Source organism: Anser anser (assembly GCF_964211835.1).
Source record: "Anser anser genome assembly, chromosome: 9".
Classification (NCBI taxonomy): Eukaryota; Metazoa; Chordata; class Aves; order Anseriformes; family Anatidae; genus Anser; species Anser anser.
In genome coordinates, this window is record NC_139729.1 from 17,358,631 (window position 1) to 17,646,988 (window position 288,358).

General features: G+C 47.2%; 2 protein-coding genes across 12 annotated transcripts; one reads left to right on the plus strand and one right to left on the minus strand.

Moving 5' to 3' along the window:
• The first annotated feature begins 5,086 nt into the window (after window positions 1-5,086).
• Window positions 5,087-71,499, plus strand: P3H2 (prolyl 3-hydroxylase 2). Its single transcript, XM_083848010.1, has 15 exons — window positions 5,087-5,608; window positions 55,547-55,693; window positions 56,410-56,599; window positions 59,440-59,571; window positions 60,388-60,530; window positions 61,838-61,927; window positions 62,395-62,435; window positions 62,687-62,781; window positions 66,062-66,189; window positions 66,795-66,890; window positions 66,973-67,123; window positions 67,640-67,757; window positions 68,201-68,276; window positions 69,109-69,249; window positions 70,106-71,499. Exons 1-15 carry the CDS (start codon window positions 5,153-5,155, stop codon window positions 70,196-70,198), a joined length of 2,097 nt encoding a protein of 698 aa, XP_083704136.1. The 5' UTR covers window positions 5,087-5,152; the 3' UTR covers window positions 70,199-71,499.
• Window positions 71,500-83,998: 12,499 nt separating this feature from the next.
• TP63 (tumor protein p63) lies at window positions 83,999-238,530 on the minus strand. 11 transcript variants are annotated; one of them, XM_083848016.1, is made up of 15 exons: window positions 238,395-238,528; window positions 186,273-186,941; window positions 168,378-168,506; window positions 167,496-167,628; window positions 135,479-135,733; window positions 106,083-106,269; window positions 104,269-104,384; window positions 103,831-103,940; window positions 102,783-102,907; window positions 101,944-102,026; window positions 100,868-101,004; window positions 90,178-90,335; window positions 89,203-89,347; window positions 88,218-88,311; window positions 83,999-86,977 (listed from the first exon to the last, which is right to left on the minus strand). In XM_083848016.1, the coding sequence occupies exons 2-15, from the start codon at window positions 186,332-186,334 to the stop codon at window positions 86,681-86,683; spliced, it is 2,031 nt and encodes a 676-aa protein (XP_083704142.1). In that variant the 5' UTR covers window positions 186,335-186,941; window positions 238,395-238,528; the 3' UTR covers window positions 83,999-86,680. The 11 variants fall into 11 exon arrangements, with proteins under 11 accessions (XP_083704142.1, XP_083704140.1, XP_083704141.1 ...); XM_083848014.1 differs by having other exon boundaries at window positions 102,771-102,907; window positions 238,395-238,527; XM_083848015.1 differs by lacking the exon at window positions 238,395-238,528 and adding an exon at window positions 238,250-238,267 and having other exon boundaries at window positions 102,771-102,907.
• Window positions 238,531-288,358: the final 49,828 nt, after the last annotated feature.

The window sequence follows — 288,358 nt, forward strand, 5'->3', positions numbered from 1 at the left end:
CCTAACAGCAACTCTCTCTAAATACGTGAAACGTTTTGTGCTGTCAGTGCAGCAAAAGTGCTACGTAGAGCACAAAATAGTTATTTCTTAGTGTTATACTGATTGTTGTCATCTTAAATAATACAGTCCCAATTTAAACCCAAGCTCAAAGATACGGGCATGTGGCCAATCCCTCTGAGACAACAGTGAGCCTGTGGTTGCGTGTTTTGCACTTTTCGAGCTTTGTTTTTATTAGTTTTTAATGTATAACAGCAGTAAAGTGCAGTCCAAGTTTCTGAGTAAGCAAAATGTACAGGCACACGGAATTTAATAAGGTTATGCTGCTGCCTACACATGGGAAGACACACGAGTCTTCTGCTCGTGATTTACGTTATTGTACTCCTCTGCTGAGTGCCAGCAGCGAGCCTTGTGTTGTACATGGCTGTGTTCTTGTATGAAGGTTTGGATAACAGATCCAGCACGTGAGCATTTGAGAATAACAGTACGCTTGCAATCTGCAGCATGTGTTCAAAGCCTTGGGAGGCACAACGGAGGGAGCACTGCAGGAATGGGTTTAGGGAGATGGTTTTGGTTTGTGCTGCAGGAAAGAAGTGACGGTGGATTCTAGACCACAAAACCTTTCCCAAAACAGGCATAATAGCTCATAAGACATATAATAAGTCTCACAAAACAAAACAGAGAGATAGGCCAGACCAAGACAAAGAAAAAAAAAAAGAGCTGCCAAGGCTGGTATTGATAATGGAATGTAGCAGAGAGAGAGGTGGACAAGCATGTTTCTTCTGCCTGGGCCAAGGCAACCGACCACTGGATGCTGAAAGGGAGGATATGAGATGGCCATCAGCGTGTGTGGGGAAGGATGCACAGGTGGATGATGCATTTAGAGTGATGGTACTGCAGGCAAAGCTTTGTTGGCAATCATTTCGTCCATCTGCAGAGGTAATGTGAGAAGTCATAAAAAAGAGGTTGTCAGCAGCACAACATGAGATGGACATGCCTTGGAGAAATACCCAGATAGAGGTCTGTTAGGGCAGAGGGTATTACCAGTTCTTGTGGCTGATTGTAGGTCATGGAAGAAAAACATGGCATTTGATCACAAGTTAGATATGTTTGGGAGAAAAAGATGGAGTTAGCTGTTCCCAGATCCTAAGCCTGGATTGTACAGAAATATTGCCAGAAAAAAAAGAGTTAAAAGGTTTAGGAGCCTAGATCATACTACTAGAAGGAAGGAAAAGTGAAAAAGTTTTGTTGGAAACATTGAAGACCTCCTGTTAATCTGCGCTGATCTCAACCAGCCCTGAGCAAGGTGTCAGGCATGCTGAAACACAGAGTGGACCAAGAGGCAGGTCAGGTGTGGGGAAGCAGGTCTGTAAAAGCTGTCAGCAAAGAAACAACAGGTACAACCCGGAGGAGGTGGAGTGGCCTCCCCAGCATGCATTTTGCATGGTCTCCATATGCAAGAAGAGAAAATTCCTCCTTGGTCACTCATCCTTTCACCCCTCCCAAAACTAGGCTAGCTTTATGTGACTCTGATGGTGGATTGTTCCTAGAAAAACAGTTCCAAAATGTGGTGCACAATGATTATTGCAGCAAATCTATCTGCTATTCATTTCCTGTCATCCACTGACATTCACAATCACTACCACCCCTTCTTGAGTAACAAAAGAGATGGGCAGAGGGAGATATTCTACAGAATTCAGGTCTGGATTCAGGTCTAAATCATGAAGTACTTCAGTAATGGTTCTGATGTATTCAATAAACCTGTACTTACATACACGAGGCAAGGATCAAAGCCCTTCAGTGAGGCTACGTTGTACTTTTCCATCTGATTCAAAACTCTCTCTCTCACTCAGGTACAAGGCTGAAGAGGTCACCTGTGTTTGATTTGGGAATTATAAAGTTTGTTCATGTATTAACTAGGAAGGCAAGCCTACAAAAGAAACAGGGAGGACTTGAAACAGAGCTCTGCTTGTAAAATGCATGTTGAAAGGCCATTTTGAAAGGTATTCTAAAATCTGCTCTTATCTTCTTGCCAAATCATCAGTGGTTTGACCCACATATCAGAGTTTACTGGAAAAAAAAAAAAAAAAAAAGCTTCAGATGAATTTATTTACGTAGGAAAAGGTCTTTCAAAACAACTGCACAGGGGCCAGGATCAACATCTGAACACGGGCTGAGTTGTTACATATTTAGAATTATTCCTTTCATTAGAGGCATGAGGGCTATCTCAGGCATCTTGGGGACTGATTCAGAGTTATAACATCCTGAACCAGTAACTGCTCAGCTGGGTGAAATCCTGCCTTCGTACGTGCAAGGTTTCTGAGTCCAACACCTTTCCACACCATTGCGGGCACTCAGGGCTCTAAAGAAGACAAACCCATCGTGTCTACCACGCTGAATTGCTGTGGTTCACATCTGCAAGAAGATGACCCCCAGTCAGAGGACCACCAAACTCGTTCCACCTGGTGCCTGCCTTTTCGTTTATGCAGTGAACAGAGGCAGAGAAAAAAGGGTGGTTGTTCAAGCAACCGCACTGAAATGCCCTGGAGATGCCCTGGGTTGCGTGCCTTGTGTGTGCCAACTCTTGCCAAGCTGGTAGCTGCAATTAGGTAGCAATGAAGCGTCAAGGTGAGAAAAAGCACAAACTATTGTGAACAAAGAAAGCATGACCTTAGGAAGGAAGACCACAAAGCGAGGATAGTGGCAGACTGGTGCCAGAGTGAATAGGAGCCTACGGAGAAACCCCTCGAGGTAGTGATGCAGAATTGGGCTGTAGGATGTCAGAACTAAAAATTTTTCTTTGCTGTTTCCAAAAGGATTTTTTTTAAAGAAAGAAACATCCAGATCAGAAAACGCAGCAAGCTGAAATAAAATGTTTTGTTTCCCTTCATTCTCTCTCCAGTCAATCATCCCCTTTCTGCATTCCTTCCTATCCAGGGCTTCAATGTTATCACTGCACAAAGAGACGTCGCTGATGTGGAAAGGACGTGGAATTACATACGGCACTTCTGCAGACAAATCATTTGAGGTGCATCCTTCAGAAAGAGCAGCCAGGGAGCCATATGCTTTATCTGTGTTTTGGGGGACAGATCACACCCAATCTAAACTTGTGTGGTCACCGGTGACACTTCTGTGTTGTGTCTCAGCTGCAAATCCTCAAGGGACCCTTGAGAAGGTTGAAGTAGCCACCTCACAACCTCGTCCCCATTCCCCAGGAGTACTGATAAGCCTTCTCTCTGGAAGGGCTTTATCTGGACCTGAGAGCTCATATTGCACGGGCAAGTGGTTACAGCACGTACCTTTTCCATTAGAGATCTACCTTCAGTGTGTTTGGTTCCAGAAGGAAGGAGGGACACCCAAAACTTCCAAACATTTTGTGCCAATGTGCAAGAAAGCAACAAGGAAGATCGCTATGAAATCTTTGCCAGATGGGAAAGCCCTTTCCCAGGAATCCAAAAAATCTCAAGCCACATGGGAAAAAACCTTCCCTTACGTGATGCTGTTGTGAACCAGGCTCCGTAATCTGATGGATTGCCCAAAACAAGGGTGTTGAGCCCCGTTTCTGAGCCGGGACACAGCAGCGTAAACCAGGAACAACATGATCAAAGTCACCAGATCAGTAGAGGGGGGAAGCCTAGCATGACCGCGAGGAACATCTGGCTTGATGCAGTAAGAAAATCTGCACCAAATGGGTTTCAAACATCTCCCGTTTGCTGCTATTTCAAGCTGTTAAAAGATAGACAACAGTTATAGAGATATTTCTGAAATGTCTGCAGTAACTATGGCCACAGTCCCTGGTGAGAAACCCTACTGAGCACAGCGCTGTATGTGCAGCCTTTGGAGTACTCAGGCTTGGAACAGCTCACAGGAAAGCATCTAATGAAATCCAGCCTTTGCCCATTCGCTCTCACTCAGGAAAAACTGATTTCAACCAAATTAACTGTGTTAATATTAAAGACCTCTCGCTGACAGGTGTTCAACGCTGAGATTGTTTAAAATGCCAAGTAAGACTTCTTGTGTGCGTGTGTCACTGGGCCACACTGCCAAACGTCTCGTCACAAGAATGCCTTCAAATTCATGCAAAAATGAGTAACATTTTGGCAGGGCAGGGCTTTGCAGCACTGGAACGGAGAAACCCCGGAGGAAGCGAGACATGCACACAGCTGGGAGCCGAAAAGGCTTCAACAGCCACTCACTGTGCCCATCCCTGATGATTTATTCGCAGAATTCCCAGCGGCGGGAGGCTGTTGGGGCAAGAGGGGCCAAGGGTGGAGAACCCAGCAAGAAATGATCCAAGCAGTCGCGGGAAAGGCACAGTGCAAGCTGGGGGGATGTGGGGAAGCAGGGGAGGAGGTGTGGGGAAGGGCACGGAAGGGCAAAGCGGGAGGAGGAGGAAGGGCTGCCCTGTGTGTGTGTGACTTAAATTTCCCAAAGTCATTTAAAAATGATAATAATAGTAATGGTGATAATATTAATAATGGTAATAATAATGATGATCATCATAATAATGAAGAAGAATAAGAATAAGATAATGAAGAAAATGGTAATGATGAAGATGATGAAGATGATGACGAAAAAGATGAAGAAGATGATGAAAAATAAGATGACAAAAAGGAAGATGAAGAAATTAGATGACAATGAAAAAGATGAAGATGAAAAATAAGATGACGAAAAAGAAGATGATGATGAAAAAGTTGAAGATGATGAAAAATATGATGACGAAAAAGATAATGAAGACTAAGATGATGAAAAAGATGAAGATGATTAAGATGGTGAAGAATAATAAGATGATGAAAAAGAGGAAGAAGAAGATGATGAAGACGATGATGAAGAAGATGATTAATAAGAATAAGATGGTGAAAAATAAGATAATGAAGATGATGATGATGAAGATAATGATGCTGCTGAAGGAGAAGTACCGCCGCGATTTACAAAGAGCGGCGGCGCGGGGATGCTCCGCGCGATCCGGGGCCGTGCCTGCGCGCCCCCCTCCCGCTCCGCCGCCCTCGTTGCGGGGGGGCCTGGGCGGGGCGGGGGGGGCGGGCCGGCGGCCGGGAGCCCTTTAAGAGGTGCGGGAGGGCGGTGCGGGGCCGGGGGCGGTGCGGGCGGGCGAGCGGGGAGCGGAGCCCAGGGGCAGAACCGCCCGGCTCCCAGCATGGCTACGGGGGGGAGCCGGCCGGGGGGGGCCCTGCTGCTGGTCGTGCTGCTGCAGCACGCGGCGTGCCAGGCGGCCGGGGGGTGCGGGGGGGAAGGCTCCCCCCTGGAGCCCTTCGACTCGCTGTACGCCGGCGGCGTGGAGGCGTACTACGGCGGCGACTTCGCGGCGGCGGCGCGGTGCCTGGAGCGGGCGCTGCGCAGCCGGAGGGAGCTGCGGGAGGCGAGGCTGCGGTGCAGGAGGAGCTGCCGGGGGCAGGTGCGGCTGGAGGAGCTGGGGTCGGGGGCCGGAGGCGAGCTGCCCTTCTGGGGGGCCTTGCTGCGGCGAGCCGGCTGCCTGCGGAGCTGCGAGGAGGCGCGGCTGGGAGCAGCGTCCCGGCACCGAGCCGCCGAGGAGGTGCGAGCCGATTTTCAGCGCAGGGTGCCCTACAGCTACCTGCAGCGAGCCTACATCCAGGTAGGCACCCGCTGCATCCCCCCCCTCTGCCCGCCCCCCCCGAGCATCCCAGGCGCGGTGCCCACCCAGCCGCCCCACTGCTGCTGCACACCCAGGCTCGGCTTGGTCCAGCTTCGTGCTTCTGCTTGCTTGGTGCGCTGGTTGTTTGTTTTCCCGTGGGGTGCTTGTGTTTGGCTTTCGGAGTGGCGTGGTACCCTTCTGAAACTTATGCCTTTGGGCGCTTGACAGGGAAGAGCCCCCCGGAGCCTCCCACTAACACCCCGAGGCTCCACGCAAAGGATGCTGCTTCCCCTTGATGGGAGCTGAGCTGGTGCTGAGCTCCGGGAGTGGGCATGAAGCTGGGGGATGTACAGCTGCTTCTGGGATCTGATGGTCTTCAACCTGCCCTGAGATACAAAATCCTTTCTGTGATGCTATAAGGTCACTGTTAGCAGCCACTGATGTCTTCAGCATCTTTCCGTAGTCCCAGTACTGCTGCCTTGCAGCTGTTACCTTCCACAGGGATATGGTGTTACTCTTTGGGAACTTCTTTGCCAAAAAGAAAAAACAAAAACAAACAAACAAAAAAACCACCAAAATCCACCTACACCAGGGTAGTTAAGGGGATTTTTCTTTTAGTTCAAGACCTGTGCTCCATCAAGGCAGGTACTTGTAGCAACTCTTCCTGTCCATGACTTGTAAGGAAAGAAACTGTGGGAATTTTATTTCATGCCAAGCTGAAAGTGTTTAAAACATTTCTGGAACATTTCCCCCTGGATTTCTGCTTTATTTGAACACAGTCATAATCTTGTAGTTGCTACAGGCAACTTAATAGGTGAAGACCTGCACAGCAGAGCATGGAGAGGGTGACTCCGCTGAAATCCATTTCCAGCTGGAGAAGGAAACATCCGTCCTAGGCAGCACTAGGGCTGGTGGTGCAGAGACTGCACAGCAGCTGGACAAGGAGGCAAAGAGCTACTGCATTTTTTTTTATTTACCATAGTTCCTTTTCTGTCATTGCCTTAATGTCATTTTTACAAGTCAGAGGCTGGAAATGTCTTGGCTTAAATTTTAGTGTATGTGTGTAGTATAATGCTCCTGAAAGGAACCCTGGGAGAGAACCAAGACTATAATTCAATATATATTAATCCTAGTGAAGCTGGTGGAATTTTCCTGAGGTTCTTATCCTGAAAGATGCTCTGAATGTGTAGTGTCGCTAGGTGCAGGAAATCATCCTAAATTTGCCATGCTAAAAGTTAAGTAATTTCTTCTGATTTCAAAGCCTTTCCCAGAATCACAAAGGTTGACTCACATCAAGCTCACCAGCAAACTTTCCTCTGAACTAGGGAATGAGATTGGCTAATTTTTCTCCCACTTCAATAAAATCAGTATGCGGAAGTCCAGATAATTTTTGTTGACCTACGAACAACACTTCTTATGGGTCTGAGATTTTTGTTTGCTCATTTTAAAATGTGCCTTATCAAAGCAATGTGTCAAAACCAGACTTTTTTATTATGTGCGAGCCATATTAATTTGCTTTTGCAGCATCTGGAGATCTTATATCCATTCTAACACTTGGATTTTCTCACTCTCTGATGGAGTAGCAGATATTAATGCTATCTGCACGGATGCCCAGGTGCTGGGTGCTGTAGCCAAGGTCAGGTACAGTCTGAATTGAATTGAGCTGCTTCTGGTTTTAATACCTCTTCTTTAACCCTTTCTCTAAGCTGGCTGCTCCTTGGTTCTGGCCAGCTTTGTGAGCAGCCCTGGGACCAGCTTTGTCCTGCTGAGGAAGCCATAACGCTTTCTTACACTCTCACCCCACTGCTGCCTTCCCGGATTGCTCTTTCGGTCTGCCCCAACAACTCCATGTGCAGAAGAAACGTCCCGTGCCGGATTTGCCTGTACTTGCACAAAACACGAGGTCTGATGCCTGGCACTAGCACGCGCTCGGATGCGAACAATCTCCCCGTGCCAAGGCTGAGTGAATGCCTTGGCAATTCCCCAAGGGTTGGGATGCATCCACACTTACACCATCTGGGAGACCTTGGCTGCAGCATCCGCTCGGCTTTTTGTCAGCTGCGACGAGGGGTTCGTGCGGAGCTGTGCGACTCCGGGCAGCGGTACCTCTCTCTGGCTGCTTGACCCCTGTTTTGCTCCTTGAAACCAACAAGGAAATGAGATGAAGTTCAACATCCTGCGGTGTATCCTGTCCAGCCCCTCCCTGGGCTGGCCGCTGGGTACTCGGGGGGCGCGATGGCATCGGCAGCTCTGGGTAGGAGGAGGAGGAGCAGCCTGGGTTGTGCTGCCCACCTCCTGCTGCTGGGGACCAGGGTTGTTTGCTTCTAAGGAGGGGAGAAACACCTCCCTTTGGGACAGAGCAAGGAGTAGATTTAAAAAAGAAAAAAAAAGGAGGGGGAGTTGGCATTCATGTAGCGCTTTGAAAAATGGTGCTGAATAAACATGAGCTAATCCTTGCGACACTCCTGTGGGGTGTGAAAAGCAGAGGTTTTTATGCCTGCTGGCCAGATGCACAGGCTGAGTGTTGTCCTGCAGTGTGCAAGCGTTGTTAGGTTAAATGCTGATGGTACCCCTGTGTAAGAACATGACCCATCAGTCCCTGAATCTGTCACCCTGTCAGCTCCCAAAATTATTTTCTAATTATTTTTTTTTCTATATATATTTTCCTGAAGTAAAAAGGAAGACCTCTGCTCTCTCTCACAGACACGATCCTCCTGGTGACTGCAGGATGAAGTGAGGGGAGGTTGTGGTGCACTGCATGACAGCTGAAAGTGTCTGTGGGTTTTCCACTCTGGATCAGGCCTGTGAGGCTGATTGCAGTCTCTACAGAGACTTAAGACAAACTCCTCTGAACTAGCAGCCCAAGTCCAAAAGTGTTCTCACGTCTCATTGCAGCTTCCAAATGCACAAGTAGGAAAACTCTCGGGCAGGATTTTCCCTGAAGTTGCTGATGTTCTTGGGTGATTTAGAAATGTACTGGGTGCAGCTGGCTGGAGCAGTGAGTGAGGTGGGTTTTGAGAAGAGGTGAAAAGGGAGGAGGTGATGAGAACATGGGATTTAACTCCTGTAGTGCAGGTGGCAGGCACTGCTGCCCCCAGAGACAGAAGTCATCCTTCAGTGGGCTTCTGATGTCATGTCCCATGGGCAGACAGACATTTTGCCTGATGCCAGTGGTTTCCTTTTGGTGGTATTCAGTGAAAAGCCCTCTAGGCTTGGCAGATGGGTGTAGGGGGATGTCTTTGCTCTCTGAAATATTTTTTTATTAATCACATCCTGCTCACTTTGCTGCCTGAGTCATCTTGTTCCTGTTCAAACCTAGCCTGCAGGCCACGATGTTTCTGCCCACCCCCTTTCTGGGGGATTTCTAGCTCTGAAGGTGAGCAGAGGAGGAGGAAACCACGCACACCGTGACACCTCCTGGCCGTGGCTGCTGACTCGGGAGCCGTGCTGGAGCTTGCTGCAGGTGGCCTGCTGCGCACCCTGTGCCAGCCTCGTGTCTGGTCCCAGTGCTGCCTTCTGCAGGCCAGCCTGGTCCAAAAGCAAGTAACCTCAAAATCCTGATCACTGTATCAATTACAAAACTAGGTCTTGCTTCTCTTTTATCCCACACACGCTTCCCTCGAGGTCTCTTTCCCTCGCCTCATCTTGTTCCCAGCTGCAGCATCCCCTGGCCTGGTTGCTAGCTGGTTGCTGCAGAGGTTGGACTAGGTGATCTTGGAGGTCTCTTCCAACCTAGATGATTCTGTGATTCTGTGATACAGCCTGTTTTTATTTTCTCTGTGTATTGGTGAGCACTTATTCTCCTCATAAACACTGACTTTTAATGGTCTCATCTTACCACTCGCCTGCATGCCCTGTTGCACATCAGTGAAGCAGGGCAGGAATCGTATGTACGTAGTCTGTGACCACCAGCCTTGGGTCTGTGCTTGTCTAAAGCAGTAAGCAAAGCAAGTCTCCAGGGCACAGGGCCTTGCTCCTCTCCTAGTGGTGTCTGGTCACAGGTGGAGCAAAAGGTGCAAGAGTCTGACCCTGTCTTGCTTGTTCTGTCTTTGTGCCGAGTTCCCCCTTGTCACGTCTGAGTTGTTTCAGTTCCTAGACAATGTTATCATCAGGATTTCACATGCTGCAAGCAGCAAACAATATTTGGATTTTCTGTGCCATAGGAGAGGCTGTTTATTTGTTCAAGTTGTTGTTTTTTTTTTCTAAAAGTCTTTTCCTGTTCATGTGAACTTCATACAAGCAGCTTAATCTTTCTGATAGTCTTGTGTGGGGAGGACGCCGACTGCGCATTGTCGCCCTCTTGGCTGGGTCCCCAGCTGTACGGTTTAGGGGCAGCACTGAAGGCACGGCCAGGAGCGTGTCCTGGGTCACACTGTGCTCTCCTGCCCACTCCTATCCCTGGGAGATTTCTGAGATACAACACAGACACAGCAATGGCCTGGGCAGAGACCACGGGGCAAGGGAGAAACGAAATGGCCGCCCCAACCCTCAGAAAGCTTTGCGGTACGGGTTATTGCCCTGCTCCACTTCTGCCTTTGAAAACTTTCTATTTATGGGAATCCAAACTCAAGGGAGGAGACTTGCATGCACAAAATCGGGCTCTAACTGCTCCACGCTGACTCGTGGGAGTCAGTGCTCGTGGGAGACTTGCAGCCAGCCGTGCTTGGGCATCTGTCTCTGGGCACTTGCAGCAAGCCTCAGGATGTTTGTTAAGATTTCCCTACTAAATTCTTTCCATCTCAAGCAGCTCCTCACTGCCTGTCTCTGCACTGTTGCACTAGGCCAGAGCCCTTTGATAAGAATATGGAGTATCTGCCCAGGAATTGGGGAGTAAGTCCGTATTCACACCGATGTAGTTGCTTTGCTAATTTGGCTTGTTTCACTCAAGAAGTGATGTTTTCCCTGAAAGTTTGTTCAGTTTTTCTGTATGCTGCAATTCTGCATGGACTTCAAAGGTCCTGTGCTGGGGTGAACTGCATCCTCTGGGGGGAAGGCAGTGATTTCACTTGCGGGCAGTGACAGAATTATGTGCAAAATGCCAGTACTTAGAAGTTTCTGCAGGAGCAGCCTCTTGAAGCTGTTTCTCATCACACCCACCACCTGTCCTCTGCGGTCTCCCCATTTGGTCAGCCTTGTTTTCATTGGATCCAAATGAAACATCACATCCCAGACAACGACCTATAGTAGATCTGGCTGATAATCATTATTATTAGGATTATTACTATTAGAGGTGTTTGCTTATCTTATGTCTTGAGTGTTGGTATTACTCAGATACTGGACAAATAAATAGATCCTGGAATTAATCTCTTGGAACGTCTCTTTATTTAGCTTCTCTGAGATAGCATTCCTGGTCCTCACCAGAGGGTAAATGTTAGTGCTCAGGCATTTAAAATGATGTGGACAAAAATAAACTTGGTTTATGGGATGGAAAACTCCTGATGGTTGGGTCAGCGTCCTGGGTGTAGGGCAGGACTGAGTATCCCTGTTCTTGCCGACCTGCATCAACCTGCTGTAAATGGAGCTGCTGACTGCAGTGGTGTTGCTTGTGGTGTGCCATGCTGGTTGCTTTGAATTTGTGGGAGCTCTAGGTAAATTCCTCCTTACAGCAAGTTCATGGTGAAACTGAAAACCTGAATTCTCCAGAGCTGGGGCAGTCTTAAGATGCTTAGAAGGAGGGGCTCTCCAAAAGGAGGAGGCTCATGGCTTGAGGTGGTCTGCTTTCCAGTGCTCTGCTTCTATTCAAAGCAGATAATGATGCCTTCCTTAACTCTCTTTGCACCAGGAGATCCTGGGTGTCGTTGCATGATGTCTTAGTAGAGCAAACCCCATATGGGAGTCTTGCTGTAAATACAAGAGAGACCAGATACAAAGTTGTCCTCTCCATGAATGCATGGGGTTAGCATCCTTTTGGAAGAGAAGGGTCTCTGTATTTGACAGGGCTTTTCCTTCTTTAAAATTACTGCTGCTTCTCAGTGGGCTGATTAAATTCTAAAAACAATGACCCAGCAGTGAAATCCTAGGGATGTGCACGTGTGAAGTCAATGTGCAGGACGCCCATTTCTGAAACCTCCAGGTACTGTCCCATGGAGCAGTTTTAGGGTGAGCAGTACAGGGTAAAACAGCCCCTTTCCCTTGCTAAATGAACAGCACATCTCAAGAGAGGTATGGGATGGAGCCTGGGAAGTCCAAGAGGTCCCTTGTGCTCTGGATTTTCATATCCAGTGAGCACCCATCCCACACTGAGGGCTGGGGGCAGCTCCACAATGCCTCAGTCTGTGTTTTGCTGCATTTGCATCTTGAAATTATTTTCCGAAAAGAAGAAGAAGAAAAAAGTTTAATGTTGGTAGCTTAACTGGATTTTAATTTATTTATTTTTTTAATGAGAAAATGGTCTTTCTTTGGACTCCGTATCATTTTTAAGGAAAAAAAAGACAAAAAGCTCCCATTTAAAGTGAAATTTCATATTGTTTCATTTTGGGTTGAAAGTATTGTCAGACGGGGAGGGCAGTGACATAGTGGCTGGGTGCTGGAGCTGAGCAAAGGCAGGCAGTAAGACAGGTTTTTGTGATGAAGGTGAGCAAACGACTGAACTAATTAACACGAATTACTTGGGGCTAGCTCACTGTCTTCACAGGAGACTCGGTCTTTCCTTCTCAGATCAATTCTGCTCTAGGTCTGACAGAACCTGATTCCAGCCAGCTCCAGGTTGGTGCTGTACTAAAAGTTAGATGAGATGATTGTATTGGCTGCTTTTTTTTTTTTTTAATTTATTTTTAATTTATTTTTAAATTACAGCAAATCTAAAGCAAAACATTGGTGTTTGCGATTTCTGCATCATTTTAACTGATGGTAAATTAGCTCAGCCTCACTCAGCCCCGCTGCAAATTAGAGCTGAAGTAGCTTGAGTTTGGCAGGGAAGGACACCAGCAGTTAGTGCAAACTGCTCTTACACCCACGAAGCTCATTTCATACAGCCTGGTAACGAGCCATTTGATGGCCAGAGCTACTTTTTTTTTGTCTTGCCAAGTTCCTCTTTCTCAGCTCATCGCTATGCAGCAATGCCAAGGCTCCAAAATAACTGGCGGCAGGGCCTCGCCTGCAAAATTTCTGTCTTTTGGAGAGAAAAAAGGTAAGTCTGGATTCCTCCTTATTTCTCAGTAATCCCTGGTGCTCAGGCTTGGGTGATGGAGAAGACAGTGCTGTGACTCACACAGCTTTGCTGGATCTTTGGAGGCCTTGACCTGAAGGCATCCCAGAGCTTGGGGCTGGGCCCACGTCCCAGCTTGGGCAAAGCTGGGCTTCGATAGCACCCAAGGGCCCTTTGCCTTTAGAGGGCAGCCTCCTGGTGCTATGTGAGGCTGGCTGTTGTCACCTGGGACCCAGCTCTTCCCTGTTCCCCAAAGTTTCTGTACCTTGCCCTTCACTCATCTCACTGCTGAGCTTCCCCTTCCATGCACTGCGTTGCACTGGGCTTTGTTAAATGGCTTTTTGGGTTGCCTGTTAATCCTCATTCATACATCCTAGTGAGCCCTGCTCTGGCTTCTGCCGAGCCCTCCTGTTGTCCTTGGCTGCAGCACTAACTAACAGCAGCTGATAATGAGCTGCATGTGAACGAGCGATGCCATTTAGCTCTGCTAAGCAAACTCAGTGCCCAGTACTTACTAGCTGTGCCTGAAGTTTCAGCAAGGATTATTCCCATTTCCTCATACAAGCAGTGATTTCATTGTGGATGGCGTGGGCAGTAAGGGGAAACCATGGTGGCAGTAACCGAGCTGTCTGCTGCCAACCTGCTGAGCGCTGCAGGAGCCTTGCTGGAGGGACCCTGGGCTGGAGGCAGTGCCTGACATCTGGAGCGAGGGCTTTGGGGTCTGTTTATCCTTTTAATTTTTATTTTTTTTTTTCTTGGAGGTGGTAGATATTAGTCATGCCGATTGGGTTTGCTCCCAAGGAGCAGGGACCCCTGCACTTCGCACGTAATGTATTTTCATGCCTGTAGTCTGGACCGAGGCCGGGCTGGCTTTAGTTCCATCCACGTGAACCTGCAGTGACCCAGCTGATGGCTGCGGAGTTTCTCTCCATTTACACAGGGGAAACTGAGGTCAGAATTTGGCCTGTGTTTTTAGCAGTAACCCATGGCAGGAAGAAGGGCGCGAGGTTCCCTGGATGCTTTCATTTCGAGCCTACGTATTGGCAATAAGGTATTGACGTTTTTATTTCTTAGCTGTGGTGAGTGATGACTGGTGACGGCAGGGGTTCTGCCTGTGTGTGGGTTCAAGCAGCAACGAGCTGTTCCTCGTCAGCCTGTGCCTCTGGACCAGCCCTCCTCCTTCCCATGACAACTGGGCAGTCAAACAGACCCTGAGAGCTGACGTCAAGTGTCAGGGATTTGGCCACTGAATAATTACAGCAACAAAAATAGCATCCCCTCTCCACCCCTTCCTTCCCACACGCTACTTCTGAATCCCGGCTCATAAATGTCCTTTTTTCCCCCCCCATTCTTGGATAGGAAGCAAAACCCACATGTATTAGCTGGAACATATGGCAGAGGTTGGCTGCAGCCCATCAGTTCTGAAGGCCAAATACTCGCTTGTAGCTTCTTGTTCACTTAAAAAAAAAATAAAATAAAATGCTGAGGAGGGGGAGAAAAACACGTTCTTTCAAGTTGGGATGAAAGGCTGGGTCTGTGCTCATGCTGAGATGGGAAGCAGATAGGGTGCGGGACAGCATGCTGCTGCATCGAGGAGCACGTCCCCCGCAGCGCGGAGGGGACAGGATGGCCATTGAGAGGTGGGCTGTGTGCTGGCAGCTGCCACTGCCCCACGTGGATGCTGGCTCTGCGGTCATGCCTTGTAAAAATCCTGTTTCCAGCATAGCAGATTGCATCCTTAGGAGTTAAAATCCGGTCGCGGATCAGATGCGTGTTCTGGGGATGTTTGTTGGCCGCAGGGACCAGCGCAAGGTGCTGTGCTGGTTTGTTTTGTACCATGATGCCTGTGGGACGTGTGTGCCTGAGCATCCTCCAACGTTGTGAGCACAGGTACCACCACACAGAGCTGGTGTAACTGGGCTTGGATGCTGCTATTCATGTCAGGAATAGCTGCTGCTGTTCCAAGTAGCATCACTCCTTCCTCAGCATGGAGATGCATTGCCAAGCCCTCTGCTCCTCTTTGGTGCAAAGCTGCCCTGGGTCTTGCACATCCTCCTCTCCCTCCCAACATAGGAGGGGTTTCTAATGGAATAAAAAATGAAGAAAAAAAAAAAGTTGTACGCCAACTTGCTGCTTTTCATCATGGTTTTCCCAAACCATCTGCATTTGTGGCTGTGATCTCACATTGTGTCCCTGCAGCAACAGGAGCCTAAGACCATGCTGTGTCCTGTCAAGATTAGTGGAAGGAGCCCTGGCATCCTTCTGCCTGCAGCTTTGTTGCAAAAGCAGAGTGGGCAAATCCTGCGTGAACATATTGTAGGCAGGGCACTGCCTAAACCCACAGGTCTTTGAGGTCTCCTGCAGGCATGATGTGGAGATGTGCTGAAGTTCATAGCCCAGGACTGCGGTGGGGCGGGGGATACAGTGTCTTTTGAAGATGGAGCCAGCCATGTCCCTTCCCAGAAAAGATCAGTGTGGTACAGAGAGAAGGAGCTTGGAAAATATGCTTGAAAATATTTGCTGAAGGTGTTGCTGTGACTGCCCAGGGACTGAGCCGGAGTCTGTTGACTCCCTTGCTTAGAAAGTTCTGTTTTTCAAGTGGTTTTTGCCAAGGCACTGCCTGTTCTGAGGCTTATATTCTGGGGCATCCGTGTCCTGAGTTACTCTGTCTATTTGGAAGCAGATGAGAGTCCGCAAAGCTTCAGCGAAGCAGCGTGAAAAGAAGAGCACTGACACGCCGTATGCTGCGCTGCTGCTGGAGGACGGCCCTGTGCAGGGCTGCCAGTGTCACACAGAGCTCTGCGATCGAGCAAAATGCTGGAGGGGTGGGCAGGAAAGAGCCTGGTGTCTTCCTCATTCTCCTTATAGAGCTGCGTAATATGTGTTTTATTTTATTTTTTTAATGCACTGGTATTCCTGAAGTACTTCATTGAACTGTATGTTTCATTTTGTTCTCAAGAATCTTTCTCGGGATAAAAATGATGAAAGGGCTTTTGGAGTAAGTGGGTGATTAGGGATTGCTCAGAGGGGAGTCACATAGCTTTTGGGAAAGGCTTCTGCTTCTTGGTGGTGTCCCCATGTCTGTTGATCCCTTGTGAGGGCAGGGGGTTGGAGCAGCCTGAGCAGGTGATGCTGGGGCATGTGGTGCAGTGCCTTGCTGTGCACCCCAGGCTGTGCACGGACACGCTGGGGTGCTGCAGCGACTGCAAATCCCTGCTGGGAAGGCTGGTCTGAGCCTCACAGGGCTCCAGCACTGCCACCGCTGGAGCAGGCACCATGTCACCCAGCTCTGTGCACCGTGAACCTGGAGGAGCTTCCCCAGTTGTCTCAACTCCTCCAGTTGTCCATCATGCTAGAGGGAAGGAGTAGGGTGAAAAAAAGGAATGAAAAGAATGGAATCGCTCCTGCATTCAGTCACTTCTGTTCCCCTTGGTTTAAATGCCAATATCTTTTGGCAGCCAGTTGTTCCCCCCATCCCTCGGTTGGCAGCTTTACTCCATTTCCCTTAACGTAAGCATTGCATCCCTCTGTCCAGATGTCAGTGGCTCTGCTGCTTCCCCGGAGCCGGCTCTGCGGGGTCAGCCGTGAGCTCGCCGGCTGTGCTGGCCCATCCAAGCATGTCTCTTCCTCCAGCCACCTTGGCTCGCTCGGTTACTGCTAATAAAAACTCAATCTCAGACGGGATCCTTTTACGAGGAAAGCAAACAGCAAATAAAAGAGCAGCGCGTGGCTTTAGGAAGCGATGTTTGTCAACTGCGCGTCCCTTTTGTGCAGCCCCGGCCGTGCTGCAGGCTTCTGGGTGCTTGCCGCTGTGAGCTCGGCACCTTTCCAGCTGGAAACGCTCCCTTGCAGTTGCTATTTCTGTGTCGTGCTTTTCCAGCCATGCTTCCTGCTGCTCGGATTTTCTGTCCCCCACCATGCTTTAATGCAGGGTGAGGGTCTTGTTCCCGTAGCCTCAATGACTTGGGTTTGCAAAGTTATCGGTAAAGGTTTGCTGAGGCAAAACACGTGCCCACCAGAGCCCAGTTGCTCCCCAGTGCCACTGGGCGATGGGAAGCGGAGTGAAAGGAGGTTTGTCGGGGAGAAGCAGCCTTGACATGTGTGGGGCATGGAGGACGAGGCTGGTAGCTCCCCTGGATGTGCAGGGAGCTCTGCTCGCAGAAGCTGGGCTCTCCAGTGCTGCAACCAAACCTCTGGAAACCAGGTGCCCAAGCTCAGCTCCGAGGTTAACAGAAGAGAGTTCCCCATCGTGAGGAGCTCCTTCCAGACGGATTGCTGTTTAGGTTTTGGATGTGCAGGAAAACAATCCCTGCAAAATGACTTTTGCACTGCAGTACAAGGCTTCCTGCAGGGATGTTTGTAGCTTCAAATCACTGTTATTTTAATCAGCACACTTCTGGTTTTCTATATCTATTTTTGGATGCTTGCTTTGAAATCACACTCGATGATAGCATCATAAATACACCATTTTAGCTTTGAGTGTTTTCTAAATCCAAAGAAACCAGGTAGAGGGACCTGAATAACCATTTGCCTGGATTTTTTTCTCTGAAAGTTACAGCACTCGGTGCTGTCACAGACCTGCCAGCAATCAGTGCGCTCAATGGTCTTGGAAGGCACAGCGTAGAAACTGTCCTGTCCTTTATGATTCCTTTGAGAAGTATTAGATAGGAAAAGTTTGCATACTTCAGGCTTTCTGTTTACATTCCTGTTGCTTTGCTGTTATTTTATGTGTTGGATGTTACAGTTCAGCTCCGCGGTGGAATTGTCAGCGCAGCCAGACAATGGAGCCGTCTCTGGTGTTGCAGCCAGCCTGTGCTGAACAGCAAAATCTCGCTAAGTAGGGTTGACAGCTGTGCTCTTACACTCTCTGGGTGTGCATCTGTGGGCTCTTTCCGTGTACACAGACATGCGTGGAGCTGGGGTGATGCGTAGGAAAACCCTGCTTGTGTTTGCCTGTGCTGCACAGCTGAGACAGGAGGGGTTTGCTCAGGTGTGAGGGGCAGCAGTGCTTGTCCCTGGCTAGTGAGGGATTCCTGCACCGGGGCAAGAGTGTCACAAGCCTGGAAAGCAGAAAGATGGAGCTGAGCCGGTACCTTTACTTACTGGGGACTTGCGTCAGTGATGACGGATCACGCTGATGCCGTGCTGAAGCACAAAGGCTGCGTTGTGTGTTGAGCTGTGGATTTTCAGCCCCGAATGCTGGATTTTCATTCTGCTTCTTTTCCCACCACCATCTGCTGTGCTTGTTCTTGGTTCAGAAAACCTTAGCTGATGGGGAGGTCGCTTTGGTCACCTGGGTGTCCCTCGAGACAGAGATTTTGACTGAGGATGCCGGGCAGCTGACTGCAGAATGAGGGAGATGCGAGTGGCTGATTTCCCCTTAGGTGATGGGGGTGTGATTTGGTAGTTGTAGGAAGAATTGATACAAATCAGCCTTTTCCTTGGAGAAAGGGAATAAATGGCCCAATAAAACCAAGCTGGCTTTTATTCTGTACTGGAGTTTTTCTGCTCAGCCCCATACACAGCTGGTGCTGGGCTGCCTATACGGAGCGTAAGACTGGCACAGATGTGTGGACACTGTGCTTCTTGTTGCAGCTGAGCTGCTTATGATTAAATAGGCCAAACACCTCATGCTCGGCAGGTTCTTCGCAAATGTAGGAAGACACTTCTCTGTTGCAGTGAGTTTGCGATGTTTACAGTGCTTTATTTGGGAGCAAGTGACCCAGAGAGGTGCTGCTGTGGCCACTTGCAACACTTATTAAGGCAGGATGGAAAAGTCTGGGAGTGGTCCAGTGCAGCCCAGCTTTTGTCAGGGTAGAGGCAGAAAGGGAAGCAGTGCTCCGTGCCCTCACTTACTCATCAGTGAAATGAATTTGATGTGCAGGAATTACACACCACACACTTGGCACCGTAAGACATAACCAACATTGCTTGTTTGGAGAGCCTCAGATGCACTGCATGATGTCTGCGCATGCTGCGAGTGAGCTCCAAGGGGAACAGCATGCATAAACAGTAGCAGATTAATTAAAAATGTCCTGCCCTGCCAGAGACAAGTCCAATTATGGGAGCAGTTTGCTCAGTCAGTAGCGCTGCCTGGCTTATTAGGAAAACATGAGCTAACCGTTCTCCTGGTTGCAGCGGGTCATGGAGCAGTGTGACCAGTTCCCACCATCATCCTTACAAACATAAGGATGCTGTACAGCAGACATTTCTTTTTAGGCAGCCCTGATTACCTTTACAGAGATCTCTTTGACCTTGGCACCTTTTATTTTATTCCAGATGTCCTGCCCTGAGCTGCTGCTGCTCAAAACCCAATGACGTCCCTAAGAGTTGGGGGGAAATAGAGCATCTCAGATAAGTGGGAGCCCTAAATCATTGCCAGGTTTTAGAATAACAGTGCTCCTTGTTTGGGGCCTTTAAAACCTGATAGGATCAATGTAGGAAATGTGACCCAAGGGGATTTTTTTGGAGTGGTTTCTGAGTTACAAATGCTTTCTGGTGGGGACCTGGGCTGAATCTGGAAAGCCAGCTGGCTTGTCCAGGAGCAACAGCTTTCATTTTGCAGAGCAGGATGTGTCTGGCCTGGGATGAGAGGTGAAGGGGGGTCTACTCAATGTCCTTAACCCAGCCCAATCCCTCTATCACGTCACCGCACCATGCCATAAATCCTGTCCCATCATCACACCACAAATTGCTCTGAGAATCTACTCTGCACACCTCTATTTCTTTCTGCTGAACCTCATCAACAAAAACCCTACTGTCAGCAGGAGGTGGTGTGAGGAGGGACAGAGCCATCCCCTCCGCGGGGCTGAGCAGGGGGGACAGCTCCATCCGGAGCTGTGCTGCTTGGCAAAGGCTGCTGCAGGTGCTTCTCCCTTTGCAGCAAAACTTATTTATTTTTCATTTACCTTTGCTTGAAAAGAAAAAAAATCACTGCTGGAAAAAAGCTTATTTCAACATCCATTGAGAGGTTTTGTTTTTTTTTTTGGAAAGTAGATATCCTGCTTAATTTCACATCTATGGCACCATAAACTGTAATTTCAGCTCTGCAGCATGTCTCAGTTTGTCTTCCTCCCACAGGAGAGCCAAAAGAGAAATGTAAGTGAGGGAAGTGGAGGAGGGAACAGAAACTGCAGAGGATCCACGGGGGAAGGAGCCGCAGCATTGCGTGAGCTCGGCAGGTCCCTTTGCCGAACAAGGAGGAGGTCGTGGGGGTGCAGCCCCATGGAGGGGCACTCACCTGTAGCAAGTTTTGAGGAGGATAAGTAGCATGGGGTCAATTTGTCCTGGAAGGAGGAACTTGCTAAAAGGCTGGATTTGAACTTTGTGGAGAAAAATTGGAGCAATGGTTCGTGCTGGGAGCTGAGCAGCTCTGCTGCTGCTGGGAAAGAGCATCTTAGCCTGTTCATAAACACCCCTTCTGCTACAAAGTGAGGATTTCCAGGGGCTTCTGGCCTTTACTTTAGCAAAAGGGATGTGTGACTCAGTGCCCAAAGCTCTGCTTTGCCTGGGACATACATCTTCCAAACCAATTACAGAAGTATCGATGTATCAAACTGCTCCGTTAGGCCTTTTGCAGAGCTTGGCAAGGAGTCCTGTTGATTTGGGACATCTTGGAGCTTGCTTGTGCTTAGGAGCTCACACGCAATCATGGGTGCAGGGTTTTAGGAAAGAAAATACCAGTTGTATTCCTTGAATCCTTCAGAGTTTCCCACTGGAAGAAAACTTGGCAAAAAATTATGGCATCCCAAATTTGTAAATGTTTGCTTCTTTGTTCGCATTTCCTCATATCCCCAGAGGAATGAAGTCATTTATTTGATTTGCCCTGCTGCCTCGCACTCAGGCTCATGAATGGTAGGGAACAAGGCTGCGAGTATGAATAGTCTGGCCACATGTGGTTTTGAAAGACGTGTTCGCTTGCACATTGGTGTCCGAATGGAGTAGCTGGCTCTGAAATGCTATCAGTAAGGCTTTTGAGTAACTTAAAACCTTTCTAGTAGATGCTTAACATTTCTTCCACTCTGACATTGTGTAAGCCCCTGTTGAGGTTTCATTACCTCAGTAACCACAGAAAAGCAGCCTGCCTTTTTGCTGAAACCTTCCCCACAAAGGTCTGGATTCATAGATTTCTTTTTTTTTTTTTTTTTCCCCTTAAATGTAGAGCACAGCTTATTGTAGTCTAAATACAGAGTAGAAGGCGAAGCTCACATATGGATCTGGGTGGCAGTCGTGCTGAAGGTGGGGTATGAATATGTCTCATCCCCAGGCTATGTCTGGGCAACTTTGCACTAAATTTGGGATTGAAGACTACTAATTCCACTAATGGAAGACGACCTGTATAATTTTCAGCATAAATAGGATATTCAGTGCTTTCTTTAGAGTGGCTTATAAAAGCCAGGCCCTAACAGCTGCCATTTCATGGGCAATTCTTGGTATTTTCCATGCTTTGAATAGCCCCAGAGCTTCAGCTTGTGCTGTGGTGGGAGCTTTTGCTTCACACCTTCCCCATCTTTTCTCCAGAAGTCCTCCCTGCACACTGCCAGAAACTCGAGCGTTGCTTCAGGAGTTCATCACGGGGTCTGTGGGGGATTATGGTTGGGGGGGGTCACAGGATTTCTGTATTGCTCCTTCTTTAGGGTAGGGGTTTCCCTGCAAAGGGACTTCAGCCCTACCCAGAGCAGCGTGTGTCCTTCTCAGCATGAGCGACCCCTTCCTGCTTTCACCACCAACCCCATCGAGGCTGCCTGCAAACTGACTCTTCCTGCTGCTGGTAACATAGACCAGAAGAGCTACCCAGGAAAAAAATATATATATATATACATATGTATGTATGTATGTATATATATTTTTTTGCCCAACCTTTCACCTTGGCTGGTTTCGCACCAGGAGACAATGACAGCATATGCCGCTGTCACTTAGAGAACCTAAAATCTCCTCTTGAAAAATTTGGGCAAACCTCTGCCAGCAGCCAATGCATTGAGCTGCTGAAGGTTTTGTCTTTCTGTGGGATACTGCCAGGACTTTTTCGCATTAGGAAAGATTTTAATTTTTGCCTTTTTTTTTTTTTTTGAACCGTGAATGCCTTCTGATCTGACCCTAAACGATGAAATCAATGGCAAAAATGATCACCAAGTGAAAAAGTTTTTGCACTGAACCTCTTGAACTCTCTATTTAGATATGATCAAATTCCACTTGGCCGTGCTGGAGGGAAGCAAAGAAAAAGCGCTTTTTAGGCACCAGGCAGTGCACTATATTTGTCTCCTCAGTTTCTCATTTTCATTTTTTTCTTTTTTTTTTTTTTAATTCAGACACCTATAAAATTCAGGGATTATTATTTTTGGCACATGATCATTCCTATTTTCAGAAGCACCCAGAGCTGCTCCAAATGCTGTAGTTATTGCTGCTGGGGGAATCGGTGCCAGGCAGCTGCTCTCCATTTTTAGGAATTTAACAAAAATTCATGGTGCTTAGCTAGCGTTTTGTGCTTATCAAAGCCTCTGCTTTCTGAGGGTCATTAATCACATTGTTTGTTGCTTAAGCAGCAAGGTAGCAATCAGACGGAAATGATTGATGCTGTTTGCTCATATCCGATGCAAAGTTGTTGAAGTATGAAAAGATGAGAAGATGCCTCAGTACTGGGAAAAAAAAAAGCTGCTACTACTGTATTTGCTCTAGGGGGTCCAAGGCAAGAAGCTTACCTAAGCTGAGCAAATAAGCACACAAAGTTCATCTAACAGCTTTCCTGTTTCACACTGGTGATGTCTTTTTTCTTTTTCTCCTCAGCTAATTTTTTTTTTTTCGTGTGTAATCTGTGCAGAGCCAGTGTGTGGTTCTGCTCTGTGGCAGGGCTAATAACAGGCTTACAGACTTCTGGAGTTTGTGGACTCAGAGCCTGCAGTGCTTGGACCGATGTGGCAGATAAATTACTGAGAGGTGAGTCGAGGAATGAGCCTCGCTTTGTGACCATGGGCAGAATCTGCCTTCACCCAATAAAGTGAAAAAATATGAAGAAGCTCGAAATTTGATCGTGTGCTTTGCTATGAATCGCATCACACTTGTTAGAATTATACAACTTAAAAGAAAATACTCAAAGGCCCTAGTAAACTGCCTCCCAGAGAATATAAAATAAATAAATAAATAAAACAATGAGTGACAGAAGGGTAGCAACAGCAAATGGACCAGCAGGGCTACTCTGTGCCCTGTTCCAGTTGGCGTGGGTCTCTCCAAAGGACCTGCAGCCCATCCCTTTTTCTCCTCAATGAGTTGATTTCAGTCATGTATGTTCAGTGCTCCAGCTCTTGTGCAGGTGGGAGGTTTTGCTCTACATGCAGATAACTGCGTGAAGAAGAAGGCCTCACCGTGCCCTGGGGATCACGCTGAGCTGTGTGCCTCGGCAGGCAGACAGGAGTTAGCTCTTTACTAGGAAGCTGTGAGTGTTTGATCTAACCTTGTCGTGGAGCAGCAGGTGGGAATTGCCACCAGCAATCTCCTTCCCATGCTGGCTGCTCTCAGGTTAATCAGCACAGCCGCCTGTTTCCAGCCTGTGGTTCTGGTGTGACCGAACCAAATCCACAGGTAGGGTGTAAGAGGGGCACAGCTCCTGCTCTTTCCTTAATATCAGCAAGACAGAGGTTTGTTACTTCTTTTGGTGGCAGCAGATGTTGTCACTGGGTCCCTCTCTGCATGCAGGTGACAGGGCAATGAAACCACATTGCCATAAAAGCTGTGGCACCAGAGCTGCTTCCCCTAAGACAGCTGACATTTCACACTTCCTACAGAGAAAATCTTGCTGTAATCTCCTAGATAAGGAAAATATTTTTATTTCACCTCCCGTTCACCTCCTGTTATGCAGCTTGTGCCACAACTGCACATTTCTGCAGAGGGAGGAGGAGGCTCTGGGTTACCGCAGATGCTGTCTTACCCCCTTATAGCTTGCTGAGCCAAGCAGACGCAGCCCAGGGATGATGTAGGTTGCATCTCAGACTTCTCAGGGTTTTCCAGCCTTGCAGACCTCCCAGTTGGTCATTGTGGTTTCAGCCAGAAATAGAATTTAAGGGACTTGATTCATCCCCGGGTATTTCCTATAGGGAAGGAGCAGAGGAGGGTCCTGGATTTTCAAGTATTTTCTGCGCAGGAAGCAGGCTTGATCCTATTTCTTCAGGAGCTCATCACCTGAAGCTCTGGCGTGTAGCCTTGCAAGGTATGGGATCTGGGAACTGCTCCTAGCTCTAAGCCCTTCGCTGGGATGTGGGGATTGCTGTTGCTGGCACCGTGTCAAAGGAAGCGATGCTGAATAGGTCAGAGTAGAAATACCAGCATGGCTTTCTCTAAAAAGTTGCAGAATGGACCCAACTTGTGCTGAGGACCATTTGTCCACAGTGTTCTGCAAACAGGAGCCTGAAGTTTGGCATCTCATCCCACAGGAGAGCCACCAAGTAAGTTCTTGGAAGCCCTGAGCACTGACAGCTGCCATGAACCCCACGCTGGCATTCTAGAGGCAAATGCTGATGGTGCCCTCTCTGGCTTTTACCCCTTACACTGGGGAGTAAGGACAGTTTTGGGATGCGATGTTTCTCGTTGCGATGCTGGCTGCTGAAGCACTAGCTGGGAAACCCATCTGGGCTGGGAATTACTGTGGTCCTGGTACAGAAGGGAAGGTGGGGAAGATGGTGGAAGATACCTATATTGTGATTGTTGTCCAGAAGATACTTTTTCAGAAAATAATATTTATACTTCTTTCACAACTTCGCTTATAGGCAACCAGCCTGGAACGGAGCCTGGAAAATGTAGAGAGTCATGGGCTTTTTCATCCTAGGTCATGCACAGTCTCTTCATCTGGGCTTTGGCCCCTTGAGAAAGAGCAGAGCTCTGGTTTATTTTCCAGCTCGCAGCCAGGGAAGTCTAGTCTCATGGAAACTGGATCCTTACAGAAGAAAAATGTAGAGGGTGTTGGTTGATTTTCTTTGCCATTTATCTTGCTGGAGAATTGGAAGTGAAGGACTGGAACAGAGACAGGTATATCAGCCCCTGATTAATGTGGGTTTTCTAGTGTGTTTTGGGACGAATCCCAGTTTCCTTTGGTTATTTTTATCCTAAGAGGTGTGAAGTGCTAATCTGAATTTCACCAGGCGAGTTACTGGTGCTGCTCACACAACAGACGCTTCTGCTGCGTGACGTGGTGAGGAAACAAGAAGCTCGAGGCACTGACCTTGTACTACTGATCGATTTTCTGCTCCTTCAGAGATACCCGTGATATCAGCTAAGCAACATTTTTTGGTCTATCTCTTTCCCAGCTCCACACCACTGGATTCAATAGGGTGCCCAGGAACAGCATGAAATCAGAGGTCGCACTGCCCGGCCAGCGCAGGGCTCCTTTGACTTCTGCTTTCAGGAGTCAGGGTTGGAAGGGAATCAGTTTCCCACCTGGAATTTCCTGTTTGGGTGGTGGGAAGCTTGTTAGGGATTCCGATCTTAATTGGGAATTCTCTGTTTCAATTAAGATGCATTCCAGATAAACCCGAGTCACATTCCAGATGTGTCATAAACCCTTCCCCGCAGTCCTTCTCCTTTGAAGCTCCTCGCAATAGCAGGCTATTGCCGTGCAGCACAGAAACCACATTTGGGTTTTCTGGTGAGAAAACCTATTTGTCCCAGGCTTTTTGTTATTGCTGCTGTTACTCCTAGTAACGTTGTGTGCGTTGGAAAACAGATGATTAATGGTATGGAGGAGTAGGGGGAGAGCTTTGTTTTTGTTTTTAAGCAACTGACCCAAGAGTAGCTGTATCCAGTTAGACTGAAGGTCTCTAGGAGTGGTCAGCAGTGGGCATTCAAGGAAGTTTGTTGTTGTTGTTGCTGTTTTTGTTTTGGCATTCTGCTGGACTCTCTTTAGCTTGTGTTCACTTTTCCCAAGGCATAGACATTGCATTTCTTGTGCTTGTGTCCTCTAGTGGGACTGTTAGGTCTTATGGTAGGTTCCCTTGAGGTACGCTGTTGACTAGGGCAGCCCACACTCCTCAAGTTCTCGTGCTTGCATTCCTGCAGAAATCAGATAATTTGCCATGCAGGTGTATCCTCTGAGATTGTAAATCTAAGGCTGGCTTCAAAATAGGTAGGGCTAAAGATATAACTTCTACTGGAGGCAAGAGCTTGCAGGAAGGACTCTTCCTACTGAGGGACCTGCTGCAGCTACAGACCAAGGGGCAATGATGCCTGCCCGTGCGTGTTACAGCATGTGCAAATGCGCAGATGTTTGGGAGGCCACGGGACAAAGGCAGCACTTCCTGCTGGAGATGGCCCCTTTGCTGAGAAAGTTTTATTCAGGGCCAAAAAAGCAAGAGCAGAAGAGTCCCACGGGTGGTTTCTTGTGGTCCTTTTCCAGAGATGCTGCTGATTTAATGCTTCCTGTTGTTCAGTGTTGCAGTGGGATTTTCCCATCCCCAGGGCAAGAGAGTTCATGGTGCTGAGCCCCCGTTTGGTGGTGTGCAGGGCAATGACCGCTCTGTGGACACAGGAAGGGATGCTGATGCCTGCTCAATCAAGTCGGAAAACAGCTGAATTCATTAGGAGGAGTCGAGAGCGGGGGCAGAGCTGTGGGGAATTGCTTGGCAGGCAGATCCCTGCCTTGCTGAGCTCTGGCTTAGGGGGTAAGATGGTAGCACCAGCTCTGAGCTAGCTGCAGGCAAAGGCTGCACAGCTTGTGCCGAGTGCCTTACTGCTTTAGGGAGCTGCCTGTGGTCACCCTGACAAGCAAATTCCCTTCTGCTGGGTAATGGTTTATCAGATCCAGACAGAGGAAGTCTCTCATCGTTCTCCTCCTCTGAGGTAACTCGTATTCTTTGTAAATTATCTTGTTTTACAAACTGAAAGCGCAGGATACAAGAACAGTGGTTAAAAATCTGCTCCAAATAGCACTCAAGCAGATGGAAACTTAATATAGGTCAGGTTGCTGTGCCAAATTCCAGCTATCCAAACTGGATAGCTGACTTTATGCTTTCCTAGATCCCCTCTCAGATGTAAGCATCACTAAGCTGCACGACCCGTGCATCCCTGTTATAATCATCTGTGGAAAAAGCCACAGGGAAGACATTCTCCTTCAGGTTGAAGCTCTTAGATGAGCTCTTCTTAAAAAAATGGAGGCGTGTTTTCCACCTTTCCCTCTCACTTTGTTATCTGTGAGTCCAAAGAGAGGTGATAACCTGTCCTCACCACATCTTGGTTTCATACTTACCGTGAGCTGCTGATACACAAGAGCAGAGACCAGTCCATGAGTGCGCTGTCACTGCAGGAGGGCCACCGTCCTTCACCTGTGCAAGAGAGCAAATCTGATTTCCTTCGCTCTTAATACATCTGCCACCCTGTCGTTATGATTTCAGACAGCTTTATGTTTGCCCTTTTTATTCTGTGTGCGTTAGCTGTTGCTAGAGTCAGAGTTCAAGATAAAAAGGACAGAATTTTAACCGTCCTTCTTTTCTTTTCCTTTCTTTTCCTTACTCACTTCTCTCTCTCTTTTTTTTTTTTTTTCCCTTTCTCTTCCCTTCTCTTTGGGATGATGGGGGGGAGTTAAAGTTCGTTTGTTTATGGCTGAGCACATTTTGTCAGCCTTCCAAGCAGCAAGTAGTGCTTGGCAGGGTGATGCTGAGACTGCGTAAGCCAAAAATTATAAATACCTTGAAATTAAGGTTGTATGCTCCCAATTTCAGTTTTTATAGGGGAAAAAAATATTGCTTCATGTTACAGAAGGAAAGTGGAAGAAGTAGAGAAAATGCAGTGTTTCAAGCAAGTTTTAATCCAAGAAAGGAATCCAAACAAGTGCTGTCAGCTTGTGGCCTCTACACACGGGGTGATCCCATAGGAGGACGTGAGCTCTGCAACGTGCTCATGTGCCCGGGGCTGCAGCTCTGCTGCTGCTTGGGTACGGGGAGAAGGGGCCAGGGATAACTGGAGGATGCTGCTTCCAAAGTGAGGAAACCCTCTCGTGAAGAGGGATTAGATGTGAGAGGCCCTTCACACTGATTAGATAAAATTTTGGGAGGAGGTGGACAGGAAGATAGATAGGAATGGGCATCTTCTGTAGATGTCTCCACCATGAAGCATGCCTGTGCTCTGCACTGTCTCAGTGTTTTACCTGTAAAATAAGGCCCATAGCTGTGAATAAATTCATTATATTTGGAAAATCTCATAATACGCCCATATTGAAAAAAAAAAAAAAAAAAAGGCAGATACAAACCTGCATAAAATTCTGGGTGAGAACAGTTGCAACAAAGTTTTAGTAAAAGACAAGCCGTGATTTACTGGAGAGATGACAGTGGGGCTTAGGGAAGAGCTGAATTGATATACTCCTGCTTTGTTAATTGAAAAAAGCTCCCAGTGAGAAACAACACAGTACATTTCTGTCAGGAGCTGGCCACCAACATTTAAATACCAGCTATGGTTTTGCCCTATGGTGTGACACAGCAACCCCAGTTAGCAATATGTTGTAATTAATGTGTCAGTTCCCTCCTCTGAAACAGGGAGATCAAAGATCTTTAGAAAATGCTTCCTTCCCACATGGAGGGCTATTCCTAGTGTTATTTTTGGAACTGGGGTTACCATAAGTTTTCCAGGAAGAAAACTGCAAATCTCAGTGCTCTGCAGGCCATCTGCTTAATTTCTTCTTCTTCCTTTTTCTTTTTTTTTTTTCCTTCTTTTTAATACATGAGACATTTTGGAGCCTGTGTGTAATCAGACAGTCCTGTTGACTGATTCTGGCATGTTGCAGAACAAACACCTTGTATCCCGGACCAGATGTGGGGCAGCTAATGAGGTGTCTGCAACCAGAGTGTGAAAACCTGAAGCTGCAGCAAAAGTTTGGAATTCGATACCTCTTGAGGTAATGGAAATTAGTGTTTTAGACAGAAGAGAGAGTGCAGATTTGGGGAAAAGTGCTATTAAAGGCAGTGAAGCAGTACGTGGATTAGAAACGAGGGGGGTTAATTTGAAATATTTAGTTTTATTCAGCATGTTGGTAGGGTTGTCACTGTCCTGTGGCAGTGCTGGTGGGAATGAACTGGGATCAGTGTGCTGTGTCCCAGCTGCCACCGAAGTCCCTGCTGCCAGCAGTTGCAGGAAGAAAGCCGAAGAGCAGCTAGGAAGTGATGCCCCTGGAGAAGTTTTCGTGGTGCTTCTTTGCATTTGATTATGTTCTACTGCCAGGAAAACAGGACTTGCAAACTTATAATTGTAATCCACAGTTTACTTTCACCTGGACATGGTTTTGTGTCTTGCACTGAGAGCCTGGACAATGCCTGTGTGGATGGCAGTTGTGTCTCTAAGCAGGGTTTGGAGCAAGGGAGTAGGTGCTGGGTATGGGCTGCGAGTGGTGACACAGCCACTTCTCCTCCCTGGCCACCCGTAGGTGGAGATGGGATGGTTTTAAAAAGAGGCTCTTTTTAAAGACTTTTTAAAGAAAAAAAAAAACTGGGAGCTACCAGGGAATGCTGGATTATTTTCTGCCTTGGCAGGAACAAGAAAACAGCTTTGCAGCTGCATCCCTCAGTCCACCATCGCTCATTTTGACGTGCTTTATCCTCCAGCCCCACAGCTTATGTGCATAACACAAACTGTTGGTGATCTTATGTTATTTTATTTTTTCACTTCATCTTTTGACATCTCCTTTGGAGTGTGACAGGTGGCAAGGGCAGGACTAGCAGGTCTCATAGCTGGAGGAGATGTCTCTGCATTCCCCTTGTGATGGCATCCTTAAAATGTGCATGGTGGGACAGCAAGGAGACTGCACACCATCTGAGGCAGATCTTCTGTCTTCCCAGCACTCTGGCCTTTTTGGGAACATGACCCAAGAAGCAGTACCAGATGCAACAATCCCACCCAACAGTAGAACATGCTGCTTGGTATTACAGTGATTTCAGGCTGTAACATGGGGGTTTTGCACAGGAATGGGGAGAAGCCGCCTGATGCTGTCCTGGGGCTGCAGAACTCCCTTCAAATGTGCAAAACTGGATTTAATTTCAAATGTAAGATTTTTCTGGTAGCATTCTCCCAAAATAGCAAGGAATTTTTTGCCTGGTTTTGGAAATTCCTCAAACAACGTGGATTTTCCCTGTATCTTGCTATCACCAGGTGTTGCATGTGTTGCTACTATCTAGACAGACAGGAATGGCTATTTTAAATTGTCCTTCTTAGTTGAGGGCTTTTGCTTCTCTTTGGGACAGTTCTCTTCGCTCATATTCCTTGGGGAAACTCCGTATGTTTGTTTTCCTCTTGCCTGTTTGGCATGCTGAAGCAAAATGACGTGACTGACCTCCAGGGTTACAGATGAGGCCTTGTTTCCGCTCCCCATTTATTTAGGAAAGCTGCAGGAAAATCTCAGAAGCTCTGTAGATATGGCAGATAAAAGCAGAAGCTGAATGGTTTGAAGAGGTTCGGCACTTTGGAAACGTGTAAATATTCAGCCGAGAGAGAAGTGGAGCATGAATGCATGATAGATTTACTGGGTGTCCTTGGCAATGTTCACCCTCGTTGAAGCAGAGGAGGAACAGCCTTCACGTCTGTGTTCTTTTGGGTTTTTAAAGCACGAAATCTCTGCAGCCAAGCATCACCAGCCTGAGCCTTGCCACCGGTGCCACTGTCCCCCTGTCGCCACTGATTTGCAGCTTCTGAACTCTGCCTGTGGGAGATTCGCTCGGTGTTTTTCCCAGGGATTTTGCAGTATGTTTTTGGCACCACGTGCATCACATAAAGTCCCTCTGGAGCGAGGAGGAAAGCTGTGTGCTGTTCCCTGCCAGCACCAGGAGTCCTCCCCTTCCCCTGGATCTGTCCCTTACGAGGAGTTTGTGGGGAGGCGATGGCAATGCTGAATTCAGCTCTGCAGGGCCAGGGAAAGCCTCCCTGCTCTGCAATCTGCTGTAATACACATCGGCCTGTGGGACAGAGGGGGAAATCCTCCCAGCCTGTGCAGGCAGGGACCGCTGCGTGCATCTGGGTTTGTGCAACACAGTCTTCAGTGATGGTGTTCCTGTTACATCTCCCAGCCTCTGGTTTAATCATCAGACTCCTTGCAGCATCCCTGCCTGTCCTGCTGTATGGGAGCAGAGGCTCTAAGGGAGTGAAGCCACAGCAATTCCCTGGGAGGCAAAGGGTAATTAGTGACAAGGCTGTTTACATATCGAACTCCCTCTTTCTGACCCAGTGTATTTGGCACTCGAACACAGCTGCTGGTTTAATGCTGAAGCCATCCTTTTCCCAAGGAACGGCAATCTCAGCTGTGAGAGGAACGCTTAAAAATGTGTTGCCTAATTGCTCTTGCTTAATTAGAAGAAGGAGCGTGCCAGCTCCGCTTCCTGGCTGTGCTGCGGATGGGGGGCAAGCAAAGCTGGGAGGCTTGGGAAGCCTGGAGCAAAGTGGCCTTGTGTGGGTCTTAATGGTCTGCTGAATGCTGCTGAAGTTCACTGGGATGCGAAGTTTTCTGTTTCCTGTGCTGCCTTTTCTTCCCCACACAGAGTAGATTGGGAGAGCTGTTGTAAATTGGAAGGGTAGGTGCTGGGCTTAGCAAATCCTGGAGTCTCTTGCCAGCCATCCCCCTGGCTGCTGAGAAGCACTCCAGGCAGGACCCGCTGGCTGCCGCACAGCATCCTCTGAATGTGCTTGTTTCCCCTGAAACTGGGCTCTGTGGTCCTGCTGCTTCCAGGTCTCTGCTCGGCATGGGGTAAGCAGGCAGATGGCTGCACCCACAGTGTGGACGTGCCTGGCACTTCACCTTTCTGTCCCTTTGGCTCTCCAGACCAGTTTTGCACTAATTTTATTTCTTTTTGGTAGCATTTTCCTAACTTGTGCTACTTGACTTGGAGATCTAGAGGCAGGAGAGGCTTGTGTAGGCCTGGTCTAGTCTGCAGAGGGGTCTGCTTCTGGGAGGCTGGGGGCTGAGCAGCCCTGCCCTGCTGCAGTCTGTGGTGGGAAGTGCAACAGGAGGGTGCTGAATTCCTGACTCAGAAGCCACCCAGCAGCCTGGCTTACAGCGGTAGCTGCTGCAGTGGAAAGACTGTTCTCAAGCAGAACATCTACATTGTGCCTCTTGGATGGCTGTGGAGTGAGTGAGGGTATGAATGAAAGGGTGGCTCTTTTGCTTTCTGGAGACTGATACATGCAGCTAGATCCTCGTGAGCCCAGAGAGCAGTCAGATCCATCTGCAGAAACGCACCCAGCCTCTGCACTTGTTATATGGATGTTTAGACTTGGAAGGAAGGGCTCGGATGTGATATTGGATATAAAATCAAAGGTAAATGGTTGAGGCTATGCATCTGCCATCTGCTGAATGCATCACAGGTAGCAGGGCTGGCTGTGCTGCCACTCCACCGTTCCCAGTGTCTCTTGTCAGGGAGAATTCCCATTGCCTGCGTTACATCACTGCTCAGCCACGCAGCAACAGGGTTTTATTCCTTTTCCAGACCAGCTTTTAATCCGCTTATTTTTCAGTGGCCTGTTTGAACATAAATGAATGTAATTAAATGCGTCTTGCCCAGTTGGACAAAGGCGAGGTAGAGGGAGGAAGGCAGCTGGCCTGGAAAGAGCCACAAAGGCTTTGAAACTGCTGGGAGGTGCTCTGATCCTCGTTTTAGAGTTAGTGAGTGTCCAGCGAGGAGGATGCCAGGGAAAATGTGGTTTGTCCTCATGTGAATTGTCTTGATCAGAATCCTCCTGTTCTTTGCGGAAATGTGTGGGACTCGGCAGGGGATGTGGTGAGAAAAATGAACGTCTGGGATCCCAGTTATTTCTGCTACATGTGTGTGTGTCCTTCTATTGCTGTGGACCTGCTGCAGTTGTATGATCTGTTGAGGCACTGCACAAGGAGCTCTTAAGGTCATTGGTGTTGGAGTCACTCAGTTTTCTGCTGGATTTGACACAAGTCGATGAGGTGTGTGTTATCACTTTCCCGCCCCAAATTCCAGGACGCCAATTGCTTGTGCAGCATAGTCACCAAACCCCTAAAGGACACTGCCAGGTCACAGAGACACAAGGAGATAAAAATACTGAGTCAAAAGTCAGTCTTTTCCCAATTATTCCCTGACCTCATTATTTTATTTATTTATTTTATTTTTTATTTTTATTTTTATTTATTTATGATTCTACTTAAGGAATATCTGAGCCTGCAAGTCGGAGGGGTATATTTAATTTGTGTTCGTTGGTGCATACAAAAATGGATTATTGCTTAGGTGAAGTCTGCACCTGTGTCTGAGCAAAAGGAGGAGGCATGATCCCACCCTGTTCTTTTCCAAGAACCCAGCTGTTAGCAGATTTGCGGGAAAGAGGAAAATCTGCCGTGACCACTGCTGGCTGGTGGAAGCTGATGCATGTGTCTTAGGCTCTGCGTTTCTTTCTGTTCTCCTGCAGCCAACCCTAAAAGACTCACGCACGCTGAAGCAGCAGCATAAGGGTCACGTCCCTGGCTGCTGGGGACCACTGTTGTTCCAGGCAGCAGCCAGCACCCCCTGGGCTCTCTAGCATCTCCCGGCAGTGCTGCTGGGTGAAGGAGCAGGAGCAATGTTCTCCTGCCTTTGGTGATGGGGGTGTAGCTGGCTCGTTCCTTCCCTCCCCCTGGCAGCTCAGCGGGGGCAGCAGCCGCGCTGGAACCGTTTTGCTCACCCCCGTGGTGACAGCGGCAACATCAGGGCTGCGTGAGGAGATGGAGAGCAGCTGCTCAGGACATGTGAGCGATGAGAAAGCTCCTGCCGTGGCCTCCCAGCACTCTCCTGGACCTCACTGGGGGGACAGGAGTGCCGGGAGCCCGTGGGCCCCAAGCTGGAGTGGGACAAGGTCAGAGCCATCCTGTTCCCGTGCTGGGAGCAGCAGGGTAGAGAGGGGAGTCAGTATTTCCAGCCTTGGCTTTTATGCCTTATTACTGCTGTTTTCAGCAGCCTTGTTTGGCAGGAGGAGCAGGAGGGGGCTGCAAACAATGGCTGCTCACATTTTCCAGCTGTCAGATACTTAAAGACATTAACTCCCCAGCCCCTTATTTTTTTCTTTTTAATTTTATTATTATTTTTTTCTCTGGCACGGCCAGCTGAAGCGCTGCCAGCAGCCAGCTTGACCCAAGTCCTGATTGCTGCCCTTCCCCTGCTGGGGACCCCGCTCTGCTGCATGCCCTCTGGCAGCACTGGGGCTGCGTCCTGGTAGGAAACAAAATGCCCAGTGGGGCTGAGATGGGGTGGAGGTCCCCGGTCTTTCCCTCCCCTCGAGGAGTTGTAAGTGTACATTAAGTAGGTGGATGTGTGGGAGGGAAGTGTCTCACTGAGAGCAAGGAAATAATTTGTTTTCTGTATGGAGAAGGTGTCTGTTCTCTGCACAGCCTATTCAGCAGCAAAAGCCATCCAGTCCTGGTGTCCTGGGAAAGGGCTTGGGGTTTTTTCCAGCTCTGTCATTCTGAACAGCCACCAAGTTAACCATTTGTAGCTCCTCAGCAACCCCCTGCAAAGGCTGTCAGTCCAATATCATTCATGCCCTGAGCCTTCTCCCACCTTCCTTCTCCCTGCGGCTTACATCCGAGCTGTGAGCTGCTGAAGTTTGAGCCGTGCAACCTGGGGTTTCCAGTCACCTTTGTGAGCCCTGCTGGTGCTTAGGCAGTTTGGGGTCGAAGAGCAGCTGAGATCAGAGCTTGCTGAGCCGTGCTGCAGCCCGGCCAGACTCCCAGGGTGTGCCAGGTGCCTGGCTTTGTCCTTCAGGACATGGTCCTGGCACCGGTGTCTGAGCGTGTTGAGGACTTGGTGGGAGCAGTATCCACAGCAAGTGGGTCTACAGCAGGTCCACTCCAGCACTGGGGTCTTCTTTAGGGGCTGCAGCTGCCTGATTTGTTCAGTTATTCTTGCGAATTAACTGACAACTCTCATTCAGCCTTCTGTGGGGGTAAGGGTGCTGATGGAAGAGACATTCAGCAGAGCGGAAATAGAGTCCAAAGGCATTTTTCCTGCTTAGTTCTTTGAATTCTGGAGCTGAGATGCATCGCACAGCTCTAAAATGATCCTTTTTGCCTAGCTTTGAGTCTAGGCATGCAGCTAGTCCATGTTATGATAAACATTTTTTATAAAAGTGCATGCAAGTCTGTACAAACACCATACAGTTTGCGTGCTGCTGCAACGTGCCTGCTGCTGGCTATGAAGTTGTTTGTGGGTTTGGATAATAAGTGCTCTACAGCCTTCAGGAAGCTTTGGAGCAGGAGCATCCTCCCAAAGACTTACAGTGCCTTTATCACCACTGCAGGGTACCTGGTAGGTATGTGCTCTTGTATGCACACTGCTTCCCCCCCATCATGTGCTCTATGCTTTGCACAGGATCTGCAAGAAAAAAAAAAAAGCTATTTTAGGAAGATTCTGGAGAGTTTCAATAAGTTGCTTTAATTAATTCTTTGGTGCTCCTGCTTTTATTTATTTTTTTGCTGCCATAGCAGCTGGGAGTCACAGAAGGTCAGTGCTTTATTTGTTGGTCAGCGTGCAGGCGTGTTACAAAACCCTCCCAGCCCCAGGGAGCCCAGGGCTGCGGGGCAGGTGGGCTGCACTTGGCTCAGCATGGGACAGGCATCGAGATCTGGAGTAAAGTCTAAGTTGTCACTCTGTGTAGCAGCAGGGAGATGTTTGCTGCAGGTTTGGAGCCTGAGTATCACACTCTTGAGCCACAACTCAGCATGGGACACGAATGCCAGCCAAAAACATTTTTGCTTCTCTTTGGCAACTCCTGATAGAGAGGTGGGTTAGGTTGGGCTCCCTGGACTCAGTAGCTTTCTTGGTGGCACCAATGCCAGCAAGTTCTGTTGTAAACAGATCCTGCACAGCTCTGTATTGAGAAGTGTCTGTCTTTTCCAAGAGCATCCCTCGGGGGCTGTTGGACACATGCTCAGCAGCCCACGACGGTGGGTACAGAGGGACTGTGGGCAGCTGTGGACCACGTCCCTCGGAGGGGCTGTGAGTTGCCTCCTGAGGCTGGAGGTCCAGGCGCCATCTCCCCTGGGGACACTTTTGGGTCCAGCCATGGGGATTGGGTCAGTCACCGAGCTGCATGCTGCCTGGCAGCAGCTGAAGGTGCATTTCGTGGCTCTCGGAGGTGGGTGCTGTCAGTGCAGATGTCCTTCCTCCGGCGGGGCAGTGTGGGGAGAGCAGCGTCCGGCTCGGGGCTCCCGGGGGCTCGCTGTAGCTCGGAGGAGGCACTTGGCCAGTTCGCCAGCAGTGCAAAGGCTGGAGCGTGGGAGGATTCCTGTGGGGCAGTGGGTAGGAGGTAATAGCCCGTATCTCACAGACCTCCCCATGGAGGAGAGAAAACTCGAGCGCTGAGGGTACGTGGAGGCTGTATTTCCTGGAGACACCGCATTATTCCAGCCCATTTCACCTGGGGCTTCTCCTCTTTGCACCACTTCATTTTCTGCTTGGCTGCTAATGAATGCAATATGCTGGTTTGATACTATTAGTGGTAGAAAGGCCTAATCAGACCTTTTCTCTCCTTGACAATATCTGCCCTGCCAGCCTGGGAACCGATCCAGCCCGCCTGGCCAGTCAGGCAGGGACTGCCCAAGGGCCGTGGCACGGCATCCTCCTCCCGCTCCTGACGCTTGCCCCACTTCCCAGTCCCCAAGGGCTGTGGGAACAAGGGAACCTAACTTTGTGAGCCTCCTCGCCCTGACCTGACATCTCCCCATATTGCTCACTGGGCTATCAGACCTCTGCTGTGGGCTGAAACTTGGCAAAGGCTGAGGCGTGTTGGAGGGGGCAGACTACAGTGCTTTTTTTCCTATGGGAAGTGTCCTGGAATGGGGACGTACACACAGGAGAGGCTTTGGGTTTGCATTAGCTGTGACTGCTCAGGGATGTGCATCCTGCAATGGCTGTGAGCCCCAAAAGCAAGGGGCTGCTTACTCCATCAGCCCGATTTCTCCTTGGCTTACAGACTCAACCCTAGTGACTCATCTCTGCTTCCCAGCAGTCCCAATGGCATCTTTTTACCTTAAAAATTAGCTGGGAGAGTCTGCAGGAGAGGTTTTGAGCTGGAACCTCTGGCTGCTGAAGGTTAGAGGTGCAGTTAGCTTGCTGGGGGTTATTTTGCGTGTTAACCTGGAAGTTACATTGGCAAATGCTGGAGCTGCAGCAGCTGGGTTTCTGCTGGGAGCTGGGGCAGGGGAAGAGATGTGGCACTTCCCTGAGCGGGGCTGGGCTGGCTCCTAGCACTGTGGTCCCCGGGATCAGTGTGGTGCTCGCAAGTCCAAGTCACCGCCACTTTTATCTTTTTCTAATTTTATCAGTAGCACCTTCTATGTTTAATCTGCCTAAGCAGACATTGACCTGAGGGACCAGAAGAATGATGTCTGCCTTAAAGCAATGCAAAGCAGGAAATTATCTTACAAGTCTAATGCCAGCCTGAACCGTCGTCACCGTGCCTCTGGCTTTCTTCACAGCGATGTGATTTATGGGCAGGCCCTCGTCCTAGTTTTATATTTCTTCTCTCGGTGTTTGTGGGCTGTGCTTCCTGCTGATCTACTGTACCTCCAGCTCCTTCTTGCCAGCTAAAAGAGTGGCTCGTTCTTGTTAGCATCATTCATTTCGATGCTCAGAGTAAAGCAAGAGAAATAAGGACTTCTGCCTGAAACTGTCTAAGTAAGCTGTGGAATCAGGCCTTACCCCAGAGGACAGAAGGTGTGGGGGGACCCCTGTGATCCTGTCTGTCCATGGTGATGCTCAGAGGCTGGGGTCCCTTTCTCAGGAGCTGGAGGGGAGCAGTGCCATCCGCTGAGCACCACCACGGCTGCTTCTGCACCCACATCTCCGCTGCCGTGGGGTGGTCAGCCACGCTGGCACAGCAGTTACCTGTGACAACAATGTTTAAGAATAAACTGGGTTTAATCTGCCAAACTGAGAGTGGGTGTGGGGAGAGGTTTTGAAGGATAGGCACACCTGGAGCATCTGTTTTTGGGCCATTTTACCTGAGGCTATATTTTGAGCCCCCCCCTTGGAGTTTGGAGATCTGCCACTGGCTGTACTGGTTCCATGTCCTGATGCTTCCTTGCATCTGTATGTGACTCAGGAACATTCAGCATTATATGCAATTGTAGGGGAAATATTCAGGGAGTGTTTTACTCTTCCTAATGCTCTACAGCAGCAGGTGGTGAAGGAAACCAGCCCAGCACCAGCATGGGAAGCAGCACCCCATGGAGCATGCTAACGTGCCTGTACATCAGCTCCCATGCGCTGTGCAGAATGGCCATGTGGGGACAGCCATGGCTCCCCTTGAGTAGGCTTGGTGAAAAGGGTGTTTTAGTCATGCAGAAACAAAGGCCACTTGCCCAGAACCTGGTCCCGTGTGGGTGCAGTGAGGCTCCGCTCTGAAACTCCCTGCACACCCCTTCTCCCCTTCCCTGCCAGACCCTCGCTGCTCTGGAGTGAGGAGAGCACCTTCCCACTCAGTGCAGGATTTTATTTTGTTTGCTTTCACCAGCTTTCTAATTTAAGTCTCCTTCTCATCTCCTCGCTCCAGAACTACTTCTTTGGCAGGCCAGGAGGGTGAGTCATGGCCGTGGCCCGAGATCCTGCCTCCCGCTTTGGACGGCGGCGCTGCCTCTGGGCCAGAGCAAACCCGCTGGAGGTGCTCGAGTGCCCCAGCTGGGAGAAGGACAGGGGAGGCTTTCTTGGTGCAAGTAAATGAGTATGTTAACGAGAAAGATGCCTGTTCTGATGTATAAGTTCACGCTGCTTCCTAACATGTTGCTTTCCAAGGAGAGGGTTGTGTGCACTCGCTCGGTAACCCCAGCAAACATCTCCCGAAGGAAGGACCACTCCTAAAAGCAAAACCACGTGGGAGATGCATCTGCGCAAAGGCTGTCTCCAGCATCATGGGCTGAAAAATGAAACCACATTGTAAACAAAGCCCTTCCTTAGAGATTGGATGAGTTCTGCAGAATTTGTGCTGAACACGGGCATCCTTTCCATAAGGTTCACGGAGAACACAGGTTTTGTTCTCTCTGCTGATATCTGAGTACGTGCTTTGTGCCAAACCTGCTACTGGAAGTCGAAACACAATTCCATTTGGCACAGCCATGAAATCCTGGGGTTCCTGGAGATGTCCCTCTTGCTTTCCAGCAAGGCAGGGCCCTGTGGGTCATTCCCCAAAGATTTGGCTTCTGCATCTCACTGCTGAAAGAGAGCAGAGAAAGTAAACAAGCAGACCCTTGAAAGAACAGCCTGGCGATTTTGCCAGCAAAAATGCAAGTGCCTGCTCCTGATAAGAAACACAGAGGTTTCATGGCTCATGTGTGCCAGCTTTGAAGTCAAATACTTGTCCCCTCTGGCAAAGCTTTTCAAGCTACCAGCTGATCTGTACAGGGGCTCTCCTTGCTGTGCTCCTGCGGTGAGACCTGCCCTGCCCAGGGGGGAAGGTGCATCACAGCGATGGTCACTTGCTGTCCAGGTCAGGAGTGAGGTTCCACGTGTTGCTCCCCTCATGGTGTGGAAGAGCAGCAGGCGGGAGGAGTGCTTTATATTTCTGGTGCGTAATGCTGAAAGCAAACAAAAAGCCCCTCCTAACAAGAAGGGAGACTCTCAGAAGTGCTGTAGCCTTGAGCTATGCAGCGCTTTGACCACAATCTTGAGGACTTCCAGGCTAGCATCGAGCGTGGCATGTGCCAGACAGACAACAATGGACCCTTTGAGCACATTTTGGTACAGATTTTTCTTGGAGGGAGAAAGAGAAATGCAGATGCTCTGCTCTTGTATCAGCAGCTGTCTGTAGGAAGCCCCAGATGCTTTCTGCAGACAGCGTGCCCAGGCTGGTTCCTGGGGACTGAGGTGACCACAGTGACAGCTCTTCTGCAGAGCCATCGCTCAGCAGCCCCTGTAGTGAGTCCTCTCTCCTTGCTCTGCAGTTTCAGCGAGAGCTTTTCCAATACCGTGGGAGTCTGTGGAATATCCTGCTGTGACGTGTGAGCTGCTGACACGGGAACATGGCAGCGTGTCATCACTTATTTCCTGCCTGAGGAATCATAAGGTCTTTTTGCATTGATTTGGGCTCATCTGCTTTCCAAAAGCAAAGCTTTATTGGATCCCTCTTGTCCTTGCTGTCCTCTTCCAGACGGTCTCTGGAGCCTTCCTCTGGCTGTGTTCATGAACTCCCCTGGGTGAGGGCTCCCTAAAGCCTTCAGTCGGCTTGGCCATGGGAGAAGGTGTGTTACCTACCTTCTTGTGTGTGCTGGGGCTGTGCTGGCTGCCTGGCACTGAGGGCCCTGAGCTGAGCTGCGTCTTTGGACCTCTGCCATCAGGTAAATAAATAACAGCCTTTCCATCGGAGGGTTCATGAGGACTCCTATTTTCTTGTGCAGTTAATGGACGTGTAAGTCTGGCCACTTTCTCTGAATAACGTAGGGCTGAAAGTGCTTGTGAGCCAGCTGACCTGTTGGGCAGAAGAGCAAAATTAGTGACATGGCACACAAGTGAGATGTGGTGATTGCCTTGAAACCCTCGTTTGAGGTGCCAGGCATGACCGGACAGCCCTCAGCCTGTGTCTAAAGGGCAGGTTGAACCTCAGCTGCGCTGAGATGCTCGCCCTCTCCTGCCTGTGCCCAGGTAAACCCAGGTATGAAGGCTACTCAGCAGCTCAGCTGGGGCTCTGTTCTTTTCCTGGCATTTCAAATCCTCTCTGTTGTTTTCCTTAGGGGCCAAAAGCTGTCACTATTGGTTTTGGTGTGGTGTAAAATCCAGCCTGGGGTTCCTGAAAGGCTGGGGGTTGATGATGTCCCTCCTGACCTGTCACAAGCCAGTACTCTTGCTGCTCTGTGACCCCTTAAGTCAGAGCTTTTTCACCATGTCGGCACGAGGACAGGTCTCTGTGCAGCTGGGGATCAGAGATATGGGCGGTCTCTTGCTGAACCTCTTTGGAGAGCTGCTGAAGAAGGAGCTTGGCTCAGGTCTTATGTCAAGTAGAACGAGGGAAGGAAACGTCTCCAGCTTGTTTGTGGTCTGGCAGCAAGAGAGCTTTCTGCTGCTGTCACTGGAAACCTTATTTTTTTTTTTTTTTTAATATTTCCCTCATTCTTGAGATGTTTCTGGTGTGTGTGCTGGTGCTGGAGCTCAGCAGCATCAGCTGGCTGCGATCTGCAGACCCCGAGGGCTCTGGGGCTGCTCAGCACAGGTGGGCAGCGTGGCCAGGGAGCCCCAGGAGGGGACCTATGCACTAGGATGTCCTGACAGCACTTAAACCTCAGCTTCCCATCCCCATGTTACCATGATCGGGAACACCCTGTGCTCCACAAACATGGCATGATCCAGCCAGGGATGCGCTCGCAAAGAGCAGTGCCAGGGAGAGGGGGGATGCTGCCATCACTGCGAGCGTCTGCAAATAATAACCCGGAGCGCCAAATGCCAAGCTGGTGCCGGTTATGCAAGTCTGCCCATACATCCACGTTGCCAATCGAGTCGCTGTTTAGGTCTTGTGGGTTTTATTCTGTGGCTCAGATTTATTTTGGATGGAAAGCCACGTGTTTCCAGTGAAGCTACACCTGCGGAGATTTATGTTTTGAATTAGCCCCAGCAACAACCAAAGCACATTTGTCAAAAATTCTTCCATATTTGTACTTTTTAAAGGCATTTTTCTTTTTTTCTTATTTTTTTTTCAAATGAAGTATGCCCTGCTTTTTTAACAGTAGTCTAGGCTGGGAGCAGATAAATGTGTTTCCAGTGGCTTCTTGAAATGAACAGCTGTTATTCACTGAATTGAACAAAAAGGCATTGTGAAAAGTATGTCCAAAGTGATTCTTAAAAAATAAAAAGGGGGGCAAAAAGCTAACAACAACAACAACAAAAAAAATTAAATATGATATTGCAATTAGCTCAGCTGTTTGGGGTGAGTCCCATGGGTGTCGTTACATCCTGGCTACCTTGCTGGCTTCTGTGACTTCGATTTCATCCTCTGTCCCTCTCAGTTGCAGCCCTGGATCATCTTTAAGCACGTTACAGGAACTTTGTGAACCAAATGATGATTGGGTTCACCACCATTTATTAATATAATTAATACTGTTTTCTGTCAAAATCCCTACATTGAAGTTTCTGCCTTTTTAAGCATTTTCTCCTCCATACTAGGGAAAATCCAGACCTGGTACCAGTAAGAGAGGCAGTTCCTCTGACTTCATTCACGTCATGTGCTGTCACTGGAGCTGTTTGCAGTTTTGTTTTATTTTTTTTCTAGAAGAAATAAATACTTTTTTTGAGGGTTCCTGGGTTTGCAAATTTGGTTTTCAACAAAATGGAAACACTTGCAGAAAGCGAGGGTGAATCGACATCTGGCAATTTCCTCAGCCACCGGATTCTTTTCTCTTTGTGGATAATTGCACAGAAATTTAAGCGAAGTCTTTGTGCAAATAAAAACCCCCTCGCCGTCTGAGCGTGATTGATTAGGGACACTCGCTCTTTTCCTAATTCTCTTACTTAAGCTTGGCATCATCCTCCTTTTCCGTCTTAGCTGTTTCCACCGGAGGTGAAGCGGTTCTCTGCGGAGGGGCAGGAGCCACCCACCCACGGCAGAGGCTCCTTGGACAGACAGACTGCTGTGGGGGGGGGTGTGGGGCCGGGCAGCCACCCCTCCCTGGCTGCAGTTCAGGGCAGCAGAGCCTGACCCTATTTGACTTCTCCTTTATGGATCCCGGTCTCTATAAACAGCCTTTTATGGCATTTGCCTCTCAAAGAGGAAGCAGGGTGTGGATGGGAACAGTGACAAAGAGCCACTTATGAGGATTGAGTGAGCTCTTACAGGAGGCCGGCGCATAATTTTAAGATCAACAGAAAAATCTTGCAATGTCTTCAAGGCCTGAAATGTCATCTGAGGTATTTAAATGCTGTCATTCAGCCTCCCAGCTACCAGGGTCAGAAGCTTAGTGCTGCCGTTCAACAGGGAAACTGAGTCATGGAGCTGCTGAGTGACTTATTGAAGGATTCCCAGCAAGTCAGAACCTGAGCCAGGAATTAGCAGCAGAGACCCAGACTGCCCGGCCCCTGGGCTGTGCTCAGAAAACTCTGGCTTCTTGCAGGAGCCTGGCTTCAGCCGTGTCCTCAGTGAGGGCAGGCAGCGGGGCTGACCCTCGTGGCCACCTTCTCCTGTCTCAGGCCAGCAGAATGGAGCAGCAATAATGGAGTAAACACCTGCTTTATTCCTACAAGGCATACACGTGTCCTTTAGGACATTGTGGCAATGAGAGAAGAGAAGCTAAGGAGGCAGCACCGGCTTGGGAGACCCGCGAGGATCATCTGCTAGTGTGGGTGCCTTTGGTGTGAAGCGGGCACTGGAGGCGTGTGCTGCCACGGGATTTCTGGGAGCAGGGCACTAGGAGTCAGCAGCTGGAACTGGAAATTGTCTGTGTCAAAGTTTGTCTGGGTCGTGGCTGGCATCCAGCCTGGCTCCATCCTTATCTGTCCCCAGTGAAGGAATCTGTGCAGACCAAGCGTTTATCCACAGCAGCAGATAGCGGTACGTTTCCTCTGTGTGCATTCCAACAGTGAACGCAGAGCTCTCCCCTCTGACATCCTGTCCTGCAAGCAACCAGTACAGATGTCCCCGTGCCAGGGCTTGGCAGCCTTCCTGCCCCAGGACTGAGCTGCGAGCTCACCACAAAACCCACGGAGATGTTGTCTGGTGGGCTGAGATGGGCAGAGCCACGCTGCCCTAGTGCCCAGCATGGCACCGCAGGGGGCACAGGTGACACCAGAGGTCTGCCCTGCTCTCTGAGCTGCTTGAGGAAGAGCTTTCCTGCTGCTGGGCTACAGATTTGCTCCAAAAAAATGGAATGGGAAAAGCCACAAATCAGCTGGCAGCTTGATAGGGTGAGTCCGGGCAGGCATGGCAGGGGAATGCAAGCACGTGCTTGCAATCTCCAAGCCATGAGCGCTGCGTACCTTGGGTTATAAATAAATTGCATCACTGACAATGTGTTTGTGAGAGAGGCCAGGAGGGCTGGGGATACAAAGTACTCGGTTCTGTTTCATTCAGGATGTTTGGTGCTTGGCCACCAGTGCTGGGGAGGTGGATGGGAGGTGCTGGCTCTGCTGCTCTGGCCTCCCTGCTGGGTTACACAAGGCCTTGGAGTGCTCTTGTGCAGGGTGATGGGGCTGTGTCTTATTTCCAGCTTTTGGCTGGGAGGAAGAAGAAAGGTGAAGGTACATACCTGTCAGAGAGCACCCCAGGGTCAGAAACGTGGGATCTGCTGCTGATCAGCCCTGAGCAGAGGATACAACTCTCAACTGCTCCCAAGGAGGAGCTCTTGGGAGCATCCACAGCCCTGCTCTGCCTGTCTGTTACTCATCCCATTATCCCAAACTGGGATAATGCGATGAGTAAGACTGCCTGGGGACCTTGGTCAGAGGAAGCACAGCCCCATAGCACGTCTCCCTCCCAGCTCTTCCCCAGGCAGGTTTGCTGTAGGTCGCTCCCCTCGGGAGCACCCACCGGGATAATCGGCAGCTCACACAGTAAAACCTGTGCTGCCACAGCAGCAGATTTTATAGTTTGGCCCTACTGGCATTCTAACCCCATTACTGTGCATTTGAGGGTTTTTTTATACGGTAATTAGCCAACGGTTTGATTTGATGTCGATACGCTGTGCTCTGTTACAAAGAGCCGATTGTAGCTCGGCATCCCGGCCAGCCCCGCGGTGCAACGGAGAGGCTTTGAAAGTGCTGCTCTGTGTGCAGGGCACTTGGCAAAGCCTCCCTCATCCCACCCTTGGATCAAATGTCCTGATAAGGAGACGGAGCTGAGAGGGTTTGTTTCACTCCTTCCAGGAACGGCTTTAGGAACCAGCAACCCCGGGATCTGGCTGCGATTTGCGGGAGACGTTGTACTCCTTACCTGCAAGCTGGGGAAAGTGATACCTCTGCCAGGGGCCTCCAGGGCTCAGTTAAGATTAATAAGGGTGGGAGGGGAGATGAAATAGCTGTGACATTTTATTTTTATTATTAATGATGTAGAGCAAAGCCAGGGCATCTCTGTGAATAATCGCTCCGGTTTGCCTGCGGAGATTTGGCTGCATTTTTTCCCCTCCCTTACCCTCTACTAATCAGAGCAAAGTTTGACTTTGTAAGAGGAGGGCTCAGAAAGCAACATTTCTCAGTGTCTGAATAAAAACCTGAGCGTTTCCTGGAGTAATTAGGTCCAGGCTCTCAGGAAATGAAGGCCGTCTACTTGATAAGTGTTTAGTAATGATTACCAAGCTATGGCTGGGGAAAGCGAGCAAAGTGTTTTCATTTCAGAAGCAGCAAATCCAGCTGAGACTTGTGGTGTCTATCATGTATGGAGGCAATTGTCCAAGTGGTATGTGGCCTTGCTGGCTGAAGCACGAGCCAAATTCACCCTGGAGTAGTTCCACAAGAGACACCAGGGTTACACCACGGGGCTGAGCTGTGTATGCTGTCTGTAACTTGCCCCTGGGCTGAGGGCTGGAAGTGTCATTCTGGGACCAGTGGTGTTATTCTCAAATTAGTAACAGTGTTCATCAACGCTTGTGGAGCTGGCACAGGGTGAGTGATATTTGCAAGAATAGAATTAGATCCTCTCCAAATGAAATACCTGTTTCTTCAGTGGTGTTGGATAAATTGATGCTGAAAGTGCATACGTTTGGCTTCACCATTGTGTTTTTGTTCATAAGCCAACCTCAGCTGCAGCAGTCAGAAGCTTTCACAAAAGACCTCTCCTCCAGCATTTGTAGAGTCAAATTTGGCTGTGAACATGTCTGACAGTCTGTGCAATTGTCACAGTCCATTTCATGTCAGCATACTCATCCTGCCAGCCTGGAGCACCCTTGAGATCTGACGTGTTGCTGAGGGGGTGGGTTGCAGCCCCCTACCCCTGCCCCATTTCGTCTGCCTCCATTTCAGAGTGATGCCTTGTTGTGGGAAAATCCATCTCTGATTTTCTCAGATGGGCTGGAGTTTTGGTGTGACATTGGAGGACTCTGAGGAAGCTTGCAGTCCTGCTGCAATGACTCCTGCCTTCCAGGCACACAAATGTGTGTGCAGGTAGGTTTTGCAACAACCCCCATGTCCTCTGAAAACTCTAACGTAGCCTAGCAGCAAGGCTTTCTCAGCTGTACATCTGCTCTGGTGAAAATAATATACTGATGTCTAAAAATCTCCCAAATCCCTTATTTATTGCAGCTTATATAAATGTCTTCCAGAAAGGATTACATGGCTCCATGGAGGATAGGTGTAAGGGTGGCTTTTAAGCACAGTGGTCCAGAGGCAAATCACGATTTGGGAAACCTGTAAGCTGCTGCTTTCACTGACAAAACCCTGTGTGCAAGGGTCTCCGTGTTATTGCCACGTCCTTATGCTCTGCCCACAGGAGTCCTCCACTGGCCACTGTTGGGGGAAGGCTCCTGGGATCAGCCTGATCTACCTTGGCAGCTTGTACACGTAATGTCCTTTGCAAGACCTTTCCTTTGCTTTCCAGAACAACCGAGAGTGTACTGCAGAACTGTGGATATATTTTCATTTCCCTCCTTGTACCTTTGCCCTTTCTCTGCAAGCTTTGCTTCCTCGCGGACAGTAAATGCAGTACCTGGATGCTGGCCCAGCAATTGGTGAGTCTATCAGATCAGCAGAGAAGTTTCTTTGCAAAGCCAGCAGTTGTCTCCGAAACCACCTAAGGCATAAGCTCCGTTTGCTTCCCCTTGGCCTCAGCCAGTTCGCCTGACGGTGAGCAGACTCCATCCCTGATTTGTAGATCTTTAGTCTTTGCAGAATGGTTGTTTAATTGGCATGATGGTCTGATGATTTATTTGGTCAGGTCTGCAGTGCCATAATGTCCATCACCATCACGATGGTTTCCAAGCATTCAGCAGCTGGGAGTCATGATCTATTGGTTTATAGCTCCAGCCCTGGAAAAGGTATTCTGCAATTACTGTGTTGGGAAAAAAACATGGTAATCAAACCCATTAAAGACTGGAAAGGTTTGGGGTGAGAGGGAGATGCACAGATATTCTGTGAGTCTGTTTTTATTTTGGGAATTAGTTGTTTTCCTTCTCCCTTTGCTGTCCCATGGTGGCTGGGGGCAGAGGGAGATAACAACCTCTTTCTCAGGTAGCACAGTCCTGTTTGCAGCCCACCCCCAGGGCTAAACACTGCTTTTCAAACAAATGCTCTGGTATTTGTTTATTTCTGTAGGAGATGATCTTTCTATTTTGAAAGGGAAAAGCAGGGAGAGGCAGACTTCGGGCTCAGGACAGGGCTTGGATAAGCCATTTGACAAAACTCTATTGACATCAGAACAGGGCAGCTAAAAGAGGTATTATTTTATCACCGCATCCGTGTGGCTTTCTGGCTCCAAGATGGTCGTGAGTAATCCCTGCATCTTCATGAAAAGGTATTTTCTAGGGCTATGCAAAGCTGTTTGGATGATGTTGAGTAACAGCAGAGAAGCAGATGCATTTTCACAAGAAACTTTGGCGGCTGATGGACATTCAACAGCTCATCATGTTGGAGTCTTTTAAAAGGTGCTGAGCCATTGCTAAGGCCTGGAAAAGGAGGAAATTTCTGCTGTAAGAATTTTTCTGTTTGTCTCAGATTTTTCTGTTGTGTTTTTCTGAAGCATTTCAGCTATTATTTCTATAGAGATAGTGACATGGAAACAGCTTGGTTAGGAGTCTGTTCCAGTGCCTGATATGATCAGCCAGAGCAGCTTGACTGGTTGCAGTGCCCCAGGTTCCTGCCAGGGAGGCAGGATGCTAGAGAAAATTCACATCTGAACTGGAAAGCTGTTGTTTTAAGGTCCCCAAAGAAGGAAGATACATAAAAGCAGGAAAAACTCAGGATCTCGAAACAGAGTCCGTGGCAGTTCTGCTAATTTTGGATCTGGTCTCCGACTCGTGTTGCTGCGTTCTTGCAAACATACCAGGGAAGTGTGGTTTGGTGCTCTGCAGGCAGAAGTGCTGTTGTCCAGAAGTGTGCCCGAATAAGCTGCTAGCCTTATTCTAGGCATGTGGTTGGTGTCAGCCTGTCATGCACAGCTCCTTGTGATCCACCGTTGCTTGTGCAGGTTTTGTTCGTCAATTCGGTCATGGGAAAGTAACCCATCCCCTTGTACGGAGAGGAGGTGGCCAGTGTTATAACGCAGCCCTTTCCTGATGGGTCTCTCTTTTGGTAGAGAGACATGCCTCAGCGTGCTTTGGCCTCCCTCCTCATTAGAATAAACACTTCAGTTTGTTTCCATGTGGATGGCTGTGTTGTGGATGACACTTGTGTTTGGATCTCAGGCACCGTGAGGCTGTCTGCGAACGCGCTGTCCACTGATCCCCTCCCAAGTGCCTCCTGTTCCATCTCTGTGTCATCACTTCTCTCCAGCTCTTTCATCACAGATGAGTTTGCTTTGTTTCTGGTCCAGATCAAATGCCAAATGCCTTCGGGTTCCTGAGGCTGGAAGGCTGTGTGGAAATGCAGGATATTGTTATGTTCCTGTGGCATCCCTGCTGCTGGGACCAGTGCCCCGTCTGCCTCCTCCCATGACTTGCGCTCCCACAATGTCCCCCAGCCTTTCATCTGCCTGCCAAGTTTGTTTGCTTTGTTTTTCCCCCTAAAAGCATGCAATCAATTTTAGCCCTAATCAGATGGAAGCATTCCAGCCTTGACCTTCCTCCCTTCATGCGCAAAGGGCTCCCTTGCTCCTTCCAGTGCATTTCACACGGTCTCCATCTCTCCTCCCAGGTATTTCCTAGGCTTTCTGCTGGGGACCACCTGCATCTCCTGGCACTTGGCGTGTCGGATGAAAGCTCATGGCTTGTCTGCCAAGCTGGGGCCCACGGGACTCTTGGTGGTCTTTGAGGAGGGGATAATCACGCAGTGTGTGTTTCCAGCTGCGCGGTTTCATTAGATTAAAATGCACGGGCTGATCTTTGAGTGATGCCTTCCCAGGAGTGCAGTGACTGGGGTTGCCACAGGGATACTCTAACACGGGAGGAAGGATATGCATGGGAAATCCTCCACTCCGGAAAGCCTGGCTGGTTCTGTAACTCCCTTTTAGTATCTAGCACTGCTTGTTGCCATTAGTCTTTAAGTGTGTGGCTTCTCGCATGCCGCTAATCTCCGAGGACCACCAGCTCACCTCTGATTACCTGACCGAGGAAAACCCTGGGGTAAAGGAATCTCATGGGTAGCCACCTGCACAGATTCATGAGGGCTGAATGCATCCCGCCTGTTCCAAGGAATTTTACGCAGGAAGCCCTTACTTAGCTTTCAGGTTATGCTAGCATCCTTAAAAAGGGAGCAGGAGCCCATTTGTAGCCAGACACAGTTGTTGGAGGAGCTGCTCAGAGCACACCCATGGCCCCGTGAGCAGGATGCTTCACCCCACTGGTGCGGTGTGGCTGCGGGGTGTTGGTAGTGTGGTCGGGTGTTTGCAGCAGGGACGTTTTAAACAGGGCTGGGGAGGAAACAAGGGGTTTTGTGCCCAAGCTTTAAAGGGTTTTGATTGTTTTCTTTCATCTTCTTTCTGCTAGGACAGCCCCAACTGCATATTCTAGGAATTTTTCCTCATTAAAACTGTTGTTTTACACACAACACGGCTGTCATCAGGGTCTGTTAAACGCAGCTAAGTGTTTATGTAGGACAGAAACTGCCTGGGAGTGTTTTTCACAATGGGTCAGACTGAAGGTTCAGTAAACATAAACACATTTCCCACTGATTGCTCCCCGGATGAATCCTGCAATGCATCAATGTGTTTGAGATTTATGTGGGAAGGGTCTCTCCTGCTGGGGAGAGGTTTAACAAGAAGTCGCTTGCTCCTTGTGTGTTGTTTATTATACCGGGGTGCATTTAAGCGTATAATGCAGGGGCACAGACCTGTGAAAATCTTCATTCAACCTAATGCCTGTGAAGAGTTTAAGAGGAGTTTATCAGAGAGGGAGGGAAGGATGTGTTGGAGGGGAGGGACCAAGGAGCTTGCTGGCTCTCAGCTTCAAAATTAGTTTGTCTCACTGTAATTTAAGAGCACCCACGTAGCGGTCTTAACCCGAACCTCTGGCAGATGAGAGTATTTGTGCTGCACGGTGCATTCCCAGCACACCTGGGGGATGCAGCTCATCCGCTCTGAACGTACACGTGAAAGTGTTGTGGTTTAACACGACCGGCAGCTAAACACCACACAGCCGTTCGCTACTAGGAGGAAAATTAACTCTGTCCTAACTGAAACCAGGACAGAAAGCTTATGAAAAATAGTACCAGCATGGCCCAGGTGAGAGATTCATTAGGATGTCTGATTCCTCTCTTGGTTAGTTGCAGAAAAAAAAAAAAATAATAATAATAAAATTGTTCCATGAACAATGTTGAAATAGTTTGTTTAGTTGAGTTTTAAATTTCCAAGCATCTGCCACTTTCTGCAGACTTACTCAATGTCTAGTCAGCTCTTCTGACCATGTACCTACCAATCCGCATGTTTGTGTGCTGAAAAACTGCCTGTTGGAATAACAAAAAACCCCAAACCCTTCCTAGGTTTCTCATGAGAAGTTTTCCCTGTGCCAGCTCTCCAGATTGGTTGTGTTTTGGATTTGGGAGCACCTTCCTGCCAACCTTGGATCCCATCAGCAGATGGAGAATTTCCTAATTAACTCCTCCTCTTCCATTTGTAATAGTAAAACAGTTGAGACGAGGTCAATTGCTGTTTATAGCCATCTCACGCTACTTGTTTCTACTCGCCCAGGCAGTAATCTCTGCATAGACACAGGAAGATTAATCCTTCATGGCACCAAACTTTCCATTCCCCTTGCTATCTGTGCTTACCCACGGCTGAGCCCCCCCTCCTCTGCAGAGCCTGGTGCGCTAAGCCTTTGATAAAACACAACAGCAGTGGGACTGTGGAAAAAGTTTTAAAAAACAATATCAGTTCAGCAACCCAGGAGTTGGCTGGGAGGTTTGAGGCTTCGGTTTCTAGGTCAGGAGAATAGTTTAAAATTTGTTCTCACCAGCTCTGTACCAGGCTCATGCATTAGGAAGTTCCCTGAGGTGACATGCAAGCAGGCGCATGTAAGAAACTTCAGGGTTTTGAGGGTTCTACCACTTTTTCCAAGGTATAAGACTTCTTCGCTCCCCCCAAAAAAGTTTAAATTGCAATTGTGTCGTACGTGAAGATACCTTAATACAGAAACAAGTTGGGTTATGGTAATTGCCAATAACTGATGATATGTTCAGTGAAATGGGACTTCATTGCCAAAAGTTGTATGAGGTCTTGGTAATATCGTGTACCATCACCCTTGTCTCAGGCAGGCAGAATCAATAGTGCATTGGCTACTTTCTTTCTAAAATCCTATTTTGCGTCTTGCAGACTCTTTTTGCATCTCTTTTAGCCTCATTTTCACTGTGAAAACTGCAGGGCGAGCTATGAGCACCTGCATACCCATAGGTGTTTTGGATATGGCCGCTTCCCCTTGTCAGTGGCACTGTGTCGGTGATTTTTGGCACTGAGCAGTTGGGGCCGCCCTCGGGCGGGCAGTGGTTAGGGCACCCGTCTGTGCTTCTCTGTGCAGGACACAGCAGCCAAAACGGTGGTAAGATCAAACAGCAAGGTGTGGGTGCTCAGGAGACAGGCAGCATTCGTTTCCTAAGCACGGCAGCTCAGTGACGGTGGCGCTGGGGGTACGCAGCAGATTGCATAGCACAGACTGTGCTGCCTGATACGTAGCTTGACACGTACCACGATGACAATGAATCAGGAAAAAAAATATTTTTCAGCATTAAAACCCAGAAACACGTAAAAATTATGTTTTCTTCTTCTTGGCTCTAGCCGTTGTCATGGTGAAGTCAACAAGGACAGGGTGCTCCAGGGTCTGCCTGGTGCTGCCGTGCTGATTTTGTGTCTGCCTTGGCTGAAGTACCCAGGGCTTGGTGCAAAGGTGCAGCAACATTCCAGAAATCTCATCCCAATAATGTGAATGAGGAGACCTTAGAGCACATATTAAGGTTGTGGTTTGACAGTTGTCATTTTTCCCTGCTTATTTTGCTTCATTGTTAATTGTTATGCTGTGTTATTTATATTACTTTTTATTACATTTATTTATATTACATTTATATTACTTTTTGAGAGCCCTACAAAGATCAAAATCCACTTGTGTTACGTGCTTGCATTTTCTTATAGTCCCTGAGTTGCTTGCCATCTAAATAAACAACATAATTCCCCTGCAGGAGAAATACTATTTTTTATTGTTATTCCTTTAAAACAATGGAAAATCAGGCACAAAGAAAACAAAGCATTTTTTTCCAGTGGCTGCACAATGAAATTGCGACAGGGCCAGGAACTGAGTCCAGGTGTCCTGAGTCCCAGCCCAGACCTTTAAACACCAAAATATCCTTCTGTGCCTAGTGAATTCAGTGTTTTGGCAAAGCTTTCCCTGAAGTGTTTCATAATTAATGTCAGTGCAAGTCTCTGAATGTCTTACCAGTTAGGAATTTGCTTTTATATACACACATCCCCTTTAAAACTCCCCCAAACTTAGCAGCTGTTGGCTTCTTCATGTTACTGGAGCATTTCTGAGGCGAGAAAGGGACATGATAAATTGAGAAGTGTTGATTTGAAATGTTCTGCTTTGAGTCCACTTAGCAAAATTGAAAGGTCATCTGTCCTCTAAAGAGCCAGCAGGACTAGACACAGTATGAGCCTTGTTTTGAGGGAAAGGGATTTTCTGTTGTGTCTAGAAGTCAGCCTTCGCCTATCTCATGGGGGTGGATTTAATCCAGGAAAAGCTAAGCCCCTCCTAGGATCTGTGACAGTTTTCAACAGCTTTCTGAAAAGGAGCTAGAAGCAAAGACAAGGACAGGGTAGCCCACGAGAGACTATCACAGCTCGCTTCTCAGGGGACCTCTTCCCTTGCTGGGATGTATCTGCTCCCTTTTAAGGCTGCATGTGCGGGATGCTGCCAGGAGAGAGATACGCGCCGTGGCGTGGAAGAGTGTGATTTCTCCAAGCAGCTCAAATAATGGCTCAAATGCTGGCACCCTCTGGATCAGGTCAGCAGCTTTCATGCCGTCTCAGCTCAAAAATTCTTGCAGTCATTTTGCTCACCTGCTGGGAAACCAAAGGCTTGTTCTGGAGAGTGGGATCCTTGATAAGACTCCTAGGAAGGAGCTAAATGCAAGTGTTCTAGAGTTTACAATTTAAAGAAGGCCCAAACTCAGAACCTGGACATATAATGCATCATTAAAAGAGTTTCTTGACTTTGGGAAATCAAGGAATCAAGAGTCACAGCTTGAGAGAAATCTGGAGTCAGGTCCCTGAACTTGGTTCTCAGCTTTGCTCCGATTTCTGCTCCGATGCTGGGGAAATCACCCAACGCACCTGTGAGACAGCAGAAACGGAACTGCTGGTGGGAAATGCCAAGCGAAGGTCCAGAGCAGATCTCTCCTGGCAGTAAAAGCTGGCTTCCCTGCACCCATTGTCAGTACAGCGCTAATCCTGCACATCTTCTGAAGTTTGCACAAGGCAAATTGTTTGCATTTCCATGGGCAGTGCATCGCGGTGGTGCTTTGGTGTTCAAAGGGCGGCTCTGGGGAGCGGGCTGAGATGTGATGTCTGACTGCGGCTTTCATCCCCTTTTCGGAGGTATTCACGCGTGCCTCCTCCGCCAGCCCTGCCCCGGCCTTGCTGGGAACCAGACGAGCAATTTTGGCTGTGTTTGAGCAGCAGCACAGCTCATCAGGTGGCTGAGCTGTTTCTCCAGTAGGTTTTCATGTTCCTGATCATCTGCTTTCAAACTGCTGGCCAGATCCAGCGCCTGCTCCCTCTGCCTGGGAGGTTTCTGTCCGTGGTCACTGGGACAGGATCCCCTGTGAAAGCGATGGGCCTGTAAAGGGGCATAAACTGCTCTTTGAGACAGATGCTACCACTAAATATTTGTCCCACCATCTCCACGCCCTGGGGAGACATGAGACAGTGTGACAGCACTGCTCATTTGAAATAAAAGTGCTGGTTTCACAGCCCCCTGGTCTGTTTGGGTGCCTGCTCCCAAGTCTTCCCATTTCATTTTTTAAAGCAAAAACCGCTCCTTCACTTTCAAATTTCACCTTGTGTTGGGAAAAAGCCAAAGGAAACCTATTACAGTAATTTTTTAATATTTGCCACTTGGAAATTTTGTTTGGGAGCGGAGATTCTAATGGCACCGGCTGCTCCCTTTGCAGCCAAAACACGTCCCCCTGCGCCGGTCAGGAACGCGGCCTCGCAGCCATAAGCCATGTCTTCATGCTGCATTTTCCCAGGTCTTGCCAAGTTTGACATGCAGTAGGAAAGGAGGCATCCTTATGGCAGTTAAACAAGCGGGGTGTTTTATTAACCCTGGCAGACCCTTTCCAAGTTGGAACAGGTTAGCCAAGTGATCTGCTGTGGGCTCGCTGCTTCCAGAGGAACTGCGCAGCTGAATCAGACCTGTGGCTCTTACCCTGCTCCAGCTATTCTTGGTCAGAGCAGATAAAAAAAGGACTTTTTTGCCATGCTGGTGCTGCAGTCAAGTGCCCTGAGCAAATCCCCTGTGTAGCTGGGTGCCCGGAGCAATGTGGGCAGAGCACAGCACCGTCGGGTCTTAATCCTGGCTGTGGGAAGAGGAACTCGTGCAGCTGCGCCCAAACCTTTTCCCTGCCTCTGTAAAAGCATTTCTCACGGCTCGGCTGAAAGGCAGCAATTTATCAAGCCACGGGAGATAGAGTTGATGCTCATTAAGAGCATCCGAGTCTTAATTCAGTGTTTACAGCTGAACCTTAACATAGAGCACAGCCAACAGCCGGAATTAAATCGCGGCTCCTGGAAGGTTTTCGCTCTGGCTGGGCAGTTTGGGGAATCCCTCCTCTGGACCACATCCTGGGCTGCAGCAGAGGGATGCTGAGCCTGCAGCAGCTGGGCTTGGCGCTGTGGCTGGCTGGAGGGGACAGCAGGATGGTGCAGAGCAAGCAGGGCAGCGTGGTTTGCCATCACCCGGGCTGTGCCATGCTGTGGCTCTGCCCTGGGCTGGCAGGAGACCGTCCTGCTGTCATTTTGGGTGTCAGGTGGGTATGCATGCAGGTCTCAAGCAGGGTGAGCCTGCCAGGGGCCTGACTCTGCACCTTTCTGTTAGGCGGTGTTGGCTTGCTTTCAGGAGCAAGTGCATTGGCCGTGGAAGTGGCCCCCATCCCACTGGGTCAGGCAGGTGTTGCACCCAAACATCTGTCCTGCTCCCCCCGCTCCGGGCAGCTCCACGGCTGTGTTTAGCCCTGGTGTTTGTGTTTGCTTAGGAGGCTTTCTCTGGGGCGAAACTGATGTCTGGTCTCAATTACGAATCTACAAACCCAAAGTAACTTGATATATCAAAGGTAAACTTTTTATCTCTCCGCCACTATCAGCAGAGTCTGGTCTGTTGCAGCTGTACCCAGCTGAGCTCAATAAATGGTGCCAAGTCCCCAGTTACAAGCAGGGGCTCTGAGCCTGGACACAGCTTTGCCTCCAAGGCTTACAGAGCGAGTGGCTTCGGCAGCTGCTTTTCCCTCCTGTCTCCGTCACACCTCACATTTCTCCACCTGAGACTGTGCAGGGGGTTGGAGCAGCTGAGTTCAGAGGATGTGCAGCTGGAAAAGAGGCTGGACCCCATCATGCGCTGGCCCCATCAGAGGCACATAAGTGACCTGCCAGGCTGTAGGGAGCTCCAGCAATTCCAGCTCCCCTTTCACTGGGCTTTCCTCTCATTTCAGCCATTTTCCATAAACTCTACAGTCAGGTTTTCCTTGGTCATCCCATCACTGCCCAGCCCGGTGGTGTCAACCAACTCGGTCTTTCTTACCTTGTTGCAGCTGAACCAGCTGGAGGAGGCGGCAAATGCAGCTCACACTTTCTTCATGGCAAACCCCGAGCACATGGAGATACAGCAGGACATTGAGAACTACAAGACCACGTCAGGGAAGGTCAACTTGATTGACCGGGAGGCCAAGCCGCACATGGTGAGTCTGAGCTGAAGAGGTGCCTGGGTTAAGTGTCAGACAGCCTGGAGAGAAGAGAGTTAGGAGGCCAAGAGAGCATCCTCTGTGAATGGGGAAACGCTTGCCAAGGTCCATGTCACAGTGCAGCAAAACAAACTCCCTTTCACAGCTCTCCTTTAAGCCCAGCCAGCTCCTGCTTTTTCCAGGCACCCTGTTGTTTGTTTGATGGCTGTGTCCCCACCACGGTCTCTCCATTCAGGGACTCTTGGGTCATCCGTGGCTGTGGTCACACACTGTCAGGCAGCTCCGATGGATGCCTTGGTGTGCTCCGATGGGCAGATCTTGGCTCACGTGCGTTTATTCCAAGCTGGATTCTTCCACCTGGCCAGGGAGCATCCAAATGAGTGACTGTGCTGGTGGCAGTGCAGGGTGACAGAGAAACAGACAAATGTATCCACCTCCCCAAGGTGAAAGGCCAGCAGGAATACCAGGGCCAGCCCCACTCCCTGATTTCACAAGATGCAAGGAAGCTGGCGTGGCCATTCGGTGTAGTTAATGGAGCTGCTCATTAGGGACCATCCTAAGACAGATCTGCCTGGGCCAGCTGCAGGCTTTTCCCTTGGCGTTCAGCATCGTTGTTGGGTAGGAGAGTTAAAACAGAGAAAAGAAGTGTTTTTGTCACCTAAATGCATAATCTTTAGCCTGCTTACAGACTTCTCTGCCTGCCGGCTTTGCAGGAGGACTACAGTGCTGGGGTAAGGCACTACGACAGGGAGGAGTACGGGCTAGCCATTGACTTCTTGGAGCGCGCCTTGGTGGGGTACTACTCTGAGGATGAAGACTGCCAGATCATGTGCGAGGGACCGCAGAGATTTGAGGAGCACGAATACCTGGACTACAAGGCCAGCCTCTACGAAGCTGTTGCAGGTGGGGTCTTTTTGCATCTTATGGGTTCTCACCCCTGGCCTGGAAATAATTTTAATTATTGAGTTTGGGTGGGTTTGGTGCTGGTGAGTGATGCTGCAGGAGGTGCTTGTGAGGCCAGAAAATGCAAATACAGAGGACAGGGAACCGGGACATCTCATTTAGATCCTAAATAGAAACTGAATTATAAGAATGGCATTTCCAGATGTGTGAAGTATCTGCAGCTTTCAGTAAAGCTGGAAGGTGCTTTAACAAAAACTGCCTCAGTTTCCCCCTGTACGCAGTCTCACTGCTATGCATATCTAGATGTTACTGGCCCTGTTTATATTTTCTCTGATTTTCTGTGTGTATTGAAGAGAGCAGCAGAGTCCTCTTGGCCCTGCTCCAGCTGACCATGAAAGTTGCCAAAAAGGCTCGGGACACAGATTTCTTCCCCATCCAAAGGGATGGGTTTGTCATTAGTGGAGGCCCACCTAGTTATGGTCCTGTCTGAAGTCGTTGGAGAGGACTGAACATTGCTACGCACTCTTCAGATTTGCATGTGTGGCTCTGAGCCAGAGGAGATTAAAATGGTTTGTTCTCAGTAGAAATAAGTTTACATGTAATTAGTTGGAAGTAAAAGAAAAACAATAAATTAAGGTTTGTTTGCTGACAGAAATCTTATTTATCTGCTCTTGGTCTTGGAGTTACATCATGCTCCGGAATTTTGCTTCTTCCATGGAAAATACAGATGGTAGAAAATGCAGGAATGCAGACTGTTTTTTGGTTTTGCATAATTCTGCTTACCTAGAGACCTAACTGAACCTAACAAGATGAAACCACCAGCCAATGAACATGCACTCTTCCCGGAGGTGTTCAAGGCCGGGTTGGATGGGGCTTTGGACAGCCCGATCAAGTGGGAGATGTCCCTGCCCATGGCAGGCGGGTTGGATTAGATGATCTTTAAAGGTCCCTTCCAACTTACACCTACGGGTTTATTATTATGTGATACAGGATGGGAAGCAGCCTCTGCTGGGCTTAGTTACTCAGGCAAAAATGTGAGACTGCTGTAAGGACTAAGTTGGTGCCAATGTAACTGTCAGCTGGTCATGCCTGCTTTCAAAACCATGACCAGGAAACCAAGGGCCGTATCAAGCCCTCCAGGAGGAGAGTTTTTGGTGGGAAAGAAAAGCCACCTTCCTTCTTAGTGAGAAAGCTGGTGCTTTCAGGTTCAAAACAGGTTTTGGTCTCTGTTAGATCGTTTCTGTGCTGTGCAAGTCGAGTGCAGCCCCAGCGAGCAGAGCAGGTGCGTCAATGTGGCCACCCAGTGACCATGGTGTGGACCAGTACATCTCCTGGAGATGAGAAGCCAAAGGTCACAGCAAGCACTGTGGCTTCGCTTGGTCAGATCTGCCTGGGAATAACCACTCCAAGCCCCAGGGCTGCTCAGACACCCAAAGAAACAGGGAAGGGAGGGAGCAAAGGAGGGAAAAGAGTTCCCCATAGGAAATGGTGTGGTCATTACAGGACAGCACAACCCGGAGTTTACCAGTGTCCAAGGCTCCTAGCAGGGACTGAGGGCTCACACACACCACAAAATGAGAGTTTAGTTCTCCAGAGCCCCGTTCTCTTTTCAGTCCCAAGCTAATTTGCTGTACCACTACACAGAGTGGAAATGCTCTCGCCTCCTCACCCCAGGGACAGATGCATTTCAGTGCATTGATTCCAGTACATGCAGACTGTTTCTAAGGCATCCTGAGAGTACCAAGTGAAAGCAGGGCTTGTCAGTGATGGATTACTCCATGGCTAGGATGCTTAAAGAGGTTTAAAATACAGCAAAATTATTTATGTCCTTTTCCTTATTGCTTTCCATAATAAAATACCCTGGATGTAGATGGTATATCAGACAACTACTCAAGCTACCTGCTCGGAGAAAATGGGGACTGTTTCAAGTTTCCACTTGATTTCAGCACAAATTCCTCCGGCTGTTTTTTTGGCAGCTCCAAGAAGTGCTTTGGTAGCTGAGCACATGTTTTTTTTCAAGCCTGTGTTTGTTTCTTAAAGTTTTTAATGGTGTACAGAGACAGAGCGAGCAAAGTAGATTTGTAAGTACATTGCAGCAAAGGCTCCAAACGGGAATCAGATGTCAGCTTTGGCTTCGGCATCGCACAGCTGATACAAGGCCTGCATTGTGTACTCCCACTGATTAGAAAACGTGCTGATGGCAGATGTTTACCGCGTGCTTTCATTACCCAGGAGATATCTCATTGTCAAGAAGCAATGAACACAGGGATTTTGCTGCCAGTACTTGCACCTTAGACCTTTCAGACCAGCAGCGGCGCTGCTTTGCTCGGCCATGCTCACAAAGCTGCTCTATCCCTAGACCCTCTTGTCTTCACCTCCCCTTGCCCTTGGGAGCTTTCTTGCTGGAAAAAGGTGAGGGTTAAAGATGAGCAGAAGGGTATGCTATGGAGGTGGCCACGCTATCTTCACACCTACAACTTGCTTTGTGGTTGTCCTTGCCTTGGGTTTGGTTCTTGGGGTTGAGCACCTGCCTGCCAACAGCAGGTCCCTGGCTGGTCCGGTGTTCCTGGGCAGAGGTAGGTGGCAGCTCCTGGGATGCGACAGAGATGCTCAGGCTCCCTCTGCAGTTGACAAGAGAATGGCATTTCTCAAGGGGGCCAAAAATATGACTGCAGCTCTCCATCAGCTTTGGGAAGGAGCCTGAGCTTTTTCTCTAGGTGCTCCATCACCTGCTGGATCATGAGTTGAATGTCGTTCAGCTGGGGAGAAATAATCTCTGCCTGTCCTGGGCTCAGCACCATCACCACCCTTCTCAGTTCTTCTCCTTCTTTTCCCGGCAGATCACTACATGCAAGTCCTGGCCTGCAAACACGACTGTGTCCGGGAACTCGCCACGCGTTCAGGCCGCATCTCACCCATCGAAAACTTCCTTCCCCTCCATTATGACTACTTACAATTTGCCTATTACAGAGGTAAAGCCCGTCCTTCTGTTCCTTACAGCTCTTGCTGATTTTTTTGTTCAGTTATGAGTTGTTTCATGGGGAAATCAGAATATCTGACATGAGAAACTACCTGTTCAAAAGTCCTTTTCCTTTCAGGTTGACTGAAATGCATGGTTGAGTATTTTTATAAAAGTATTCTAAATCACCAGTCAGGTTTTAAAAGCCCAAAATGTAGCTAAAACATTATTATTCTTTAAAAAAATCATGCTTTTGGGGGATCCTTTCATTTGGATTTGGATATTAAAATGTTGGGGATCTCTATATTTCTAGTTTTCTGAAACATATGACTACATTTTATAGGTTGATACATAACATATACAAGTTAGCCCAAGTTTATCCCCAGATGCCACTTTCTGCCAGTTACCAAATATTTTAAGATTAACAGTAAAATTACAGGAACTGGCAACACGGCAAGATATCAGGAGTTGGCAGCATTATGAAAAGTTGCCAGTTGTGTGGTCCTGTGTGGTATTTTATTAAGTTCTGTTGGAAGAAAGAAAATCTAGGCAGAATTCTGGTATCTCAGGCACGTGGTAAGAGCTCCTTCCTGAAAAGGGCAGGATGGGTGAGGGTCAGAATTACTATTCAAACCGAACACTTCTTCGTTCATCAGTGCAGTGGGAAGAAGGCTGGAGGAGGCAGCAGTTTTGTGCACGGTGTGCAGGCTTTTTAAAAATTCTGTATTCTGCCAAATCAGAGGTTTAATGTGGTGGTGAAAACCCCCAGAGCCCTGAGAGGTGCTGCACATGAGAAAGGCCTCCTAAAAACTGTTGTGTTGCCTCCCAGTTGGTGACTACGTGAAAGCCCTGGAGTGTGCCAGGTCCTACCTCCTCTTCCACCCAGATGATGAAGATGTCTTGGAGAACGCAAGCTACTACGAGGGCCTTCTGGAAGGCACTCTGGATCCAGGCACCATCAAACCCAGAAAGGTGAGAGTGAGCGTCACATACGGGCCCATGGTGCAGGGTTTTAAGAAAAACATCGGCTGGAAACAACAGCAGCTTGGCAGCTTCCCCACACCGAAAGCAAACGTGGAGGTGCTGGGCTATCTGGCAGCGCTGCTTGTAAAGGTGCAAGTCCAGAGCACGAGGGAGAAACGTCTTTAAATGGGGATTTCAGCTTTAAAAAGCCCGAGCGAGGGCAGGGAGGGTGATGACCACGTGCCTCAGTGACATAACCCCTCTTCTCTTGGTGCTCTGGAGGACGTGTGGAGGAGGAATGCAATGAAGAGCAGAGGGCAACTTCTGTTAAGAGCAGGCTGGGAAATATTTTCCCAGGGGAAGCTGGGGATGTCAGTGTTACTCTCAAGTCGCCGGCAGCTGGCTTGGGGTTGTGTTTAGCCTGTTCGGCAGGGAGCAGCTTTGCTATCGCAGGGTGAGGCTGGGGTCAAGCAACCAAACAGTGTTTGTTCAGTCACCCAGCGGGCCAGGCTTCCTCTCCTCCGTTCAGGGCATCTTTGTTTGCAGCCCTGGGGCTGCCTTTCTCACGATGCAGAAGAGAAGTTCCTTGTCCCACCACAGCCCTGCTGAGGCTCGTTCCCCTGGCAGAGGTGGGAAGAAGATGGATTTTCCATTCCCTATGGAATTTGGTGAAATGGTAAAAAAAAAAAAAAGTGAAATGGTAAAGAAGAAATTAAGAACAATTGTAATCTCCTCTGAAACAGCATATCCAGGAAAAAAATGAAGTTGAGAAAATAATTTCAATGTTTCCAGTGTTGTGAAATTTGCTGTGGAAAAAAACACACTGATTTTTGCTTTGTAAAGTAATTTTCTAGGAGAAAGCCCAGTGTTTTGTTTACATATTTTTTCATTTAAAAGAAACACCCTTTGGTGGATGATTTCCAGCTAGCTGTGCTTTATGGTCCCCATCCAGTACCCCAGGCTGTGGTGCTGCAGTCCACCCACCGCTCCTTTAGGACAGGACGGGGCTCCCAGCCCTGCATTGTGGACAGGGAAACTGAGGCACAGCCCAGCCAAGGACCTTGCTCCAACAGCCTGGACTCACCTCTGCATCCAGAGCTCCCCAAGTCACCAGATATTTAGAGGTTCTCCAGGTTTTCAACTGCACACATGTTTTGGGGGGATTCAGGCTTCCTGGGGTTGCTCTGAGGCATGACCTAAGCATCCCCCACCTTGTAGGAGTCTGCAGCATTGCACAAAAAGCAAACCCCTGCTGAAGCAGAGGTGTCTGGTGAAAGCTCCATGTACAACATCTCCCTTTCTGCTCTGCCTTTCAGGAAGCAAAAGCGCTGCTGCGGCGCCATAAGCTGGAGTCTCACCTCCTGCAGGTGGCTGCGGCCGGGCTGGGATTCACCTACACGGAGCCGGTAATGCCTGGGTCTGCTGGTGGGAGGGCCTTTAGGAGTTCACAGCTGTAGGGTCTCCTCGCCCCTCTCCCTCCTGTAAAGCCAGTCCCATGTAGGTGACTCAGGAGCTGGGACTTGGGCTGGTTTGTCCCCTAAGGAAAAATGCTGTTGGCTAGGCGAGGGGGCTGGTAAAGGAGGAGCAGGAGCAGCCAGGTCCATCTCCTGCCTCGTGTCCAGCTGTGTCTCAGCCTTCAGTCCTGAGACCTCCTCCGTGGGGTTGGATGGGGAAGGCTGGGCTCCCACAGTACTCGTGCTACGATGCCCGTTCAGGTTTGGGTTGAATTTTCCATTTGGTCACTCCAAGCAATTGTCCAAGGTGGCGTGGGATGAGTCCACACCAGAGGGCCTGAGTGAAGGAGTGAAGCAGAGCTGAGTGGCTTCAGTCTGACCATCAAACTAAAAAACTCGCCCTCTCCCTTTTCTCACAGAACTACTGGAAGAGGTACGGCGCCCGCCAGGACGAGCACAGGTAAGCCACTACTGCTCTTCAGGGCCTGTTGGTAGCTGTGCTTTGCTGGTGGAAGCAGGTGTTCCCATTACCAAAAAATTGCGTTTTTCCACAGGACAGGGTGAGGTGTTCTATTTGTGGCATTTGTACAAAGTACCAGCTTGCCCATTTTTTTCATGTGTTGGTTTCCAAGAGATGCATAACAGCGTAATTCCCAGAACTGGACACCTGTGGCAGAAGTCATGATGTTCCCCTTCTCTCTTGCTCCTCAGTGTCCCATCAAGTATTAGCAATGAACCAGAGGAAGGGCCCCGGCTGTCCCTAGCAAAGAAACCCACACCGAAACCAGACCGAGAGCTGAAGGAGGGTAAGTCTAATGAAGTTTTTTTCCGACAAAATCAGAAGTTTTTTTTCTATTGCTAGAGGCTACAGACTGCAAAGGCTGGCAGATGAGCAATGATGGCCAGTCCTACCGGGGGGGCTGAAGCTTTTTATAAGAGACAAGAAGGCCTTGATGGTGCCATAGCACTGGTAGCTCTGTGGATCCCAGCAGCACTCTGCTCTTGGACCTGCTTTGCTGCCTGCTGAGTTGCTTAGCACAGAGCCCTGAGATGCAGATTTGGGAGGCTGGGACCTCCCCATGGGGATGTGGCACCCCAAAACAGTAATTTTTCCTCCAGATGCTTTTAAGAGATGTTCCATGTTGTCCAGGCTGCTGTAGGATGGATGCTGTAGGCCTTAGGTTTGGGGAACTCTGGCTTTGCTAATGTGCTGGATCACACTATTTTCACAAACGTTTTTTGTTTGCAGCCTGGCTTGTGATATCATGTTTTGGCTAATACCAAATAACTTGGTTTTAAGGTCTGTTGGTAGAATTTTCAACTGATTTCAGCACATTCTTGACAGCCACAGAAAATACCATAACATTTACTAACAGACAAGATTTGCCCCGTAACAATTTAGAAGAATTAGATTGCGGCCAAATACCAATGCATGCTCCTTACTGCAAAACAACGGGATCTCAAGCCAGAAGGTATCTTGTGTTTCTGGTGGGACAGCTTCACAGTAGCAGGCAATTAAACCTCCTTGTAATGCAAGGGGTGGTCATGGTTTTGGGGGAATTTCACAGCTTTTGTTGTCCAAATTGTCCCCAGCTGCTCAGTACCTTGTTCAGAGTTTTATTACCTCTTCTTTAACCATACAGATAAAAAAGGAAAATACCAGAGGAAGATCTTGAAGAGCTTCATAAGCCAAGAGCTGTCTGATTTATATTAGTTAGTTTGTTTGCCTTTGTAACCAAATAATTTCAGAGTATGTCTTTCTTGGTGCTGTGCTTTTATGCTTGCTGGTTTAGTTGCAGAATGTTTTCAAGTTTACAAAGAAAACTGAAACCCTTCAAGAAATGGATTTTTGTCTGCCCAGCTGCTTTGTTTCTTTTTGTTTCCCTCTCTTTTCATTTGGAAAAAGAAGAGAAAAGGTCAAAAGAGAAAAAGAATGGTACATTTTAATTTTGTGTTCCTCTTCTATACTTAGCTCTTTTGTGCCTTCCCCTCACTCCCAAAAGTCTGAAGAATTCCCCAGTTTCTTTGGGGTGTTTTTCATGTGTGTCTCATCTTTTGATGTCAGTTTTGGATCCTGGGGCTCTCTTCCAAAATAATCTTGCCCCCGTTGCCATTTTAACTTTGGGAACTGTGCAAACCCAGCAGGCCGTGATGTACCAGAGAGCCCAGAGCATAGGCATTGGTTTTCAATAATCCCTACCCATCCCTGCTGGGTCAAAAGGACAGCAAGAATACGTTGGCCAAGGATTGTTCAATGGGTTAATGTGTCATATGCTCTGAATCAGGGCAGAGCACAAAGGAACATGGTTGTGGGAGGGTAAAGGAGCTCTGTCTAGTCCTGGTGCTGGCCTCATGGCTCACCTGGTTCAGGGCAGTCAGGGTTAGGAAACATTACCATGAAATATTGTTATTATTGTGTTGTTTTTAAAACTGAAGAATTAAGTGACAGGACATTGACCAAGACAAACTCATTATAGAACTGTGAAAACGAGAGACTAAATAAACCGTGATATGAGAGCCCGTACACCTGGTTCCAATTTCCAAAGCTTTATTAGTCTTCTGTACCTGAGTCTGCCCAGCAATCGAGAAAGAAAAACGATGCTGCAGCCCTCAGAGCAGTGTTTTGGGGCAGGCGGACACACAGCTTGAGGAGGTTTGAGCCAGCCACGGTTCCTTAGCACAAATCATTGTGTGCAAAAAGAGTCTAGGCACCTTGCAAAAAAAGCAGCACCCCTCTCTTTGTGTGCAGACTGACCCAGGTGAGGTTTACTGGCTGCTGTGACTTACCAGAGTGTCCATGCCCTGATGCAATATAGCAGAGCTTGGTTCATCTGATGGACAAGAGGCAGAAACGCTGCAGGGAGCAGGTGTCTTCCCTAGGCTGCTCTGTGGCACAGTCAGCAGGAGCTCATAAACCTGCTGGACATTTTCAAATCTTCTTCTGATAGCCTGGTCCTGGGGGCCGATGTCTATATTCTATGTCTGTATCTTTACGTGCAACATCTCAGCTGGAAAACTCAGCCCTGGGCTGGGGTGTGCCAGAAGTTTGGATTGCAGCACTCTGTTTCTGATCCAGCTGCGTTTATAATAAAGGCTATTATCGTGCAACAAAGTGGACGTGAGGGACATCCCATCTCTTCCGTTTCCAAGGAACTCTTTAGAAATGAAGCCGTGGGCTGGTGGCGGAGCTCTGCTCTCAGGCCTGTGAGAAGCTTAATTGTGCCACATGGTGAGAGGAGCTCAGTGCCTCCGCTTCCTCTGTTTTACGGTCCTCTGTGACAACAGATAATTTTTCCCATGACTTCACCTTCCTCCTGGAGAAACACCTGGTTTAGGTTTTTATTGGTATCGCCAATTCTTTCATCAACTGTCTTAGGGGAAATGAGAGGAAGAGGCTTCAGAAGGTGGTGAGTTAGTGGCCTCACCATGTTCTTCTGATCAGGCAAATTTGATGGGGATCAATCCAAAGCTTGTTGCAAGGAGCTAACCTCCCTCTGCCTTTTGCCCATTCACCCTGCACATGGTGAGGCTCATTCAGGAGCCCGGCAGCATGCAAGAGCAGCCACCAGTGGGAATGAGCACAAGCAAAGGCTTGATGCAAACTTCCCCACATCTCAGTTTTTCTACAAGGGTAAAAGACAAAAATCCTCCCTGGTGACACTTGCAGAGAGTGGCTTTGCATGCCAAGTCAGTGAGAGCCACACAAAGCCAATGCAATGGCAACTCAGAGCCTCTGCTTGCCCTGGCTGCCAGGCAGGAGAGCCAGGTTAGCTGGCGTCTGTGTCTGTCATCGTGTCCTGTCAGGGTCTGGTGCTCTCGGGATGCAGTCCCTGCATTTGCAAGGCGCAGCTAACGAGAAAGTGGAAAACTCAGATGCTCTTGCAGCAAATTGATTTCACCTTTGAGTGTTTCCATTGCTTCTGTTTCTTTTGTTGTTGATGTGAAGCCAAACTCTGCTCTCTGCTGTGAAGTCGTTTCCCTGGAAGTGCACCCGGGTGACTCCAGCTGGCCTTTGGCCATGGTACAAGATGTCCATGAGGCCAGGTCATGTTCAGCAGGGTTGTTTTGTGTCTCTCTTTCCGTCAGGGGGCCCACTTCTCTACAGTGACGTGAAGTTTGTCTACAACTCGCAGCAGCTGAATGGCACCCAGCGAGTGCTGCTGGACAACGTCATCTCGGAGGAGCAGTGCCGAGAGCTTCACAGGGTGGCCAGTGTGAGTGGCAATGCCCCCGGGAGGGACGTGACTGCCCCATGGGATGAGTCTTTGATGCCCTCACCAGCATTTCTGCTAGTCAGACCTGAATTTTATCTGCTCATGGGGAGGCTCTGGGCTTGTTCCTTGCTCCTGGGCATTGCAAATGATGCTGTGATGCCAGTGGTGAGTGGTCAGACACTTAAGGCACCAGTAACTCCAGCAAAGAAGCTGCTGGTCCACCTTACTTGGTGCAGCAAGGATGCCGCAAGACAGAGAGCATGCAGAGAGAGCTTTTTGCCCCAAAAAGCATTGTACACAACGCCAGAGGATGTGGATGTGCATCCACAAGGCTGGTGGAGCTTTCTGATCTGTCAGTGACTGGGCCTGGGGCAGAACAGAGGATGCCCAAACTTCCCCAGTCTGCAGGTGGGCAGCTGTTTTCCAGCATTTCACAGTAGATCGTGTTCATGGAGAGCTGCAGCACCTTCCCACCCCTCTTACCTGTCCCGGAGAATGCAGCCCTGGGGTATTTTAGGAAGAAGGTCCCAACTGCTGCCATTGCAGCTCCTTCTCCCCTGGGGAAGCAGCTCACCCCTCACCCGTGTTCATGTCTTTCCTTGCAGGGGATCATGTTGGCTGGAGATGGTTACCGGGGCAAAACCTCCCCCCACACCCCAAACGAGAGATTTGAAGGAGCCACTGTCCTCAAAGCCCTCAAGGTAGAGCTTCCTCCCCCTCAAATCCATGCCCTCCTCCGTGGCCGGCACGGCGCTGACCCCCTCGCCCCTTGTCCCTGCCCAGTACGGCTACGAGGGCCGCGTCCCGCTGAAGAGCGCCCGGCTCTTCTACGACATCAGCGAGAAGGCCCGCAGGATCGTCGAGTCCTACTTCATGCTGAACTCCACGCTCTACTTCTCCTACACGCACCTGGTGTGCCGCACCGCTCTCTCTGGTGAGGCTCGGGGGTGTCACCAGGCCGCGTGGGAGGGTTTCAGTCCCCCTTGGGGGGTGACGGTGTGGTGAGAGGGGACACAAGTTGGGGAGTTTGGCTGTTTTGTCTGATGCTTGAACTGGTGGCCAAGGGCTGGGCAAAGTCACTGTCCCCTCAGCTGCAAAAGGTGGGCACTGCTGTCCCAGACAGCTCTCTTCTGGGGTGTCTCTTGCTGTTCGTGTCTCCAACTCTCCCTCTTTTCTCCTCTCTTCTCTTTCCCCCTCTCACTGTTCCTTCTCCTTTCCATTCCCCCAGCTCTCCATCTCTCCTCCCAACAGTAACGAACAAACAAAGCTGTGCAGATTCACCCCTCAGATCTGGCTTTTTCTCTCCAGCATTTCCTTTCCTCCTCTCACCTGTGAACACCTGGAGTGGGGCCGGGCAAGCTCCCCGTCCCACATCAGAGCCCACAGAGTGTGGCACTGCCATCTCATCCACCCCATCTCCTTCCCCCTTCTTCCTCATGGTCCTGCCTAGGCCAGCAGGAGAGGAGGAACGATCTGAGCCACCCCATCCATGCTGACAACTGCCTGCTGGACCCCGAGGCCAACGAGTGCTGGAAGGAGCCTCCTGCCTACACCTTTCGGGATTACAGGTAGGAAGGACAGTGCTGCCCCCAGTGCCCTCCCCAAGGCTGGGCACGCTGCTCCAAGGCTGTAAACGCTAAAGCGGGTACATCCCAGCAGGTTGTTTCGGGTGGTAACAGGCATCACAGCTAAGCTTCAAGCCAGCTTTAACTGTAAAGGCTCTGCAATATTGTAGGGCCCAGCTGTGGCCTACAGTACTGTACCTCTGTGAGGTTTTTGGGTGCAAAACAGGAGGGTGAAAGCTGGTGTGACCCAAATGTCCCACCATTTTGAGAATTGTCCCCTAGTCAAGGAGCTATCTGCTGGTTCTCAGCTGTGGCTCCAACACAGGGGCAGTTCGGGCAAAATTGCTCTGGCTGATGGGAGAGCAAGTAGAGGGGCTCATCCACCCTCTCAGAACAATAGCCCCAGAGGAGCCACCTCCACAGGGCTCTCCTGCTTCTTCCCCCAGTGCCCTCCTCTACATGAATGCAGATTTTGAAGGCGGCGAGTTCATCTTCACCGAGATGGATGCCAAAACCGTGACAGTGAGTTGGTTTGTTTTCCTGGCCGAGCTGCTGCTAACTGAAGGTGGGAGGTAATTTCGCAGGCAGCTCCTGTGTCCTTCCTGGTCAGCCCAGGGGCTGTACCTTGCAGGCAAACTGCCGATGCGGGGCTTGCACCACCTCCATCGGGCAGAGGGATGGCTGAGACAACCGGCAGGGAGAAGCTGCTGGTGCAGGCTGAGAATTGTCCCTGCCTGGAGGACCGCTGAGCTCCCACCCCATCTCGTGGCCAAAGATGAGGTGATGCCGATGCCTCAGTGCATGCACAGTGCCTCTGTCCTTGGCTAGTCCTGTCCTGCATGGAGCAGTGGCCCTGGCGCTGTGGGACACACTGCAAAAGCCTGGCCTGGCCCAGGCCTTGCTCCAGAGCAGGTCACAGCTGTGGACCACCAGTCCCCAAGAGGGATGTGGCTCAGGCACAAGCCCCCATTTCTGCATGGGGCCATTTGGGAGGCCGGGTGCCCCCTCGGTGCTTGGGCATCGGGTCTAGGCACTGTGCTGAGGCTCTGGAGTCTGGAAGGTGCTGGAGAGCACATTGAGTCTACCCAAGACCAGTGCCCAAGGGTTGGTTTTGTTGACACGTCTGTCCCTGAGCTCCTGCAGGATCCCTGCTGTGGACCCTAAGGAGAAAAGGGAGTGTTACTGACACACTGTGAGCTGTGCCCAAAGCTCGTCATGTCCTCCTGAGCAGCTCACGGGGTCCTGGGGTGATGCAGACACCCAGCTGGTCACAGGCCCACAGGGAGCCCAGACACAGCCAGTCCACGCAGCCGTGCCACCCTTTACCATCCTGTCATTGCCTATTTTCCTGCAGGCATCCATCAAGCCAAAGTGCGGGCGAATGATCAGCTTCTCATCGGGCGGCGAGAACCCCCACGGGGTGAAGGCAGTTACCAAAGGGCAGCGGTGTGCCGTGGCTCTCTGGTTTACCCTGGACCCACTTTACAGAGAGCTGGTGAGTCCCTCCAGCACCACGTGAAGGGAGCCGGGGGGAACCCAGCATCCCTGAGAGACCCAGAACATCCCTAGTCTCCAGTCCCACCACATCTCTTTTCCTCCCATCAAACTCCCCACAGCAGCATTCCCATCAGTGGCACCCCAGGACATGAGGAGGGAGGAGCTGTTAGGAGACCCCAGAGAAGTTTTATACGATGGCCCTGTGCCCCTGCTGTGGCCCACGCAGTGCAGGGCTGGGATGCTGAGCGGGGTGCTGAGCGGGATGCTGAGCAGAGTGCAGGAGGGCTGTGTGCAAGGCTGGGGCTGGCCATTTCTGACACCTAGTGGCCAACATCCTGATGAACGGGAGCACCTTCTGCGATAAAAGACCAAACCAAACCCTTGTGCCTTTGCCTTGTGAGTGCCCCATGTTGGGCTAGCTGGTGGGCTATGAAATTTTGGGAGAAGCTTATTTTAGACATGCACCTTGCTGTCTGTGCATTTTGGTGCCAGCTGCAGCTCTTCTATGCTTGGTGCATGTGTGGTAGGTGATCAGCCTTGCCCGGGGAGTTGGATATCTTGGTAGGCACGGAGGAGATGGTTGCCTGTGGCCACTAATGAAGTGTGAGAAGGGACCTGCAGTGCATCAGCTCTACCCCATCCATTTGGGAATGAGGTATCGAGGAGCAAAGTGATTGGGTTCCTTCTGTCCAGCAAATCCCCAGGACAAGTCCCAGGCTGTGTCCTGCCCTCCTGGCTGCACTGCTCAGATGAACTGTTTGCTGTGGATGCTGCCAACAGGCTGAGATGCTGAATGAGCTGAGGGCAGGCGCTGGAACTCCGCTATTGTGATTTCTTTCCTTGCCCTCTTGCAGGAGCGAATCCAGGCAGATGAAGTGATCGCGATGTTGGACCAGGAGCATCTAGGACCCAGTGAAATGAACATCAACCCAAAGGATGAGCTATGAACTAGGCCAAAGACTTTTTCTATTAAATATTTATTTAATATTGTTAATCTTATTAGAACCTTTCTATTTTTGTACAGAGATGCTGTATAAATTAACAGGTTAATATGATTGTGGAGTTTTCAGGAGTGCCTCTTCTGTGTTTAGCACAGCTCTTGCTGGGACCCCTCATCCCTGTGCCAGCATCTCCTGCTGGGACTGACTCTGCTGCTGAGGTTCCCTGTCCTTCCCTAGCAATGCTCAGGACCCATTCAGGCCCACTGCACCCCCTTTTTTAATTCCTCAGCCAGAAGATGCTGCTTCTCTTTAGCCTCTGCTAGAGAAATGTCACAGGTGTGCTGACGGACCCCTCTCCCTGTCCCTGCCAAGAGCTGGCTGAAGACTCATCAGTGCTGCCCTGGGAGAAACTGGAGCACCAGTTGTGGCTGTTCTTCCCATCCTGGAAACTGCTCCACACCCATCCTGTGAGCTGCCAGCCCCTGCTGCTAAAACCCAAGGTTAAACTTCATGGTCTCCAGGTGCATGTTCAAAAGCAGCTGCAAGTCTCAGGGATGTTACAATGCCATGGTGTTGGATGGTCACGATGCTGCTTTGTATGCTGGGTGCCCTGTCTGCATCTTCCCATCCTGACGGTGCAGAAGCTGCAGCTGTTTATGGCATGGTAGCATCTACTTGCTCAGAGTATTTCTGACACAGTCTGAGGGTGTTGCTGTGAAAGCACACGCTGCTTAGCACAAGAAATTTACCCTGCCAGCACCTGCTGCTGGCCTAGCAAATCATGTCTCACCCACCATTAAATTAACTCCTGTGCACGGGACCAGAGCAGCCCCCACCTGAGTCACAACAAGCACGGAAGTCTCAGAACTGCCTGCACCCCAGACCCAGGGACAGCTTTCATTTTGACCCAACAGCTGCTAGAAAGCAGTTCCGAAGAAGCAGGCTGCAGCAATCCTTGCTGTTGCATTTCCTGCAAGGCTGCTGTCCTCTGCAGAAAGCACGCCAGGGGGCTTGGCTGGAGCTCACTTCCCCAGGCAGCTTTGCTTAGCTCCCTGCTGCATTGGCTTGGTGTTTTCTCAGTCCTTTTCTGCTCTCCTCTGCCAGCTCTGGCATTTCCAGGACTTAAATCAGGTGGTGTCCTCTGTCCCCACCACACTATTGCCTCCCAGGCTTGGCTTCTGCTTGCTGCACCCTTGGCCCCAGTTTGTGCTGCTCCCCTTGCAGGCTGGGGTTGGTTTGCTGCTGCGGTGGTTAGCCAGAGCTGTGTCTAAATCCAGGGGAAATAAACTAAACTAAACTAAACACAACATCAGGCCTGTCTTTGTCTTTCTTTATCCAAGCAGGAGAAGGGGAGATTGGGGTATGCGCTGGGTGTCTCGTGATGGTGCTTCTCCCTTTGGGGTTCCTGGCCCCAGAAACACACATCCCATGTGCTGGGGGAGCATTAGAGGGTGCAACTTTTGGGGACTTGACTGCAAACACGAGCGACACCAGCCCTAAATCCCAAGGAAGGGCAGGACCCCAGGCAGCCTGGGCTGTGGCACTTGTCCCTCTCTGTGCCACCAAGAGCTGCCTGCGGTTGGTGTTGGGCTGCAGGAAGCAGGAAAGCAGCAACTCAAAGGCACTTTTCCTGTTTGCTGCTTAGCCAGCTCTCTGCTCCAGCCAAGTCTCGCTCAGAAGAGGATTTTTATTTCTGTGGCAACAGCAGAGGTGGGCGCCAGGTTTATTCATACACCGTAGCCTGGTGGGAGCGAGGCTGGGCCACGCACCAGAAATGCAATGTAGGTTTTGTGTCTCTTTTGTGTCAGGGTGGCCTGGCCACTGAGAAATGGCCTATACCGAGGCACTGCAATGAAGCTGATGTGCATTTCAGAGCAAGCCTGGCAGCTCCATGGCCAGCTCTGAGCTCCTCCAGCCTTGGCTGAGCCTCTGAAAGGATCCCTGGCCCTTTGTTAGATGTGCCCCAGATCTATCACCCACAGTAGGTGTGGTTGGAAAACGGAGATGCACGAACAATGTCTGGGTTTCTTGTTAACGGCAGCGTACCCCTCCTAGTCCTAGCAATATATGCAGGCTGGATTAGCAACGTTGATTTATGACAGTGAAAAAAAAAAAAAAAAAAGGGGGAGGAAAGCTCATAAAGGAAACAACATAATAGATTTCAGAAGCGTTTGAAAACAATGTAAGAGGCTGTGTGCGCGCTTGGGTGCGGCACTCGCTCTGGAAGTGCTGCAAAGCGAGGTGCTCCTCAGTGCAGGTGCTCCTCGTTAGTGAGGATTTGGGGTTTGCTTTGACAGCCATGTGTCCCCGAGCCCAAGGTGGTCACCACTTACCTGGGCTGCTCCATGCAGGCAGCTGGGCATCGGCAGCATGAGGAAGCTGCGGGCAAAAGGGATGCCTTCGGGTATTTACAAATTCCTGAATTCACAGTCAAGGCTGAAACGCCTAGAGCTGGTGGTGTACCAGTGGCTACAGAGGCTAATAAAACCTGGGCGTGCCCATGGGCATTAGCCAGGCAGGCTTTGTGGTGCTAATTTTAAGCCGCTGAACCTCCCCGATGTTGCTGCGGAGGCTCAGGGCCATGCGGACATGTCAGTCTGCAGCAGCCCTGCTGGGTGGTGACTAACCCCCATTAGTTCCAACCCGGGGCGTGATAGGCTTATAAACCACCATGTAGTCGGACCTTTTGTATGTGCCTTTTATTTCCAGGAGCCAGGCTGACGGCCCAGAGGCGTACAGCAGCGTACAGCAGCTTTGCTGCCTACTGGAGACCCAGGCACGAGCCCTGCCAGCAGCCAGCCCAGCTGAAGACCCCCCCAGCTCCATCCCACCTTGCGGCAGCATCCCTCTTGCTGCATTCTCTTCTCTGCTCTGGTGATGGGCAATTCAGGTGGCACCGTTTTCCCACCAACATTAAAGGCCGCCCAGTCTCCAACCAAGGGTCCTCCCAGCCCAAGGTGCTGCTGGTGGGAGGCGGCAGAGCCTGGACACATTTGCCAGGTGGAATTACAGCTGCCGAGTGCCTGTGAGCAGCAGAGACTTGGCCAGGAGATGGAGTTTGCACTGAGCCCTGCTCATTCCCTCCTGGTTAAACCAGGGTAGAGCCAGCCCAAGCTCTCACAGGCAGCCCAACATCTTCCCATGAGAATCCGTCATTAAAAAAAAAAAAGGATGTTTCCTCCTGTCCACACCCTTGGCCAACCTGGGGGGGGAAGGGGGGAGGAACAAAACAGCTGGCTCTAATAGTGCTGGCAGTGAGATAAAAATGGGCTAGTCACGCTTTGGGGAAGAACTTTATTTAAAAAAAAGGAAAGAAGCATGCACGTCTTTTGTTTCTGCAACTGGTCCTACGCCCACACCCCACCATCTACCCTCAAGAGCCACCTTTTCCTGGAGGAAATGTTGCAGCTTGTCTGTGCATCAGGGTATGACCCTCAACATCGTGCTCTTGCCCAAGTGCAGATGGGTGCATGTACGTCTGTATCTGCATGTATATAGATAACACTGAGGATGGCAGGGCCCCCACGGCCTCCTGGAGCACAGCTCCTCCACCCCTAGAGCACACAGCACACCAACAAACTGCTGTCTTGGCAGGTCTGGTGGATGCCATGTCCAGCCCGGCATTACTTTTATCTTGTTTTAAACATATGGTGAAAGCTGGCACAGGATTTTTTTCCTTGTCCTTTTGCAAATATTTATTATATGAAAAAAAAATTTAAATGTCCCGGCCACTGTCCAATCCTTCTGAAAATATACCCAGCACAAGATGGGAACTTGGGAAAGCAAAATAGGCAACTGGGAGAGCTGCCTGGCCCCTCTTGCATTGGTCTCAGGGGCAGGGCAGAGATCAGGGGCCCTCTGAGGAGCTGGGGGATGCAGGGGTCCCAGGGGTGACCAAAGCTGGGCTGGCGAGCGGGCAGGCTTGGCAAGGGAGCAGGACATTAATGATCACTTCCAGGGCTGGTTTGGGTAACGAGCATGGCAGTTCCAGGAGGTATTTCCTGAGGTTGAGCAGGGCAGGGCAGGGGGAATTAACATGAGCTCAGTTTAGCTTCTACCCCTCCTTTATTTGTAATGAGATTAACGGCGGAGATGGCAGCGGCACCACCGGGCTGCAGCCGCGATGGGGTGAGCCGATAAGCAGCCTCTGTGCTGCCTCGCGTGCAAGTCCAATGGCTCTGCTCCCAGGGAAAAACACCAGAAAAAAAAAAAACACCACATTTTCTTGGCTTCAAAATGGCTGTAAGGTGGCTTCGCTCCCAGGTTTGGGGGAAACTTAGCATTGTGCTGGCCCAGCTGCATGGTGGCCTCCCAGCACTGCCCAGTGCCACTGCTGCCTCCTCACAGTGCTCCTGCTGGAAGCATCATCTGAAGGCCGGGCCCTGCTGGAGATGGGGCCACCAAGGTGGTTTGGCAGCTCCAGCCCTCCCAAGTCCCAGAAATGAAAGCAATCGCTCTGACGGCAATGAGGCAGGAGGTGGAAAGAGCTGGAGAAGCACCCCCAGTGCTTTAAGTGTGCTGTAGCAAAGGCCGGGAAGAAATTTTTTTAGGATCCCACTCATGGCTTTTAAAAGAGGACAATGAGTCCCCTTTGGGTTGTGCCCCAGCCCCGATGCAGGAGCTGAGCACGGAGCTGGCCGCATCGGGATGTCCCCAAAAACCACCAGCAGTGACGGGCGCTCCTGCATGGCCCTATGCCACCGAGCCCCATCAGCCTGGGCCCAGGCACCACAGGGACAGGAGCCTGGTCCCGGGGTGGGGGACGCAGGGGCTGCCGCCACTGCCACACAAGGGAAAACAACCCACCAGCGTCTTAAAAGCAGGTCGGTACCCCCAGGCTCCCGGGGGTTGTTTGTTCACCTCGTTTTGTTTCGACACCTCATGTGCGAGGCTGGGCGCTGGCATTTCACCACTCTGACAGTGCCAGCGCTCAGATTGTTTCATTTGATTTGCCGGCCAAATTGGGTGGATGGGTGGAGACTGAATTTTCCCTTTATTTTTGTTTTCAAAAAGCCCTTCTGGCCCTGGGTGAGGCAGGAGGAGCTGAGTGGTTTCATGTCTATCTGCTCCGTGACAGTTACCTGCCTACAGCTCCTCCGAGCGCACAGGCTGGGTGCAGGGCCAGGCAGGGAAAGCCCTCAGCCACGCCACATGGCACTTTTTCCCCTTTTTTTCCCTTTTTTCTCCCCCTTTCAAGAGCTCTGAAAGCAGCTCTAGTGTGAGCCCATCATTCCTTGCTCTGCCAGATGTGTTTCCACAGCTGCAGGGAAGGACTTTGTCACCAAATGTCACTTTCGCCCTGAGGAGCTCTGAGCTAACACCTTTACAACAGCCATCCCCACACCCAAACATGGTTCCCATGGACAATTAGGGGTGGGAAAAAGCATACAGGGACCTTTGCCTTGCTGTGCCCTGTGCTTCCCCAAGTGTTGAACCCAGCTCTTGCAGCAACTCCACCATCACGTTCCTCCTCTGCTTGCTCGAGTTTCTGCACCGGGAGCTGCAGCATTAGCCTTGCCTCCACTCTCCCAGTGCCTTGACATGGCCTGGAGCTGTAGCAGCACTGCTTGGGAGGAACGAGCACAAAGCCACAAATCACATTGCTCTGGGAGCCCAACGAATCCGTAAGGGTTCCCCTTGAGGTGCAAGGCGCTGCATCCTTTCTCCCTTTCCACGCTAATTACGCTGAAACAAAGGCGGGACGTGCAGTGCCACGAGCATTACCCAGGCAGCGAGTCCTCCACACAGCAGGATTAGGTGGGCGCTCTTGCTCAACCACCGGCGCCACAAGACGAATGATAACAAACATCTCCTGCTCTCCTGATGGGCCCAGCAGCAAAAGAAAATTTCCAGGTCAGAAGCTGCTGCTGGGCAGCCCATGCCCGAGGCAGTGTGGCGGAGCTACCAGCCCTCAGCACCTCTTTGGACCGGCTGTGAGCACCACCTAACAGCAATGCCAGCACAGGGTGCTGCTGCCTGCTGCCTTGGGCTCTCCCCTGTTGCCTTCAGAGTGAGAAGTGCAGCTTGCTGCTGGTACGTCCACCTGCCCAGGAGCCGGCAGTGCTGCTGGTGCTTTCTTCAAAATATCTTAGGGTTTTAAGGAAAAATACAAGAGGACTCTTTGCTTCCCCCTCCCTCGGCAGCTGTGCATCAGTCACCATGCTGCTGGGACACGGTAGCCGTGATAATCAGGCAGTCATGGGCTAATGGGATTGATGGCCAGAGGGGTCAGGTGCAGGGCCCATCTGCACTACCCATGGGAGGGGAAAAAGGGCAGGGTGCTGCATGGGAGCACGGGCCAGCTCTGGAGCATCACCCAGACCTTCGTCCTGTCCCACCTGGCAACCCCAGCCAGCATTGCTCCTCTCTCGGTCACAGCCAGCCAAAGCAGCATGAATAGAAGAAAAATCCATCCCAGGATATCTGCCTGTATGAGTATAGACCATTTTCTGTAGCTCAGCCTCACCGGGTCTGATTTGCCTGTCTCAACCTGCTGAGAGCCTTCTCGGAGGTATTGCAGATGCCCTGGTTTAACCAGGCAGGCAGGGGTTGACCAAGGTGCTCGTGGGGCCCAGCATCACTGCACAGGGAGCAGAAGGAAGGCTCAGCTCTCCTCCTCTTGGAGGTGTGAAGCAGAGCTCGGAGTTCTGCAGCGTGTGCTTGGTGCTTTCCCAGCCCCAGTCTCTAGCTGGGCTTCGTCCCCTGCAAAATGCCAGCAGCCCTGTGCTGCTTCCTGGCCAGGGGAACTCCACTACAAAACCACAAAAAAAAAAAAAAAAAAGTTAAAAAATGAAATTTCCATCAGTTCTCTCTGCTCCTGAGGGGGCCACAAAGTGCCTTCACTTCCACCGCCCCACCTGCCCACCTCCACCTACCTGCTGGCATCCCCGGCAGGGCTTTCAGTGGCATCCAATTTCCTCACCTCCCAGGCAAGTCTGAAATAACCCCAGACAACCACTGCCCATGGCCAGACCGTCCCTGACTTGTCTTAATTATTCCTTGCTAATAGCTTTCCCTAAGGTGAGACAATAAGGCTGGGTGGAAGGCGTTGCCCCATCCCCTCGCTGGGGCTGGCCGAGTCACCGCTGCCAGAGCTGAGCAACCCCAGCGCGTGGGGGTTCGGTGCGTGGGATTTTACCATAAGCCCTCAGCCTTCAGAGCAGGGCACAGCCCAGCCAGCCGGGAGCAGCTAAACACTGGCTTCCCTGTGCCCCTAAAACAGCAGTGTCAAGTGAATAATTAAGCAGACATAAAGGGGGGAGTATAAATTATAACAGCAGTAACGGTCTTGCTGCCCGCAGCACTTCATGCTGGACGGGAGCTTTCCTGCAGGGAGAGCGCCGTAAGGTCGCTGTGCCCTCAGCGACAGGCAGGCACGGCCACAGGCTGCTCCCACCCAAACTAAGCCCTGCTCAGGGCTTAGCAAGGAGGTTGTGGCTTTGGGGCTGAGGCCAGAGCCAAAACACCAGCAGGGAAGGGATCGGCTCGTGTTCAGCAGCGCTCAGGGCGGCTCGCTTGTTGGTGTGCAGGAGCCCTGCATCACCTTCACAGGGCCAAACACAGGGAGAGGGGCTGGGCTCTGTGCCACGGGCCCCTCGCCGTGTGTTGGACGTGACCCTCCAGCTCCTTTTTGGGTGAAGGACACCCCCACAACACTGGCGAGCACCTTCAGGTTGGCATCTCCTCCCCAGGCTCAGCGCCAGCTGCTTGACCACGTCCTTGGCACAACGGGTGGATGCATTTATCTTGCATTTCACCATGACGCATGGATAATTTGATGCAACAGTGCATCCACCCACACCTTTAATTAATCAGAGTTTTTTTTTTTTCTTCTTCACATAGTGCTGTGCAATATTTTGTTTCCTAACAGCCCTGCTACAGAGGACTGGGATCTGTTGTAACATTTCTTACCCAATTGCAGCGCTGAGGGCTATGCAGCCAAGACGTTGGATCACATGTGTAGAAATCTTCAGCATTGTCTCCAGAGGCGATTTCCAAGGAATCAGAAGCCAAATGAATCAGAAGCTCACAGAAGGATTGGGGGGGGTGGGGGGAACACAACAAAAACATAAAAACAAAAAACAACCAAACAGAAAAAAAAAATCAGACAAAAGCAACTTCAGGAGGAAAACGGAAAGAAGTCAGCAGATGTCCTGGGGTGCTGTTGAGGAAGGCCGGGAAAAACTGGAGGAAATCAGAGGCTCTCCTGGAAAATTGGAAAACACTGCTCCAGGGCACATCTCAAACTCCTTCCAAGGGGCCTCCCCAGCATCTTCCCTTTCAGAGCTGCTCATCTTGCAGCTGCTGGCAGGGCACTGAGAAGTGCAGCTACGGCCAGGACATGGCCAGGTACGACAGAGCTAGGAAATGCTCAGACTGAAGCTGAAAAGAAACGCCTGACATCTGCATGTCCTCACCTTGCAGCTGAGCAGCCAGCTCACACCGCTGTGCGCACCGGAGCGGTTTGGGCGCCCTTCCCTCAGGTCTCCCTGTGGGCCACAGCGGGGACCTGGAGGCCAGGGCTGGGTTGAGCAACGGGAGCACCTCGGTGCGAGCAGGGAGCCCATGTGGGCTTAGCATGACCCTGGAGACTGGATCCTGCAGGAGCACTGCCAGCACAACATCCTCACCGCTCAGCCTCTCCATCTCCTTGTAAAACCCCCCCATGGCAAAGCCCTGCGCTGCGGTGGGAACCTGCCCGCTGCTGGGGGCTGCGCTCACATTTGCCCCCAGCCCTCCCAAAAATCGCACGTGGTTCCAAAACAGGCAAGGTGAGCTTTTAAAGCACGCGCCAGCAAACTGAGCCGGAGCCAGCAGCCCCAGAGGGGAGCCCCGGGGGGGAGGCAGCACCCCGCGGAGCCGTGCAGGTGCACAGCGGGGTGCTGGGTGCCGCGGGCTGGTGGGCCCTGGCGGGGTGCCGGGCTCCCCACCCAGACTGGCTCAGCTGGCTCCTGCGGTGGCGTGGGAGCCCCGAGCCGGCCGCCGGTGCTCCAGCCAGGTGCTGCAGTGGGAGTTCCTGGCTGCGGCGTGCGCTCCCTGCAAAATACCTGGTGGTGTTTTCTCAGCTGGAAGAGATGCGTATCGCTGGGGCAGCGAGGACCTTTTTGCAGCCGAGGTGCTGCGTGCTTGGAGGGAAGGTGGAGTGCGTCTTGCCCTCGGGCTGGGCACGCGGGGTGCTGCTGCAGGCTGGCTGGGGCTATGGGGTGATGCTGCACCGGGGAGCTACACGGGGCTGCTTGCCTCCAGCCAGCCTCCTGGGGTGGGTGAGCTCTGGTTCCTGAGGCAGCTTTTGTCAAGCCAGGGCATAGCTTCAGCCTTTTGGCACCCAAGAGCTGCCCGGGGTGAGGGCAATCAGCCCTGCTGCTTTGGCAGGTGACAGCTTCATGGCTTTGCCTTCTGCCTTTCCCATTGGTGCCGGTGCTGCCTGGCACGGGCACAGCTCTGGGGGATCCCTGGGTGCACAGCAAAGGGCAGGAGAGCAGCACCTTTCCCCAGGTGCAGCTACAACACATACTCCTCCAAAACCCCCATAGGTCACTTGTTTATCCAAGCCACGCAAAACGAATACCCAAGAGGCACCGAAACAGCTCCTGCGCGTGGGATGGGTTTTGTGTGTCTGTGTCAAAAAAAAAAAAAAAAAAAAAAAAAAAAAAAAAAAAAGCCGGTTCTGGAAAACACGGCCACGGTGCTCGGAGAGGAGCGGCCCGGGCAGCCCCGACCGTGCTGCAGCGGCTCCGGGGAGCCCGGAGCGCAGCCCCGGCAGAGGGCAGTGGTGCCCGCCCGCTGCGCTCCGCTGCTCTCGGAGGAAGCCCCAGCGACAAAAGGAACCGAGGAATGCGGGAGCGATCTCCCCTCGTCACTCTTTTTTTATTTGTTTAATTAAAAAAAAAAAAAAGTATTTTCTTTTCCCTTCTGCTGCTAGATATTCATTTCGAGTGTATTGGCTGTAAAAATCGAATAGGAAAAGCATCAGCTCTTCCCCAGGTCTCCCAATTTTTTTTTCTTTTTATTTTTTTTCTCTATTTTTCCCTTTTCAGTCCCTGCACCAGTTTCTTCTCTGCGCGCGGAGCCCTGCAGCCAGCTGCCTGCCTGGCACACGGCTCTGCCGTGGGAGCTTCTCTCGCACGGCAGCCCCGAGCCTCAGGACCTCAGCAAAGCTGATTACAGGGACAGAGCCGTCCTGCTTAATATTAACAAACAAACTTCGTCTTCCCTTGACCTTTATGCAGGCAATAATGAGACCACATCTTCCAGGGCATGATTCAGAGTGGGAAGCTAATATGCTCTGAACGGCTCCCCAGGGACTTTCTTGCCACTGATGGTGCAGGGAGCCTAATCTCCTACCCTAGGCAGTTGGGAGAGACAATGTAAGCATCTCCCTTGTATGCTGTAATGGTTGGTATCAGCCCAGCTGCCGGTGAGTAATTGCTGAGCACGCCAGAAGGCACCCACCTCATGTTGGAGCACGCATCCCCACCGTCGGGGGAAGTGGCACAGCCAAAAAAGCCACTGGCTGCGGTGCTTAATGTTGGTGCTGAATGCAAAGAGCCGTGCACCACAGTGGAAGTGAGAAAAATCATCTGAATGCTGCATGAAGACCCTCCCCAAACACTTAGAGCTATCGGGCCGATATCCAGATGCCCGTGGGCTGTGTCGGGTGTTGCTGGGGGAGCGGAGTGATGCCCCTTGGCTTCGGTGCTGCAGGCACCCGGTCGCCGCACGCTGGCCCCAGGCTGCCACTTGGTGCTCACCCACAGCCCAGGGGCAGGCAGATGCAGCCCCCCACCCCGCAAGCTGTGTGTCTCCTGCCCCCTCCCCTTCTACCCCCCAGCAGCTTTTCCTTTACTCTTCCCCCGTCGCAGGCATCTGGCTTGCTTCACGCAGGCAGAGCTGATGGCTCCTGAAACACAACACACGAGTCTGTGGGAGTGTTTACAAGGAAGTCAAAGCATTTTAACAAAACCAGCTGCCTCTTCCCCCCCCCCCCCCCCCCCCCCCCCCCCCAAAAAGGAATCAGACCAGCATGTCTGTGGGGATCCTGACAGCTGAGCCAGGGCAGCACCCAGCTGTGCTCACCCAGCAGCCGGGCACGGCGCGATGGGCAGCCCCCAAAGGCAGGAAGAGGGGGGCTGTGGAGAGGATCCAGACCCCACTACAAGAGACACATGCATGTAAACACATAGGTGCACAAAGCCAAAACCACTCAGGCCCACAGAGCTGATATTAACACCTTGTGCTCAAGGGATAACCTATCTAATCCAGAGAACATGAGCGTATAAAGGAGAGGGACCAGCATATGGGGCCCTGAATGGGACAGCAAAGTTGCAGCAAAGGGCTACTGCCATATACCCCTAAGTAAAATATTGGCACTTCATTCCTAAGGAAGTAAGCTGGGAGAAGGCTGCAGCTAGTCCTTGCTGACAGAGTATATAGGTAAGTTTCCTTCGTGTTCGTCTGACCTTCACAGCCAATGTATCCGAGCATCTACAAAAAGGCTCCAAAACTCCGGCCTCCTCCCTCCGCTGTGTGCTCAGGAAGTCAATTCACTGCTCTCTTGGGTCACAGAGAGCCAGAACATCTCAGGCCCCAGACCCCACCAGCTCCAGCCTGGCTGCCAGGCGAGGCTGTAGTGCCCAAACCGACTGCCGAGGGCTCAGCGCAGGCACAGCCCTCGCCCAGGTGGCCACGCTCACCAGACTGCGCAGGGGAGCTGAGCAGGACTAAAGCACTGGCCTGGCGCTCAGCTCCATGCAGCAGTTGGTACGAGCTCCACGTTTCGTAGCTCAGCACATCAGAAGGCCAAACAACTCGAGGTCGCACTTGGTGCTAGGGCTGGCTGACTATGGTTTTCCCACTGAGGAAAGAGGCAGTGTGGGAAGCCAGATCCTGAAATCCCCCCACTGGCAGCTTTGCCATCAGGAGGGAAGGAGATTCTGCACAGGACAGGATGACCGTGTTGAGCAGGACATCCTTCACAGGCTCCACTTGGACATTTGCCAAATTTTGCTTTGTCTGAATAAGTTTTGTCATAGGGGACTGCTAGCTTGAGTTTGCTTAGGAAACAGCATAGGAGGGCATGCAGGTCTTGAGAGGTTTACAAAATATAGCAGGAAGCTTATGATGGATCCCTACCCTGAAAACTTCATACGAGTTATCTCATTATCCAAAGACAGAATTCCAACAGGACCATGTGGAGGATGAAAGGGAGAGCACTAGCTTGGGATTCCTCTGCACCAAAACCATTGCTGTCACATAAGCAATGTAAAAGTTTCTGATCCAGCAACGGTTCAGAGCAGACAGCTATTGCAATCGTCAGCAAACGTGTTTCAAGCCTATCTGGTTAATGGAAACTGAAATCTTATTTTACCTGATTCAGTTTGCTCATCTAGAGGCAAGGAGCCCATCAGCTGAAACAGCAAGTTCTGGCAGTCACTGTAGCAGCACTTCTCTGAGAGCAGCATATTAGTTTTTAATAGCACATTCAAGCAATCCCTGCCTATCTGACTGGAACCAGGGGAATGATGCCTCCAGCTAGCGATATCCAGAGACAAGAGCTTCTCTAAGCCTTTGGCTAAAGGGAAAAGCAGCAGTGACCAGAACAAAAAAAAAAATCAGGCAAGCATTCCCTGCTCTAATGGTTAATGTGAAAGTAACTCTCAAGAGAAGCGATGGCATTTTCCTCTTTTAAGATCTTTGTGATTTTTTTCCCTGATCTTTTGGTGCCTTCCTGTGCCCTTTCCCCCAACCATAACCTCAGAAAAGCTGTAGGAGGCAGACGTTGGTTTTATACAGAAACCACTGACAAAGCTGGGCCATTAATGTGATGGCCCATCAGACTGAAGCAGTACAGCCAGGAGGAACCAACATACAAAGACAAAGGCAAAAGCTAGAAGAGAAGATGCATGATGAGCAGGGTCTTTGATGTAAGCTAGGTATGGAGGACAAGCATCCCCAAACTCCAAGGGTGGTGGTAGATGTGCCTGTGCAAGGCTGTTTCACAAATGTGGAGGAGGGGAAAAGGGGTAGCATAGTACTGCCCCTGCTTGCCCAAAGCCCAAATTCTCCCCCACCCCAGGCACACGCAGCATCCACACCATTGCAATGTTTGAGCAGGATTTTGAATATAAAGCATTTCCCCATACCCTGCTCAAAAACAGAATAAAGGATGAAAGGGCAAAAAAGGAACTATGCAAACAATCCACAAGCCAGAAGCCTTCACATTTCAGTGAAAGGCTTACAGGGGTCAACCCATGAGATGTGCCAGAAAGATGACAGATGTGGATGTGCTGACACCTCATAACACACCCAATCAACATGGATGATATGGAAATATGAAAGGTCTCCCTGTTGAATAGGAAAGGCTTTTTAATAAACAAAAAGCAGAAGCTGAAGCAAGAAATTCAGACATTCTCAATTTTAATGGTGAACATGAAGCCAGGTCTCAAGGGAAGTACACAGAGAGGGGATTTTCCCTCTCCCCAGTCTTGGCAGAAAGACAGACACCTTTCTGGCAGACAGACCAAGAGTGCAACTTAATGGACCTAACGTGGGACTGCATGAAATTTAACAGCCAAAGGATCAGCTGCAGGTCACAGCAGCCAAACCACCACCTCCTCGGCCCCTGCACTGGGTCAAGGTACAGCTGCAAAAGGAGTGACCAGTGAGCATCTAAGGGGATTAGACAAACACACGTATGCAGAGGTGACGCTAGGCCCCGCTGCTCAGAGGAGTAAGCAGCAGCAAAGGCTCCTGCTCATTTCCAAGGCGGCGCACAGGCAAGAAAGGAAGATGTTCGGAAATTCAGCATCATTTTCAGTCCGGCTTTTATTTTCATTGACTTCAACAACAAGGTGTTCCAAAACACACACAAGTCCTGGTGCAGGCAACACTGTCATTGCTACAAGCATTGGTAGATCCCATGGGCTTTGATGTATCAAAACAAAACAACAACAACAAAAATAATCACAGCTCTACAGGGGAGGGTAAAAGCTACAGCTGTTCAAACTCACATGAAGATCCCAGTTACACATAAGTGCACTCCGTAGTGGTATACAGTGGAAAGGTTTTCACAGCATATATTTTAGTCACTAGTGATGTAGCAGAAAAGCTCCATCTTACTGCTGAGTTGAAAAGCAGATACTAATGTTCTTGTGCCCAGACTCTGGGCACAGCATTAACTGCATTAACCTTGGTAGTCAGAAGCTTCCTAGTTCCTAGAACGAAGGTAATGAAGGAAGGTAATGAAGGCATCAATATTTGTACAGTACTGAAGCAGCTCAGAAGGATTACACAATGGAGATGCAAAACCATGGAGGTGAGAAGGGCATAACCCAGCTCACCCCCAGGACCTTGCAGAGTACCCGCACTAACACTTTCCCCACACTATCACTGCCCTGCTGAATGAATTCTTGCATTGAGTCAAGAGCAGGCTGACTCGCTTCTTTTGTAGCATACTAGAATAAAAAAAAGATAGAGTAAGTTTTCACACTGAGCATGTTAAATACTTTGAAATCTAGGACGCTGCTCTTTGAAGTGTTACAAAACAAAATGATAAAACAGGTTTTCGGTACCTGCCCCCTCCCCTCAACTGCAAAGTAACACAGGAATCTCAGTATGAAAAAATACAAATATATTTGTCCAGTGACGACGCCATTTGTTACACTGTATACTGTAAGCATTCTGCATAAAAATAATAATTAAAAAACAGAAAAACAAAAAACATTTTATTGTGGTTCTGTCAGACCCAGTAGCCCAAGAAGAAATAAAAATTGGCATGTTATGCTGTAGGAAACAAAAATTACACATACAAAAAATATATATACACACTTTACAAGGTAACCATCTTATATTACCGCTCAGAGCTATCCAAAATAGGCTTGCACAGTTACCAAAAGGCAGTCTTTGAATGCAACCTGGCACAATGGACAGATGGAGGAGGATGCTAACAATGTTAATTACGTGAAATAAGAGGCACACAGCAGGGCCCAGAAAACAGCCACTGCATTGAAACAAGATTATTTGGTTGTAGCAAGGTAGGATGACAAGTCCTTTAAAAGCTGCTTCTTTCATCTTTCTCCAGTAAAAAGCAAAGTCAGGCTTACTGTTAACAGCAAAAGCCAACCTGAAAGCAGCTGTCCTGAGCCGAGCCCCTTGCTTTAGTTTCTCCATACATCAGTCTCACTACCTTGGCCAATATAAACGTCAAAGTGTTCAGTTACTTGTCCAGAGTATCACTGGCAGTCAGAGGAAATGCCTCAGAGCACAGCTGCTGTTCAACCAATGAAGAAAAAACAGAAAAATCATTTTTTTCATGTAAACAGGACTTCTGCAGTAGCAACACTCATACTACCACGGAACTGGTACTTGTTCCGAGGCTGCTGGAAAATACGTATCATATATAATTTTTACTCTGCACTTCTAGTTGCTCATTACTTAGTCTATAGTCCGCAGCAACAAAATAACAGATTCCAGGCTACTACAGGCATGTCTAAAGACAGCTCTAATTAACCAATCTAACAGTCTAAATAAAGAACTGCCTGGGTTCTGGGTAGCTGAAGCCCTACAAATCAGTGTGCAGCTCCCAGTAGGTCCTCTGGTCAGAGGACAGGCAGGCAAATCCTTGTGCTAAACTAACCAGGCAGCATATGTGGCAAAGCCTAATTCTCTAGCTTAAGTTTCAGTAGTAGTACAGAGTGGCTAATGTTGGGTGGGGGACAAAAGTCAGAATTACTGACAGCTGTATCTGTATTTATATCCTGACCGAAGCAAACCAGGATATACAAGTAGAGCGTACATTCAAAATGAGAAGAGATACCAGGTTTGTTTTTCCCCTATAGAATGCAAAGGAAAAGGAAAAGGAGGGTTGCAGGTGGCCATAAGCTCTGGCCTGTCCAGCAAAGTGCATGTGCTGTCTCCGCTGGAGAATAGTATACATGAACAGAGTGCTCAGCTCTGGGGGAAGAGGCTGTTTAAGTGCAACATTCAGCAGACCAATTCCCATTTGTTTTTCAGATGAACTGCCGGTTTGGGATTTAGTGGCTTTGGGTGTTGATTTTTACTTTTTTGTTTTTAGCTTTTTTTTAAAAAAAAAGTTTTAACCTTCCTGCTTTTCAAAGTGGGATTGCTGGATGACAGAGAGAGTTTGCAGGTCAGGACACCCGCAAGGCGTGAGAGGATTCAAAAAGTCAAGAAAAGAAGCCCTCTCCCCAAAGGAAAACACGAAACAAGGACAACGCCTTCTCGAGAAGGCCAACAGCTTTCAAGGAAACGCCACCCGCCTTCCCCCTTCGCTCAGCTCCTCCTCTTGCAAGAGCTGGGGTGGAGGTTGCGGTCCAGGAGCATGGTCTAGACAGCATCAAGGGCATAACTAGCGTGAGCGAGCAAGGAGGCTCCCTCCGCCCTTCGTCCGGGGGTGCAGTACCAAGCAGAAGGGAAGACAAATGAAGGGCTGAGCAGTTTGTGGCTGAGGCGGGGCGGGGTCTGCGGAGCTCACTCCCCTTCCTCCTTGATGCGTTGCTGTTTGTTGCGCCGGGCATCCATGTCGAAGTTGAAGTCGTTCCACTCGTCGCGGGGTGGGAAGGAAATGGTCTGCCGGAGCGTGAAGCGGACCGCGTCGATGACCCGCTCCCCCCGGGTTTCACTGGAGCCCACGCTGACAGTGGAGGCGCCGCTGGGGGTACGCAGGAGGTGGGGAGGGGAGGAGAAGTCATGGAGCTGCCGGTGGTCCAGGATGCCCTTCCAGATGGCGTGGCGGAACTGCTCTGGGATCTTGAGGCTCACCAGATCCTGCAAGGCAAGGAGCAGGGCTTAACAGGGCAATCCCTGGGCAATCCAGGGGGTCTGGGCTCCAGAAAAAGCAGCCTCTGGGCCACCCTGCAAGTGCTTAATTATTAACACACGGTGGCTGCGATGCGCTACAGAAGACAAGCCACTGATCCTGAAGGTGGTGGTTCACTGGCTCACCACTCCTGAACAAGTATGCGTAGCTGAGAGGCAGCAAGGACTGATGACACAAGGTCCCTTTTGAAGTGACACAGTCATGCATAAGATATGATGACCTAAAGCTAGAAGTTTAACTGGACTGCAAGGCCTCCAAAACTCCTGTGGAGAGTTCTGCTGGTTGTCTGTGGTGGGGGATGCTGGACTGCAGAAGTTCAACAGCTTTGAAAAGTTCACTGTTCATTTCAAAGCCTGCAAAAGGATTTTAGAATTAAAGTTTGGGCTCCAATATTCAAAGCTCTGTGTCTGACTCTGTAGAAACTGCCTAAATGACTTGAACAAAGCTTAAGGCAGAAACCTAAGCTTAAAACATTTGGACTTCGAGGCCCCATCGACTCTGCGGGTACTGTACTTGAGGGCAGCCTTACCTAACTCTGGGAAATGTGACATTGGCTTTTGAAAACAAGTTAGCAACCAGCTTTGGTTAATTTAGGTCAGCTTTTCTAATAAGAGCATCAGCAGAAGGAAGGCAGCCCAGCCTAGGAAGCATCACAGCCTTGCAAAGTCTTGGGGCAGAAAAGGGAGGGCCATCTCTCTGGAGAGCAGCGGCATAGGATAGGAGGAAGCAACCCTGCAGCAAGAGCCATGCAAGAGAAAAGGCAGCTGGGCCGAGATGTCAGTGGCAAGGGAAGATTGTTAAGGTAAGGCCAGAAAACAGAAGCAGGGAGGGGAAAAATGCAGACCACTTCGAGATAGCCTACTTGTCTGCAGGCGAGTGAGGTGTTTCAGAGGAGTGTAAACTGAAACCAAGCCTTGCAGATTTAACAGGCGTGTGGGCTGGGGCCACTTTGGGGACTAAAAAGGACAGCAGTGGGGAGGGGGAGAGGCACTTTCTCTGTGCCAGGCAAGGTAGTTACAACCACCAACTGGCACTGAGTCCAGCCTCTATACCTCCCAGTAAGTTTTCTGTGGTGTGCAACAGCCTTAAATCAAACTAATCACATAAAAAAATACTGAGTCTGGATTTGACCTGTTTCTACAGCAGGGCCAAGACTGCAAACAAAGGAAATGGTGAGGAGTTACTTACATCCATGGAGTAATGCTCAATCTGATAGATGGTGGTCAGCCCCTGGGTCGTGAAATAATCCACACAGGATGAGCAGCCCAACCTCGCTAAGAAGCTGCAGAGGAGGAAGGAAGGAAGGAGAGAGAAAAAAGGATCACCCTGGCTGCAACAGCCCAAACCACAGAAAAACCAAACACTAAGCCAACCTGCAGCAACAGGAAATGAAGCTTTTACCCTTGGCTTGACCTTCTCCAAGACATCCCAGGCCAGCAAGCCACATCGCTGCCACACCAAACAAATGAGGGAGTCCTTCAATCTTGGCTCCTAGTAGACAACCCTCATGGCAGCACCATGCCTTAGCCGAAAGCTGGTGTTGCATTCCAGACGTCAGGGCAGGAAGGCTCCCAAGGACCTTCCTCTGCCAGGCCACTTCACCTGGAATGCAGCTGAGCCCATGGCAGCACGCCACATAGATAGAGGGCTTCACCAAGGCGGTTGGTCTGGGGCTCAGACACATCATGCACCCACAGTACTTGAAATCATCACGTTCCTCTCTAAGCATATAGGGTCATGGGGAGCATTTTTCAACCTGTTTGACTTCATGGAGGGCAGACGAGCTGCATCTCTAGGGAGGCTGGTTGTACTTCTGACCCCAGCCACAGCTTGCTGCATGGCCACAGAAGAAAAAAAATACAAGTGTCAATAAAAAACTCTGCAAGACTCCCTGGCTTACTTCAGGGTGCCCTCTGCTCCACCAGTCCAGCAGATGCTGCATCCCTTGGCTTTCTTGCAGTCCTACTGTCCCTGTTTCTCTCAGCTGCTCAGAGGTGGGGGTTTGAGGCTCAGGGCCCTGAGGGTGGCCCAGCCTCAGGCCTGCCAAAGCCCACTGGATCCAGAACTCCAGGAAAACAGGGTGAGGGACCTGGCAGGGGCCACTCAGGCTCCTGGCACGAGGCCTCTGCTCCCTGTGGGTAGGAAATGTGCTGGGCAGCCTGCTCCTGCTCACCTGACAATGCTGCAGTCTGTGGGGTATGGAGGAGGGGGAGTGCAGTGGGACGTTGAAGGCATGGAGAGGGGAGGAGGCAGCGCCTGCGTGGGGCTGAGGCCATTCATGTCGCCGGTCATGGCCATGTGGGTGCCCATCATGGGAACTGGAGGAGAGAAGGAGGAGCACATTGTTACCGAGGCATCCCTGCACCTCACCTCACCCCCAGCACAGAGTAGCCCGCAACCCAAGCAGCCTTAAACTCACACAGAAGCAGCTCACGAGGAATTTAAGGCAGGGCCCCCATGACTGCACAAGGACCAGATGACAGACAGTCCTGCAGGAGCTCTCCCCTTGCCGAAGCCGCTGCTGGCAGCCCTGCCTCTGCATCACCTTCCCTTACAAACTGGCTGCGTAGAAACCTAAAAGCAAGCTGTGGGCATCTCATCTTTCCCTGCTGCAGGAAAGGAGCAGGACTGAGCCAGCAGAGTAACCCAATACAGAAGCCAAACAGCTTTGTTTTCAGAGACACTGAGCACCCAAAGGGGATCAGCAACAGGTGTGGGCGAGAGCCCAGCGCTTTTGAAATTAAAAAAAAAGCAGCGCTTCTTAGCCCCCAGAACCACGTCTGTCATCCTGGATTTACAGGGCTGCTGGGCACTCTTCAGCAGCCAGGAGGAAACAGGTTACAGAGCTGGGAGCTGCAGACATTTCCTTTGAAACTAAGGAGCGTCTTAATTGAAATGAAAGAAAGTTTGCCAATGTTTCCATCTCCTCTGCTGGGAAGGTCTTTAAAGACAGACAACTGTGCAGCCAGCCAGATTTGCAGCATGAAGGAGCTCTGTTCACCCCTGTGAGGCTCACAGAAGGATGCTGAAGCCCGGAGAAGGCAGGTGACTTGCCCCGTGGCACAACAGCACCTCAGAAATGTCCAGTCTCCTTCCCCAGACCAGCAAGGAAGCACACGGAACAGGAGGAGGAGCAAGGGTTTCTTACTGTTGGTTCCCATGCCGTCAGGGATGGTGGTTGGGGTCAGGGCATTGCGCTGCTGGGGGTTAATTAGCTGGCTGACCGAGGGCAGCTTGTTCATGCTGTTCATTTTGCTGAGCGGCGGCGAGTTGGAGCCATAGGACGACTGTGACTGCATGGAGGTCCTGCAAAGCGAGGAGATGTTACAACAGGAATCACAGCATTTGATTAAGAGTGCACATCCAAGGGGATACACATTTTGTTTGTAGCATGGTGAGGTCCCGCTACTAAAGTCACTGACACTGTGGGAGTGCTGCAGCTAAAGATCATCGGAGGGAGTCAACATGAACTAAGCATTTTCTCCACATATTCTAGGGATTTAAAGAAAAAAATACGAAAGAAAAAGGGCAGCTTTGCTTTTGGCTCAGATTTTTTATTTAAAGAAAAGTTTCTACATTACTTTTTCAGTTGAAGAGAACGTACCCAAAGCCACCACACAGCTGCCAGAACTTGGAAAAATATTTTTCAAGTAAGCTCTCTTTGTGGTCAAATGCTTTTTCCCTAAGAACAAGAACTGAGAAAGCCATCTCAAATCATCTTAACTACCCCTAAATCTGATGGCAGCAGTAGTTTTCAGATCAGGACACACTGATCACCTTGGTTTCTCCAAAATTCATAGTTATTCATATAAGCAGGCTATTACCATGTCTATATAAAACCAGAGGGTCTTTGCATAAGACAGGCTCCACACACCTTAGGGAATAGACACCTAGATGCAAATTTTGTTGGCATTACAAAACCTTGTATCCAGACCCCACAGGCTGCTTGCAAAGAGTATCAGATTCCTGTAACCGTCCAACAGCACTGACCTCCCTCAAGTCCAGACAGCCCCCAGCTCCATCCCGCATATCTCCAAACTGGGCCAGAGGCTTGCTGGCAAGCTCGTCCCTCCCCAGCCCCGACGGTCCCAGCTGGGATCCCACCTCGTAAGCGATCTGGAGCATGAAAACTGGGCTGCTTCTGAACAGCAGCCCAGCTCCGAGCTCAAGTTACAGCTGCGGCATCCCATTTGGAGTGGGGTCTTAGTTGGAATATGCGGAACACGACCATTAGAGCAGGCCCAACAGCACGCTTGGCAGGGTGCTGCTGGGCCACAGGAGAGCAGGTTCTCTCTTTGCACACCAAGGGAGCTCACAAGACCGGGCAAAGACACTCAGGAAGCGGGCACGCTTCCCAAACACGACATACCCTCACACAAACCTACTTGCTGGGCTTGCAAGGAGCCCAGCGCCCATCTGGCCATACCAGAGTGACCCCATGGCGAGTGAGAAAGGGCACATTCCCATCTGATTCCCCATTGAGAAACTCGTTCGTCTGGGTCTAACTGGCTACGCCAATTCCTGGGAACTGGCTCTCCTTCTATGCAAAGAGAATAGTTATTAAAATAAGCAAAGTGTAAAGGAAAGAAAAGGCTTATTCTTGGGTAATTTATTAAAACCTTCAGCACTCAAGGTCAAGTTCCATACAATTACATCGTCTCCAGCTTCCTGCGCTTTTTAAAACTTGCAACGGTGGGTGGAGAAATATCTATGCTAACAGGCTTGAATATCTAAGGCCCTGAAGAAATGTTACTTAATTACACAATTACAGGAGGTGCAGAAGGGTGTGAACTGTCCTTTGGCAGTGAAGATGCAGGACAAGATCCAGCAAACTTCTTAGACTCAAGGAAGTGGAAAGCAGAAGCAGCTTCGCAAATTAATATTAATGATGGCAGCAACTCCCAGGGGGAAGTGAAACCGAGCCACGAAGTTCAGGCCCAGCTTTTCAGAGCGAAGGGAATTATTCAGATCGGAGGTTTCACTTCAGCAATTATAAAAGTTGAGGCCAGCCGTAAGATTCGAGTCAGACGGACACTACCCTTAACTTAAGAGACCTCTAGATTTCGGACTAGAATTAATATTTCTGCTTTGCAAGTTCAGGAACCTGGACTAACTGAGCTTCAGCTGAAATTTACACACACCTGAGGAGTCCCTTAGGGCAAAATCTGAATGCCATGCAAGCGAGGAGGTCACCGTGTACAAAAGCCTCCACAGTGAAATTCCAAATGAAACCAACAGAGACTCCCCAAAAGAGATTTATTTTCAATATTTAAGCTCAGGGAAGGTTTTATTTTATAGAGCTCATGGCTCTGAACACTTTTTTTGGATACCTGTTGGTACAAAACAAGGTTCTGCAAGGAGGTCAGTAGGGGGCCTAACTTTGCTCTCAATGCCACCAAGAGTGACCTCAACAAAACTAGTTATGCTCGTGCAGAACACTGTGGAAAAAAAGTGAACAAAAGCCAAAAGCACCCTATGATAGACAAAAAAGAATACATACTTTCACTTACAGCTTAAGGACTCCATTCTCATCTCTTTCATACTCATAAGAATCAAGATTAGCTCTATTAAGACAATTAAACTCAAGTCAATGAAACAGGAAAGAAACGAGCATTTTTCTTTATACCCATAATCTTTTATACTGAACTATTCAGTCACATAAGCAGACATGAAAGGTCTAGAGAAGGCCATTTAGCCAAAGAAAAGTCCCAAGATAAACCAAGATGCAAAATTTTATTCAAAATTAATGTCACACATCAATATAGCAACAGCCTCAGAAACACAAGAAAATGTTTTTGGTATTAAACACACAGACTACATGGCGTTTTGAGGATTCATTTAAAATATATTGCTTTTTTCTCATTTTTTTTTTTAAACAGGTATTATAAGAATGTCATGCACAGTGATTTTCATTAAAATTATACTTACTATATCTCAAGAAAGATTAGAAGTAGGAGCATTAACATTTCTTTGATATCAATGCCAGCAAAACACATTTTAATATCAAGGTATAAGGACTTCAATTAAGAGACTATTATGCTTCTTGGAACAGTCTGATACAAAAGGCACTGAGTCACATTCTGCAACTGATTTCTCTCTCTTCAAGAGGCTATGTAATTATTTAGCCAATAACATTTGTAGTTATGCAAGCTCATATGAGGGCAATCAACTCTCATGCTTCAAGGCATATACTGATCATCTCAAGAGGTCAGGAAGAAACTTACTCTCTCCCACATACGAAGCACAGTTCAGTTCACGGGTTACCTTATATAAATCTGTGCTTTCCCAGCTCACTGGATACCAGCCCTGCACCAGAGGTAGAAAACTGCTTGGATAGACCAATTACCTGATTCAGTAGAAAAGTCCTTGAGTCCTCATTCACATTAGATGAGCACACCACCATGTAAGCAGTCTTAATGCAAATGACGAAGGTTCAGTCAGTGCAGGAGTAGAGCAGCTCAGGGTTGGAGAGTTCAAGATCTCACCCAAGCCCCTGTGCTTAGGGCTTGCTATCCCTGAAAACTTAAGAGCTAGTTGCAATGCAGAGACCCAGGAAGAATTGAAGCCACTCAGTTCTGGGCCTGCTTTTCCTTACAGTGGCCAGAGCAAGTGCATCAAGGATTACATGACAAGTTCATACATGGTCTATATGCCCAGTGGCAACCCTTTTTCAAGTAAGGTTGCCTACTGCATTGCATAACCCTGGGATGTCACTGATGTACTCTAGTAATGGCACACAAGGGACACAGACGATGCTCAGCTGCACTCATCACTTAGAGCTCATGAAACAGGACACTAAAAAGCAGAGAGATGCCCTTGCTCTCCACATCTCAAAAAGCTGCAGTTACATAGCTACCAACAGTGCATCTTCTCAATCACACAAGCGATCTGCGTGCTTGGTAGCCAGCTGGGAGCATGGAAAGGAGGAGCTCTGAGGGTCACTAGGCAGGCAGCAGCTACAACACAGGGACATGGGTAGAAACAATTCCCTTTACATTTCAGGTATGGGAATTTCCCAAGGCAAACAGTGAATCAAGCTTACTCTTCAGAGAATGAAGCTATAATATAGGGAACAGACATACATCAACTAGTTGATAAAGACTGATATAGCCTGGGTGACTGCTAAGGACCACTTAACCCACTTGGTTATTCCTCAAAAGAAAAAAGCTTACTTTTCTGAAGCACCAGAGATGAAGAATCAAAAGACAGTTGAGGGTTGGTGGCGTTTTTTCCCCCCCCAGCTGCAGAGGACAGACTAAAAGGCAACTAACTCTTTCAGCTCCAGGTTATTTGATGGAAAAAGTTACACTTTCAGATAATCACCTAGTAGCTGGAGAGGAAACCGAGTCACCATTAAGACCATTTTCATAAACACTCTCTTAAAAGTAAAGAATACAAGTAGGAAAGACATCCCAGAGGACAGTGGGATCCAAATAAACCAACTGCTTGTTTCGAAGTCCCAGGTGTTGCATTGCCCACGATGGTACACAAGATTTCCCACAGGTCAGACCACAGGACAACTAGAGCACGAGCTAGGATCTCCTGATGAGGGGCTGTGGGTGCCTCAGACCTTCTGAGGTTTCGCTTCCCCAAACTTTCTAGTGGGTAGGCCCTGAAGTAGAGTTCTGATAGACATTAGCGTACCCCATCCCAGTATTTCCATATTGGCATCCACAAGCAGACAAAACCAAGATCCAGAAATAAACCTGTTTTGGAAAGACAGACTGATATTGCCAAACATAATCCCACATTTGCGTTGCTTGCGTTGCAGTTGATGTTCAGATTCCCAGCCCTCATATGGAAAGGAGGAGTATTGCCTTTCTTCTCCCAAATAAAAAGGCACAACATTATCTTTTCTGTGATCTTCAAACTCTTCCTAGAGTTTCCAGACAAAGTAAAGAGGCACTTGATTTGTCTAACTTTACACGAGGAACAATAGTAGAACTGCAACTCTATGAATAGTCACTGCTAGCATTTACTTCATTATTTATATTTAATCACTTTTCTGGGGGGCTCTTCTGCATCAGCCCTCCCCTACACTTCTACGGTAGAACAAGTCTTGTTAAGACAATGAAGGAGATATCCAGAGATGGAATACGGCTCTCAAGAGATTTCAGTGCGAGTCATCACCTGCTCAGATCACAGCTCTGCTGCCTGGAAGCAGATGATGCGATGTTCAGAGATAAGAGTCTTCTCCCACTGCATCAGGCATTCTTTCCTTGGTGGGTGGCCAGGAGGCCCGCTCTGCACTGGAAGGCGCCTTCTCTTCAGGCTGTGCCTAACCACAAGTGTGTCAGTGCTTGGTATACACCTGCTCCAAATAAATCCAGCATCAGTCGAGCTGCAGGCATACAGGCCCCCATTAGCATCGATTCAGCCACCGACTTGCCATTCTCATGGGCTACTGATCACTGGCATTTGTGTCTGAGCTCTGTTTCCCCAGTCACCGCTGATCTGGGCAAACACCAGCATGCAGGGAGAACCTTTCAGTAAGTTCTTCATATTTCTATCTCCCGCAGCCATGAACAGCAGCAGGTTCCCCCAGGAAAGATGCCACTGCCTGAGAACATAAGTCAAAGTACACTTCTCTACCAGCATTAGCGGCTGGTTTTCATGTGAAGACAAGCCACAGCAAGCATCATCTCGGCAGCTCCTCCCTTATCTCCAGTATATGCTCCTAGAGCCACCATCAGCAATGCCAGTATAATTCCATAGCGTGTTACTTGCCTGTTCATCATTCTTCCTTCATGCTGATCTGGGGTTGACACTTAAGAGATGAAGCTTCTAAGGGATACAAATCCACCTTGTCAAGCCCCATACAAACAGCTTTCAGAGGTAGAGTTTGACACAAGCAGTGCGAGGATCTACAAGCCCTTGCTGAGAAAGTCTCCTGCACAGGAATTGCTAAGCCAGTCTATTTATGGACACAAAAAGCAAGAACAATGGCCACTGACTGCAAGATTAATGGACAAGATGGGCATGGCTTAAGGCCACTTGGCTGAATCAACTGCAACATATGCTGGCACTGCTTTCCTTTGAACCGAGGTCTGCAGTGACTGGGTAAATTGTAATAGGCTTAATGCGTGCTCCAAAGCAACATGGTGCAAAGTTGGACAGTGTCATTCAGTCTTCCCTACAATTTGGATGCATTTTAGATCAAACCTTTTATGATTAGAAATAAAGGGAAACAATTCATGACACCAAATTAGTGGGTATTTCTACAGAAAAAATTGATCTTATATCTAGTGCCAATATAATTACTACCTCCCTCTGTCCAGCAGTACAAATACTTCAGCTACTTGCACTATTACTGCATAACCGGCATTAAAACAGGCCCAACTGAATACCACAGACTTTAAACACCCCACCCTCTTCCATCCCCCCAGCCCACGAATACTTTAATTTAAACAAGACGAGGCATTTAAAAATTGAGACCTGCTCAGAGAAACCCTGCCGAGTTTCACAAATACAGAAGTTAACAGGAAAGAGTATTAACAGATTACAAAAACAAGAAAAAGTTACACCAGGAAAGACAACATTGTGGTTCCAGACCTCCCGATGCCACCGGCAACAGCTAAGAGATCTGCAGAAGTGTCTGTTGTTTTGGCAAACTTTGAGTCCCTTCAGGAGATTACTCTATGTACTCCCTTGCTATCAGGCTGCGTATTTGCCCCACTGCTCCTAGTCCTGCGAGCTGGGCAAAGCCACCCTGCCAGCTCGGTTTATGGATATACTGATGGTTTTGGGGGGCTGGAATGTTTTAGGATGGTATCGGTTTGTTTGGGAGAGTCTCTCCTTGAGTCCATGAGTTCACTCCTGAAGCAGGCCGAAAGGAGACTGTAGAGAAGGAACCAGAGAAAAGAAGAGATGAATTTACAGGACCCTTCATCAGACACCAAGAAAGAAACAGCCACCTTCCAACCTTCATGATCACAGTATGGACTTGACAGAGGGAATAAGTAGATGTCTTTGCACCTACAGTGAGGGTATGCAACAGGCAGATTTAGAAAGCTGGAAAGCCCCAGATACAAGTGAGTGCTTGGCAAGAAAGAAAACAACCATTTGATATGGAAATCAGATTTCTGTGTCCCAGTCTCATGGGTGCAAACAGTGCTCTGATACTGTTCCCAGCAGCTCTTGATAGGCTGAAGAAATATGAGAGGAAAAAAGCACTCAGCCAAATAGGAAGAAGAGACAAGCAGCTTCCACCAGGTTCATTTCATACTTCAGTTACTGAAAAAACAGAAGCTGGTGCTAGGAAGAGAGGATTGTGCCTACTGTGAAAGGGCTGTAGTGATTATTTCTCCAGTACTCCCTCTTTCAAAGCCAAGGGACTCTCTGCACTGAAGCTGAAGGGTCCCTGGGGCTGCCAGCTGACGCAAAGGCAGTGCACCCTCAGAGCCAGCAAAGCGAGCACAGCATGTCTTCATGGACCTAATCCCACACTTTTTTCTAGCTTACTTTCATCTTGCTAATTCTCTAGTGAGAACGCTATCCTAGTGCCTCGAGTTCACAACACATGCAAACGCAGCACTACAAAAACAAACCAAGCCATGCAAAAATCCACTAGAGCTTCCACACCAAGACAGAGAACAACTAGGTGGAGGCATGAGGAATACCTTCCCTGCTGGCCTCCTCCCTGCCGTGGTAAGCACCAGACTCTTTGCAGTTCCTGTCTCAGCTGGAGCACAGGAGGCACTGGATAGCTCTGCTTTGTCACACCTCACTTATGAGGTTAATCCCCTCTCTGGGGAATGAGCTGTGCTGCTCACTAGATTGAAAGGCAGCCAGTAGGTTGGTAGCTGCAGCCCCACTAACACGGAAGAAATATTTACTGGGCTGTAAGAGCCCGCTGGGATATAGGAGTTGTTCTTGGTAGGCATTGGAAGACTTTGCAAACTCCCTTCTATGTTATTACACATTCAAATACAGGCTGTTCTGAAAACAGTGCTCAAAAGGGTAAAACCCTCTTTTGTTGAATATGAAGTAGAGTTTTCCAATAAAACCTTGGAGACTGGGTAGTTATTCCTTGAGAATATTGACAGTTAATGTATTTCACAGTAGAAGATTGAAGAAACTTCCCTTCCCCATGAAAGTGTGGGCCACCTCTGGTATCTCTGAAAACAGGAATTTTCTGGTGTTTAAAACCTTTCTGTCAAGTATTTGCCAGTGGCAGACCTTGAAAAGGAAGCCTTCTAAATAAATGTGCTGTTCTTCAAATATGGGCCCCAGGATTTGGCAGTGAAAAAGGAAGAACAGAAACTGCAGAAAAAACAACAAAACACCTTCCCCCACCTATGATCATGAAGGTATTTGGCTTAACAGTAAATAAGAGAAAACCATGCACAAAAAAGCAAACAGAGAGGAGATGAGACAGAGAAAGATGTGGTCTGGAGCAATGTGGAGCACTGCAGTGTTTTTGATCGTCTTGTGGGACGTGGATTATCACCAGATTTGTCCTTTGTATTCCAGAACTGCAAGACAGCTTTATCTGTTGGCCTGTCAAACACAATGCTGGTCTGTATGTGCCTGAGAGCTATTATACTTTTAAAAAAATCTGGTTTGGGGGAAATAAATTACCTTTCACCATGATATCATCATCCTTTCTTTTTCTACTCTTCAAAAAAAGAAAAATGCATATGTGGTTAGCTAAACCTGCTTGCACACGATTGCTCTTATGCAAGCCAGTTCCTACAAAGTACTTTTCTCTCCCCATTCTTACAGCAAGATCTCAAACTCTTAAATTATTTTTTGGGGGGGGGGGGGGGGGGGGGGGGGAGTGCCATCATATCTATTAAGTTTCTCCAGCCAAATTTGCCTTTGCCCTCAACGCATTCCTTCAGAACTAAATATATACCCTGGATTATCAAGGTAAAGGCACCAGAACCCACGTGCTGATGCTTGAATGTGCATTTCAGCATGGAGGACCCTACTTGATGGTAAGCTGTCAGCAGAGACAACTACTATACCCTTGGACAGACAGTGAAAGATTTTTTCACCCCACTCCCAGCATCCTTAAAAGCTCTTAATCTTTCTCCCCAGTACCCCAGCACACTCAGCAGCTGAGAAAAATGAGTATATAACTGGACAAGTGCCAGGAGACATGCCAAAAGAAGTTTCATTAAATTAAATGGCTGGACTCATGCATGCTGGTCTTAAAGGTAACGCAAATACCAACTTCAGTTGCCAGGAACCCATCCTATTGATATAAGAAGAATGAAAACAGTAATTATGGCAAAGCAACTGTCACCACCAAATGAAAGCTGTCATCTGCTGCCATCCATTTCTGCTTACAGAACCATTTCTCAACTGAAATGGCTGTAGTTCAGGTGGAGCTTTGAAGACATGCAGCTGAGTGCACAAAGGCCACAACACCTAGCAGCTAGTAAATACAAGTTATAGTATATACAAACAGCTCAGACAACTGAATTTTATTTTATTATTCTAAAAAAGCATCTCAAAAATTGCCAAGAGCCCCTGGATGCTCCAGCCATTTCAGCACAAAGCTTTAACATCTCTACGAGACTACAGCTGACATTAAGAACACACAGGTCAAAATGTGAACATATGCAGAGATCTGGCACAAAGCCGTGGTATTGCAGAAGCCCTGAGACAAGGCCAAGGCACCGAAATAAATCCCTACAGGCTCAAATGGGACTTATGTGGTGCCTTGGCCTTGTGCTAACCTCTGCAAAGGAATGAGTTATACCCGCAGCCTCTTGACGCGTGAGCTTACCAGCAGGAACGCATGAGATGCTAAGCACTACCGCTGGCGGCTACCTACAGCCCGGACGGCTACTTGCTGTCACCCGATACAGCAGGTGAAGCAAGGCCCATGAATGACACTGCTTACGGTCTGTCTGGGAAGTCACTCTCTGAACCAGTCTCTGTAACTGTACAGCATTAGGAGTAGGGCGAAACAGAAACCAGACACTTATCTGGCCCTTCTTCTCCCCATCCTCCTGCCACTTACACCACCCAAAGTAATCCTTGCATAGCCCTGCCAGCCAAGTTCAGACAGGGACTATGTCTGCCTGAATGCAAAGTTTCTTACACACAATGTGGAGAGTCAGTGACAAAGTACATTTTTTTGTTTAAAAAACACTTCAAAAGTGCATACAAAGAACCTTTTTTGAAGTGCTTGTTGTCTAGAAGGCAACTTGTTAAATGTTTTACCCTCAATCGTGATTTTCAGCTTCCACTGTTATAGCTCAGGAACCTACAATATTTACATTCCACCAAAAGACAGACACAGACACCAGCCCTCCAAAATCAGAAGTGCAGCAGTAGGGTCTGAGCGCTTGGTCAGGCTGGTGCTCGCAGTCCCAGCTCTGTGTGCTTCTACAAAATGCCTTGTGAATTCCCCTGAGGAGACATGCAAAAGACTTCCACATTCCTTGCCAGTTCTCACAAAGAAGATGGGAGAACAGCACAGCCCACCCTATGCTTCCCTGCTTGGTCATGCACATGTAGTGGGTAGAGAGGGACCTGCAATCAGTCAGGACCTGCACTTGGGGAAGGACTGCTTTGCCCCACTGCACAGACAGGCAGGTTGCAAAACCTGGATTTCAAACTCAATCTCTCAAGTTCTGGTCCAGAAATTTGGCTTTGTCCCAATTCCTGGCATTGATTTCTATCAGCTCTGAACACAGGGTTAACAAGCAGTTCCATACTGTTGGAAAGGATTTTTCCAGGGTAGTATGCTACAAGTTCTTAGCCCTTGGTTAAGCACCTTATCCCCATAAACAACTGCACAGAAGCCTTCTGTGTCTCTCTCCTCTCTCTCCCTTCCCCATCATCCTTACTGCAGAGGTCACTGCAAACACACCCATACTCACTGCTTCTGGAGCAAGTGCTGGTGCTGCTGTTGCTGCTGCTGCCGGTAAGTCTCAATCGTGTGCTGGGGAAGGTACTGCATAAGTTCCAGGGACTCTTTGATCTTTAGTAGCATTTCATATGTTTCTCGTCCCCTCACCTGAATCACAGGGAAAAGAGTGAAAAGAAAGACCTTAAAGGACTGCATCTAGAGTGACAGCCATCTTTGTGAGTTGTAGATTAAGTAAACAACCAGCGCAGGATGCAAATACTGTTTATACTCAATGCATAAACAGTAAACCCGCTAAGCCTGGTGCTAGAGGTACAGCAGATAAATGTTGAAGAGCTGATAATCTGACACCTCAGGCTAGTGAACAACTTGGGGTTATCATCTAGCTTGATGTAAACCTACACTAACCAAAAGCATTACTTTGGTCCAATCCATTAGACAAAATATGTATTTACCTGCCTCATATCTGGTGATAAACCTTACGTGCCTTACAGAAAAAGAGCACTGAGTTTGGCTGGTAGGTTTGGTTCTCCCTTCTTCCTAAGGACACCAAGGTAAGGTTTCCAATTTAACTCACCTAAACGTGGTCTATGGGCAAAGCAGTTCAACAGAAAGTTAGAGATCATACTTGCCCTTTCTGTTCCTACAATTAATACAGAGTATTTCACCTCTATCACTGCAGTACAATGGCAGCACATATAAAAGGCACAGTAGCATCCATCTTTGTCAGTAAAAAAGCAGAATTCAGCACATAATTCCTATAGAAAGCTCAGGAACCACAGATTCAAAAAAGCCTCAAAAGTCAGTCACACCTCCAAGACAATGATCCTACCAGGACAGACAAATCCCTTGGGATATTCTTATATACATTGCACAAACCAAACTCAGGTCAAACAATGAAATTTCCTTCCACATTTTTTTGTTTAGAACATGCACTTAAAATAGATATCTCTGGGGAAAAAGAAGTATTCTACATACCAGTTCTAGATGCTGAACATAATTCTCTAAGATCTAGGTGAGCAGCCGACTTGCCTCAAATCCCTAAGGAAGATACTAAACAGAACAAAAGCAAAGATGGAGAGAACTCACCGGTAAGTATAAGAGCTCATCATCTGGAGAACGTCTTTTTTTGATAGATGTCATCTGTATGCCATGAGTGCCTTGTCGAAAAGCTGAAAGGAACACAAAAAGCATCCCATTAAACAAAGAAAAAAAGGAAAAAAGGAAAAAAGGAAAAGAAGACATCAAGTGTAGGGCTAGCGCTTATGAGCTGTCAGTGGATTGGTGATCCACGACAGCACAGCAAAACAAAATGAGCACAAAAAACCCACTGCAGAAATTAAGACCTCCAATTTGCCTCCTGTTAAAGTCTGCCTCTTTGCTATGCAGCCAAGTGCCATCACTGAGCGTATGTGGAAAACCAAAGTTGAGTTTCTACCCTTTGTGCATCTGATGAGTTGTATTCCATGGAGCAGAGAGATGCCAAAGCACCTTAATCACACAGCAGGATTTATACAGAGCCTTTGTATAGATCCCTGCAGCTGGAAGACATGCTACAGCAGGAGACGCTGTCTAGAATGAGCAGGGAATGACAGCACAGTCCCAAGTGAGCAGTAAAGGTTCAACGGCGGTTGCAGGCCCATCCAAGTACCTTGAGACTATCAGATAAACACATCCCCAACACTGGTTTTGCTGACTGGAACAGGTAACTACTACAGGCAGCACTGCGAGGGATCCCATAAACCCAGACTGTCAAATGTGCACAGATGCTGTGCACATCTGACAGACATCTAATACCCTCCTGCCTCCGAGTCCATGCACAGGAGTGCTCTGTCCCCATGGCACAAGTGCCGGGGTTGCACCTGCACCTGGTGACAGCACGATCTGCAATCTGCCCAGCTCTGCCAGCTACTTACGGCGCTTCGTACCATCACCATTCTTTGTGCTGTCAGAGACTTGCTGCTTGCGGATGCTGTCCTCGTCTGCTTTGCGATCTCTGCCTGGGCAAGCGCAAATGCGGGCTTCAAAACATCGACGGCCCAAGACTTGCCCACTGTGAAGAAAGGTGAAAGAAGAAACATCAACTGATGGCTCAGACACTGTCCAGCAGCATCCCTCACACCCTGACAACAGGCCAAACTCACAAGCTAGTTACCTACACCTGCTTTATCCTTCCACCCCAGAACTAACGTGTCCCAATCACTGACAGCTCATCTTACACATGTTCAGTAAATACTACGTAGATTGACTACAAGTCATAGAAAAAAATAAGCAGAAATTCACATCTATTCACACTGATCCGGCTGTTAACTCGGACTACTACTCTGATCTTCTTAAATTGTACTTATGCACGCAGGGGAAGGGTGACACCTCAGTCAGAGACCTGGAGGAATCAGAATCATTTAGGCTGGAAAATACCTTCAAGATCATCAAATCCAATCATCTACCTGACCTAAATCTAACACGATCAACCAGAATAGTTACTACCTGCCTTTTTTTCCCCCCCCTCTAAGTCTGACCATTGGTCTCCATCTTCCTTACAGCTTGCATCTTCTTCCTTACAGTTTGAGAGATTTGCCGCATTAGAGCAAAGGCACAAAAGCACTCTGCTCAACAGACGTGGAAGCAGGGTATCTAGCTATTCACAGGTGGATTAAGTGGACTAGGCATACTCATAAGACTTCAAAACTGTGCATCAAAACTTTTCAACTGCAAAAACACTCATCATTTACTCCATGTGATAGTGTAGTAAGGACAGAGTCTGAATGATTCAGACCAGACAAACGAACAGACCCAAACTTCCCACTCCCCACTCAGAATGTCCTGGGTGTTGGGCAATTCCTGCCTGAAAAGAAACATCCCATAGCCCCTGGCATCAAACTGTCCCCTAAGAATCTGGCAATGCTGTCCTGAGCAGAAGAGGAGCCAGAAGACCACCTCACAAGCAAAGGGCTACATTTGTGACACGGTACTTACTCTCTAGTTTCCAGCGTGACGATGATGAGGATTGGGCGACGGTTCATCCCTCCTACGCAGCTACTGTTACACATGAAGTTGTACAAGACTGTTGTGAACTCTGTACCAACCTGGATGAGACAGAGGGGATGAGCAGAAGAGATGGTGGATGGAAAGCTCTGCTTTTTGCAAGCTGTCCCTCTGAAAATCCTTTCCACTCCCATGGCTGTGCTACAACCAGGCTATCATGAAATTTTCCCCACCACAAGACTTCCTTAAATAAAACTGAAGAACTCAGTCTCTCAGGGAATGAAGAGGCATTTAAAATACCATTTCTGATAAAGAGGAATTCAACGTGATGAGGATAGGGCAAGCGCATGACTTTGTCTCCTTTGACTACTGTTAAAACCCCAACCTTATCACATGCCAGGATGCCCCCACCCTGAGCTCACAACATACCTGAGGTGGCTCATATGGGACCAGCACGCTCTGTCTCCCAGTGATGGGGTCTTCTACGTACTGGGCATGGCTGTTCCCTTCCACCCTGATCAGGTGGCTGGGAGGCGCAATCTGCCCTACAAGGACAAGGAGACAAAAGCAAGACATTGTTTGGTGATGCAGGCTCAAGTGCAGGGCAGCAGGATCTTCCAACCAAGGGGAACCCCCATGCCTGGTCTCAGAGGTCTATCAGAGCACGTGTGCCTCTCAGCCCTTACAGCATCTATTTCCAAGGTTCCGACTGCCAGACAAAGGCAATGTAGACTTCCTCAAGCTCACACTGGATACCTGTGAGCAAACTTTAACATGGATTATTTCCCAAGATCTCAAACTAAACAAACCCAAACGTCAACTGAATGGCAGCTCACAGCAGCTCTTCCAGCAGATAACTGGATTTTTGCAGCATCTGAAAGTCTTCTCCTCCCCAACCCCAAAGTGGTACATGACACCAATTCCTTTGGGTCTCAACTCCTAGTTCTTTCCAAACAGTTAACCCTCTTCCGTTCCTGCCCATCACTATCAATCCTAAGGAGATAAAAAGATTGAAGCAGCAAAAAAAATTCCTTTAACTAATGGTCAGCTTGAAAAGTCATGCTTGCTCACAGCAGTAGAGGGCAAGGAACACGATCATCTTTGTTTGTAGGCCCCTTTCCAATAGTTCAAAAAAGTTTCCTTCCTGCAAATTTACTTTAGTGTTTCTACAACACAAATTCTGAAGAATGAAGCCTGTTTTGGGTTCATCTAAATGATTTTGTGTTTTAACTGTTTATTCCTTACTCAAAATACAGCATATTCAGAAGTATTTTTTTCAAAATAAGAATTCATAGTTTTAATTTCCGCCCCCCTTCTTTAAAACTCTGTCGCTTCACCAAGTATAAACTGAAAAAAAAATAAAATCCAGTTCTGTTGGAAAAGCACTTTCTAACAGAAAAAACGTATTTCAAAAAACTGTCTCACTTCATGCTGATTTTCAGATCCCAAGTCCTTGCTTGTTTTGGGATTTGTTTAGCTGACTGCACTGTAACTAGCCAAGGGAGCTAGGCTCCCAAGACATGCTGCTAACACTTTTTTTTTTTTTTTTACAGTAGGAGACAAATAATGCATGTAGAATAAAACAGATGCTCATCTGAACTTACGTGAACTTCAGCAGCCAAGGCAAAATGGAGCCCAGCCCATGAGTTTGCAGAAAATCCCAAGACATTTTCAAAACAGCTGCTACTTCACTAATATGAGAAGCAGCAAGTAAAAGATTAGAACATTAATACTGAACTGATAGTGTTAAGCGTACAGGAAGGTTGCCTGTGGCTGATGCTGGCACTTAATGCTATCCTACTAGAGATAAACAGCCCCTCCGTCTTTGAGGTGCGGATTAAGGACTGGAGATGATATTGCATCCTGTTACTAGATCCCTGCCCCAGCGACATGGAAGCTCATTCCTGAGCACAAAAACAGCTGCTTCTCAAAGGAGCCCAAGCAGAGTGGGGGAAAAGCTGCCAGAAGGGCACTGGCTGCCATGGGGACAGACATCCATCCAACCTGGGCAGGCATGAGGTTTATTTCTGTATTTTCTTCCCAAGTACGTGCTCACACAGGAATAGCTAAAGCACAGCACAAAGCTTCCTGTTAAGCACAGCAGCAAAAAAGCTGCAAGAAACATTGCAAGGAGGTCTGCTGCCAACAGACTGGCAGCGACACTACTGCAAAACCCTGTACTGGCAACTCAACACCCAAGCAGCTTTGCTGGCAGTCCTTCTACAAAGCATTGCCCTCCTTACCCTCGTTGAACTCCCGGCTCAGCTCGTGGTTCGGGCAGCGTTTGACCACTTCAGTGACGTGTTCAGCTTTCTTGTAGACTGGCATAGCCCGGATGACAGCTCCCTGCGGCGGTGGGGTCAGCACTTTGATCTGAATGGGACATGTCTTGGCGATCTGGCAGTACAGCTTTTTCAGTTCAGTGGAGTACTGAATGGGGGAAAAGAGAAAGTCAGGACATTCAGCTAGAGGTGGAGGCATGCCAGAGAGATGAAGACGGGTTTATGCACACAGCTGAATGTACCAGCTATTCCATAGAGGCACTGCATTTGTTCAGAGAAGAGCCACACAGCCAGACAAGTGGCAAAACCAGACCTTTACTTGCTTTAGAATAGTGGAATGTAAGACTGACACCTAGTTTTTCCCAAAGGCAAAAATATTCAGCAAGAGCACTGCTATTATGTGATCAAATACAATCTTTATTTCTCTTGTGCATCCCTTGAAAGAGGGGCGTGTGCACACATTACCCACCTAACAAAGTGGAAGACATTCTTTTCACAACAGCCTGTAATCCTGGAAAGGCTGAAAACCACATAATGTAAAGTGTTTCATCCTGTTTTGTAAGAAAAAAAACTCTTGTTTTTGATAACAGTAAAAACCATGAGCCCTGGAAGTGAACAGTATTTGAAAGCAACACCCTGCCCAACCTGAGAGTTGTGCCAGATCTGATATTTGCTATCTTTTTTTTAAAAAGTCTCTCATACCTCTGCTGATCATCTCTATATCAGTATCCCCACTTTTAAACTCTGAGCACTGTATCCACAAAGTAGCAGGGGGAAAAATAAAAATATATCAAAGCTCTGAATAGTAAAACAACCCAAAAAGCTGGTCTACAATGGAACCTGGAGCACAATCCAGGAGTTGGCTTCAAAACGGACGCAGCCACCATCCTGGTGTGTGCAATAGACACCTGGAACAGAGCAAGAAGCTCCTATTCACTGTGCTACTTCAGAGCATATTAGGTTCCCTCTTCTAGGACATTCTGCTCCAGTGTGCTGGCACAGCATTTCCCTGAACTGTGTTCACATCTGGAAACCTTTACTCAGCAAAACGTCACGGCGTGGGCTAAAGTCATTGGTTTCTTTTTTAAAAGCCCTCTCTGAAATACGAATATGCATTCAGCAGGAATAGTCGCGGACACTTTGGGCACAGGTGGGTAGCGACAGCACAAGTGGGAATGGTTTTAAACTAAAAGAAGGGAGATTTATATTAGAGGTTAGGAGGAAATTCTTCTCTCAGAGGGTAGTGAGGCACTGGAACAGTTTGCCCAGAGAAGTTGTGGATGCCCCATTCCCAAAGGTATTCAAGGCCAGGTTGGATGAGGCCCTGGGCAACCTGGCCCATGGCAGGGGGGTTGGAACTAGATGGGCTTTAAGGTCCCTTCCAAATCAAGCCGTTCTGTGACCCTATGAAACCCTTAAGTGGTTCAGTATACCCCAACCCCAATCCATTCTTCTGAATGTCCCCGTGAAAAGGACTCTCCACCCCCCTCTGCTGATCCAAAATAAGACAGTTTTTACTGATACCCCACTACAGAGCCATTCATTATTTTTTTCTTGGTGTTCAGACACTTGCAAGTGCAGAGCTCTCCCAATAACTAAAGCATGTAACCCACAGGAATTGCTGGCATCTCCCTACTTCCATCTCTTTGGTTCCTGCAGAGAAAGAAGAAAAGTGAAAGCCCCAAGGTGGTTTTTATTGAAAACGTCTCCAGCAGCTGTGGCTGATACAGCCCTGGTCCCAACTGTTCAAACAGAGCACCAACAGGTTCATACAGGTTGAGAGCACAAGTTGGCCATCCACCCTGCTGGGATGGGAAGAGCTGGCGCATGCATGGGTGGGTGGTGGGTGACGTGGCAACAGAAGGATTAGCTAGCGATATTCAGAGATTATTTGCATTTCAAAGTGTACACATTGCTAACACAGGAAAACCAAAGCTGGTAGAGACACTGGGGAGGAGAGGGGGATTAAAAATAAGACAGGCTGGTCCCTTCCCTGCTCGCTCAATGCCATCCTGCCACATGGCAGAGGAGATGCTACAGGTATTTAAGTCAAGGAAAAAAAAAAATCTCTAAAATGCAAAGGCCAAGTTGTGCAATGTATTTTATGTGCCTGCAGGCTAGAGATTAAGCCCACAAAGGATTTACCCAGCCCGCGGAAATGGGGAACATGCCAAACAATTACAAAAAAAGTTGCGAAACACATCTAGATGGTGATTTATATCAGACATCTTTTTAACCTGAAATTCCTTATTGTTTTTTAATTAAAAAGCAATTCCTTACTAAAGGTAAGAGTGAGCTCACTATGTTGTCTTTTCATCTCCTGAGTAGGAAAAGAATCACATTTGAAAGAGGAGGAAAGTTTAGAAAGCATATGTGGAAAGCCTGAAAAAGCCACCTAACTGCTTGGATGTCTTACTGTCATTGAAGTGTAAAGAAACCGTGCACCCAAACGCAGTGGGCTGAAATGAAAGCATAAATATGGAAGTGTGATGGCTTGGCAAGGGCACAGCACACACCAGGAGGGAACGTGTCTGGTGTCTACAAGCATTCAGAGAATTGAACAAATGGAAGGAGATACACCCCTCTCGTAAGCCCTGGTCAGGGACCAGAAGTAGTGGTGTTGACTATAATTTTACATCTAATATCTTCACCAGCATTACAAAAGAGGGGGAAATCACTGCTTCTGGAAGGACAGGAGAGGTGCCCAACACCAGCAAAAACACACAGGCTCCAGGTCAAACAGCGTTACCCCTCTGCCTGCAAAGAAGGGGATCTGCTCCCCCTCTATCTGCCCTTCAACAGCAACCAGAAGGGAAGCACAGGGCCTGCAGCTTAAATTTACGGACAGAAAACAGCCAAGGGCTAATGGGCTAGAAAGAACAGGCCTCTCTGATAACAGAAGAGAGATATGTTCCCAAACCACAGGGCTTGTAAGCCTTCAGACCCCAGAGCTCTGGCTAACACCAACTTGAGCTAGGCACATCACAGGAGGGTAACCAGAAGGCCACCAAACCTTGTGCTGCTCACCTCCGCTTTGGGACACAGCTGGGCACTGGGAGGCAACCAGCAGCAACCCACACAGAAAGACAAGGCAGGAGGTGAGAAGCCACCTTTGTTACACAACTGCAGGAGGAGTTCATGTCTCCTGGGCGTTGCACGGGGCTCGGGGCCGTGGCACACTGCGACTTGGCAAGGACTCCACCTCTACCCCAGCACAGCGGCCCACAAGCATGTAGTCCTCAAGAGGCCGGTCATTTAACACCGGTGTAAATCTGTCCACGGGGTACCTGCTGTCAGACAGTAAAGGGCTTGAGTTTCCCATCCTGCCAACTCTGCTTTGACCATGGGTAACCTGATGCCCAGTCATCTACTGGCATAAATAGATGCCAACAACTAGGTCACAGCGACTTGGTACTGGATCAGTGATAATCGCCATATCCACAGAGTAAGACAGGATATTGTATATAGATTTCAAAGCAAATAAGCAAGAGAAAACCCCCGAGGCAGGAGCTGTCTGTGCATTCAGAGAATGCCTGCGAGCAGGGGACCCCAAAACGCCCCACCTGGCAGGAGGTGACAGTCACCCTGCCCACCATCTTGCTACAGGAACTGACGGATGCTCACCGTATGGGGGATAAGAGCACAAGATCAGCAACTCCCAGCAAGGATCACGAGACAGATTCGGTATCTTTATGCCAGCAGTGGGGGAGGAGGGAGAAGATCGTTCTTTGAAAGACATGTCAGAAAAATCAAAGCAGAACCAACATTTTGTACTAATCCAGAGAGAATTGTCAAGAACTGAATTGCTCTCCATTGGTAACTTTCGGGTGTAAATACTTGAAATTAAGGCAGTTAACAAATCCAGAGTATGACTATTAACCAACAGACTTCTGTTACTTGCCTGAGTAGGGAAATTAATTCAGAGGAAAACTACTAAAAAGCCCGACCTAAATCAACAAGCCTGTCATTTATGGAGATGACAGTCATTATGTAGCAGCAGGAAGAAAGGCTGTGCCAAAAGCCTGGGGAGCATGAACACCACTTCTACAAGACATACAGAGCAAAAAGTTATTTCAAAACAAAAGAACGGAGCCTGGCACCACATTATCCGCTCAGGCGAGGGGGGGGAAGGTTTGGCTCTGACTCTTCCTTGGGGTTCAATTGCTGCAAGTCATGCCCAAATAAGCAGACTTCAAGAGATTGCTAAGAACAACAGTGAATTTAGCTTTTTGCTTAATAATATGTTTTAAAAGGAAAGAAGAAAACATTCCAGCGCCTGCAGCCCTGCCCTCCCCACCTGCCTGTGCAGACATACTGTATTACCCACTCTTGGCACCCCGGCTGGTAATTCAGTATCACAATGCACACACGCCAGCTACCATCAGGCAACACCTGTCTGATTTTTCAGCAAGCCCCTTCTCTGGAAGGTGTGTCAAAGGGTTTAAGGGAGAAAACAAAACACTTCACTTTTCAAATGGAGAATTTTCACTACAGCGACAGACGTCTCCTGGAAGTGAGTGCTTTGTGCAACACAAACTGAAATGGCTTTTCACTGAGCATTCAATTCCCCTGCAAAACTCTGATGTAGCAAAATCCCCCAAACACTGCTTTGGAAAGCTACCTCTAGAATCCGTTTTACCATCTGATCTAGCCAAGGGATTACAGCCCCTAAGTCTTTAAAAGGAGTGGGGTTCAAGCATCTCTGCAAAGGCTGACAAATGTCAGCTTGAAGGTGATCCCAGAGGCTGGCTTACGGTGTGACAGCCCTGAGCCCCTTCTGCTCAGATCAACGGGTCTTTCAAATCTGTTGCAAACTTCTTTCAAGAAGTCACGTTTCAGTTCAACTCAGTTAAACACTAGAGTCATTTTACCTGACATTTTCAAAGCCTCAAAGCTACCGGACAGCTGTGATTTCTCCACTAACAAACTAGCTTCAAGAAAGGAAAAAAGAATGGGTTAGAAGAACAAGAAAACAACATTTACTCATGCTGACGTATTCACAGATGAGAACAAAGAGCCATGAAAAACAGAAAATAACCTAAGTCAGGGCAAGGTTAATTAATTTAGGATAAAACAAAAAAGAAGTAGGGAAAAAAGTACCTTTTAGGAAGAAAGAACAGTATTTATGCATATACCTTAAATATTTTGTTTTGACAAACCTTTTCATTCACAGAAATTGTTGGGAGTTGGGGGGGCGGTATGCGTGCACATTCACGCTCTTAGGAGATTTGTGTTCACAACACACTCAGCAGGGAAGTCCCCAGGGAGCTTTCCCAGGAGCACTGGGGACGGTGACACCTCCTGCCAGATGTAACCCTCAGTTCAGCAGAACCTTCACCCCATCGCCTGCTAGCTCTTGTTGCAGCTCTGAGGTCCTCCAGCTCACCAGGCTCCAGAGAGCAGCAGTTTGCTGCTAGCAGATGTAGCAGGCATTCAAACCACGGACACAACGAATAGGTTCCACAGTCATCAGCCTCACGTGCCTCCAGATCCTTTATGTTCGTGTTAGCATCACGGCAGCTAGAAGCACCTGTGAGCAATCCCCACCCGAGTAGAAAACCACCGTGCAACAACCAGGGAGGACTGCAGCAGGAGGGGATGCTGACGGCACCAGGAGCTCTCTGAAGACATTTACCAAATTTCTCTGCTGCAGGCGAAGGAAATAAATAACCCTCATTTTCCCCTTGGGGAGGGGCAGAGCCTCACCCACGAGAGACTGCCTTCGCAGAGGCAAACTTCACCTTCCCCTTGAGCTCCTCTGCCCCTTCCCTGGCCCTGCCGCTGCACGGCCCGCGCCTCGCCAGGCGCGCACGAATTGTGCTGATGAGCTATTAAAATCCTTCCTCCGAGCGCTTTTCCCCAGGAGCCGCAGCCAAAGGCCGCCTGTTGCCACCTGTCAGTCCTGGGGATTAATTACCTGCGCCGGGCTGGGAGCGGCACATTCCTCCCCAGCCTCGCCCTGCGAGATGTTGACATCAGGCAGGTGGGCCCCGCGTCCCCCGGCCAGCAGCGCGGAGGGGACGGAGCGGGGGGGACACGATCCACGAGCTCGGTGGGGACAGGCAGCGGCTGTGCTACAAAAAACACAGAAAACTGGGAGAAGGAAAAGCGTCAAGGAGCGTGTCGGTGCAGCTCTGTGCTGCCCCAGGGCACGCTGTGCACCCAGCGCTGGACTGGACACTTGAGGGCGGCTTGGAAGCCTTAGTTAAAAAAAATTATAATATCTTTGTTGACCTGCTTAGGTAAATGGGAACAGGGAGGGGTGGCTGGGAGGAGGAGGATGGAGAAACATAGCCTCCGGATGAGGATTCAGCAGGATGGTGCCTGGCTCCCCCTCCTGCGGGCAGGGGTTTGGGAGAAGCACAGCTGGGGGAAGGCACCGTGGTGGAGCCTGCACGTGGATGGGATGAGGGACCAGAGCAGAAAAACCCCTGCAGGAGATTTAAGGGTGGGAAGGGGCACATGGAAACAGGTCTAGAAGAAGAGTTGAACACTACTTCCAAGGAGCTCTGCCACAAGGGTGGTGAGTAACTGTCCCCTGTGAAACCCAGCTGCAAGGCTGGGCCCTGACCCAGTCTGGTACCTGCACCTCTGGCAGGAGGCTGCTCTGCCCCGGCCCCCTGCACCACAGATATATAACAAAAGGAGAAAGGCCCAAATAACTCCCTTCTGGTTGATGCAGAGCTGCTTTCCCAATCCCAGCAGCTGTGCCTGACCACCTGTTTGCCTTGGCAGAGAGCACCAGCTCCTCACTCACCCCCCCAATTTTCTCTACACTGCACTCACATCCAGCCCCCCATTACCATCCAGCAAATACCTCCCCCAGCAACACACCATTCCTGGAAGAAACTGATGAAGTAGGTTGAGAAAATCATTCATGGGATCATTCACAAGTGATCACGCTGTAGAGAACCTCTGAAATTCCCCAAAATGTTCAGTTTGGAGTATCAGCTAAACTCTCACACCATTATGTAAAGTAGACCACTCATTCATGTGACTGCTTTAGCACCTCACTTCAGGTTTCCAGAGATTTTCACGCAAAATTACCTTGATCAGGATGTATTCTCTGCTTCAAGAATATTTCTACCTAAAATCACCATCAAAACCACAACAGAAATAAATACTGATATTATTCTCTATTGCTCTGTGAAACAGTTGTAAATTTGAAAGCTTGATGGCTTTTGCATTTCGTTTTCACACCTACAGCTTTACTTCACCAACAAGTGAAGACCTCTCAAGGTTTGGCTTGAAGACTTTTTTAAATAAAAAACAATGAACTGAAAAGTATCCTATTTCAAGCGGAAAAGCCCTGATAGGAAACTACAGATGCAAGTTGGAAATCTTGTGCCTGTCTTTTGATACAAAGCAATGGCTATAAAGGAAGTCTTTATGACTGGATTTTATAAGAGTTCTTTCTTTGTTACTTTTATAACTTTTTAAATTTTTTAAAACCAAACCCATAACGCTGTAGTGAAATGACCTATCTGATGTACCCAGCTCACACTCTGCTTGCGTATTGTATCCAGTTTCTCAGCCTGTTTCTAAACTGAAACTTTAGCTGGACCAAATAAGTTTCAGAGGCTAATAATGTCTAGCAATTTGCATTTCCGATAGGCTACTTCACACAGGAAATTCTGCAAGTGAGGTGAAATCATGAAACGAAAGAATTCATAGTGAGCATGCTGAAAGAAACGAGCACCAATGCCATACATCCTTCCCTACAGAGTAAGTGCTCAGTGACTGGGGGATCCCACATCACAAAATGCACAGGAATTTCCACACTGGATGAAGTGGCTTCCACAAGGACAACTTATATTATTACCCAAAAACAGAGGTACAGTCATACCTTTCTGCAAAAAGAAGTAAAAAACATAACATAAAAAACCACCCAAGAACTATGCCGACAGTAGCAAAACTGCTCTAATGCAATGTAACAGGACAAAGCAACCGTGCTGTACAAACTTCCCAGGCTTTCAACACTGCACCGATTCCCACAGGATCAGAGCGTCTCCCAGCGTGCTATTCTGCACATCCCTGTGATGCTACATTCACAGGCTCTGCCAATTAACTGAGAACAATACAGCCAATTTACAGGCCATCAATAAAACATTACATCTGTTACACCTCATTCTTTGAGGGATGTTTCTCTAGGATCATTTTGTAAGTAAGTTCTCCCATGGGGTCTCATGCTGCGTTGCTATACTTAAAGCATTATTTTTCTTCTCTGTTTTTTGAGGCGTGGGGCTGGACACAAGCTCTTTTTATTCTGTTCAACTCTTAGCCTCTCAAGCTGATGTCTTTACATCTCCTGGTGACTTCTGTACTACAAGTACAAAACAGCATAAGCAGTCTGACTATTAAACAGGATGCTAACAAACATACAGGGTAGAAAGCTCGCTCTCACACAGCCTAAACTCACTTAAAGATTAACACGTTAACATTTGGCAGAGTAAGTGAGTGAACTCACTTACTCTTACATGGGCTAAAGAATTAGTTACGGTTGGAATTGAAAAGCATCAGCTTCAATTAAAAAAAGAAGAAAGCCGATAAAGCCTGACCACAAGATTTTAAATCGTTAACGGAGCTCCTTCTGCACTCACTGTAACAACTTAATTGCATCTCTTCCCTCCTTTCGCAGCTCCACCATCCTCAGGGACACTCAGCTGCTTCACATCCTCCTCGCAGGAGGGGCAAATGAAGTGCTATGCTGTGATACCAGGATTTGCATCTATACAACACATACACCTGCTTGCAGGTAATGCAAGCATCTGTACATACATGGCCACGTGTTTGTTTACATAAAACTTTAAGCTGATCAGCATACCACCACATATCACACCAGCTAGAGGCTGTAATGGTGACATAACCAGCAACAGGCCTTCCAGGTAATTCTACTCGTTATATCAGAAATTATTCAAAGCCGAAGCTGAAAACTCAGAAGTGATTTAACAAAAACCTCACCATATGCTTAACTTTTGGCAGTGCTGTTAACCACTGCCTGCTAAGCAGGCATATGTCTATATAGGAACATTCGTGAAGCTGAACCAGGACTTAAAGGTCTTAGACAACTTTTTTTTTTTTAAATAAAGGACTCCAGAAAACAACTGGAAAGAGCATATCCAGGCTCCCCACAAACCCACCCCACCATATACCACTGCTGAATCCCATGCACATCAGCCTCAAACACTGAGCACCAGAACCCGTTCTGCTCATGGACTGAGTTAAGTAAACTTGAAGTAAAGCCCAGGCTGGCCATTCCAGACCCCCTCCTAGTTTGGAGTGGGGGATTAAACCTTCTTATAACCATCTGTCTCAGGTTTGGCCAAAGAGGAAAGCTGCTGTTTGCTTCCTTTTAGACTCCCAGATCTCACTCATATCACATCTACATGTTTCAGCACATTCCATCCTATCAGACAAACTCCAAAACCCTCTAACCAGCCAGAGGAAATGTTGTCTGGAGTAATCAGACACCAGCTTTCAGTGCATCTCCCAGTCACTTTTGTCCTCTGCTTAAAGAGAAACGGTGAGGAACTCAATCATGAGGAGGGAAGAACAACAGCTGAACATACATGTTGTCCCTATCGACTGTTTCTGTACATTAAGGTTGGAAAAGGCCTCCAAAATCATCTGGTCCAACCATCCCCTTACTACCAATGCTTAAGCAAGCAGCAAATGGCAAAGCAAAAGCCCTGAAGCTCTCCAAACTAAGCCTGGTTCCATCAACATGGATCAGCTGCAAGAGCCCTATATAAGCAGATCAAGCCTTGCAGCCCTCTACAGAGTACACTTATGCTTTGGGTCCTCAGCAAAAGCACCTCAGCATGGCATACAGCCACAGGTTCAAACAACTCCACACCAAGCTGAAGATCAAGGGGGTGAAGCAGCGTACAAGGAAATTTCAGACTGAAGAACTAACTCTAATGCACTTATTAGTTCCCTCATCTGCAAATAAGGGGATTTCATAGGTAACCCAGCAGAAGGTAAACAAGTCGTTAGTACAATATCTGTTACAGCAGAGGGAAACCAAGCTGGATGAGAGAACAAGTGAAAAAAATACTGAAGTTGTTCTGGCAACATAGTCTTTTCAATCAGCAACATCCCAAGCCTGCAATTTTCAGTCAGGCCCAGAGGTATCAGGCACCCTGCCACACAATGTACCGGCCATTCAACACCCTGCAAAGCAGGACACTTTGCTAAATGGTGACAGATTTCCACCCAAATTCTGGCTCATGCCAAAGGGCTGACCTACTTGCAAAATACTACAGGGTCAGCATGTTACAGAAGAAAGTGTGTCAAACACGGACCCATTATCCCAGCTGGGGCACTGACAGGCTCAGGAGAAATGCAACTCATCTTTGCAAACCTTCATCCTGATGGGTAGCTACCAGAGAGAAAACTCAAATGACTCAAAGCTAAAAGCAGGTTTAGCGCCTTCTGACCTCTCATACTGCATACTTCCTCCAGATACATTTTCTTTCCTTTACACTTTTTCTTGACTTCAGCTCTAGATTCAATGTGCTCTACTTAGAGACTTAGAGAACAAGTAACCCCTGAAGAAGTTCACATAGGCAGTGTGATTCAATGGAAGCAACAGATGCTAGATTTACTTCAAAAGAGAGATGTTTTCAGCAACGTTCATCCAGAAAAAAAAGCTGACAGGTCTGGCTGAGCACTTCTATCTCCTCAGACAGTGAATCACACCTTCAGATCTCGAACTTGTGCATGAGACAGCTCAGAGCTATCCCAGGATGGCTCTCTAGCTCTTTTCTTCATCCAGCGTTTGTCCTAAAACCCAAATCAGACAGAGCCACTGAGAGCTCTGGGACACCACAGACCAGACAAAAAATGGAAATGGATACATCTGAGACCATCCCCCGGGAAACATGGGTCTTAATACCTGTAGTAGAATCCACAGCCAAACACGAGGTCCTTCCTGAGCACAGAGCAAAGATACTCTCTGCTTCTACAGTGGCCTGAGCAGTTAGAACAGGTCAATGACTGCAGGTATTCTCTTGACTAGGGTGGGCATGCCTCCCTCAATGTCACGCTGTGACCACCTGCTGAAGGGCTCCCTCAGAAGCTCCTGAGTGGGGGATCTGGCTACCACACCCCACGGAGCAGGGCTGACGGCCAGCCAGCATGCTGGGGGTCTCAACTGCAAACATTAATGGATGGAATAAGAGGCTACCTCTAAAGTCAGTTTGCGTTCTTGAAAATGATTTAACAGCTCTGATGAGGAAAGGTGATCCCCTTTCTCCCCTGTTTACTGCCCTTTTCCCCCCCGGTTTATTCCACCGGAGGGAAAGTACGGATATTTCTCCACTCCATCCTTCTAATAAACCGAAGTATTAATCACACCTATGGGAGGCAATGGGAGGAAAGACAGAAAGTATTAAATCTGACAGGCTCTCAAAGCAGCAATGCCAGTGAAATGCATCATTAAGGTGAGCAATTTTCCTGTTTACTTCATAGGCTCTGACCCCCCCAGTTCTCTCCCCCCCCCCATTCCTCCCCGCCTAAGATGTGGGCAGGACCCATCAAGGCAAAGCTTGGAAGCAAGCAGCAGCGTCCCCAATTTCTACATAAATGCTGCAGGCCAAAGAGCAAAGGCAAGTTCCAACTGAGCCCTTGACAGTAATCAAGCACTGCGGCGCCTCTGGTCTTGTCTTGTGCATACCTTGCAAGTAGCATCATGTCTTCCCGCTGAGATTTCACTGGCAGCGCACACAAGTGCCTTGTTCCTTGGCTTCTATTTCAGAAAAAAGAAAGTCCTGAACACATACACACCCCTGCTTTTCTACTTTGAGGTAGAGCATTTTCTTCTAAATCCTCGGCATATTGTAGGGCAGCCCTTTCAGAACACGTTTGTGAATTTACAAGAGATCTCTTCTGTTCCTTTGCAGAAAGGCTAGGGTGAGTCCCTTGCCAAAAAGGCATTGAGTTTTCTCTGTTAACGTCCAGGAAACTTTCCTGAGTCAGATCTTATTACTTTTGAAACAAGGTACAGGTACCAGCAAGTCTCTTCCATGATAACAGCCAGGGCCTGTCCCATTTCCTGATCACATTACACTCAATTTCCAGAATTACATCTATGCAAATATTGTTCTCCTGCTTGCAGAGCAGTTCATTGATAATTAAAGCAAAGAGCCAGCAAAGCTTTTCTGGCCAGGACAGACAAGGTGGTGAGCAACGCAACAAACTAGCGCATAGGTAATAAACAGGGCCAACTTTTCTTCCTCCATGTGAAGACGGTCTGATTAAGACCCTCTCCTCCTCCTAAAGGACAGGAAATCCAAGCTGAACCTAAACCATTTCTACAGAGTCTTCTGTTTTCTGGATATGCCAATCTTACAAGGCCATATTCTCGTTCTGAGTCACAGAGAAAACAAGGATTGGGAAAGACCAAAAAAAGTCACACCTAACTCAGTTTTGCTGAGAACATTAAAAAAAGCATGTAACTGTCTCAGATCTACGTTAGATCAATAAACCATGACAGCAGCTCCAGCATACTCAGGATGAATACTGACTAAATCACACCTTTATACCTTTTATTCATACAATTAAGTTTGGGGATGAACGGCAAGAAAATCAGACGAGAATACAGTCACAAGCTATTTATGACCATTTGCAGGGTTCTGGGATCTGTATTTCGTCCAGGCTCTCCTCTCTCCCAGCCCTCTCCTTCCATACCCAATGACCTAACTAAGCACAGTCCTCCAGTCAACTGATGTGGTTTCTCTTGAGCCTGCTTTCAAAGTCAAGACATGACTCAGCAAGGTGTTTAAGCAGATGCCTACCTTTAAGGATGGGAGCAGCCTTGCTGACTCCAACAGAACCCCATAGATTTCACAGGGAATATTCACGTGCTAGAGGTTATGCACTCCCTCAAGTGCCTTACTGAACTGGGACCTCAATTTTCCTACGTACCGTGGGAAAGGGTTTGTCAAGAACCACGCCGAGGAACACAGTGTCACTGCTGCAGCCATCCAGATGTCCCCAGCTCCAGAACACTGCACCTCAGCCCCAGGCAGCTGGCGAGTGAGGCTAACGCTGTGGCATCTTCTCTGCTAGGAAGATCAACGAGCCCATCCCAGGCTTGGGGTATTCCTCCAGCTTTTTCTTGCCAGCAGCCCTGAAGCTACGCAACTGCAGTGGCTATGGGAAGACAGCCGTTCTGCAGAGCAACATGCACACAGGGAGGAAGAGTTTACAATGAGCATAGGAAATGTTACTGGCTGCCCTTCTTCTAAAAAAAAAATCACAGCCTTCTGTTTTGCATCTCATACCTCTAAAAGGAGGGAAAACTACATCCCAGTTGACATGCAAGCCAAAGAAAGAGATGCAGTAACAGTCTGCATGAGAAACGGAAGGCTTCAGCACAGCATAGATGAAATGTTCTGGTAGATTCTTTGGTTATTTTTATAATTTCAGCAAGAATGCACAAGTGCATAAAGCAAGCTTGCATGGAACTGGATGCCCTTTGAAGGCAAATCTACAAGCTTGCTAGGTAAACTCGACAGGAGTAATCTCCCAAATACTATGTGACAGTTACAGATCTATAAGTTATTGGAAACAGATTATGGCAAGTTGTCTGTCAATACCTAGCAATTGATTTCATTTAGTAACTGAAAGATAATCATGTCATCTGCATGACCTAACTAAAAACATAACAGCAATGAGTGCTGATTTAGATGCAAATCCTCATGACCACAGTCTGAAGATGGCTTTCCAAGAAAACACCAGACAGCTCTTTGTCCGTGCAGACTTCACTACCCCTGCACCGTTTCATTTGAAAGCAGCAGGTTCTGAAGACCCCAAGCCACAGACATTTTGTGAGAAGACACCTCATTCAAAGCAAGACTGCTTTCCCAAACAAAAAGACAGTCTTTGTTACTGGATAACAAAGAGAACAGGAACAGTTCCCTGGGAAACATCATTTTAAAGTCAGATTTCCTAACTAACCACACCCAATTAGTAAGTGATGCCATATTTTTGAGTAATTTTGGAATCCCAGCAGATTTTTCACTAGTTGAAGTTCTGCAACTCCCCCCTACCTCCCCACTCCCACCCTCCCAGAAAACAACCTCGACACCCTCCAGATCTTAAATAGGTTGAGGGTGACTAGAGGCTAACTCCTTCCCTCTCTAAAAAGAAATAAAACAAAATGGAGCAAAACAAGACGGAGTTTCAACATCAGAGCAAGTTATTGGCTCACGCTGTCCGGCACTCCTGTTTTCCTTACAGCTCATACATGATGCATAAGAGAAAGGCGCAAAGCCTCCCCGGACAGAATGTGCTGTTGCTCTGCACAATGCTGCACAGATGAATTACTACCCTTGCAGAAAGGCAGCTCTGAGGTAGCTGTCGTGAATCTCTTGAGCTGGCACCACTGCAAGTGCTATTAAGGACAAGACTTAGGAACAGCCCCTTAGCAGCTCTGAACTGAATGCTATCCAAGCTAGAAGGCTGGGGTGAGGGTTGGACCCAACACTGGCAAGCTATTTGCAATACAAGGGTAACCTGTTGGTGTCACTTGATGATTTTCTAACAAAGCAGGGTCTTTTTTACCAGCAGGAGCAGATCCACGACACCTAACTCTCCCCTCAGAATTTTACCAGCTACTGCTGTGCAGAGGAAGACACCGTTAAACCACCAGCACAACCCAGACGACTTGCCATCCACCAACTTCACAGCTGAACAACAAAAAGAGTCCACAGGGAAAGAAGTATTTAGACCTACAGTTGCAGATGGCAACCCTAATAACAAGCCCTAAATAGAACAAGAGATATGACAAAACACACTGAGGATGCAACTCTGCTATTGCCATGATGGCCAGGATCATCACTAACTAAGGCAGCATACAAAACCTCTCTGCTCAAGGCACTGGGGGAGAAGTAATCCCAGTTTTACAAAGCTTGGAGGTGACAGATAGACCCAATCCAGAGGGAAACGCTTGGGAAGGAGCAACCTGACAAGGGAGAAGCCCTAGTCACAGCACAACAGCTACCTGACCTGGGAGGACAATAAATGATAGAGGCCCAGCTAGACTGTAACTGTTGCCGCATATTTCTTATTTAAATGCAATTTGTTTAATCTCAAGTCGGATTCAACCATCAAAGGCTCTCTTCTGTAGCACACTGACAGTTCACTCTAAATCTCTGCACCTTTAATCCTTTAATTAGCCAACAAAAATGCGATCTCAACTCTTTCCCCAACCTAAGCTAATTTTCTGCATGGAGCTTCCAACTCCTGTAGGTTACAGGTTTTAGCTGCTCATGTAGCCAAGGGGAAAAAACAAAACAGCCCTCACCCCATTCCCACACAGGCTGATGTATGTTCCTCTCCATGCTGCCTTTCAAGGAGCTTGCTCTTCAGAGAAGTCCTTTGCAAGAGCAAGGGGGACCCATTTTCACTTTGCCCTAATGGGCTAGGAGACCTAATTACATCATGAAATCCAGAGACAGAGCAAGCAGAGATTTTGATGTGTAGCACAGGGGTGCTGGAAGAATCCAGGGACAGGGCAGTGCTTACACAGGAACAGGATAAAACCCTAAAGTTAACACAACATTTGAGTAAGACAGCATCATTCCTGCCACGTAGCTTTAGCCACCTCCCTTGATGATTTTGGGTTGGGAGCCCCAAAGTAAGCAAGCCAACCCCTGGACAGCCAACTGCTTTGGAGGCTCCGTCTGAATGAAGATTTCTGCAGAGATGAGCTCCGCTACTGCTCGAAAGGAAGACCGCATGAGTCACCAGCACATCAGGAAAGAGCCCCATTCAGGCAATTTGAGCTCCATTCAGGCAGGTTGAATTACACATCAGGCTTTTCCTGCAATCCAGCAGAACAAACTGAACCCCACTCCCCTCTGAAGGATGAGATGAGCAGCTAAAATCCTCTTAGCTGAAGCCCTAAGCACGGGGTGTGAGGTACAGTGTTCTCCTGAATACAACCCTAAAGGCTTCCCAAGGTCAGGATGCTCCCTACAGAGCATGGCAAAAGCAACCAGTGCTTGCTCACAGCCTGCTAAAGGCATGCCCATAGCACAGCTGCAGCAATGGCTGGCTTGACACATGCTAACTCCGTGTGTGACACACCGGGGAAAGGGCTTTAGACACTGCAAAGCTCTCTCTGCACAGCCCCCAGACCGGCATGCCCAAATTGGATCATGCCAGGGGTAACAAACCCAGCCTGTTGCTGCAGCACTACCCAGACACAGCTTTTCTTCCTCTAGCCGCAGCCTGGCAAGTCCACACAGCATGGCATGAAGCCTAAGGCTCGCCCCAGGCTAGGTGTCCACCTGCTGGACACAGACAAGCCACAGGAGGCTGTGCTGGTGGCCAGCCAGGGAGTACAGGTGAATGGCAGCACCGAGAGGCACCAGGGAGTTGACAAACGCATGCAAATGCAGGGGTGAGCGTGTCCTCACTCTGACGAGCAAATGCACAGTGGAAAAGCCCTGTCTACATCAAAGGTAGAGGACAGGCAATTCTACATCTTGCAGTTCCTTAGTTTGCTTGTGCACTAGGTCCTTGAAGAGCATCAGCACATGACCATAAGTGCCTTGCTTCAGCAAGCACTTTTGGCAACGACATTCAGTGCTAGGCAAGAAAAAAAAAATCTGGAGTTCACACTTCTCATTCTAGTTGGAAAACTCCCTCATTTGCAGCCTGCTGATGCTGAGCGCTGCCCAAATGCTACCCAGGTAGTCTGACAACTCTGACCATGCAGAACAGAGTGCTTTAAATGCCCATCTCCTCTGGCAGGAGTTTAGAGGCAGTACGTTCACGTTCTCTACCATACTCAGTCCAAATCAGTCCCTCCAGCTCCCTAGCAAGGAATCCAGCCCACATGATACGGAGAAAGATCTGAGCAACAGTTGCTGCACCCCACTGACAGCAGACCCCATAGCGAGTGTCTACAAAACTCACATTAGCTGTATGCACAAGCTATGGCTGCATGCACATCTCAGGGGTCTGCTAAGAAAAAAGTCATGCAGAACTCAGTGTTTAAGCTGAACACGAGAACCTCTATTACCAGCCTCACCATTTCAGCTGCTCCTGAGTCATATAACTGTTCTACACTGCCACAGGCCTTAACAAAGAGGCATTTCAAGTGCACAATTACAGGCAGGCAAACAAGCTCTGCTAAATGCAGCTGCTAAATGCTCGTTCTACATTCGGTTCTTACAGAACACCGAGGACAGGAGTAGCTGGCAAGGACCATTTGATCAGGAAGCTGCCTTCTGGCGTCCAGGCAGCCAGCCTGGTAGCCCAGTCTCTGCACGCTCTTTGATCAATGTATTAGCAAGCATCTCTCTGCTGACAGTCCTCATGGTGTGCAAAGGTTGTAAACGGTTACCGGATTCACTCCAGAAATCAAGTTCATCCTGCAGCACTGAGATGAGTAGGATTTTCTTTTTCTTAAAAAAAAATTCTGTCGTGCTCTGAAAACAGCTAATCAAATTATTAAAGTGCTTAAAAGTTTAATGAAGAAATCAAAGCTATTAAGCAAACATTCAGCTTGATGTCTTTCCCTTCTTACCCACCCTTCCTCAATACATTCAAAACCACTTTTTGCTGTGCTACAACATGTTTGAACAGGTACTGAGATACAAACAAGTCTTGGCCCCATCTCATACAGAATGGATTGGTTGCAGATGTTCTCCTGCAAGCTACATCTTGCCTTCTGCAAGAGCATTCATCTCCAAAACACATCATTTCACCTACTTTGCCTGAAGCCAAAACTCAAAGGTTATTTAATTTTTAATTTTTTTTATTAACTCTAACATACCTACAGCTGTGCAAGCAAAACCCCATCTGGTTTTTCAAGGCACAAAGAGGTGAACGACTAAGTTTAGATAAATGTGACCAAGTTGAGGCAGTCATCTTTCTGTTCACCTATGCAGCAGCCAACAGCAATGTCAGGGGTGCAATAAAACAAGAAAGCTGCTATATTTCAGAGAAGCCTGACATATTTCACTATCTTCCTAGGACAAGTCAGACATGAGCTCATACAGTGGCAGGTGAGTCAGTGACGAGTCAGACAAGAGCTCCTTAATTAAGGTTTAGAGGCGGATGATCCCTCGAAGGTGTAATCAGATTGGTATGGCCAGTGGAAAGAAAAGAAAAGAAAAAAATGAGTGAACTGCTACACCCTTAGTGATCCGTGCCAGGCAGGCTGAAGGCAGCAGGGAGCCAGAGATCCCCCGGCACACAGGAACGGCCATCCTGCCCCACTAACCGGCAGCCAGCGCCTGCCTGCATGCTCAGTCCTGCTCCTCCCGGGAGCTAAGTGCAGGTTTCCCCAGCGAGCAGGTTATGCTGGGGTCACATCACAGGCACGGCACGGTCCAGGGGGTTCAGGGCAAGGTGCACCCCAGAAATTTAGCATTCAGAGCCAGGAGGGTGGATGGCAATAGCTCAGACCTGTGTGGTAGAGATGGAAGCAGTCACAAGGTGGTCCATACCCAGCCACTAACCAACAGAGTCAATCTTGGCCATGCGCTTCATCAGCCCTTAAAACACTACCAAGCACGCCCACTTAAGAGAAAGACCCTACAAGTTCTTTGCTTCGGAAGCTTCCCTGAAATTCATTTCAGAACACACATCAGAATATCAACGTATTAGAACAAAACAGCCCCATTAAACAGATTGAAATCAGCGGTGTGACTAACAGCATTGGAGCGTTTTGTGCTCGCAACATCAGACGTGCAGCATGGAAATGGTTTGCTTCCAGCGCGTGTCCCTGCAAATGCAACCTTGAATCAGGTCACCCGTGGAGCTGCTCTTCCCGTCAGCCAGGGAACACAACACTGCAGCGTCCTCTGCACACCGGTAGCACGAGCACAAACCAGTTCTCTCCATCTATGTATTGCACAGATCAGCTGAAAAAGTGAACCCAGGAACAAAGAATCCTACCTCCGCAGCCTCTATGAGAAGCAGGGCAAAGGAAACCAACGAGTAACTCAGAGAGGTCAGCACACTGAAGGGTTACCAGATGACGGTTAAGTTTATTCATTTCTTATAGGAACTGTATTTTAAAGCAGTCAGTCTCTGTGCTGCCTTTGAGAAACTTGAATCTTTACAGAACTAATGATGGTTCTTCTGAAGCTTTTCCTAGGCACCTGGCCACCTCCTTTGTGGGTATCAGTACCATAGAAAACTTCAGTAACAGACCTAGAATTGCAGACTGATTTTTGTCAGAGTCCCCTTTGTTCACAAAGAACCAGTCAAGAAAATGACTAAGAATGAATAACGTGAGCAGTGTGCAGCAGAAGAGACAGGCAACAAGGAACTCATCACATAACCAGTCACCACCTCACTGATTAATGAACAGCTGTCATTTAGTGCTCAGCCACCTGACAAACATCTCATGAGAACACTTTCTCTCCCACCCATGGCAATGCTGATGCTCAAAGGACGAACAGAGCAGGCAAGCTGCCCTGCTGCCACCCTTGGGCTAGACACCGAGCCTAACAGCACCGCTCCCATCCCTTTGCTTTTCCAGCCCCATCTTTTAAGAGAGGAGTTCTGGGTGCTCTGGTTTGGTAGGAAGTATGGGCTCAGCTCTGTCCCCCTTCCAAGGAGGTCAGGAGCAAGGCAGCCTGCTGGCAGAAGCTCCCAGCCACAGCTCACATGGGTGAGCTGATAAGCCCCGACAGTGGCAGGGTGTGTTTGCCCCAGCTCAGCACCACAGCAGCACTCGCACATTGTAGCAGTACAGCTACATAAACAGGAAGAGGCTTCCCTTCGCACCATGGCCTTCAAGCAGCCTCTACATCAGCAAGTCTTATACCTGGTGTGCCTGATGCAGGTAAACATTGAGCTCTCAAGAAGGGAAGCAATAACCCATCCACGACTTAGGTAGTTTCAAGCTTTAGCCTGGAGATACGCTTTGACTTGTTCAGAAGTTGGTTTGTAAAAAGATTTTAGTGTCCCGTAAATAAGTCAAAGTACGAGGCCTGAAAGCAAAGCCCAGTGATATGAGATGCACGGCAAGCAGCAGCCTCCAGCCATCCCCCTGTGCATTTCCCAAGGGGGATCTAAGTGCTTTACAACACAGGATCACGCTGACACCATCCTGACTTGGAGGGTGGGCACACGGAAAGGCAGGGGGAGAAACGGAGGCAGAGGGAACAACTTGCACAACATCGCCCCGATTACATCTAAATCACAAGGCAGGAGCAGTGCTGAGGCTGGGCTCGGAGCCAAATCCACAGCTTGCCTGTGCTGCTCCCTTCCCGAGCATCTCCAGGCGATGCAGCCTCTCTCCCCAGGAGGAAAGCAAGGTGAGCCCCATGCATGAGGGCAGCACACACGGGCAGGAGAAGAGGACCCGTGCAGGGACACTCCCTCTGCTCTTCAAGGGGAGGGAGATTCCCTCTCCTCCAGCCCTGCAAGGCAGCATGGCTATTGCTTCTAAAGGGAAAAAAAAAAGTCAGAAAACTTAAACCCCATTCCTCCCCCCTCTTATTTCAGTGGCTGATGCTTATCAGCAGATCATGAAACACTCCCTTTATCAGACGAGCGAGTATTCTGCTCTCCTTGGGGGGAAAAAAGCTATCACAATACATCTGATAAAACGAGGGAGAAGCAGCACTTTGCTTCTCAGAATGCACCGAGTTTTGCTCCAATGTGCAAGTGTTATCTGAAACAACTGGAAGCATCAGTTTGTATCAATACAGAGATGCAATTTCTCCACTCCAGTCTATTTGTAACAGGATCCAAGCTCTTATTTGGGTAACTATTCTACTGTGTTTACAATAACAAGCCTGACACACCTGCACATAGCAAAACCTCATGAAAAGATTTCCATTGCATAATAAAGTTCATGCTCTTTCTATACAGAAGCCATCCTTACCCAGGACACTTCAAAAAATAAAACAAAGTAAGACTTCTTCATAGCATATGGTCTGCCAGGCACTGGAGCTAAACCCTCAGTATACAGAGCACCACAAATAAAACAAAAATTATGCTTGCTTCAGCACACTGCCAATCTGTTGCTTGTTCTGTATGAAGTTAGCAAGGAAATAAGATCTACATCAACTGGAATATTTCAACCAACCTAGGGAAAGGAATGATCATATCCAAGGCTGGTCTTTGTTTGCAAGGTGAGCAATAACTCTTACACCAGCCGACCTGAAAATCCTTACATCAAAAGTAACTTAAGTCACTCAAATATTTTTTTCCTAACCTTTGGGTTTGGGGGTGTTTTTCTGGTTGAAGTACCGTGAAACAGTGTTCAACTGAGACAACTTAAGTAATACAACTCAAGGGCATGGGGGAACCGGCTATTTTATTTTATTTTTTAAAAGAAAACTTTATGAAACTCTGTGCCCCAGAGTGGGCTGCCTCCCTTCTGGTCCAGCTTGCAGTGATGTTTGGCAAGGTAAGGTGGCAACTCATCAGATGTCTTGCTTGAGCCACACTGCAGTTTGCATGCTTCGTGCTTATGAAATCCAGGAGAGCTCAGCAGGTTTTAGAGAGGCAGCCCCCATGCTGAACAGTACAAGAGACCCTAAAGCATCAAAAAAGCCCAACACACTCCAAAAGACTACCAGTTGGAAATATTGCAGACTCCTAGCACCTTGGTTTCCCCTCCCTAAGATGGCGACTACACGCCTGATTTGCCTACCGAGCTAAGGTGTTTGCTGATTAGGGAAGTAATGTTTGTGCAGCACTTTGAAGATTTAAAGTACTACATTAATCCTACATGTTGTTCTCAGCAGAAGCCAATTTTTAACTAAGAGGAGGGGAAAAAAAAAGAAAAGAGGATTTAAACAGTGACCCTCCCCTACTTGTAGATGTTCACTCATCTCCCAACACCAGCTATTCTTATCTGTAAGATGTTTTTTTAACCCTTCCTTCTCAGAGTTCTCAGAAACCACAAGTCTCATTCAGCTTTTATTTGAAAAGTGGCTTCCTTCCAGGCTGTGGCTGTTTCTTGTAAAGTTAATTCCTTTGGTAATACTGCTGGAGGCACATTGGTATGTTTAGTGTGTGTGTGTATACATATATATTTTCCCCCTTTTCACACGGTGTTGTTTTTATATGTGTGTAGTGAAAGATACCTAATCCAGGATTACGATTCTCTTTATTCCTTTCTCATGAAAGTAGGTGGGGCTTTTTTGTGCAAGTTGCATTGATGAAAATTATGTTTAATTAACTTTTTCTCTCCACATAGACAGAAAAAGTTCCCATTAAGAAACAAAAAGAATTCTTGCACTTAATTCTCTCCCTCTGAATTTTCTCTTCAGAAAGGACAAACTTTAAGACAACTTTTGCCAAATCCTTGAGAAAAGAAACAAAAAAAAACAAGCGCGATGTCGGTAGAGCTAGAAATTGCTTGTGCAAAGCAGCAGACAGATCTGCTGCCCCTGCGGATCCTAAGGAAGACACAAGCCCTTCCCACGATTACTTTCTCCATCCTACTATGCCTGTCCCTAATGTCTCAGGGTTTTGCACTTGCGGATCCTGGGAGACCTGTAGTGAGCTCTAACTGGTCTCCTGTTAAATTGGGAGAGTCAGCACGGGCACAGCTGCCAGAAGACTAAATCCTGGCTGAAAGAAAAGGACATTCACACCATCAATTTAGATGCCTTCCTTGTGTCCAAATGTCTGTAGAGGAAGCATCCCTGGGCACTAAGAGCCCCGTTCAGGCTCCTGAAGTCAGTTATATGACAATAAAGGTCTACCATCATAAAGGGGACTCGTCTAAAAGGGAGCATCCTTCAAAACCTATCACTGCAAGAGCAGCTCATATGGGCTGACTGCATGGCCTTAACAGGATTTAAAAAACAATAAAGGAAAAAAAAGAGCCAACTCACATCAAGACTTTTTCTGGTAACTATTACAAGGAGCTGTACAGCTGCTTGCAAGGAGTAACAGAAAAAGATAACTGCTAACACAAACAAAATATACATGACAATGAGACTAGGGGGAAAAGGAAAAATTACATTTTAATGGGAACCTAATGCACTCAGATCTCCTTTTACTCTAGCACAAAAAGCAAAACAGACTCCAGCAGGCCCCTCCTGGACTGGTTCTCACAGGGAAACTGGTTCTTCCCAGCTCTGCTAGCTTGAAAACACGTCCCTGCCGTGAGAAAGGCACCTCCTTCAAAGACAACAAGCCTAGCTGCCCTCTTTCCAGGTAGGTGACCTAGGACAAGTTTCATATGCCTTAACAGCCTTAATATTAGGCTCTGTAATATCAGAGAGGGAAACACTCCAAGTTATTCAAACAGGAAAGCGTGGTCAACACCTCTTCATGCACGAGAGCCATCACTACAACCAAACCCCATCCTGTCTGCTCTAAGCAGGGAAGAGGTGCATGCACCAGAAAACAGCCTCTTTAGGCAGGTACGGCTGCAAGGAAGTTTAGGAAGCCAATTCTTACCACTTCTTGCCCAAGACAAATGCCCAAATAAGGCAATGCTCCCGCTTTGCTGAGATCAGTGCAGAGCCAAGCCCTGAGCTCACACCATTGCATCAGTTCTCTTAACAGTCTACAGCGTATGCATCAACAAGCAGATGGGCTGAAGAGAAAACCTACATTTAAAGCCATGAAAACATTAGCAAAACGTGTCCAGAAGATGGCCAATTTCAGTGCTTGGAGACATCTGCAGACTGTCTGCACAAACAAGCCTCTTTTACAGAGACCCTTCCCAACCACCCTATGCTAACAGCTAAAGCCCTCACCACTGCTGACTCAGAGCCTCCAAAGAAAGGGAAATTCAAAATCCTGAAACACGACTGCTTCCATTCTCAATTTCCTAACAGCTTTAAAGAATATTCAAGGGTAAAATTGGGAAAACTCAAATCACACTGACCAGAAGACACCTAGCTTGTGCGAGTGGCACGCTGTTGAGGAATAACAAAGCTATGATTTCACACGAACACCTAGTACAGCACCATGTGCAAGTTTACTGGAAGAGTCACCAGCCTTCAGAGAGTTGTCACTTATGATGCAGAAAGCTGATCAGCAGTAGGAGCAATACTTGACATTACCGGTGTTACTGAAACAACTCATTACTTGAGCAGATTAAGAGAACACTGAACAATTAGAGTCAAGGCAACACCCTCTCTCTGCTGCAGTGTCCCCATGCACCAACTTCTAACTCATTTTATATATAGGGGGGAAAAAAAATCTCATTTTACCAGGTGGTTCAAGATAATACGTCTAAAATGAAAATGGAATGAATGAAATTGAAATAAGACTGAGATGGACCGGCCAAGGAATCTGCACTCTCCACCATGGAAACCTGTTCTTGCTAGCACAGACTAATTTGAGTGCATTCTTTTTGCCCTCCTTAAAAACACAGCCTTTCCAAATCCAATACCTCCAGCCAGCATAATACATTTAGTTGCTTTTTTGCATGTTGCACAAATTGTTAACCAGCTTTGCTATTTAAGAGTCTGAAATCTGAATATTTCATACAGCTTTAGGTACAGCTGAGTTTATTGAGAACAGGAGAACCAGTGTGCCCGACTGGAACGTCGATTGCAGCTTTGCAAAGCTCCACGTTTCATAACAAAGCATGGACCAACCTTGCTCATTTCTAAACTACTGCAGGGCATGAGAATAAACTGCTACACTCAGATATTGCCAACATTTGAATTATGCAAGTTTTCCAGGGCTAGCTGTCTTCAGCAAAATCAAAAAATTGCAAATAAATTTCAGTTTTCATATAAAAACTGAAAAACTATTTCTGCTCTATCCTTAACCCTCTTGACTACCAAGAAAAGCTTTAGAAGATTTAGTAGATGCACCCTAAAGGCTCAAAAACCTGGGGGAGAATATGAAGAACCTGTTTGTCTTTTAAAAAGTCTCATGACTTATACGGTGGTATCTTGCTTATGGGAATGGGTGGATCCGATCTGTTTTTTTGATAGCTTGAGTTTGGCAGTAATGTTAACTTTTACTTACCTTGACACACAATTTTAATTTTTACTTTCCTGCTGCAGCCACGCTGTTCCCCATGTAAGAAGCTCTGCTGGCAACAGGTGATTGCCAAACCTTTTTAAGGGGGAAAAGCCAGTACAGTTATTTATTTATTTACTTACACTCAGAGTGGGTGGGGAAACCTGCACACAAGTTACTTCCACTAATAAAAAAAAGTCTGAGGTGGCACACTTTTGAAACCTCTTGTTTGCTTCTGCTGCAGAAATGGGAGGAGATATTGCAAGCCTGGGTATATGAGAATTCTCACAGAGGAAGTATCCCACAATAAATGACAGCTCCAGATAAGCTTCACCCAACTTCACCCAATTCATGGGGCTTCTCTCTCAACCTTAACAACCGTCTCAGCATTACAAAACGATAACTGCTTGATCCTTTGCAGCATGGCTTTCCAGATGGTTTTGCTCTAACATGAGCTGCTTGGCCCCAGTATGCATGTGAGAAACTTCGTTCAATTTAGACTGCTAAGGCTTTTGTTTTTAAACACCTCAAGAGAGTTTCAATTGTTAAAGGTTTTCCTTCTGAAAAGACTGATTAACCTGCTTATATTCTTACTTGTGTTCTCAGGTCATTAATTAAAAAAATAATCAAGGATGCTTATAAAGTCCTCTGCAATCCAATCTCAATTTGTCATCATTAATTAGCTCAACATTGCATACAAATGAAGAGCTAACCTGATTAGACAGCATGTTTTACTGGAATTCCTACTTAAGGTCATGAAAGACTTCAGAGAGAAAATTTGCAATATTTTCAAAGTGAGCTGCTCATACATATGAAATCTCTCTCTCACCTCACAGCAACTGGTGTTTCTCTCCAGTTTTTAGCTAGTTCCCTCCCCCCTTTAATTAGGATCCCATCACAAACCTGAGCAGAGAAGCAGTCCTCCTGATGTTATATTCATCTCCTTACCAGCTTATCCTACACCAATACTGCTGATTCTGGTGCTGTCCTAGGAAAGTAAACCTGCCTGTAGGAAGTCCAGAGAACGTGGAAAAAAATAACACTACGAAAAACAGGTTTTAGGGGGTGACGGTGGAATTTAGGGCTGTTTGAACAGGCCTGGTATTTAGGTACTTGCTAGTAGTACCTTCTTTCTCTCACCTCTAGAAGCAACCTGGAGATCTAACGTATGACTTCAGATTATTCCCTCCAAAGCTAGGCACACAAGTAACCAAGAAGTCTGACGCACCTTCAGATGTCTCTAACCCTCACAAAGCAGCTTTTGCTTTTCCAGGATAAATAACCCAGTCCTCTCACCAAGCCCACAGCCTTCACTCCCATGACCTAATCTAACATGACTCAGCCCCGAACAAGCTCAGAGGAGCTATGGCAAAGCGCCCTGCCAGCCAGGACAACAGCTCCACCACCACCGCCGAGCCTTCCCAGCAGGGCAAGGTGGGTCAGCCTGGCTAATCCCCTCCCAAGCAGGGGAAAGTGCGATACAATGAGTTTCCTTACTTCATACCGTTGCCCTGGGGAACACAAGAGGAAAAAAAGAACTAAGAAACAAGGCTTTCAAGTTTTGGACTCTTAATAAGGGTGGGGCCATCTAGTAATTAAACTTTTAATAGGTCATTGCAGTGGAAGAAACTCTTCCAGTTGGGTAAGTTCCTAATCCATCATTAAAAAAAGTCAACAGGCATTAATCAAAGCACATGAAGTCACATGGGGGGGGGGGGAAGAATGAGCAAGTCAGAGAACTTGCTCTTGCTGAGAGGATGGGGCAATCCTTCTTTCATCAACATTTCGCGCATGTTTCCACATTTCTCAGGACAGCAGCGGGAAAGAGAGCCTTCACATCCCTCCCCGCCCACCCCACTGATAAAGCTGTCGAACACCTATTACCAACTGCTCAACAGCCCATGTGAAATGAGTTGGTGGATTAATTAGCACAAGGGCAGAGCTCTGAAGATGCAAAGATGCTTGAGTGTGAAATGCATATCGATTGAAGGTCCCCAGCAGCCACCACAAGACTGTCATCAGCCACTGCAAACACACAGCATGCTGCTCCTGCACAAGCAGCTAAATCCAGGTTACCTGACTCAGCACAGGGACACCCGGACATTCCTCCAGGATCAGAGAGCTGTTTAGGAGTCTATCCCTTTAGTAAAATAAAGACTTTTCCCTAGGCAGATTGCAACAGCCACAGGCAGCACATTTTCTGTTTGTAGCATCACCCATGTTGGGGCAAAAAAAACCAAAGTGTGCTGGTGCCCAGGCTGTTGCACTTTTGGTGATCAGTTACCAAGGAGTACTTTTTAAGACCAGCATGAAACTGCATTTTTGACTACCACACAGATTCACATTAAAATCTCAGCCTCACTTCTGACCCCAGAAAGCCACTATCACTACAGTGAAACATCTCAAGTGCTTGCTTCATTTTACACTTGGGATTAGCTCACTTGTCTTCAGCTCTGCTGGAACAGCCTACTACGTATGTTCAAAATGCATTTCAAAAGACCGCTTCTCCTAGTTGAAAGGATGGCAAACACATTGGTTCCCTGCAGCTGCATTAGATAATTCTTTGTACATATGTATCAAAAGGCAACATCTTTTTCATATCTCCCTCAAAGGATCCTCTCCAGAGCAGCTTGCAAAAAATCCAAGGGCAGCGTTTTCTTGCTCTGAGAAATGGAAAGGAGACGTGACTTATTTCCCTTTAAGGAAGGAAATATCAAAATAAATAGTGTGTAGTTTAAGTGGAGAAACCTGGGCATGAAAACAAGCATGAAAGAGGCATCACTCCCAGTGCAGGTAAAGAGAAGATGCATTTCAACCTCACACTAAAAAAAGCTTCCACCCTTTTACACATAAGCAATCACAAATTTGTTCTCAAGCAGACATAATACATTTTAACCCCATGAAACAATTTTTTAACCAAGGTTATTGTTAGCAGCTTTAGACAAAAACTTTCTGAAAAACTTATTTACAAAGGATGCAAAACTACACCGACTTACTGTTATGTGGCATCTCTTTCCATCTGGCAAATTAGGAGCACACAGGTTCCACTGCTTCATCACCAGCAGTACTGAGGACTTTTTGTTAAATATAATCTAGCAGGAACTGTAATTGATTTTGAGATTTAAGTTGTTCTTTAGTGGGGAAAAAATACTGTTCTTAGCTTTTGATTAAGAAGTCTTTTTTGTTTTGTTAAAAAGTCACTGCTTTTGTCCAGAATGACTTCAGAAGATGGGGAAAAAAGCATTAGATAATCCCGATACCATTAAACAAAAAGATACCATAAAATGAAAGTACTCAAAGCAAAACAGTTTTGATTGAAGAAAAATAGAAGACAATTCATAATATGCTGAACACTGAGATTTGAGCTGATGCTTGAAGAATCAATGTATGCATTTAAAAAAAAAAATCTTTTTAAATCTTTAAACCAGATTCGAATCTGGTTTACCTAATTATCAGGCACAGCAGGGGTTACTGGTAACACACAATTTAGGCACTTAACTCTAGCGTTATTCACAGGACTGAGGCTCGACTTGTCTAACCCTCCTCACTCACTACACAGGGAAGCACATATAGGGCATTATTCACTGCAGCAAACGTGAGTACCCAAAGTAGAGGAAGGCAAATACTGATCATCTTTGTAGTGGAGAATAGTGCTGTCTTAAACACCTCCAGAGCCCTAAATCACACCAGGACCCACAGCTCCAGCACTACTGCCTTGTAGGTTATGAAGTTCCAAGAGCTTGAACAACCAAGCCAGCTCCAGAAATCAAAAGCTAGTCTTCAAATTTCAAGCTTTATACTTTTATTTAATAAACTAAAGCAAACGAAAAACCACTGCCACTACTCTGAGAGCAAGACGAAAACGTTAAGTTACAAAATTAACCTACATACTGCAGGACTGACCAGAGCTGGTGACACTGGGGTTCTCACACCACCTACAAGGGGGACAAGATGTGGAGAAAAAGCCCCACTCTGGGTCAGATCAGGGAGCAACATCTCCATCCCGTACCTCCATCCTGCTGGCACAGCCCTGCACACTAAACCTGAACCTTACGCAAACCCACAGATGCTGAAGAATGCCAAGGGAAGCACTGAAGCTATCCCTAGGCCCATCTCCTGTTTATACTCCAGCATATGCTAGACCCAAATAGAGAGCCACTGTTTCGTCACACATGGTCTTTAAGCAATTGTCTTTTTGCAAGGCATTTTATTCACCTGGGATTTAGTAATACTATTGAGGGTTAAATTCCCACCACACCCTCCCAGAGCAACCAAGATAAATCTCTCCCTTCTGTGTGTGTGTGACATGTCATGCACTGAAGAGGACACAGGTTACTCCATTCTTGCACAAGCCTGGATATGTATCAGACCAACAGTGTCGCTATGGGCTGCAGGGCTGAAGCCAGTGAAGGAGCAAGGCTACATTGCATCCTTACCGTCCACGTTGCTGACTTTGCTGTGCTGGACTGCTGAAATGATACATCGAAGCTGTGAGGTCCCGGGTAGTCTGTGTTGGAAGGAATGGCTGGGGAGGGCGAGAGTGCATCAAAAGTCGAGCTGGGCTGGGCATAAGGCGAGGGCGCCGTGACGCTGTTCTGCGTGTGCTCCGTGTTGTAGGGGCTGGTGGAGGAGGAGCCATTCTGAATCTGCTGGTCCATGCTGTTCAGGAGCCCCAGGTTCGTGTACTGCGGCTAGAGGCAAAGAGATGCACAGAAGTGTTAACGGAGCAACATTAGCACAGACTGGCTAGCAGCAGCACGGCCTTTGTGATGGAGGATGTACAGCATGCTCTCAGCACCACCCTACCTGTGTTACTCAAAGAGGACGAGTATTTGCAGAGAATATACCCCCTTTTACATCGGTGACTGAAACAAAGAAGTAAAGCTTTGCACAGCCACACAGTAGATCAACAGCATGTAACCGACCTGGGAAAAGAGTTTGCATACTAGATGATTCACAGGGCAGCAAGCTATCACAAGGAGGCAGGCTCCCCATGTCTACCAACACCCAGATCCAGACCTTTTGCAGGGATATATATCTTGATATCTTGCTATATCTTGATGAAAATCATCAGGTTCAGTACAGTGCAACTGGCTCCATATTGTACAAGGCTACATCATCCAATGGTCTTGTATTCTACCCAAAGACCATTCCTCTTCTCACAGATCAGACCATACTACGTAGGGTGACACTTAGGACCTCTAACTTGGGTAGTAACTGCACTGGTGTGACTCACTGGCAAAGGGGCCCAGAGCCTTTAGTCACGCCTATACCTGGCCACTCCAATATTGGGGATACTGAAAGCCTACATGTGGTCAAGAAGACATCAGACAAATTCTAATGGAGAAAAATCCATCAAGGCAACCGACCTGATTTTCAAATTCTGATCCACAAATAATTGGGAGCTAGGAAAATACTCTAGGGAAGGAGCTACACAGTTACTCCATTCTTTTATTCCTCCGAAGGAGCAAGCACTGGCTGCAGACACACAGGACAGCAGGTGAGCAGGACACGAGGCTCAGCCAGGTACACGTAGTCTTGTTCTTGTGCTCATCTGAAGGGCATCGTTTGTGCCCATCTTAGGGACAGATGTTTGTGGTTCACACACACACACACACACCATCGGCTCTGGGATCATCCAGGGAACATGCAGTGACAAACACACCTAGTTCTGCCACTAGCAGAGGACATGGCACATGGAAATTGGGCTCCTCCCTTCATTTGAGGGGACAGGCACCCCATTTCCCTCCATATACTACAGTTTCAAACCCACCCAAATCCATAAAGCTCGGGTATCTCGCAGTACTTCAGTCAGCCTGCCAAAGACTCTCCTCTTTCCTACAGTCACTCCTTTTCCAGAGAGTGGCTCCAGGACAAGCCTGTATTATAAGCCAAGCAGCAAAGGCTCTTTGCCTCGCTGAAGCCCCAATAGCACCAGCCTCAACTTGGGCTCTTCTTTTTGCTTCTGTCTGGAAAAGCCTGATATTTTTATGGAGCATTTAATCAAAAGCCCAAGGTGAGGCTGGTGCTATTGGGGCTTCAGTGAGGCAAAAGGGATCTTGCAGAGACGGTGCGGCTTGCTATTACAAGCTGAGACACAAAAGGTCTTGTGGGGAATGATGTGGGGGAATTAATTTTGGGAGCTGGGATGGTCTGCAGAGGGAACAGGCAGAGAGGACGGACAGCTGGCTCGCTCCCTTGCTCTGCCAGCAGCACGCCGTGTCCTTGGGCAAGCCACCTTGCCTCCCCCTCCACCCTCAGCCTACTTGAGGCTGCAAGGTCTCCAGGGCAAGGATTGCTCCTTGCTATGTAAAAAAGCCCTGCGCTTAATGGGCCTCTGCTTCGGCTAAGGCCTCCAGGCAGTGGAGTAATAAAAGCAATTATATATTGAGTCCTAATCCTGGATGAACCAGTGACTCTCCGTGTTGCCTCAGGTTAGTCATTTACCCTCTCTGCCTCAGTTTCCCCATCCACAGCAGCAGAGAAGACGCTGCATGTCCCAGAGCCTCTGTTAGAGGAGAGAGCCCACAGCTGGGCTCCAGGCATGCGAAGTAGCTGTTGCAGGACAATGATCCGTATGGGATCACCTTCTCCAAATGGAGAGGAGATTGCAGCTTTGGCAGTGCAGATGACAGTTATGTCTCATCTCCTGCAGGTTATTCAACCACCCATGACTTATTTAACGGACCTGGGACGTGTTTTTGCTGGAGGCTAGTTCTGTAAGGAAGGTGCCGGGATGCTGATGTGCAGCACCAGGAACACTTTCGCTGGTCAATAATTTCGTGTGTAGTCAAAAAAAACCTCTCCACCCTTCTACTCCATCATACAAATAAACAAAATAAATTTTTGGATCATTTAATCAAAATTAGTCCCATACCTCCAGCCCTAATAACACCTAAAGACACCTCAAAAAAAAAAACGTCGAGGTATCGCTCGGTTGTTTTACTTCTCATGGAGATTAGCATCAGACGCGCTCCCCAACCAGCCGAATGATGAAAAGGCAACTGTGATGAAAACAGTCTCCTAAACCAGCTCAGACAGCAAAACAACAGTGTTTCAGCTTTCACTTAAAGACTGTTTCTCCTAATCCCAGACTGCTCAAGATCGGGGGGAAAGATGACCAAAGGGCCAGTCAGCATTAACGAGGCAGCGCAGTCTGCAAATGCTGATGGTGCTGCCCGGACGTCAATTAAAAAAATAAAGTACCCCATTAAAATTTAAGATATCCTTATGAGAATCAAAGATCCTTGTCATTCCACTCAGTCCAGGGGCCATCTGTCTAAATGTTACCAGCGGAGCAGCCATTCCACCGCATTTATACACTCGCATGCCACAGCCGAATGCCATGTCCCCATTTGCTCCTTAAATAACTATTAATCTCCTCGCACTTATCCCAGCGCTGACACGAGCAGCTGTCGGACTCCCCTCGTCTCCCTCCGAGTCCCACCAGCCTTTCACCTTCCCTGGCCCCTCGCAGGTGCCCCCCAGCCCGGTGACAAAGCGCAGCGAGCGGCTGGCTTTGCGCTAAACCTCCCAGCTATGCCCCGAAGCGGGCGGTGCAGGGAGTTGTTTGCGCTCAAGGGGTCAACATCTGAATTGCTTGCAAGGCCTCCGGAGGAATCAGATAAGGCTCTGGGAGGCACACGCCTTCTGACAACACAACAATTAGAGGGGCAGCAGGCCCGGGGAAGGCGCGCGCTGGAATTCACCCGCGCAGCAGCTCCCGCCGCAATAAAACTCCTGCGGCCCAGCCAGGCTGCGGACGGCGAGCGCTGGCGAGAACAAAGACATCAAGGGCTGCGGGCACGTCTGCAAGGCAGCACCCTCCAGGGAAGGCTGCAGGGCGTGTGTTTGCACACACATAACGCGCACACACAGCCTCCCCTCACCATTTACAGAAAGTGGTTGAATTCAGACATCAACCCTTGCCCGGCCGGAAGCCCAAAGTTTTGCCCAAACTCCGGTTTTGGTGGGGAATTGGTTTGAAAAAACTGCAGGATCTAGTCCCACCACTGATGCCTGGCAGAACAAGAGTGCTAGCTAATAGAAAAAAGAAAGCACAGATTACCTAATTCTCAGAGCCTTTGTTCCCTATTTTGTTCCCCCCCACACCAGGTTACTGAAACTATTAATATCACTGAGGCACTGCAAAAGCCTTCAGGCGAATTTAACTGCAAATAATTAGAGAGATGCAATTAGATCCTGACTACGTATTTTGGGACATCATTTCGATAATGCATCTCGAGCTATCAGTTTCACTTCCTACATCCCATCAGCTCTGCTTTCAAGTTTTCATGCTAACTCACGCTTCTAGGTTAGGAAAGCCACGGTTTCACTAGAGACACTGCTGAATTAAAAAGCAGACTGAAAACTGCAGTTGTTTAATCCCCAGTCCCAGCTGCTGTGGGGCACCTGCCACAAGAGGGCAATGCAAATGCTCCAGTGCACAGGACCCAAACTGGGAACCTCCTCTGCAGGAAAAGTACCCCCCCCCTTTTTTTGGCTGCAGCCCACTTTCCAGTCCAATGTGTTAAGAGATAAGGCTATGGGATACACCTGCAAAGAGACCCTCTCACTACTAAGGCACGAAGGAGAGTCACACAAGTGAAGAAAAGCTTAAAGGAAACTTCACAGAAGAAAACAAAAAAGCATCTTCCAGCTTTTAATCTCTCAGCTATCAACATCTCAGAGTTTTGATTTTTTCTACCTGAAAATAAAGTTACCAGCCTCAGGTGTAGAAAGCCTTGATGTCTCCAACCCTAGCTATCAAAACCCGTCTCCATATCTCCAAAGGAACATTTATCTACGCTGTGCACACATACTGACAAAGTCTTAGCTTGTAACTGCTGGATCTACGTGGCTTAAGAGCAGCGTTCAACTACTCAGAAAGCCTTGCAAAACACCACCACTGGTGCTTATTCTCCAAAGGTATGAGATGATGAAATCAATATAGTAAACTACCGTGGACATCAGCAACAAGAACATTTTGCAAAGCATTTTGCTGCTTCTGCGCTTTGCCCCTAACTGATACACCAAGGCTAGCAGTTGCAGTAGTAGGAGCCAGCTTACGGTGATATTTCCGTGCTGGACAAGACAAAGATTCACATTTCTGTTAGAGAACACTCGCCCTGCTGCTTGTGGAAGGTCTGTTTTCCAGAGTGCTTGAGGCTCATCCAAAACAGACGCCTTAAGTGTATCAAAAAAAGATTTAAATCAACCTAGTTTTTCAGACCTTCCCAAAAGAGGATTTAGTAGGTGGAAATAAAGCACTTAAGCTTAACAGAAGTGCTTCTATCATAATTATTAATCAAGATAATGCTGTCTGCAAAACTGTGCAGCTTCACCAGTTGCTCAGAAGGCAGCTGATACAATACGTGATGTAGGCGAAGTGCTTGTGCCATTACGAAGAAGTGCCAAGAAATTAAGGGATCCACCCATGCCCCTCAGCTAAAATCAGGGCTGAAGCTGAAATAGGATATCTAACTCATCATAACAAGAGGTGTGATTTGGGTTGTATCTCTCAACTCTCTTCTCATCAAACAGACTAAAAGGGCCTTCTGGACTGGCGGAAAGTCTGATGCAGAGAGATCTGTGGGAAAGATCTCGGGCCGGCACTCCTCTCGGGAGGAACAGGCTCGCTGTGGACATCACCCAGGCCGCCTCCCGGCCGTGTAGGAGAAGTATATGCTCACTTCCACACCAGCTCAGGCCCAGGTGCCTGCTGAGAGCCTGGGTGCTGGCTGCAGGTCACACAGCCTCTGTGCTCCCCCCAGCTCCATTTCTAAAATGCCAGCAAAGCCAGCAGGTCTACTTTGAAGAGGTTTCCCTGCAGACCTACCGTACAGCTAAATACAAACGTTCGGAAGCCCTCAGATGAAGCGATAACGTGTACTTTATACTCCATGTGAAGAGCAAGCAAGCAAATAACTTTGGTTCAACCAAAGACATCAACAGTTACCAAGATATGAGCTTTAGGGCCTGAGAACCTAAACTCTAATTACTATGGGTCATGGCTTTTAGCACTACTGCAAATCAGATCGACCTGAATAATCTTACTGGTGGGTCATTGCTTATTCCAGAAAGGGAAGAGACTCCTTCACATCCCAGCAGTGTTACTGACCCCTGGCATGATGGAGTGTGCTGGCCTAGAAGCGGCCCTGCAGTCAGCAGCTCCCCTCCTGGCTCTCTGACCAGCCACAGCAAAACCAGAGGTTTAACATCTCAGCTCAATCCCACCTGCAGCAAGAAGCATAAGTATTTCTGCATGCTGCCTCCTGAATTATTCAGAAGGGCATTTATTGGGCTATGCATTAAGTACAACCATGGCAATTGTAAGAAGCTAAATGCAAGAATGTTAATGAAAAAAGACAAACTTTCCTTTGGAAGTGGAGTGTAATATATCCAATATATTCCTGCACAAGTATTTCATGTTAAGCAGTAAGACAATCCCAACTAGTCACCTAGACAATTTCCAACACCAAACATGCAAGCACAACCTAAAGAAAACTCAGTCCTTCATTTCACCCAGATATAAAAAAATACTAAGAAAACAAGCAAACATAAGCAACCAACTGAAGCCATGCAACCTTGTTTAAAGCTCAGATATGCAAGCTTGAAGAACTACCTGCTGCGCATACTTGAAGCGCCCCTTCCCTTTCAGGGGCGCCAATCAGCCCTTTGACAGCAGCCAGCTCGGTAGGCAATGCTGCACGCACTGAACAAAAGGCAGCGCACAGAGATTTGCAAAAAACACACCATCATGCATGAAAGTGTTGTATACCGGGGAGAAGGAGGAAAGGCCGGGCAGTTTTCACTGGAATTAGCCACTCCAGTGTGCATGTTACGCAATGTCTGTACCATTCAGGTTAACACACACAGCACAGCTTTAAGAGCCATACCTAGCAAGACTGCCAGCTGTGCGCGTTTCCACTCAGACACAGCTCTGTTGACCTCAGCAGAACTTCTCATTGAGTAAAAGCCCGAAAAAGCAGGCATTTGTAAGCCTGGAGAATAACACGGGTTCATGAAAAAACAGCATGAGGGCAAGTTTCCGTCTGCCCAAAAGGCTGCAAGCTTTAGAGTCATGTCGTTCCCCCCAGCTGCAATTGTTCTCCTTTTTAACTAAACTTTGAATTTTGCCCCTTGGTTAATTCATTTACTTTAACTCAGCAAGAAGTATTTTTCAGCCAGAAGCATGGTGCCTTTTAAAACAAGCACAGCCCAAAGCAGGAATGCCTGTAATTCCTGACTCCTACCACCTGCCACAGATTCAGGTAAAAGAGTTTGTCTAATTCAAGGATCAACAGAATGACAGTGCATCCATCTCACACAAATATTAAATCTGAACATCTTGTACTAAGTATTTTTCAATGCACATAAAAACAGTATTAATGACTTCCCTATAGTGTATTTTAGGCTTTTAATGAAGGGAAAAAAAGCCCTCTGAATCGGGCTCTTGAAAGTGTTCTTCTTACAACAAAATGAACTTCGTTTCTGAAAAAAAACAAACCATTTTGAGCAGGCTTCTATTACAGCATCTAGGCTATGCTTAGCTATTTTGAAAATTCAGGTAGGTTAAAATAGAAAGAAGTCCAACATCCACCTCAGTGTACGCGTATACAGTCATGTCTTTACTGAGCTTTTGCAGAGCAATTTGATAAGTAATTGAAAAATATATAAACAGACGAGAAAAAAATCATCCTGTGAGATACCAGATATAATGGGACACAAGAACTCCATGATTTTAAAGCGAATTGATTAATAACCCAAAACACTCAGCTTACTAAAACTAAATCAGAGGCCAAGAGGTTCCTCTGTTCTCCTATTACCAGCTGGACAACACAGTGTCAACAAAGATCTGAAGAGCCAGAAAGCACAGACTGTTTGGAAAGGCACCCCTCGTGCTCCCAAGAGATGTAAACATAAGTGAAGACAAAGACCTACAACAGGAAAAACAGAAAAAGCAAGGCCTAATTTTTTTTTTTTGCCTAATTTCAGTGGCTGAGCAACTCCATGACCACAACTCAGCACAAACAACACGAGCTGAGTTCGTACAGCTATGCTGAAAAGTTGGATCAAAGAAAAAAGGTAGCTTTAAATATGAAATGAACAGATTAAAATACAAAATCGGGGTTGGGTGGGCTGGAAAGGAAGACTCACAAGTAGTTGATTAAAGCTGCCTTGTTTCTTGAACTCTTAACTGGATGGTAATCATCGATGGCTATCAGTCATTTCTGACATGCAGCATTTTATTGCGTTGAGAGGGCAGCATTAGGCTGGACAGGATATCTGTGTGTCATCCACGCCGAGAGGCAGACACTAACCACCAAAGTATGGCCATAGGGCACAAAGACAATGAATAATCAGGGTCCAAACAGCACCAGAAGCTGAAGTTAGTTCCTAAATTCATCGTTATGCTCAATAGAAGCAGAATACTGTCAGTTTTCAGACACCAGGGTAAAATACTCCAGCTAGGTAGCATTTTAGTCAGAACGAGAAATTCAGATCATCTGCAAGTTAAATAAATCAAGTAGTTAAACAAAAAAATCCAAAGAAACCACGCATAAACCCCCACACCCACTCTTTGAAGCGTGGTACAACTACGGAATATAAGAATTCAATAAGAGTTATAGGAGGGCAAAGGGCAAATTAAAACAAGTTACAGCAAGCAACAAAATGGGTTATACTGCAGCATGAGAGTCCCTACAGATTAAAAGGAAGATCTGCCAGATTTTCTATCATATTTGGCCATTATATCTGTCCAAAACGGGACAAAACACATGGGTGACAGTCTCAAAGCCTGAGCCATCAAACAGACCCGAGCAGCACCACTGACTGCAAAGCTTGCAAGATCGCATAGGGAGTTGAGAGGACTGGCTGCCAAATCCTGATTATGCCCCAAGTGCAGAGAACAAAAGGAGGCAGGGCTTTACCTTCTAACACATGGCTTTATTTGGTATATTAAAGCAGCTCCTGGCCTGCACCAAGCAGCAGCAAGCTGGCATCACCTGCACCCAAGGACCTGTTGGGGTTCAGTACAGTGGCACACAAAGCCAGGAGGCCACCCCAAAAACTGGCCTTTGAGAATGGGACGAGCGTGAATGTGCGTACCTACAAAATGCACGCAGAGGCAGCGCTCCTTCCACAGTGACTTCATTCCATAATTCTCGCAGCCATCAAGAATGTTTTCTCAGCCATTTAAGTCACATTACCATAATGCACACATACAGAATTTCCATGGTGCTCTGTTATGGGCCCTCCAGTGTTGAATAACACAACCAAAATCACTTCCCATTTTTTCCCCTTGCTGTACAGTACTGCTGACTTCAGTATTCACATGAGCACTGGAAGGCAGATCAAGTCTGCACCTTGCCTTGAGACAGTCAACTGTGAAGGATTTTCACTACCCAAACTGAGAAGTTGACGGATTTGTTTTTCAGTACAGCAGCACTCATGCTAGCAGAAAGACAGGAACTTTTTCTGCTCAGTTTCCGTGATTTTAGTGGACGCTTCTTGCAATACACAATTTAGCTAAAATAGCTGCAGGGTATTTCCAAGTTATTTGCACCCACCCCTGGCTGCATATGATTTCAGTAGCCAAATACAGAAAGGGGTTCTAGACTGTTACTCGTTAAGAAAATAATAACAACGTACCCATTAGTTTCCATTCAATAGCATGCTTAACTCCTTACCCCTCCAACTTGAACAGTCACTGACTCCAGACACCCAGCACAGGGGCCTGGTAAAGGTTAGCCTCAACAGTTTTCCCACCCTAATATTCACGTGGTGGTTTCCTGCTTGCAAAGTGACTAATATTTTCTAGATCACACCTAGCCAGTGTATTCTAGTTTCCTCTTCAGGAACTTGCACACTTGCCTGCTGCTGGAAGAGGGTTGGGGGAAATTCACATGTCTGCTTAGTTCTACTCAGTCACCAGTGCTCCTTAGGGGAGTCAACTTTTATACTATGGATAAAACAGAGCATAGACTACAGCAGTGAGAAATCACAATAAAGGCTTGCAGAGGCTATTAGCGATTTCAGAAACAACCTAATTTTCAGAGTCCAAGTTCTACAGAGCATTCAGTCAGGGTTTACTTTACTTTGCGCAACTGCACACCCAAATGGTATTTTCTGAAGACATCACAAGGTTACCTTAAAACAAACAAAGAACAGGCAAAATGATTAAATATTTCAAGTCATTTCCCATACGGCAGAGAGATCCACTGGCTGACTTGACGCTTTTGTCGACAGCGTGTTTATACGAAGCCACAGGCCAGGAGAGCTGCTCCTGTTCTGTTCACACCAGCTCCTGAGGCACCGCAGCCCCGCACATCAGTTCCCTTACGCAGCTGGACCTCAGCTCTGCAGCACAGCGATTTCCGCCTAAGCAGCACAACCAAGAAGCCTCGCACTGCACCTCCTCCCCTCTCCCTGTTCCCAGAAGTCGGCAAGAGTCTTTGTATTTACTTCCTAGATGTGGATTAAAACTGAAAGATTCCTATCTGCCAAGACACAATCCATCCCTTTCATTCCCAGACACTACCCCACCATAAAATATTTCCCCTTCCCTCCCTAAACTGGGCGTTTCCTCCCACTCTCTTGCCCTTGGTAAAAACATTCATCTTCCTGCCATCTTGAGGAACTTGGACTCATCTCAAATTTCACCAGGCCCCCTTGTATACCACTTCCCAAAGTCCTTGGGGGGAAGTTTAATCCGGATCCAAACTCTGGAATCGATCCCAAGAGGCTGCTGGTCTCCAATCAATGCACTGATTTTCAAGCGTGCTCAGCCTTGCCACCTGGGTCCACTTCCAAACAGAGCGGACGACTGGGCACAAACTCAGAAATACATCACACCTCAAGCCATCTATTCTAGATGCTAACATGCACATCCTGGTTAAAACACTGCTCCTTCAGTTGTATCATTAAGGCTCCAGGTGAAACAGCAGCAGCAGGGGATTTGCAGAAAAACAAGATATCATTGAGTATTCTTGGATCAACTCCCAAATCACTCAAACCTGATATAATTAAAAAAGAACAATGAAAACAACAACAAAAAAAATCCCATTTTTGTTACTTGCTTGTGCCCTGTGAAAAAAGGAGCTCATAACGTCAGTCAGTAATTTCGAACATCAAGTTTAGATTCAAGTTCCAAAAGATGATTCAATTTCACTTTGCCAACACCGAGGAACTGAGGCTTTCGCGTATTTACTGAGCCCTCCTGAACAACCATTTATTATTGATTTTGCTCCTAATATTAGAAGCCTAAATAAAATTGCAATTGTTTTAAATCCCCAACTGCTCTATTTTCTTCTTGCACAAAGCAATTGCAAGAAGCCAAGCTAAATCTGGAAAGCCTCTCATCAGCTCGTTTAGAGGAGAATGAGGCCTCCCCCAGGATCCAGCCCGGTTATAAGAAATAGGTTCAACCCTACGTTTTGCTGTACTTCCTTCCCCTTTGGCTTGCTGGCACATCACAGCCCGCATACTCCATTTGTCCTGTGCAGCTCTACTAAAGCTTTGTTCTATAGCTTACCCCTATTTAAGAGCTATTCTCTATTTCCTCTGACAGTTACCATGTCTTCTTCACAGGACAGCAAAGCTGTGATGGGAAGCTCCATGTGGGAGAGCAAGGACTGGAAGATTACTTACAAGTTATTAAATAATACAAGAAAAAAATAGGAAGTTTTTGAAGAACAGCAAATTGATTCACTTGGAGACACCTTCCCAAGCCCCTAACCACGCCTGAGCTCAAGTATCGCTAAACATCACAGCCTCAGTTGTCAAGGCACTGCAAGTTGATCACAGTGCTGAGATGGCAGAGATTCTAGAAAAGCGTGCACAACTTAGAAAAATTTGAACTTCACCACCCCTGGAGAGTGATTATTTTCCTTTTAATTCCATTAGATACCAAAAGTGATGACACTAATCCAGGTCAAGGCATGCAAATAAAAGAGTTTGAGCTTACTTCTCCACTGGAAAGGTTGAAGTGGAGCATTAATGCTGGTATACGAGAAGCTACTCTCCTTTCAGATGATTTATGCAACCTTGCTTTAAAAGAGTTGCACTCATTTTATTGCCTACTCTGCACATTCTCAGGAGGCGTTGGAGGCAGTGCCAGAAAAATAACAGGGCTTAACAATGTCTAGCACAAATCCATCGGTGCAAGAGCTCCTTTCTGAAGCGTTTCCAGATATTTCCAGTGGGAACATTTTGTAAATAGAACTTAAAATTTGCCTTGAGCCAGGCAACACCCGCTTTTACTCAGCCCTTCACGATAATAAAACAAGTAGTTTCTCCACGAGCTATAGCCAACGTCTTCCAGAGGAAAGAAAGTGCAAAGCACGTGGTTTACCAGAGTCACCCTCTCACATCCACGGCTTTCCTGTTGCGGGTTGCCATATCTTCCTGACCGAGCTAGCAATGCTTCTGCATCATGCAAAACAGAGCCGTGATTGGAAATAAACCCTTCTGCTCAGCATAACTTGGCAGATACAACCCAAACGGCCACTGCCAGATAGAAACACGTACGTGAGGCAGACAAAGCTTCCTTTTGTTGTTCCCTTAATGCTTTTCTTCTTTCTCTGTCCCTGAGCAAATTCACTTTACTTAAAACCGTTACTTAAAAAAAGAAAAAGTAAGAAGAACGAACACACTAAGGGAGCCACACAATAACACAGTAACATAGGCGTGCTTGTGTTAGAAGAAATTCAGAGAATTCACGTGTTGGTGACAGCGTGAAAGACTGAGGCCGTCAGATTGGTAAAAACCAGTGAAAAACAGCAGTTCCTGTATTCCCCATGGAAAACACCTTAATAGAAGTTACATGGATAATTTTATCTTGTCTCAACTAGAGTTAGCTTACACTAGCACTATGACCTTATTTCCCAGAATTTTTGCCAAGTCACAAACTGAAAATGGACCACCAGTTACAACTATCAGTTCAAGATCCAAAACACCTTCAATGTGAGGACTGCTCCTTTCCATCTCACAGTGAATACTTTACTTTATAAATTTAGTGTAAGTTGTATTCACCAAGTGAAGCAAGTTAACAATTTGCCAACAACTGAGAAAACGCCCTGCCCCTATTATCAGGCTGCTTATTAGTCCTTGTTTTGAGCACAGAAGATTGTAAAATGGAAATGCAATTTCTAATCTGATGTCCAATGTAATTGCTTTACTGTGCAAACCACAAAACATGCTACTGAGCAATAACAATGCTTCGCACACAGCCAGGCTATCCTAATTTCTGCAGGAGTAACACACAGCACACTCAGAAGTTAAAGCTGTGCAGAAAAGACATCAGGTTTCATTTTTGTCTATTAAAGGACATTCTCATTCAGTCATTCCACTCACGTGCAGGTTAATCACTTATTTCTGAGCTACACCCACAACATTTGGCTGCTGAGGACCAGTCCTTCTGCCTAAAGCAAGGAGATGATTCCTCCAGATAATACCCCCGATTCACTGCTCTACATGGGATCGTGTTAGTTCTACCATCAATGCTGATATCATCCAAGCTTTTATGCATCATATTACAAAACAGAAGACCACCCATGGCATGACAAACCTGTTCTGAGAGCTGGAGATTAGACCCTTGTGGGAGCCAGACTCAGCTCTCGCCCAGAGCGGTACTTCTGTTTCAGCTGGCAGGGAGATGGGAGCACACGGCAAGAGGCAAGTCTCAGCTTCCTGCTGCCCATTTTGAGACTACTTCAATTTCTTCATTGGAAGACTCAAAAGGGGCAGTAGCATCTGCCTAGCCTCTCCAAACAAGAGATAAGGTGCATACAAGCCTACCTTAGCTTTTCTATCACAGAGCAAAACACTGCAACTGGACTGAGGATTTAAAACCGCTCAGAGGAAAGAGTACTTGGTTATACAGGGCCTCAACATCCTCGTGGAGGACCCCTGCATGCTTCACAGGCCTGCACAGAAGTCACACGATAATTTTAGTTCCTTAAGTGCAATTACAGCGAAACTGAGGGACAAACACGCAAGGAGTATAACTGCAACGGGAACACTAGTAAGTAATGCAACCCTCAATGCATCTCCTTATTTCCTGCTCCCAGTGAGGGCCTGCGCCCAAACATGCAAGTGTTAATAACATTTCGATGCTCAGGAGCCCCTAAAAGGCATGCTGCTCCTACCCAAATCCTGCACCATTCAGGGAGAAGTTTCGTCCCAGGCATCAGGAGTTAATGTCTCCCTAATTAGAGCCAGCAGAACTCCAAGACACCTTCACAAACAGAAGGATGGACTAGGAGAGAGGGGCAGGCTTAGCCAATACTTCTCTTGAGAAACTCATTAAGCTCCCTATGGACTCCTCCAAGCGCTTATCCCCAGCGCAGGGTGAGATGCAGGGTACAAGAGACAACACACAGCTTAGCCTTTCTCCCTGGTACCTCCAGACTACAGGGAGGCAATGAGACAGCCGCTCTCCTGGGAGCGACCAGGTGGCTTCCCAGGAAGACTGCTTCCTTCCCCCCTTCCTTCCCATTCCCATTGCATGGCAGAGCAGTTGCCACAGGCAGTTGAGGTGACCACTGAAAACCAGCCAAGGAAAGCAGCAACAGCGGGGCTACAACTTCTTCCTCCTCAGATGGTTCACAGCCAAGTTCAGACAGCAAGGACTCAACTCCAATCACATTTCTACTACACCTCAGTGAAGCTGATGCTCAAGTTCAGCTATATCTCAATTTCTAAAGCCTTTAACCTGAAATTAAGGTCTGCTAAGCCAACATGCCCAACAGAGGAACATTTCTTGCGCCACAGTAAGGTAGCCCTGCTCCCTCAGGACATCCAGCCCACAGACCCACCTTCTGCCAAGAGCGAAGACTTGCATCCAGGGCACTACAGGTCAAACACATGCATCTGAATTATCATTTAATAATTTATGAGGTCCACCCTTCTGAATAGGTTATCCTAACCCTGAATCAAAGATTCGCAGCAATCCAGCCTATTTAATTTCCAGTACAAAGGAATGTTGCCAAAAAGCCATGCAGCAGAGCACAAGAAGTTTTAAAGGTTTGGTATAAAACTCATTTCCCCATTCCCCTCCCAAAGCTATGATAAAAATCTTAACGGAAAGAGATTCTTTAATTTGCCTCTCTCCCACAAAGAGCAGGAAGATCTTTGGGAAGAAGGAGATAATCAAAATTCACAGCACTTTTCTTATCAGTGTTTGAACAAGTCATGTTTATTCTTTTGGCAATGCTTTAATTTAATTTCAGCAAACACACCGAACTCTCTACGTCATCATCTCGGCCAAACTCCAGAAGAATCAGTCCCCAGAGGAAATCTCTCTACTGCTCTCATCCTCTACTCCCAGCACCCAGGAAACTTGGACAAGACTGGGCAGACTTGCTGATACGTTCTGTGCAAAGCATTGCTGGTTTACAAGCACACCGACTTTGGGGTATGTTCCCCTGCAGATGTTTCTGCACAATACCTAGAACTGCCAAATGTGGAGACGAGGTAGGAGAGCCATCTGATATCCAAGGGTTCCTGTTGAACACCACCTCATCACCCCATTATAACCACTCCAAACACGCTACATCTCTCTTTTTCTCCTCTCCTAGTCAAAGATACAGGAATGGGCTGGAAAGGATCTCCAGGGTCACCAAGTCCAGCAGAGTGCCAACAAAGAGCTCAATCACTCTTACAGTCAACCCAGATCAAACGCTGGATTAGATTAAACTGGAAAAAGGCTGGGGCAGGTTCCGCCTCCAGCCTTTCAGGGCTGTTACTGACTCCCCAAACACCCCTCCTCTCAACTTCCCTCAACCAAATTTTGCCCATTTCGGAGGAACTCCTCATCTCACTGAGGCATTCACCACTGCGCTCGTGGGCATGGGCCCCATGGGGCCGCCGGCAACGGTGCGAGCTTGCCGCCCTGACCACGCGGGCCTGGCCAGGCCCTGTGCAAGGCCCAGGCCACGGGGTGGAGCGAGCCACAGTGCCGGCGGGTAGAGCATGGTGCCCGTGAGGAGCCAGTGCTGGAAGGCAAGGTGCCCTGATATGCACTGTGGAAGAAAGGGGAAGGAAACATGCTTTAGCGGGAGAGAAGCTGCCCGCTCTCCATTTTAAAACTGGATTTCACTGTAAAAAAAATTCGACTTGCCCCCCTGCCTTAATAAGGTTTTTGTCCATTTTTAGACACAACCTACAGTCTACACTAAGTTTTTCGTGAGTTTCCATGGCCGCCTTCTGCCCAGACGAGCAACAATGCTAAAAATCTAAACCCCAACAATAGTTGCAACAGATTGCTACTCCTATTTCCACACTGAGAGCTGAAGGTATTTTTTAATTCATTATTAGTTTTCCTTTGAGGAAGCCATGCAAAAGCCTACAATGGGCAAGGTTCATCATCACCACCAATATATTTTCATTGAGCAGTAACAGGTCGCCATCTCGCTCAAGAAGAGTCGCCAGAAAAACTGCTCTCCCTCAGAAATACAGCTAAGTCAATGTTAATTGGGTTTTCTTTCCACAGCACGCAACGCTTCACTGAATGAACGAAGTCGGTGCATCATGCTCAAATCTAAGAGGAAAAAAAAGACTAAAGCCTTTTGCAAGCCTCCCCTGACTGCCACCATGATGAGCAGCATTTGAGCGGAGCGAGAACGCTCTGAGTGCATCGCTTTGACAGATGAGCCCAGCAAGTCAACCATAGGGACTCTACAGCCTCACCGCTGCTATTCAGCGAAAGTTGATCAGATAGCAGGAGACAAATGACGCCAAGCAAACACACCAAGAAGTGCTCTCCCCCCATTTAAGAGTTTATAATTAACCTAAGGAAAAACATATAGTCACTAGTGTCTTCTGGGCTGCAGAAGCAGCTAGGAACGGAGAGCACACTGTGCATTTGCACACCCCGAAATACAGGGGACCTGGAAAACACACAGGTTTCAGTTTACCTGAGTTACAAGCCTGCCATCCCAGGTGTGCAAGCCCGAAGTGTACATTTAACAGGCTTTTCCTCACCAGCTATCACATCTCCTATCTGCACTCTCGGCCATGCAATTCCTATTTTGTTTTCTTTTCCGAGTGGCTGAGCTTCTGTCTGCTGCAGGTCCCGCACCCCATGCCCTCCACTTGAAGCATTTTCACCAGAAACACACACGCGCGCGCGCACAGACAGAATGGAGCTTTTGCTGCATCGCCATTCTGACGAGTGTCAACACAGCTGCTGTCTCCGCTGGAATGTAAACCAATATTGTTGTTAGATCTGATTCAGCTCCAGGTAACTTCCTCAAAGACTTTCACAGTATGTGGCAGTTTGCTTGATTTCCACCTTACAAAAACATCAACCCAGTTGGTTAAAAAAAATCTAAGCTGTATCTGAAGTTTGAGTTCTACTCACGCCCGCCCATACAGTGCAAAAAGGTTGCATCCATTTTACACAAATTTATTCTCTAAAGTGCTTAAACAGACCTGTATAAAATATCTTTCTGCTGGAAGTCACAAGGCAAGGTATTAACAGCACTGTGTAAGAGAGTTATCGGTGTGGACGCTAACACAACATTTGTGGCAAAGAACCTCCGTTAACATTATTTTACTTAAAAAGGAAACCAAAGAAGGGGATTACAATGCATTTTCGGTTTACTTCCTAAATATCATCCACTTCTAACAATGCGCAGCAATTTTGGCAATAAAAAGACTAGTTAATGAGTTATGATGTAGTCAACACAGATACTGTTCATACTGCTACAGGAACGGAATCTGTATGCATTGGTCACAGTACGCGAGTGCTTTGACTTGCTTTTCCAATGCAAAAAAAATTTTTTTTTTTAAATATGTTTGTTTAATCAAGGTTCTCCAAACAAATTCACTGTCCCAAACGTAGACTCAAAGGTCATTCTCACTCCAATATCCAGCCCAGCAAACTACCTGCCATTTGTAAAGGCGTAAGAGTTTCAGAAATTAATGTATATTCCATATCTTACAACAGGGCTACAGGGGTAAAGAAATCGCACAATTTGACTAAAAATAAAATATATTAGAGAGATCACAACTCAAACCTAGAATCCTTACCTCGCTATACTGGGACTGGGCATTGTTTTCCAGGTACAACATGTTAGCAGTCAAATTGATCAATGCTGCTGTTCTTTCTTCTGGCTCCAGGATTTTGACAAACACCTCCCACCCCCTAGAAGACCCTAAAAGTATGTGATGCTACTAGGAAGATAACAGGACTCGGAGTGTGCCTCTCTGCATAATTTAAGTTTCCCTTATATACCTAACTATAGGCGAGGAGGAGGAGGTGGGGCTCTCCTGCCTTACCTGTCCAATCTGTCAAAGTGCCACCTGGAGTCCTCCACTCCAATGGAGAGAGGCCTCTCCCAGCTCATTAAGTAGTTAGAATTCCTTATCACCAATCTCTAAAAAGCGAAGGGAAGGGGGGGAAAATGACAGGAGGGGAAAAAAAAGAGAAAAGAAACGAAAGGAAGCTTTAACTTTCCCCTGTCACTTTTCTACAAGTTTAGGAACTCAAAAGACAGCCACGGAGTTGCTCCAATGCAGCCACTCCAAAAAACTTCTGTTTATTTATTTTCCAAGAAGAGTCTAGTGTTTTCCTCAGGCACTGGCTTCACTGCTACCAAAGCCCAAAGCGTTTGGGAAGGGATCAAGGCATAACATTTGAGACCGGCAGGGCAGTAGTGCAGCCGAGCCTCCAGCTGCTGCGGCATGCAGCTTTTGGACAAAAAACAGAAGGGGCTTTCTGAAAAGCAATCCTTGTTTTGTGCACCATAATCCAGCCACATGCTCTGTCATCCGTGTGCTTTCATCCATGCTCACAGGACATCACTTCGCTGCAGCTACATTTCTTCCCTCCTCTGCGATTGTTTCTAATTCTGCAATAAGCTTAGAAGTAATATCACTTACAAACAAAATTATTAAAAATTGAAAAAACAACTTAAAGAGACTCATGATTTTGAGCTAATACATGGGAGAAATTCCTGGGTACCCTCCAGCAAAAGCCACCCGAACACTGTGCCCACAGCAACTAGAGATTCAGGGAAGACACTTCAGAGCCCATCTGCGGTAAGACTGATTTGCTGCGTGCTCACTCCAAACAGCCCTGCCGTGACTTCACTCCGAACAAGCAGATACCCCCCAGCCTGCCCCAGGTCCCTGTGTAGGTGGCCCCGTACACGGGTTGCAAGGTCTGTGCTGTGCCAGCAGCCCCGGAGCAGAGCTGCCCAACAGTCCGGAGCTGCGCACGGGGATCCACCGATCCACCGCCGTCTACGTGGGATGCACGGGGAGAACAAAAGGCAGCTCCTTTCGTCTGCTCCTGGAAGAGCAGGCAAGCTCCATCCAACGAGGGGAAACAAAACACCTTTCTAAAGGGGTGGGGAAGGGGGAGAGAGGAAACCGAACATCCAGATCAGAGAGCAGCCGCCTGCCCTCCCACCCTAATGACAGTGCTCCAGACTTATTTGAGGACCTGCTGTGAAGACCAGTGGCTAATTGCTAAGTACGCACACTGCTGCGGCCACTCACAATGAAAATCAAGTCCCTGAGTGCAACTGACCCATGGGGGGCTTTGTAGAAATAGGGGGAGGAAGAGAAGTCCCTGGCAGACCTGCAACCTACGCAGAGCCCAGCCAACACCTCCTGCCCAGGGAGCTGCTCCCTGCTGCACCAACTCCCTCGCCTTTGGGCATCCTTTAACCCTAACGTCTCTGGGCTCACGGGGGGAGGACACCGGGTTCACAGGGAGATCAGCATAAGCCGGCTGTGCTGCTCGTGAGTGCAGGGTGATAATGGCTCCCCGGGCTGCCCTCCCCAGCATATTACAGCAGAAGGAGCTGCCACTGCCTTCCTGCCACCCTGAGAATCAAAGGATACAGCCAGCTCCTTTCTAAAACTAATAAAACAGGGCAAAAACACTTGCAGAAAGGAACTGGCAGCAGAGCAAACAGAGCAGAGGATCGCAGAGCCCTCCCTACCCTGCAGCAGCTCCTTGCCGTAAGAGGCAGTGCAGTTGTCTCACTTCGCTCTCACGCAGTGCGTTTGGCTCAGCAGAGGACTGCTGGACACCAGAGCAAAGGGTTCAAGCGTTTACCATACACATTGCCTCTCCCTCCTTGCCAAGCACAACGCAAGGAGGTGCTTCCCCTGGATGGTACTTCCAAGAACGGGCTGCAGGGAGTAGCACAGAGCCCTCCCCAGCAAAGGGAGGGCCCAACCTACCACCAGTAGCAACATCCCAGAACAACTGGGGCCCCGCACACCCTCAGCGCTCCTGAACTACCAGGAGGAGCCTGCTGAGCCCAGAACAGGTTTCCTACATCACCAGAACAATTCAGGAGACCACTGCCACAGCCCCTTGCCTTCTCCATCTTCCCCAGTACCACTCGCTGCGCTCGATGCATTTGTGTGATCTCGCCAGAGATGGGTACAAGCCAGAAAACCACACAAAGCACTCGTCTGGAGATACAGGCAAGGTTTGCAGGGAACAGCCACAGCACCACTAGCTGAACAGGTCACTTCGCAGCAGCACTGCGAAGCTTGCAGAGCTTGATGGACATCAAGCTGGAAGTCACCTGTGGATTTACTGCTGTGTAATAGCAGTATATATATAATATAATAGTGTTACACTGAGCTCTGAGGACTGGCAGTTTTGACCCCTTAAATCCCGTCAGGTTTTTGATACTTGCCTGTAAACTCAAAAGCTATGAAGAAGGGGAGAGAAAGAGTAAGGTAAGATGCAGCCATGTATCTCCCAACCTCAGCGAGTCATTGCAAAAAACCTCATTTACTAGCTGTGCTACTAAACTCAGAAGATCCTCCTTTTCCAAGTCATTAATGCAGCACTGTTGTGTTGGGTACCTGCTATCTTCTGTCCCACAGGTGGCTGGAGGTGGTTGTGGGTGAAGCAACACCCAGATGCGCTACACAGAGATATGTGGAAGTTTATCCAACGAGATCTGCATGTCAAACACGAGGAGAAGTGTATATAGCATGAATAAATTGACATGTCAGCACAAATCCCTGCCCTCTGTACACACAGCCCCGACCTGGCTCGGTGTTTCAGAAGTATTAGCCTGTGTTATCATCTTGAAGGAGATGCTTGACAAGGGGCCTTCTGCAAACAGTCCTCCACAGTGCCACAACGGAGGCCACCATCACCCTGGCATGGGAGGCAGAGGTAACAGCATCCCCAGAGCTGCCAGGCTGCAGGCAGGAGACAGCACTCAAAAATTCCAACAATGAAATGTAGATGAGCCTCCAAAAACCTAATAGCAGTAAGGCAGCCTCTTTTAGATGCTGTCAGAGGAAATCTCATCTCCCTGAAACTGCATATGCTTAAACAGACGTCACAAAACTAAAGTGACCCCCATTCAGACTGCACACTCACTCCTCTGCAACGGGTCTGTAATTACCATTTCTGAGCCTTCTGGAAAAAGCTTTCCTTCTCCAAGGAGAACACCATAAATTCTGTTTCAACTATGATGGTATAAAGTCACAGGCAGGACAATCTTTGCTGTAATAAGGTATACCCTCTACCTACAATGAGCCTAGTCAAAGGAAGCAAATCATTGCAGAAGGCCCTCCTTCCACATGTTAAAAAATGAATTATTTCCATTCACATTGAGGCCAAAGCAACAAGGTTTAAGTTTATTCTTCCAGTCCAATAAGCTTCCTCCCATTCCCCCTCCCCCCCCCCCAAAAAAAAAACAAACTAGAAAAGAAAAAAAATCAACCCAAAGCATCAGGCTGTGCTTCAAGCTTTGGATGCTCTGTTTGGCTGAGCACAGAAAAGCAAAGCAGCTGATGCTTGGAAAGGAAAATCTCTCTCGCCTCTAAAGAGGAGACCTCCAGCACTTTAGGAAACCAAAATAATTATCATTAGTTAGATTGGAAGGTTTCAGATGCAACCCTCCCAGGTCTGACTCAGTTACTCCAGAAAGCTCCTGGCAACACTTTGCAGCTCCCGCTGGTATGTTGAGAAACAAAGTACACAAACAAGACCCCTAACTTTCCAAAACGAGGCATCAGCCAAGTCAAACTGCGGATTCGGGTTTTTCTTTGGAATGTGCTTTCCACATGCTGTTACACGGTCTGTCCCAGCATCTCCGCCTGGTACCATCGGCAAGTTCTCAGTAACCCCTCCTGCGTACAAGGTAACTGTGCTAAAACATGGAAAAGAAAAAATGCAATGGCCACAAGTCTTTTTAATGGTAAGGTTAATTGGAGATTGTGTAATTTCAGGGGGGGTTGGGGGGGTTGCACGCACCTGCCTGCTTGTTAGGTGGCTTCATGCAGAATTTCCTGCAGATCAAAGGGAAAAGACTGCTCAGACCTCTCCACTTTGTTGTAAAAATAGTATCTGGATCAACCGCGTCACCGTGGACTGCGACATCCACTCAGCTCAGAAATGTTTACAAATTAAGACTGAGATAACAGAAGGAGGAGGAAAAAATAGAATGTGTGGGTTTTTCCCCCCCCTCCCTTTGCTACATATGAATAACTGCTGAATGCTCAAAAACGAGCCTCTGCCAATTAGCTTCGGGAGTTTTTCCAGTGAAGACTTTATGGGGACACATGTGATGGACAGTAATAGCAAGCAGCCAGGTTAAAGAGCAAAAAAAAATATCACCCTTCCTTCCTGAAAACCAGCACGGAGGTGGTCAGCTGGCCTTCACTGCTCAAACCAAGCAGAAGAGGTGAGGAAGAAAAATTTCCATACTGAAACAGGGACTTTCCCCTTTCAAAAAAAATATAGCAAGACAAAATTAAAAAAAAAACACCCAAGAGATGCAGTGGTGGGCAGGATGCTGCCTTTCAGCTGCAGAAAGCAGCTGGATACGGCCTCATGCGCAGCCACCAAGCCAGAAACATGCCCTGATTGCACTGCAAGTGCTTGCTACTAAAGGATAATCCTTTTTTCCAAGGACATCCAGCTGCATTTTTCCCCCATTTTCAAAACTCAGGGGGAAGACTGACTCGCTGAGGGCAGGAGGAGAGCCCTGCTCCCAGGCTGCCTGCAGCGCAGGTCGGCTTCTCCCTCCCCAAGGCAATCGGCTGTCACAACAGGTCTGCCCTCCGACCCTGGGTAAACATCTGCGCACGCTGCTTATTTGAGCTCCTATAGCTTCGTTATCTCCCCAGAACACCCCTAGGGCTAATTAGAGAGTTAATGGCATCATGTCAGGAGATAACGCTCTGTGGGGGGAGTGGGGAGAGGGAAGGTGGAAAGGAATTGTGAAACAAAACCAGTTCCCTTCACAACCGCTGTGCAATATTGGTTTAGGAAGGGTGCACGCAGCCCCCAGGGACTCTGCCCTCTGGCTGCCGAGCTCCATTTAATAAGGGAGCAAAGACACTCCTCTGGAGAGATTCAGCTTTCCAGCCAAGATGATGCAAGGTCCCCACGTCTTCCCTACCAGCTGCACAATCCGGCCACCTCCAGTCCTGTCTCCTACTCCTACCAAAGGAGGTTATTCCCACCAAAGCCAGCAGACTCCCTTCCTGCAGTCGGGAGTACAACGCAAGCTGGAAACCAGGTAACCAGATCATTTATCAATCAAAAAGCTCTGTTTTATTCCTGGTGCTCTTTTTATGTATTTTTTTCCCCCCACATTTCTGTACCTTGGTAACCCTTTAAAAAAGCAGTTGCTTTAGTAGAAGCGTTTAAGGATAAAAGGAAACAACCTCCTGCAGACAGAGACCTCTGCAGGGCAGCTGATCAGCCTGCAAACCCACTGGCCAGACAACATTTCTGCACTGATGAATGCAAAACCATGGGCCAGCAGACACCTGAGCACAGAGCCATGGCCAGGGGACTTTGGGGCTTTAAACTTTTGCCACCAGCAGATCTTTTGCCTGATAGCTCTCAGTGTTCAAGCTGTGTTTTTGCTGGGGACCTTTGGGTGCCTAACGTGCACACACACACACACACCCCTCCACCCCCCATTCACAGAACATTTTACAGAAGTAAAAGAGAAAGTCATACAAGAAAAGAGCGTTACATTCAAGAGCGTTACAGTTCACTGTAATTCCCAAGCAGCAAAACTAGCCCCATCCCTCCAGCTAGATGTGGGCATGGCACAAGCCTCCATCCGACAGAGCGATCTGGCCAGGGAAAGGGAAAAAAAGAGATAAGGACAGATTAGGGAGCCTTTGTTTTTAGTTAGGAGAGAAGCAACTGTTGACAGATCAGGTTTGCTCTTGCACAAGCAGCTGAGGGGAAAGTGGTGTTCTTCTCTTATCTTGTATAAACTACAGATCACTCGCAGGAAATGCAAAGCTGTTAATAAACGCACAATCATAGCAGTTCTTTACAGCCAGGTTTAGTGCCTTGCCAACTCCACACACACACACGCCATCCCTTGTACAATAACATTTAAGGAGAACCACCAGGCTGCAACCATTTGAGATCGGCCTCCCAAACCTCTCGTTAAACCCTGACCCTGCACCTGGTACCCACCAACACTCCTGGCACAAGCACAGCACCATTACCCCGTATTGCCCCAGTGTGTTTGGGTCCCCAGCTCTTAACTCCTGCTGCAGGACCTCCAAACACTGCTGCCACCCTCCCAGGCACTGAGGCAGCTGGGGAGGCTGCTTTTTTTTTTTTTAACATTTATTTACTGGGCAGAATTGTTGAATTTTGCAGTGCTGGTCTTGGCCTGAGTGCCCTCTGCCTGCTCTCACACACCCCACTGGTATGGGGACAGCCACAGGGTGGATGACCATAGGGTTCAGTTAGCTGGCCAAGGATCTTCCCCAGTAATCACCTTAGTTTTAGATTGCTTTAATTTTAATCCAGTTTGGACATCACCGTGTGGTCCGCCTTACCTAACCATGACTGCGGAGAGAAAGAAGGGTGCTCGAGGGTACCTTTCCTTCCTATTTAAACAGGCTGGAGATACAAATCCTTGTTTCAGAGATGACATAGTTGCATTTGTTACCAAAGACTCCTTTGATCTTTCATTAATCTCTGCAAATTCAGATGCTGATTAGCAAAGGGTTTATTCAGCAGTGACTGAACTTACCCAGGCCAAAAACCACTCCTTAATCTCTGCTTCACAGAGATTGATTTAATTTTCTGTGACTGCCTGACAATTCGCTCCCTCGTTAATTTAAATGCTATCAAATCAGTGACACTGAGGTGGAAAGCAGACAGTAGAGGCATTCAGAGGGAAACATCACCCAGTCCGCAAGTCTCATCACAACATATTGGAGGAAAAATAATAGTCATTAACAGGTCTGTGGGCAGGATCTGCAGAACCACAAAGCAACACGGCAAGGCTTTGGATGCAGCAGGCCTTCTTCAAAGCAGGAATCCCAATTAATGCAGGAGAAAGCTTTAGAAACAAGAGCTACACCCCAGAGCAACGCAGACACTTGGGCCATGGTGGATGAGGAAGGGGAGCAGGGCACTCCCAGGGCTGTGCTCCAAAGGAGCATCCTGCAAACCTCCAGCCCACTCACGGGTTGCTGCACAGCCCCGCACGGTGCCGAACGAGCACAGGTAGTGCTGCAGCCTGGCAGCAGGGCTGCAAGGTGCCCTTCGTCCATCCCGCCTCACAAGAGGGGATACCACGAAGCTCCGCGAGGTTTTCATTTGGCTGGAGGTGAACTGCTCAGTTCAGCACCCTACAGAAGTGCCTCGTTTCCCTTTATCCACCAAATAGGTGGCAGGAAAAGACAATCCAGGTCACTGGGAATTTGGGGGATGGCCATGTCTGTTGGCATTCAGCTGCTCTTCATGGGTTCATGAAGTGCGAGGTGCCTGAGTGGTTTACTGCTTCTGGACTCTGTGCTAATCAAAATGTTCCCAACTAATAAAATGAGAAGTACACTTAGTTTAAAAAAAAAGAAAGGGGATCCTATCAACTACAGACAGACACATACAGTGAAGTTCCCAGCAAGGCAGCATAATCCCTAAACTTACTCCGGAGGCAAAAAGTGCCTATGGTCTGTTGTTTTAAGATCAAGATCCTTTTTAATTAAGCATTTCTGCACTCCTTTTAAAGATGCAAAATAAGTGCTAACACGTTATTGCTCCATACCTACGCAAGGAGCACGTGCGGCACCATGGAAACCTTTGGAGGCAGGCCTAGCTGCTGGGGGAAGACGTCTTCTGAAGTGACTGCTTCTTTTGTTCTGACGTATTTGCATGTAGGCAGATGACAGCATTTGCAATTGCAACACTCTTCCACCTCACCTGCTGACAGCAATACGAGCTGGGGATTTAAAGCCAGCTCTCCTGAGGAGCCAGGCTCCTCTCCCACTTCAGCCCTCAGCCTCACACTCTGGCATGCTGCAGAGCACCCCACCACACCTGGCTCATTTAAGCTAAAAAGCACAAGCCTAGTGGAAAGTGAGTTTATTCCCTCCCAAACTGGAGCTAAAGCCAGGTACTAAATGGGTAGGAAAAAAAATTAAAGTTCTAAATATGCTTCCAAGATAGTCTTTAACAGAGTAGGCATCATCTGTTTGTTTTTTCCAATGCCATTAATTAAAAACACAAAGCGCTTAGTGTCACCATACTCACTGACTGGCTGCGTTCCTACAAAAAGGAAATGCAACCAGCCCTGGTCTGCAGCCAGAACCAGGACAAAACAGCACAAGAAAGGGAGCCACGGAAAATTTTAAAGAAACGAGCATCTTTAGAGCACTACAATACATAGAATGAGAAAAGTCATCAGGCTTTTTTGCCAAAATTGAATGCACAGATGCATTCTCGATATGCATCCTTTATCTGAATGAATTGACCATTTTTGGATTTGGATCTGCAGCCCTAAACGTGATTAGATCTGGAGGGACCCATGCCGCATGAGATTAAACATTCAGCAGTATTATAAAGCCAAGCCTAAATTAGGAGAGCTTATAAATTCAGCTGCAAACAGTAGAGGTGCTGGAGGGAAGCTTCCAACAGAATAATGCATTTACTCATTATGGAAATGCCTTTGCATAATCCCAACCTTCTTTACACAGCCATGGAACGAACAAATACCCACACAGAAGAGAAACTTGGCAGACCTCAAACTCTCTCAAGCACAAACCAGACAGTAATAAAAGCTTTGATCACATATCTGTGCCGTACAAAGTCCTTGCTTCCTTTCTATGGTCAACCTGGGAATACTTACGCATGGAAGCAGACAGCCACACAACCCACTGCCGCATCTACTTATCAAATCAGACTTCACCTCCAGGTGCAAAACCATTTCCCAACAAACTTCAGGGCCGTCACACCTGCCAGGGCCCTGGGGAGCAGACATGACATGTCACCAGCCTCTGCACAGACAACTCTTCCTGCACTACCCAGCCACACCGCGCCACCTCTGCCTGCCGCTGGGACACAGACATCCTCCCTGTCCTGCAGCCCCACCGCCCCGTGGCCACCTCCCATCCTCTTCCTCAGCCATTACCTTGCAGCAAGCAGAGTTCTCTTCTCCTGACCCAGCAAAACACTTAAGTGAGCAACTAAACTAACAGAGATGAGAGCCTGCCCTTTAGTATTAAAGCACCAGATAGGACGGGTACTGCAAACCCTTTTGGACAGAGCTTTTTTCTTTTTTTTTTTTTTTTTAGAAACGTCTGTCCATCACATTCTTGCTTAGTAAAGGCCTGATTCTGACCTATCCCAAACACGCAGTAGGCTCCTAGGGAGGCAGAAATTTAGTGCATGGCCTCCAAGTATGAATTACTGAACTGATTTACACAATGCTAAGGCCGAAAGTGTGCAGAAGACAGCCACCAGCTACTCAGAGGCCTCAGCCCCACTCTTCTCCAGCTGCACGGGCTGGTGCCCTGCACAAGGGGACTGGGGTGGCTCCTCTGATTGCCCACAGCAGGCTGAGGAAGATACCTGGGAAAGGTCTCCTTCCCCAGAAGGAAGTACTGAATACCAAATCTGAGACCTGTTTCTGGTGCAAGGAGTGAGGCTGAGCGCATCAATGCCTCCATGTTCACCACAGGCTGCATCCAGCTTCTCCCACTGCCCATTTTTTCCTCCACCTCCCCATATAAAGGAGAACATAGGTCTGGGCAGCGAAGATAGAGAGCTAAAGTTGTGACTTGAACACAAAATACGCATTGCACCTCCCAGACTTCTCTGGCCACCAGGACTGGGGCACCTCCAGCCTGCAAAGCTGGGGACTGAATCCCAGGAGGACGCTGCCCTGCCCGAAGTACCCACACCACCACCCCAAGGTGGGAGCTCTGTGGGACAGGCAGCGCGGTGGTGCCTACCCAAAGCAAACACCCACGACAGCAGAAGGCGAGGAAGGACAAAAAAGCAAGGAATTCTCTCTCCCTTTTGTGGGGAGGGACAGATACAGGTTAAGAAAACCCTGACCAGAGCGACTGTCTGCAAAAAGGCATTCCACTGAACTGGTTAGGCAAGGGGCTGCGAGGACGGCTCGCTCAGGGGCATGAAAGGAAGGTATGCACCTGGGGGAGGGGGCCGACCCACTCCATTACTCGGGACAGCGTGCCTGCTCCCACCCGGGAGGGCCCTCGGGGTCCCCAGAGCCCCCAACGCGCTGCTGGGTCACAGGCAGAAGACCAGGAGACTTCCAGGCTCTGCAAGCCCCTCCAACAACGCTTTTTCAGGATGCCACCCGCTGGGGTTCTTAGCCCAGGCCGCCTTTGTTTGGGTCCCGACTAGCACCAGTGAACTATTTGAAAGGAATTCGGATGGGTGAAGGAAAGCGGTTTTATGGCAGGCTGACAGCACGCCGGGAGGGCTCCAGGGCAGCGCAGGGGTTATTGCACTGCCACACGCCCGTTCCTCGACAGAGGTCCCCGGCCCCCTCCTCCCCGTAGCTCCGGGGTGCTTAATCAGTCAAAAGAAATCAATTTTTCATACAACATCACCTGGCTCCTAGCGCCACAGGAGAGAGCCTCGGAGCCCGGTGTGCCTCCAGGCAGGAGGAGCAGCGTCCCCCTGCAACACAGGCAGCTGGCCAGGGGAGCGTTTTGGGGGTGAAACCCAACAAAGGGCGGGTGGCCACGAGGATGCACATCCAACTTACCTTCCCGGGCATCCGCAGCTCCCTCCCACACCAGGGCCATGGCAGAGACTAAGCGCTCTCCGTGCCCACAGGGACCACCGGCCTCTCGTTCCCGCTACGTGAAAAGGCCGATCTCTGCTGGGGATTCCCAGCCTGCCTGTGGTTAAGGCCACGGGAGCAAAAGGGGCACAGCCAGCAGCCAGGCCAGCCAGAAACCAGCTGTGCAGGACATTGTGAAAGAGCTGGTCACAAATCACACGACCAGGGGAAGGCTGCTGACTAATTTCACACCAGACCTACGAACCTTCTTCCTGTCCCCCTCCAGCCCTTTTCATCCCAAGGTAGTGCCAATCACCAATTTCCCTTACTCCTTTCTTCCACAGGATGCAGGAAGGATATTTCTTCCTTACGAACAGGAGCATGAGAACAGCAAGGTTGTGGTTCAGCCAGAGACAGAGCTGTAACTCAGACAAGAGGCATTTCTTTGTCACCCAACCTCCTCATTGCACTTGCAAGGCAATGAACACAACTACTGGGTGTTCGGCAGGGAAGGATCCACGCTCATTTTCCAGCCCACCAACAGGACAGCTTCTTCAAGCACTGCTCTGAACACTGTAGCTCATTTCCCCCATACTTCTGCTGTGAGCAATACCAAAACAAGCAAACAACAACAACGAAAATCACAGCTCCCATCAGCAAGACTCCTGGGATCGAGGGTGAATATCTTTTAAGGCTGAAAGTTTCATTTTTCAGCCATAAGTTGAGTGTAGGTGCAAAACTTATTTTAAATCCTGGTGGGATTGCCTTCAAGTCCGTGGAAGGACAATTGCTTTGAATAAAAGAGTCTTATTTGCCATACATCTATTTAAATCTCAGGCGGTGGTACATTTTGGACAAATGCTGGCCTCGCTCTTTTCTTAAGACTAATCTAATAATAAAAATCACTCTGCCTTGATCTCACTGTTCGTCTCTCAGGGCCCCTCTGTTTCTGCTGCATTCCTTTGTGTTTATCTGCCCTCTTCAACTCTTTGCTGCAATCAGCTGCGTGCGGCACCTCGTGTCTAGGAGTGACACGGCTGAGGTTACAGGAGAGACAGGTGCAAGGGGAGCTCTTGCCCCGCAGCTATCCAAAGGAAAAGAGAAGCTGGAGGGGAAGAGGGTTGTAAGGTATTTCAGATTAAAGACGACAAACAGCAAACACCTTGCCCCAGGCTACACATTCCCTGCCAATGCAAGCTGCAGCGGCTGCGAGCCCCAGAAACAGCAAAGCAAACACAGACTGCTCTGCAAGGGGGAGTTGTCACCTGTCAGGGATGTTTGCAAATTTATAGGGAGGTGGTGGTGGTGGTAAGGGGAGTAAAAAGAGCTTTCCTCCTTTTAAGAGACAGGCTGTTTGCACAGGTTTGTGATGCATATTTTGCTTTGTAAAGGCTTTTGTGCAGCTCTCAACTGAGTGAAGGTGCTGTCTTCCAGTGAAGGCAAAGTGGAACATTTGTTAATGAACATGGGGACACTCAGGCTCAAGCAGCGTCTGAGCTGCTGCCTTACAGTAAGGGTAAGGATGGGATGGAATTTCCCTGCACCCCCTTTGGCTGATCAAGGCAGTGAAAAACACCCCTTAAAGGTGTCACCATGCAATCTGGCCTCTCCAGAGATGCCTCCTGCAAGGCTGAGGTTAAAGCCGTCGTAAGCAAGAAATAATTTCACAGCAAAAGCTGCCTGCCTTCCTCTTCTGGCCCCAGTGCTCACTCCAGCAGTGGTCAGAGAGGACAAGAGGAAGGGATTTCCCGCTGATGTTTCACTGCTCCACAGACAGGAGAGGGAGACTCTGAACAAGGGCTTCAAGCAAGCCTGCCAGCTACTGCAGCGCTCTGCTGACAGCTTGGAGGAGCTGGAAATGAAAAGGCTTTGCTAGCACTCAATGCAGCAAGTCCAGGTATGGAAGGAGCAAACCTTCTGTTGGCAGCTTATAAAGCATTGGGGATTGCTTTCTAAGGGAGAATAGTTAGCTCAAGCCACCCATTTTGAGCAGTAGGTACCCTCAAAATATGGAGAACCTTCTAGACTAGCTACTGAAACAGACACCGTTTTACTAAAGCTGTGCTACAGCACTGGGAAAAGCCGAGAAGTGTCCTTTCAGACTCAGACTGAAGGCTTGCACAGTGCTGCCCCTCTGAGCCCACCCTGAACACAGAATCAAAAGATGACCAGACCTGACATTTGCCACCTCTTCGTGCACTTGGAATAGCTTCATCACATCAGCCAAGCAGATACCCAACCTCAACGTGGCCTTTCCACCCTTCACAATCCTGCAAGGAAAGAGGAACATACTACCCTGTCCTGTGGCACTTTTCAGCAGCCACATCAGCCAGGCAGTATTCTGGCACCAGGGACTGCCATCAGCATGACTTGGGAAACCTTTCACTGCAGATGCAAGCTTCGGGGTTACAAACACTGCCAACCAACACCAGTGCTGCAAACATGCCGTGGTTGAGCACATAAAAGATGTTTGTTGATTAGCCAAGGAATTAAGTGACAGTTTCTCAGGACAGAAATACAGAGGAACAAGAAAATCTACAGATGCCAACACAAACTTCAAAGTAGACAGGATTTATACCAAAAAGTATACAAGACTCAGGGAGAACAGAAATGGCACACAACCAGCTCAAACTCCTGAAATACCTCCTGCTACTGCCTGCAAGAGTAGCACCTGGCTTCTTCACCAGAGCTATTGGTAAGAAGAGCTCCGCCTTTGGCACAAACTGACATGAACCAGCAACCACCAGTGCCTCATCTGCATTCCAGTCTCAAAGTACACTGGTGAGACACCCACAGCCAAGACTAGTTACAAATACTCACTAGCTCTGCCCATCTGGAAACCCAACTCAAAAAAAAAAAAGAGGGTCTGAAACCAAGTCTTCTCTTGAAGGTCAGATACAAATGAAAAACGAGTCAGTTAAGAACATCCTGAAGTCTCAGCCCTCGGTCAGCAGAAATGCAACAGTACTCAGAACATCAACTATTTTAACCCTCGGGCCACATAAACAAGCCCTAAGCAAGGAGACAGCAGGAACAGCCAAGCAGCCAAACAAGCACAGGAGACTCCTCAGCAATTCCACCTGTTTCACCACCTCATCCCTCTCTGCTGCCTTCGCTTCAGCAGTAGAAGAGCTGGCCTGCTCCCTGTTGCAGCCCTGAGGAGGCACAGAGGAGCCTTTCCATGGGTCCCTCCCAGTCTCAGTCAGCCACAAGTATTGGCACTGCAGTTCATCACCACCTGTGGCACCATGCTCCCAACCAGCTTTCATGGGTGAGACACAACAGGCAGAGCAAGAAGGAACTTCCTCAGTCATAGAGAGCAGCCACAGCCCCACCAACAGAGAGAAAACATCCTCAGGGAAACACATCAGGAAGGGTTTCTACTGAAACCCCTCATCTTTCTCTAAAGGTTAAAGAAATCCTCCTCTCTACTCACCCACATCGGGTCACTCAGCTCCGTATCCTGCAGCCGGACACAATCCATGCTGATTTCTATTTTATTAGTAGGGCCATTTTCAGACGGGTCATCAATGAAGTTCAAATCAATTGGCTGAACTGAGCATATAGGCCTGAAAGAAACAGAGTAACCCAGTTAAAATTGGCCAAATCCTGTCCCCTCCGACTCCCCATGTGTTAGGGTGTCTCCCAGTATTTAGGCACAATCATGACCCAGTCTCAAGACAAAGCAAGAGATTCCTAATGAGCACCCACTCACCATGCCAGTGGCAGCCCCTGAGCAGGACTGGGCCTGGAGGGACGTTTTATTTGCCTGATTAGAAAAATGAGACAAGACTGCTGGAGTTAAATCACTGAAAGACAGAAGTCATGGAGGATTTATAGCAGTAACTGTCTCAGTATCAGTCATGGCAAGTCAGGAATGGGAACAGAGTTGGTTTTCTTTCCTTCAAAGGACCTGACAGTGAACTGCGCACCATCACCACTTGTCTCTCCCTGGCATCAGGAATGAGGGAAACTTACTGCCTGGACATCAAGAAAGAGCGTCATTACCCCATTTCCTTAGGGGAAAATGTTACCTATCCAGTTTATGTGGTCATAGGCTGGAAAGCAGTTGCCACAATAACCAAAAGTCTCAAAGAACGTCAGTGTCATGGATGACCCCTGCATCTGTTCCTCATAGCCCAGATAAAGAGCCTCTTCACAGCTCAAGAGCTGTCACTCAGACTCACACCCACATCTTCTAAGTGACAGGTACACAGGACTCTGAAATCCCCAACATCAGTTCCCTGAGCAACCTAACTGCACAAGTGTACTGTCCCAAAATGCCTTCTTCCACAGGTTCCACCGAAGGACTACTTACTGCTCCAGGAAGTCCCAGATATGCTGGATCACCTCCGGGCTGAGGAATTCCCTGGGCTGCGAGCTCTGGGACATGGCTGATCGGTAGTAACTCTCCTTCCAGGAGAAGTGGCTCGGAGTTTCTACAAACCTTAGAAAACAAAAAAAAAAAAAAGAAAAAAACACACACAAAGATATGTTGAATGCATGAGACCAACTCGATGAAAACCCATAAATAGAAGCTATTGTGTGAAAAAGGAGACACGCTAAATGCCTGGAACATTCACAGCTGTACAATGCACATTCCACACTGCTGCAGATGCTGTATTTAGACAGCAAAGAATTTGGCCACACTTCTCAGTAAGTTAAATACCTCCGTGTCCACTGGGATGCTGCATCATTAAGAATCCCAAAGAGGGGGAAAAAACACACCTCCATTTTGCTCCTGAAACATGAGCTTTTCACCTGTAGCAGGGACTTTCACGCAGCAGGCAGAGCACTTAAGTGGTGCACAATTGCCCTCTGCCCAGCTACCTCTGGATTGCACTACCTTAAATTATTTAGTGACTTCACCTACACCTAGCCACTGCAGCAGAGATCTTGGACTACAACAAGTATTCTTTTAAAAAAACTGAAAAATTGCCATATTTTAAAAAACAGAATAAAGTTCTACCACATCAGGATATGCCTGCTTCTGTACTGCCTTTCACCTCCAATAATTTCTGAGCCCTCTTGGCTGATTTCTGCCAGCTCTGCTAATTACCTTGGCCATTTTTATCCCCTTAAGCTCCCACAAGCCTCACAGAAATAGGTGGGCCCAAGAGGAGCGGTGACGAAGCCGGAGCACTCGCGCCTTCCACAGCTGCACATTCTCATCCCACTGGCCCATTTCTAAATTGAAACGCAGCAGCTTTTATGCCCGGGTCAAAATACTCAACGGCTGCAGGGACACGAGGGGGAATTTCTCGAGTATATTTGCACTTGACAAAAAACCCTCAGTTCAGTTTAATTAAAACATCAGTCAGGTGATTGCTTTTCCTCCTACAAAGATGGGGGCACCCCACAAGATTTTCATATACGAGTTGTTTCAACACAATGCTAGTAAACAGCGGTAGTCCCTGCCAGAGGAGCAGCTGTGACAGAAGCCAAGACTATAAACGGATTCCAAGGAGAATTAGACTAACATTTGTTTTGGCACATTTTGGTGCTGTTTAGCACAACAGTCTAAACAAATTGCAGGGAAGACCCTAACTTATTAAGCTGCCAAAATTAATAGTGTCTCAGATGGATGAATGAACAAACTACAGTTGTTCTTTTGCTCTACTTTTTTCCTGAAGCATCTATTACTGACTGCTGTCAGAGGAGCTAATCTAGCTCTTCAGTGAATTTAAAAGGCCTCTCACATTTTGAGAACGACACAGGTCTGCAAAAAGCTAGGCTTTCTTCACTGCTGCTGCTCACAAACTGCATGTTGTCTGAAAAGGGCAGATAGCTTAAGAAAACTAACAGAAATCAAGTGGTTTCAGCCCCCAGATCACAGCTGAGCGTGCCTTAAAAATAGGTGAAAGTATCACTTTAGAAGTTGCTCATCTTTTATTTTAAATAAAAACACCACCCTCTAAAACATCCAGAGGAAAAAATAAATAAAACAGAAGTACCAAAGCTAATAGCTCCATCTCCCTGATGTGAGCACATACTCACACTGAATGTGAATAAATAATCACGAGTCCTCTGAGAGCAGCAGTTATCCCACAAAGTACCAGAAATTACTCCGTGCAGGCTTTCAGTCTGGTGAGGCACTTTCAGGAGTGCCATACAGAAACCCAGACAAACAGATCTAGCCTAAAGCCTGCTGTATAACCTGAGCACCACTGCTACAACAAGCTTTGGAGGAAAGCAACAGGACAGCATGGCCTCAGGTGAAGGAAGATCCACAGCTGCTCTGCCACTTATCACAAGCGGCCTTGACTTAAACACTAACAAACACTTTTTAGGAACTCAGTCCCAAGGTACTGACAACAGGCAGCCACACCAGCTCACTATTACTTACACAGGAAACAATTTCACCAAGAAAAAGCTTTCACAAGAGACCTTCCTCAGAGACCTTCGTTCTTCTGAAGTCTCATAGCAGTGAGGTTGCTGCATGCCATGACACGTCCCATCTCTGGTTCACAAAACCCTAGGTCACAAGAAGACCAAGCAACCAGTTCAGCCCTGCCCCCTCTGCAGCCCCACATGGCAGCAAAGCAAAAGTTGCTTCTCACAGACCTACCCCAAGTACTCCCCACAGTGCCCACAGCACAGGAGAGGAGGAAGGCACTAGCTGTACAGGGTGATAGAGCCAGAAAGTTTCTTATTCTGCACCTTTGAAGCTTTCAGCGTGTTGCATCACACCACCAAAGGACACAATTGATGCGTCCCTGTACTAAACCCAACTCCAGTCTTCGCTGGAGAAGCTTTTTCCAGCTGTGTCATCTTCATACCCTTGCCCCAACCAAGCTCCCAGCATACCCTTTCTGAAAAAGAGTTCCAGCAGGTTTTACCTGATGGCCAAAAGGCACATTTCCCCATATCAAACAAAAGAAGCTCCCTGGTTAATGCTTTCACAGAAGCAAGATTTTAGACTCCTTCAACCCTCTCTGCATGCAAGCCAAGCTGTTTCCTTCCCTGTGATGTTTCCAAAATCTAAACCTGGTGGTATTTTCCTTAACAAGCAGGCTTTAAGATGGTTGACCAACCTCTGCCTACTAAACAGTCTACCAAAGTAAGCGAATTTGCTCTTCAACTAGAAAATAACAGCTGAAGACTGAGCAAGACCTATGCACAAATTTCACTACTCCAGTTAATTGTCTTTCCCCACATCAGCAAGCCCTCAGCTTCAGTAAAATAATCCCTGAGTGCCTGAAGTTAATCACAAGAGAGCATGACTTTGCATTGTTTAAATTGTTCCTACCAGCTGCTGTTTTTTTTTTTTTTTATTAACAGACACTTAAACAACACCCCGTTCACCCGCAGCCACTCATACCAAAGTGCATCACAGGAGATAGCGCTGCTAAACACAGCCTGCTGTACCAAAACACTGACTATGACAGGACAAAGCACCACAGTAAGTCCTGTCGGGCCCGCCCTCTGCTTTAAATCCACAAACTATACACTTAATTCACTGCATTAACAGCTGAAATAGTCAGCAGGCAGCTTGCCACAAGCTATAAGCGCACCAAAGTGGAACTGCAGAGGGATTTATAGCCCCCATTAAGCTGGGAGCTGAATAGGACATCACACTCACAAGTCCCCTCCTTTAGAAGCCACCAAGGGATCTTTAATTAAAATAAATAGCAGTTTAAATCTTCTCTGAGAGGCATAATCTCACCAAGAGCACAGGGCTTGCTGGCACTGTGCTGTGGCACTGCTCCTCAGCCTCTGGCTCCCAGGATGGCCTCCTGCTGAGGCCTAACCCAGCCCTACCCTGCTTATCCTGCACGAGCTGAAAAGGTCACAGCCCAGACTCCAGGTGAAAGCACTTTGCCAGATTCACCCTGTCGGCTGAAGCCTCTTGCTTCCAAACATTGCTGATTTGAAGATCATTTCCCCACCGGAGCGGGGCTGCACCCCAGCTGAATCAGTTTGCCATCACACTGACGAGCAAGAGCTCTGCAAACTGGCAGGGAGAGCAGCACACACTCCTCTAAGCTGCGCCCACTTGGAATGTTAAGCTTCGCATTTTAAAAGTCAAATAAAACTAGCTAACATAGCTTTGGGTTTTCACAAGTTTTAGTCCATTAACACTGCTACCAACCCTGGTAAAAATAGGGCTGTTTGCTCAGCCCAGCACCCTTGAGCCAGTGGGGGAGCCAGGGGAAAACAAGGCATTGCAGCTCCCACTATCTCATTCTAACCACATACTTTCTACTCTTTTATCACCTTTTCCCCTTCCCACATTCGCATCAAAAACATAAAGGAGAAGCAACAACACACACAACAAAAAAAAAAGTCTCTTTCTGCCCCAGAAAACAACGACAGAAAAACATTAAACTCAACTGTTGCAATACAGCAGTGTTCCCCACCTAAAAAGCTAACTCTCACTACACACAACCTTTCTTAGAAAGGGCTAAATCCAAAATGCTAAGGCTTAACTTACCACTGGGACAAGGCAGGAAGTCCTGTAGAAAGGAAGACCTGGGTTTTATACAGAGCATGCCCAGACCCTCCTGTGCAGCCTCGACCTTAAAGGCAGATATCTCCTGCTTTCCTCTTTCCTGCTTTTCTCCTGCTTTGTACAGGGTTAGACCTGATGTAGGGCACAACTTAGCACCCCTGTGGTGCGTGCTGAGGACCCGCAATCTCCTTACAAATATAAGGCTGCCACGGCCAGGGGATGGCATGGTTTTCTTCGGTTTCCCCTCTAAAACACACTTGGAGTTTCAACACTCTAGACTGCGCCAGGTTAATGGTTGATTATATTGGGAAATCAGAGTAAGGTACCTTAGTGAAGTTTCTAGGTTGGCTTTCGGATCTGAGCACCTCCAGTTTTCCTTAGTTTCCCTGGAGCTCAGCACCTCTGGCAAGTGTGTTTTTGAGTTTCCCTTTCCCCCCTGCAGTGTGCAAACTCTCAGAAACTGTCAGCGTGGTTTATAGATGCTGAGCTTCATGGCTTCATACTGGTTCTGTGCATTATAAAACCACAGCGTGAAATCTTGTGGGAAGAAATCATTCACAGTAGGGACAAGCAGAATGATTTGGAGCTTCTTTTTCTGTCTACTGATAAAGAACGGCTCTTTCTGCTTCTCCCCACCAAACGCCTCTCATTGGTGTACAGTTTTCTGTCACTGGGTTTGCAGTACTCAGTCAGTGGACAAAGCAGATGGGGCCAGAGAAGTCTGTCTTTGTAACCTACAGATTTTCCTGTTTGTTCACAATATATATTCCTCTAAAGGAGCTGGTGGCAGAGTAGTTAGGAAACCTTGATGCAGAGAGAGCATCTCCTCTTATTAAGAAAGCACTTCCACATTATACAAATGAACGAAAAGAATAATTAATAATGTCTAAATAATGATATCTAATGTGTCTCATTTTATTCATAGCTCGCAAAGTGCTCTACAAAGGAAGACAGAATAATTACTCCCATTTTACCTGTGGGAAAACTAAGGCACCAGGAGGTCATAGGATTACTCATGGTTACTCAGCAAGCCAGTCGTGCAGCCAGAAATACAGCCTTGGTCACCGGAGTGCCAGCCTGGTGCTGCACAAAAGGAACTGGTGATTTGGGGTGTCTAGGCAGAGACATTGAAAAGAGACTCAGTATCTTCAGGTACAGTACACACTGCACTTCCTAGAGCAACAAACCCCAGACTTCATTTATCTTTAGGCACCAAAATGCTGATGCCCAGAATGAAAATCAGGGCTGCCAAAATGCTGTGACTTGCTTTACACCACACTTAGAGTTGAGGGTAGAGACGGGATTCAAATCCAGATGTCCAGGCTAAAGACTAACCTTTCTTCCTGTATGCTTACAGCAGTTAACCACTGAACAGCCCCTCATTTATGCATATATTAATATATTAGCTCTCTATTGTCACGAGGTGTGAGCTTGGTAGGGAAGCAAGTCGCAGAGCAGAGCAGTCGGCAGCCTCAGATTGGCTTTAGCAATCCCAATCCACGTGCTGGTCTCTGCCTTCTCTGGTTACGCATGGAAGGGCATCAAACCAAACGGTAAACAAATAATTATAAATTCATGGGAACTACGCTTAGCTGCATGAATCTTGCTATTACTTGGATGTTTAGTCTTAAAGTGGGGAGGGGGCTCCTTCTCGGACCTCACCATTGAAACTCGAGGAATTGGCAGCGCTCGTCCTGCCGGAATTCCCCCCCGCTCTGCATTTTAACACCACCGTGATTTGTAGACATCGCTACCTAATGAAGCGCACAGCTGTGCAAGAGGAGAAGGAAGCGGGGTCTGGCAGCACGGGACAGGCGTGTGCCTGGCAGGCAGCGTCATCTGGAATTCCCCAGAGCGAGGAGCGTGCTCAGCCCCCCGGCCACCCTTGCCTGGCCAAGCGTGCCCTGGAAGCGCCCGATGGAGAACTTCTGCAACCAGGCATGTTCCTTGCCATGAGCAGGGGGAGCAAAAGGAAAGCCCACAGATAGACAGGGAGCTCGAGAGAGGCTGATTCCCATTGCAGCAGAGGCAGGTCCTGCTGAGCAGCAGTCAAAAGTATTTATGCTCCTTTAGATTTCCAGCCCAGCTTTCAGATTTAGCTCTCTGCAATCTAGATTTCCAACTACTTCTCTAAATCCTTCAGATTGTCCTCCCATATAATACTGTTCCTATGTGTCAATCCTATAAAGTAGTTCCAGATGAAGGGTGATGGATGCATGGGTTTGGAAGGGCAAATGTAAGGAATAACAAACACTGACACAGGATTATTTTTTTTTTGAGACAATACAACTTTCACTGATAGTTCAAATGATCATCCTTTTTTTTTTTTTTTTTTTCCCCCAGATCCCACATTTTTTGGACATTTCCCAGATCCAATCTGCAGTCTTGCTGAGAAATGTATAGACAACGGCATGGGTTATAGGAAAGGGCTGCAAGGAAAAAAGTGATCCAGCAGCAGAGATGTGCAGTAGAAAACTGAAGAGGCTAACTGCCCGAAGGGTGAACCCCAGTCTCAGAAGCAGCCTCCAGCTTGGGAGATTTGGGGAGCACGTGAGTGGAGCTAGGAGTGATAGCAGCAAAGTATTCTGTGACTCTGCTGGGGTCCTGGGGTCCTACAGCATCTATCGAGGACAGCCTAGGGAGGCCTGGAGCTTCTTCCTATTCTCTAGGCAAACGATACGTGTATTGTACATACCCTGCTTCAGCTATGAGGAGTATGATATTTAGAAGAATTAAAGCAGTTTTGTCTCAGAGGAATGCTGACTGCATGGCTTCAAAAACTCAGCATTCTGGTAGAGTCTGCTCTAAGTGTATCCCAGTTTCCCTGTGACTTAATTTTCTCTTTTGGGGGTGTATGTGTGTGAGTGGAGCAGAAAGGGGGAGGAAGGATGGTTCAGCTTTCCGGTTGCTCTTTGCTCGAGCCTTCAGTGCGAGGACAAAACTGACCTATATCAAAGAAAGTGAAACTGCCTGCACGGAATGATCCTCCTCATTCACCATGCTGAAAAACACGAGGGGGATTTTCTCCCATTCATCATCTTCTTTCAGTTAGAGTCATCTTGCGTTTGACTGTGCCTGCAGTGGATGCAACCTTTTCAGCTCCGCGGTGTCCCCTCGAAGCACGTTATATCACTGCAGCCCCAGCCCCACACCGGCACCCTGCTCCAGCAGAGCTCCCTGGGGAGAAAAGGGTGCTCCGTGCACCAACACAGCCCTGCTGAGGGGCTCCCGGCCTGGGCACTGCACAGCCCACTGCAAACTGCTTCTGGAAACCAGACAGCTGCAGAAAGTCAGCAGCAACCCACCGCCGCATCTGCTATCTACATCTTATCATTACCAGCCTGACAACAGTGACCACTTCTACATGTCAGAGGCATTTCTTTGTCCTCAGGGCTCCAAGCAGCTAATTGCTCCACCAGAACCAGGCGTCATCCCCTAATTGTCACAGCAAAGTACCCCTATTTCTTTTTCCTCCATCCGTTAGCGTCCTGTGAACTTTCCCAGACCTCTCTTATCTCCCACTCACCCTGGACACCCCCTTCTCCACCCTCAGCTTCTCACCCATCCTTGGAAACTACCTCCTCACCCGGCCGCGGACATTCCCTCCCCTCTGCTTGGCCCAGACACCCACTCCCTTTCTCAGCAGGGGCAGAGAGAGACAAAGCTCTGGCCAAAGTGTAAGCGCTGCCACAGCATGTCCTCCACCGTGCAAGAAGTTTTCCTGCCCGCTGCTTGCTAGTATGGGATACAGAGCCCTCGTAACCTCCAAAAAACCACCCAGGAGCCTGAGCAACCCACTTCAGGAAGCCAGTGTTAGAGCACGAGGCTGGGGCTCGTGCCCGTCTTTGCCCTTCCATTTCTCAGCTATGGCAATGCCACCAGCTTTGTAGAGCACACAGGGACCTGCTGACAATCCTTACATCTCCAGAGAGACACTGTTCCGAGACTTTCCCAATTTAAATAGTAAAAGAAAATTTAAATCTCCGTCCACTTCTGAAAGGCATTGTAAAACCAATTAGGAAACAGTCGCAATTGTATTATTTTTAACTCACTTTTGCAGCCAATCCTCGCCCCAAGCCTATCTGCAGCGATGCTTAAAGGTGGTGCTCATCTGGAGAGGGAGCGGTGGGAGCTGCCGGGCGGAGGGGAAAGCTGTGCTGCACTGAGAAAGTCTCACAAGCGACAGGAGTGGAAAATCCAGGCCCAGCCCTCGAAATTCTGAGGTAATTTTAAGCCAAGTTTGAAAAGAAGAATTGCAAGGTAGACTTTACAGGGAAATTGTTCAGAAACATATTCAAGTCCATTAAAAAAGAAGAAGAAAAAGAAGAAAGAAATCCCTTTGGCCTACACAAAAAGTGTTTCACTTGCTCAGTTTTAGATGCTGCTGTGCAGTACAAAGGGAGCCCCTGATTTCATCAGGCAGCTCCTTTCTTGAGGTGAAGGAGGACAAATGCAGGCATTAAATGCCAAAAGCAGCCCAAATCAGCTAACCCCATCCCTTCTGGCTATTCAGACCTCTGCAACACCAAGGATTAGTAACAGAAAATAAAATGAACAGCCCCAGGAACAAAAGCGTGAGTTCATTTTTAAGATTACAGTCATGACAAAATACAGCTATTACAGGCCTTCAGCACTGCACTGTAGTGATTTTAGGTACGGAAAAAGGAAAATAAAACTGTTCTGAAAAAACGATGGTCAGAAACCTGACCTTCCTGAGGCTTTCTGAATCCAGTCCCCTCTTCGAGCTTTGCTTATCAATATTTTCCCTCGAGCATTTACCTAATAATAATTTTTGCAGCAGCCTGTTGCTGTCCATTTTTTAACAAGGAGCTTGCTCTTAATATTTCCCACAGGAAACGAGGAGGCCTGGGTTTTCCCTCTTTTAACTATTGTCTGCTAAAATGTTGCAGTGCTGCGTGCAGCCAACATCTCTCAGGTTTCACTAGCCTACTTCCACCACTCCAGCGCAGAGACCACAACACAGAACGAGAAATCGCTGTATTTATTACAGATGGTAAAATAACTCAGCCAAGCGCATCAGAGCTTCAGAGAGGCAGCCAGGGTATAGGAATGGGCTCTCACGAGATGCTACATGGCTCTGGAAAAGGCCAGAACTTGGAATTAACATCTCCTCCTAAGGGCTGAGCATGCACAGAGCAAGTGCCAGCCACCAGCAGCACGTTGCCAAGCAGGCCTAAGAGAAAGTCCCCAGATGAAGGGTTTGCCACGAGCACGGCCAGTCCCCCGAACCAGGGACGTGCACGGTGCCAGGGAGACCTCTTTGGGTTCCTGAGCAGCTTGCTTGTCAGCACAATGAAAGTGAGATACATGGAGAACAGAGCAACTGTTACAGTCAGTGCAGCCTTGCTTGAACTGAGACGTGGGCACCTTGTTCTGCCTGCTGCTGGGAGGTTCAGTGGGTAAAGAGGTGACAGAGTGTGGCCGTGGAGTTTGGAAAACCAGGCAAACCCAGCTCAGGTCACTGCAGATGCCCAGGTCTCTGCCCTCCATGTCCCCAGGATGGAGGTGCTGAGTGCAGTTTGTGGGTCAGGACCGAGGTGCTCAGAGGGCTGTGGTCTCACCTCGGGTCTCTGCAGCGCTGGGGCAGCACCCTGCAGCTTGCTCTCAGCTCCGAGCAGAGCCTGGCAGAGGTTTCCTGCATGTGCCATATCACCATCGGTGGCATTTAAGGGCACGCGTTCCCCAGGACACCACCACGCTCCAGCAAGGACAATTTATTTTAAATGTGCTGAGATGCGAGCCTTTTTGATGCGTGCAGGAATCCGGTCCTCTCTCTGCCGGGGCCTTCCCAACAGCTCTTGGGGCTGGTTTGCCCAAGGGGAAGGCACTGGGCAGCCCAGCACGCCGAGCAGCAGGTGCTGAGATGCTGCTGTCCCCGGTCACACAGGGCAGACAGTCCCCAAATCTGGCTGCCCTGAGGAGGGGCTGGTGAGGGGACATCCCAGCAAGGGGACATCCCATGCAGGTTTCGATACAGTCCCCCCACGGGGAGGGAGCAAAGCAAGAGAAATCCTGCAGCCCATGCTGGTTTTCAGCCCCAGGATACTACACACGGCAGAGCATTTAGTCATACAAATATAATCAAAGAGGAGAAGGACAGCTTCCCCAGACAGCGAACGTGAAATACGTGATTCTTTTTTAGGACAGAAGGGTCTCACAGACTGTCTACAGCAAAAGACTCGTGACATTTTGAGCGTTCAGGCAAGGCTCTTGGCTCCCTGCAGCACCTACTCTTCCGAAAGCCACCTTAGTCTTTGGTTACACAAACCCTTTTATTGATTAACCACTCAGGGGACTTACAAAGCCTCTCAAACTCTCTCGGGAAGGTTGAATTTTACAAAAATAAAGTAAATCATCACGATAATGCAGAAAGTCCCTAGAACTCTTTAAAAGCAGGAAATTGCAAAGAGCAACATCCTGTGGTTCAGTAAATAATTAAAATGCAAACCAGAAACACCAGCAAAACAGATGTTAGGTGCAGTCCTGCACTGTGAATTTGGTTGAAGGTCTCACTTGTTACCTCACAGCCAACCTGCTAAATCCAATGTACTTTGGATGATAAAAAAACCCAAAACTTCCATTCCTACCCCTGCCACCATTGATGCTCCTACTGGAAAATGAGGTCTTCTACTAAATATGATGCTGGCTGCATTTTTCAGCTTGTAGCAACTCTGTGGCAGGCCAGCTATTGCTAAGCCCAAGGGCAGAGAATCCTTCTCCCAAAAATAAGAGCACTTGCAAAAACCTTTCTCTACGTCACAAATTAGCTGCAAGACAGGGCAGATGAAGGACAAAGAAATAAGAACAGATTATAGTCCTGGAAGACAAGGACAAGTAAACTGCTTATCGGAAATGCTGCTAGTGTGTATGGGAACAATACCTGCTGTGCTCACGGAACCCTTACTTGTGCAACTATGCCTGGTGTTAGGAAATTACAGGCTTGGCTCCCTATAATTTTATCAATACACTGCCACACCTAATGTGATTTATCATTTTTGCTTGTGATTATCTTAAAGCACTAGCTCCTGGAGTGCTACGAGTACACCAGAATTCCCAGCTCCACCACCAACAGGAATAATGTTGCCAGCCTGCATGTTTTGAGAAGAAAATTCAAAAACAAAAATGAACAAAGTTGGAAGAAAATGTAAAGGATTTTTTTTTAATATTAGGTTTTTATTCTTGTGTTACGTGACCACCTAATGCTCGTGCTATCTCTCAGAGCTGCTGCTCACATTGCAAGCTTCTTTCCATGCATTATTTCAGCATGCATCAACTTAGGGGCAGACCAACATACTAAACAGGCATCTTGAACCTCCCCCCAGCAAGGTTTCGTAAACAGAATTATTTGTGTGTTGCAAAGAGCCTGTTGAACCCCTGATCACTTACAGCAGGGTTTCCCCCTGCTCACTCTTTGGGGCGGCTGTTCTCTTTATAGCTCCATGCACTAACTGAATTCCCCTTGCTCATCTGCATCAGCGTTCATTATGTCAGGCCACCTGTGGCATTCAAACACCTGACAGGAGTTGACTCAGCAGCAAAATCCCACAGGGTGATGGTCTGGTACACCACGGGAAGTCATTGCAATCAGGCACCAAGAACACACGGGTAAGCCTTAGGAACAGGTACGGATGTTTCATGAGGCTATATAAGCAGGTGGAAGGATATTATCTATTTATTAGCAGCAGACCTAGTCAAACAGCACTCAGAAGTCCATTAGAATGAGGCATTTTCCTTCTAATTATTTCAGTTTTGATCACAGGTTACAGCTCCTCAAAAAATTAAAGTGAACAGCAGTGAAAATGCGTATGGAGTGTAACTGCTGGCTCCCACCACAATGCCTGAGTTCCCACAAAGGTTTTCACAGAAGTGCAAAACTAGCTCAGAGCTCAGTTCCTTGTGAAGGCACCAAATAAATACCCAGGTTTCCTTGATTTCTTATTCCATGGTTATAAAATCCTTGTTTTATAAGAGGAGCCGTTGCAAGTCAGCTTGTATCAGGGAGGTACCACACAAATCAGCACGGGATTATATTTATAGCATGTACCACCAACACCCTAAACATCTCTAAACAGATGAGCTATTGAGAACTTGATTCTTTAATCTCTTCAGCTTTTTTTTTGGAAGTTGAAGTTGAGCAAGATCCTATGAATTAGGTATTCTCTCCTCAAAGCAAAAAGGACCACATGAAAGTCTTTACACATTCTCCTTCCAGTCCTTTGAGAGGTGGAAAAAACAGAAAACGGTCAATTTGGTTCCCCCTTAATCCTTTAAGCAGCACTAAAAGGACCTCCAAGCAGACAAATATTATTTTTTTATTTTTTGACACTCTGAAGAGCCTGTACTGCTTTGAGGAGGAAAAGAGAAAAGTGATGTCTTTGGCACTGGCTGGGAAGGGGCTGTGACAGCCTCAGCACAATGAGGTTTCTCTGACACAGAGCAAAGAGGTCTGGTCGGGGCTAAATGGAGGAGGGCAGCGAGGGAAAAGCAGACTGCAAGGGCTCTGCTGGGAAGAGAGAACTTAAGAGAAATGGAGTTAACGTGATGCTCTTGAGCAGTGTTTTGTAAATCTTCTAATTCCATCTTCTGAAGAGACTGCTGTATAAGAGCAGGAAAAAAAGCAAAGAACAGACCTTGAAGGTGAGAGAAACACCTCCGCTCCCACCACCACATGTCCTCGGCAGGGTGCTGGGGGGCAGCTGAGAGGCACAATGGTGGCAGCGTGCCCTCCCTGCGGAGCTGTGCCGTGGAGCCCTCCCACCCACAGGATCACGCCGTGCTAGGGCTCAGCACACCACACGCTGCCCCTCCTGCACGCCTGGTCCATCCAGGGAACCCCCTTAGGATTTCTACCAGGGGTGAAAACACAGCCGTGAGACCACCACCTCCTGCACACAGGAGAGCGCAACAAGGCCAAGAAAAAAGCCTCTCCCCAGCTCCCCTCCACCTTTCTCTCCTCCAGGAGGCATCAACCACGCCAAACACACCACGAGCTGCTCAGGACTGTTTCTGGCCCCTCTCTGTGTCTTTGGAAAGTACCTGCTGTACCGCTGGCTGTTTCTGCAAAAAGACCTATGCGAAGCCACGTGGCTTTCCTCACTTGGCTTCAGGTCTTTCTGCTAGCATGGCAAATCTGGGCTCCCATCTCAAAGGTGACAGCAGATTAGACTTGTCAACCCTGTCACACCTGGAATTAGGTTATTTTATTCAGCACCACACAGTACGAGGAAAGAGGAAAAGCAAAAGAAAGAGGAAAAGGTAGCCCAAATGCAAGCGCTCTGCAGAGCTCTGCATACGAGATGAACCTCTCCTGCAAGATATTAACCTGTTACAGCTTAGACACCACTCTGCCCCAATAACCCCAGCTAATACCCAAACGAAAGGATTGCTGCTGACACCAGCACTGAATCACGGCTGCGAAGGGACACAGTTGCTCACCGCTGCCTGTGATCAGGAGGGGCAGCTTGCATGTATTGCTTGAATATGCCCCCTTCCAACCCAAAGGGAGGAAACCTGCTGTTTAATTACTAATCATTAATGATAGGAGAGCATTGCCTATCAGCACTGATGAGAGGTACAGAGAGTTTTTCACGTTTATGCTGCACTGCAAGCGTTAACATTGGCGAGGCTCCTATCTGATAACTGCCATTCATTTGCCAGCCCTGTCTGATAGGTGTGGGAACTGAAGAAGAAAGGTGAAGTGACACGTGCAAGGCTCCCGATGAAAGATCCCTTTTGAACCCCGGAGTTCTGGCTCTGCTCACCAAAATCTGTCTGGATACAGCACCCAGCAGACAATGCTGCCATGCCCTTCCCTTCCTTCCGTGCCCAACTAATTTCTGACAGTTTCCCTCGTTCCCTTCTACCAATAGATTTCCTACATAATTGGTTGCATGTTTTCTCCTTTGCTTGATTGTTGTGTTCTTTTTGATTTATTTCTTTATTTTAGCAACTCCTCAACCAAAACCCAGAGCCACGTCTGAGACATCCAGTTTCCAGCACGGCCCCGTTATTAGCAAGATCTGGGAGGCTGGGCTCACATCGCGCTGAGAACACAAAACCAGAAATGAAAGAGGAAAGAGCAGTTAGTGCGAGGGGCCTTTCATTCAGAAGGGAGGAGCGAGCCACAGCAAATGCCTTCAAACACTGGCAACCCGAAATTAGCCTGGGTGCGGGGAGGGGGCGAGCAGGGCAGGCAGGACCCCGTGCAGAGCACGAGCAGGTGCATTCCCCACAGCCCCAAAAGAAGGGAGCTCCTGGGCGAAGCACAGCCTAATGACCATTATTTCCAAGAACACAAGTAACTTATCTGTAAACATCACTCCCCCAGCCAGGCATTAGCTGGAAAAAAAAAAAAAGGAAGAAAAAAAAGCAGCTTTGGAGAGCGAAACTAATTACATAGCTCTCAACAGCTGGACTTTGATCATAATTACAGTGCCGTCTTCTTTTTGCATTAGCGTCTTTCAACTGCAGCTAGGTGGGCACTTCTTGGAAGGTGGAAATCCCGCCCGTTTCACATCAGTCGTTTTATGACTCAGAGCTAGCCTGGGTTTTCTGCAGCAAAGGATGAGCTCCGGCTCCCACATTACTATCCGAACAACAATTCATGGGGTCAGGCTTCAATACAGGTGCCTCCGTCCTTACAGCATCTCCTTCCCAGGGTCAGGAGTCAGAGCACTGAGCCTGCTCTAGCACTGATTTCAGGCATTTCATGTCAATCCCTTTATAAAGGAAACAGAAGTAGAAAAACTTGGAGGTTTTGGTTTGATTCTCTTGCTGCTGAGTTTTAGCATCTTGTAGATGTTTCTGCTTAGAGGCAGAGCCGAGTCTGGATGTACCTTTCCAAGCTCACGTCAGGCAGCCGCACGCTGTGTCTGCACCCCTCATTTCTGCACAGGGATGTACATCCCGTCGGTGCCCGGTACCCCTGTGCCCCTCTCACCTGGGTGCAGCTCCAGCACCCAAGCAGGGCTAGTAAAGGAGGAGACTGCTTGTCCCCTGTCCCAGCCGAGCTGTCTGTCCTTTTGTGAGATGCAGGGAGTGCTTTTGCTTTGATAACCAAATTTTGCAAAGAATTAAATAGCCTAAATGAGAGAGATGGGGCAGAAACTGCTGAGACTGGGACTGGGGCTGCCTAAACCCTAAGGTGCAGAGCTGCCAGTCCAGGCACCCAACTCTTTTTCTCATCTGTGGCACTGTATTACTGCACTGTTTGGATGCAGTGCGGTGAAACAACAGGCAGTAAGCATGCAAGCATTATAATGGCACATCAGTGAACCCTCCTGAACGTGACCTGCATTCATCTCTTGACAAAGGAAATGTTTCAGCTGGCTCCCACCCTATCTGCCTGCCAGACACCCCCAAAGTGAAGGGCTGCATAGACGAAGCAGTGGCAGGGGGTAAATCTAAGCCACAAATCTTAGCACTAACTGGGATTTATAACTGCTTCCCCTTCCACCTCGTCCCATGGCTCCTGGAGGAGTCAGCCTGGGACACATAACCCAGAGCCACCTCCACCATGGAAAGGAAGCCCATGTGGCCACCAGGATCGGACAGGAACAGGGCACAGACCTACACGGACGTCAGCATGACCACGTTCCCTCCCTTTTCAACAGGGTTTCAATCACTTTTCACGACTGCTATTTTGCCAGCATGCCTCAGCTCAATGTTATTGGTTTGCTGTTTATATTCTCATTGCATATAATTTTAAGGAAAGATATATTCATACAGCCAGAATTGCAAAGAAGCATATCGGTATTAGCTAAATAAAGCGCTTTAACCACATCAAAGCAAAAATGTTTCAAACTGTAAAATAAATGCAATTATGAAACTGTTTAATTTTGTTAAATCAGTCAGAAGAATGTCACCCAGCGTATCATGAAAGATATCCAACTGACGGAGCTTAAAGCTCAAAGTGTGAATGTCCTCACACCAAGAAAATTATTTCAGGGAGCAACTTCCAGCTGATTTTGACCACGCAGAGCATGGCCGCTAATAACTGGACAAACGCCGCTCTCAGTTCATGAAAACAGACATGCATAACAGCTGAGACATGTTGTTACTCTAAGCCAGATCTTGATCAGGTTTTATGACCGAGGGGTGTCACAAACTTTATCTGTCCCAAGCTGTCCCGAGGCTTCCCACAGCACAATGGTCACTTACAGAAACCCCTCGCGCTGCTAAGGAGCAGCATTTCTAGAGAAAGGCCTGATTTGCTGGAGGATACAGATTTAAAGGTGTGAAAGGCCCATCCCAATAGTTCTATAAAGTACAGCCCAGGGAATTTTATTCTTTAATTCCTGCTCCCAATGGGATTTTTGCTTGAGCTGCAGTGCCTATCCTACAAACCCGTTCTTTGACACAGGATGGGATGGATAGGATGTTCATAGCATCTGGAAAGCTGTCCCAGAGCTCACGTACCCTTGCTAGTGCACCTCTGAGCTTTCCAATATTTAAATGATATATAAAGACCCCACCGCTCCCAGCCTCACTCTGCCCTCCCGGATGGGTGCTGCTCCAGCATTGCTCTCCTCCCAGCCACATGCAGCTCCCAGGTGGGTTTGGGAGAGCAAAGCATGGCCTCGCAGCCCCGTGTTCGTGTTGTGGAAGGTCTCGCCAGGGAAACCAATACCCCCGGCCTTGTTCCACATTCCTCCACCGCAGCAGCGCAGCCAAGGACCGCGCACTATGTCCCAGCTCCCCTCCTCTCCTTCCCCGCCACCGGCCCCGAGCGCAGGGTGGCACCGAGCGCCCGCACATTAAGGGGGAAAAACAACAACACTGTGACAAATCATAATAGCAGGGTGGGGGAAAAAAAAAAGTAGAGATCACAGCGGCCGAGCCCTCTCTTCAGCAGATGGCTATGCAACACATGCACGGTGCAGAGGATGAGTTAACAGTTAACCCTTCCGCGGATCAAATGCCGTGGTGAGACCCCAGGCAGGGCTTTTGCAAAGCACAGCCAGAAAGTAGCCTTAAAGCAGCTTGACAAGCGACCGCACTCGGAGGATTTCACCTCCCTGAACTTTACGACTGGAAAAATACCATCTACATGTCATTTACATGCTTAAATATAGTAGCTCCTGTTGGGAGAAACAAACAAACCGACAATGTGATACCGTGATACCTCATGCGGACATGCTCTTTTATCTGCTGGAAAGTTATAAAACACAGCTTAACAACAAAGCTAAAATAAGAGTGGTTGTCAGGCTCTACATTGGCTGTTAAACAGAGTGAAAAAAATATTCTTTGAGAAGCGCTCTCTCTTAGGAGATGTTTTTTCTTCTCTGCATCTTTTAAATGATTTATTTATCCTTTAAATTCCCAAATCTCAGAGCTTAATAATTAAGTTTATATTCTTTCCATGAGTTTTTCATTTAAAGAAACAAATAAATACACTATAGAAAGCAAAAGCAACTCCTGCATGTCCCAAAGCACCGAATAACCTTCACCTCCAAAACACAGGGAAAAGATACTATCAGCTTTCACGTTATTTATCATATATTTTTTCCTCTAACTCCAGAGAGGAAAAGGCTGATATCTTAAGCGGATGCCTATAATTAAACAGTAACCTGTTAGAAAGCCAAAAATAATAATAAGCTCCACTGAGCATGAAGAGAGCGGCACATTTTTTCCGCGTGCAGCCCAGCTGCCGCCGGACGATAGCAGGAAAGTTAACAATTACACAAGACACCGAGATCAAACCTGCGATAGGAGGGGGTTACGTCACGCTCAGAGACTCACCGCTGGATGCAGGGATCGGGGTAGTACTGCAGGGTGGTGAAAGGTGCCGCTTCAAAATTCATCTCCTTCCAGCCCCTCTTAGGGTCCGAACAAAAAAATAATAATAAATAAGTAGATATAAAGTCAGCCGGCTAAAAGCAATAAGGTCAAGTGGTACACGAGATACAACTTTAGAGATTTATTTTGCACTTGCAGATGGGTGGGATCTCCCGGGGACGTGGCCAATGGGATTCATCAAGTGACCCGAGCATCACCACCAGTCCCTCCTCGCCAGCTGGGCATCTTCTGCGCGGATATTTTCCCCTCCTCTCAACATCCTTAATAAACTTGGGAGTACGTCGGCCACACTTGTTGTTGGGAGCTCATCTGGGGCATCTCTGAACTTCTGATCTCGCCGGTCATTGGTCGCCTTCCTGCCTGACTTCACGGTTTAATTTTGGCAGCTCTTGCGATTTTGCAAACTGCTGTGGCTGATGGTCATCCTCGTCTCCAGATGGCCGGAGTTTCCTCTGCTGGGTGCAGCACCCGCGCTGGATTTTGTCGTGCTTTAAAAGCTTTCCTGGTCAGCTCTGTGGCTAATACCTGCGTAACGTTGCCTGGGGAAATTTTCTTTTTCAGTCTCTCTCTTGTCACAGTTCAAACTGTCTGTTGTGGTCATAGTTTCAAAAGCTGAATGACAAAATATGGGGAAATTCCTCATTTAAATTTAACTCTGAACTTTTGCTCTTCTGCCTCCCCTTCCTGCCTCCCCTATCCCCCCCAAAACATCTGATGTAATTGTAAATGCTTTGCTCTGTATCTTTTCACTGAGAGTTGAGGTATTTGTGTTAGTGTTCTTAAAATAACATAAACGTTTTTCACATGAAAAATTACAATACTTTCAAAGATCCCGAGGAGAGAAGAAAAGTAAAAAGTAAAGAAATAAGCATGACGTCTTTTTCAAGCCACTGAAGCCTAAAGAAACAAGAGCAAAATTAAGTCCAGGAAACCAAACTACCAAAGGTGAAAGGAAGATCATACCTTCATGAAGAAAACTACATGCCAAGAAGGGAATCTTTAATTCCCCCCACCATTTTTAATTTATTTTTTTGGTAATGACACAGATAACCATTCAGGAAAGCAACCTGCTTTATTCCCCTGTTTTTCCCCCTCCACAGCTTGTCCAAATAGTACAGGCTGTAAACCTATCCTGGTTTTGTGGTTTTGGAGAATGAATGAAATATGAATCAGGAGCTAAATTAAAATGGATTCCAGCAGGAAAAAATAGCATGCATATATCTATGCACCAACGGGGCCACGTCTTTAAGCAGACATATACGTTTGTGCGTGGGGAGAGGGGAGGGTGCTGCCTGATAGCTCACCTACTGTGCATCTTTTGTGCTGATGTCAGCACAAATGCCAACCTCCCGAGCAAAAGTCAGAAGCTCTCTGAGAAGGCAGCGATTGCCTCTTACTTTTCCCCTTATGCTCTTTCCTCGTAGGAAATTTTGGTTCGAAGAATGTCATGTGGAAACATTTTCTTTGCTGCCTGTGCCAGGGTGGCAGGGAGCTATTTCGGACTTGACATTCTCCACCCACACTCGGCCTGATAGCTCCTAACATCTGTGAATTGTGAATCCTGTAAACTCGCAGAGCTGATCCCTGCCCATGCCCGAGCGACTTTCATTATGACAAGTGGCACTTGCCAAGGAAGAGAGGCTGGAAATGAAGGCTGTGTTTATTAACGGAAGTTAAGGATTTCCTTGCTGCTGGATGCTGCTTCTGCCTGACCCAGAGTAAGCACACAGAGCAGGCAAGTCTTCTCCCCACACAACCCATTTCAGTAAGAGCTTGGGTCCGCGCTCCCCTGGCTCTAGGACTCGGCTTCAATCTGCACCCCCAGGTACGTGTACGGATAATCAGCCTGGCTGGGAGGCAGCAGGCTGGGCTCAGGCCCTTACTACAAACCATGCGGGAGCATCACTGAGACCCCATGCTTGTGCCCAGGGACAGACCAGAAGCCTGTTGGATTTACTCCAGCATGGCCCTCTGGGGTCTAGCTCTGCACACGGGGTTTTGTGCAAGCCATCATGAGTGCATTGACTCTGAAAGAGTTGGCATTTCCAGCTAGATTTCAGCCTAGAAGGCAAAAGTCCCATGAAAAAGAAATGCTGAGTGAAAACGGTGGTTCTTGAGGACTTCTCTTCCATCTATTTCTCCACAGGAGCCGGAGAAGTGCCTTTTCCAGCACAATCCCGGTGCCAGGACCAGCACGCTGGGAGCAGGAAAGGCTACACAACTCCCCTCCAGGGATTCAGACCTGCCCTTCTGGTCTTGGCCGGTCTCCTCACCTGGCACGTGCCCAAATAACGCCGTGTGGTCACATCGCTCATCCCAAGGGCCCTGTGAAGTGCACAGGCAGCTCCTGGAGCTGGTGCTGCTGCGCTGCCTCTGCTGCCGAAGATGAACCTGACCCCGGCTCTTCCGCTACATTAACTCCGCACAGCAGCAAAGGTCTAAAAAGCCCCGCTCAGCAATATCTCAAGGAATTTTGCTAGGAACATCCAACATCAGTATGCCCTTCCATGTGCCCTTTGCTTCCTCGGACCCATTAAGTACAAGTTTGTTACAGCCCAAACTACCAAGCCTGCGATTCCTGCTTTCAGTGCCGAACATGTCTAGCAGCATCCCAGTCAAGAAGAGGCAGTTAGTCTCCAGCTTGTAATTCACACCAAAAGAATATCTTCTCTTGAAAAACCATAATTAACTTAAAAAAAGCAGCACCACATAATTGTAATGAGTAGCAGTAGCTTGGAGCAGGGCCCTCTTCTCATTCACAAGGCACCAGTGGGAGGGGGTGTCTAGCAAGGACATTTCCATAAGAACTTCAAAAGGGGCCACCAACTGCCCAAAGTCCTCACCAGCCCTCATGCCTGGGGTTGGGCAAATGCAAATGGTTCCCAGTTTGGCTCATTTTGGCAGTGCACACAGCATCGGGCTGCCTTTCCCAGAGAACTGGACGTTTTCAGCCTCCCACAGAGATTTGGCTATGTTTTGAAATGGCTGAAAAGGTCCACCTTCTGCTTCTCCCAGCTGCAAAAATGGAGCCGTGGGAGCCTGCTGGTGACAGTGGGCAAAAACGACCTGCAAGAGCATCCTCATCCCTCTCGCCCAGCCCCAGCTTCCCATTTTCCCCTTGGTGACAGCCAACGCTGAGCTGTACGTTCCCAATGAAGAGCGATTCGGGATGAGTTTGGGCAGAGATATCAGCCTTTGCAGTCAGACCGCGTTGAACTCCTCTCAGCTGCAGGGCGCTCCTTGCATAGCACAGCCCGCAGTGGAAACACAAGCCACAGGGTGTGTGCATGTGCGTATTGCCAGTGCCCCATGCATAGCTGGGAGGCTCGCAGGGCTCAGTGGTATTTGGCCAACCCCATTCACACTGCCTTGGAGAAAATCCACTGGGAGATGGAGTTCTTGCAGGAGCAGACCTCAAAGGTGGTCAGCTCACCAGGAAAAGGGGCTTGTGATATCCCCGGCTTTCCTTGCCCTTCCTTGGATGTGTCCAGGCTGGTTCAAGGGTGATGCTAATGTACCAGCAGCAAGCACATGGCCTGCAGGAGGAGGGTGGAAGCCAGGGTGTCAGAGATCTGTCTGGCTAGCGGATTTACAGCCAAGCCTCCAGTGCCTGCGGTAAGCAGGCGGCATGGGGATATGCGGAGGAAGCATGTGTGTAGGTGGGCAAGAATGCGGGGCATTGCTCCGCCGCCACTGCTTCCACGTCTGGGAAAGAAGAACGGGCAGAGAAACAGCTGTGCACTACTCTCCCGTTACCCCCCCGTGCACCCACCCTCTCCTCTTCAGCTTCTCGTTGAGATGAGCACGAGAATGTTTTAGCAAAGGGACTCCTACGGATTTATAGTGGTCACCCCACCACCAGCCAAACCCAGTGCCAGGATGCATGCCAACCCCTGTCCTGAGCAAGGGTGAAGTGGCGAGAAACAGCTCCCCAACATCTCCGTGGCTCCGGTCCTGATCCGTGGGTCTGGGGACATCTGAATGGCTTGGAGCTAAGGAAGACAGGGAAGGGGAGATGCCAGCTTTGCTCCTAGCCACTTATGCAACTGCTGGCTGCAGGGTTTGCCTGGAACCAACCCCACCCGCTGCACTAGGGGATGAAACACCTCATTCGCAGCGTGGGATTTCCAGGGGAGTGGTTGTGGTCTTCCTTTTTTCTTTTTTTTTTTCTTTCTTTCCTTTTTTATTTTTTTAAGTTAAAATTAATTTCTTTCAAAAGCAAGAAGTTTATCTGTGGGATATTTGGGGATTTATATTTATTTTTGTTAGAAAAATTTGGAGAGGGAAATAATTACTTTGCTCCAAGCAATAAAAAGTCTTTATCTTGGCTGTCCAAGGGGAAAAGGTCACAAAGTGTTAATGTCCCCTTTGAGCACATTTTCTAATTTCAACTACATTTTACTAATATTTAAAGATTTCAAAGGCATTAAAGTGTTCAGAATTTCACAAACAGAATGAAGCAGGGGAAATACACCTTATCACTAACTCCAGTGAAAGGAAAGAGGTAACAGGTATGGCCCCCACAGACTTCACAGGATCTACCCAAATGCCACAATAATGGGAGAAGCTTCCGTAGCTTTTCACGTTTTCCCTCCAGCTGGCAGCGATCACTTGTCCCACTGCTCCAGAAATGTCAGACCTCTGGCTTTTGGCTCATACAAACCTTTGCCCCTGTCATCCCCAAACTAAGAGCCAGGGACTCAGAGAGCAGCAAACTGAAGAAAAACCTGCAATTTTGCACAAAACTTTCCCCCACCACGTTCTGTCCAGCTCCTGGACACTGGAGCTCTGCACTATGCTCCTGTCGGCTGCCAGCTGTTACCTAGGGCTAGAAGGAAATGCAGGGACACCGTTCAAAGCCTCCTCACAGAGCAACCAGACCTACTTTCAGAGCCGTCTGGTTGCCGCTGGTGGCTCGTCTGTCACATACGTATTGTCAGAGCACCATCCACCTGCAGTAAACAGTATAGGCTGCTGCTGCTGCTGCTCTCTGAAGGAACAGCAAATGAGGCACAAACCAAATTTGTCCCCAGGACCCTGTCTCAGCAGGGACTCAGGGGACAGGGACTGCAAGAATGTGACTATCCTAAGGCTGAAGTCTTGCACGTTCTGCCCCCACATCACCACTTTGTAGTCTATCTGTCCATCAGGGAAGAATGTGAGACAAAGATAAACCAGAAACAAGGCCAAAAAGCAGGCTCCCGTCCTACAGACAGCTTCCCATTAGTGCTTTGGTCCCTGCCCTGTCCCGAAGAGCCGGCAGGACACTGTGCAACTCTTATGGGAAACTCCCATCGCTAAAGATGGAGAGGGAGAGACAGAGCTGCTGGGCAGAGGGAATTTCCCTCCCTGACGTCCCCGCAGCTGCGCCACCATCTCGAGGCGTCCCCGAGACACAGCGGGGCCCCAGCCTGGGCTAAAGCGGGGCTGGAGGCTGGGACAGGTGGCAACACCCCGCCGTGGGGTCTGGATTGCATATCAAAGCGGTGGCAGTGGCTGTGTAGGTGGAAGGCTTGGCCTCCCCATACAGCTGCCACGCGACATGTCTGGCATTCTGGCCAAAACTGCGCCGCAAATACACACGGCGTCATCGCGCCCGCGGGGCCGAGCCCAGGTTGGGGACAGAAACCCCGGTGGCTGCATCCTCCGGCTCTGCTGCGGCACCGTGCAGCGGGGTGGGTGGCAGAGCAGGGCAGGACCGGCAGCTCCCTGCTCTCATCTTTCACTTTGCTACCACAGGCTCACCCTCAGCCTCTCGCCCCAGACCTGTTCCAGAGTTTTCTGATGCCCTCTGCTCCAGTCTCCCAGCTTTCACCGTCAGAAGCCACAGAGGCTTGTGAAAAGGTATCAAGGCTGTTTCCGTTTCTGAAGTCCTGGTGACGGCCGGCAGCATCAGATCAGAGTTAATCAAAGAAGAAATTTGTTCTATGTGAAGCAAGGTGAAAGCGTTCAGCAAGTTGCCTGTATGGAGAGATTCACGCAGAGAAACTCACTAGCAAGGATGGCATTTGCTGTCAGCCTCAATGCAGGAAACAAAACTGCTGTGGACTGAATATTGCTGTATCACTTGTCTTTCACTCCCTCTAACTTTTTCCTTGTGAGTCAGAGCTGAGCTAAATCTTCGCAATGTCTCATTATTGCTGCTATTGTCCCCTGGTGTTTCCTTATCTCCGCATAATCTGCACACAAGCAGAAATGTCTCTGCCTTTTTGGCAACTTCAGAAAATAAATCCTCCATGCAGAAGCATAGGTCTCAATAGATTTTCTAATTTCCAAACAGGATACACCAAAAACTCATTGCTTGGCTGGCAGGACTCTTGTTCCCAGCATTAAGGCTATTGCAATCCAAGGTGTGAGCGCAGCTCCTGCAGGCATACCCAAACTAATGGGATTAAAGTCAGTTCAAGAACCAGTAGCAATTAAAACAAAAACACCCAAAACATTAACCACAAGCAATGGAAGCCCTGGTTGCAAACCTGCACATCCTCTGCTGAAGCCTGCACTTCCACACTTCCCCAGCCGGCAGTAGCCAGCTCACCAGGATTACCATGAACGTGGGTGTTTTCACACAGGTAGGATTTGCCCTCCTGACTGTGCTGGGGATGCAGCCCGACAACACTGCTGGTAGGGACACCAGGACCTTTCCAAGCCTTACAGCTTGCAAAACAGCAAAGAGAGGGCAAGCTCAGCTCTGCTGGGCAGTCCACCCTCAAGATGGAGAGCAAAATCCACTTCATCAGTGACAGCGAGGCATACAGCCACTAAAATGAGGGTTTGGTGTGGCTTGAGTAACGTGAGAGTTAATAAAACTTTTTTCCCCCCTCTTGGAGCAAAGATCAAGAAAGCTGAAGAGCCAGTGTTTCATGTCTTTATGGAGAAGATAATGACCTAAGGTAAGTCTCTTACATTCCCCCCATCCTTGCACTTTGATGTTAATAGCCCATGTAAGCAGCCTTGGGAAAAAAAAAAAAAGAGAGAAAGAAAAAAAAAGAAACTAATGTGATATAATCAAAACTCTGCACATTTTTTTCCTAAAGTGAAGATTAATTTCTGCTGTGACCCAGCCTAAACACCTCATATATTGCAGCCTTGAAGCAGGCAACGGATTAATCCTCTGCCCCAAGCTCTCAGCCCAGCCTCTGGCTTTTCAAATCAGGGCAAATTGCCCCACTGCCGCAGGACGGGGTAAGCTGGTGCTGCTCTTCGCTAGGAAGCAGACCTGCCAGAAGCACTGGGCTGGCGGGGCGATGTTGCTCGAGGTCCTCACCCAGCCCGACAGCAGGGCCCTACCACACAGGCAATCCTACACTTTAGAAACCCTCCTCCTCAGGGATCAAACCTCCGGGGCAAGAGGCACAGCGTGCAGACTCTCTGACTGTTTGCGACAGCTCCTTGCAAGAAATGACCTCCTCACATTGCTGGCAACACAATGCATTCGGCAGCACGATGCCCCAGTGGGGAGCAGGCTCAGCAGTGCCCCTGTGCTGCTGTCCAAGTCCAGGGGCCCACTCCCACGAGCCCCGGGGACCCTCTGTGGGGTCTCGCTGCTGCTTCTGTCTTGTGGGGCAACACTTAAGAAACTGTCTGTTTGGGAGAAGGGATACATGTGGGATTTTTTTCACTTTTTTTTTTTTCTTTTATCTTCCTTCCCTGCCTTCCAGTTTTTCTGAAGAGTTCTCGGAGAATAAGTCTTAGCAATGCTAAGCTGGGTCTCTCCATTCCCCATCCTCTTACCGCACCTAAAAAGGCTGAGCAAGTCAAATCCAGCCCTTCACGTTACCTCTCCAGCCCCTGTCTTTCCATAGCCTTTTCCAGGGGCTGCTTAGAGCCCGTCATCTCCATGGGTACAACAGCAGAGTTCAGCTCTGCCTTTCAGGGATGTACTGGCTCTGGAGAACACGGTTCTTATATTATTGTATAAATATATGTTATATATATTATATAATATGTAATAATATTATACAATAATATAAGACCAAAGTTCTTATATTAACCCCCAGACCCATATCTGGGACAAATACAGAGCTGGGGAGCACTCCTGATTTTTTAAGTCACCCTTCCCAAGGGGAGGGTACCGAAGCACGGTATAAGTCACTCAAACAACATCAGAAAACCTTAATGCCACTGGCCTCCCTCTACAGGATTCCCCGGCACCATGCAGAGTCTACATTTGCTCTGTAGCAGCTTTTGCAAGCCCCGTGGAGCCCACCTCCCACACACACAGCTCCTGCACCCAAATCCACCGCAGCTTGAGACAGAAGCGGAGAGACAACTGAACTCTGCAGACAGGGGAATTATGCCACGCTCGTGGCACACTGTCACACAGCCACCAAGCAGTTACCGGCTGCGTGCCAGTAATCCCCAGCGAACAGCAGGTAATTGGGGCTCCCTTCACCCTGGCTACACAAGAGGTGCCACCCAGGTCCTCCTGGGACAGGGCCTGGAGGAGCAGGGCCTCCCAGGGCTGATCTCAGCTTTGAGGAAACCTGCCGCTCCACTCAGCCCTTTCCAGTCTGCTGGAAGCGAAGGAGAGGACACGTGGCTGCTCTGTTCGTGAATGTCCCAATATCCCACGTGAATGCAGGTGAATGTTTTAAATCATCTGAGAAAACGGGGAAGGGAAAATTAAGACAGCTTGCTCGTAACAGCATTTTCTCATCTCTTCTGGACCATTTCTGGAGACTGAGAAGTGCGCTTGTTCTCCTTGTGGAAGAGCTGGCCTCTTGTACACTTGGCAGGTCGCATTACAGCCTTCCCTCTGCCCTAAATATATATAAATACATAAAAATCACTTCCAGTCTACAAAAGCCCAGGCCTGCACTGCTCACAGTAATGTCTCTCTGCATTTCTTTGTCTGGCCCCTGCTCCTAGCCCAGTCTCCCAGGAAATGAGCAGCTTTTCCACTTGCTTCCAGTCTACTGCCATGAGGTGTCTAATGACCCATGCTTGAAAGCGGTGTTAAATATACATTAAATTATTATTACTGATAATGCCTTTTAAAGCAGCTTTATAAATAAAATGTATTCCTAAGAACACATAATTAATGGCTCTTTCTAAATAACTTATCCTAAAGCATTAACAATCAATTATTAAGCAGACAGGCTTTAAAAGCCTTTGCTACTACAGATTGCAACATGCAGATCCTGTGCTGTTAAAACAATTCAGGTGCCTTTTTCACATATGATTTCAAGTAACTAATGTAAACAAGACCACACAATATAACTTAATACATAGCAATCAAAAATTTCCCCACAGTCCTTTAATACAGAGCCACGTCCCTACGTAAGAAATGATGCAACAGACTTTCCCTGAAGTCCCAATTCCTACAATTGAAGCTTAAGCTCAGCAAAGAAAGAATTAAAATTATTTGGTTGCTGCTGAATCACTGGCTGCATTGGGTTATTTTACTGTGCATTAGACTTTAATTATAACTAAGCTCTAGCCATCTGTTCTTCTCCCTAATTATACGTGCAACAAACATTTCACAACTCCTACCGTTAAAGAGACCTAAGAGAGCTCAGTCTATGCTGTACGAGGTTGGCTTCATTGGGATCCTTTGCACTCGTGTTAAGTGCTTCGGAAGAGGAAAGCACACTCTGCAGATGAAGCCTGCAGTTGCTATTAATCCCAGGGGGCCTTTGCTACAGCAGCTTTCACATCTCTTGAAAGGACTGGGAACCTCCCTCTGCCAGGGCACAGAGAGCCCCATTAGTGCTACCTGCTGGTGGCCTCCAGCCCCGACCTCGCCGGTGCCATAAGAGCGCTGTACAGGGAAGAACAATTCTCATCTCCTGCTAAAGGCTTGTGCCCTGGAGCCTCATCAGTTACAGCATTTCAAAAAGGACTCAGGCAGACAATCTCTGGTCAATCTCTGGTCTTTTTTATTTTCATTTATTTATTTATTTTGCTATGGAGGCTGAAGGTGGTTCCACACCTAGCTGTCCACCTGGCTCCTCTTGGTGTGGTGCTCATTCCTACATCACAAGCATCCTAGTCCCTGCCAGTGCTTCAGCTGTCTCGCTTCATGAACCAGCATCCCAGCCACCACCAAGAAAGGTGGCACTGTCTTTACGTGTCACGTTGTGAACAGCATCAGCTAAAGACAAGGCCCCCACCCTACCCCTCGGTGCCTGCTACAGCATTAACACTCCCAGCCAGGCAGGTAAATGGTGGTTAGCCCAGGTGGAGAAAGCTGCTGCAGACTCTGAAGCCCCTCAAACACCTTCCCAGCACCTCTGCCCACCACCAAGAGGCAAGGCTGCCTGACTGTGCCATCTCCTCCCTCCCTGACCAGAGCTGCAAGCAGACTTACAGCCACAGGGTGTGCAGGTGCCAGTGCAGGCTGCCCAGGCAGCTGCCTGGCATTTTATAATTACACCACCACTGACCTAGGCCATCCCTTGACCAGCAATAAAGCCAGATGCCCAGCAAACTCCAGAGCAGTTATTCATCACAAAAAGATTTTGTTCCGCAGCAGTACTCTGCAACTGTGTTCATGCCCTGATGTGGAAAGAAAGGTGACTTCTTTTCAACTGTGCCAGCGGGAGATGGGCTGTTCCTGTGTCTGGGGACAGCATGGAGAAAGTGCCCAGGAGAAGAAAACACTGGACTGATAGGACCTGAAATTTGAATGTTTATATTTGTTGGTGTACCAAGGAAATAAAGCTTTGTAGAGAAAAGAGAGCTAAGGAAGGGAAGAATAACCCAAAAGAGCCCACAGTTTTCACGGTGGGATTTTGCATATTTGCTTTTATTTTAAATTATCTTCTCTCCTGCATCCCCAATAAGTTTTTAGATGAAATCCAGTGGTTTTCTCACCACAACCATATGCAAGGCCTTCTTTCCATTTCAGTCTGCTTAGGTATGTGCCCAGACTTTCACTCTGAATGTAATGTCAAAATGAATTTAAAAAAAAAAAAAAAGAAAACAACCAACCAACACTGCTCTGCTGTGCTTTGACAAGGACCCAAAACCACCACGTTTCTTGTGGTTTTCTTCTAAAATCATTATGACAGGGTTGAGTGGAATCACGAGGCAGGTTTGCTGAGTGGTTTGGTTCTGAGAATATAACAGAGTCCAGAGTCAGAGCATTTATCTCTGGCATCGGGGCAAGGGATCACGGTGTGGGTACACATAACCATGTGCGTGCCTGTCCTGGCCCCCAGATGGTTATATATCACACAAGGTGATAACATGCACACTGAGAACAACTCTGCAGGAGACACCAGGCATGGAAAGAAGCAATTCTCCATGATTTCCTTGAAGTTAGTTGCAGAACTAAAGCCAGAAAGTCCTGCTCCATAATTCTAGCTCAACTTCAACCCACAGACAAATCGACAGCAGAGTAACAGGAGCTGCTCTGACCTGGAGAAGCAGACCAAAGCTTACCACTTTCCAAAGATCTCCCAAAGCTTTCCACAGCCATATGCTGAGTTCCCTTTGGCCTCAAACAAGCCACAGTCTTACTTATCTCTGCAAATCTCCTGCAAACTGGTGGCTTCCCCACACACACACGCCGAGATGACTATTTGAGTTAGACTTTGATTCGGTGACCACCAGAGGAGTGACCAGCGCCAGCTCCCACAAGGGCAGCCCACGGATGAGAGCGCAGCCTGAAGTTCAAAGCTCAAATGTAAGCAGAGGTGAAACGCAAGCAGAGGCAGAAAACCAGCATTAACAGGACACATGGCACCTAGATCTGGGCTTAGACTTTGTGCTTATTCGAGTCACAACAGAATTCTCACTGATTTAAGGTTTTTGCTATGGGGATAATCTCTTCAGTTTAATTAACAGGCAACAGCTATATCTTTCCGCTTTTGGCACTTTCCCATTTTGCATGCCATGGGGAGTACTCAGCAAGCAAGCAGCCTAAGGAAAAGGTATTCAGAAATCCCTCTCAGTATAGGAGCTGACATTGTGAGCAACTTTCCCTGTGCTAAGAGGCTGGCATAGACACCGTGAGCAAACATCTGCAAGAAAGTCCGATTAGGGAATCTGCCTAAGGAGATTAAATAATTCACCGTGGCATTTTTCAAGAGCTAAATTAAAAGGGAAACAATCTCTTAATTTCAATTATTTTTTTCCTTACATAACAGGATAAAAAATGCTTACTTTTCTTCCCAGAAATGTGCAATTTTATTCAATATTATTTCTGTTCCTGGTCTCCCTTTTCCACCCAGTTGGTTTCTGCATCCATCTGGAACTGCCCTGATCAATATTGTAAGTGCAGAGAAAGGAGGAAAGCAGTGCAGTGAAAGAGAGCAGCCCAAATGGGAGCTGTTTGCTTTGAGTCAGCACATCAGATGTATGTTTTTACTCACAGATGTAATACAAATTCTGAATCAAAAGCCAGGATTTTCCCCACCCACCACTCTATATTCACTGAGCTTCGCCAAGCAATACATTCAAACCATCGTGCTAGGAAATTAAGTTATGCTCCCTGCATAGCAAGGACAGCTGCACTGCACCGAAGATGCACTAACAATGTAGATTTTTATTGATTTTGGCTGATCTCAACACTGTTGACCTCAGGACGTGTGATACTAGATGGAGATGAAGATTAACGGTGAGGAATCTGGATGGGATCGATTACCAGCTTCTATAGACACGGATTTGGTGTGTCTGTGGGATAAGAACGTTGTCTTCTGAGCAGACACATAGCGAGCTCTGCCCTGACCAGATAAGATCCAGCTCAGGACCAAAAGCCATGTAGATACGTGAGCATGGCTGAAAGCCCAGGCCAATAAACCCTGATCCTCAGCCATGCCCAGCACCAGCACAGCCACAGCCACACGGCTCAGAGCAGCCTGGTTTTTGGCCAGACCGACCAGACGGAGCTCACATCTGCCTGCAAACACTGCACGGCCATCCTCTCTATCAGGTGAGGTGTGATCCTGTGCTTGGGGTGTGCATCATCCCTCGTGATGCATCCAGCATCACTTCAGGCCAGGCCATCAGTAAACTGTAGAACTACCTGCACATTTCATGGTGGCTGAGAATTGTGCAGTCCAGGCTGGAGAATGCATTCAGCAGTTTCAGGCTGTCCTTGGGTGCTGCAGCTGACCTAAAGCAAGTGATTTGTGGGTGATTGGATTGCAGTAAACGAGTCATCCTGCCTGCAGGGGCAGAAAGCAGCATAAATAAGCGAATTACAGTAACTTTCCAGAAAAGAAGAGAGGAATAAGTGGAGACCTGCTCTGAGATGAGTAACTGGATGGAGTCATCTGCCCTAACCGCAGTGCACCTGCTCTCAAGCTCTCTTGCTCCAGCCCTCAGCACCCTCACCTCGCCTTTCCTGCGCTGCCACATCAAGGCAAGCACCAGGCACCTCGCTGTGCCCCAGGCAGCTCGAGAATTCCCAGCAGTGCAGTCATGAGCAGGGAAAGGGGCAAAGCTGGGACATGGAGCTGGGAAGGGTAAGAGAAAGGGCAAGGAGCCTTGGGGCTCCTGCTCCCGTTGTCAGATGGAAAGGTAAAAGAGCAACAGCCCCTTTCTGAAAACACCCACTGCCCAGCAGGAGCTATGGGCCAAGTCTGCCCCAGCAGGAACGCAACTGGTGCTTTTTAGCCATTAGCACAGCTTTCCAGGGCACCAGTCACAAAGAAACAGGGAAGAAGTTTTGCCAGGACTGCTTTGCCACGTTGGCAGCTGGCTAACATAGGCAACTGCCTGTGGTTGCAGTGAGCCCTAGAGGTAAGAACATCAAAATGGCTCTTGCTAGGTGCTTCTGAAGAAAATCAAAGGGGTTTGGACCAGCTGAAAGGTTTACAAAAAGATGTGTAAGAGTGGGGAAAAAAAAAGACTGTCAGCAAGTAGGAAAGCAGCCCTGAAGCAATGAAAAATAGGAAAGCATGATTATAACAGACAGCATCCAGCACAAACGATAGGCTGGAGTGCCAGAGCGAAGGCTGTAAGGCGCCTCTGAAGACACACTTCAGCACAGGTCTCTTCCAAAGCTGAAAGTGTAGGTGTAGAAACTGAGGCTGGCAGAAACGTGTGAAATGTGCAACAGATCTGATGCATCTACCATTCACAGTAGCCCTCTGAAGATTTTTTTATTATTATTATTTTTTTTAAGTTGTGCTATCCTCCTAGAAGGCCACTGAAACGTGCGAAGGGATTGCCAAAGATATGGATAGGAGCAAAAATCAATCTATAGATGTGTCAGGGAGTGTCCTAGCAAGGACACACTGTCATTAGTCTAGTTTCTACCAGGTGTCAGTATAAGCTATTCCTTTCCTTTCAAATAAGGTCAGGTGGCATAAGGAGTTACCATTACAGTTCTCTGGGATTGATGGGCCAAGCTGAGGTAGGGCAAGCACTGCTGTGCTTGATGTAGAACATGTACTGCAACTTAAATGTCTTAAATTGGTCATACGGTCATGACCTTTTATCTTCAGTGAATGCGCCTTTGCAACAGGCACCATCGCAGAGGGCTCGGGCTCAGTAAGTCAGGTCAATCAGTTCTGCAAATGTCACACCGTTTCCTTACAGGCTCATTCTGATGCAGCCACACGTGCACATAAACGTCCAGTGAAGGAGCAAGCAGAGCCCATAACACATGCACAGCAAGGGATGTTCTGAGGAAAAAATCATGAAGAAAGTTCTCAACTGCATGCTAACTCAGACGCCAGCAACCATGAGGCTCTTTCTTCTTGATGAACCCTTTCTATCTGTGAGGTACAATACGTTCTCAGAAACGCTGGGCTCAAGCACTAAGCGTGCTTTTTAGTGGAAATGACCTTCTAGGTATTGAACGCTGTGAGTTAATTGCTGGTGTCAAGGAAGAACAATTCATACAACACTATTCCAGAAACATCGGAACTCAAAATATTAATATATGGCTTGCAAATGAACATCACTCCAATTACTGAGATGTTAACTTGTGTTTGCAAATACCAGAATCCCCGGGGCTCCTATGGGTGTGAGGAACAAGACAGCCAAGCTGTTCTGACCCAGCGTAGCACCGGGAGCACACAGGGCTGCTACAAACTAAATAGGAACAGAGAAAAGCTCCTCCTGCCAGAGACAGGCAACTAAGTGCTGCGGTGACATTGTCCTGCTCTGGCAGAACAAGGTGAGAACAAGCCACATGAAAGTTAATTTATCTATGCTGGAAAACCAACCGAGGCTGGTATTATGAAACACTGTCACCTACCCCTCTGCAGAGGCTCCTGCTCAGCCGCTCTGTTCCTGACCAGAAGCAGCTTTAGCTCAGAGCAGTTCAAAGACAGCTCATCATCCCTGGGCAACTCATCCTCTGTTTTGCAACCTTGTCCCCATCGGGAGTGATTCTGTGCACTGTGCTTTGGAAGACAAAGCCCTGGTTCCTAGACAAATTCAGCCTTTCTAAAGCAAGATAATTATACCCAACATCATTAGCAACAAAACAATTAATTCCTAATTCCCAAGTGCTCACACAAATAAGATGGAGATAAGAAAAAGAACAAACCCTTTGAAAATGCAGCAGAGCATAGGGTGCCTGCATACGCCTCACTTAATTATCTATTCAAGAGGAACAAAGCATCTTCCGTACTGTGACTCCAAAAATTAATTAGTCTCAGTTCTCATTAAATAATGATCCAGTTCAGCTCTAATTAAATTAGGCTGCCTTTGACAATCAGTTGCTGTCAGCTGTAGCAGTCTAGTTAGGGAACATAAGCAGCTCTTCCCAGCATCTCTCCCAGGTGTCAGCGGAGGCAGGGAAGCTGGCAGCCTCCTGCAGCCCCTATCCTGCACCAGGGCACAGCCAGGATATGCACAGGCCACGGGTACAGCTGGTGTGCCCGAAGCCTCCTGGACTTCAGGTCTTCTGTCACAAGAACTAATGCCTCGGGGTGACCTAAGCTCTCTGCAGCAAGACGACATGCACTCGGCATTGTATTTCAGTATGATCTGCTTTTTCTCCCTGTTGCATTTGGCCACAGGTGCTCCACATATCTCTGTCCTCCTTTGCTCTGGCTGCCCAAGGATACTGGATCAGCACTCATCCTCATCAAGGTTTCTCAAACCAAGAAATAAAACAAAAAAACAAACATGTTCTTGGCTTTTGCTAGAGGAAGGAAGACATGGAGGTTCTGCCCAGTCACACAGAGCTTCCTTTAAAATGGATGGGGGGGGGAGGGGGTGGAGTTTCCCACAGTACCCTGTCATCACTGATGCTAACCCAAAAAACCTGCCCTGCAGGGGTTCAACCCTGACTTCAACATGCATTCCCTCCTGCACAGAGGCTTGGGGATGGTAGGGAGCGGGATGTGCTCGGGCTGGAGGGATCTCAACCACAGCAGCATCCTGCTGGCCTGGTGCTCTGCAAGTCTCATTAACCTGCAGCTGAAACACAGCAATTTGCTTCCTGCATTTTCTGCTCTTCCTTCCAGCCTGGAACAGAGTGAAAGGATAGGACCAAGACTGGTCTATAACAGGGCCCGAGGAGCTGTCACAGCAGACCAGGCTCACCAGGTCTCTGCCTAGAGCACTTCACCAGGCTTCAACATCATCCAGCTTCGGAAGACCCCAAGACAAAGTTGTTAGTCTTGCAGTTAGTAGCCTAGTGGTTCGTCTTCCATTAGTTTGTTTAATTTTAAACAGCAAGAAGCTTTTTGTATCCACTGCTTCCTCTAGTAAACAGTTGCATGGTAAAACTGCTCAGTGTGCCACGATGAGCAACTTAGATAAGATGAAAGAACACACATCAGTGACTTTCAGACACCATCTCCTTTAGGCTGCTCTGGACTTGGCATCTGCCAGCCTGATTTTAAACTTTAGCTCCTGAGACTAAGAACACATGAAGTTCACCTTCTCCACGCTGCTCACCAGCTCATCAGTTAAGTGACTCATTATTTACCCTCTCTCTCACAATTTGTTTTTTTTAGTTCCCACCTGCTTAGCCATTTCTTTTATAGAAAATGCTTCAAAAGAAGTGATCGATGATTGAAGACATGAAGTTTGACCAGAGATCCAAACAATTCCCAAAAAACACTGGGAAATACAAGGGTGGGGAACAGCCACACCAAAGAGCTTTTTCTCCTGTAACACTTTACAAAGCACAGAAGAAGGAGATACGGAGGCAGGGAGATTAGAACTGTTTATAGATCAGCAGCAGCAAACCACAGATAAACATTTCAGAGAGTTTACATAATAATCTGTGTTGATGTGCTGCCAATAAAACGTGACTGAATAGTAACCTTGTAAAATGAAGTCCAACTGTCCAGTGAATAGCCACTTTATTATTCAGTCTAATTCAAAAAGTTCATCTCTGTAAATGAGCATATGACCATCTCCCTGGCACTCTTGCACCTTTATTTCTCCAGGTGCCACTCAATGATGATATTTTTTTGGTAAATGCCTGCTCCAGGAGAAAAGCAAATGGACCTGCTGCTTCCCCAGGCACTCATTTCCCAGGCAATTGCTGCAGCTCCAAACCCCACCAGACCTCCACGCTCAGATCTGTGGAAACTTGCAGTGTTCCTGCAAGTTAAAATTACCCTGAACTCCCTGAAATCTGAGAGCTCCCAGAGTGCCCCTACATTAAGGAGATTACACAAAAATGTGAAATGCTCAAGCCATTTGAAATTGCCATGTGATCAGCATAGGGTAAAGGGACATTACTGGACTGCTTTGAATGATTCTGTAAAGCCTTGTAGCTTGGGGTTCAACGATCACTAGGAGATGTACACACATCCCTTAGGAGGTATCAGGCAGATGGACATGGGCAAAGATTGTGGCAGAGAGACACTCCTTGGCTCAGGTAAGGTGTGTACAGCAACTACATCCCGATGAAGCAACTCGCTTCACTTGAAAAGGCCTTCTGGGGATCAGTGAACAAAAATCATTCTGTATAAGACTATAAATGTTAGATTATATATATATATATATGCTATATATACATATAGCACCACCATATATATATATATGGAATAGTTAGGAATGGGAGAACCTGGGGAGCAAGCAAAAAAAATAAAGAACAAAAAAGACTTGCAAAAATTTAGACATTTCCTCAAACATAAGTAAAAAGAATGTGTTCCCACTTACAGCCCTGTAGCACATGTACAGAAACCCCCAGAAAGCTGGTAAGATGCCTTCCTTCAGGGACTGGGTCACTGTGTTACAGTGCCTGAATGCTGTGTTCCCACCTCCCCTCACAAGGGTTTGAGCAGACGGTACTGTCTGTGCAAGAAAGCTGTCCAGTTCCCACCACTGCTGCCAGAGGTTCAGAAAAATACTGAATTCCTACAAGTTCTGTACTACCCAGTGGCTGGGTAGAGAGAAACCACCACAGGTGCCCCATGCTCTTTAAAGGGAAGAGATACAAGATGTGGTTTTGCTTTAATAGATACGAGAATTTGTACATGAAAACATTTATAACGCTCGATGTAGGACAAGTACCAATGGGAGAGACTATTTTATTAGACAACAGGGAATCCACTCCTCCATCAGAGGATCTCCCTCTTTTGGACTTCCAGTGCTTATTATTGCATTGCAGCCCCAATATAGTAGGCTGGGGAAAGAGAAGGATCTAGGGCAAAAGTAAAAAAAGTTTAAAAAAAAAAAGAAAAAAGAAAAAAAAAAGCCTGCACTAACCACTAGATAAAGCCCTAGGAAATCTGGCTTCACTGTCTTTGCCAATCACAGAACTACTTGCCTGTAGTTAAAATTGAAAAATGTCTTGATCTGTCTCGGCAGGGAAGGAAGAGAGCCTGGGAACGCGCTCATTTTACACACCTTTCTTTCCCACTAGCATGAGAGGGAAATGGTGCTGGTGCTTTTGCTGCAGAAGGAAGCAACACTGGGCTCGCACCCCAGAGGAAAGAGCTGGCCTGGTGACACCCAGAGCAGATGGGCTTGCAGGGCTTTCCCAGCAGACACAAGCGACACAAAGTGGTTTTCAGCTGTGCTGCAACACTCATTACAAATGCTTCTGCATCACTGCACTGAAACTACAAGTGCTGGGCTTTTGGAAGGATGCAGTCCTGAACAGGAGCCAACACTGTACTGTGCTCCAGGGAACAGCCATGCACTTGTACCCCTGGCCCCAGAGACACCCACCTCACCACTGAAAAAAAGAGTCATCAGTGGGCTGTAGGATTAATTGCTTCAGAGATGTAAATTTGGACGAGCTACTGCATGGACGTGTTATTTTGGATGCCGAGTATCCTTTCAAGTTTCTATCATTTGTTGCATTAAGGGAAAAGGAGGCAGGGAAGGAGGAGACTGAATTCCCCAGCTGAAGCAGAAATACAGCTTCTCAAGCCGCAAAACGGGGGAGTGTGCAATGAGCACATCCCAAACTCAGAGCAGGGGGTGAGGGCAGAATTGCTCTCCTCTGAAGGCTCCAGTTTGAGTGGGGTGAGAGACACACTGTGGGCTTTGACTTGGCCCACAAGTCACAGAAAGAGGGGACACCCTGTTCCTGGTAAGCTAACAGAGCAGAGGCTGTCCTGCCTCCTTTCCCTGAGCGCAGCTCTGGATCCAAAGCTTTTTCAAAGCCAGTGAAAGAAGTACCCAGAGCTCAAATTTATGCAGCGATGACAAGCTGCAGAAGGATTCCACTTCTTACATTGCACATATGAGGATTTCAGGGAGCTTATGACTTCTTCTAATCAAAAGCCATTTTCACCACAACACTCAAAGCCTTTGTGTGAAATCAAGATAGCTTCTATTCCAAATTTTCCCTGGGTAAACTACAGCTCCTTACGTGCCAAGCTGAGTAAAAAGAGAGTAACAAGTTTTAACATTTTTCTCTGCTATTAGTCAGAGAGGAGAGTTAAACCGCTGAGGCTTAAGTTTTCCACAAATATTCAGTCTAATTAAAAAGAAAAAATGCATAGGAAATTTTACCAAGGTACCTGGAAACAGGGACAGAGGATAGAAAAGCGAAGACAACTTGAGTCAAATCAGGGCCCTCTGCTCTTCTACAACAAGGCACGTCTCTGCGATTGAGGTGTGCATTTTGCAGAGGTTCAGTCTGGGCTGAAGGTGCCCAGACTTCGCAGAGTTCCCACACAATAGGAACAAAAGCAAGAATCTCTCACGCTGCTTGTGAACGTTTCTGCAAGGCAGTGCCTCACCCAGTTTTTAACAGGAAACTTCCCATTAACAAAAAGAGAAGGATGATGAATGAATGCTTAAACACTCTCCAAACAAATGCATTTCTAATTGTTTTACGATATAAACCATGCCCGTCACACAAGCATTTCAGGGAACTTATCCTGTGCATTCAAAATGGACTAAAATGGTCCTGTGGCATGTCCATGCATCGCAGTATATGTTGCACAAACTCCTTGGGGACAATCTGGAGATGATGCTTTGGTTGCCTACATCATACCACACACACGTTGAAAACCCAAGAACAGATCTGCATCCTATAGCTCCACTTTTTCGTAGCTTTTGCCAGGTACTGATATAAATGGGGAAAAAAAAAATTCAGTCTTTTGTTCCACAGAGATGAATGCAAAGTCACATCTGATCTGCTGTGACTAGCCCACAAGAGCAACCCTACACTAAGGAACTTGTAGGAATTTCCCACTGACCACCTGCTCTTGAAACTGCAGGGGGAAATCCCACACAATCTAGGATGAAGGGAGCTCAGTTAAAAACAGCCCTTAACAATTACAGCTGCAGGTTATTTTTAATTGAATTCAGATGATGAATGTGAAATAGATGATTTCAAGGGAGATAAGCAGGGAGATTCTTACTCTTGTCAAGAAGAGCACACCCTCTCCCCAGCTTGCCCAGAGAGGAACTTTTTAATCACTGAAAGAAAAATTGTCAGTCCAAACTATCAAGGTTTTAGTCCTCAAAACAAGCCTAGGGTGAGTCAGCAGGAGGTGCTGCTTCTCATCTCCAGGCAGACCTCGAGGGTCCCGAGAAGCTTTATCCTTCAAGGAGTGACTGCAGAGCTGGCCTTGCTCCCACATCGGTGCTGTGGCTGCCCTCGGCTCTGGAGGAGGGAGAGGAAGGATGCTCCTGCACTTACTGCACTGCAACTCAGCACAGAGCTTATGAAAACGCTTGGGTACCAATAACTGAACCATGGCTTTTGGTCCTGCAACGCTGCCAGCTGCTTTTCACTTATCACCGTGCATTCAGATGAGTAATGGGATGCTGAAACAGATGCTTTGTGGGCACAATGGATGCCCCTTGGCATTGACAGAGGATATGAATAGACTTGACAAGTCTGGGATATTTTCCACAGAAGCTGACAAAAACATTCATTAAACTAGAGACATTTCATGTCAAGCTAAATGCCAACAGAACAACACAGACATGAGCACAAACTACTGAGGTGGACATCTCCCCACATTATGACATCTGCTATTCATATTCCAACCTCATTTTATCCGTGTACGTGGCAGAACTGCAAAAAAAAAAAAATAATTCTAGGCTCTTGTTACACAGAGATGCAAGTAAATTCACTCCAGTAGAACTTAATCAACACTCATTTCTAAGGTAATGAAAAGAGCACCCATGCAGCTCCTCCTTTAGCCTCAACTGCAGGGCAGACTTTTGTGGGACATTATTTCCTTTAGAAAAAAAAATGGACTGTAAATTCATGTGTGCAAAAGAAGGGGATGAGTAGAGATGGAGAAAAAACAAAACAAAACATCACACCATGTTCATCATCACACCATGTTTATGCCTAAAAGCACACACGGTGTTTCACAATATAATTGTAGAACAAATAAAGTAGAGCCAGATAAATACTGACAGCCCGTGCTATATTCTCATGACCATCTCAAAAGCATTTTAAGGCAAAGAGAAACAAAGTAGATGAATTTCTACTGAGCCACTTCCTGAAATCTCAAAGATGACTAGGAGTAAAAATGATTGTAGACGCACTACTGAGCAAGTACAGGTCATGCGTAGACTGTGCACGTTCACACTCAATACATGTTTGCTGGAAGCAAGACATAGCACAAGATGGAACCAACCTATTTCTTAAATATATTCCACAGACACCACATAAGCAAGAAATGTCAGTTATGACCTAGATAGGTGGGATTTGGGCTGGCAAGTCCCTTGCAAACACGTTCACAGATCTACACAAATCCTGCCCTGCCATTCCTTCTGTTAGAGATGCAAGTCAGTTGGACACGTTTAATAATGTCGTACTAAGAAGAGGAAAGGAAATCCAGCAGTTATCTGACGCAAATTAAATGTAAAGTAAATTCTAGGAAATCACTGCCCAAAGGACTAGAGGAAGAGACACCCTGAAATCTTACATCCCGTGGAGCATCCCCCAGCAGCCCAGCTTATCTGCTGGGCTGGTGAATGACCTGCCCAAAGGGAGCGTCGGCACGCTCTGCCCTGGCTCCAAGCAGCTAAGCACTGTTAGCTTCCCAGAAGTAGCAGGCACTGCACTTCTGCCTGGAATGTAAGCTGATGTGTTAACTAGCTATTGAAATTAGTAATCCTTAGTTGAGTCAACAGTTCGGCAGTTGCTTATATCACCTTACAAGGAAAAAAATATTGACATTCTTATACTGTCAACAGATCTGGAAGTAGGCAAATACAGACAGAGATAGAGTATTCAGATAACCTGCCAACCCTTGCCAATTGCAAGCAAAAATATAAACATAAGGCCCTCTGTTTTATGAAGATTTGCAACAGGGTAACAGCTGCATGAAGAAGCCTAGAAGCATCTTCCAGGCTGAGTTTAAGGCCAGATGAGCATTATTGTTTTATCACAAGGTTTTTCAGCTCAGAAGAGCCACCTTAAACCAAAATCCCTACTGCCCTCATCAATGTTATCCTGCTCATCGTGGTTTACATACCAAATGGACACAGATATCCCCAGTCTAAATCCCACCCCAGATTTCAGGGATATAGTACATACCCTTGCTCTTCATCATTCACATTTTTTAACACAAAGGAGACAAATAATATCAGAAGACCATAGACCAGAAAACGTCTTGGATTATCCTGCCCTATTCTTTCTTCTATGCCTCCTCCCATTGCTCATTCTCCTGTAGCTCTTCCTTCCACCTGTATCTTAGAAGCTCTCCCCCAGCTACCACCCCAGAGGGTCTTTTTGTTGAGCACAACTCTTCATACCATTGGGCCACAGGATTCTCCCCATGCCACATGACCTGGAAGGTCCTGTGCAGTATCTCTCAGAAGGTCTTTCCATAAAAGGTCAAAATATTTTACAAAAAAAAAAAAAAAAGTTTTTACAAAATCAAGCTAATTGTTTTTCTTCCTAGAGCAGCTGGAAGAAGGCTGGGTGAGTTCCTGGTAATAGTTTCAGCACAGAGCTACATCTAATACAACTGCAGATGTTGGAGCTCCTTTGCTGTGCAAAGACCTACTCTTTGCAGAGGTATAATTGCCAACATTAAAGGCAGAAATCCCTCCATCTCTCCACGTGGCCCCTCACTCTAATTTTTCTGAGTCAGCTCAGAGGAAGACTATTCAATTGCTTCCCTCATAAAAACCACACAGACTCTCCAACAATGACAAGTGGCTGCTTAGGCTAACCACATGCATCCCCACAGCCCCTACTTTCTAACACACTCTAGGCAAAGCCAAAGGGATGCATTAGTTTGTGGTCCTGTGGGGAGTAAATCTCCAATGGAGGCCTGAAGCCCACACTAGTCTAGGATTAGCATGCAGGGAGTAAATACTGGCTGATGTTCAAATAATTAACCTCAAGGGAGGGCAGAGGTGCAGACACGCAAGATTTTAAGATATCAGCCATAGTTTTCACATCATCTATGAAGGTTCAGTTCTGAGGACAACCGTGTGCCAGATTTAGGTTTGTGAAGTGGAAGAAGACACAATTTAGGCTGGGCCCATCAAGAAATGGGCAAAGGTTCAGTGTGAGCTGCAGTTTCTTCTACCTGAACCAGTTTGCCCAACCCCGGAGATGCTACTCAAGATATTACCTTTGCTGAGGTTCCCACCTGACATCTTTCAAGGAGGGCAGAAGGGCTCAGAGAACTTCAACTCCACCTTGGCTTATAAACCTGCCAAACATGTTTCTTGGCAAGGTAGCAGAGTCATTTCCCCAAAGGCATGGCGGTTTTGCTTTGTCTTTTACCAGTTCTAGCCCTGTGGTGCTAGCAGTTGTCACTGGGAGACAATCCTAAACCAGGAAAGCAAAGCAACAAATAAAAACGTAAATAAATAAAAAGCAACAAAAAAAGTTGAGACCACAACTATACTCAAAAAAGGACACTTTGTTGAGCAGACAAAAGCCAAGACGGGTGAAAAAAAATAAAAATGACTCACTTCTTTTCAAAAGTTTTTTGCTTGCTCCAAACAAAAACAAATGGTGGAATAAGTCATTTCCATTGTATTTAGCTGCTCTCTGTGGTTTTTACCAGTAGCCACAACTGTCTGTGTTGACTTAAGTATTATTTATAAGGTACAAGGAATAAGTTGTGGAAAAACCAATTGGGGATTTGACAAACTGCAAGAAAAGACCTTGGAAGTTTTCTTGGTCTTCGCTGTGCCTGACACTTACCACCACCAGCAACTTTCTGTCTCTTGCCTTTTTCTGGCCCTGATTGGAGAGTTTTGCAATTTCTTCGTCTTCCATATTACAGACTAGGAGAACCTTTGCAGGAAAGCATCCAACGGCAGTGACACACACTCTTTCACCAACCAAAAGAAAAAAAAGAAAATGCAGGCACCTCATTCAGATTAATTGTTTCTCTGGAAAGAGACCTGCAGCCATCCCGGCTGGAACGAGATCATCATTCCCCAAAACACACAGTAGCTGCAGAGATGCCTGAGCAGGCTGCGCACATGGCAGCCTTGGATTACCAGGATTGATGAGGGCAGCATGGGTACTTCTGTTTTGATGGCGCACAAACCAGTTCAGGTCTGGAAACTATATGGCCACATTTCCAGGCACTGATGTGCACACCCAGTCACTGTGTTTCTGGACAGGAGTAACATGCTGAAATTGCACTTTTCTAGCCTGCAGTTATTTACCGGCTCATATCTCCAGTTGACAGATCCCTATTTTATGCCCTACAATGGCAACGCCACCTGGTTCCTCCCATGGCAAAACCACCTGGTTCCTCTCTTCCTCACATCTTTCTTAGTTCAAACATAATTGGAGTTTAAATTTCTAAGCAAGCCAAAAATGTTCATTTTCATCTAACTTTTCAGAACCGTTTCAAACTATTTAATACCTGAAGACACAGGGAAATGTTTTATTTTAATCAAATATATCACAGAAGTTTTATTCAGTGTTTCCTGGTCAATGTACTGTGTTTGGTTGGAGGAAAAAAAGTAAAAAAAAAAAAAGTCCTCTCTGTTTCATGAGTATCTTGACAGTTTTTCCCTCTTAGGATGAATGCAAACACATCGTAGAGTTTCCCAAGCAACTGAAATGTTCTTTCCTCTCCAGTACTACCCTGATAGCTACCTGAATATACTGGCTGCATATTGGAACCTGGAGTTGATTATTTACAGGAAGTCTGGGCACCTTTCTTAAAAGGTCCTTTTCATTAGAAATAGCAGCAAGGCAATCTGGGACAGTAACAGAGGAATCTAGCCAATGCCCTACAAAAACAAATGCTCTGAGCCTGACCATTAGAACATCACAGGCATGCAGAGTTTGTGGAAAACTTTTCTGGTTTGATTATAACACGACAACCCAGCTGCTCCCCTTGCCTCACCTCTGAATTTTAGTCTCAAATCAGGGCAGAAGTCAAATACAGGCAGCATGATTCATGTGCCTCCCACCTCAATCCACCCTCTTCTTGGAAAATGAGTTGTCATTTGCTCTGAAGTTATATTTCTCTCAAGTTAGCGTTTATAGGAACCATAACCTGTTTGCTGACTTGTTTTGGCAGAAATCGGTCTATTAGTGAGACAATCTTACTGCAGAATACAGCAGGATGGTGACAAAAAGAGCTTTCCTGCAGCAAGGTCGTGTGGTCCTTATGCATTCAGCTCACTTAGATTTGTTTTATACACACCACAGCAACTCCACTGGCACACAAACAGAACGAGAATAGAACCCGAACTGTGGCAGACTTTTGAACTATGCAGCTTTGTCTGCTGTAGGAAGATCGACGCTGGACACCCTAAATCAAGGCTAAGAACAATGCAAACTTGAATAACCTCATAGCGATCCTTACCCCATAAAGGAACTGTAGCTAATCTCATCTACTGTTAATTACATTAAAGAAGAGAAAGAGAGGTCCGGTTCCAAGACCAAGGAAATCTGGACATGCAGCAACTTCATTTTCTTTGCATCTCGTGTCCATATTGATGCTCTTCTAAGTTTTCTTGGCAAGACTCCTTGCAGCCCAGTTTTAAGCATGTCCTTCTTCACTACTCTCTCTAAAGTAAGATATCCTGCCCCAGGCTAGCAGCCTCTTTGGTTTGTACTGGGCCCTCATCAGAGTACAGGGAACTGCCATCTAATTCCCTGGCTCCCTCAAGCCAGCCCTTGATACTATAAATCTTGGACTCTTTGAAATTGCATATGAAATTTTCATTGGCTCAGCCATTGTTAAGTCATGATTAATAATCAAAATAATAAAATGTAAAAGAAAAGTTAATTACACCCATCCTGGTAACTAAAGTGAATAGATCTCTTGCACACAAAACAAATCCCTGTACATTGACTTCCTCTGAGTCACGCCCCAATACACCCAAGCCTCGCCTCACAAAGGTATTTCTCATGTCATCGTAGCCTAAAGCAAACACCTACACTCTCTCTCTGAGCCTACAGAAGAGAGAACCCAACCTTGCACCATTGGGATCAAAGGTGCAAATGCCACCATCTTCCCCAGGATGTCCTGCAATTAGCAGGTGATAAAACGGAGATGGTAGCTTGACCCAAGGTAATTTTTCTCAAGAGAAAGAATGAGTGATGGCTTCTGCTGTAGTATAAGGTTCCGGACATTGGGCCAGGTGCAAAAAAGGGGAGTCAACTCCTCTGTTCTCATTCAGCTCTGAAGATCATGGCTCAGATGGAGTGAAATGAGGTTTTTGCACAATCTGCCTCATTTCAGACTGGGGCTTGCAGAGATGCTTGGAGAAGTGTGCATGGCTCTTCATTCAAAAAACATGGATACAGAGAGAGAGACAGAAAAAGATGGAAGAGCAGACAGATGCAATGATACAAGAGCAATGAGGGAGGGGAAAAAAAAAGAGAGAGGAAGACTGGAGCGTTGGAAACACTTTCAAGAAAACAAGTTGTCTCCAGTTTGTTTTGTTGGGTTTGTCTTTGCAAGCACGTCCCCATCTGACAGCTCCAGCTGTGGTGTTAAAGAACAACCCTGGACAAACACCTTTTTCCAACAGCCATGGGCAGGGTGTTTTACAGATGAGCACTTTTTGTGCAAGGGCCATCCAGAGAGTAACCTTGCATAAGCTCTAGCCCCTGAAGAGTGGTGTTTCCCACCAGACCTAGAAAATTTAATAAGGATTCGCTCTCTTGGGTTAAGAAGGGCAGGTCATGTTACGGTCACATACTGCCCTTAGCTTGTTTCAAACCAGACTGGAGTGAAGCCTCAGTAAATCTCAGCCTCCACAAAATGACCTCAGGTGCCTCCGGGCTGCAGCTGCTTCTCACCGCTGTGTCATGCGGCCTCAGCTCCTCGGCTAGCCAACTGCCTGCTGTGGTTGCCCAGCCACAGCTGCAGCACGGCTGGACATCGATTCCCAAAACTGACAGCAGGAGCCGTGGCCTGGTGCACCGCCATTATGCTGTTATCACCCAACACACTCTGCATTTGCCCCATGCTGGCTGCAGGCAGCTCCACCAGGAAGGTCCATAGGTCCCAACAGCAAGCCCTCACACTTCCAAGTCTTCCATATCTTCCAAGTACCTGCTAGTGACACAGCAGAGGACACTCTGCCACTACGTCTTCCCGGGGCCACCAGGCTCGTTGAGGAGGGTTTTGGTGGGCCACTAGCAAATACCCACCACCCCCTACCCCCTCCGAGGGGGTACAAAGCCCTCAGCCAGGGCTGGAGCTGACCCTCAGTCCAGAGTTATACCATCCAGCTGTTGTGCTCTGGGTTGGATGATGCTTGTCCTGGGCTATTTTGGGTAGCTTAATCATTATTTATTTAGGGCAAGATTCATACTTGCAACATTCAAGCCTGAAGCAACAGCTTTCATGCCAGCAGGGTGACCAGTATAAACAAGGCCAGAACCAGGGGCATTAGACACAGAAAGGACACTAAATGAACACTCTTCACGGTCAATGTATTATCTGCAAGGCTTTCCAGCCTCAGCAATTAGAAGCAAAAGTTAAAAAATCAAGTCAAAAAAGTGAGTGAAGAAGGAGCTTCGTATCACAAATAGCTGTGTGTGGCAAGAAACCATTCCGTGGTTCTGTGGCTGGGTCCAACTAAACTGGATTTTCAGCAGTAGTGCCCTTGAGACAGATGAGAAGTTGTGAGGGTCCTCACCTCCTTCTCAGCTTACACAGACATCTACTGCATCCCTGAATTTACAGCTGCTGAAAACTCCAGGAGACTGAGAGAGGTGATGAGGGGAGCAATTACACCCACATCACTAACTGAAGTGCTTTGGTATCTGTCCATGCCAGCACTGTCCCTACCTAATTCCTAATGGTATGGAAAAGGAACATCATTAGCAGCATGCAGCATGCTGATGTGTTTCAAAATCTTTGCTGGAATACCGACAGCCAGCCAAACAAACAGAGCAGAGCATGCTGCAATGGCTATCTGCCCCATCTACAAATAAGGGCTCTCCTGATTTCGGTATTAGTAACCTGCAGTGAGGAATTCTGCCTGCAGAGCTGCCAGGCCTGTACCAGGCAGACAAATATCAGGGTTTCTTTGCAGCAACCAAGCGCACAGAGACCCACGGAAAGGTGATAGCGATGGCACAGTTGGATAGTCCCGAAATACCAGTTTCCCCATAAATACGCAAATCAATTAAAGGTTACGAAATGCAGTAATTTTCTATGGGTGTAGCTACATGCTTCTCAATTTAATGAGCAAGTAAATGAAGTTGGGAGAGGGAAAGCAAAAGCACACTTTCAGCTTCTATTGTTTTGTCCCTCAAAACTTCACAAACCTTAGGTCACACCTGGTGACCCTTACAGGACCTTCCAGTTAGTGTCATCCTGCAAACTGTCATTTCTGCCCACCATCCCCCTAAGCCTGATGACTCTTGGCAGGAGGGAGCGGTAGAACTGCCTGTCAGGCACAGGAAGTCTGGCAGCAAATGGAGTATAATCAAACTAATTTTACAGTGAGACTGAGACGTGGGGAAAAGAACAGGGCAAGAAAAAAATATCTGAAAATATTTAGGACTGGAAATGGGACTCTCTGACTCTTACATTGCCCCATTTTCTTTCCTTTGATAAATGTTTTGACAGCTTTTCTTTTCCAAAGTCAGATAAGGCACATTAAGCATCCAGAGGGGTTTCATATCTCCTGCAGGAGAACATCCCTCCCTTTACACAAAGGATAAACATCTGTGGATGCTCCTCTCTGTCAAAAAGCAGGATCATTTCCCAGATGACTTCAGGTTAACCCTTCATGATGCCCCAACTTTGCTTGATTTCCCCAGTATCCTACCTTTAGAACTAAACATTTCTTTGGTGCTTTAGGGGCAAACATTCACATATCCCTATGAACCTTTCAGCTTGTTTGCCTTGTTCACTTTACACAGTGAAAATGTTTCTAATTTAGAGCTATGATGGGTAACTTTACCCTTATTTCATTCTCTCTTTTTTTTTTTTTTTGTGGTCATCCTTTGCAGCAACCCAATTCTTATGAAGAGGTGATATGGTGATTCATTTTGCTGGCTGCTCAAGGCTGGGGGAACAATAAGGACTAGCCCATGCACAGGCAATAATAGGTTTTCTGAATCATTCTGCAACAATTTCTTGGCGTTGCACTTGGGAGATGAGATACACCTCCAGATTTCTCCACTCCTCAAAATAGAAGATACTGCCACTTGGGTACATTAAGTAATTGAAAAAGTAGGATTAGAGTTGCTCTGCCATTACAGCTGTTCATAGAATTTCATTATCCTATTTGCTGGTGCACAGTCCCGTATTTGGTTACCATTTGCTGTGTGCAAACCCACTGCTGTGATGACCTTTGTCATGCTATGTGCCCTAGTCCTAAGTGCTCTGGCCACGTTCAAGGGTTTGGTCCCAGAATCAAGAACTGATGCTCCTAGACCTGGCAAGAAACCTGGCATTCCTTCCAGAAGAGGGCAGCAGCCCTCACTCATGACTCAGAGCTGCTGAAACCACTGCTTTCTGGTCACCACCGGCAGTTTTGACAACTAAAATAAGATATTTCTGTGTTGGGATGCAGAGAGATGCAGACTACTTTCGTTGAACTGACTTCCAACGCTAGCATATCTGAACAAGGTGTTTAGCTAACATATGCATCAGCAGGACCAATAAGACAGTATTCATGCCCTGGAATAATTCCTGTTTCATTTCAGTTACAGAAGGGAGATGATGAGCGTAACTGTTAACACAAGACCAGTCGATGTTAACACTGTGCTCCCCCAAAGCATATCTCAGCTTTGATATTAGATCTGTTTGTTGGACTCCTCCTGGGGTCAATTCCCTGCTGCACAACCATCCCATTCTCCATGTAATAGGGCATGGGGAATTCATTTTAGTTCTCATAAAGAACCACTCCACAATCCTTATTTTAAATTTGCATTGCCTTTAAAACCTTTAAAAAGAGGGGTTTGGTAGGCCAGAGGAGCTGGCTTTGCAACACGCTTCTAAGGCAATAATATCTTTCACATTCTGTAACATCTGAAATATAGGGATGACATAAACCCCATGGAGGCTCATATCACCAAGGTACTGCTAACTCGAGCGCTGCAGCCCATCTCATTGGGTGCAGAGGAAAAACGCTGCAGCCAATCACCCTCCCACGGTAAGCAAAGATGCTCGGATACTTTGCCCTGGAGTCATGTCCCGCCGTCAGTGGTAACCCTAGAAAGACTATCTTTTTAGTTTGGTCATTACATAATTTACAAAAATATCCCAGGCTGTGATCCCAGCACAAAGGGCACACAAGAGCACAGGTGGAGCTCTGCTTCACCTCGAGAGGATGCTAAGTTAAAACCAACGTGGAGGTCAGTGGCACCAAGGGCAATGCGTCAGCAGTTGGCTTTCTAGAGAGGTGGCCCGGTGTTCGGAGAACATTAATAACCACTCTGGGAGACCTGAGCTCAGCTACCCTGTTTTGAGACACTTCTTTTCAAGCCAGAGGCATAAAAGATGGGACTTTGTTTGTTTTGTTTTTGTTTTACAGTAAAGTTCTGAGGAGAAATACCTTCAAGATGGATTTTTCAGCTATTGCAATGACACAACCACACAAGCATGCCAGAAAATCAGATGGTCTACTTCCCATCCTCCTATAGCACTGGTCAGGACACGATGCTCAGGTGTGTGATAAAGTTGCTATTGCATAATGATGTATTCACATCACCCAACATGGAGCAAGTGATTATGTCCTGGTCCTACTCCAATATAGATTGGCTCTTTCTCCACACGCAAAGGGTAATTTGCTACAAGGTAGGTTTCCATATGCATACTGTTATCCTACAGTGATGGATATTATTAAATGTCTGTAATGTGAACAGTGCCTGTTGCCTTCCTGGCACAAAGAAAGGCAGGCTTGACCTCACCAAGCACGTAAGCACATGCTGGCTACCATGCAAGCTGGCCAACTGACGTCAGTATAACTGCTTTCATGGCCATGTGCTTCACTGCAACAGTGTCCATGTGTCAAGGGCACGAATATGAAAAGTGCTTGCACACGCATTTCACCGGGTCAGGTAAGCTTTCCGAGAAATACTAACCCACAATCAGCTCACTGTGAAGCACAAGCCTGACCGCATAGTTTGTAAATAGCTTCTGCATCTGGAGGCAGGATACCTTATTCTTATGTTTCTCTTCTCTATATTTATATTAGGTAAAGAGGTGAACTGACTGAAAAATTGTTCTTGTTTTCCTAGGGAGTTGCATTTGACATGGTAAGAAAGAAAATCTCAATGAAAACACTCGAAAATTGCATGGCTTGTGAAACAGGAGGGATTTGGGCAAGAAAAGGGTTGCTGCTATGGGAAAAACAAAGCTTGAAAGGAGCAAAGATCACTTTTACAAGTTGGGGAAGAAAGGATACCAAAAATCCAAAAAGCAATCATCTAGAAAAATCTTGAAAAGTGTTTGCATCTTGAGAATCTTTTAAGTTAGACACCTCTGCAACTCTCTGCAGCTCAGTTGTGGGGTTGTGCGTCTGATGTTTGACACGCAGCACTAGCAGCCAGGTTTGTGGGTCATTACCAATCTCAACTGAGCCAACCTTCCACAGTTTTGACAGAAATGCAATTGTTAAAAGCCCAAGCAAGACTATCCAGAAAATCTCACGCATAAAACCAGTCACTAGATCGAGCTGTAATTTCCTAGTGGATGTAAACTCAGAAACTCTTCGCTTTTAGTTTGTAAAATACTCTAGCTACAGAGAACAATATGAACTAAACAGTACCTCAGAGTTGGGCTGTCTTCCAAGCTCCATCTCACCTCTCCTGTGAGCCTGACTGAAAAACTCCTGGTGTTGCAGAATAACAAATGTTTGAAGCTTGGTGCCTCTGGGTGCTCCTCTGAAGCCTTAGGTACTTAAATACCTGCATCTGTGGTCTTAAATAAATACTAAATTTCATGGAATGACTTTGCTTCAAGTACATTTACTTCATGTATAATGGAGAACATTTTTCTTTCCCCTCACACCTCCCCAAAAAAGGGAGGTTTTTTTTTTTTTCCTTTTCATTTATGGAAGTTCCTGGAGAAAGACAAGGAATGTCACAGAGAGGCACAGTCATCCTGAAAGTGTTTGTGTGGGTATCATGAAAATGTTGTGGGCTTCAGCTAGCTGGGGAGCGGAAGCTGTGCTCCTCAAGCAGGTGATTGATGAGACACTCCTGGCAGCAGCTGATTACTAGCGAAGAGTCAGAACAATAGTTGCGGTGAAGAGCATCTGAATAACCAGCAGGGTGGATACATGGCCAATGAACTCTAGGTGAATAATTTCACACAAAATAAATTTGTAAAACTGTTTGCAAAACATGACCTCATATTTAGAGAGAAAATTTAGTGGTGAATTTTGTCTGTCGAGGTGAGAAGAGATGAGTGTATTGGATTTCAAGAGACAAAAGATGTTTTATGAGAGTCACTTTTCTATTCAAGAGCTCCCCATTCTACTGCTAAGTCTTGACATACCTTGAACACAGCACAGTCCTGAGTGCTATTTGGAGTGAAAAGGCTGTGGCCTGCCAGGTAAGAACTGTATTTTGAGCATTTTCAGGAATACACTGCCTGCAGTGCGTCCTGAGCACATCAAGTGCCGCAGAGTACCAAGTGTCACAGTAGGACAAAGCACACTTTGAACAGCCTAAGATATACACAGAGAATTTCTCCTAACTAGACCCAGTCAGCTGTGAGCTTCATGGAAATTTGGGAATTTTGGATCAGAAGATCACAGCTCATTTGCATCTCAAAAAGGATCATATCAGAAAACACACATAATGCAAACTTCATCGCTAGTTTTAGATGATTAGCTGTTCTAGAAACTTGGATTACATTAAGTGGTAAGTAACTAGAGAAAAACAGACAACTGCTCATGAATTCTACCAAGGTGCAAGAGAAGGAGCAGGTAGCCAGCAGGGAGAAGAGGCCAACAGCATAGACCTTTGCACATATAAGTGAAATTCTTCATGCCAGATAGAGTGCTTTAAAAGTAAAATGTGTAATCAGGAGGGATTACACCCCCCTCCCTTTTTTTGTCCCTCTGTCAAATTAAAAAAGAGTACTTGCATGCGTGAAAGTGAATCTCCCCTCTGGAAGAGCAGGTAGGCAGGCAGTGGCAACTTTGAATTCTGTGCCCTGGGGCAACTGCTGCTCTGGTCTCCAATGATAACTATTCTCCATCTGTCTGACTGTGGGACTATACGATGATATAGTATAGAAAACCACACCATTTTTCACTCCTTGTCATATGCTTTGTGAACTCCTAAGAGGCAGATGTTATTCCTTTCCAATGATTGGGTACAAGCTACAAATTTCTTTAAAGCTGCCTGTCAAGCAGTTATTAGCTCTCACCAGAATGAAAATTCACCTTCTTCTCCAAAAACAAAACAAAAAGAAAGAGGCATTAAGAAAAAAAAAAAAGTACCAAAACAAAAGAAATCTCATGAGAAAAGTTCTCCTCCAATGCTTGTCAAAGGAGATACAAATGGGAGAGTTATCACTTGCTCAAAAGTACAAGCAGCAAGGAGGGAAAGTACACGATGTCTGTGCAAACACACTTCCATTTGTCAGCCGCAGCAGCAGTTTGCCTTCCGCAAAAACTGGTTGCTACAGGAGGGGAAAGGAGATCTATGGACACCATGCAAACACATCTAAATGTGCAAAGCGAGAGTAGCAGCACGCTTTAGGGCACCAGGGCTGGCCCTCTGATGTGGTGGAATCTGCCAACGTTACTTGCCACAGTACTTTTCACCAGGTGACCTCTCCTTGCATCTCCATACCAGCGCAGAAGTTGACTTCATACAAGCACATCCACGTGCAGGGAAAACTTGCTAATTGTTCCTACGGCCCAACAGCGCAAAAGCATATGGCCACCAAGGGGCAGATGAATGCCATGACAAGTGCAGCTGTGTAGTTTCCTGCTGATCAGTCTCCCAGACCCTTTAATGAGCTTGTAAAAGAAATCAACAACAACAAAAAGCAAGCAAACAAACAAACCAAAAAAAACACGAGGAAAAAAAGCTGAGCAAACGTGTGTAAATTGTGAAGACAGCAGGCCTCTGAGGGCCAGCAGGCCTGTTAACACCCCGAGGGGCTGCAAGTGCCTGCATTAGCTTTTTGGCCAAGGCTGCTTCTGCGAAGGGTCATCCAGGGAGCACAGGGAATGACGGCATGGCCTGAAAGATGAGAGGGAAGGAGCAGGGTACGCGGAGGTGCCCAGGCAGCGCTGCCATCCATCCGTCAAAGCAAGCAGCTGCAGAACCCCTGAGCGTGAAGGGAAAGGGATGTGCGTATCCCGTGCGTTCTGCTTTCACCACTTTCCCTATGCAGGCTGTCACGGGCCTGTGTTGCCATGTCCCCTCGTCCGTGCCGAGCCTGCCCAGCAGCCCGTTCCTGCAGGACACGGCCTTCCCCATCCATGCTCCATGAGGGTGGCTGATTTAAGGCCCTCACCGTGGCAATGCAGACACAAAAGGGAGCCTCTGGGCCTGAGTGGCAGGGCCTGAGGAGGCAGGAGCTGGCAGGCCCAGCAGGAAAGAATCCTGTCACCCCGCAGAGGCCCTGACCTGTGTGAAGAGCTGGCCAGCTCCCATGGGGCACAAAGGCTCCCAGTCCACCCTCAAAATGAGGGTCTGACACCACTGGCGTGTAGGTAAGGTCAGCACAGAAAACGGCACATATCTATCCTTTACACCCCAAGCTGCCTTGGAAGGCTCCCAGCCAGCCTGGGCAGGTTTAGAGCTCACCAAGCACTTACCCACTTGTCAGCAAGCCTGCTTAGATGTGCTTTACAATCTCACATCATCTACGAGGGCCTCCTCTTCCACAAAGAGGCATGTAAATCCTACGTGTAGACACGGACCAGGATTTTCCCCATCTCATTCACATGAAAGCACTGGGTTCCCCTTCACACGCTGTAAGTGGCAGTGGGCCCACAGCACAGGTGATCCTCAGGCTTCTGCCATGGAGCAGCAGCCAGAAACTCAGCAGGGCACTGGGGCACCTTGCTGCGCCCAGAACAGAACAGGATTTTTCTGTGAGATTTTCTGTTTTTCGGAATATCTGTTCAGAATATTCTGTTTTTCACCAAATCTAACAAACAACTGAATTCCAATTTTTATAATACTTCCTTGGGCTGGGCAAGTTTTTAACATCTAAGTGGGCATTGCTGATGACTGATGGAGGGAGGAGATTAAGAAAAAAGCAAGCAATCTCCTTCTGCACAACGGCATGGTGTTCAGGTGCAAAGCCAGAAACCCGAGGCCAGAGTCAGCTCAAGTAAAGACCAGTTAGGTTGCTAAAAGCTTACATACGTGGAAAAGGTGACCAAACACATTCAGGGAATTTGCACCTATCATGTATCAAGAAAGTATTAGGATAGTTTGGGAAAGGACCTGGAGCAAACACCACCACTTTGCTATTTTCAGACTTATCCCAAACCATAAAAGACTGGGGTACAACCAGAGGCAGGATCTGGGCTACACAAATCCTTAGCCACAGTCAGTATGGACATTCACTAGCGACATGTACTGGACTCTGTGGACTACTTCTGGAGTTCTATTGGAACTGCTTCACCTCCTTCTAAATGCCTAAATGTTCATTGGATTAACGTATGTACACTGTATGCCACAGTTCACTGGTCAGGGCTGGCATCTGGAATAGAAAACTGAAACACAAAGTTCCTTGATTCTCTTGTGGGCTTCATCATATGAAAGCTCCTGCTATCATTGCAGTGTGAGACCGCACAGCATTGTTTTGAGAACTCCCCCAAAATGTTTCTCCACCAGCAGCTCCAATTCTATAAAAGACGGATTTCCCAAAAAGTGCTACAATATAAGCTGATGGTATCTCCTAAGATGCTGGCAAACTGCTCAAAGGTCCCAAGCTCTGCTGGCTGGTAACCATGGCACTGCAAATTCTGTTTGCTAAATACTGGCCCTGAAAGGGAAGGCAAAGGTGAGAAGCTCTCGGGCTACGGTGCATGTTGCTAAGCCACTAAGCAATAACATGTTGTGTATCTGACGGGTTTGATGGCATCAGTTAGAACAGGCATGTGACTCAGCCCTACCAATGCTGAACTGAACCTTTTAAAGCACATGGCTAGACTTCATTTCTACCTCTTCGCATCCATAGGTGATAGCAGAAGAGAAGAAAAAACGAGAGAAAACCCTTTAAATTCAGTTCAGAGACAACAAAAGACCAAACTGCCAAGCTGGCTAACTTTGCAAGTGATGGATATTTCCTCAGTACAAGATAGCCAGGCTTTTTCACTTTCACCCATCAGCACCCGGTCAGGAGTACCCCTGACTTCCCAGACACCACAAACCACCACCCTCCCGACCCTTGGCAATAAGGCTGGTGTTTGACAGGAGAACCAGAAGGGAGCTGGGCCCAGCACCCTCAGGGCCTTAGGACTGCAAAGAACTTTAAAAGCTCCTTAATGAAACCCAGCACAGAGATCTCAGCGCTCTTGAAGTAACCACCTGGAACAGCCTGGTCAGGCCACACCTGCACTAGAACCTGGGCCCAGCGGTATGGCAGCTGGTTTAGCCTTCTTAAAACTCTCCTCTGCTCCATGAACAATGTCCTTTGGCCAAAAATAAAATTATGCCCCTATTGGGACCGTTTGCCTTTGAAAATGTTACCCTTCCACAATTTAGACAGAGGCAGGGAAACGAGGGGGAAGGGAAGCAAACAGCATTGCACAGTAGGTGCAGCCAGCAGCCGACCTGTTGAGTCACTCCTCTCCGGCACACTGGGTTTTTAGGGTAGGATAAGGCTCTCACCGTTCACCTTTCCTGGCCAGCCTACACAGCTCTTTCTTGCAAGGATAAGTGTTGAAGAGCCTCAAGTGTTTCTGCAGACACTAACTGAATGTGGCTAGTCCAAGCCATAATTTACCAATACCAGCTGGCTCTTGGGATGAGCAGAAACATGTTGGGATCAGGATGGGTAAAGTAACTCTATTAAATTATTTTTCACTGGCTGCCTGTGCTCATGAATTCAGTTTGCACATAGTTCATGAAAGGAGCAGCCATGAGAGCAGTTGAAAGAGAGGATGAGGTTCATGCTCCCCATGAACGCAGCGTGGCTAGCCTAGTAGGCATGAGGGCAAGTCCTTTAGGATCAACTCCTGCACTGATGCTCAGAGAACAGGAGAAAATTCATCTCAGGAACCCCACTTCTGCTGGGAGGTTCCCTACCTTGCTACATCTCAAAACAGGACATCAAGGATCAGTGAGTGGACCGGGATGGAATACAAGCATGTTGTTTCTGCTTTCCCCCACCTCCTGCAGCACCTGAAACTCTGTGCTTCAGAGAATTCTAAATTTAGTCCCTCTAATTCTCTTGATTTCTACATACATCAGCCATGTCCTTCTTCAGCACTGCAGCTTAACAGCCAGAGAACTAAGGTTTGTTTGTTTCTTGTTCTTCCTCCAGAAAGTCTGCTCTCACAGCATTTTTAACTCAATTTGGGGGTACCAACACAACCAGCTCCTCTTTCTGGTTAACAGTTTTGGGTACAGGAAGATTTCTAGCCAGCATCTGTAACAGTTTCAGGGATAGGTCAGCACCAAACCTCTGGTTTGGAAACTGGCATTTTTCGTAGCATGTAGCTCAGACTCAAAGGCCTGCATACGGGATCAAAGCAAAGACTGGCCCCATTATGTCAGTGGCACTATTCTTATGCTTCATAAAGGTTCCCCAAGTCCTGAGCCTTCAATTGCAAGCGTACCACCCACTGCACAAAGCCTCAGAGGCTCCTTACCCCTGGTTCACACCAGACGTCCGAGGTGCACTTACTGCACCTTCCATCATCCAGTGCTAGTTATGTGGGAGAGTGTGCGCCCTGCAGCACATTTAGTGGTTATTCACAGCTTTCTAACTCTTTTTCCTTTCAGTCTCTACCTCAGAAGAGAAGTAGCCTTTACATCAATGAGTGATGCCTGAAAGCCCTCCGTAGTTCATAGCTGACGCAAGTACTTAGCAGTCTAGATGCCCTGGGGTTACTACAGGCTGGAAATGCCTTTTCAGATAGGGCAGAATACGCCATACTGAAGTTTAGGTATAGCGAGAGAGCACCACGGACATACAAAAATAAAAAAGGAGATAGCTCTTTTCAATGTCTGAGAAAAACAGAGAGAGAGACCACTAGCTTCTTCACCTCCCTGTCCAACCAGCACTGTTATCTGTGGCCACTACTCGATCACATTCTTACACAGATCTCCTGGGCCAACTAGAGAAGATGCTGTTTGTAAAGGGAAGGATAGTGCAAAAGGGAAGCTCAGAGTCTTCCCTCTCTATTTCTTCTCAGGACCCAGTTTGGCCATAACGCTTGTTACATTGCCCTTATTGAGAGAAGCGTACTTGGCACAAATTTTGCATGTTTTTCTGTCCTTGGATCTTCTCCACCCTCCATCAGCTTGCACCCAACATCTGGATCTGTACACTCTTTGGAGCAGGGACTCATCTTTCACATATATATATGGAAACTAGCAGACACCATCCCTGTAATACTGCCTTATCAGTAATACTACAGTGTCGATCTTAAACAGAGACCCATTACAACCCCCCTTAGTTTTGCAGTGAGGGTTTTATCTGCATTAGGACTCCACAAGCCACTTCAATTACAGCGTGTTTTTCGCTAACCACACTAGGCTCTTTTAAAAAACAGCTTATATATGACGAAAGGCCCTAATTAAGAACACAGCAGCCGGGGCAAGATCGTTGTACTACCTTGTTGAAGGCACACTCAGTTAATCCTTGTGGAAAGTCCCCTCCAGTCCCCTGAAGTCATTGTAACATACACACAAGTGTGCGTGCATGGGTATAAATAAAAAAATGCATCATGGCCCTCGGTCACCAAATCCAGCCTTATTTGTAAGCGTTCCACTTGCCACAGCCTTTTCTAGCCTTGACGTGATGGGGAGGAGAAAGGTGTCACCTGTTGGTGTCCTTGACAGATGTAAGTGTGGGCACGCGAGGGGAGGTATTTCAGAAATGGAAGGAGGCACCACCGCTCTCGGCAGCAATGAAGGGTCCAGAAGAGGCCCCTGATGAAAGGTTCAACACTGAATAGAAACAAAAAGTTATTTGGAGCAAAAGGGAATTTGGGGCCAGGGAAAATTCAGGGCAGTAGTCCCTGTTCCAGGAGAGGCAGAGAGCGCTAGTAACGGCAATAGTATTTATTAGCACACAAAACCATCCTCCGTGTAACCTGTTCTTCTCGGGGTGATCAAACCTTGCTAAAAAAAGTTTCACAGAAAATGTAAGGAAAATATGATTTTTGGACCACATTCATGGCAAAGCTGTCACACAATCAACCCTCTCCTCCATGCAATGTTTCTTCTCATATAAGATGCAAGACGCAAGCAACTTGCTGGTTATGTTTTAAGATTTTACAGCAGTTTTGATTTGTGTTTCTAATTGTGCTTTCCAAGAAGAAAAAGTAAAAACACAAAACCCAGCTGTTTGGATTTAGGGATTTTCCCTGAAAATTTGAAACAGAAATGAGAAGTTATTTCCTTGTTATGTTTTCTCATCTGCTTGAAACTAACGAGAAGAACATTTTCATATCATTTTACAGATGTTGCTCTCTTCCTTCACCCATTTAATCCGCTTTCATCATCTTATGTTCTCAGGCTTGCATGTGTGTGAAAACATCCTACAGAGCAGAGAGAATGGTCAATCTTGCATTCTGGGCACTGCTGTAATGCAGCCACTAATAGCACTACGCGCAGTTTAGCATCTGGTGTATCTGCTGTTCAGGAGAGTAGAGTAAACAAGTGGCTCCATAAACTAATATATTAGTTATTAATATTTGGTTTCTGCTTCTTTAATCAGAAACAGTTGTATCCTTGAAGGATAGTCAAAGAAAATTGATTTACAGGGTATCTTTATGCATTTGCATACATACGCGCATGCATGTGTATAGAGCCTCATACAGAATTGCACACAAAACCCATTCTCCTGTGTGTTAGCAGTGCCAGAGGGCCACAGGGGAAGAAAAGCAGTCTCCACTTAGCTGAGCACTGGAAACCTGTATTTCAAGTCGTTTCTGTTTGCAGAACCAAGCTGAACTCCCCTGCAACCCAGGTGGGAGGCAGAGCAGCCCTGGCTCCCTGCAGGGACTCAGCTGCTGAGCTCCCCGAGCCCCGGTGTGCACGGAGGGCTGCTCACATCAGACATCAGCTCTGTGAACCCTCAGTGAGCTGATGGCCAGGGACACAGGATCCTAGGAAGCTGCTCCTTAGGTACCAGAGAGCATGGACGGGTCCTTCAACTTCTGATGCCCAGGGGCATAAGAAGTGCCCAATGGCTTATTGCTATTTCAGCAGTGTTTGGGCAGCCCAGGACGTTCCAGCTCGCAGCAAGTTTGGACAGGAGATTGCAAGTGTTCCCAACATGAGGGATGCCCCATTTGCTACGCAACCACGTGGCTGCCATACCAGAACTGGGCAGAACTGGAAAATTATACCATATATTAATGCGGCATGTGAGAGGGTTACGGTTTACCTTTTGTTCTTATTTAATGAGAGGGCGGGAGAGGAGGGGGTTAAGGGAGGGGGTGAGATTATGATAGATGAAGAGAACTTGCTTGGCTAACTCTCCATAGCCTGTAGCTACTGCAATATTTATGAAAGGGAAGGTGCACCTTGGCAAGTTAACCTGCCTGAAATTGGAAGGTTTCAGATGAAAGGGAAACCCTGCAAAGTAAAACTGAGAGCGCTCAAGAGGAGCACGATGGCAGAGGACAAAAAGCTTTGTTCCCTCTATCTCCTCACCATGAGTTTCCTTTTCTGAATACTTCACCTCGAAAAAGCACAAAAGAAAGCAAGCTGGGCAGGCCTGCCAGCTTCCTGAGCACAGGAACCCAAGTGCCTACAAACATTAAACTCCCTCCTCTCTATTCAGCAGAAGTCCCCTGGCCTGCATTAGCACTGTGCAATTGCACTGCCTGCGATGGTGGAAGGGCCCTGTCCTGACACTGGCTGATTTCCACTGCAGTTTGCTGAGTTTTGAGAATATTTGCACAGAAAGGGCAGGGCACTTGGGTATCCATTACAGGTCTACTTTTTCAAGAGGAAAACCTTGAAGATGCTATCATTAAAGACATTTCCTGCTTCCTGTGCAATTCTTACTGACTTTTCAAAACAATAAAATAAGAATTTTCTTTCAATGTTACCAAGATTTCTTATTTACCAAACACTGCATCAGCACGGAGCTTGGACTTTTTTAGATGAAAAAAAAAAAAACATTTAAATTAAAAAAGTATGAATGTTAAGATCCTGCAAAATATTCTCTTGGTTTCTTTTTAAACACAAGGCATGGAAACAAGTTTGAAAATTTTCAGAAAAAAATCTTTGATATAATACAGATAAACTTTAATTAAGATTTTGCCCTTGGGCATATCCACAGCCCTGGCATCTCAGCTCTTATCTACCAGCACGAGGCACTCCCAGTATCCTGTGGTGCCTTGGAAGGAACAAGCTCTGTGCATGCAGGGATGGGTTTCTTTATTTGCTTAACTTTTTCCTCCAGAAAGACAGCTCCAAATCAAGGGGACTTGACACTGTTGGAACCCAAGGAGGGCTCATTTTTAAATCTGGATGAAAAAAAAAAAATCTAGATCTTTCTCATTTTCTCCTCCCACTAAAACAAAGCATTTCAACTGAACTGCATGAGTGGTTGTGTTTTCTATTGCTGTCATTTTATTTTTTTTTTAATTATTTCCCTAACTGTGATCTCAACCTATCAGTGAAAACAAGACAGCAGTCTGAAAGCTTCAAACAAGAGCGGTGTGACTTTCTAGCACATTTTCCTTATTGTCCTTGCCTTCCCACGCCAGCCCTGGTGCGCGGGGGCCGGGAGGGGAGCACTTGGCAGCCTGGAGGTTCTCACACCCCTCTCCTGTCTAGACCAGGGCTACGTCTGATTTTCTATCACCCCAAGGCTACAATTTCCAGAGAAGAAAAATACTAAATTCAAAACATTCTGCCCATCTTGGCTCCTTCTAAGAAGTCAAAGCCTGTCAAAAGCCTATTTCCCACGTCTGACTTCAGAAACCCTCCTGTCCCATTTGCAGCTTTAATGCCATAGCTGCTCAGCTGTGCTGCACTCATGAGCTGCGCTGGGGCAGGGATGGGCATTCACACAAAGAAAGGATTTCATCTGGATAACAAGAAAAGAGCAGATACAGCATGGGACGACAGTCCTCGGAGCTGGGGAGACTTTAACCAACTTACATCTGCTCCCGAACACCAGGTCTGACTCAGACCTCTGTCCTCCGACCTTTCCCTTTGGAGACCTTTGGCTCGAGCTTGCCTGCTGCCAGCTGGGCCAGGGTTTCGCTTGCAGCATTAATCACAGGCAGCCCTCCTGACATTTCTGTGGCAAGCCGGGGTCAGCACTGGTGTGCTGGGAAGGGGGGAGGAACACAGTCAGTCAATCTGCTGCCTGGTGTCACCAGTGATTTATGGCTTGCTTCAAACACAGCCATTGATCTGCTCTGCTTTCCCCAGCACGCTTGTCAGCATGTAATAAAGCCAATGGGAATTCCTGGGTGTTGAGTCAAAGAACTGAAGTATGCTCAAGTTTGCTTATTTAAAAAAAAAAACAAAAAAACACACCTGAAGTCTCCCCATTTGGGAAGCAGCTCAAGATTTACAATCCTGTAGAAATTTGCAAAGGTAAGAACAAGAAATACAACCCCAACCAGCCCTTCAGGCAGCCGGCCAATTAATCTTCCCTTTGCTGTCTGCTGCTTGTTCGCTTTTCTGCCTTCAGCACTTTTGGAAGATCTAAGCGAGGCAGCAGCGGCAACTTCCTCCCCGCCTGGCCCACAGTGAACCCCGAGAGCCGTCCCAGAGGTGAACCCGAGCGATGCCCTGGGCCAAGCCTCCTGTAAGGGCTGCTCTGGAAATCACCTGCCCCCCTCCATGCCGGCTTCCCTTGAGGCCAGGCCAAGCGCCGTGCGCTCACCAGCAAGGAGAGGGCCTGCGCAGCCTCCTCCAGCTTACAGGGGAAATGTCCACACAGCTCCGGAACGGCCTGAACTCAGCAGCTCTGAGGCTACAAACAGTTCTCTCATCGCCAATATTGCTGCAAGGAGGGAGGAGGTGCAGCGAGGAGCCAGGCCGGACAAAACACGCCTGTGCCGTCGGTGCTGCAGCATGGTGCGTGCTAAGGGACAGCATAGATCAAGGCCTTCTCTCCTTGCTGCTCCCTGAAGGTTGCCCAAAGCCGCAGCCCCTCTGTGGGTTTGTATCCACGCCATGTGTGTTGAAAGAAAGCGAGGACTGCAGGGCGAGCGAAGCGCCGTGCCCAAAATACAGCACACATGAAGTCACTGGTCACAAGGGAACTGATATTGTTGTGCCCTTGCAGGGTTTGGCCTTGCAATTGTAGAACCAGCGACTTCTCATTTCCACTACCCAGCAAGAAGGAAACATTGCTCTACTGCTTAGCATGGGCTATCCGTTTATAATACTGAAAGGGTAAGACTTTTCTTTAGTACAGTTTGGGAAGATGTCTTACTCTCTTGCTTTGCACTTCATGGAAAAAATAAAATTAAATCAAAATGATCAAAAAAGCACATTTCTCATACATTTTAAAAAATCCATCTCAGATCAAAACTCTTTCAAGTAAAGATGCCATCAAATTCCCAAAGTTTCACTTGCCAATAGAAGTCTTCCTAAAAGTAGCATTTGCAATATATATCTTTCCCTAATCAGAGGACATTGACTGCTGAAGCTAATCAGAAAGAAGTTGATAAGCCCAGCAATTTTCAGTCTGACAAAATATCCACTGTTTTCAAAGAAAATTCCCACTAACGATTACTAGGGAATACAATAACTTAGACTGCAAAGCTGAGCTCTTCCACAGACCTCTTTAAAACTCCTAACCTAGGAGCATGGCTTACTCCATTTCAGAGCACTTGCAAATGCTCAGCTCTCCCAGAAAGGCAGGGGTGAACCATTGACATTGCGTATCTCAAAAATCACAGAATTCCCAATCAGTGGCCATTTAGAAGATGTTGGCCCCAGTTCAATGAATTTTAAAATTTCAGCTACTGTACATGTCATAACAATCAAACTGCGTGAAAAGAGACACAGACAGCAGCAGGTTCCTAAGAAATATTAGCGCCAAGCCTTGTTGAGTAATGAAGAAAAACTCTCACCTATGGGACTTTCCACAATTCTTATCAGTTATCAAAAAACCCCCAAGAGACACACATTCTCCGGTCTTGCTTTTTTTCCTGGGGTGAACTTCCCAGCAGCCTGGAGAAGGGGGAGAGGAACAGGAGGAATAGAAAACCCTTCTTGAACAAAACATTGAAGTAAATGCCATTAAAATGTTGATGATTAAAACACCCACTTGCATTTGGACAGCCTGGGAATGTCGCTGCGGTCAGCCCGCAATAGTGCTGGATTCCCCAGCCCAGTGCATAAAACTGCCTCTGGTTTTGCCCAGCCAAGCCTTATTTCCAATAAAGCCTACCCTCATTATTGGATCTTCTAATCCTGCCACACAAGGAGACTCAGAGTGAGGAGGAAAAGAGGCCATTTTGTAGACAAAAATCAAATTTGCTAGTGCAGAAGGAAGGATTTCTTGCTTTCTGTACTTCAGTTTTGTAGCAGAGCTGCCACTTCAATGAGGGCAGAGACATCAAACACCCCAGCCCTGGGACTGCAGGCATCTATCATGTTGATAACCACCAATTTCTTCTCCTTTCCAGGGCAGATTTTGTATTTTTTCTTGTCCAGAAGGCAGGTCTCAGGGTTACAAAGCTTGTCCTAGTACCAAAACAGATGTTACCTCATCTTTATAGCAGAGGGAAGCTCTTCCCCAACAGACCCTGCCTGGCTAAATCCTACTGTAGCAAGTAGCTGGCGCCTGCATGTAAACAGCACACACGTCCGAAAGCAGCTGGGCAGCTTGTGTAAATGCTGGCATCTGCAGTCGAGCCCTTGGAGCCCAGCTCAAACAGAAAAAATAGTCTTCAGTACAGTACTTGCAGTAGGTTTCTCTTAGTTTCTTGAGTGAGCTCAGGAGTGGTTTCCCTGAGAGTCCAGAGACCAGCCCAGATTAAAATGTCTGCAGGGGAAAGACTCTGATGGTGCCCTTTAGCTTTTGACTTCAGCTTTACCCTACTCCCAGCCGGACAGGCATCAGCCAAATATACAGCATCCCCTCACTGGGAAAATAAATAAATAAATAAAATCGATGTACGGGAGTTAGGGGACATTGGTTTACACTAGCTGGAAATCTAGACCTAAGTATCTCACAAAATGTGGTAAAAACCTGTGTTGACCACTGCCAAGAGGGATGCTCTGTCTCAGGGCTTTATAGAAAAGACAGGCAAATTTTATCTTGTGATTTCCCCCAGATCACCCAGTAGAGGTCCAGCAAGAGAAGCCTTGAGTTAACATGGGCTCATGCTGTGCCAAATACTCCCCCACATTCTCCCAGATAAAGAGAGGAGTTGTTCTTTTACCTCCCAGATCAAGCCTTGAACAAGACAGTTAATTTGAAGAGGGCAACTTGATTAGATTCAAAATTGCCTGGAGTAAGAAACATCTATTAATGAACACGAGCTAATGGGAAGGTGATTCCCCCCAGGCTTTCTGACTATAAGCTTGCGCTCCAGTGGATTTGTCAGAGCTAAAGGTGACAAGGTGGGGTTTAACACAAGACACTGAAAGCTCAGCTTTTTCATACTCAGATAGGAAACAAACCCAAGATGCCCACCTAGCTCTTCACAATGCAGACAGCAGGAAGGGTGCACAGGCAAGTAACACACAGATAGCTGTCTGTGCACACCCTCAGACACTGTTGCAGGGCAGGGACTGCCCCAACAGCAAAACCAGTGGACAAGACACCTCCAAAAACCAGCAGCATCAGTGAATGGTGGGAGATACTGCAATTGTGGGAGATACTCCCACGATTACACTACAGCTGATTTGTCTCACTGGCTCAAATACCCATAGATCCCACATCTCCATACTGAGGGATGACCGTACAGCCTCAACAACCTCATTTTACCAGTTTGAATGTGGCTGTTGCTTTGTTAAGCCTATGCAAATGCCAGATGACACTCCTTCCTGGAGGACCATGCGGACAGACTTCCAGAAACTCTCCGCACAGATGCAGATCACTTGCTGCTGCAGTACAGTGCTTGCACCCAGCTGAGGATGCTGGAAAGCATTCTGTGCAGCTACACGTCAACTTTCTCACTCTGACTGCGCATGCATATCCACCCACTCACTGCTCATTCACCACTCTGCTGTATTTTCTAGGCACAATCTGGTGAGCAGCCCAGACTGTCACGGCCTGAGGGATACAGCCACCTAGCACGTATGTATGCCCTTAATCTGGCAGCAGAAGCAGCAGTGTCTCTTGGGACACTCAATACAGCTGGAGTCACAAAGGGGAAAACCAGCTACTCCAATCACATGGATGACTTTGAGAGCATTTGTCAGTATTGTCACAAAATGGTACCTGTTCACCAGCAGATTCATTTAGCGCTAAATTGAGTTTTTGGCTAACTCCAGTTGCTTGAGCCAAGCTTGCAGGATACCAGTGGAACCACCATAGGCATTACTACCCCACAGTCCTTTTGGGCCTGAGCTTATGGCAGCTCGCTTGGAAAGAAAAAAAAAGAGAATATCTGCTTATTGAGCAGATTTTAACAATAGCCTTTGTGCCCTGCCTGTGTGGTAACAGTGTTTTTAGGCCATTGACAACAGTGAGTTCCTTGAAGTTGCTAATGGGTTAAAGCTGGGACATCTGGTGAAATACTAGCCTCAGCTGTTCCTCAAATGACATCTTCTTGGGTCAAATTTATCTCTTCTTGCCAGTCCATCTGCTCGCAGCCTGTCAATGGTAAACACTTGAGAGTCACAGAGCGAGCAAGGCAGCAGACAGCAGTGAAGGACAGCACCTTGGAGTCTAACTAGATAGCGATACAGGAGCAAAAATAGCCCCCGCATCCCCCCACCCGTCATCTTCCTCCTGCTGTGCTCCAGGGTCAGGGTCAGGCCAGGGAAGCAGCGTGCCACCCAGCACACACAGCCTACATCAGGCCACCCAAGGGCTAATGAGGGACTTATTTGTTCCCTAAGGCAACGAGGAAAACGCCACCACACACAACTCAACCCACTACTGTACTCGCTTATGTTTTGAATGCCCCAGGGGAGCAGTTCACACCCATGCTGCCAGCTGGGGAATGGTCATTTCTTCCAGCAAGACACTACAGAGCCTCCTGGTCTTTGTTTCCTACTACTGCTAACAAAACAGCAGCCCAGAGCAATGCACACGGAAACAGGAGGCTGCCCCGGATGTGCTTCTCACTTCCCAAGGAGTTAGAAGCATCAAGGGTCAGCACTTTTTCCTCCTTTCTACCCTTCATGCCAGAAAGCCCAGCACTTGCTTCTTCTGGTTAAGCAACCCCACTGTCAAGGGATACTACATAGGTATCTGTACCAGCAATAAGTCATGCTGGTAGGTACAGCACAGTGGCACTGAATGTGATTTACTGGCTGAAAACTGAGGGAGGGAGCAGTGGTCTAAAACCTACCTAAAAGTTGGGATATTTCAAGGATTTCTGGAGGTCAGCTGGCACATGATAGTGGGCAGAGAGTCACCTTAAGGCATAGTGGTTGTCAGATGATGAACACTGAGCTCTCAAGATACATTGAGTTGATTGTTTGTGATCTGGTGAATAAATCTTTTTGTTTAAAGTGGGGATACCCAGGGCAAGGGCCGCAGTATGTCCCATGGGTTACAAGGATGTACTCGCTGTTAAATAAGCACTCCATGCTGTTGCATGCTAGCACAGTGGTGATATCCTGCAATACGTGAGGATCAGTTTCAAGTTGGCCCTTCTCTGCGCGATGAGAAATTGCTACCTTGAGTCACTGCTTCTTTCACAACAGCGTCATAACACGGCACCATGCTATTGCAGGGCACCTGCTCATATCCAGACGCTGCCCAAGACATGGTAAGGGAACATCATTACGACCCCCAAAAAGCAATGAGGCTTCTTAGCGTGCTACAAATACCTTTGAAGAGAAAAGTTCTTCACCCTTCCAGTGCTATGCCTCTGCTCTAACGAGCCACACGACTGTAAGAAAAGCATTTGCTTTCTCCTCCCCAGACTTTTCCGTATCTGCAATTAACTGTATCAACATCATAGCTAACCTCCTGTCCCTGGCGCGTGCTGGCACCTGGCAAAGCCCATGTTTCAAGACATGCTTGATGCATTACTGCAGAGCGGATCATGAGACAGACATTTTAGCGTGCGTCAGACACCGTATTTCTCCATCCTCGAAACTGATCCTGCCAGAGTGTGCTCTGTGCAGAGCCAGGACTTTAACCCGAGAGCACAGCTGCATTTTAAGGTATCATGTTAATACAGTGCTGCGGTGGGGAATTTGTTCAAGGGAGGGTGGCTCCACTCTGACCTTTGGCTCCAGAGGCACGCTTTAAAATTAAAACCTTGCTTCTTGAGTGACCCAGCACTCGTTTATCTCCATTCATACAGTAGCGTGATTTTAAGAATTGGGCATATTCTCGCCTGCTAGCGTATATGGTGCTGTGAACAGCCTACGTGCCAGCAGAGGCAAACAGAAGAGCAGTACATACTCTAGTATTTTTAACCCAAGAATTTTTTTTATAGATTTATTAACTCGGAAAACAGAGAAAGACCTTGGTATTGTCCATCTGGCCTGCTGGTATCCTAGCTCTGAGCTTGGATTCACAGCTACAGCTCAAGAAGTGACATTACAGCCACCAGTAAAGCCAAGGCAAAAGGCTCCTGTGGGGTCCTGTACCCTGGCGAGGAGGGCGCAAAGAGGATGACCAGGAAGAGCAGGACCAGCACTGAGAGCCCTGCTCAGCCTCTGCTGCCACATGCTCATGCTTGGCCATGGGAATCCCTCACCTTGCCTCGAGCTCCCTGCGCTGCCCCATCCATGGCCGTGGGGTCTGCGGGGGCTCAGCACCCCACCGCGCATCCCCCAGCACAGCCAGCCCGACTGCAAGGAATGCGACTTCCTTATGTTTTTAATTGTGCTACCCTCTAGTGGCCAATCCCATCCCCTTGAAGCTCACTCGGATCGTTGCTCCTGGCAGAGGAGAGGTTGGACTGCAAACCTTCAAGCCCAGAAACCAGCCTGGTGCTGTGCAAGGATGACTTGCACATTTAAAAGGAGAGAGAGACCTGGAGAGGTCAAGTACTAGCCCGGGCAGAGCGCGAGCCTCCAGCCCGCCTCCACTCTGGCCTGGGGAAGGGGAAGATCCCCCCGCTCAGCCTGAGAGGTCTGGGCAGGAGCAAGGCGAAGCCAGCTCAGTATCAGGTGCTTGCAATGCAAAAACCACCACCAAATTTGGGCTCTTGGCAGGATCTCCCAGAGGACATGCTTCCTTCCTCCTCCCTGCCTGCCTCCTTCCCCTGCTCCCTCACACCAGGCGCTCCAGCAGCTTAGATGTGGAGCAGAAGCACTCCACACGTCAATAAAAATGGGTTAGAATTCAAGGAACGTCCTTGCAATTACTGAGATAATTGCTACATTTCAGAACCAAACATTACTTAATGGTGCTCAATTATCTTGTGGCAGGGCCTGCAATGGCAGCAACTAATTGCTTAACTAAAGACTTTCTTCTTTCCACCCTGTGTCAACATGCACACATGCAATTAGGCCATTGGTGCAGGGAGGAGAGGAGATAGCTGCTGTGAAAAGAGGGGTTAAGTAGCAGCCACAGCCATATTTCTGAGCTCAGAGGACAGGTGTCTTGCCTCAGACATTATAAGGATGCAAAGCAGAGATGGAAAAGCCCAGGAGGGGATGAGAATACAGTCTTTTGCTTCCTTTCTTGAACAGGGAACTCAAATGAATGCACAATGTGACTAGTGCCACTCTCACACATCTACATAGCCCCCAGGCTTAGCTGCATTTCAGTAGTCCTGGCATAGCTTATCAGTCTGGAGAGTATTTAGATACTAGCAAGGGAAGGAGGAGGAAAAAAAAAAGCTAATGAGCTAATGAAAACTTTTCTTTGGTTACTTTAAAGCTTGTTGAAAAACTGTTCTTTGCTTACCTCTTTCTCTGAGCATCTTTCACGTGACAAAAAAGCAAAGGAAGAATAGGACTACTTGGTATTTGCCATCTTGTCAGTTCTTCACCATCCCCTTTACCATCTCACAAGGAAGGAGTCTTTCACTCTGCCTTGACACAGAAGTACTACTCCCTGTCCACCAAGCCCCCATCCCGTCTCCCTGCTTTTTCAGCTTCTCATCTGCCCAAGGAGAAAACACAAGACCCCAGAGCAGGGCCTTACCCTTGTAAAAAATCAGGTCTTGGTTTCTAGCCGTTTCTGCTTTTGTTTTGTCTGTTCTGGCCACACAGAGCTTACCACAGAGCAGCCCCAGGCCTTGTCTCCTGAACATCGGGTACCCAGGAACCCAGGGCTGTGTCTGTTCAGCTCTGCTCATCCTTTCCAGAGGAACATTTCTCAGGCATGAATTCCCAAGGCCGTTTTGTTGTTCAAATACCAGCTCAGCTCCTTCCCTTTGAAACCCCTCTTCACTACTCTTAATGCCTTTTTTTTTTTTTTCTCCAGTTCATCACAGTTTCCACAGCACTAGTAAACATCATAGGGCTGAGTGCTCAGCTCAGAGATATCCTTGGGGGCCTTCAGCTTTATGGAAAACTGTTCTCATCCTGGTTTTGTAGCCTAGACAGTTTCAAATCATGGCAATAGTTTACTGTTATCCTTCAAATTATTAAACAGCCCCACAAAGTTTTGAGACAAAGGCTTCAAGACACCCAGATTGTACTTTTCAAGTCTCCTTTTTCCTCTTTGCAACATGAACACATCTCACGGACCAAAGAGCATAGTTTCCTCTCCAGAATATCATGCTAACTTATCCCCAGGATTTTCTCCCCATCATTTAAGTACTACGCTTGATCATCAGGCACACATTTTGGCCACAAGCCTAGGAAGGGGAGAGGAGCCACTGGGCCTCAAACCAGTCATTCAGAAGATTCATAACTCAGCAAGAGAATGGTTAACAACCTTTAAAATGGAGAGCAGTTTTACAGCAGACACTTCAGTTTGCTAGCAACGTGCCCTCTCTATTTTCACATGCATGCACACAGGGCAATTGTTTCACAGTAGTAACCTCACCTGCAATTAGCCACTGTTTTAAGTCTTTGATCTTTACAGCTCTCCAGAGGACAGCAAGATTCCCACATAAAAGCCTTTTATTATTTTATACTACATGTGGGAGGGACCCTACGCTCCTCTATTTATTAAAAAGGAGAGTCCTTACCTGATCTCAGAGATTCACATTGAGCTGAGTGAGGCTGTGGCAAGCATGAAATCTCACTTTTGGGGACTGGCTCTCCCAGGTGCTAAGGATAAGCTATCAGTGACCCTACCTGATAGCGTTCACCTGCTTCTGAGCAGGCTGCTGCTCTGCCAGCATCCCAAGCACCAAACCCATCCAAGAGATGGGCTTCTTGGGGCCATACCTTAACTTGCTGAATCATTTCCTATGGTTATTTTTGTTTAAGCTGTTGTCCAGTTCACAGCTACAGATCACCACGTACCTTCTCAGGATGCCTTTCACAGCCCCAGGGCGGAGAGGACACCTCCCCCCATAACACCACACCATGGCAGGAGGGTGCACGTGTCTCCCAAAGAGCCTTTTGCTGAATTTCGCCTGGTTGTTTTTCAGGGAAGGGGTTGAGGCAGAGCAGGTAGCTCAGAGGCCAAAGCTATAGTTTGGTCCCAAAGAAAACAAAACATCAGGGCCTTGAGGCACTTAATTAACTCTATTAGAGTGATAATCAAGGCCTGCCCAACCCCAGGGGTATGGAAAAAAAACTCTAGTGTGAGGCGTGCAAAAAGGTACTGGACTGAAACATGAATATTTTTACTCACTGTTAGTGGTTAGAAGGCAGTGAGAATGAGGGAGGGTGAAAAAGGGAGAAGGAAAGATCCTCAGCTTCTGCTTTAGCACTGGCGCGTAGGACACAGCCTAGAAAATGGAGAGATTTCTGTGTAATGCTTTTACTTTTTGTGGAGCTGCTTTCAAAATATCTCTAAAGTTTAGACTCTATATTCTTTACAGTTCTTTAGTGCACATTAAAGTGTAATCTTAACCACTTCCTTTTTTTTTTTCCTTTAATTTTAAATTAGATTTGGCTTAAAAATAAGTTCCCTCAGCTTTTCCTTGCAATGGAGCTGATGGGATGGTATTTTAGGAAAGCCAGCGTTGCTCCCATGCCTGTGTGTGAGAGTTGGGCTCCAGCAATATTTTTTTCAGTCACAGGGCTGTGCTTCCAGAGACTGCTACGAGGGAGTGGAGAGGTGCCCAGCTCCTGTAGCCAGAAGAGCTCAGCCAGTCCTTGATACAGCAGCTTCTGATGCTTTCCAGAAAATTGCCCTGGGTACAGCCAGCCAGTGGAGATAAATTCGGTATTAGGGAAGTAAAACCATGCTGTCCTACATTACTTCCTCCTCAACCAGCGTGTAGAGAAGGTTTGTGTAAGATTCACATGGGTCTAATAAGGCATTTGCCCTGGTAGCAAGTGGGGCTCTATCCTTCGGGCACTTCTCATTTCTCTCTGAATGTGAAGGGACCTTACAGCAGCCAGGGCAAAGCCCAAGAAGCACTCTGGGGCTGATGCAAAAGGACCCTGCATCTGGCAGGCTGTAGGAAGAACCTACTCATATCACTCAGACTGTGTGGGTTTGGGGTTTCAGAGGTAGTACTGATGAAGATGCCATAATTAGAGCACCCGAGAAGCTACTTTAAATTATGAAATCAGCTTAATTTGTCTGCTGCGTTTGGAAGGACGAGAAAACTTCAAGCCACCTTCCTCCATTCTGAGGTTGTGTATCTCCAGCACACACTGACAGAGGATTTCTGAGACAACACCCTGAGTTGCAGTGCTGGCAAGGCACAGGCCTAAGGCTCCCTTGGCTCTGTATTTGGTACCAGCACCTCCTGCCAGCTGCCCACCAGCACAGTGCCCTTGTGTTTAAGCATACAGCTTGTGATTGTTACCAAATTCAAAATCCCTAACTCACTAAGCAGCCCTAAGATGTCTCTTTTGTTGTCTTCGGTCGTAAAACCTAAAGCATTAGCTCATCATTCAGAAAATGCCCCATATCACAAAGTCTCTCTGAAGTATGGTTTGCCCCAGTTACAAAAATCAAACAATCAAAATTAACATGTATCCAGAATCATTAATTAAAGGTTTCCTTTGCTTCTCAGTTTCTTTGCTTTCAGGCAACACACGGTTCACCTTTTCAAGCTTCCCTTTGCAAATCTGGGAGCTAGACATTCACTTTGATCTTAATGAACACTGAGACTTGGGCAGAGAAATGCAAGTGACTGACTGGCCCCAGCTCCACGTGTAAGTGTTCCCCAACTGAACCGCAGCCTGACCACGCTGTCACTGCTCACCCACCCGGACCACGATGTGACAGCTCAGTTCAGCGGATGTTCTCTGCTCTGCACCAGGGGAAGCACGTTACTCTGAGAGCCTGAACCTTCTGCTCTGCTTCTAGAGGTGGCATGCTACAGAGGGGGAGAAAAAAAAGAAAAGGGAAAGCAACATGAATTTCCCAATTCAAATCGCTGAACAGTGACACTGGAACTCAAAGTCAGGCTTTATTTTCAGCTTTGATCCATGAAAACCTACAGTTGTGAAACGGAGAAGAAAAACAAAACTGGAGGGGCTGTTGCCATTCGGTGGAGCTGCCTGATCATGAGGACCCTCCTTCCTGGCAGCTGTGGGTGCTGCAGAGGTGCTGAGGAGCCACACAGATTGTTGCTGGTGTTACTGCATCTCACGGTGGGCAGACCTCGCCAGCTGGTCCATCAGCTTTCTCCTTTCATCTCAAAGGTCCCTTATCTTCACACGCAACTGGAAAAAGAGTGTATCAGACAGAAATCAGTCTGTGCTGCCCTGGTACCTGTGGGTAGCATTCAATAATAAGTGCTGCAAGCACAGGGCTGCTGCTGCCCTTACCCTCATGCCATAAGTCTGTCAAGCAGCTGCTCTGTCTAAACTGTACCCTGCTTAACAGAGTACAGTGCCTTCCTTTTTTTCCCTTCTCCCTCTCCAGGGGCTCATATTTCTCACCTCCCACAAACACTTATTGGAAAGTATATCCTTCACCTCTGGCCTCAGTGTCCCCTTCCCCAAGCTGGAAAGTCACTGATGATGGGGGTGGAGAGTGGCAGCTTGTTCTCAGCTCATCAATCTATTACACATGTCACAAACCTCTGCAGAGGCAAGCTGGCTCCAACCCTCATTTATTTCCAAGTGCAGAGGATGTTTGTGTTTGATCGGATACGCTGGATAAATGATTTCAAGCCGTGGGTTTCATTTCATCACTAATCACAGATACGGGTTGCAGTCCTGTTCACGAAGTCAGCAGCTAAACTTCTGTTGACCTCCCTGGCAAGACAGGATACTGGTCACTCTGAAATAAATGATGGAAAATTAAATCAAAGGGGCCTCAGCAAGGGGATACGGAAAACAACAATGACATTGATATCATCTTTAACTTTGCTCCTGGTCTGTGCATTCACATATGAAAGGGAAATTTGCTTTCCTGTGTTAATAATAGCAGCAAAGCAGAAACATGTCATTGGGGAGCCTCACAACTCCAGCTAAGACAAACCCCAGAAGTTTCTAAACAAGGGCCAGGATGCTCTTATAACATCAGCCGGACCTTCACCTTAGCTGATAGCTTTGTTATCCCTCTGCCTCCCCACAAGGTTCCCTCCATCCTGATGGAAGTTGCACTGCAGCACTTAGGGCTGGTGGCACAGCTTTCTGCCTTCAGCATGGTTTCCTTCCCTTTTTCCCTGTGCCCACAGAGGAGATGACCCAGACTCCCTTTCCGAGGACATGAAGGGACATTCCCCCTCCAAACTGGTAAATCTTTCGAGTGCTCAACGCAGAGCTCCTCCCACAAATCAGGAAAAGCAACAAACTCATTTTGTTTCTTACTCTTCTTTCCTTAAATGCTACTGACTGTGAGGTAGGAGCTATATATGAACACTTAGCTCTTTTTTCACTAAGACCCAAAACCCCCAGGTCAGAGCAGGAAATTAGTTACTAAAGCATTTCCTCACACCTCCTCCGTGCCGAACCAGGCTAGATGGACAGTTTTTAGTGCCCTGTACAAAATGAGCTGGTGAGTTCTCAGGCCAGCCCCTGAGCATAGCCAGGGGGTCCTCAGCCCCCTCTTTGAACAAAGTCCCTCTATCAAGTATAACATCACAAAGAAGTGACAGAGAAGAAAATGGAGGTAAATGGGCAGGAGGAGGAACAGAGAAGACAGAACAGCAAGGAAAAATCAGGACCTGTGCCTATTACTAGTGCAGTAACACGCATCTGCATTTCACAGCTTGTAGTCCATGCTGTGGAGCTGCTGTGAAGGCCCTCTCCAGCCAATGTGCCATGACATGCCACATCCTTCCCTGTGCAAATAAAAGGACACTTAGGAAAGAGCTGCTCAGCAGGGCAGCAGTTCCCTGGCTTTACAGAGAAAAGCCTCAGTGGTGCAGCCACCAGGGACAAGCGCTCACCCACACCTCTCCATGGCGCTTCGCTGGCCTCCGGAGCCTAATTCCTGAAGTTAGGTAATAGGGCAGAGGTTTTTGGTTTCCAAAGTAGACAACGCACTGGAGAGTGGCCAGAGGCTGTGGGTACACCGAGTAAGGGTGGGGTAATTTGGGGGGAAGCTTTCTGCCTACAGGGAGAGCAGGATGCGTGAGAGCAGGTCTACAGCATTCAGCTGGAGCAAAATTACCAGCAGATCATCAGCTCGATAGCAGGATTTAGTGCAGGGAGGGCCAGGCCTGGTGAGTCACCATGCTGCCGCTGCCAATCGCCGGGGCTGCTGACTGCTGCGATACCCTGAGGAACGTGGAGCAGGGACTGGCAGGGAGATCGCCAGGTGAATTACAGAGCCAGGCACCCTCGAAAGCTGGCAGCTGCTGCCCATGTCCGTGCTCCTTTGCAGCACCAGCCCCTGAGGTGGCAGAGTACCAGCGCCAGAGACCTGCCTGCTTTTGCCACTTGTCACTTGGGTGGGCTGCGGCCTGTGCACGGCACGGCCATTCCCCAAAGGAATGGGGAGAGGAAGCAGGCTTTGCTCCACCACGAGCTCCTCCTCTGGGGTGCACACGAGGAGCTGAACTGTGCCCTACCCCGGTGTGGCAACGGCTGAACTTGGCTCAGTGAGCACTGGGGACCTGAACCTGCGGCCTAGCTTCTGGGCAACCCCAGAACCAGACTCTGAAAGAACTAAAGCAGAGAAAACAAACAAAACCAAGAACCGATCACTCTGGTTTTCAAGATCACAAGACCACTAGGCCCTGGTAGGACAGGCCCTTCTGGCCTTTGCTGTCTTCAGCTCAGTCAGCCCCTTGCCTCAGCAGATAATGAGCTCAGGTACTTGCTCATTACTTCACACCTTGCCTATCCAGCAGCCTTCTCACCTCAGCAGGTACCGTCACACCAGCTATCATTTTGACATACTGCTATTTCACTCTTTCTCCATGCAGCGCTGGGATGGGCTCCCAAACAGTCAAGCTCAGCCTATTAATCAAGGATCACATCATGCCAGAGGGTGTGGAGAGGCCCTTGACACCAAAATGTTTTGACAATCAAACAAACATCCCCAAGCGACTGTAGGCATCGAGCACAGCTGATGCACGGGTAGCCAAAACAGCTTTGAACTGTCTAGCCACACAGCCACATAACAGAGAGCTCTGCAAATCCTCCCTGAGAAGCTGGGTGAACTCTTGAGTTACTGCTATGCAGGAAGCCAGCTGTCCTGCCTGCACATCCCGCGCTACCTATGCTGCCTGGTCTGATGCTAACTCCAGTCCATGCAAGCTGAAACCCTGGCACAGGCCAGTGTTGCTGCGTGGTTTTAAGGTATTACATCCACCCTATAGAGTATATTGAAGCCATCACCCTCTGCATGCCCTCCCACCTGGCCAGTGCTGCATCCACCAGGCCTTTCTCACCAGGAAGAGAAACACAGATTCTTCACTGGCTGGGGACACTCCTCTAGCAAGAGCTAAAGATTTCAGATTCTCTGTTTAACACTACTGCAAATCCCATTTAAGAGCAGAGCTAGCCACTTCCCCTGCCTTGCAATCAGGGTCTCTGCTCCGCAGATGCAATCTGAGCCCAAATACACAGCCCACCCATCACTGGGGGTCCCCCTTCCTTCTGCTTCAGGTGGAGGTGGTGACTGGATGCAATGAGGTGGTCCTCAGCCTGCAAAGGCTTTAGATGTTGCAGTTGGTTGCACAGGGGCTGCAGCTGGACTAGATTAGGTTAGACTGGGCTAACCAGAGGGATTTTTGCTGGGTTTCTCCAGCACCACGTTAACCACAAATCATGAAGTAGCAAGAAAGACCTAAGGAAATGCTCACATCTGAAATGCTTTCTCTCAGAGCAGGTCCAAAAAATAAAAAGTCCCATGAGGTCAAAACAGAAATGAAAAGTAATCATTGGGGTCTGAGGTTCTACAACACACAGAGTATTGAAATGACTCACCCAGCCACAATAGAGCTACCAGATTTCGTGTTTGCTCAGCCCCAATCTTTGGGTGTTTTTCAGCAACTGGAACTATGAATTAAAATGCTACACTAGAATACAGCTAGTGGCAATGGAGGTGGGGTAATTTCATGAGGTAACCGTGACACACCAATGCGAGAAGGCTTTTGATCCAGTTTTGGTTTTAATTCAGAGACTAAAGTTCACCTCAGTCCTTATTTTGTCCAAATGGCTTATTCAGCTCGAGTACATATTTTGCATCCCTATTTCCCCCTGCTGCACGATGGAATATGATGCCATGCACTCTGCTTGTCATAGCTCAGATCCTGTCTTACATTTCTCTAATGCCTTGCATGCTGGAAAGTCTTAGAGTGTTTCACAAGCTGCTGCATACGTAGCCAGAATCAGACATGCAGCCACTTCTGGGGTGGAAGACAGCAATAACTGCATGCGCTGCACTAGGAGGAATAAGATTCTGTCCCGGAAGAGATACTTTTGCATAACATGTCATTAACGTCAATCTCTGAACACCCCAGCAAGCTGCTAGCTACATGTTTAGCTACATCTGAAGGACTGGAAATATTATTGCTGGGATGTAAACTTGCAGTTCCAGGCAATCTATTTCTGCTTAACCTGTTGGCAGCTGTTTTCATCACTTAGGTACACCATAGACCAGTAATAGATAAACATCAGTGTAGACCAACCTTCTGTGCCCTCTGAGAAGGGTACTGCTTTCTTGAAAGATACCTTCAGTAAAGGATCCAATGCCAGGTGGGACAGGAGTTAAATTGCTGGAAAAAGTCATCTTCTCTCTCCCATCTCTGATTTGCTCCTCACCGCCCAAAAATGTGGGGCTGTAGGTGGTGGAAAAGGCATAAGTGCAAGTAGTCCTGCAGAAATTGCAGGTTGGGAAGGAAAATGCAGAGCTGCAAGGAGGTTCAATTTGTAGCTCGTGGTCTGGGCTGTGGTTCTCAATGAGCTGAATTAGCAGCAGAGACTGAGGAGTGTGGAGCAGTAAGGGTGTGACACCAGCTCTGTTCTCCCTGTGCCTCCTGCAGCCCTCTCAGTGCCTTCACATCCCTCCCCTGTCTGCTATAGCAGTGTGACAAGTCAACTGACTGTCACAATGCAGGTTTGGTGCTTGGAGCCGGCATATCCCTATTGAACAGACTTCAATTCAGGCTTCCAGTCCTATTCCTGCACCAGATGCAGGCTCTAGGCAACCTGCAGCTTCAATAACAGCCACCTGGAGCCATCCACCACAGCCTCCCTGCGCATCTCTATACTTTCTTCCAAGAACCTGCATGCCAAGAGCACATTGTGCCAATGGTCCGAGAAGGAGGCTCCAACAAGGGTCCTGTTGAGATAGCCACAAGTTACCTTGCAGCATTTGGGATGGTGGCAGTGAAAAGGCAGGTAAAGCTAAGCAGAGACGAGGCTGACCAAGAGCACTTGTGACCTACTCTTAATGCTGCTACCAGCTCCTTCCTTGACTTTTAGCTTACTTGGTGTCCTGTTTTTTGACAGGCCTACAAACTGACTATTCTTAGGGAAGGAGAAAGAGGAAATAAAATCCCTTTTTCTGTGCCAGCCTTTCTTAGTGTCATCCTGAAACAAAAGAGGGGAGAGCAATGCCCCCTTCTTTCACACCCCATAAGGCACAGAAGAGCAGTTCTCGTGGCCCTGAGCACTGCCTGGGATGGTGGCTGGCAGCTAAAGATGGCCTAGTTTCCAGCTGCTCACCCAGCTGCTGTGGCATGCATCCTACCTCAGCCTGAATCACAGATGCTGGGAGCTAACTTTCAGGTTTGCAGGGGAGCACTGCCTTCAGCTGCACCAGCTCTTTGCTTTCAGGAAACCACAGCCCTGGTTTGGTGTTGTAGCTGTTACACGGGCAAGTGTCTTTAACCATATTCACAGGGGGCAGACTACAGCTGTTTTTCAGAAGGCATTTGCATTTTCGAGGGGCAAAGGATAAGAAGTGCTTGCCTAAAAAATAGGGTCTAGCGCAACGCAAAAAATGATTGCTGCTGACACACAGTAGCCCTAAACACTAAGTCTGTCCCTAGGTCCATTTGTGAGCCCATGCACCAGCCCATCCTTCTAGGATGCTGTGGCTCAGCTGGGCTGAGGGCTAACCTCCACTGAAGCTGCCATCTGTATACTGATGCTTTCTGCTCCTCAACAGCATCTCTGACCCTTACAGTGTTCCCCTTCATCTTAAAGATGGGTGTGAAGGTCTGTGAGGCAGCAAGGCTCTTGTCTGGTGCCTCACAGACACATTTCTGCCTTGTGCATTTCTGCACAGCCTGAAAAGCCACTGATGGGGCAGCCCTGGGGTAGTCCCTACCTTCATTCCTGCCTCTTCTCTCCGACCACACGCAAACCCGGTGCCGGCTCAGGCCAGGATGTCTGTGCCAGCCTCCAACAATGTTATTTCTTCCATTGCCCAGACCTGTTGTTTTCAAAGGAGCAAAGGGCCAAGAGATCTATTTGTTGTCGGTGTGTATGTTGGTTACTACCAGGACTGGCAGTTTTAAGGATTTTCCACGTATCGCGTGTCCCTCCACGTTGCAGTGCACTGACCCAGACACAACACTGACAGCTGCAGGGTAAATAAATAAAAACAGAGTATTTTAATCTTGGAGGGGGAGGTGGTTCGGAGGGGAAGGGGGGGCCGGGGGTGTCAGCCAGACAGAACAGGGTGGCCACAGCTGTGATGGGAACAGATGCGGCACAGGGAGCGGGAGCGGGGAATAAAGTTCTGCAAATGTAAGCAATGCTGGAAAGTCTTGGAGAATGGCACGCATATTTGGGACAGGTGGGAAGTGTTTACATTGAAATAAGAAGGACAACGGTCTGAAAGAATGCTGGTCACATTACCTGTGACCCAAGCTGACCGATCACAGCTCCAGAACATCCCAGACAACCATTTCTCTGTCACAGCAGAGCCCATCGAACACACGTAGGGTCTCGGCCAGCGCTATGGGCATCCGGTGCTCTGCAGAGCTCGTAGGTGTTTGGTCCCTCTCAAAAGCAAGCTGACATTGGCTCTCAGCCAGCCTTTATCCCAGTCTAGCTCATAGCAGGGCTTTGTAGTACCACTATGTAATCCTTGGACCAGGCGGGTACGAGGCAGGATTGAGACCAGACTCACCTGAGCCAGCAAAGCTGGCAGTGTGGTCTGCAGCACAGCTGGCATTGCCTAAGTAAGTACACCTGTACAGCTGACCCCAAACAGCAGCCCTGCCATGGTGGGGACCAAGCTTGCTAAGTTCTGTTTGTTTAAAGCCTAGCAGAAACTCTTTCCCAACTGACATTTATGCATTTATACCGTGGTGCAACCAGAGTTGCAGATCTTTTAATTTCCGGAAGTGGCTCTGCTGGCAGGAGCTGCTCAGCAAGGCTCGTGCAGGGCAGGTAACCTGCTGCTAGCCACTGGCCACCTGAGATCATCTTCTGGTACAAAGCAGTTGTGCTGTGTGGTCTCTGCTGATGGTCATTACAGATAAGAGGTTGTGGCTTCTTCTAGGGGATCTTTGCAATGCTTCACTGAATTGCCTTTACCATTTTGGAAAAAGGACTCATCAGAACTAATGATATGAACAAAATCCTTCTTTTCTCCTGGCACATTTCATCCTTTCCCTAAAAGATTAAAGGCTGGATTTTTCAAGAACCCTAGAGGCACCTGTGACCCTATTTAAAATCAATGGAGTGCTAGGAACCCATCTCCCTAAGGTGTTATTGAAACCCCAGCTGAGCCCTGCCCACAAAAGCAAATGGTGCAGCTCTGGAGTGCAGGATGGAGTAGCAGGATGAACACCTGCATCACACCTACATCATCCAAGAGTGGCAAGGAGACTTGTCCAAGGTCATTTCATGTGGCAGTGAGGAACAGAGACCAGGGGCTCTGCTTCCCAAGTGGCTGACTGCTGCCCCGTGTGACCCACGGGAGAAGAAATCCTTCTTAACTGCAGCTATTTCACCAGAGGATGCTCGAAGGCAGCTTGCAAGAAACTTTGAGCATTTCTAATCAAGTTAAAGGAGGGCTTACAAACACAAAGTCATGTTGAGAGACATTCTCTGAATTTATTCACACCCTTGCTCCTAGATAAAAATAGCTTTATATGTTAAGTTTAGGTCCACAGAGAGCCCAGAGGATAGCAAGGGATTATCACAAAAGGGCAGCAAGGCAGTCAAAAAGAGCCTGGGGGACATCTTGTACAATTTCCATGAAGGGAATAATTAATTCAAACTGTATACAGACTGCTCTGGGAGTGTCCACTCTGGAGATTTTCAAAGAGTCCTTTGCCGCTTTGGGCTCACTTTAAATCAAGTGTCCTAAAAAAACACTTCAGCTATGCATTTCATTTCAGTTATACGGAGTGTTTAAATGCCAAGGGATGAGGGAAAACTTCGTTATTAAAGGGCTGTAAGACTTTAATAAGGTACACAGTCATTAGAAAGTTGTTGAGTCATGAAAATAGTCTCAATAATTTGAAATTAATGTTTAGTGTATGCTCTACCATAAAATGCTTAGATGTTGTGGCCATGGATACTAAAGAAAAACCTTAAGGCCATGACTACACGAGCAAGTTACCGCAAGGTAAGCTAGGGTGTAATTTCAGAGCACACCACTTACCTCAAGGTAACTTCCCATTTGCAGGCTGTTGTCCCAGGACCAGGGGAGGCAGCGAAGCCCTTGCTGAACACGGCACAGGCTGCCCTTCGTGGGCTCCTGGCTGAGGGCATGCATGTGGCTGGGTACTGCAGAACACATAAGGTGCAGTAAATCTGTGCAGTAACACAGCTTTGAGTAACTTTGCTCTCCAGCATAGATGCAAGGATGGATGGACTATATGTAGCAATCAATACAGTAGAAATGGGCACAGTTAGAAAATCTAGAAGTTCAATGGGAAGGGCTAGAACCTGATATGGAGATTCTGCTTCATGATAATATTAAATATATACATTAAAAAATGCTTGCAAGTAATAATCAGGGCTGTAGCATCCCTATACCTCTGTCGCTGTCGAAGAGGTAGGGAAAAATGACTAACTACCAGAAGTTCCCCTCTCTCCTCTCTTTTCTGGAAAAATACAACTATTTGAGAGTTGAGTCTGCTTCTACTGACCTGCCCTTTCTTTTCCATCCCTGCTTCCTGCCAAGCAAAATTCACCGAGTTCCACTTACGACTTTAATGAGACCAGAATTTCTGGATGTAGTTGTTGTGGAATGTGTTCCTGATAAATCATTTAAAACCCAGACAACAGAGCTCCTATCGCAGATTAACAATTCATCCTGGAGCTTGCCCTGAGCGTGTCCAATGCTGGGTGGAAAATCACTGCCCTTCTAACCCCAGTGACTAGGGGCATCCCAGAGCCTGGAGATTTTTCATTTCAATTCAGTAATTCAATTCACTGCACGACTTTTCTTTCCTTCCTCCCACTAGGTAGTTCAATGAAGGGAGAGCTGTAAACTCTACAAATTTTAGAAACTGTTTGTACCTCCTACTGTAAAAAAGGGAATGGACCTTCACCAAGAGAGCCCAGTTACTGCACAAGTGGGCAGGAGGAAGCACACGCGTCCTCCAGACCAGCACTGTAGGCATTGCACACCACTTAGTGCTTTCTAGATAGAAGGAGAGAGAGAAGACAAATAGGACAAAGAAGAAAAGTAAGGTTTTCCCACATTGTTTTCCTTCCTCATACTCATATGCCCCCTCTCCTAGCATCGCCTTTCTGACCAAGAGGAGTAGGATGTATTTTGCAGCCATCACACCTTATGCAGCAGAGGAACATGCCATGGTGGGAACTACCTCGTACCCCACGTGGACGCAGGGAACAGGTTGCTGATCCCAGTCAGCGCAGTGCCTGAAATTACATAGAAATTAAGCAGAAATTATGGTTCCCTTGCTAGGATAGAGTAACTCGTATTTCTACTGTTGCCCAGCTCTACAATGAAGAAACATCATTATGATGTTTATCGAAAATACTAGTCCACTGTCTGGTTGACTGTGGGCAGCTGTTTTCTGTAGGTAATCACAATATCAGTGTCTCAAGAGTTAAACTACCTGGAAGAAGGGGATTTTAGTAGAAGATCCGGAGTGGCAAACATTATCAGCAGTGTTAATCTGTCACATCTTTCCTGGACTGTACATACCACGCTCCATCACTTTGGCATGTCATGGCCTGCATTGTTACAAGATGTACTGAAGCTGTAGCCAGCCATAGTTTGGCATCTCAGTGAACCTTCTGATCCAAGCAAAAACGGGAAGGAAAAAAAAATGATGCCATTTTCAAAACAAAACAAAACAAAAAAATAACAAACCAATCCACCTCTAAAAAAGTAACCAAAACTAACCCCAAAACTTCTAAGCAAGTACTAAGATAGATTTTTTTTTTTCAGATGCAACTATAAAACAAATCTGTTTGAGTTGAGGGTGAGCTAAACCCTTGAATCCACACCACTTGAGGGATGCCGGATGGCCCAAAACCTACAGCTTTTCTTTGTCATGTTTCTCTCTTATTCAGACACACGCAAAGAAAAAAAATAAAATAGAAATTTGTTTTCCTGGTTCTGGCTAGAACCTGGCCCACAACCAGGCTGTCCTGAAAACATCCCATATCTGAGCCTGGAAACGCAGCAGACTCGAGCTGGACCAGTCTTTGGAGTTGACGCCACCGGGGTGCCCAGAACCCACAGCCCAGAGCCCTGCCCTCCGAGCAGACACCAGACTGCAGACACCAGATGAGAGAGAGGGAAAGCTCTTGGCTCTATTGTTGTTGTTGAGCTACTGGAAAGGAGCTAGGGAGAGGAAAAATGATCTGGATAGGAAGAAAAAAGTCTCACAGGAATGGATGATCTCACTTGTCCACACACACACGCCCAGACGTACAAATATATATAATTAACTGGAAAATACTGTGTGGTATAAAGGTTTCTTCAGCTTGGGTACATCATAGTTGGGCTAGTCAAGTTTGGTACAACCATAACAAAGAGTACTTCCCACACACCTCCTGCTAAGAGCTCTCCTACCACATCATAGCATTTTAGTATGAATTTACATCTGTTGATAGGTACCCCTAATGCTTTTCATACACAGAAAACTAGACATGTGATACAATTATTAAATGTATATGTAATAGCCTATGCAGTCATCAATACAATATATACATTTTGTGCACATACATGTTGTTATACAGGCAATTTGTTGACTCCAGCAAACTGCCACAAGGGTGTATAATGGGCAGGGGATGAAAGCAATATCCCATTCAAATACCATAAAGGAGACAACCCAAAGGTTTCATCAGCTTTTGTCCCTACGCAGGCCACACATGGGGGAACAGAAGGACAGCAATTCTAGTAGCCCATACTATGAGATTTTAGGGTTTCTTAAGCAGCCCCATGACAACTTGGACAGAATTTCAAAAAGCAGCCCAACTTGCAGCCAAAACTTATTTGTTTCATGGGCATCACAAAAGATTTTCTGAATCCTCATTTCCTAGACCATGCCTACTAAGGGACACAGCAAAGAGTGCTTCTTAGACCCTTACCAGCATGCCAAAGCAGTGAGGCCATTTCTATGCATTACTACAATGACACAAAGCATGATGACATATAGCGTTACATAAAGGCTCTTGTTCTACTTTGTCCCAAAGAGCAAACTTTTTTCTGGGCTTGTTTTACGTGAAGCACATGGCTTCAGACATGAGCCTCTATTTGTTTTTGTTTGTTTTATTTTATTTTAAGGAAATACTGTTAAGCAATCCCATGTACTTTCTGCTCATCCTGCAGATGAAGTTGCATCCTTGAACACAGCTGGTGGTACATATTGTCTCCACCCTGGATGTGCACAGGTTCCCTAATGGGGACCGTCTGCTCTGACCAGGGCATACTTAAGTATACTCCGGAGCCACAGTCTAACAGCAGAAACAAACTTTTTCCTTTCCTTTCCTTTTCCTTATCTATTTTCTTCTAGAGCCAGGACTGTCTTAATACAACCAAAGAATGAGGGAGCAGGGAGGAGAGAGGAGCTGCGCTAGGTACCTCCAAAAGCTAAAACATGGTTGCGGCATTAACGGAAATAGTTAACTACGTTCACTGTCTTGCTAGAGTAGGAGCTGGTATGTTGTTTGTTTTGCACTGAAGAAGTAGGCCAGTATTTCTCAACAGGAAGGCCCGTCTGGATCCCAGACAAAGAGGGCTCAGGAACACCAGCCCTCAAATAACCTAACCACTCGCTCATCCCGACCCTTTACACATTCAAGAAAATTTACCACCACAGCTGCAGAGTGGGTCCAGCTTCCCCACAAAACAGTTAACTTGATCCCTTAGCAGAGACACTAATAAGAGAAGCCAAGAATGGTAATTTTTTAGGTAACAAGAATGCCCCAAACTTTGCTGACCTTATGTGACTTTTAGCTTCTTGTTCCAAGCGCCAAGCTACTGAAAAGCTTGTCTGTTTTTTAAGACTCCAGGTCATTCCTTTCTCTATGTCCAAGCTGTTCTTCCAATATCTTTTTAAATCGGCTGCTTGTTTCCAGTGAGTAGACTCTGAGAGACAGGAAAAACTCTGTAAGAGAGATTGTCTTCTTGCATATAAATCTTACTTTGAAAGCAGACGGTATTTTTGGAATTCAAGGGTTGGGGTTTTTTTGCTGCAATATTTTTTGCTCTGTCACTTACAGGAACCCTGTGTATCTAGAATGAAGGTACTTATTCAACTCTAACCTAAAAACAAGGGGCACAAGATAAAAATCTCCTTTTCCTAAACATATTTTCTAGATTAAGGAGGTATTCCCCTTTAGTTTGCTCAGGACTTACTTTATTTGTCTACATCCAGGTGTGCAGGTTTCTGGGAGGGAATTTGTCACCCACCTAAACACAACATAGCACAGGTTGTTGTTTTTTTTTGGTTGGTTTGGTTTAGTTTGTCTCACTCTAAGATGCCCTGTCTGTTCCATGCTTCCCCTGCTTGTGTATCAGGAGCAATGTTAGTCACGGCACAGACAACTCAGAGGTGCTTTGAGGTTCAGTTCCACGTTTTAAGAGCCTTGACCAAAAGCATTATTTATTGCCAGTTACTCACAACAATAACAACAACAACAACAACAACATATGTAAACTTGCAAGAATGAGTTAGGAGTGTCAAAGGAAGAAAAGCTCTGCCCTCAAGGCTTACATTTTATAAAAACCTGATGGTCAGAAAGAGCACAACACAGTCAGATTGAAAAGCAGCCCAGAAAAGGGCTTGTTTAACACCACAGGTGGTGCACGGGTTTCAGATGTGTCCACCCATACTCACTAAAGCCAGCTCCTCATCCTTGATGCCTTCCAGCATCCATCCCTTGGTCTACACTCCACTGCTCCAGCTGGCAGAGCCTCTGTCACTGGGGTCTGGAAGCAGCACAGAGCTGGAGAACAGCTAGCAGGCCCCTGGCCACATGCTTAAAGACACTTTAAATCCCTTACAGTGACTGAAGCTTGGTGCTGTGGGCTTTTCTTCATCGTGGGGCCCAACGTGCCCCGGCACAACAAGCTGAGGCACGGTTTCATGCCTGGGCAAAGAGGATACCAAGAGATTTGAGGTCTTTGTGTGTTATTGATGGCAGCTCTCAGTAGTCTGACATCCTAGAAAAAGCAAAGTTTTTTCCTGCCCAGCACCTGGCTGGTTGCACTAGCAGCTGAGGCACACCTTGGTGTCCCCCAGCCACACTGGTAAGGTCATTATAAGGCAAAGAGGGAAGTATAAAAAATTGAAGATGGGTCACTGGCTAATGGTTTGCTGTTCCTTTCTCATCCTCACAGACAGAAGGAAACCTCTAAGATGGGGAGAAGGGCAGAACAAAGCAGCTTTCTCATCTGTTAATGCTCACGTAGCCACACTTAACACCAGAAGAGCAGCAGAGTCCAGTTTGCCTTGCAGTGCAGATACCTCTGCCTGATCTGAGCACTCAGGGCTCACGTCATTGTTTCTGGAGAAAAATAGGCATTTTTAGGAGAGATTAGCAAGGCTTGTTTGGGCTGTCAGGTTAAGGTGACTCAGCCCCTAGACACACCTCTTGCTCTCTGCTTAATTAGAAGGGGCGTCTAGACAGCTCGGGTCTGGGCATTGCCATGTCCACGTTTGGTGGAAAGAATCCCCCTCAGAGAACCACACGCTGTGCCAAGGAGGCTCTCTGATACCACCTCAGCAAGCAGGGCAGTGGACTACAATCAGGGAAAAGAAGTCTAGACCCTCATGGGGATTTAGCAGCCTCACTCCTGGCTGACTTGCAGAGTCAGTCGTGGGCTGCACAGGGAAACCAGCACCCAAATGCCAGTTTTCCTCCACTCCTGGTCTTTCAGTAACTGCTGCTCCCTTCTTGGAGCTCTGCAGAGACAGCCAGGAGCCAAGGAGGGAGGGGGCCAGGTGCTGACGAAGCTCCCAATTAACCCTCCTGACGGATGGGCTTCTCCAAGCAACCCTCAGCATCTGGATGCAAACAGGCACACTGCTCTCACTGCCGCAAGGTCTCCAGGGCAACATCCATGGATGTGTACACAACAGGACCGTCAGGTAGCTGCTTGTGTGCCACTGAACGTCATCACAACCTTTTATTCTTGTCATCAGGCTCATAGAGATGAATGAGGCCGATATGAAAATGACACCACCCTGCTGTAACGTGTCTCCTTCTCCGGTGTCATTTTCAAAAGCCGACTGCATGTCTACATGCATTTATACACAGACACGAACACACCTCACTGTTCTCTTTCATAAAACCACTCAGTTGTACCTGCACTGCTCACCCAGAGGAGTTAAAGTCCAAAATCTGTACCTAACACATTACAAGACATAAAAATCTCTCATTTTTATATATATTTTGTTTGTTTATTTTCACTGCTTGGGGTCCAATCCTAGTCAGGGCCATATGTAGCAAAAGTCCGTAATCATCATGTTTGTCTTTTGGTAGTGGGCTTAGATAGCTTGGTACTGAATAATGGTAAGTGAACAATTCTCATTAAAATTTCTAAATGCAAACATAAATTTGGAGTCCAGTCCTGCTTCCATTCGCAGCCGACTCCTTGAGCAGACAGGCCCAACAGTAACTCTCCAGAGAGAAAACAAGTGAGGTCTAGATGATCCTGCAGACAAGCTGCATGTCTCAAACACAGGCAGGATTCCAAAGAGAGGATTTAATGAACGAGACTTACCGCCTCACACAATGGACATTCACATTAAGAACTTCACCCTCTATGAACCAGGTTCACATTTTACCAAGCACCCTGTACTCATGTCTGATTGCTTCTAGGCTTTAGTTTTCCAACCCTTGGAAAGACTTGTTAAAAAAAAAATATTTTTACTCTTACCACACATATCAAGGTTCAAACAGATGAATCTCTTTTGGTAACTGGACCTGTGATGATAATGAACTTAACTGAAGAACTTTTCGACCATTAGGAGCTGTCCCAGAGAGATGACAAAAATGCAGCCCTGGAAATCAAGGGACAATGAATGCACTGACAAGTAGGTAGACAGGGATTCATGCAGAAATATCTGCATGTGCATGTGTGAGGGGAAGAGACAAAGATGAACTAATCCATTTCCTTGAGGCTACGTCTTTACTCTGTCAGACTGGCACGTGTCTCCTTTGTTTTCGATAATAGAGGTAATTATACCTGAAATGTTGAACTGTAAATCCATCACACAATTAAGGAAATTCAAACTGCACAGAACTATGGGAACATTTAAGGATGGATTATGGTCAGATATTCTGAAAATCACCCTCCATGTTTTCCATCCCTTGACTCAAAGACTCAGACAGCTTACTGCTTTCCCCAGGGACCTGTCTTCCTGCCACAAGATAAGAGAACCACACGCTGATTCTAGCGAGAACCACTAGTGCACTGTGGTGGAAGAAAAAAGCCTTCAGAGAGGGGTTTATGGTTTGGGTTTCCTTTAAATTTTTTTGACCCTTCTTATCACTAAACAAAAGCTTGTGGTCTTTTTTAGATCGTCTACAATTAAATTCTTATAAAACCACATGCCTGGATAAAGCTGGTCTTATGCAATTTGGATGAAGCATTTTTCCCACTGTAATTATTATTGAAGAAATCTATCATTATATTTTACAGGGAAGCCTAAAATGCACAGCACTTAGTAAAAATACAGCTGATCCTCTGTATTTCCAAATCTTCCCACCCTCTGCCATTTATATTTGAAGGTGAAAAAAAGAAAGACAGAAAGAAAAAGAAAATGTACTAAAAGAGGACTCATTCTTTGCACATTGGATCACCAGTGATGCTCACTTTCTGTGGGCAGTAAAGCAGGGTGTGCCCAGGCTTACCTTACAGTTTTATCTGCATGGAAGCCTCCACAGTTCAATACTGGAGTGATGGTGCTGGTGAAAGCATGGGTCAAGGGTGGTCTTAAATGCAGAGTTTGTTATCCTCTGTGCTTCTTCTCCGTATTTGTGGCTAAGAGCTTGGCTTTGGGCCCAAGGCGTTGGTCCTTGCTTAGGAAGAGTGAGCGTGGACTTTCTGCTGCTGGGCTGGTGCACAGCTGGACTGAGCTGCCAGGCCAAGTGTGGGGTAGGTACTGTGTTTCCTCCTCAGGAGAGGGGCTGCCATTTCATTGCTTGCTTAGAGGAAAGGAAGAAGAGACTGGTTTGAGCACAGCCTCAGGTTTGGGCTTCACCAGCAAAAGTGAGACAGAGTTCAGGACTAGAGATTGCTCTGATCCCGATGGGTCCATCTGGTTCCTGATGCACACATGAGCTGTATCTGACATTAAGAGCAGAGACGAAAGTCATTTGCACCTTTATTCCCAGCAGTACTTTCTCAATATGAACAAAGTGTGATTTTTTTGGTGATCTTTGGGGAAGGAATGCCATTACTTACACCACAGTCACTTGGGATAATATTTATTACCAATAGCGTTCTGCAGGGCAAGCTCAGGCAAGAAAGACCAAATCTTTCCTTGAGGGCATCCATTGACTTACAACTGCAGAAATGCCAACAACAAAAAAAAAGTCAAAAGAAAAATGGAACATGAGTGTACAGGGCTTGACTGAGTAACCATAAGGATTGAGGGAGGCTTTGCTTTTGTTTGTTTTGTTCATTTTACTTTGGGATGTACTTAGGTAACATTCTACATAAGTGTAAGGGCTAGAAACTTTTTTTTTTTTAATGAAAACTGAATTTCTTATATAATAACAGATTATTTTTTTCCAAAAGCATAGCATTGCAAAATTCATAAAATTTTGAGAATTGGCTACATAGTAAGTACTACTCCCACTTCTACATGCAGCATTACACAAATCTTTAGTTGATTAAAAACTAGATAAGTTTCTTCCACTCACCACACTTGGATTGTTAACCAAACCAAATATCTGCATGTTCTGAGTGTCACCCAATCTTATTTGAAACCTTTTGGCCAGCTGGGTTTGTTTTTTTGCTGGAATGAGTGGGACAAGTACTCCACCCCTCCTTTTAAATAGACTTAAGCTGTATCATCTAAGCTACTTGGAACATGGTGCAGGGACCAGCAGTAAAGGATTAACTGTAACAAAATCTTTGTGAGGTTAAAAACTGGACAAGCTGGCCCTTCAAACTTTGTGATGGGCTATTCGCCTGTAACAAACCAACCTTCCAAAACCCAACCTAATTACATGTGTCTGCTTTAAAGGTGATGCGTGAAGGTTTCTGTGGTCAATGGAAGATGCCCCAGTGGAAATGCATCCAGAAAGCTGTTAAGAAGACACCATCTCAGACACAGTGGACAAGTGGACTATAGACTAGGATTTAATTAGTGAGAGGCGTTAAAAACCAGCAATCCAGCCCAGCATTCCCTGGATTTTGTCTCTGGCACAGGAAGGGTTTGCATGTTTCCCGCCTGTGGCTTCTATTTTCGCATGTATTCATTGCTGAGATGCTTCAGCACAGCTGTGCTGGTTCATTAACTGAACAGCATGTCACTCAGACCAAGCAAATGGCTTTAGGGCAGTGTTTTCCTCAAAGGAAGGGTAGACCTCTCTGAGGAAAGGAAGGTGTTGGTGTAGGAGATATTTAAGAATCTCATGAGATACGTTAAAAAAGATGACCTGAGAAGAAGAGTCAAGCAAAAGTAAGACAGCTTCTCACAGCAAAAAGGCTGGCACTCACATGGAGATTTCACCAATAATCCTCAGCCACTGAAACCCTACTGAGACACCAGTGACAAATGAACCATGATCTTCCTTTGCGTTACAGCCACCACCTCCAGCAGAGAACTCACCTCTCCTTCAACTTTCCCTACAGGCCAAGAAGTAGACACTTGGCAGACACTAAGGGGACACCAAAAATGAGAGAAAGTAATTCCCAGCATCCCCACCCTCTTCTACTCATCGCATCCTGCTCTCAGGCAAGAGCCACGCACAAAATTATAGCACGCTCAAGCCTTGCCCTTGAATGCTTCAGTTAGGAAGGTGCCCTGCCCTATTCCAGAAGCTGCGTCAGAGATGTGCTGAGCCGTGCAGCTGCTCGTTGGGCACTGTTTCCAAAGAAACAGGGTCCCTATCGTGCCGCAAATGACTCATGCTGAGATCATCCTGCTCAGGAAGAGACAGAAGGAATGGTCCCACCTCTTCCTCCAAGGAGGGATGGAGGCGTGGAAGGGCAAAGCAGGTGCTACAACAAACAGGGAGGTTTGGGGCTTCCCGGTGCCTTGCCCCTTGGATCCCTGTTTTGTGCAGGGCAGAGGGAGACAGGCCATGAGGAACATGCTGTCCGCCAGCACACGCTATGGCATCCATCACAGTGACAGGCCTTGGCCATGGGCGGCCTGGGAGGGGTATCTGCGGCACGCAGCCCCAGCATGCCGGCGTGCCTCCGCTCCTCTCCCCGGGCCCCGCTGTGACCACGGCGTTGCCCAGCCATGACTCAGTCTCCCTGCCTCACCTCATGAATGAATACAGCCCCTTGTTACCGCTCACTTCATCCTTCACACAGGTAGTGCCTGGAAGACCACTGTAGGTCCAGGTGGTGTAAAGGGACCTGGCTTTAAAGGGAAGAGATTAGGAAACCCACATGGCACTGTGGAAAGCACAAAGTCCCCATGGCTATTATCATGCTGGTACTGACCCTATCTCAATAACCAGCTGTGGGGTCACTCATCAAAAACATTTCTCAAAGTATCTAAAACTAGTTTAAAAAACATGAGTTTTCTTCTAAAAACCTGGTTCAGGCTCAGGCAGCTCAGCAAGAAGGGACACCAGCAGCCCTAGCACTCCCAGCTCCCCCTTTGTAGTTCAGTGCTGTTCAGCATGAACCATTTATATGGTGCATATGCATTCTCCAGAAATACAGCTGCTTGAGAAAACAAGTCTGTAATGCTGTTTCTCAGTCCATCCTGATCTGCTCATCACTGGGTTGTTCCAGCCTTAGACTTGCATTGTTACAGCTCTTCCCAAATGGGTTTCCTTGGTAGTTGCCTCCCATGCACATGCACTCACACATGTCTGCAACATGCAAGCTGCTTACGCCTGCTCTTCCAGGCAACCATTGCTGTTCAAATTGCCCATTTAGAAACCCAGCTTGGCCCCAAAACTAAAGAGATTGACAAAAACACATTTTACTGCTCTTCCTGCAAAACTCTTGAACTCCCGAAAGTTGAACACATGAAAGCAATCTGAGGTTAGCGTGTAATACACAAACCACATAAAAGAGATAATTTAGCATTAGACACATGTTACCAGAAACAGGTTGAAACTAATACAGGTTTTGCATTCAGGTCATAAAATACAGCACTTATATCATCTTGTGAGGCATCCCTACTTAGTGTGCCTTGATGGGGGATAACTACAAGAGCTCTTCTGTCTACACGAGCTGAAGACAAAAACGCCCTTCTCTCCCTCCCCCTGAGAGACAGACACATTTGCAGGACAGTCTCTGAAGTCCTTGATTGGCAACAGACAATCCACAAGAGATGAGCCAAAGCTCTTTTCTTTTCTTTTCCTGTTCCAAACCTATTGAAAGGTCATGACAATGGACTGAATCCAAACACTGCTTCGCATCCAGATCCCCCTCTACTCTGCTCACATGAAACGCCACCTGGAGCACTGTGTTCAGACTCTGGGGCCCCAGCACAAGAAGGACATGGACCTATTAGAACGAGTCCAGAGGAGGCCATGAAGATGATCAAAGCACTGGAGCACCTCTCCCATGAAGGCAGGCTGAGGAAGTTGGAGTTATATAGCGTGGAGAAGAGAAGGCTCTGGGGAGACCTTACAGTGGCTTTCCAGTACCTAAAGGGGGCCTAAGGGAAAGCTGGGAAGGGACTCTGTCAGGGAGTATGGTGACAGGACAAGGGGGAATGGCTTTAAACTAAAAAAGGGTAGGTTTAGATTAGTAAAGAATTTCGTCCTAACATCTATGAGGGTGGTGAGGCACTGGAACAGGTTGCCCAGAGAAGTTGTGAATGCCCCATTCCTGGAAGTGTTCAAGGCCAGGTTAGATGGAGAAGGCCTTTGGTGATAACACTGTTGTTTAGCACTGCCACAGTGTGTTTTAAAAACTGATGCCAATGATCCAGATGGAGCAGCAGCAGGGACAGTTGGGCATGGAGGGATGAGCACAGAGATCAGCCTACAAGAGATACTAAGCAACCCATGTGAGATCTGTCTTCTGTGTGAGCCACATACAACCTAACAAAAATGACTTCTGCAAATTTTTGATCCTGTAGGATTCAACCATACTTCCTCTATTTTTACATATCTTGATGCCCAGTCTCTCACAGTAAACCAGAAAGAACAACAAATTCAACATATTTCAAACAAGATGGAGTTCTGAAAATAGATCTGTATTGCACCTTTAAAAAGTATGCTGGCTGACAGACTGGCTATACTTTGAAAGTTCAGTATGAAAGAGCTACACAGCAAAATGCTAAATCCCTCTAGAGAACAGAATGAAATAAAAGCATATTTTTCTTTCCTTAACACCTTGTCAGCAAAATCCTGTTTCCTGGGCAAGTTTTTTTTCTCTTTTGCAAAATTATGGTTCTAGTTTGCCAACGATGCTTTCCTAAGAAAAACTGCCTAAGCAACATAGCAGCTTTCTCATCCTGCCTCTTCCAACACTTTAACACTCCCTCCTGCAGCCCAAGTAGAAAATTCTTTGCCTTGGGGCCTGCAGTGAAACTCATACAAGTTACCAGGAGAAAATGCTATAGCGATGTAGAATCCACTTCCCTCTTTCTTTTGTCCCCCCACATTTTTTTTTTCCTTTTAAGTTCCTGGCCCCAACTTTCAATTACCATTCCAGCTAGAGTCTGAGAAATTGGTTTGATTTGAGATATTTCTATCGATGTATTTTAGATTCATACAAACCCATTAAGGGGCACCAAAAATATGAAGACCTATGCTGAAAAAATTTCCAAAGTGACCAATGGCCCAACTTCCCTTTATTCCTAATGATAAGCTGGGCAAACAGGATGTTTCAACAGATTTTGTGGTCTGCATTCAATTTACTCAGCCATTTGAGGAAAAACTTGGATGGAAATGTGAATTTCAATCAAAGCATACTATCACTGAGAATGTTTAGGACCTGCCTGTAAACTGGGCAGTCACTGAAGACTACAGAAAAAAAGTCTACATCTTGTTTTTTACTCTTTTTTCCCTAGCCTAGAATAGCTGGAAGAACAGCAAAGATATCACACACTGACCTTAATTAAGACAGTGATTCACCCTTTGCTTTCTGAACACAAACAGAACAGCTTGGTGCTGGAAGGCTTACTGGCAAACAGAGTTTGGGTGAAAAGGGCAAAATTACCATGCAGGGCCTCTTTTGAGGCAGAATAGGGTTCCTGAAAGACACGTCCCAGAAAATAAGCATTTTTTTTTAAAGCCCAGAGAAAAACAAACATTGAAGATACTGTTTTGATACTTTTTTTTTTTTTTTTTTTGAGAATTTGGAAATCCCAAATTAACATAACTTTACCCAGATACATATAAAAACTAGGCCTTCTTCAACCTGATGAAACAATACATCTATTTTACAATTAAAAAAAAAAAAGATCCAGAAAACAAACGTATATTGGGATTCTTCCCCAACTCTTTTTTTTTCTTTTGTTCAAGGCAAAATACTTCTCCAGAATATCTCCAGAAAGAATGTTTGCATTGTAGACAAAGTTCATTTCAAAAATAATCTTGTCCTTCACTAAGGAGACCCAACATTGACAATATAATGGAGAAGGAAAAATTTCTTTCCAGTTTTATCACTGAGTTGTTCCAGAGGTCTCCAGATGAACCAAAACAAATTTCAAACAAGGCTCTTTCAAAGAACAGGAAATGTGCTAGAAATATCACTAATGATATTTCTATGATTGACCTACAAATCTATTATATGTAATCATTACACAGTCTATCCTGAGTGTCTAAAAACTGTCAGTAACTAAAATATTCAACTCAGTTTAGAGTCATGAGAGTAAATACCTTCATATGAATGAGGGAACATGTTGGTAAAGAACACTTTCCTACTGTGTTACAAAGCTCCTGGATTTTGATTTTAAAGATTTCATAACAACAAGGGCATTGAGGACAACGTTGATAATTTGGTGTACAGTCCAGTTTTTGCAATCCAAGAGCAAATGCTCTTACATTGCTGTTACAACAATGGCATGAATGCTTGACAGTGAGCTAGAGCAGTTAGCACAAACTCAGAAACTGCAAACACCAAGTTCACAGATGAACCCCTCCAAATTGTTGGCACAGCATGTGCCCTGGACAGCATCCCCATCAATTTGGAATTCTGGTTTGGACTACTTTCTATGAAGAGAAGATGGAGGGTTTACAGCTGACCAATACTTACATGCATTACTGATGAAAATCCCATGAAAAAATGTGCTCAGGGAGTGAAATTCAATCCCGGCCAGAAAGCCAGCGTAGCGAGATCACCACTGCTGTTGCATGGATGCTTCCCAATGCTGCCACAGACATGACCTCCGTGGTGAAAGGCTGTTTGCTGCCTTGAAGAAGTGCGTATTCCCTCCTTAAATATTCACATAAAACAATGTTATATTTGGGATTTAAAAAAAAGAAATGAACAAGAAATAGGGAAAACTAAGAGTACAGAATCAACTCCAATCATAACAGAGTCAGAGTCTTACAAAGAAGCTTCTGGAGAAAGCATTCTGACACGGAAGGGAGCGAAAAGCCTTGGAATAAAACATTTCAGGCCAAAATGTCAACAAAATTTACAAACTTTGTATCTTCCAGGTGACAACGCCTTACTGTAGAAGGAGGCAAAGTGGCCTTTCCGGTAAACTCACAGCTCAGAAATCAAAGCAGCCCAGTAGGGAAGCGGGGAAAGCCACAGATCTGGTCTGATTTGAAGACTTTTAAGTGGTCCTAGAGAAGCAGACCAGAAAGTAGCATTTCTAAAATGGAAAGAAACCAAATTCAGGGCTCAGACATCCTCCAAATTTGAGGTTTGATCACATTTAAAGAATACTTGGATTCAATCCTAGATTCAGTGAACTGTGAGACATGGCATACCCATTTCTATTTTAAGGGTTGGGGAATATTTCAGGCAGACTTCCTTCTCGCAGAGCACGAACAGTGTGGGCAGCAGAAAGGCAGACTTTCTCACTGTGCCATTGCCAACGTGCTTTCGTGCTGCCCAGGAGAAAACCCCTTCTTAAAAAGAAAGGCAGGATAATGGCCACAGGTCACATGCATAGACTGCCCAGTAGTGGGACTGCAAGCATGGACTTTGTTAGAGGGAACGCTGGCACCAGACGCATGGGTCTTCTCTTCCCTGCTCTCCCTGGTCCACTTCACAAGTGTTGGTGGATCCTTCTGCCAGACCATGACTTCTTTGAAAAAAGAAGCCTGACTCTAACTGTTCATTTGAAACCTCCTGACCTGTCCCCTGCCAAAGCCCGCATGCTTATATGGGAATTGGAGACATGAAGAACTGACTTTAAAATGAAGATCTAATCCCTAAACTTTTCACGCAATCACACAAAATCTCACATACAAATACTTCCAACAAAATCTTGATTTTCCTATCCAATCCTATGGTGAAGCTGGAGAACAGAGTTTATCATCCAGATCAGACAGCAGAAGATGTATGAGAAGGATTTTGCTTATTTAGATTATTAACAATTTGGAGAGAGAAGTCTGATTTATAAATTATCAAAGCCAGAGAGAACAGCTGTGGACAGCTAGGGCTGGCTTCTGAAAGGATGCCAGCATCAAGGCTGCTCTGATTGAAAACCTGCATGAAGCAGGTAGAAAAAGCATCCAATCTCTACTTGCCAATGACAGAACAAATCACAACCCTGACTTTTGCTCCAAGAACGGTGTCCACTATCAGAAGTTGAAGGCTTATGTATGGTACGAACTCATCCAACTTTTGACTACTGATTCTCGTTATTACTAATACCCAAAGGGGCTTCTGGTTTTGAACTTACGTTCCTTATATAGCTTGCTTGAAAACCGGACTTGAGCTGCTGCTTGGTAAGATAAGTAGATGGGCTCCACTCCTAAGGCATGTTTTCCAATCTTTCAGTCATTCTTGTGGCTCTTCTCTGAAACATCTCCAATTTTTCAACAACCTTCTTTAATTGTGAGTACCACAGCTGGATGGAGTGCTCCCAAAGCAGTTGCACCTATGCCAAACACAGCAGTAAAGTGATCCCTGGGTATATAAACAGGGAATATCAAGTAGGCGTTAGGAAGGATCCAAGTATTGCTTTAGCCCCCTTGGCCACAGCACTGGAGCAAAAGGTGACATTCAACCAATTATCCATTCAAACTCTCAACTGTTTTCCAGATTCCCGTTTCCGAACACATTCTATCCCATCTGGTACATAAATCTCAAAGTGTTAATTTCCTTTACCTGTAGCATCCTGAAAAATTATTTGCCATTTCCACTCTATTGAGGGATCCAAACTCGTCTAAGCCAGTCTTTCTGCATCTGCTAATGTCAACAGCGTGGAGTCAAAGTCTCCTTCCAGTCACTGCTACACCATTAAACAACTCAAAGCACAGACTAGATGACTGGCAGGATCCAACTAGGAACACAGCTAACTGTTTTTACACTACAGCTAATGTGTTTACACTTCAAATCTATCCAGCAAATTCCACTTTGAGATCTGTAACTGGAATAACTGGAATCCATGTAACTTTTCCTGTTTGATACTCTACCATTTGAGTTTATGAAAAATACCTGTGGGAGCAAGTTAAAAGCCTATAGGAAGTTCTTACATCAAGATTAGTATACTAATCAAAGAGAGGTCTTTTTTTTCTTAATCCATCTGAGTTTGACTGAAGTTATTTTCTAATAATCCACACTAAACGCCTCTTCATAAGTCACATTGCTTTAGTATGTTCTTTATTGTATGAGTGCTTTTGAATTTCCAGGGATTAGTATTAATTACGGATCATAGCGATCTATTTAAAATATTGATCCAAAATTAGATTTCCTATGTCTCTAGAATTTCCCCACTATTGGAGGGCTTACTAGTAATCAAACTAAAAGGCTTAGGGAGCTCTTCATTTTTGTAACTCTAGGACTTAAATTAAAAAAAAAACAGCAAACAACTACTACAAAAAAATCCACCACAGTGATTTGCATACGTAACTTTAGAACGTGATTGTTAAGTGTGCTCCCAAGTATCAACAAAGTGAAAGTTACTTCCTTATCTAGAGAAAACATTCATCCTCTGTTTATTTTCAAGATAGGAAGACGGCCTTTTTTGTGCCCCTCTTGCCAATTCTATCACAGTCAGTCAACTGATTGAAAACTCAAGGATTATTTAGTTCAAAATCTATTGTTTTCTTCATTTAGCTGATTTTGTGACAATGCTCTAACCAGTCTTTCTTTGAAGCACCACAACACAACTGTAATTGGGCATTCATGGGCAAAAAAGCAGAGGCATTTTTCATACTTATGAAAGCAACGAACTCAAGCACCCTGAAAAGATCTGATGCACAGTATTTTTTCAGGCCACAGCCCTACTACGAATGTTCCCATATTTCATTATTCTCCAAAAAGCTGTAGGTTACCCTCTGTCTCACTGATGGTTGAGTCTCTATGCTGTGGGCTGCTGCTTCCGTGAAAACACAGACCTTCAGATCACCAGCAGCTGGCTGCTGAGGAAGACACTGTTTCAGAATTGTTAAGCTTGCGATTTTACTGAAGGTCATTTTCTCCCCATCTGCAAGCAAGCATGGCCCAACTGGCGGGTGTATTAAAATAAACAGATGCTATCAGCACCAGCAACAAATTATCTTCTGAGGCTTTGTAATTTCTGGAGAGTGGCAGGTTGTGGCAAGTCAATTTACATTTAGGATGGAGAGGGAGAGAAACAGAGGTTACACCAGCATTAACATGTAATTCAGTACAAGGGAAAACGAACAGTAAATTGAAGCTGGACATCTAGACTATGAAAGAAGCTATTAGTTGTGCACCCACCTCACTCTTAGTGAGGCACACAGCACACCATGTGTATACAAGTAGGCTTCACACCTGAAAAGAATTTGTGTTTTGTGCTCAATTGATAAAAGCCCAGAAAAATCATGTGCACGTGAATGCTTTCCCTGAAGATGCAACTGTTCACTTCAAACACTTCCTTGCACCAGAACTTCTGGGTGAGTTACAGGGGGCAGCTGGAGAGGAGCACCCACTGCTTTCTTCCCATCTCCAGGAGAGTACTTTTCTATGTATGAGATGCCAGTTCCAAAACCAGAGATCTTAGGTGGTATAACAGAATTCAAGAATCCTTTCCCTGCTTCTCTACAAGAATGGGTGGTTACATCTCCCTATACATCTTCAAATGCACGAATATTTTAGCATATACTATAATATATATATATATGTACTTGGAGAAATAGCTGACTAGCTACCGGAGTGCAGTTCTTCCTTTTTCAAAGCCAGGAATGCAACAGGAGGACTGAAGTTTCTCACAGGTTGTGACAAACAAGTTGGCTTCATATTGTTCTTGGCCAGGAAGCCTTGATTGATCTCACCTGTTAAAGTTGCTCTTTCTATCATAAAGCTCAGGATATTTAACCTTGAGATAGTTCCACACAGGACCATCCTCCTTCGGGTATCTGCAGGTTTCACCTGCTGTCCTGATTAGTCATTTCCCTTACCTGTCAGAGCACACTGAAACTTCCATTACAATTCTTTGCCTGATGTTCATTGAAGGTCTCGCTGGGGACAGCTGTAGACCACGGGTTTCAATGGAACAAGATCAATCCTTCCTTCAAACAATTCAAGGGAATTTGCAGGCCTTATCATTTTTCCTACTAAACAACCAATTCAGAATAAAGAAATATATTCAGTAAGATGACTCAAAACTAGGAGTTCTCAACCATTTCAAGTAAGTAGCCATTCAAATTCCAGGGCAGTAATTCATGTGCATCTGAAAGCAATCTGGAAACATCTAGATTATTCTACGAAGAGTCAATCACTGATTACTCTGACATCTCCTTTTCAAACTCATGGTTCACCTGCAGCGCAAAACAAAATTAGGCTGCTGATTCTATGATTTAAAGAGCATCCAACGCTAGAAATCAATGAATCCAGTCTCCTGCCTCATTTATACGCCTCTGGACTGGTATCAAACCTGGGGTGCAGCATCTCATCTTTCTAGCATAACATCTACAAAAATCTGCTATTTCTCTCTCAAACACTGCTGAGGTTCCTTGGTTTTCAGTTCAGTAGAAAACAGGAGCTGTATTGTTTCCTTCCATCCCCTAATACCTGCTTGTATGTTAGGGAAATCTAGGTGACATGGCTTGTGAAATGGCTTTCAAGGGTCAGGTCTATATATTTTATTATAGGCAAATCACTACATCTCTCAACATTTTAAATGATGTTGAAAAAAAAACTCACCGGAGAAAGAAGTCCAAATATTCTCCCAAGAAAACTGGGCTAGCACAGTTAAAGCACAAAAGTTTCCATAGCCAAAAACATTCACATCTGGATGCTTTTAACATTGTCAGCGTGGCCAGACACCCACTTGTATTTGGGTGTTGTGCAATTCCAGCATGAAACTCAAACTCACACCATGAAACCAGAAGAAGCAGCCTAACACTCTGCCATCACACCCTTTCTTGTAAATATTCAGTCCTAGAGAACTTCTTCCAGCTCTAGGGTTTGGAATAACTTGTTTTCAGACCAAAGCTGTCTTCTCCAAACCAAGTCTTGTATCCTGGCTGAGTTAGCTGAAGTTAAATCAGCATAAAATTAAAATAGCACAATGGAAAGTCAAGGCCTAGTGTTAAATCATGAATCTATTTTTACCTGGCAAAGCATTTAAACATGTGTTTGAGATCCAAACATCTTAAGCATACACTTAAATTTAGTCCTGTGTTTACATACATTGTTAATCCGGATCTCATAAATCAGCTGATTTTGTGAATGCAGCTGAAATTTTGAGATTTTTAAAAGGAAACACACAACATTGATCTCCACATATGAAAAAGTACTCACAGGCTCAAATGCAGAAACTTGCAAATGAAGCAGAAGAAGCTGAGTACTTGCAAGTGGGCCAAAAGCTCAGGCAAACCTGGAGAAAGGAAAAGAAATATTACAAAGAGAACTGAGATGGCACAAGGGAAACCAAAACAGAAGCAGGTTCAACCTCAATAGCAAAGGGATACACAAATGGTGGTGCATGGCAGAGAACAGCTTTAGCTAGCCCAGCAGTTTACCTGCACCACCATCCAGAAGGCAATACTTAAAACATGCAGGATGCAGGCCTTGCACAGAGTGACCTTTTTTGGCCACTGCTTTCCAGTTTCTGGCCGTCCACAATTTAGGGATTTGAGGCAACATCCAAACTGATACAGGTCGTTGTGTTTAGTAGCCTATGATGGATCCTAGGGGATTTTATTTGATCCTATTCTGAATTTATTTTCATTTTGCTATTTTCTATATCCATTACTACTTCCACAATATAATCACTAACAATACTGCTTTGATTTTATACTGTTGCCCTTTTAGTTTCTTTAGTACTCCTAGTTCTTGTGTTAAAAGGAAGAGGGAATGATCATTTCCTACCCACCTCCTCCATACCACTCACGATTTTATAAGCCTCTGTAAAATGTTTAAGTTTTCAAGGCTGAAAAGCACTACTTTATTTAGATTTCTCCCTAAAAATAAAAGAGAGACATTTCAGACCTCTGGTTACTCTTATTGTTCTTTTTTATGTCTTTTCTACTTCTACTGCGTTTTTTTTTCCCAGTTTGAGTGAGCAGTCCTGCACACAGCAGGAAAGATGCAGGAACATCACAGGGAAACCACTACCTCTTTATTTCTAATGGGTCTATTGCAATAGCATAAGCTATTAGTTTTCTTCTCAGTTATTCCCAACTCCAAGAATTCCTCTTGGTCACTTACATGGACTGCTAGCACTGGTCTGATATCTGTGGAAAATCAGCAACAAAGGCTTTACTGATCATGTTCCTGAACACAGAAACCATAGCTACCTAGAGGCATGAATGGTCAAGATTATTTATTTGTATTATTTAAACTTTTTGACATTGACTTTCATCTGCCACTTCATTGCCCAGTCTCTCAAGATCTAAAGATCTTTGTGTCTCGTGCTTCTCCAGATGCTTATTCATTCCTTCAAAGAACTTCATAGTTCGTGATGCAGTGATGCATGTTTATTTACAAAGGCTGTGTTCACACATCTGCAATATAACATATTTATGTATGCAGCCACTAACTCTGTTATAATTTCCTCCCATTTTTTGCCTGGTACTGAAGCCAGACTTCAGTAGTCTGCAGGTTTTTTTAATCCCTGCTGGAACCCTTTTTAAGATTGGTGTCACATTATTTACCTCCTCTGGGATCAAGACTGATTGAACCCAAAATTTCATACCAGAGTAATTTACAACATTTGAGTGAATATCATTTGTCCTGGTGATTTGTTATTGTTCATTTCATTGATCTGTTTTAAAAGCTCTTCTATTAACAATTCAATTAGAGGCCATTCCTTAGGCTCAAACCTTGGAGGACTTCCTATTTGCTATGCATCCATTGCCTTCTGCTATTTGTTACACAGTGGCCTTATTGACCTCGATTGCTCCTTTCACACCTTGGTCATTTGCTGATCCCACCATTTCCAGGCAGACTTCCAACTCCTGTTGCATTTGGAAGAGCTTTTGTTATTAGTTTTTGTCTTTTGTGAGTCACTCCTCAAACTATCTCAGTTTATGCTATTATGGTTTTACATTTAACTTGGCAGACATTATATTCCTCGCTATTTTCTCCATTTAGGCACGATCTCCACTTTTTAAAGGATACCTTTTTATTTCTAATAGTCCCCCTTGCTCTACTATTTAACTGTACTAAGCTTTTTAAGCTTTTTTTTTTTTTAGTTGGGTTTATTTTTAGAAGAAGTGAGATATGTTTTCTTTGATTTACAGGGATGCTACTTACACTCTGCTCATTTACATGCTCCTTTAGTGTTATTTAAACCACTTTTCAAAGAAAAAAAAATATTGTCATGGTGTTTGTTTCTTTAAAGGTATTATTCCTATGAAATTATTGAATTTGACCATGCATTGGTCACTACTGCAGAGCAACCTCAGTACAATGGTTATAGTTAAAACTAGGTCTCAGTCAAAAGTGTCTTTCCCTTTTACTGGTTCATGAGTTTCTTCAAGAAAGAAGTTTAAACATGTTGACTAAAACTTACTCTTTATATCCTACATAGGACAAATCTTCTCCAGTCTCCTTCCATAGTCTCTTTCTACTGCCTGTAATCTTTCTTAGTATTTCATGGACATTGTCACTGCCGTGGCCAGCTGTTGACAAGGGTAACCTTTTAAAACTTTTTTTTGATTTGGCATAGCAACTTTCAAGAAAAAGTGGGTGGTAAACGAAGATACAGATAACCGATTTATCTTATTGGACTCTGATTTCCAACATACTGTGAGTCACTCCACCAACGGCAAAATCTATTCTTGTCATTTCTACATAATAAGTATCCTGATAATACAGCTTCATACTGATTAGCTTCATTCAGTAAGATTACTGGGAGGCCAGTACATTACAATTCACCCATTCTCATTTTATATACATTTAACATTTATAGGAAAGAACAGATAGTTTTGATCTTGGTCTAGTTGCCAATATGTATGTGACTTGTTTAACTGTGGAATTGCTTAGACTGCTCTATTTTATTTATAACTGAACTTCATTGGTGGTTGTCCTATCCTGCCACAGGGGCACAGGGCTTTTCATGTTCAACATCAAGACAAGTGTGTTCTTTTCCAGGTCCCCATTTCAAATAATTTTTAAGGACTCCCCTACTATTTGTTTTTGTTTCCAGTGCCACTAACCTAGCTCTTGCTATTTTGGAAGAAAACAACTATCCTGCAGAATATCTCCTTCCATTCCTAGGGTCTCTCCTGTTCTAAATAGTCTGAATAATTGATTGTAACCACTTCTTCAGCTACACACTGCATTGCTGATTGTCTGGGTGACCTTGCACATGCTGCTGGAAGCGTTTCTTTAATACTGTAATGGAGTTCCAGGTCTTTACCATCCTTTCCTATCAAAATGTTATGTTTTGCCTCCTGGAGCCCTCCCCTATCTTTTGTCAGTGCTCATACAACCATGACCAGACATGATGCACGAAGAAGGTCACCGGCTCCTTTCCAGTATGCTCTAAAAGGCTGCCCAGACACCACAAAATACAAAACCTCCAGTGCTTAGGCAAACCACCACGTGCTCCCTTCCTGGCCTTGTATTCCCAGTTATCAACCCCACACACCACCACCGCACCCTGCCTCTTCCTACCCAGCGGCATTGTTACCCTTTCCTCGTGCCTTACTTGAGTGGATGCACAAAGTCACCTTCCAGCAAGACAGAAGGGTCACATGGACAGCAACTTTTGCAGACATTTATTTACTCGTTCCGTCTGAAACACAATTTTATGATTTCTCTTACTGCAACGTTCAAGTAGAACAGCAAATCAAGAAAATTCTCCTGACCAAATCCTTTCTAAAATGCTCACTGTATCCAGCTTCCAGAAAACAGAAAGCTTCCCTTACTGAACATCTAAGCCCAGCACAAAAACAGGTGAACCTGTGTTTTCCAGGAAGGAAATCTAGTGCTTGTATTTCCTGTCACCACAGTTCTCACTCTCCCGTGTTTAGGAAAGTTTTCTTCTGTCTAGAAGTCCGTGTTTTGGGGAACACAATCAGGGGTTTCACATTTATTTTATTTTGTAAAGACTGACCCTGAGTTTAATTTGCAGAGAATACATGGTATAAAACAGATCAGAGAGTCTGGCACAAAGACAGGAGGTGCCTTCACCCTTTGGGCAATTATATGTGAAACGTAAAACCCAGAAACAAGTCTTGCATTTAATCCTCTTTGCACCCCTTAGCCCCCTGCCAAAGACTAGAAATCCTTCTCCTTTTAAAAAGAATAAAAGATTTCAGAACACATAACCGACTCCTCCCTTCAGCCCTCAATACTGACAGTTTTATCTCTATAAACAAAGCTTCTCCCCCTTCCTCCAGCCTGGCAACAAAACCCAAGCTCAATGAATATTTTATACGTGTGTGGTTAATGGAGCATTCTGGCTCCAGTCCATTAGGAACCTTACACAACGGCGCATTAACTGCTTCTCAATGTAACATTTTGAGTCTGTCCAAAAGAGATGTGTGTTTGCCAGTTGAGCCAACATACTATTATTGTCTTCTTCAGCCTAGTTCCTGTCTTCAGTTCAAGAGCGGGGTCCCTTGCCACAGCACTTTGCCACCATTGTGCTCCCAGCAGCAACCCGAGAAGATTAGCCCAGATCCAAGCTCCAGTCTTCCCTCTATATTTTGAAGTCTGTATCTCAGGTGGGGTGGGGAATGCCTGCAGTCTCTCCTTCAAAGATGTACACAGGGATAAGCAATCACATCACAGATTAACACAAGGGTAAATATAAAGCAATTAAGACGAGATCTTTAATTCTGATGGGAACCAGGCCTCCATATTCTTTCATCAGCTCTGAAATTTTGGCCTTAAAATCCACCTGATTGAAAAATTGATAGCAGAATGACGATGTTTGGCAAAGCATTTATCTTCTCACTTTAAAAACCTCCTCTGTTCTTTAGCTAAACAAGGGCCATCACAGACAGAACACCATCCCCATCAAACCCAGCACAAAGTTATCTCAACAGAGAGATGGGCACAGATCGCTCCCCTTACAACAAGTGACATTATAACATTACACTGCACATAAACAACATCCATGGTAAATGGGGGGAAGAATATCACTGATAGATTTGTCAGATGAAGAGCTCTGTGAGAGTTAGGGGTCTAGCTTTGGCCGCTCACCTATGCCTCCCTGACAGTTTGGGTAGAGTTCAGGCGCTTCCAAAGCGTGAATCATCCCAACCTAAGGCAGATGTCTAGAACAGGTAAGATGAATGGCATGGGTTGTTTATCACTCCTCACCGCCCGAAGAGAGAGCATAGATGAAAATCTTAGACTTCATGTCTAAGTTTTAGATAACTAAAATCAGGTGAGATGATTCCCAACCCCAAGGTTTGCAGACTCATTTCCAGATGAGCCACAGAACCTGACAGACTAAGTAGGGCAGAAAACAACAAGATAAAGAAAAGTGCTGATGTGGAAGGACTGATCTCATTCCTTCCCTGCCTGAAAGCAGAAAAAGCTTAAGTTTCAGATGGCAAAGCCCAGCCTTTGCTGTCACGTCACAATGGAAGAAAGGAGACACCACTGTTTCACTTTGCAGGGCCTTGTGGTGCTTTCTACAACATCTCCAGGAGGTAGTCACCATTCACAAGGTGACTGGGTATTACAAGCCAGTGAGCAAGACCCAGTGGAGACACCTCTGAAGTAAAGGCTGCTTCTCCTAGGGGCACACACAGCAAATCAGTCATTCTACCAACAGATCCAGTTATCAGCCCCCTTTCTTCTCCCTCCCTGATCCCTCAGCTCCCCTCAACATTTTTTCCCCCTTCAGAGCTATCATCAGTGGAAAGTTTTGAGATTTAGCCGAAAGCAGCCAAAGCACCTAATTGACTGAAGAAGGGAAATGGCAACTTCCATCATCTCAAAAAAGCTGCACCTTTCTCCTACTCATCTCAAAGCTGAATAAAGGAATTAAAAACATAGCCCGGGGCAGCCAGCAGAGATTTACAAGAAGCAGACATTAGTTCTCACTCTAAAGGCTGGGCGTGTATGCATGTGAGCCAGAAGGAGCAAACACAGAGAAAGGGAGCAGAAACGTACAGTCTTTGCATTTAAAGAGGAGGAAGAAAAAAAAAAGACCTTTAAACCCTTCCTAATGAAACAAAGATCATCCTGGCAACATGAAATGCTACCCTACTTTGTTTATTTATCGACACAAAGAAAGAAGCAAGTTGGCACCTCAGAGGGTATTAAATGCTGTTTTTTTGCTGACTGAATGACCTCAGCCGAAATATTTTCCATGACAAGAGCCCAGAAGACGCTGGCACAGAGTCAGACAATAAGATTTTCAGAGTGTATTTACATTCTATCCATGGCCCCAGGCTGTTCCAAACCCATAGGCAGGTGCTGCCTTTATCTGTTCTTTGCTCACCTGGCTCCCTAGCAAAATGTTCTGAGGCCTGCGGCTCAGCTGTCTTAACTGTTTGCTGCCTGGTGCTCAAAAAGCCAAGAAGCTTCAGAGACATCGAGGAGCCTGGCAAATGGAGACAGCTACTCTGGTCACCCTTCGTGCCTGACCTGAGTGATGTGTAAGGAGATTTTCCAACAAGCAGACAGAAGACAATGGTGGTGCAATAGAAAAAGGCAAGTAAATGTTTGTTGAATTCACGCTGAAGAGAGAGACCCTCTAAAAGAGGAAGGGAAAAGGTTGTTCTTCCAGGGATGCACTGCATTCTCCATCGCTTGGGGATCTTTAAGCTAGGTATGGATAGCTCCCTGAGAAAAAACTCAAGATCCTGCAGAAGACCAGAGGAGAGGGTCACAGTTGCACCTCCTACCCTTGAAATCTGTCTAGGACAACATGCCACTATCAAGAAGGGGGTGGCCACCAACCCACATCTCCACAGCAATGAACAAAAGGGACAGAGGCAGGCTAAGCCACAAAGAATTGCAGGCTTGCGTCTTCCAGCTTCGCAGCTCTAATTCCCTACATCACAGGCTTCCAGCTACATTTTCTCCCCATAGACCAGCTCCTGACCTGGTCTTCAGCAAAACGATCTGTTCCATTCCTGTGGTGGAAACAACCTTCTCTTTGCCCAGTTTAACTTGGCTCCCAGTGCACAACTCCTCTCTCTTGAGTAATAAGCCTCCAGGAGATGCTGCGAGAGGATACGCCCTTAATACCGCGCAACCAGGAAGAATGATAATTGCACTTTTAACAGCACTATGTACAAGGCAGCCACCAAAGCAGAGGAAGCATGAATTAAAGCAGGATAAAAAAGGAGGGGCTTTACCATCTACCTAATAAGGTATTATTCATGGGTTTGGAAATCTTCCTTGCAGAGAGATAGAGAGAGACATAATGGGTAGTCAGAAGCAACTGTGTCTGGAAAAGCGAAGGCCTGCCTGCCATCTCACAGCTCCCTTGTCATGCTGGACTCAGCCTCTACCTTCCCAGCCTACAGCTCCCCTCCTTTTTCCATCTTCTTATCACACATCCTTTTAACCCATTTCATACTCAATTCTGCTCCCCCCTGCCCACATGCATGGCTCAGGTCTGGCCCGCTCACACATACCATTACACCAATTCCTCCAGTCCCGTTACCTACACCTAACCAAGGAAATTTTTTTTTTCCATTCTTCTTCCCTTTCTCTCATTCCTGTCTTCCCCGCAGTGTCATTCAACTCAAATTTGCTCCGGCTTGCTGTGGACAAAGCCTGTCTCTCTTCACATCCCTGCTCCAAACCACACCTATCAGCTCACTAATGCCACCCCACATCAGACACGATGCAGACATCTGCTAACTGTGCTTGTAATGGTACTTGTGTAAGGAAAGGCTTTTGTCTGGCTTCATTCTCCACCAAGAAAGCAGAAATGCGACCTGACTCTCCAACACGCATTTCATAATAAAAGTTTCATTCAGTCCCAAAACAATGCTGAGCTTTACAAATCTTCCCAGAAGTAAATTAACCAATGATTACTTACATAATCTCTTTCTTTTTCAATCCTGACCAATTGGTTATGATAATTTATAAAGATCTTTCAGCCTTTGCCATTGCTGAGGCTGTTTCTATATGTACTCTCTGAGGGCTTGTCATGCTGGGAATTGCACCTCCAGGAAGCCTTTCCTAGCAGGCAGAAAATCAAAGGAAAAAAAAACCTCTGTCTACTCAGATCTTATTTCATAAGGCTCTCAGGTCCACAGCAGATGGACCCCTAGTGGGAATTTCAAAGGATCCTGTCCAAGTTAGACAATTGGATATCCCTTGGGCTGAGGCACTGTGAGAGCTCTGTATGCATCTTCAGGAACAAAAAATGCCCGTACAAACTGAAACTAGGTGTTAAGTGCTTAACCAGGTCTGTGGAAGCTCCTTAGTTCCTATTTCTGGATGCACAAATGCAAGGGGTAAGACTAGTACACAAGTAGAAGTGCAGAAAACACCTAGAGGCTTCCCTCTACTGGCTCTGCACTACCAACCCAGCATCATTATGGACTGGCTGGAAAAACAAACAAAGAGAAAAAAAACACCACAACCAAACAATCTGCAGTCCTCCTCGGATGAAACAAATATGGTATGAAGAGCTCCTCTGAGTTGGAACAGTGAGGGTAAAAATGGCAGAAAACACAAGACTAAGGAGGTACTGCACATGGTGTCTGCAACCTCCCAGCCCCAGCAGGAACTGCACACAATGCTGCTGCTGTCCAACCCAAGGACATCCTCTTAAACAATGCCTCGCTGTGATAATCCTGGAAGGATTTTCAACTCTGTCCTGTATAGCGTTTTAATTACTCACGCTGTTTCAGGATCTCAATCATGTACAGAAGGTATTTTCATCCCACTAATTGTAGGTTTCCCAGAGGACTCAATACAGTATTCATATCCTCAGCGCTATTAGATGCTTCAGAAAAGCATCCAAACTTCCAGAAATTAATTTTTTTTAATGTATGTGGACATGGGGAAGGAGAAAAAAAAATCAGGATAAAGGAAGATTTTTAGGCCTTAAACAGAAAAGTTATTCTGCCTGTCAGCTTTCAGGGAGAAAAAAATAAATAAATAAAATAGGATAACATTATAACAGCCTCATCTAAGTCAGCAGCAAGGAACCTGTCATTTCTAATGGTAACAGCATGCAGCTATACCCTTGCACATACAAGAGCAATTTAATTAGTCAGTAGCTAAAGGTTGTACCTATATCAATGGCATCCACCCTAGGAAGCAGTTCCCAGCCTCCCAGGCCAGGCAGTACAGAACATCCCATGCCAACACCGCCCCAGGCTATCTTGGCTCTAGAGCAGGCTGGCCATGCCCATAACGTACGACACTTGGCCTTGTGGCCACAAGACATGAGTTGCTCGTGTGCATGTGCTTTAAGTCAACAAGCCTAAAACAATTTGAGAATGGTGCTGCAGCCCGCGAAGGAAATGTTTTTACAGCTCGATGCCGACAGGCTGTGTTGCGTGCCCTGCAGAAGGGGGTGGTGTGGGTGGGGTGCACCCAAGAGCACAAGGTCTGAGATGGCGTGGAAGGACTGTAAGGGGCACAGGGAAGCCAAAGTGGGCACAGTGCTGTGCTGCCTGCTGGGACTAGGCGTGACGGTCTTCTTGTTGGGTTCAACCCAATGTTGGACATAAAAACGGCCGAGGGAGCTGAGATGTCCAGCAGTGCAGACTTATTTACTGCAGGCTGTCATCCTCCTGAGCATTGAAGAGTCAGAGACCTGCAGGCTCTGAGTGCATTAACTAGAGCCATATATTTTGAAAGAACGGAAAAAAAAATGGAGATTTCTAAGTGTATCTGTACAACATATCTGAAAAGTAATAATCGTACACTACTGCATTCCCTGGAGTAGTGGTAACATCATCCCCTCCCACCATGCCAAGGAAACTGAGACACAGCCCAAGGAAAAAACTGTGATTCTAGCAGAAAAAAGGCGGAGACCTGCCAAGTTCCAAGAGCTCACAGGGCTGGGAAGGGGATGAAGGCTTAGTGAGTGGGGGGTCTGTAAACCGAAGTTGAGCTCCTTTTTCTAGCCCCTTCCTATTAGTTACAAAGTGCTTTAAAGTGAAGATAATGTTCGTCCCACAGATTAAGACACTTGTTTGTGCATTAGCTGAGCAGTGATAACCCTTCATACACATGATCTTAGTCATACAAAAGGTAGCTTTGGCACCTTGGCTTATAAGTGGGTCTGCAAGCTGATCAGAGAGATTTAGGTTGCTGTACCTTAACTGTGACCTCGAGTCCTCAGGAAAATAATCCTTCATAATTATGATCTCTGGACTATTGTGGTATGCAAATCCCACGAGGCAAGTCTGATTTACTCTGCCTCTTAGTGAACAAGAATCTGCGTCACAAAACCCATTATCACAGTTGGCATTAACCAGCAAGCATCCTGCTAATTATCTCTGCAAAAATACCCAGTTGAAATGGTCTGGGCAAGCCAGAAGACCCCTACCTGCACAAGAAATGTCCTTGCTGATGTGAACTGGCTGATCAGGACATGAGAACATGCAGCATCTCTGCCAGTGCTGGAGAAGGATTTTGTAGCTCATCATAAACATTTTTTCGGTAACAATTAAAGGTGATGAATCTTAGCACTGGTCAGGAGTTAAATTGAATGGAGCTCCCCAAACCAAATAAAAAATAAGGGCAAGACACTCTGCTAGGGACTTCAGAGATCTCAGGACTTTGGGTGTGTTTCCACTCAAAAGGATGATGTGGATTGAAAGAACAGGCCGACAGAGCCAGTCACCTGAAGCAGTGACCTGTGGGTCCTGTCTCCACCAACAGCAACTTTAGCTGGAGGGAATTCACTCATGCTGCCTGCAGCCCCAGCACTCTCACCTGGCATATCTGATTGGGGTGGACCATGAAATATTACAAAAATGGAACTTTTACATTCCCCGCAGGGGTACAAAGCACAGAGAAAATGGCATGACTCAGATACTGCCTGGAACATATAATGAGGATATTAAACTAGATCGTCATTTTATAGGTTACTTTATTTTTAATTGAAAAAAAAAAGAAAGAAAAAAAAAGAAAACAGAAGCCAACCAGCCTACATATTTGGCCTTCAGATGAATTTTTGGTTTTACGTGACAGCTTTTTCCCCTACTTAAAAATTTGCATAAATACTGTCAAGACAGGACACGCATGGTAAAGAGTATGCAAAAGTCAGAGCTAAGCCCAGCTGCATGCCTCTCTCACCGTGCTCTGCCAGGACAGCAGAGGTTGGCCAGGGCTGGCACTGGGAGCAGTCCCCATTTCTGCGCGTCACCAGGTCAGGGACTTGGTCCTGCCAGCACACAGCCTTCTCTTCAGTGAGCCCTTCTCAACTACAAGGACCCTAAACTGAGAGCCTAGTTGCAGTCCACTCAGCCCTTTTCCTGCACCATCACTGTGGTGGAGACAGGAGTTTGCTTATTTTCCTGCGAGGTGACCTCCCCAACAGGAAGCTGCTGCTGTTCTCCTGCCAAGAGGGGAGAGCAGGAGCAACACAGTGGGGAGACACAGAGACGCTGGAAGGAAGGTGTCACCGTAAGGTTGTGTTTACCCATGCAAGGGCACCTCTTCAGCTCTGGGTGATTTCACGCAGATTTAAGTCAGCTGGTTCAAACGCCCATGCAGCCACTTAACTTGGGGTTCAGGATTTATTTCAGCTAACAGGATTAAGAAAGGTTTAAGCTAAAGCAAAAGAGAAGAATGCACACAAGCACTTTCACAGCTTAGCAAATAAACAAACACAGAGCAAATCTGTCTTTAGCCATGGCCAAAGTAACCACAGCTCCCATCCCAGCAACCCTCCTCACAGAGAACATTTTATCTAATGCCATCCTCTTGGCTGCTTTTCCTGCTGCAACCCTACCTTACCACCCACTCGGCACACAAAATTGCTGCACTTTGCACCTACATACTGCTAAATAGCTTACATCACTCCAGAATTTGGCCCAACTAGCCACACTAGCATAGGAAGAAGTGTACAAAACAGCTAAGTGAATGTTTTCTGTCCCGCTAAGATGGCAGCGGGCAGCAGTGCATGCCTCTGATAGGGGTGCCTGCAGAGGGAATGTGCTGCAGTGGGGAAAGCTAGAGGCAAAGAAGAGGGAGCCACTATGCTGCCTGAAGCATGGGGAGGCTCAAACCGGGCCCCACCAAGTCTTCCAACATCCCTACTGGTAGGAAAACACCTCCCATTTAAACAGTCCCTTTTCACTGAGGACACTTGCACAACTGAATTGAAAGGGCAAGCAATTCTGCTGCCATCTGTACTGAGCTCTGCAGCAGTTCAGCTGGTGGTACAACGTGACCGAGCAGTGAAAGCAAAGTTTCCTGCATCCTCCTGAAAGGGCAGGGCGGATCTCCATCTGCAAGGTGCGGTTGCCTTGGGATGGAATTTGGTTGGGACTCGGGGGTAATAGCAGGAGTCCCGTGATGCTCAATCTCAAGAGGTGAGGATGTTGGTTTTACATTTCTTCCAAAAGGTTAGGAGTTGTGGTGAGCCTAATCATTCCGGCATGTCAGCCTATGCCATCTAGGGGGAAGAGCACCACCTTCTGAATTACCAAGTCAAATTGACTGTAGCAATCAACTTTTCCTTCTAAGTCCCCCATCCAAAAACAAACAGGCCCAACCCTGCTTGACTTATGAGATAATAGCCCAAGGCACTGTAGCTCTCTGGGACATCACTGCCTCACCCATCATCTACAAACATCAGTTGTGCAGGGATCGTATAGATCTCTCCCAAATTTTACATACACAAAGATCTCTGACCAATGACACAAGCCCATTAGAAAGTGCCTGCAGCACCTCTCCGAGGTGGTAGGTAACCAGCAGAGCCATGGAAATAAGGACAGAGCGGTGGAGTCAGAAGGAACACGCACTGCACAGAGCTCTAACCTCTCCTGGCTGGCACCCAGTGAAAACCTCTTGCCCAAGCTGGTGCTTGTCATTCAAAGGCTGCCTTTTGTGAACCCTGCCACACCAACACTTTGCTGCTGCTCAGCTCCACTCTAAGTAGCATATTCATCTTCCCGTCATCACTTCAGAACCTATTTGCATTGTTAAATTACTAAAAGAAATTGTTTTTCCCTTGGTATCTTACAATCAAAGCTGCCTGGGCTAGAGATCTTTCTTTTGTTAAAGCATGTTACTGCCCTTAATGGGTTTCTCAAATGCATAATCCATACCTTACACTTCAGAAGTCATAAAGTCTTATTGTCCTGTAATTCAGGCCTGGTTCAACACCTACTGAAGAGAAAGCAGACAGTTCTCATTGATTTTTTTCCTGGCTCAGGCCTCAATGCAGAAACCTTCACCACTACTGAAAGAAACAACTGTACTCATCCATACCTTACAGGTGACTAAACAGAGGTACGACAAGCTACAGAGGTCTGCGAGAGGTCAGGTGGTGACTCTGACTCTGTGTTAAGACCAGAAGGTCTGGACTGTGGATCCAAGACGGCTGCTTTAAGCACTACCTGCCGCTTCCCTTCAGGTGCTTTGCAACATTAAGGGAACCATGAAACACAAAAAGAAAAGGAGAAAAGTAGCTATTAATCTTCTCCTAGCTAGGGCAAAAATGCTGCTGCCTGAAGTATGCAACTGGTACGTGTGATGACCATTTCGTAAGTGTCATAACCTTAGATTAGCCTTATACCTCAGAATTAGTTCCATTCAACAGCTTAACAAAAAAATCAAATGAAATCATTGAGAATATGAATACTGCTTCTGCACACAAGAAAGCTAGGAGGGGCTGACATTATATAGAGCAGAGGATCAGAATTCATATGACCCTGATGGTCTGGAAGAACTGAATGAGGGGAGGAGGCGTAATTCAGTAAAAATCAGTGCAAAATGTTACACTTGAACAGTAGTAATCAACTGCACAGACACAGGACAATAGACTGAAGGCGCATTAGTGGCTCATGAAGTGAGCATCAGCCACACTGAATGGGCCAGCGAGACAGAAGCCACTGACCAGCACTCCTTCAGTAACTCTGTAATAATTTCACTTTTGATTCCTGGTAATATTTCTGTAATAATTGTACACTTTATGGTTAAGAAAGAAGCTTGAAAAATAGTTTAAGGGTAATCTAAAGGTTAAAAAAGTTGAATCTTTAAAAAAAGCTTGAAAAAAGTTTATCTTATGTCATGATTTGGCTCACGTTGGATGAGAAGATCCAGGATTTTTGATCACCATTTGGCAATGCTTACTTGCTTCCCTAAAGGGTTTTAAAATGGCACCAACATTACAACAACAGCGTTACCTCCTCCTATTGTCTCTGTCTTCACCACATGGATATCTCCAGCTTGGTGCAGCTCCCAAAGCACCCAGCCTGCACAGGGATACAAAGCACCTCCCTGCTGTACTGCAGCTCAGCACCAAATTATTCTTTCATTTTCTGCAAAACTTTCTAAAATCTGATCTAATTCACTCTGCACTGGTGTGTGTAGGTTTTGCAATGCTCTCCACCTCCCAAATTTCACTCTCTGTACACAGCAAATGTTAACATTCACAGCAAGTTTTCCCTCCAGGTATCAGCCTGGCTTTCTTTCAGAGCAATCTCATTTTCCTACCTTCACGCACACTTGTATTTCCTTAAAGAGCTCGAACTCCTATTAATAGAAGAATCTAAACAACAAGTGTCAAAAAGGATTTTTTTAACCTGTTTTCCTTCAGTCAGCACCCTCCTTCCCTGCAGACTGGGCACCATCTCCAGCCTACTCAAAAAGCTGTGACCTTACCAACATCAACATCTCATTTTTATCCTCATTTTCCATTCCTTGTAGACAACAGAAAAATATCAACTTGTGTGGATCACATCTGAAACCACGTGCATAAGTTCAAAGATAATTAGCCTTTTAGTTACTTAATGCTGTGCAAAGCACACATTTAACAGCTAAAACTGATTTTAATCTTTGCTTAATTCTTCTGCCAGAGAGTCCCATTCATAGTGAGGCAGCTGTCTAAATATCTCGGCCCCTTGGGGCGAGGAGACAAGCGAGCCTCTTGCAGTGCTCTTGAGTGACCCCAGCTGGCTACTGCCCCCACAGCACCCAAGAGCCCCTTCCGACTTTGGGGCAGAGGATGCAAACGGGGCTAGATCCCCCCAAAAGAGGACTTATCAGGGAAGTGCAAAAGCTGTCACTCTCCTTGGTTCAGATAACCCTTCTTAAAGCTGTAGCAGAAGGTTGGGTAGCAAGAGTGGTAAAATTCATGCAAAGCAATGTCCTTATTAGTGAGGAGTGCATGGATTTACACCCCTGTCACACTGGCTAAGCACAAAACTTCACCTTTGTCCCACAGGACAGTGAAATGGGTCTCTCCCTTCCACCAAAAAGGCCCTGAAAGACCAGAGGGCAACTGCAGAAGGTGGGACAGTCACACGTGGTTGTACCCAAAGCCACAAGGCTAATTTTTTTTTCCTTCATACCCCTTTGTATATGCTTTGCCATGCTACGAGCACCTGCTTGTAATAATACTCCTCAAAAGCAAGCAAATAGGCTATTTTTTAATCATCTCAAATGGCCTTCTGCAGAATGTGATTAGACATCAGTGCTTCCTCCAACAAGCAGCGTGCATACATCCGCAGAAAGGGATGACTCGAGGACACAACAGCAACAAAAAATGAATGAATCTGTTCTCTGCAACAGGCAGTAGCCTACATCAAGGTTAATTTATTCCGGTGTCTTAATACACTCCAATATTTAGAGTACCAAGACATAACAGTGTAACCAGATGATTACCCTCGCATGTGGGCTATGTAATGCATGGCGATGAGAAGGAGCTGAACTAAGGAATATGCTTATGCCTGTGGTGCGATGACAAGATATACTTTGCTCCTTCTCAAGAAGGCTAATATGCAACTCATCTTCAGACCAAGGCTGACTATCATTTTGGGATTAAAATGCCCATTATTGCATTTTATTTTTGCTTGATCGGTTTCTCTCAGTTGGGCCTTACGTTCTACAAAACAGGGAGTAGTAGCATAAAAATTGCATTACTTTCAATATGTTGCTGACTTTTAATCAGCAAGGCTGCCAGTTATAACCATTTGATAGTTCTTCCCTCCCTGAGATGTGAGGAGCTTGAACAGACAGCCCTGTGCAAGGAATTGATGCAGGAGCCGGGAGGTGAAGGCATGAGAAGAAAGGACCCAGATCGCAAAAGGCATTCATTCGGAAAGCAAACAGCCAGAAGAAGATATTTTACTTTCAGACTGGTGTTCAGATAGCCTAAGTGTCAGTGTCTCTGCCAAATTACTTCCCAGTGTGTGGCTCTCAGTGGCTCCCTGCTCAGTACCTTACTTCAGACCCAGGACTGACTCCTAAGAGACACAGCGCTGATTGGGAATACCAGGGGTTTAGGAGGAGTTCAAATGCCCTTCAAATGGCAGGGAGTTTTATTTACCTACTCATTTACTTAAGCTGTGCAGTTAGCTAATAGCTTGCACAGCACTTTGAAGCAGAAAAGCTCTAGAAAGGAGCATTAGAATTAGTCATAAAAGCTATCATAAAGAAAAGGCTCTCTCTCCCCCTCTCCCCAGCTTCCCTATAAACCCAACATCTCCAGCACTAAAAGAGTATTACCTCACACAGAAATGATAGAAGCCTGATCTTGAATAAAACAACGAACTGAACTCACAAATCATACCTAAGAAACGATAGTGAGGCTTGCCTAGAAACTAAGATTTCAAAAATAACAAAAAATCCATTTGGGATCCTCCAGGCTTGCATCTGAGCCTTTCAGCCCCCTTGACAGGAATTTGTACCGACAGTACAACTGTACAAGGCTCTTCTCTTGCAAAACCAAGTGCAAAACACAGGCTATCACAAGACAGGTAACAAAACGATGAGGTTGACAGCTATACCCCTTAATATTGCTACTTTTCCAAATTTAAGAATTTTCTCAGTATTATCATTTAGGACACTCTACCCTTTCCTTCTTGTGTGAGGTTGATGGGTGCTGAGGGCCTCCTACAGCTCACTGAAGTGCTCAGCACTTGCAGGATTCAGTTTTGGATCAATGTTCTCAGCCTTGCAGATAAAAATACAAATAAATCAAGCCGCAACCAAAAAAATCCCTCTGGTAACCCAGAAGAAAGCTAATAGTCATTATATTCATCTGCAGGAAGTGAACTTTCCCTGTCCTTACTGATTTCTCTTATTAAGCACTCATCAAGCACTGATAGGAATTTTTTGCAGGAAATGGGAGTACAATGTGTTAGTAAGAAAAACACCAATAGAGCAGGCAGCCAATATGAGCCACTTGACATTTCAGGAAATTAAGTTATACTGTGGTCCCAGCTTATAAGTTCAGCAAGACCCACAAGGGAACCCTTCGGAGACCTGCTGTGCTTTCATTTCAAATGTGCCTGCTACATGGGCTAATTGAGGGCAGTAGCCGTGTGTGCTCTGTCACAGCCATCCTGCTGCCCTTCCCCTCTCACAGTGGCTCCTGTGCTGCTTGGAGACTGCATCCCCTCACAGCTTTGTTCTTTAGATGCTGAGCGTGCTCTTCTGGGGGTGAGGAAAAAGAGGATTTGGAAGGTCAAAAAAAAAAAAAACAGTGAAAACAAGAAAAGAGTTTCAGAGAAAGATGCTGAGATCTCTGTCAAACAGAGCTGAATATATATATATATATATTTTTTTTTTTTTTCAGGATGGAAAGTTCAAAGTCCAAAGGATCTGGCCCCTGGATGACAGATCACTTGGGGACTGCGGGTACTGCAGGTACAAGCTGGTGTGCCAGGATCGAGGAGCGAAGCTCAGAAGTTGAGTGGCTTTATAGGTTGCTCTTGGTTCCATGTGATCATGGGCAGAAAGGAGAAGGTTGAGCAAAAGCAGTATTCAGGCCAGTAATGTAGGAGAGACAAGCATCCTGAAATGAAGGCAGCAGCCACCAAGGATGGTGTTTGTTCAGCCATATTCCCAGGGCATCTCCTGCTGTAGACATGGGCACAGATGACAGCAAACCACCTCATACAGACATCCTCTTCTTCCCCTAAGTCAAGGTTGAAGCCAGCTGGAGAAGCCGTGAGCTGCCACCCACAAGCCAATGTCCCAACAGGTTCTCAGCTGTGAAGATGGCAAGAGAAGGAGCTATAGCAAAGCCAAAACACCCTCCCTTTGCAGGGAGGACAGAGAGAGGAAGGAACTTTGGAAGCTCCTAGGAAATGTGCCCAGGCAGCCCCTCTCCCAAGGGGAGTGCCATGCTCTCTCTGCCAGCCGAAATTTGCTTTGGGAGACAAAGGACTGCACAGGTACAAACACAACTTGGGTCCCCAGGGCTCTACATTTTCCAGAGCATGCTTGGATCATTTTGGTAAGCCAGCAGGATTGCAGCCAATACTGCTGCTATTCCCAGTTAAAGGTACCTTCCTCTAAGGTACCACACAGGAAACTACTCCTTCCTCCTCCTGTTAAATTGGTGGGTGCCGATGATCTTCCTTTCAGCCCAGTGAAGTGACCAGAGCTTGCAGGATAGGGCTTCGGCCTAATTTGGGAGAGGTAGCTGGCCCACTGTTGTCTCACTGTTGCTCTGTGTGCATAACCTGGCTAAGAAGGGCTTCAATACCCTGCTTAGCCATCAATCTATTCTCTGACACCAGGCAAGCATACAAAAGGTAGGCCTGAAGAGCTGAAAGGACCTGCTTGAGATCACTCAGCTGGTCAAGGGAGGGTAAGAAGCAGTCAAAACCTCCCCTTTTCTCTCCCCATCCTCCCAGCAGAGCCCTGCTCCTGACAGAGGAACAGTCAGGGATGAACCAAGCCCGGAAAGCTCCACCCGATGAAGCATTATGAGACTGTAAAACAACCCAGCTACTGACCAGCCTGACTGAGGAGCAGCCAAAACCTTTTTGGGGAAGGGGCATTGGGAGTCCCATCATCTTCCATCCCCTGCAACATCTGCTCCAGCATTTGCAAGGTGCGCAATACAGGGAAGTCACGGGAAGGTAAAGCAATTAAAACAGTAATGCTGAAAACATTCACCTCCATGTAGGCGTGGAAACCTTCAAGTTTCCTTTTTATTATACGGATGGGATCCTGCTTTTCACTGGCACAATAGAAAATAGCCACAAAAATTCCACACACACAGCATCAGACCCTGCGACCAGCCTCGACACGCAGAGCGTCAGTAATAAAACACACCCCTACAGGGATTTAGTGCTTTGGCTTGTGCTCAGCTGGGGGGCTTGGGCAGGACTTTCACTCTTCAGACACAAAAAATATTAATTATAATCAGCTCTGTCATTATTTCAGTCCCAACACTCCCCCTTCCCTGTCAGCAAAGGGGAAAGGAGCCATGCGCTGGTAGAACCATGGGTTTTGCATGAATGAGGCCATGCGCATGCGTGCATGTGCATCTGCCCTGGAAATCAAACAGAAGCTTTGGAAAGGGCGTCCTGGGAAGGGTCCCCAGGTGCCAGAGGAGAAAACTGGGGAAATATTCTTTTATTAGAACAATTACAACAGCTGCTACATGTACTTCCTTGTGCGCACACAGGCGCAGCCCTCTTCCTGCCTGTCACACACAACCCCTCTACCACAGAG

What these genes read in the sequence shown, in the direction of transcription:
- TP63 (XM_083848014.1), bottom strand. Translation starts at nt 186,334, where the DNA reads ATGAATTTTGAAGCGGCACCTTTCACCACCCTGCAGTACTACCCCGAT. An exon ending in GTCACGCTGGAAACTAGAGA is followed by an intron (nt 102,908 to 103,830) that starts GTAAGTACCGTG and finishes CTTTCTTCACAG; the next exon opens with TGGGCAAGTCTTGGGCCGTC. An exon ending in ACAGACTGCAGCATTGTCAG is followed by an intron (nt 88,312 to 89,202) that starts GTGAGCAGGAGC and finishes CCTCCTCTGCAG; the next exon opens with CTTCTTAGCGAGGTTGGGCT.
- P3H2 (XM_083848010.1), top strand. Translation starts at nt 5,153, where the DNA reads ATGGCTACGGGGGGGAGCCGGCCGGGGGGGGCCCTGCTGCTGGTCGTG. An exon ending in GGGAGGCCAAGCCGCACATG is followed by an intron (nt 55,694 to 56,409) that starts GTGAGTCTGAGC and finishes CCGGCTTTGCAG; the next exon opens with GAGGACTACAGTGCTGGGGT. An exon ending in ACAATTTGCCTATTACAGAG is followed by an intron (nt 59,572 to 60,387) that starts GTAAAGCCCGTC and finishes GTTGCCTCCCAG; the next exon opens with TTGGTGACTACGTGAAAGCC.